At 36.4% G+C, this 285126-nt stretch overlaps 28 protein-coding genes, 1 long non-coding RNA gene and 1 other non-coding gene across 48 annotated transcripts; 13 read left to right on the forward strand and 17 right to left on the reverse strand.

Moving 5' to 3' along the window:
* On the forward strand, positions 3616–9689 carry LOC18783288 (elongation factor Ts, mitochondrial). Of its 3 annotated transcripts, none has more exons than XM_020560331.1 (10): positions 3616–3966; positions 4054–4099; positions 4302–4705; positions 4802–4974; positions 5220–5309; positions 5968–6142; positions 6383–6567; positions 7144–7269; positions 8184–8272; positions 9316–9689. In XM_020560331.1, exons 3-10 carry the CDS (start codon positions 4342–4344, stop codon positions 9359–9361), a joined length of 1248 nt encoding a protein of 415 aa, XP_020415920.1. In that variant the 5' UTR covers positions 3616–3966; positions 4054–4099; positions 4302–4341; the 3' UTR covers positions 9362–9689. The 3 variants fall into 3 exon arrangements, with proteins under 3 accessions (XP_020415920.1, XP_020415921.1, XP_007215449.1); XM_020560332.1 differs by having other exon boundaries at positions 4074–4099; XM_007215387.2 differs by lacking the exon at positions 4054–4099.
* Positions 12226–13389, forward strand: LOC18782147. The gene has a single exon (XM_007215999.2). It carries the CDS (start codon positions 12604–12606, stop codon positions 13195–13197), a length of 594 nt encoding a protein of 197 aa, XP_007216061.1. The 5' UTR covers positions 12226–12603; the 3' UTR covers positions 13198–13389.
* LOC18782708 (serine/threonine-protein kinase STY8) lies at positions 13777–18553 on the reverse strand. Its single transcript, XM_020560650.1, has 11 exons — positions 18128–18553; positions 17248–17337; positions 17042–17128; positions 16628–16719; positions 16365–16485; positions 15985–16064; positions 15500–15562; positions 15134–15222; positions 14967–15055; positions 14533–14645; positions 13777–14121 (listed from the first exon to the last, which is right to left on the reverse strand). The coding sequence occupies exons 1-11, from the start codon at positions 18389–18391 to the stop codon at positions 14001–14003; spliced, it is 1209 nt and encodes a 402-aa protein (XP_020416239.1). The 5' UTR covers positions 18392–18553; the 3' UTR covers positions 13777–14000.
* On the reverse strand, positions 20392–40948 carry LOC18782887 (THO complex subunit 2). Of its 2 annotated transcripts, XM_020559044.1 has the most exons (32): positions 40599–40948; positions 40382–40507; positions 39003–39044; positions 38742–38801; positions 38554–38616; positions 37966–38046; positions 36818–36886; positions 36691–36738; positions 36320–36388; positions 36100–36233; positions 34942–35017; positions 34253–34446; positions 33463–33543; positions 32988–33198; positions 32645–32881; positions 32472–32552; positions 32215–32334; positions 32038–32097; positions 30802–30929; positions 28254–28350; positions 28033–28161; positions 27707–27810; positions 27126–27306; positions 26691–26872; positions 25942–26548; positions 25666–25770; positions 24755–24910; positions 24589–24669; positions 24046–24510; positions 22087–23208; positions 21020–21330; positions 20392–20791 (listed from the first exon to the last, which is right to left on the reverse strand). In XM_020559044.1, the coding sequence occupies exons 1-32, from the start codon at positions 40737–40739 to the stop codon at positions 20728–20730; spliced, it is 5625 nt and encodes a 1874-aa protein (XP_020414633.1). In that variant the 5' UTR covers positions 40740–40948; the 3' UTR covers positions 20392–20727. The 2 variants fall into 2 exon arrangements, with proteins under 2 accessions (XP_020414633.1, XP_020414634.1); XM_020559045.1 differs by lacking the exon at positions 25666–25770.
* Positions 52974–54067, forward strand: LOC109948096. The gene is made up of 2 exons (XM_020560021.1): positions 52974–53168; positions 53231–54067. The coding sequence occupies exons 1-2, from the start codon at positions 52974–52976 to the stop codon at positions 54065–54067; spliced, it is 1032 nt and encodes a 343-aa protein (XP_020415610.1).
* Positions 62165–62833, reverse strand: LOC109948097. The gene has a single exon (XM_020560022.1). It carries the CDS (start codon positions 62831–62833, stop codon positions 62165–62167), a length of 669 nt encoding a protein of 222 aa, XP_020415611.1.
* On the forward strand, positions 66813–72917 carry LOC18783570 (protein-lysine N-methyltransferase Mettl10). Its single transcript, XM_007215599.2, has 7 exons — positions 66813–67103; positions 67363–67488; positions 68481–68681; positions 69883–69979; positions 70439–70542; positions 70727–70778; positions 72456–72917. The coding sequence occupies exons 1-7, from the start codon at positions 66889–66891 to the stop codon at positions 72654–72656; spliced, it is 996 nt and encodes a 331-aa protein (XP_007215661.1). The 5' UTR covers positions 66813–66888; the 3' UTR covers positions 72657–72917.
* LOC18783612 (eukaryotic translation initiation factor 5) lies at positions 94776–97580 on the forward strand. Of its 2 annotated transcripts, none has more exons than XM_007215338.2 (2): positions 94776–94903; positions 95673–97580. In XM_007215338.2, exon 2 carries the CDS (start codon positions 96031–96033, stop codon positions 97345–97347), a length of 1317 nt encoding a protein of 438 aa, XP_007215400.1. In that variant the 5' UTR covers positions 94776–94903; positions 95673–96030; the 3' UTR covers positions 97348–97580. The 2 variants fall into 2 exon arrangements, with proteins under 2 accessions (XP_007215400.1, XP_020415186.1); XM_020559597.1 differs by having other exon boundaries at positions 94783–94903; positions 95684–97580.
* On the reverse strand, positions 100533–105859 carry LOC18782100. Of its 4 annotated transcripts, none has more exons than XM_007215768.2 (9): positions 105838–105859; positions 105601–105718; positions 103879–104125; positions 102634–102705; positions 102463–102530; positions 102168–102321; positions 101548–101628; positions 101359–101448; positions 100533–101007 (listed from the first exon to the last, which is right to left on the reverse strand). In XM_007215768.2, the coding sequence occupies exons 1-9, from the start codon at positions 105842–105844 to the stop codon at positions 100930–100932; spliced, it is 915 nt and encodes a 304-aa protein (XP_007215830.2). In that variant the 5' UTR covers positions 105845–105859; the 3' UTR covers positions 100533–100929. The 4 variants fall into 4 exon arrangements, with proteins under 4 accessions (XP_007215830.2, XP_020416055.1, XP_020416053.1 ...); XM_020560466.1 differs by lacking the exon at positions 105838–105859 and adding an exon at positions 104677–104722 and having other exon boundaries at positions 105601–105824; XM_020560464.1 differs by lacking the exons at positions 105601–105718; positions 105838–105859 and adding exons at positions 104677–105063; positions 105180–105337.
* On the reverse strand, positions 107044–109115 carry LOC18782492 (protein PIN-LIKES 2). Of its 2 annotated transcripts, XM_007217047.2 has the most exons (3): positions 109022–109115; positions 108844–108927; positions 107044–108308 (listed from the first exon to the last, which is right to left on the reverse strand). In XM_007217047.2, exons 1-3 carry the CDS (start codon positions 109059–109061, stop codon positions 107272–107274), a joined length of 1161 nt encoding a protein of 386 aa, XP_007217109.2. In that variant the 5' UTR covers positions 109062–109115; the 3' UTR covers positions 107044–107271. The 2 variants fall into 2 exon arrangements, with proteins under 2 accessions (XP_007217109.2, XP_020416603.1); XM_020561014.1 differs by lacking the exon at positions 109022–109115 and having other exon boundaries at positions 107044–108700; positions 108844–108971.
* LOC18783748 lies at positions 113606–114263 on the reverse strand. Its single transcript, XM_020560566.1, has one exon. It carries the CDS (start codon positions 114166–114168, stop codon positions 113707–113709), a length of 462 nt encoding a protein of 153 aa, XP_020416155.1. The 5' UTR covers positions 114169–114263; the 3' UTR covers positions 113606–113706.
* Positions 117229–119687, reverse strand: LOC18782846. Its single transcript, XM_007215096.2, has 2 exons — positions 119363–119687; positions 117229–117753 (listed from the first exon to the last, which is right to left on the reverse strand). The coding sequence occupies exons 1-2, from the start codon at positions 119625–119627 to the stop codon at positions 117599–117601; spliced, it is 420 nt and encodes a 139-aa protein (XP_007215158.2). The 5' UTR covers positions 119628–119687; the 3' UTR covers positions 117229–117598.
* LOC18781873 (ELL-associated factor 2) lies at positions 119769–123018 on the forward strand. 2 transcript variants are annotated; one of them, XM_020559819.1, is made up of 4 exons: positions 119769–120059; positions 120379–120746; positions 121480–121522; positions 122112–123018. In XM_020559819.1, the coding sequence occupies exons 1-4, from the start codon at positions 119927–119929 to the stop codon at positions 122603–122605; spliced, it is 1038 nt and encodes a 345-aa protein (XP_020415408.1). In that variant the 5' UTR covers positions 119769–119926; the 3' UTR covers positions 122606–123018. The 2 variants fall into 2 exon arrangements, with proteins under 2 accessions (XP_020415408.1, XP_007217252.1); XM_007217190.2 differs by having other exon boundaries at positions 122118–123018.
* LOC18783885 (10 kDa chaperonin, mitochondrial) lies at positions 127614–130400 on the reverse strand. The gene is made up of 3 exons (XM_007215120.2): positions 130192–130400; positions 129457–129596; positions 127614–127939 (listed from the first exon to the last, which is right to left on the reverse strand). Exons 1-3 carry the CDS (start codon positions 130294–130296, stop codon positions 127891–127893), a joined length of 294 nt encoding a protein of 97 aa, XP_007215182.1. The 5' UTR covers positions 130297–130400; the 3' UTR covers positions 127614–127890.
* LOC18783006 (E3 ubiquitin-protein ligase SINA-like 7) lies at positions 136299–141143 on the forward strand. The gene is made up of 2 exons (XM_007217669.2): positions 136299–136956; positions 140187–141143. Exons 1-2 carry the CDS (start codon positions 136378–136380, stop codon positions 140868–140870), a joined length of 1263 nt encoding a protein of 420 aa, XP_007217731.1. The 5' UTR covers positions 136299–136377; the 3' UTR covers positions 140871–141143.
* LOC18784362 (protein MAINTENANCE OF MERISTEMS) lies at positions 144209–149684 on the forward strand. 4 transcript variants are annotated; one of them, XM_020560707.1, is made up of 9 exons: positions 144209–144503; positions 145710–145846; positions 145944–146001; positions 146103–146237; positions 146314–146916; positions 147001–147144; positions 147215–147343; positions 147917–147952; positions 148751–149049. In XM_020560707.1, exons 1-9 carry the CDS (start codon positions 144501–144503, stop codon positions 148952–148954), a joined length of 1449 nt encoding a protein of 482 aa, XP_020416296.1. In that variant the 5' UTR covers positions 144209–144500; the 3' UTR covers positions 148955–149049. The 4 variants fall into 4 exon arrangements, with proteins under 4 accessions (XP_020416296.1, XP_020416297.1, XP_020416295.1 ...); XM_020560708.1 differs by having other exon boundaries at positions 148754–149049; XM_020560706.1 differs by having other exon boundaries at positions 144211–144503; positions 145672–145846; positions 148521–149684.
* LOC18782017 (heavy metal-associated isoprenylated plant protein 33) lies at positions 150208–151550 on the reverse strand. Its single transcript, XM_007216665.2, has 3 exons — positions 151515–151550; positions 151275–151350; positions 150208–150818 (listed from the first exon to the last, which is right to left on the reverse strand). Exons 1-3 carry the CDS (start codon positions 151548–151550, stop codon positions 150274–150276), a joined length of 657 nt encoding a protein of 218 aa, XP_007216727.2. The 3' UTR covers positions 150208–150273.
* LOC18783371 (heavy metal-associated isoprenylated plant protein 21) lies at positions 157466–159234 on the reverse strand. Its single transcript, XM_007216796.2, has 3 exons — positions 158980–159234; positions 158792–158867; positions 157466–158028 (listed from the first exon to the last, which is right to left on the reverse strand). Exons 1-3 carry the CDS (start codon positions 159220–159222, stop codon positions 157733–157735), a joined length of 615 nt encoding a protein of 204 aa, XP_007216858.2. The 5' UTR covers positions 159223–159234; the 3' UTR covers positions 157466–157732.
* On the reverse strand, positions 164506–171827 carry LOC18783502 (methionyl-tRNA formyltransferase). The gene is made up of 11 exons (XM_020558879.1): positions 171313–171827; positions 171148–171210; positions 170285–170419; positions 169852–169954; positions 168771–168841; positions 168548–168652; positions 166590–166623; positions 165794–165894; positions 165591–165650; positions 165328–165531; positions 164506–164809 (listed from the first exon to the last, which is right to left on the reverse strand). The coding sequence occupies exons 1-11, from the start codon at positions 171427–171429 to the stop codon at positions 164690–164692; spliced, it is 1113 nt and encodes a 370-aa protein (XP_020414468.1). The 5' UTR covers positions 171430–171827; the 3' UTR covers positions 164506–164689.
* On the reverse strand, positions 180153–183756 carry LOC18783365 (eukaryotic translation initiation factor 5B). Of its 3 annotated transcripts, none has more exons than XR_002270557.1 (5): positions 183509–183756; positions 183336–183412; positions 181871–182664; positions 180895–181048; positions 180153–180332 (listed from the first exon to the last, which is right to left on the reverse strand). XR_002270557.1 is itself a non-coding variant. In XM_020558815.1 (3 exons), exons 1-3 carry the CDS (start codon positions 183595–183597, stop codon positions 181871–181873), a joined length of 960 nt encoding a protein of 319 aa, XP_020414404.1. In that variant the 5' UTR covers positions 183598–183756; the 3' UTR covers positions 181739–181870. The 3 variants fall into 3 exon arrangements, 1 of the variants encoding a protein (XP_020414404.1); XR_002270558.1 differs by having other exon boundaries at positions 180793–181048; XM_020558815.1 differs by lacking the exons at positions 180153–180332; positions 180895–181048 and having other exon boundaries at positions 181739–182664.
* LOC18782695 (mitogen-activated protein kinase kinase kinase A) lies at positions 185214–186618 on the forward strand. Its single transcript, XM_007216255.2, has one exon. The coding sequence runs from the start codon at positions 185476–185478 to the stop codon at positions 186487–186489; it is 1014 nt and encodes a 337-aa protein (XP_007216317.2). The 5' UTR covers positions 185214–185475; the 3' UTR covers positions 186490–186618.
* Positions 189188–190629, forward strand: LOC18782964 (mitogen-activated protein kinase kinase kinase ANP1). The gene has a single exon (XM_007216026.2). The coding sequence runs from the start codon at positions 189518–189520 to the stop codon at positions 190520–190522; it is 1005 nt and encodes a 334-aa protein (XP_007216088.2). The 5' UTR covers positions 189188–189517; the 3' UTR covers positions 190523–190629.
* Positions 192964–195991, forward strand: LOC18782735 (GDP-mannose transporter GONST3). 2 transcript variants are annotated; one of them, XM_007216427.2, is made up of 3 exons: positions 192964–193259; positions 193848–194127; positions 194286–195991. In XM_007216427.2, exons 2-3 carry the CDS (start codon positions 194098–194100, stop codon positions 195429–195431), a joined length of 1176 nt encoding a protein of 391 aa, XP_007216489.2. In that variant the 5' UTR covers positions 192964–193259; positions 193848–194097; the 3' UTR covers positions 195432–195991. The 2 variants fall into 2 exon arrangements, with proteins under 2 accessions (XP_007216489.2, XP_020415853.1); XM_020560264.1 differs by having other exon boundaries at positions 193854–194127.
* TRNAW-CCA lies at positions 197769–197840 on the forward strand. The gene has a single exon. It is a non-coding gene; the product is annotated as a tRNA-Trp (tRNA).
* Positions 200423–202872, forward strand: LOC18783136 (vacuolar amino acid transporter 1). The gene is made up of 3 exons (XM_007216623.2): positions 200423–200765; positions 200993–201603; positions 201845–202872. Exons 1-3 carry the CDS (start codon positions 200606–200608, stop codon positions 202361–202363), a joined length of 1290 nt encoding a protein of 429 aa, XP_007216685.1. The 5' UTR covers positions 200423–200605; the 3' UTR covers positions 202364–202872.
* Positions 234002–234481, reverse strand: LOC18783155. The gene has a single exon (XM_007215026.2). The coding sequence runs from the start codon at positions 234479–234481 to the stop codon at positions 234002–234004; it is 480 nt and encodes a 159-aa protein (XP_007215088.1).
* Positions 241091–241567, reverse strand: LOC18781807. The gene has a single exon (XM_007217535.1). It carries the CDS (start codon positions 241565–241567, stop codon positions 241091–241093), a length of 477 nt encoding a protein of 158 aa, XP_007217597.1.
* Positions 245654–246133, reverse strand: LOC18784230. The gene has a single exon (XM_007215030.2). The coding sequence runs from the start codon at positions 246131–246133 to the stop codon at positions 245654–245656; it is 480 nt and encodes a 159-aa protein (XP_007215092.1).
* On the reverse strand, positions 250612–256637 carry LOC109948176. 4 transcript variants are annotated; one of them, XR_002270781.1, is made up of 7 exons: positions 256315–256637; positions 256143–256190; positions 255061–255200; positions 254511–254585; positions 253460–254432; positions 252317–252362; positions 250612–250954 (listed from the first exon to the last, which is right to left on the reverse strand). It is a non-coding gene; the product is annotated as an uncharacterized LOC109948176 (long non-coding RNA). The 4 variants fall into 4 exon arrangements; XR_002270780.1 differs by having other exon boundaries at positions 250612–250960; XR_002270782.1 differs by having other exon boundaries at positions 250612–250960; positions 252280–252362.
* Positions 267194–267670, reverse strand: LOC18781809. Its single transcript, XM_007215033.2, has one exon. It carries the CDS (start codon positions 267668–267670, stop codon positions 267194–267196), a length of 477 nt encoding a protein of 158 aa, XP_007215095.1.

The following is a 285126-nucleotide window of genomic DNA, read 5'->3' on the forward strand; positions in this document are numbered from 1 at the left end:
GATTTCTGTAATATACGTCGATCATACCGACGTTGATTTTACAATTTAAACGGCGGTTTTTTTGTAAGGACCGCCGTTGGTTTTAAAAATTTATTCTATAAATTTGTCGCTTTCATTCATTTTCGGTTTACATTTAAGGTTCCAAGTTCTTCCTCTCTCAGTCTCTCACGTCTCAAAGACAATAATTTGGATGTCTTTCTCAAAGAGAAATTGAGCTTACTCGCATCAAATATATGTCCATAAGAAGAAGCTTGTCAACTAGCCTTCTCACTTCCTTGATCAAGCCTGATAGGACACTTAGTGCTTCTGAATACTCCTTGTTTTCCATCAAAAGAGATGCAAGCCTGGCCTCCACTCGCTGTCGAAGGAAAGTTCGCTTCTCAGGGAAATCTGAAGATCAGATGTGCCTGATCCTCTGCTTGATTTTCTTGCCTAAGAAGATCCGTCGGATTTGTGATAGCCTCTTCCTTTATCCGTAGAGCTTCAGAAGAAGAAGATGGGTTTCAAGAATGCGATAAAGAATAGAAATGGCTTCAGATGGCTTCTAAAGCATGAGCAATTGAATCAGTAGTTGCTGGGAGATATGATGAAGACATTGTCAATGCTTTGAACTATACAAGTCCTGCAGAAAGATAAAGGACCAAACTGTTAAAGAAACTGAAACAACGGCAGTTTTCTGTTCTACCGTCGTCTTTTCTCGTCGTCTATATTAAGGTAAGATGGCGGTAGATTTATAATTACCGACGTAGATTATTTTGTTAAACGTCGTTAAGTGTACTACAACCGACGTGGATTTTATTTTTAAATTATAAATAGAGTTTTTTTTTCCGTATTCTTTCAGTTTTAGTTTTCAATTACAAAGCGTGATAAATAGATTTTTCTTTCCCGAGGAAATTTAAAATGAGGGAAATTAATGTTCTAGAATTTGTAAACTAACACGACGCAATATTTGCAAATCTGTGTCATCTGTTAAGATTATGATGTGGAACAGAGTTCCATCTGGTAAGATTTCGTAACCCTTGGGACTCAGACAAATCTGATTATGTCGGCGGTGTTCTATATAAACCGTCGTGGTTATTTCAATTCTTGTCATTAAGTAGATCTACCGACGTAGGATAAGAAAATCAAAGAAAAAAATTGTTAACAAAAATTCTTATTAAGACGACCGTTAAAATTAAAGGTACGACGTATAAAATGAATAAATACGACGTTAAATTTTATTGTACGATTTAAAGATAACGTCGTAGAACTATACGATAATGACGTCGATATATTTATATTTTCCGTCGTTGTAAATTAATTTAATACGGCGATATTTTGTATTTTAAAGCCGTGGATTTGTTTGTAATTATACGACGTCTTATACGAAAACCTCGTCGTGTTATTTTATGAGTAAAAACAGCAGTTTTTATTGAAATCGTCGTCTTTACTTTCTACGTCGGTCGATTCATAACTTCTGCCGTTCTTTGTTGGCATTGATTTTACACTGCGGAAATCTGTTTCAAATAGACGTCGGTTGTTTAATTATGTACGTCGTTGTTTTTGAACAGCCATTTGAATCTCCATTTTTTAGTTGTCTAAGGTTGTATTACACGACGGTGTTTTTAGAACCGTCGTCTTTTTATAAACCACGACGATTTTCACTTAGACCGTCGTTGTTTTCTGGTCGTCTTTTTCACTTTTTGTAGTAGTGATTGGACTTGAATTTACTTGAGGAGATTGAGATATCGTCGTGTCAAACTAATTGGCTACGTGCTTCTTGGAAGAGAAAATAAAGAATTATTCTCTTAATTGTAATTTCCCCCACATGTTTGATTATTTATTCAATTGAATGTAGTTTTTGTCGAGGGAAAAAAGGCCCAAAAAACGAGGAGACGGATTTGGAAGATTGAATTGAGTTCGGGTCAAAACCCGACCCATTATCAAATCTATTCGAATACCTAAACCCACCGAGTAAAGCGTAGAGACTTTCATCAAACGGTTTTGTCTAACCATTTTCGAAGCGCAATTCTTACAGTAGCAGCAGAGTTCGATCCTTCTCTACCTCTTTTATTAGTCAGTTCAGTTCTCACTTCAATCCTCAAGTTATTTTCACAATCAGAAACTATCCATTTTTGTTTCTTCAGAAAACTCATGGAAAATTTCACAGAAAATGAGTATCTTTATTCTTTACATTGTATCATTGTATGAGATTTTAATAGGCACTTTTCTGATTGAATTTTACATATTAGATTGGAGAGAGAGAGAGAGAGAGAGAGAGAGAGAGAGAGAGAGAGAGAGAGGATAATGGTATATTGGCATGACATTTCATGGAGGTGCAAAACGCTCTTTTGGCTCATTCCTGTGTAATAGGATAGCAACAAGTGGCGCAAAGAGAAGACAAAAAGCAAGCTGCAATTTTGGAGGAAGGCCCCATGTCAGAATTTTTGCACATGGGCTTGTTTGAGATGTGCAGTGGGCTTCATTGAATAGTGTTGGGTCCAGGCAATACTTGGATCCATATTTAGGTCCAAATTTGAGTTTTCCCAAATTTTGGATCCTTAATTTTCTTGGGTTGGGAGAAATTTTGGGCAATATTTTGAGTTTAAGTCCTTGGGTTGGAGATGGCCTTAGGGTCCTAAAATTTGGGTTTGGGACACTATGTCTTAAGATGGTCTTAGATGACTATATGTATCTATATATATAAAGCAAAAGGCAGAGAATGGTGAAACATTCATAATACCATAAAATGCCTTTGGTTAATCCAAACATTAAGAATTAAAATTATTAATTAAATAAGGATAATATGGTAAATTTACACCTTTTCATATTTTAAAAATTAAAATTAAAAGAAAAATCAGATAATGAATCATATTTTTATGGAACACAACTACCCATTATCTTTTTTAAATCTAAAATAAATTTTAATTTAAAAAGCCTCTCGCAGACGCGGAAGCGCGTGCAGAGAGGCTAGTGCTTTAGTAATAGGAGAAAATAATTACTCTAATCAAATTTTGAAAGTTGAATTTGTTGAATACCGATGCATCGAATACTAAAATATTGATGACATGTTTACTTATAGTAATGTGTATTGGAATGATTCTAATTTCAGCTTCTCATGTGTTTACTAATATATGAGTATGATAATAATTTTAATTTTCAAGTTTCTTCTGTATTTACTAACACATAATATATAAAAAGATTATATCAGTTAGACGATAAATTCTGTAACTGAATACCCCCAAAATCAGAATTGGAATTAACTAGAGAGAGTTGTTTATCCGATTTCCCTTTCCTATTATTGATAAGTAAATATGTCATGAAATTCATATTTTCGGGCACCAGTCTAGTTTGGCATTGTTGTGCTTTTAAAAAAAATTACTTTTGCTGTGCTGCGATAATAATCAGCTGTGAAAAAAAATAGCTAGGCATTTGGTAAACTGTATTTGAAAAACTGCTGTGAGTAGTCAAAGTGTTTGGTAAATTTTTATCAAAAGTACTTTTAGTGTGTATAATGACTAAAAAGGACATGAATATGAAACTGTTTATTTTTTTTCTTCATTCTTTTTCTTCTTTAAAAAAAAAAACCAACTTTACAACATAAATTTTTGTCTTTTTTTAATTTACACTTTTTTATAAAAAAATTCAATCTAAAAATATTTTTATATTAATAAAATATATATACAAAATTAAAATTAAAAACAAATAAACCCACCGTCGTACCCACCCCATCTTTCTCCCCCCTATTCTCTTCTCCATCGCCTCAAAACACACCAACAAAAAAAAAAAAACTCAGATCAAGAATTTTAAAACAAAAAACTCAATCCAAACCCAGATCAAGAGAGGTTTGATTGTAAGATTGGATTTTATTTTGGTGGGAAGCTTGGGGTTTGATTTTCTTTGGCTGGACATGACGGAGTGGGGAGGGAAGCTGGGATTTGGATCTTTTGTGGTTGCATGGTTTGGTAGTTGGTAAAATCATTGAAGGTAAGGTTTGCTTTATCGTTTATTTTATAATTTATATGTTTACAGAGTTATTCACTTCTCTGTTTTTCTCTTGCTCTCAAATCTTAGATTTTGAACTATTCTTCAAGGTTGTAGGGGCTTCTTCTTCGCTTGAGTATGGATTCTTCTTTGATTTGATGGGGCTTCTTCTTCTCCTTTCTCTCTGCACTTTTTTTTTTCCGAAAATTTTATCTTCTTCTCCTTTCTCCTCAGAAAACTCATTGAAAATTTTGCAGAAAATGAGTATCTTTATTCTTTATTGTATCATTGTATGTGATTTTAATAGAGCACTTTTCTGATTGAATTTTACGTAATAGATTGGAGAGAGAGAGAGAGAGGGGATAAGGATATATTGGCATGGCATTTCGTGGAGGTGCACAGCGCTCTCTTGGCTCATTCCTGTATAACAGGTTGCTTAACACTAGTTATAGTTCTTCAAGTACTTGTACTGCTTCTGCTGCTGCCAATGGACGTGGTTTTTCAACCTGGGTTTCAAGCAGAAGATCTTCATTTGCTCAAACCACAGAGATCCCAACCTCAATTCCTCTCAAATTTGCCAATACCCAATGTGGGTTTGCTCTTTTTCTAAGAAAGTTCAGCGTGGGAACTTCTTCTTTTTCTTCTTCTGACCAAATGAGCCTTATAAAACAATTGAGGGAGAGAACCAGCGCTCCAATCAAAGACGTCAAGGCCGCTCTCATTGATAGCAATTGGGACATTGGTTAAAACCCCTTCTCTCCATTTTATTCGTTCTAATTTAGATTTCTTATTTGTGTCTTTGCCCTTATAAAAATTTGGTTTCTTTAATGAAATGCAGAGGCTGCACAGAAGGAATTGAGGAGAAGAGGGAAGGTTTTGGCGTCGAAAAAGTCATCTCGAATGGCTGCTGAGGGTTTGCTGGCATTGGCCCATAGCGAGAGCAAGGCTGCTGTCATTGAACTTAACTGCGAGACTGACTTTGTTGCTCGAAATGATATCTTTCAGCACTTGGTTAGTGTGACTGATATGGTTCCTCCATTTGGAGTTCCATTTGATTAGGTGTTATTGTAACCATACGGTTGTTATTGGTATTTAGAATCGGTCTCATCAATGGTTTTTATTTTTATAAGAATAATTTAATTTCCAAAAGTTTTTATCTGTTAGACATTCACCCTTTATTGTATTATCTTTCATGTTGAATATAGTAATTTTGTTAGATTCTGCAGCCACTTTATCTATTTTGTTCTTCTTTATAGGCCTTAGCTTTGGCAAAGCAAGCTTTGCTAGTTGAAAGCTCTTCTCAACTCATTTCTGGGGTCTTCCACGTTCCCTCTGAGGATTTGGAGGTAAGCTTATGCATTCCTTTGTTTCTGTAGTGCTATTGTTTTCATATATTTAATTTAGAAACAACATACAATTTCCTAGTCTACATTATTATGATTGCTCTTTCACCAAGAAGTTAAATATTTTTCAAGAACTTACCATGAATTAATCTTTAATTTTATTTAGTAAAATCTATAATGATTAAAGTAACTTGAAATATGACCATATTTGGCAGCTGACAATGACTTTTACATGCATTGGTAGTTGCAATGGACTACACAGATATCATATAATTTCTGTTTCTGGTGGATTCCTTCTCCACCGCCCGATGTATCTTATTTTTTGTTGTGTTGAATAAAAGTTTGTCTCTTATCACAAAAACGAAAGAATGAAAAAGAAAGCTGACACCAGAATAGTTGTCCATAAAGTTGGAATATGGTGATTGCTAGCTTTAATCTAAAGTCTTATTAAGAAGTAGATATTAGTAATGTACTCTTATGTGTGTTTTGAGTTGAAATTATTAAAACTCAGAGATGTTAATGATTTGTTGCAAGTTTTTTATATCTGTGAACTAGTAGTAAGCGTATTTATTGAATTTAATTAATTTCCAAGCCCCTCCTGAACTTTAATTGGAATTTGGTTTCTTGAGGAGTTGTATTAAATTCATTGAATCCCTGCCAGGACTCGAAGTTAAATCTTGAACATCCAAAAGTTAGTGGAGAAATAACTGTTCAGAATGCAATTACAGAAGTAGCTGCAGTGATGGGGGAAAATGTTAAACTTAGAAGGGGTATTGTGATGTCTACAACTTCACACGGTGTTGTTTCTACCTACCTCCATACAAGTCCCCAACCAGGTAAATATAACTTGAACCGCTTCTTTCCTCTTTAACTGGAGATAGTCTATTTGCATCCAAACATAGGCTCGCAAAAATACTCATTTTAAATGCATTATGTTCTGCTCTTGTTGGATACTACCTTGATGTTAAGTTGCATTGCAAAGTCACAACCACTGCAGGTCCTGCAGGACTAAATATCTGAGTTGAAAAGAATATTTTCATTTAGTCTTCATCATTCCCTGTTTTATCTAATTACAGGTTTAGGTCGTATTGCTGGAATTTTATCTCTTTCAGTAGAGGACAAAAATTCTCAATTGGATGCTATCCAGCGCGTTGGTTCGCAATTGGCAATGCATGTAGTGGCAGCGAAGCCCTTGTTCTTAACAAAGGAACTTGTTTCTTCTGATGTATTAGAGAGTGAACGTGAAATTCTTAAGTCTCAGGTACTTGGTAATATCATGTTTTCTTTAATGGTTGTCCCTTGGCTCTGTTATAAACATGAAACAAATTGTGATCTGTGAAGCAAGTTGAAATTCATCTAGTTACATGCTTTAATCAAGTGTTTATGACACTATGTAGGATTCTAATTAAACAAGCCATTGTGGATTGTTGATTCTTTTACTTTTTATTTTTTCCTTGTTTGTTTTCTTTGTATTTCATCATTGGCTAAATATGAAGCCTCAAATGGTTATTAGATATAGAGATTTGTGGACGTCAACATGCATGCTTTTTAATTGTACTTCACAGTTCAGCTCCTCATTCTTCGTTTATTAGATATAGAGATTTGTGGACATCAACATGCATGCTTTTTAATTGTATTTCACAGTTCAGCTCCTCATTCTTTCTTTTATGGTGATGTTCTGGCAATGATTATGCTGATTGATCCCGGTTATTTGTTTTATATGGAGAAAAGAAATAAACTATCTTCGTGCAAGTGTTTTACACCATTTACTGCTTGTAGTCACCACCTATCTACCTATCTGCCTGTAATAATAACTTTCGTTCCATTTTGATTTCAGGCTGAAAGTACGGGTAAGTCTCAGATGGCCATAGATAAAATTGTAGAAGGTCGCTTGCGTAAATACTATGAGGAAGTTGTTCTTTTGGAGCAGAAGTTTATTATGGACGACACCCTAACTGTAAAGGTGCGCAAATGTTGTAATGTTTTATAATTTATTTAAATTTCTCTAAGATCTACTCTAAAAAATTTCAATGAGAAGATAAAATTTGTTATCCAGAATTTTGTTGTCCCCCAGTGCATTTTTAGCCTAGATCCTTTATTGAGCTTTTTGGTGTCAATCTTGGGCTTATGTCTAAGACTATAGTTTAATACTTCATTTAATCTTTCTAATAGAAATCAGAAATGTTAAACTCTAAACCCAAAATTTTTAGCCTTCAATGTTGTTTTGGACTTAAGCATAGGATCAGCAGATAATTCTACTTCTCCGTTTCAATGTTCGTGGCTTCCTTGTGATGGCCATGTTCATATGGGAAAAAAGACATGTTTTTTGGTGTGTGGATGGATACTATCTTAATGAGAATTCGTGCCTGTCAAATATGTGAATTCTTGTTAATACATGGATTTTTAACCGTCATATTTATAAGCGTATATACAAAAATTCATGGGTCCATGTATTGTATGTAATCCATGCATACTACATCATTTTTATAAATACGATGAATAAACTGTTATCGTTCATTATCTTTCATGCCTAATGCATGGATCCATGCATAAATATATAAATACTTCATTCATGCGTGCACACATACTAAAAAGCAGTGGTAGGTTAGACCAGGTTAGTGGCCTTTCCCCACCCGAAATTTCTTCATTTCTGTGGGTTGAACTTCACGCTCCCTTATAGAGGAATCAATACTATTTTGGTCACACATTCAATATATTTTGACATTGCAATTAGAGTGCGGTAACTGTTAGTCAGGTTTATTAGTTAGTATGATGTACTTTTAGTATATTAGTTGGTTTGACCTTGGTAAAATGATACATGCATATTCAAGCGATATGGTGCACTTGCTGACTAGTGTCTTACAAACTATTCTACAGAAACTATTAGAGAATCTATCTATGGAAGTGGGATCACCTGTGAAGATTGAGAGCTTTTTCAGGATGGAAGTGGGAGAAGGAATTCAAAGGTAGAAACCCATTGCTTATTCTTTATGCTTTTCTTGTCTAAGCATGATTTTTACAGTGCCATACTAGTTACATAATTGATTGGTTCCTAGATCCATACAACAATATTAATCTATCTTATTATCGATTTTATGTCTTTCTTTATGTTATTGTACTGCATTTTATCTACTTATCTGAAACACCGACTCTAATGATTACTTTTCCACTGGGATATCTCTCACATTTGGATGATGATCACGAATCATGATTGCTGTTATTATCATCATAATTGTACTATGTTATATTGCTTTCATCCTTTAACAACTGCATCAATATGGGTGTGCACAACAATTATTCTATGGTGCACTTGCATCCTGAAAATTATCAGAAGTTCTCACCTGTTGGTGTTCTATCCCACTAAATAGAAAATGTAAATTGGCTTAACTGTGTCATTATAGAAAATGCCTTGGTGGGAGCTGAAAGGGCCCTATTTCCTTTGTGCATATTAAAGACATTGACCTGTATAATGTCACCGACTATGCTTGTCTGTGGGTATTGAGCCAAGGTTATCCTGCAAGTGACTCTGGTTGGATTATCATCATTCATCCAGTCTTGCCACCTCAAGCCCTCAACCTCTATTTAATGAACTTTACTGCTATCTCGCAATGCGTAACACCTATACAATTCTTATATTATTCTATCCTTTCGCCGCGTAATGGAATTTATAGTCCTGTTTGGCATTAAAGAGAATATATTTAGAAAGATACAAGAAACCATTCTTTGGTCCAATGTAATCGATGTCCAGGGTGGAATGAAATATGTTTATGGATGCTTGCTTTCCTGGAACTACACCTTAGTTAATCTAGCGACTGTTGATATTTATTAGGCTGCATTTATGGTTGATTGACTCTAAGCTTGGTCGATGCATACAGTTGTATAGTCTATATGCTGTTTACTAATTATTTTTGGTCTATATGAGTTCCTTTTATTTGATGCCTAAGGTAAAAGTCTGCAACAAAAAGGCCGCATCTGATGATTGAGTGTTACTGACATTACATACTTGCAGGCTGGAAGCATCCAGTGCATCGGAAAACTTGGCTCAGGCTATTTGAGGAAATGCTGCCCTTTCATCCACAGAAAAGTGGAGTTTAGTTCCAAACAGCTCCAGAGATGAATCGGGGTTGTGCCTGTTGATTTTTGCAGATTCTGATGCTCTGAGATCATACAAACAGCATGCGTTCTTTGTACTCACTAGAGGTAGTTATAGTAATGTCGAAATGAGGTATTTTTGTTGCCTGATGTTTGCAGGTTCTGATGTAATGAGATTTTGAAATGCCATTTATGAATTTTGTGACAGATGTGAGATTCTTTACTTTCTGCCAATAAACACAAAACAAAGTAATAAAGTTCATGCTGTCTCTGCCACACATTTACCTATTCAGTACGTCAATCTTGTGCCTATTACTGAATCCCCCAATGGATCCACTTGATTTAGGTTTGTATTTCCCAATAGATCAGATTCTTGGGTTGATTTAGGTATGTGAATATGGTGGACTGATTGGCCACGTTGTTTTAACTGGAAACAAAAAGTTTAAAGGATTAAACCGAAATCATTAATCGCATTGACAAAAACAGAAATCATTAATGGCATGTTTATATACTTGGAACGAAGGAAGTAAGAAAAGCCGGAACGTAGTAATAGGGCAAGTAAGAAATTGGAATTGGATCAATTAGCTCCCCTAGTTGATTCAGCTCCTGGCTTTGAGGGTATTGCTCTATGTTGATTTTAAGTTGGTAAACATGAGGCCAAGAGAAATTGGAATAATTCTATTTCTTCTCATACCAACTTTTGGTTAGTAAACATGTTACATGACAAAAAAAGACTAAAATCAAATTAAAATTTTGGGCATTGGCAGAGCCAATCAAGGCCCACAAGGGTCACTTAACCCTTCTCAACATTTTGAAAACCTTATATTTATATATGTTATTCAAGTTGTTTTATAGCTATATTTACTGTTGACCCTTCTCGCAAATGTACATTGTTCACAATAAACATGAATATGATCTATATTTGTTTGCATGTCTTCATATGTCATTTATATGCGTGTGCCATGGATTTTATTTGATTTTCTCCTTCCATCTAAAATCAACTTTTGATGCTCCTTCATTATTTTTAGGTTGCTAGAATTTGGATTATACTTACTAAGATATTAAATTTGTGATATTGAAATTTAATCATTATAATGAATTCTTAAATAAATTTTCTTATAAAAACTAAGTTTAATGTAATTATAAACCTATTTAAAGTTGACCCTATAGAATTCATGGCTCCGTCATAAATTTTGGGCGGCGTAAGGGACAAAAAATAAATATATTTTAAGGAAACAGGGAATCTAGCAGCAAAAAGAGTACGGAGTTTATGCTTTTATTTTGAAGGCATACATACACACACACACAAACAGATATGTATTCCACAAACTGCCAGTGGAGTGCACAAAAGGTTCAAGCAAAAATGAGATGTAGTCCAATAAGAGGAGAGGTGGTTTTATGAGATGGAAAGTAGCTATTTTAAATAAATAATTACTACTTTGTCAACCAATTCAGAATAAATAAATAAATAAAAATGTCTCTAATATTATTATATAGAATATATTAAGAATTAATGTGAGAGAGAGAGAGAGAGGGAAAATTATGCGAAAGATACTTTTGGAAATGTGACACCAACGATCCCGTGACGCAGCAGCAGCAGCATATGAAATGAATGTATGAATGTGATGAGCTGCCTACCCTCCTTTTGTTCGATTTCTTCTTTGAGTCTTCATCACCACGGACTCGTTCAACCGCCACCGGCAGAAAGAGAGAGAGAGAAATTTAAAACCAGATTTGTCACGCAACCCTACTATTGACTCATGCATATCGTTTTCGTATATTGCACATTCAAAGGTTCATGTCACATTCATATTATCTCATTGAATCATCCATCAATCAAGGAAGAGATATAAATTTAAAAATAAAATAAAAAAAATTCATGGAAGATATATAGATTTGCGTGGTTGTGAATGCTTCTAGACGAGCTAAAAGTGTTTTTTAACAAGTAAAAATGCCTCTGACTACGTTCGGTCGAAGAATTTGAAAGTGTTTATAAGTCATAAAAACACTTTCTGAGGAAGTACGTTCAAGTGCTTTTTTTAGAAAGCATTTAAATTTTTAACAAAAACTCAACAATTTTCTAATAAAAGAGCTTATGAGCAAAAATGCCTCCTACAAAAAAAATAACAAACAGGCATGTAATTATACAAATTACTTACACTCATCAAATTTGTTTATCAATAATTCAGTTATATATTTCTAATAATGACTACTCATCAACTGTTGTTTATAATATTGCAATATTTCTTTATGTCAAGTCTGAATTCACTCTAAATCCATTTTTAACTTGTACGAAGCTCACATGTACATTGACACATTTTAGTGACTAAAATTTGATGATTTAAGGACATAGAATCATAAAATTGAAGTAGTTGTAGATAAGCTCTTAATCCCATCTCAAAAAAAAAAAAAAAAAAAAAAAAAAAAAAAAAAAAAAGGAAAAAGAAAAAGAAAGAAGAGGAAGTCAAAGACAAATGAAGAGGGGGTCCCACACGTTATTTAACAGAGTATTTGTTCATTGATCACATTATAAGCATATAGCTTTATTTTTTTATGGGAAAAAAAAAATTAGGTGGAAAATTAGCGACTCTCACTACCAACGTCATGATACACCTACAATTCGAATCGGAAAGATTTATGCGTGACACCCAACTGCCAGCTACCACCGATATGAATTTATATAGAAAATTACAAATTGTGCACTAACAAGAATTATTAACTGCGGAACTCAAACACTGATAAAACTACACACAATACAAATGGTACCTTATCAACTGAATCAATCATGTTTGACATAAGCATATAGCTTTTCATGATTAACTAACTAATAAAAAAACAACCGGAAATGTAGTAGCGTACCTTCCACTACATTTTCTCATTTTCTTTTTTCTACATTTTTTGGCCCAACGCGGACTATACCAACAATGTCAACCGCACATACAACTGGCTCTCTCTCTCTCTCAAATATTATTTTTTTCTTTCTATTTTCTTTATTATTTTAGAATCTTCTAATCCTATTTCTAGTTCAGATGAGAGACCTCTTCATACATTCCCTTATAAAATTCAACTCCCACAATTCCTCGACTCAGTCAGTCCTCAAAAGGCTTTCATCTCCTCAAACCAAAACTCATCATAGCAGAAACCCATTCTCTCTCTCTCTCTCTCTCTCTCTCTCTCTCTCTCTCTCTCTCTCTCCCCTCAAGACATGGGCAACTACGTTTCTTGCACCCTATCAACCCAAATAGCCAAGAACAGCAAAGCAGCCACCAAAGTCATCGTCCCGACCGGCGAAATCAAGCAATTCTATGTACCAATGAAAGCTGCAGAGCTCATGCTTGAGACCCCAAACTTCTTCCTGGTAAACACAAAGTCTCTCCATATTGGAAGAAGATTTTCAGCTCTCAATGCTGATGAAGACTTGGAGATTGGTGAAGTGTACGTCATGTTCCCCATGAAGAGGCTCAACTCTATCGTGACGCCAGCCGACATGGGCGCCTTGTTCCTCACCGCCAGCTCGGCAGCCAAGCGTCTTTCGGGCAGAAACATGAGGGTGCAGCCGGCTGAGGATCAGTCCGGGGAACTTGCTGATGATGATGATGAGGAGGAGGAGGAGGATAATAAAAGGATGGAGAATTGGCGGGAAAATCTTGAACATGAGGCCGCGAAGCCGAAGTTGAATTTGGATGATATTGAAGATTTCTCGGCGCCTGAGTTCATGCACAGGGTGTCTATGTGTAGGTCAAAGAAGCCATTGTTGGAGACTATAGCAGAAGAGCCTGTTTCTGTTTGTTCCAGGTGATCATGGCACAGAAGGGTTATTTATGTAATTTTGACTAAGCTGATCTCTTTTATAAATTTTAGCAAAGGGAGGAGATATATATTAATATTGTAGAAAAGTGGCGTGTGTATTACAAAACTTATTACAGGCAGGAAGTTTCAGTTGTTTTTCAACGTGGATTAATTACATTTGCACCCTTTTCTTTTTCCTTCTGAATATTACACTTTCACTTTCAGCCACATATTAGATCTCTCTCTCCTGAGTTCTCTAACATGACTTCTCTAACTTGGGTTACAAGTTTACTAGGAATAAGAAACAAAATCCTAAACGAATAGAAAACTAAGCCCGTTAAAAATAGGATAAAGAACTTCGTTTTCTTCTTCCCTTGCAACAAATATTGGTGAGCCAAAAAACTTCAACAAAGACAACTATCATGATAATAGACTAGCATTATCGCAAATTCATGAGCAAAACTGCATTTGAAATATCTTAACCACACCTCATTTAAACACCTTATATGTCGATAGTATCAACTCCTAAGACCCACATCGGAAAAGTACAACCAAAAGGTCTCATCTTCCCTATATAAAAGCAAGAAGCTAAATGCAAAGTATTTCCAGTGAACCCTTCAAACAAATTATAGCATCAATATCAAACTCTAAGTTTTCACAATATACACACACACATAATATTCAATATCACAAGACAATATTACTACTATCTCTCATAAATTCAAATTACAAAGGCTTGTCCATGACAAACGAAAGTCGTATCGATTTGGTGAATTTCTTGTCCTTCCGTCAGTCCACACCCTAAAAATGCACTCAACAAATAACTGGGCATGCAGGTCTCCCTAAAGACGCTGATTCCTCTTCTAGAGTTCCTATGACACTTTCAAATGTGGGTATTTCGGAAGGATCATTACTTGTACAACCCTCTATCAACCTGCATAATGGAAACATATACAACCACTTACATTACATGTCAAAAGTTGTAGCAAGTAATTTTTCTGCTCATGGTAATCATCGAATAAGCACGATAATTAGCATCCGTTTGAATAACATCGGTAGGTACGATTTATCATCAAGATAAAATACTTTTGTTACCTATGATTTAGGATTGTCAACATGTTTGATGCAAATCTTCCAATCAATCTGCCTAAACTAGAATTCTCTATGAAAAGGAGAAACAGCAGATCTCCAACGTTGGATGAAAACGTAAGGTTTTAATCCTAGTTTAAAATGACAGAATGCAGCAAAACTGCTGCTTCACACCCTTTTAAAAAATTGAACTACAAATTATATTTTTCATAAGAATAAAGTTAGATGGAATAGATCAGAAGAATTCCACACTTACTGTTGAATTCTGTATGAACATCGACTTAAGTGGAATTTCGGCTTAAAATCGACCGGTTCCTGATGGATGAAGTCAGAGTTCGTGTCGGTCATGAAGTGATTTCCTTCTAGCATCTGTAGATTACATTAAACTTGAAATGATGTTAAAATTGCTTTGAGAAAACCTAAACTACCAGTTGCCTCAAAAATTTGAACAGATATGAAATGGATAAAACATTGCATATCAAATAACACACTCTCAAGATGAATTCCCAACGTACTTCAACTTATTAAAAATTCTACAAGTTACATGGATGTAAGGTAGTTGTCAATATGGCCCGTTCAACTTAACTACTGAGGTATGGATTTGTTTGGATTACGGGAAGATTTTACTGCAAACAGCTTCAAAAGAACGTCATGTCAAGTAAATTACCAAATCCAAACAAAAACATGTACCTGATAATATATGAATCCAAATGTACGAATATCTTTCTTGGTGCCATCTAATATGTTGGTACTGTTACCGGGATTGCCACTTCTTTTCCCTGTGAAAAGAAATTGATTAGAAGGACAACAGAGATTTTCAAAACCAAGTCAAAAGGAATTTGATGTTCATGTACAACCATTTTGATCTGGGTTAATTTGCTCATACAGCATTTGAACCCAATACTCGCCGATCTTCAAGTGTCCGCCTTCATCCTGCAACAAGTTTCTGCTCGGAAGTGGAAAAAACAATATTAGTTTCAGTATCATATGGGATGGAAGGTTTCTTGAAGCATATATGATTAATAATAGTAACAGACCAAGAGAACAAATAACCCTTTGAAGGCATTAGCCTATTGAATTTTTGTCTTTAATATTGCAAATTGGATTCTCAAAAACGGTTTAGAGAATTAGGAATTTACAGAAACTAAGGGGGGAGAGAGAGAGAGAGAGAGAGAGAGAGAGAGAGAGAGAGAGAGAGATGTTCTCTCTTGGATAGGGCCTACCTGGTATCCAAATGGTTGTGAACTATAGGGCAGGGCTTGTGCTCATGAAGATAGTTCATTCCCCTGCAAATACTTTTACATGTCAAAATCTAAAAGCACCTTTTTTCATATGATAAGTACTTCTAAAAAATTTGTCACAAACATGTGTATGAATTAGAAGCGTGTAGAGTGCAGATGGGATACAATTCTGGAAACTTAATACTCAGCATGTACGCTACAAGACGAGCATTCTGAAGAGCAAGTACTGAATTACGAAGTATATGAGTCATCATCAGTGTGATTAAGAGAGGAGGAGAATGATTTGGAAAGACTCTTTAGGAGTAGGAGTTAAAATATTTCCAATACTAACAATACAAATAATATTATTATGCTTCGTAGTACGCATGTGTATTGAACATTGCATAGAAATAATTCTGATACATGGAAGGGACACGAACTCCTTCACATGTCAAATCCAATTACTGAACAGCACCAAAATCAGTTACCTAGCAATGTCAAGTGCATAGCGTAGAGCAGTATGCACGTCAAGTCGAGCTCTCTGCCTCAAAATATCTTCCAGGTTACCCTAGAATAGCACAAAAGTAGAAATTTTGAAAACTAAAAAGAACGAGAAAGATATGAAGATTCTCAAAATTAGCCTCCAATTCCAGACAGACAGAATGGTAATGTATGATCCAGAAAAGAATATTTGACAATGATGACCTTCATTTCATTCTTAGTTTAATTGTTCGATAAAGATCACATTTTTTAAAGATTTTTTTGAGAATTTGAAAGTACAAATAAAATTTTCCAAATATGTAAGATGGAACAAAACCACCAACAACAATCTAATAAGAACATATGATTGGGACATAGAACAATGTACTTTTGGTAGATACTCAGTAATCAGAACCATCTCTTCTTGCTGCACAATTGAACCGAGAAATTGCAAAATATTGGGATGTCTAAGTTCCCGGAGGCGAGTGTTGTCCTTAGCAGAGAGAATCCTGTACCAAGATTGAAGCAGCAAGCTACTGTTATCCAACACTGTCCAAAGTTTTAACCTAAATTTACTGGTTTAAACAAATAACTAAACCTAGAGGCCAAGAAAGGGGGAAAAAAAAAAAAAAAGGTCCATATCAAGCATACATTTTTACAGGATTGCATATGTGTCTCTTTATAACAGTTTTGACGACCCAGGTTCCACGCCACTTGACCTTTTCGGATTCACTGAATGAGCCCTGAAAAATTAAGAAAACAAGAGTATTTCAGATAGAGAAGCTGCTAGGTAGACACACTGTCGCAGAAGTAAGAATATCTCACATGCCATAGTCTACAATAATAAAATTCTGCTTCTCTTAAAGAAATCATTTTTTTTAATGGTTATAGAAACCATATATATAAGATGATACCTGCTTTGATTTCTTAGTTCCTTATCTGTAAGTTCATCAAAAGGTGAGATTTTTGAATTTTTTTTTCTTTGAATATATAGGAAATTTGCAGGTTAGTAAATGAAAGCAATAAAATGATCTCTGCCTCTCTCTCCCATTTACTTTGGTGTACCTGCTGAATGGTTGATGAATGCTCTGTTTTTAATTCTGACATGTCAAACTTCACATCATTCGAATCTTCTTGCTCATGTCTAACCGTCTGTGCAAAAAATGCATGAAGAGAAGTCAACAACAGAATATCTACAAATGTCACTTTACTCCACCCACGAAGGACTTTTCACTGTACATCTGTGTGTTCTATAATGATATTTCACTTACGAATTGATCATTGGTAAGGTCATTGCCTCCATTTACTTCAAGAATCCTGCATATGTCTCGATGTCCATAGAGTCTCGCATCTGTCAGGGGCTTCACATCAGGAAAAAAGAAAGTAGAATTATTAGCTATTATACCTAACAAGTCATTCAAAGAACACCGGCGAGGAGAGATTGTAGCATCGTTAACAACAGTAAACAACTATGAATAGAAGAACTCTTGACTCTTACAGAAAGATATCACTAAAAGTGTAAACCATTAAAGCAGTTCAAAAAATTTATGTATATATAGTTACAATTATGAGGTAAACTTTACGAACCAGAGTAATAATAACCAGTAACTATGTATATAGACCACTCAGACATTTTGGATTGATATACAGCAGAAAGCATGACAGATTTTATTGACACATGATTTATTTTCTTCTGATAAGTCAGTCCAATCAATTAACACCTGGACAAGACATGTCCAGCATGGAAAGCAGATGTATGGAAACAATTGCCAATGACATTTAGCAATATAAATTTACTGGGATTTCTCAAAGATCATATAATTTCAACCAATTATGATACCTTTTGCAGACACTATCTAAATTTGTGGAGCTAGAGATGAAATTTGGCAAGCATAAGAGCCAAACTTGCTGCATGCTCCAAAATCCTTAAGCATATGATGAATTTTGGACAAGCATAATATCCATTTTGAAGGACTTGAAATCACATGCTATATTCTTGATATGTGACCAAATAAAGAGATAAAAAAGAGTTATAGCTACTTTAAGTTAAGCGATCGAAATCGATATAAGTATGCTAATTGAGAAAAGAATGCCTAGGTATATAAAGCAAATGAGAAGTTAAATGTGACATGAGTTATTGGTTGTTCTTACAGTCCGTTTCCATCGATCTTTGAGATTAACATTTGCCTTGTAGCACAAAAGAAGCTCGACAATGGGAGTGTGACCCTCGCTTGCGGCGAGATGCAGAGCAGTCCTGTTGTCATAGTCTTGCACATCAGGAGATATGCCTTTGATCAACATCTGGTTCAGTCCAACTCTGTCACCTCTTGAAGCAAAACTCAAGAACTTCCCTATCAGCTGCATATCGAAATCATCCGAGCAGTAGGCACTCAGAATCTCACCCATCGTCTTCATGATTCTTTCTTTCTTTCTCAACACAATCTATCTTTGTTTTTTCTTTTGTTTTCCTGCTGAATCTGAGGAACCAAACAGAGGCTTTGGAAGAAGATAGGGAGGCATACAGCAAAAGGACACAGCAGCATCTTTTCCCAGTGACGTTTCTTGGTGGCAGAAATGGGCGGTTATGCCGATGATAGGCTTCGGCAATAACGATCACCTTTCCACTATATTTGAATATTAAATATTTATATCTATCTATATGAGCATGGGCGGGTTCACTATTCCATGTTCGTCCAAGTTACAAATTTGATTTGCTCCGTAGGATCCAAGCAACCCCGGAACCCACAAAAGGGTTGTCTTGTTGTAAAATAATGGGAGATTCATTATTATGCTCAACATAGAGACCCAAATTATAAAAAAATTCAATATGAAATGGACTTTTGAAATACACCCAAAGTCCATTTACAACATAATAAAGAGGCTTTTAACTTCTTATAAATTACACAACTGCCATGAATTTCTTAAAACAAGCCCAACCCCAAAACTTCATAAAAAAAACCCAAAACACTCAATAGGGTATCAAAGTAATTTAATAATCAAAATTAAATTCAATAGGACCAACTGTCATTTTTTATGTGTTTTTTGTGTTTGTTTATAAAAATTAAATGATGTAGAGTTTATCTATATCATTAATGCTAAGATCAGATATATAACTAAATATCTCTAAAATAAACTGAAAGCACCACAATATATGATAGTGGAATTATATTTATTTTTGTGATACTACAACTCAGAGTTCTGATAGAATTTTTCTCTCTTCTTACTTAAGCTTTTAACTCTCCGTTTTTCCTTTTCTCTTTCTTCTCAGATGCATGAGGAATTCCTCAATTTATATATAAGTTAAGGACTCAACTGCTCAATTGGTTGTTGCATTTTAGAGATCATTCTCCAAAGGACACTTCCAGGAAGATTTGAGATTCGACGAAGAAACGTGTCAAGGCTCAACCAAGGTGAAACATGCACAACTTCAAGCACTTTTGAGGGATTTTGAAACTCTTCACATGAAACCAAAAGAGTCTGTTGATGAATACTTCTCGAGAACGATGGGGATTGTAAGTAAGATGCGGTAGTGACAAGATGGAGGATGTTGCGATCATTGAAAAAATTTATGCCGTCAATGACTCCAGAGCAACCAAATTTCTTCATGACCATGGGAATCAAAATACAATGGGGTCTTCAAGTTTCAGAATTTGGGGTTTGAGGGTACATATTTTGGAATGAGTGTTGACGTGTTTAGCTCCTTTAATTCTTGCACTCAAGCAAATCCTAGCATAAAAAATCAAAGTGGAGAATCCGGATTCATAAATCTGAACTCATGGTGTCTAATGGCTTTATTCATGAATTAAATCATAAATCATAAAACTCAGGGTAATACACCAGTAAGCTAGGTTAATACGCCCCTTTTAGTATTCATATATCTTCATATTATGAATTTGTTGGCTATAACTATATCAATACACCCCTTTTCCACGATCAATAGGAAGATGTTGCTTTCCGGGGCCCTAGAGAGCATGCAACAGTAACCTAAATAAGAATGAGATATTTCCACTGACACACATTGAGATTTTTGGTGTTCTTGATTGAACCCGTGAGGTTTTAAAACACCCATGAGATTTCAATTTGTTCTCACAAAAACTCTTCCAATAATTTTCCGTCCAACAATTGTTGGTGTAATTAAAAAAACTTCTTAAAATGACAAAAGTGTCCTCAATTATTAGACCTCTAGAGTGGATGTGCAATCCAATCTTTGAGGTTGACTTTATCTTTTATTAAAAAAATTATGACTTAAACTTTTGTAGTAAAAATCAACAAAAGGGGTTTTACGAAAATAATTTGAAACCTCAGAAGGATTTTGTGAAAACATTAACTAGGGTGCCTGCCATATTTTAATAAATAAATAAAAAACACCACCATTCATAGTGATAGCCATTACGATCCAAGCATCATCTGAAGTATTTGGCGAAAAAAATTTCTCTGAATTCCCATTCAAAAATTTTGGGATTCTTTAAATTCCCTTCAAATTCTGAAGTTCAGAATTCTAAAAATATCTGAAGTTTTTCTTTGAACCTAATAATTTTACTTAAACAACTCTCTGTACACCTGTGGCCACATTTAAGAAATTTACAATATTGTACATCGGAATATGAATGAATCTATCACTGCCCAATCAAGGGATGAAAGACCATTGGCCATGAAAGAATTTAGTACAACAGATTTGTTACAAACCAAAAAGACTTGATAGTGATGTGAACTACAGCAAGAGCATGTAGATGATGAAAACTCTCAGTACATCACTTCCGGTGTCTTCTCTTTTGTTCAGCTCTTTGCCTTTTCTCATCCTCCCATTCGTACATCCTGCAACCTGGTTAAGGAGTCCCAATTTCCAATACACAATTGTACAACTGAAACTGAAATGACCAACAATATACGCATGTCAATGCTCATCGTAAACATATTTGGGCACCTTTTTTTCTTTTAAAATTTCATGACAATAAATATGTTCATGTGTGTATTCAGTCGGCAATTAGCAATTATCTATTAAACGCAATGCACAATGACATGAAAAATAGACATGAAGGATACGGATCAGGGTCACGACGAGTCATCTTGCTGGCTGCTTCTTTACCATGAATCCTCACACTTGGTTCCTCCAAGTACCCTGCACGCTGGACAGGGGGTCCTTTCCGGTCTCCCCTATCTCTTCCATCATATGACTGGGACAAACTAATAGAAAGGGGAGGTGGTGGAGGGGGAACTGGTGAATACTCACCAGGTTCCCCAGAAGGCGGGTGCTCTCTTTTAAGTTTCCGCCTCTTCGAAGCTGCAATTGCATCTGTCTCCTCCTTCAAGAGGTTTGCTTTCTCCCTTTCTCGCTCCCTCTCCCTCTCCTCCACCTATATACAGCAAAGCTTAAAGCATAAACATCATATGCATAATATACAATGAAACTAATGAGAAATCCATTTGAAGTTTGAGCTCAATAAATGCATTGGAAAGATAAAATTTAAACCCCTCTCTGACAGGGATAAAATTTAAACCCCTCTCTGACAGGTGCACTCATGATATTTACTAAGCAGCGAATCATAAAAAGCCTGGGACATTGAGAAATTAATAGTGGACGTGGAATGCAAACAAATAAAAAAAAAGACTGATAAGTAACTGATAATAGACCTATTAAGCTCGTGAAGAAGTGGCGGATGTGTACACAACTTGACATGGTGAAAGAATAGAAAGTTTATTTCTCAATGTGCATACTGAAGCTTATCTGGGCATAAAATCCCTATTGAAGAAGAATAGTGCCATGTAAAAAGCTCTGAACGTTACAGAGCCCCTGCTATGATAGTGAAGCTACTACAGATGATTGTCCCACACACTAGTAAACTTGCACAACTCATGAATAGCCAGGCCTTTTGGCCAACCCCATGAAATATATGAGGCGTAAGCACATGTTTTTTCGACTATTACCAAAACACTTCTATAAACCAAGATATTACTAATCACATTTATTTCAGGCATCATTACCAACATACGCTGTTCTAATTAGAATGAAAAGGGACCAGTTAACAATGCCTGAATAAGGAACCACTTAATATGACATATTGCAAGGAAGTTCCCCAAATGAAAATATAAACTAGTGCTGATACACATACCTTTATTGACAGCCCCTCACGATCTTCGCGCTTTCTATCTCTAAAATCATCTTCTCTTCTACGTTTTGAATCATCTTGTGAAATTAAAGAATTATCTTCAGATCGTCTACGCTCCTTCTCATCATGTCTCGGAGAAAGCCTTTGAGTATGCCTTGTGGTCCCAAACCTTCTATCTGCATCTTCATCTCTTCTTCCAGAACTAACTGAATGCGGAACCATGTGAGGAGGTAAGGGTGGTGGCGGAGGTAAGCTTTGCCCATGATACCGTTCATCAACATGAGATTTTTCCGTTGATATATCATTGTACCTTACTTTACCTCTGTCATCCTTAGATTTGTCAGAAAGTCTATCCACACTCCTATCCATACCCCTCTCTTGAACTTTCTCCACTGAATGCTCCCTTCCATGTCTCTCCATTGACCTGTCCCTGGATCTCTCACCTAAATCGTCTCCACGTGACTTATCAGGACGGTCCAACCTTTCCCTGTAATCCTTGTCATGTCTTTCACTGCCCTTATCTTTGGACCGATCTGAAGGCTTATCAGTGGCCTTATAAACACTTTGATCATCAGTTCCTGATTTGTCAAGATCCAACAGTCGAGCATCAACAGACCTCTCTCGGTCAGACAATCGAGCTTCGCCCTCAAAATCCCTCATTTCAGTTTCCCCTTTCCGCCGTTTACTTTGTCTGTCAGTTTCTTCAGCAGGACTGGTTCTCTTTTGCAGCTTATCACTAGACTTTGAAGCACTAGCAGAATTATCATGCCTAGGAGAATGAACAAGTCGAGAGGAATGGGGCCTCAGTGCATCAGAAGTTTCAGGACCATCTTCCTTCGGAGCAGAAACCCTTGTATTGGAAGCCTTTGCAGCTCCAACATCCACCTTTGAATCAATACCATGAATTTCTACTGATGTCTTCGCAAATGAACCTTTAGCTGATGCTGAAACTGTATTACCGTTTGCTGCGATGGCAGGAGAAACATTTGTAGACACAGCTGATGCATGACACAAGACATCTCTGCCAATTCCTTTTCCAGATCTACCATCATCTTTTGCAAGATCCTGTTTCGGTGGCTTAGCAAGTGATCCAGCAGGACCTGACCGTTTTGCTTGGGCTCTCAACTGTTAACAAATGGAAAACAGATTTTAAGGAAAAAAATAAAGAAAAGCAAGATGATAAAAGACAATAGCAAGAAAATGACTGACCACATCATAATGAAATGCCCAACAGGGACAAACAGAGATACTAATTCCACGGAACTATATCATTCTTATAACCATTAAAAAATTAGATTTAGCTCTTTATCTTTTGGCCATAAAAACTTACATACCATATTCGTGAACATCAGGGTTCAGGAATAGGCACCAGGCTTTGGAAAGAAAATTGCAAGAAGCACCACAACAGAGTGAGATTGTAGGTCAACATTCATCCCAAACTCAAGTAGTAGATGTTTTGGTCCGTAGAAGGGATACAACATGATTGCAGATGCTCTAATGATCAATATAAAAACAAACTACATAGATCATTAGAACATCTGACTTTTATCAGTTGCATCTAAGTTTAATTCTGGAGCTTCGGACTACTCCAGAACCCTACAAACTTCTGTGGGGTGATTTCAGCCTCGAGTGTTTAACAAGTATTTTCAATATCATTCTTCTCCATCACCCATATGCAAAATACCACATACTACTTTGATATCGTTTATTGATTTAGTGAACATGACAAAAATGATGTCGAGGAGGATTAAATGAAGGAAATGAAAATAAGACTAAATTAAAAATGCTTGTCTCCTACACATCCACACGAGTGCAGAATGCATTTTGCCACCATACCCTTAGTTTCTTCCAATAAAAGTGGTCATCCCGCTGTTAATTACGCTACAGCTTGAATGGAATGAAGCATGTCCAATGATACAAAAGTTAAACAGAAAAGTTCTTTTTTCTTGGTCAACATAATACCTCGGATTCAGAAGAGTTCTTTGGGGCAGCTTTTCCCATGTTTTCATCTGAGGTTCTATTCGAGGATTCATTCACTTGTTTTTTATTTTCCATAGATCTTGATGTTCCAGATTGTAAAGCAGGTGAGGACATCAGTGACTGACCATCGGAGCCACTCACCAATGAGCCAACTTTAAGTTTTAGATGCCCTTGATCAGATTTTACAGTTGAGATACTTTCTACTCTTTCCAACCTCCCATCTGAGGTTTTGGTTTTTAAAATCTGGTCTTTGACTGAGTTTGATGATTCTGGGTGTTGGGAGGGAAGGGCTCCCACTTTTCCTCCTATAGGTTCAGATTGAGAAATATTAATGGTAGAACCACTGTGTGTGGCTGCTGAATTACCAGCCGAAGACTTTGAAGCAAGTGGTGCAGACTTTAATTCAAGATATCCATTACCAAATTCTTCATCTGTAATCCATGAAGACTGCAAATGGGAAAGATAAAAACAATTAAATACCTTCATATCTGAGCTGAAAAGCAAGCTCCAAAATTTAAGACAAACCTTTCTAGCAGCCAAAGCAGCAGCAACACCAGTTGCCAACACCTTAAGGTCCTCTCTCTCATCAGCCTTTATCTTGGAAACCTGCAAGGGAGGTGTCAAAAGGAAGATGCGCATAATGATTCCAGTGAAATTCTAAATAAAAATTACTATTCAAAATAGTTCTCACCCGTTTTTCAAGATTTACACCCGTCTTTCGGGTAACTGGAAAAACACTTGAAATTTTTGACAACAGTATGAGTGCGTTACGAATTTCCATGTACTCAGTTGATTCCAGACACTGAATCAATAACTTTGTAATCCTTTGACTCCACTTCCAGTGAACCTATAAGAAAGTTAAAAGAATGAAGACATCAGACACTGAAAACAATTTTGTTTTTGGTTTTTAGTTTTCACTTTTCTTGCTAGGGATAGAGGGAAAGTATATGGGGGAAAGGGAAATCAAGGGTGAAGCAAGGTTGATGGGAGGAAGGATATAGAAACGAAGGGGAATGTATGAAACAAAAACTAGAAAGAAAAGAAACTTACGTAAAATTGTTTTCAGATTTAGTTTTTAGTTTTCATTTTGTGTGCCATTTACGTTTCTTCCACATCCTCCTTCCCACAACCATTCATCCACCCTTATTCATCTCTCTCTTCTGCCTTATATTTCCCACTCCCTCTAACAAAAAAATTAAAACTAAAACTAAACACTAAAAACAAATGGTTATCAAACATGCCCTAAACGATTTTAAAATTGAAAGTCTGTCCAAGCAAGAGCTCCATGACATGGATGAAATGGCCATGGAATAGTTGAGGTTATAAGATCAATCATGAAGTACCCTTCCTTTGGAAAGGTTCAAGTGTCCAACTGAACTATACAGTTGAAACTTGAAACGCAGAGTACACGGATAAAACAGATGTTTATACATAAACAAAAGATTAGAGAAACAGAATAACTAATTGGGAGGACAAGATTTAGCTGAATCCTTTAAAGAAAACTAAAAGACCTCTACATTAAGACCTGTAGTATTCAGTTTGAGCTTAGTGACTTCTGGTATAGCAGAAGTTAATTTTAGACATAAAAGGCCATGGACCCACCTTCATGAACTGGAAATAGGCAACTCGCTGGCTATTTGGATGTCTATAATATACAGCAAAGCCAGGCATGTTTCCACATTCGCGTTCATAAATAGATTCATCCTTCTGGAAAAAAGCATGGTTCAGCAAGAACAATCAAAAAATGGGGAAAGAGTATAGCAGTTTCAAAAGCCCATTAGACCCTCTTATATGTCCAGGACTTGTATGATCAGTGTGATTGAATGTATGATTGGATTAAAAAAAACTAAACCACCAAAAAACATAAAGTCGTCTCACCTTCCAATAGTATGCAATCTTCAACGTCTCCTGCAGAAACTTCCCAAATCTACCTACTTCATACTCAGTACAGCAGCATATCATAGGCTGTAAGGTTCTACAAATGAGAATATCAATGTGGTTGACTGTGTTAAAAAATGGTGTCCCCAGGGAATGAAGAGTGTGCACAAACATGGCACAATAGACAGCATCTGGCATACTGAAAGTACAGCGTGGAAATATACATCGCTGAAGGAACTCCACGTTGATCTTCAAAGTATCAGGGCAAGAACTCAACCATTTGTCCTTCTCCCGAGATAAACGTTTACGAACAGATGCAACATTTTCCTCGTGCTTTCGGAGTTCGCTAGTCAAGCGATCTAGGGATTCTTGAATTCTTTCCTTGTCTTTCTTCCTTTTGGTTATTGCTGAACTTGAATTATCAGAAAGCTCTTCCAGAGCTTTAAGAGCAGCATGCTGTTTCGCAATTTCAGACTCGTAACAATTTCTAGGGACATAAAGATCATAGAGCGTGAGACCCCAAAATGTCGCATAGAGATCAGGGGAGAGGCTATTCCAGGCTTTTGGAGGCAACATCGTTTTAACAGTATTAAGAAGATCCAACCACCTAATACAATTAGACAAAAACAGCAAAGAAACGCAACACAATTAGAAAAAAGGGTATGTCAAAAGTAACTAGACAAGAATAAGCTTCACATCAAGAGATGTCTAAATGCAATAAACCAGACGGTACTCTTTAGAAAAATTACGTTACGGGCTTCGATGGAGAGCCAACATCCAGAACCAAATTTCCAGAATGCTCTGCAGCTTCAGACTCTGAATTTGCAGAGGTGATACCCTGAGTGTCACTATTGTCTAGAGGCCAGAAGACATCGGAACTCCCACGGCACTTGAAGAGCCTCATTACAGGGCGATAAATTAAGAAAGCAACCTATGTCATGGAGTAAATACAATTAACAGACTATTCAGGTTCACAATTTATGTTATGTGAAAGCTGTAAGCCACTGAGGTAGACATAACTTTTGAGATAAAAAAAACACTTAACCATAAATAGATACAAAGTTCACCATTATGAGAATTTACAAATTAGGTGCTGTGATTAAGTACAGATGGAAGAAAATAATTAAAATAACTAGATATTCAAAGCACTTAACGGGGAGAGAGAGAGAGAGAGAGAGAGAGACCTCAGGATCAAGGTGGTATTGATGGACAAGATCATCAAGCGAAGGAATTAGCTGAGCATATGCTGATGTTGGTGTCACAGCACTGCAAAGAAATTCCACGTATTGAAGGAGAGTTCCATGACACCTATCAAACTGCTCGCTAACCATCTTAATGTAAGGTGCATCAGCATCTATTATGACCCTGCAGAGAATATACAAATCTCGTCAGTACATAACTGAGCTTGCCTCAGATAAAACAGTGCCCCCATGGTTCATCCACAGAATCAAAATTGTTTCATGCTGAACACAAAAGACAGATGCTTTATCAGGACATTAGAAGCATTGCATAAATCCCCTAAAAGGACTGATAAATGCCATTGGCTGTTCCTCTTAATACACACCCAAACCAAGAAAAAAGAAAAAAAAAAGACTACAGAACATGTCTACCTACAGAATGAACCAGCCCATAAAAAACTTCAAGACACCTTGCAACCAATCATCTTTGGAACAAACAAACATAAATGTTTCTTGAAAAGAATCATATAGAAATATAATGATGGATATCAAATAACAAATGAAAGCAAATAAGCTCTACAGCTTACACAGAACGATGCTGAGCAAGAAGTAACAAAAGGGGTATTGCCAGCTTCGATTCATCCTTGGGGAGCAGTGAGTCCCTTAGCCTGTTAGTGGACTTGATTAATGCCTGTAACATTATTAAAATCAACATTAACATCTTCAAAGTTAGGCAACTCAAAATCCAAAACATGCATTACTGCTTTAAACTTAACAACTTAAGCAACATTGTAAGATTAAAACATACTATTTTAATCATTCAGAAGATATCAAATATTGATAAAATAACATCTAAGAGATTATTCTACTTGCCTACTTGAATGACAGAAAATAATCAAACATTACAAGGCACCTTGTTATTGCGAGTAACACCAAAAGAAGTTGCCTGATAACGAAGAGTCTCACTGCCTGCCATGGCATCCAGCTGATCCTCAGTCAGATTCTCGGTGTAATGGACATTTGCCATTTGCTGAATAAGCTCCTGATATAATCATAGAAATATAATTCAATCTTATCAAAGCTTGAGGACAAATCATATGAATAGCAGGCATAACCATTGAACCTTGAAAATACCTGAAGGAGAACCAGCTCAATTCCTTGGCCCTTTTTCAGTTGATTCACAAGATACTGGAAAAGGCCCCTCAATTCCATAGATGGGTATTTCTTACACCTAAGAAAATAGAAAACTGAGGTGGTCAGCTTTCTTAAAAGCTAAAAGATTACAAACTTGACTCTAAAAAGAAAAAACAGGAAGAAATTAAAATTTTAATAAATTAACAACAATCATAAAACCAAAGGGAAAATAAAAAGAACAACCAATCCAATTAAACATTGTTCACCTAAATCTATCAATGTTCATTTATAAATTCAGAAGCAACTAAAAAGGAGAAATTATCAAACTCAACAGAGATAAATCAAGAAAAGAAACAAAAAATTTACATACCAAAGTGACAGTTAAGAATAACTTGACACAATTCTGACGAAAATACATAAATTGAAAAATAAATAAAAGACGTCCTTAAGCGACTATGAATAGTATCTCAAATGCAAAATAAACATATTGCTATCCTAAATTATGCAAAAAGAATTCTATGTCCTCAGATCAGTGATTAGAAATTATATCACCCATACACCATGGAAAGATGGACAAAACATCACTATGAAAGAGAAAAAAGGAATCAAGCATCATCTGTTGAATCTATTTTGTCTATTCAGACAATCTAGAATGTAACATTTTCTGACCATCAATTAAAGTCTCCCTTTCAATGTCCACAAATTTCCTAGCTCCATTCATACAGCCTTGTTTTTTCAGAGAAGAAACAAATTTTTATTAATGAAAAGGAAATTACAATCTGCGGTCAAGCAGTCGACAGCAAAACAGGTGAAACGAAAAAAACTCTTATTTCAACAAGAATGATCAAATAGAAGCTACAACGTGAGACAATTACAACTAAACCACAGACCCGAGTTTAACAACTCTAACCATCAACTCACAGTTGCCTTCCAATCTAAATAGATAGAATGAAATGAAAGCTCCTTGAATTCCACTGGAACTGAAGGCCAAAAGAAAGACCGAAAACTTTGCTTTTTCTCCCAGAGCTCCCCCGATCCCACTCCTTCAATAATTTCAAAGATTCTTCTATTTTGTCCCCAAAAAACCACCCACATTACAGCTAACACAATACAAACCCCAATCACTTTAGCTTTTTTACCCCTCCCAGCCACTTTGTGCTTTTCATACAGTAAGGAATAACAATCTCTCGGGACAAACCAACTCAAAAGTTATTTCCCCAAACAACCTCCATCATAGACTTAAAGTAATAAAAGGCGGGCAGTGAAAAAACATGTGATTGGCACTTTCCCCACCTCCTTCACAGATAACACACCATTGAGGAGAAAAACAAAAATTAGGCCTCCTCCTCTGAACCATATCGCAAATATTGACTAACCATACACCACAGGCCACGCCAAAATTTTCTCTTTTGATGGGACCATTGCTTTCTAAAACTGCCAATAAGGCTGAAAGGAAAGATGTTCAGGCTTGTCATAAAGAAATCTGACAAAGTACTTGCACAAAATTCTCCTCAGGATCTAACATTCATTTCCAAGAATCTAGTCTAGTTTGTGAAAGGTGCACACTTTCTAACAGCAGTAATGCAGATAGCCCCCTCCACCTCTGCCTCATTCAGATTTCTCCTGAAACCAAAGTCCCAACTATATGGAGAAGTAAAACAAATCACAAGGCTGGAAATGTTTTAATCTTTTAATGTCAAGTGCAACAGTATTTGAAATAGGCTTCCCAGAGTTCTCTTTCCCCTACCCAGAGATCCTTCCAGAAACTTACCCTTAAACCATTACCAGCACCAAACTCGCAACACGATAAAAAAAGGATGGAGTACTTGAAAAATATCTTTCCATGGATTCCAACTTGATCCTCTTTCCACCAGCTTGGTATCCCAGCCTGGCCTATCCCATATTTGCTTCTGACCACTGAATACCATAAAGCTTTCTCCTCCAAATGGAACCTCCAAAGCCGTTTTCTTAGCAAAGCTTTTCCCCTACCCAGAGATCCTTCCAGAAACTTACCCTTAAACCATTACCAGCACCAAACTCGCAACATGAGAAAAAAGGATGGAGTACTTGAAAAAATATCTTTCCATGGATTCCGACTTGGTCCTCTTTCCACCAGCTTGGAATCCCAGCCTGGCCTATTCCATATATGCTTCTGACCACTGAATACCATAAACATTTCTTCTCCAAATGGCATCTCCAAAGCCATTTTCTTAGCAAAGCTTTACTCCTCAATAGTTTCCCCAATCCCAGGCTAATCTGCAACCCGGAAACTGAAGTGAAGAATCCAAGTATATATCTAGACTTTGTATAATGGTGCAAACATGCAGAATGACTCAAATAAATGCCAAAAAGTCAAAAGGGGAAAAGGAAAGGGATGAACAAAAATAAACAAATAAAGCTCAAGAGAGTAACCGAATCGTACAAACCCAAAATAAGCAATCAACTAAGGACAATGCATATCAACTACTATATGGCATAAACAAATATGGTAATTCCAAATAAGCGTATCAAAAATACATATAGAAGCCATAAGACGAAAAAGACATACAAGTGACCCCAAAATGAAGCCAAAGATTGAAGCCAGTCTGACACGTTAAGGCCATCCTCTTTTAGCTTATCACGCCCTCCTTGTGCAAGACGCTCAATCACAACATATTCCAAAACGTCATACTCCAGCTGGACAGAAACACGCATATAAAAATATTAGCAAAGAAAGCATGGGCATAAAAATATGTATATAACATTTATATAACATCCACACACGAAAGCCAAATCCAAGAAGCAACATCATAAAGTAGCAAAATAGAGTGAAAGCTATTCTGCAAAGAAAGGTGCCTCATGCTGGAGTATAAAGTCTCAAGAAATGCACTAGAATATCATGCTGGAAAACGGAGAACCAACCACAAAAGTTAAGATCACCGAATATCATCCTTAGGGCATTAAACTTGAAAACCATCTCTCCAGAAGGCCAAATCTGGAGAAGGAAAAAAAAACACTCATTGTAATTTCCAAGGATCCTACTTAAGACTCTAAAAGATTATTGATTAAATTACTGGCTACGACTACTACTACATAAAATCACAACAGAACTTTATTCCAGCCAAGTATCTTCCTGGTAATTCTTAAGCACCAAATGTTAAGCATAACTAATTCTAAATTCCACTAAGTGGTCTTTCAGAACACAAAAAGGTAACTATAACGACGACGTAGTACAATAACTACTCCTATATGGTGTTTACAAGGAGCAGAGAAAATTTCCATCAAAAGCTTGATTAAAGATCAGTTAAGAGGATGCCTGGCCATGGAATCGTCATACATAATCTTTTAGGTAGAACACATAGACCAAAATATAGGCCTCCACCGCCTCGTATACAGTGACAAAAAATTCACTAGTATGAAGACGTGTCAAAGCTGTTTCACTGTCAATCAAGAGCTTATGAACAGTGTCAAAATAATTTTTAAAATGGTAACCAAATATAAGTAATTTTGACAAAAAATGTATAAAAGTTGGATACAGATGGACACACACGGATACCAGTGCTGTATCCTAATGTGCCCAACATAGAAAATTTATACAAATTGTCCTACAAAACCACAGGTTGTCTCATAATCAACTACAACGACGGAGGACAACATTTTGAGTAAGATAACAGGAGGGACAAAACAGATAGCTGGTATACAACCCGATTACACCCATTCAAATCAACAGTCTTAACAGTAGTCATAGAAGGGAAAGAGAAAGATGAAGAAAAAAAATTTAACACAACAAAATAGAAATTCACACCTGAGTCAAATACTTAAATGCATCTACAACAGGAGTAATCATATCTCTGTATGCCTCAATCTGCACATAATATCAATAGATTAACAATTGCTTGTGCACAAACACTAAAATACAAAAAACAAAATATCAAAGATTCCAAAAGACAAAGTGAAAGTATAATCACTAATAAGGCAAGACCTGATGAACAATTGTTCTAAGTACAGTCATTGGATTTGCATGAGCTAACTTTGCAACCATCCGACCTAGCTGCTTCAAATTTTCTTTTGCAAGGCGTTTCAAAATTCTTCTAGTGTCCAACTATAAAGAGGAAAAATAAAAGACATATCAGTGATGCTTTTAGGGCATTAAGCATGCAACATACAACAATGAAAAAAGTGTAAATCCAGGCATATTCAGAAAGCAGGGAAGACTCAAGAAGAAAATATTTGTTGTACCTTGGCTGTTTGCCTTGCGGCTAAAACCATAGGAATGCGTTCATCTTCTTTCTCCCACTCACCATATAAACGATACCGCACCTAAGCAGACGAGATTTATCTAGCAAGAGTGTCTACCATACAAAATAAATTCTCAAAAGTGAAGAATCAAATATCTTTGATGCAAGGCCAACCTCATAGGGGAGTAGACTCATCACTTCCCAGATCTCCTGTCCAACGGCTGGATTTGCAGGTACCAATTGTAAAGAAGGAAGTAGACATGTTCCCAAGGCTTCCTCTATCCTTGACTTTGCTTCCTTAAGGTGCAGACGAGGATTCCCGACAAAAACATAACTGGGATCCACGACTCGTTCACCACTGCTTACAAGATCAAGTGCAGACGAGTAATAACCTCTCAATACTCTACATACCTACACCAAAAATGAGATAGAATCAGTCAATCCTTAAGTTATAAGGAGATAAAATCTCAAAAAGAAAAAAAAAAATATACATGAAGATAAGATATAAAATTTGCACCTTCTGCAGCAACAAAGTATCGCGATAAAGATAGGGTCCAGCACAAGCAAGCATCTGAAAAAGTTCTTTGGGAAGGTCAACAAATGATCCATGTCTTGACGAATTTTCTGTATGAATTACATCAACACTGGTTCCTGAGGAAGACCCAAAACTTAGGAGATGTGCTCGGCGAACAGTGTCATATGCAGAAGAGATTGTTTTTTCAATGAGCCTGGACACAAATATCGAATAATTATTAGAAAGAAAAAGTAGATGCCCTACCCCTGCCAAAGCTGAGAATGGGCATGCGCAAAAGGAGGCGGCTAGAGAAAGCCAAGTTAAAACTCTTCAAATGCACTCAAAAACAACCATGCACAATCAGCCACCCATCTGCACTTAGTTTGTGCATGCATGTCTATGAGAGCACATTCGGTCAAGTCACAAGTAGCTCATAGTATAAAACAAAAGAAGAGTGAATAAAATATATTAGATTTACCTGAACAAGCTATTACAGATTTGAATATGTTCAACAGGATGTAGAGGTGAGAGACGCTCAAATAGCAAATGTGCATGGTACCTGATGAGCGGAAATTCAATAACAAATGAGATCTTTAAAATCTACACAGAATAAAGGCTATTGCACAAAACTGAACATCAGTTCAAAACTTCAAACAAGCTGAATTCATTATATTTTGAAACGAACTTGAACACTTCCACCTCTGATTGTATATATGCATGACAAACAAAAATCAAATACCAATCTTCATGCAGACAGCTGACAAAGAATTGGTTAGGACAAGTATAAACCATTCTAGCCTTTTCACATAATTCCCAAGCCCTGGTGTTGTGAAATTCCAGTCAATTGAAAGCATCTAGGTTAACAAAATCAAATAAGTACAACATGGTTCAACAGATCACCATCATTGTTGCAAACATAGTAAACCATACATTTACAGAATTTTGACATGACAAAAATTTAGAATGATCATCAAGAAGGCAGCCAAGGACCTTTAGTTCATAAACGAATTTCATCAAAGAAATAATATAACTGGAAAGATAATATTGTAGGGTAAGACCGCATAACAGACAAAGAACTGGCTCAAAAAAGGACAGTGCATACATGAAAGCAACCAGTTCAAGAGCTCTATTACCAATTTAAGCAAGCAGCAATCACTTATAGAGTAATAACCAGTGTAAACAAGAAACGAAGAAATAAGTACAGAACTCAGAAATCATTAAGGGGGAAAGGCTGGGAACCAGAAGATCCCAAGTACAAGCAAACATACCAGTCATTTACAGAAAGAAAACCAGTGAGCAAGCCCAAAGTTTGATTATTTTCACACTCTGTAGACCGCTCACCAACTGCCTCTGTTTCCATGTCTAAAGCGGCAAAGAGGTCTATTGTCACGTCTCCTTGTTTCTCATCATCCATGAGATCCTTCCCAGTAGCAGCAAGATTTATTTTACCAATTTTGTTAGCCTGCAAATATTAGCAGATATACAAGTAAAAATGGAAAGCATAGCCTTTCATATAAGAGTAAACAGACTTTGAAGGCGTAAGCAAGTAAAGCCGCTACCATAACTAAAAGAAATATACTTGAAACGCTCTCTACAGAAAAATCAGGTATGATCAAATAACATAGCATCCACCTGACACAATATACACAATTTTCTTGTCCACCAATGCCCTAAAATCCATAGGCTGGGAAAGGGAAGCACATAACATACAACTGAAACATAGCATGTGCAATGGAAATAAGTTGTAGCCTCATACATTAGTAACCATGCAGAAAAACTCCCAAGATAACAGATGTTACACATCACATAACATACAATTGAAACATAGCATATGCAATGGAAATAAGTTGTCGCCTCAAACATTAGTAACCATGCAGAAAAACTCCCGCAATAACAGATGTTACAAATCAGATAACAAAGTTATAACCCATATTTTATACAGATAATAAAGTTATACCTCATCAAGTCGCTTGGAAGAGAAAGCACTATAATGTTCAAATGCTTCATCATCCTTGGGAAGTAGATGAGCATATCTGTCAAAGACATTAATGAAAAAAATCACCAGGAGGCCCAGCACAAATAGAACTCTAATTCAGATCATCAAGGAAACTGAATACATGGGCAGATAATGAACAGCATAACAGCACATATAAAAATGATAAGAAAACATATATAAATTAACCAACCACAATTAAAAGATGTCAAAGATATAAACAAGAACTAATTCCAGACTCGACAGTGGTTTACATGTAATTTAATCCTCCTGTAGCTCCATCCAGTATTTACCACTAAGAAATATTCATTATAAATCTTGCACTCATGCTATTATGCAATTGCCTCACTGTATTCAAGCATAGTACCAGAACTTGTCACACCCTTAGGTTTGATCATTGTTAAGGTTTCAATCAAAAAACTGTAAACACAGTTTACGCACCTTAGGAGTGCATCATGCACACAATTACCAAAATCAAGTTCAAGTTAGCACCACACTCCCTCAATATTAGAGTCATTGATCCCTAAGCAAGATGTGTCTCAATATTAGAGTCATTGATCCCTAACCTTAGGAGTGCATCACTAGCATCTGTAGATGTGTCTCACCACTCCCCAAGGACTCTATATTTGCAAGCCATACTTTAAGCTTACCAGCTACTGTACTTAAGCACTATGAAACAGCCCATGACAAGGCACACAGACTCACCCATAAGTGTGGTTGCTAGATAAACATAGTGATTGCCGGCAGACTATGAAATTTAATAGTCACTAGCCTTTCAATAGAAATTACCCTGCATCTCAGCTAACGATGTGATTATGAGTAAGGCTGAATCCAAGCTACACCAAGATAGTCACAAATGGCCCATAGCAGCACCACAGAAACCCATGAATCTTGTACTATCCATGATGATCTAAGAATATACAGCACACTAGTCTGCCCTTGCGCTTACCTAACTAAACACATGCTTGTGGGTGCTAAGTCAATGCTCCCACATGATGGGCAATGACATTGCCCTTTCAACTTCATCCGTTCCAAGAGGAAACATTATCCATGATTGAATCAAAATAATTAAACTCAACTAAAAATCCCAACAAATACAAAAATCACCAAAGGAAAACTCACATGCTATCAAGATCAATAAATTCCTCCTTCACCAACAAAGCTGTAAGCTTATAAAGTCCAAATGGCACCGGACTATTTACTTCCAAACGCTGATAATATTGAAATTTAAAACCAAGGATTTGTGAAGCATGAGACTGCAAAAGATGATGAAGTAGTGAGTTAAATCAAAATTATCAAAATATAGCATGCTAGTTTAAGTTGGTAAATAGAATATCCTTACCTTCGGAAAAATTGGTATCAGCTCCAAAAATACATTACTATCTGGCTGAAGTTCAAAGTACTCCAAAACCTAACCGAAGAAAAGTATTGAAGAGAAAATAGTGAATCATAGAACATCAAATTCTTAGTAAAAGCATAGAAAAAGACAATACTTGGCTCCTGATGCATCAGGATCAGGAGGAGCTCCTCCTTATATGGAGATGTGACTCATCTAGTAGTGGACACCTGTCCACAATTAAAATATAAAATAAAAAAAGTTGAAGCAAACACAAACAGTTCCTCCTGATGCATCAGGATCCAAGCATTGTCCAAAAAGAAAACACAGGCTGTACAGAAAACTAAGTACAAATAAGGTAAATAGTGACAACTTACAATATCAAAGACATGATTTGGATCCAGATCAAAATGTCCAATTAATGACTGCAAGGATCAGTCTAATCAGGAAGATGAAAAGTATATAGAAGAAAAAAGAGTGGAGAAAAATATATCAAAGCTAAACCTTTATAATGCCTATTGTTGCTGCTGCATTGTGTGATGAAGTTTCTGAGTTTTGGCAAAGAAGGGTAACCTACAAATAAACAAGGCAATAAATATACATAATTACATGTCTCAAACCTACTGATATTAAACCGCATGCTTCAACCAAGATGTCCCTCATTAGATAGAGAGGACACGACAAACTTTATATTCATGAAAGGGAAGAAAAAGTGATAACTTAAATGTGACTTCACCATGGAAGCAAACAAAATGGTAAAACACACTGCTAACGAAGTACCTTAAGCTAAATCCAACCAACTATAACATGAGTCACAAAATATAAAAAAGAATACATACGAGGACTTCTCCCATGATGTTGAAACAGAAGTAAAAAGGAAATGTAATACAATAGAACATTTTCTCTGCATAACATCGTATAGTTGCAACAATGACTGAATCTGAAAGTTAAAAAAGTAGAATAAAAATTGTTTTTAAAAAAATGAAGTCTTACCCATTTGCAATGCATTCATTCATGAAGTTGCAAACGTGATGACTTACCAAGCAAAAATCCAATGGCCGACTCAGTAAAACCAGACTTTAACTAAATAAACATATTACCTAGCTTATGTGGAAACTCAGAACAGTTATATCTCTCCAATCATATATATGGAGAGAGTACAGAGACTACCAACTACACACTTCTAGATACATGTAGTTTATCAAGATTCAATCTATAAATTCGAAGGTGATGCTAAACCTCCAACCTGAATACCCGACTCTAATCACTAGATTCACAACTACATACAATGCCTAAAGGCAGAAGTTTAGTTTAGGAGATTCTGAAAGCAGCTGCACTCAAACTCATCAAATAGTCGATTTCTTTCAATAAAACTAGAATTAACAAGAATTAAGATTTAATTGGTTACATTAAAATTTAACTTATGTATACTATAAACTCTGAACTTATGATGATCTTTATCTTGGAAACAATGAGTTGAATCAATTGATAAAATAAAAGTTCCATAACAAGAATAAAGTGCGGGCACGTAAAAGCTAAATACCAGCAAAATAATTAACAAGATAAATGTCTTCTTTTTTTTATCAATAATATTCCCACTAGTGTAGCACATTGAGTAAACTTCCAAAGGATATTATCAATAATAATCTTACTAGCTTGGCATAGCCCTCGCTCTCTTCTCGAAGAAGGTTAAACTTTGTTTGCTGATATAGAAGACGGGTGTTTACTCTGACCTGAAATTAAAAGCATGCACATCAACTTAGATCGTATTCAAGATTCCTGCTTCAACATATTGATTATTTCAAGCTAAACCTTTTTTCTCTATAAGATCCTTTTCATAGCAAACTTATGCTTGCCATATTTTGTTAGGAACCATGCACATCATTATACACAATTCCAAGCCTCACTTTGTTGAAACAAACTATTGCATTTAGATCTCCCTATAACAATCAGTTGCAAAGGTTGACACTAACGTTAATGTACACCTAATGATATTAACAACTGACAAGAAAACATATAAATAATACATTATAAAGTATATAGAATTGACATCAACGGGGATTTTTTACGAGATAAAAAAAAAATTTAAAAGTTCACCAATGGCATGCAAGATTCTATTTGGACAAACTCATGTCAGGATGATACTGTTAAAAAGGACAATTACAACACAATGTCGGTTCATATTTTGGGCAAGGCCACCATCATATGAGCACATAGCTACACACTAATAATCTTCTTACCTCTTTACTCTTCAATTCCTGAGCCTTTATCTTGATCATTTCAGCCTCCCACAAAAATTCTTCCTACAATTTGTGAAGCATATATGCATAAGTTCTTTTTCATACAAGAAGATTGAAAACAGCGCCAACGAAGAAAAAACCATGACCAGATAACCATCAGGTAAACTAGGACAAGGATAAGTGTTCACCTCACAGCGTTCCTGGAAAAGTCTCAACGGAACTAAGGAAGATTCCACCAACCATTTAGCCTGAGAAACAGAAAACAACTAAACAATAAGTAACCAGGCTCAGAAAAATCTAGATAAAATCACAAACAGAAAAGGAAAGGGCAGGGTGGACAAATAGAAAAGATGCTCCAACAACCAATATGCATAGTGAAGAAGACAATGGACACCAATAAAGTACAAGACTCCTGTTTCGAATGTAGTGCCTTTTAACCAAGTACTAACCAATTTTATAAGACGAGCACGATGCTCTCCAGGCATTCTAATCTGCAAATTAAGTGAACTTCCACATGTCAGCAAGAACAGCCAGATAAACATCATATATTAGTGGGTCATTGATTAAAAAATTGATAACATTAAGCTTAAACATAATATGCCATAAAAACAAAAAAACAAAATCAAAGGCAACAGTGGAACACCAAAATCGTTATCTCCCGACAATTAAGCAGAACCCACACATGCAGAAGCTTGCAGAAACTGTTAAAAATCCAACTTCCTCATAGTTGCTTTCTCAAAGGCCCCATTTTCAATAGTTTACCTTGCTTTTCCAACAAAGTTTATTTATAAGACAGACAAATTGCACCCATGCAGCCACATCCCTCTCGTAATACTACTTGTTATTATCAACCATTTGCAACAATTTCTCCTACAAATGATACTAAGGATCAATGACATTAAAGCATCAAAATAATATCAAGATGTGCATCCAAACATCTGAAGATCAAGCACTAGCATCCAATTAAAATGACATCAAAACTATACATCCGCATCCATTCATTAAGTGAACAATCTCAGAGTTTACAGAAAGAAGTCCACTCTAAAAGGGAAATGTTACAAAAGCACCGTAAGCGATACCACAAATGAAGTAGGAAAACAGCCAACAGAAGTTGTTTTCAATTTCTAAACAAAACTCATGCTTCTCTCCAGCACAATCTCAGCTTTAAGCTTTATGGAAACAATCCATTTCAAAAAGAATATTTTATAGAAGCACTGCAAGTGATCCCACACACATAGTAGGAGGAATACAGCCAAAATCTACCACACCAACCTCATTTGTGGCCAACTTAAACTACTCTCAAGAGATTACATAAGACGCTAATATAGTGTAGACCAAATTTCTCAATCAAAAGTTTGAAATACAAGCAAAACTTGTAATGAATAGGGTTGCAAATTGTATCCACTGGTTCTGCTAAACCAAATTGTACAATTTAATACTAAAAAGACAACAATGGAATGATACCTATGGGTAAGAATCACTTGAAACCAAAGCCACTAGAACTTGCCTGCTTAAGAAGGAAGCCATCAAAAGCCCATTTCAAGAAAGAGGCTTCTGATCATAATTGCACCACACGTTGTTAGGACAATCAAATGCAAAAAATAATTTCAAGTGTAGTGGTTTTATGGCATGTTTGTTCCTGCTATTCACAAACACTCACCCCTAAATTAATCCCATCGATATTACATAAAGCGGTAGGCTCCCTTTATATTAGGATTCAGTTCCCTAAGGATTTAAACTACAATTGCTCAAGATCCAAAGTTCTTCATCTAATTTCACTGTTTAAAAGAAAAACTAACACACTTCAAGCAAATAATAAACAACTCACATCTTGAGACAATTGGGTGACAATATCCGCAAAACTGGAAGCCAACTCTTCGTCCGAAACCTTATCAGAGAACTCAACTGAATCCAACGCTGCTTTACACTTCTGCAATGGCAATTCCCCAGAAACCTAACAACCAAAAACACAAAATTCAATCCAAAACCCTTAACAATTGCTTAAAAATCATATTGAAAGAGAAAAGGGGGCATCTTGAGCTGACCATGGTGGAGCAGAGCTCGTAGAGGAATCGAAGCATGGGAACGGGGTCTGCGAGCTTGAAATTAGAGGTGCCATTCTTCCATTCACGAACGCAGTCCTCTCTAACGTATGCACGCTCTACAGGTGGGAGAGACATGCTCATAGAGCTTGCAAGACCCTACAGACACTGTGAGTCGAGTTCAATGTCAACCTTATAGTGCCTTAGCGTACCCGTTTTTCACAACGACAACGAAGAAGAGATGGGAGGGCAGGTCGGTCTGGTTCAACTGGAAAAAACGACAACGGAGGAACCTAGGGATTTCGACGAAGGAAGATCGTGGTGCGATAATGGGCTCGGTGTGAAAATATGGAGGGCCCAGATAGCAGTAGCGATGGATTAGGGCTTTCTCAATCTATTTGGTCCTAAACCCAATATCCCCTCCAAAAAGTAACTATTTGAGTTTTGTCCGACTCAAATTGTTTTTTCTCCAAACTCTTCCGACTCAAATTTGAAGTTTGTAACTTTATTAAATTGTTTAAGAATGATTTAAATTTTTTTTTTCTTTATGATTAACTTTTCTTCAATTGATATTTTTAAATAATTTCATAATTTAATTTTTTTGAACAATTTAACTTTTAAAAATTAAAATTCCATAAAAAATAATTTTATTTGAGAAATATGTGAGTATTTACAGAGTTTGGATATGATTTCAATTAATTTAAAATATTTTTTACGAGTTAAATTTTAATTTTATTTGTTGGATTTTTTTATCATTAAAATTGCTTCGATTTAATATGGATCATTGATTTGGATTACTATTGGAATAATTTTTTTTTTTAAAATGTTGCGACACCAACGTAGGGATGGCAAAAATTCCCGCGGGGGCGAGTCCCCGTCAGATCCCCGATCCTAACGAGAGGAGATTTCGGGGCCAAATGGGTATCAAGGACGGAGATCCCCGAACTTGAAAAATCCCCGATTGGTATGGGGAGGGGATGGTATTTACATCCTCATCCCCAAACCCGAACCCGAAAATATATATGTTTATATTTAAATAAATAAATAATTAATTATAATATTTATGTTTAACCCTAAGTAAACTTCCATCTTCTAATTCTTCTTTATCTTCTTTGGAATTTCATATTAATGTGATTTTGAATAGTTCAGTTGAACTTTATAGTTAATTTAGATGTATTGAAAGATAATTTAATATTAAAGTTAATGTTAAAATATATGATAAATATTTTTTATGCAAAAAAAATCCGGGGATTCGGGCCGGGTATGGGAGATAGTCTACCGACGAGAACGAGGACGGGGACGGGGATTCCCCGAAACCTATTAAATGGGGATGGATTCAGGGATAGGGGTGGGGATGGAGATGGTATTATCATACCCGGCCCTTATCCAACCCGTTGCCATCCATACACCAGCGTGCAACACTTGGAGCAACAGCTTCTACAGCACTAGCAGCGCTGGCCCATTGTTTCCTCCTTGCACATGGGTTTCATCATGGCTGAGTGGGCTCGACCAAAAAAAATTCCAATCATAAGTGGACTGATATTCCGCCCCAATTTTGGGTTTTCTCAAATTTGAGCCCCTTATTTTTTATTATGTTGGGAGAGAAATTGGGCTAAAATTTAGAATTTTTTGGGTTTGGCCTCATGGATTGGAAAAGGCCTTACTGAATAGGCTATCTGAGATATTGAAAGGTGGCCCTTAATTGCAATGAGTCAAACTGTGTTGAGTTTGGATTAAAATTGTCCAATTTGAACCCATCGGTTTAATTTATTTAAAGAATAACACTCACATAACTTTTTTTTATTTATTACAAACAATATTTTACTTTAAACTAATCTAAACTACATGGAAGGGAGTTCGAAATCAGGTACAGAGTGGGAGCACATCCCCCTCCAGCCAACTTTGTTAAGCCCATGTCTGCCTTATAACTTGTTTATTAAATGAGTATGGTTTAGTTTTTTTCTTTTGCATTAACCACATAAAACTACCCACCGTTTGGAATGAAAACAAATAACAAAATATAAATAAATTAGTACCCAACCTTCAAAATATTGCACTTAGATACATGAACTCCTGGAAAAGATCTAAATTAGACCCTTCGTTATACAAACTGTTAATAAATGTGTTAAATTATGATATGGCATAAGTGGGTTTCACTTTTTTTGCCGATGTGGAATGAAAAAAAATAACAAAATATAAATAAATATAAAAAACCAGTCCACGAACCAAAAAAAATAATAACATACTCAAATTAACAACCAATTATTCCTAAACTCATATTATTAACAATGTAAACAATTGTATAAAGTTCATCTATTATTTTTATAGTAAAAAAATCGTATGTACACACATTAATTGACCAAATAGTAAGATTTTCAAAAATCGATCATATTTAAGGGAAGAAGAACTCAAACTAAAATATGGAAAGCGGGAAATGGAACATAGGACCTTCGATGCAAAAATAAAAGCTACTAATTACTTGAGTTACAAGTCCAAACTACAGTATCAAGTTCCATATGATCTTTGATGTAAAAAATTTATTTGTCGATTTGTTATTTCTTTTACTGGAATTGCTTCCTGGAGATTCCATTAAGGAGGGAGTTGAATATCTTTCTAATGGATGGTTCTTTGGGATTCTTACATTTGTTCTATTCATGTCTGTTTCTAGGACAAGAGTTGGTCCTAACCAATCAATGTTTTAGCTTTTGGATTTAACATAGTAGTCATCACTTTATAATATACTCTAAAGACCAAGGTCTAAAATATCAATGGTATCAGAAATATCAGTAGTCCAAAAACACGAAAATTTCTATGGAAATATCAGGATATTATTGATATCGATAAAAATTGAATAAAAATCACGGAAATTGTAAGAAAAACTTGGAAATTTTTATTGAAACTTTGAAGGATGTTTATTTAGTTAATTATCTATTAGTTTATCACAAAAAATTGGAAGGAAATGCATTGCATGATGGGTTTAACTAATTCAAGTTGATTATATAGTGAGCTAACAACCATTGTGAGTGTACAAAATATGTAGTAATTAATGAAAGAAGATTAAACACACCATAATCATTTATATATAATGATCTACTATAATATTCTATATTTTATACATTGCATGGTAAGATACATGAGTGACTTAATACCACATAAAGTTCTCATTTAAGCAACATGGTGGTTAAGGCGTTGAAGGAGTGAAATGGCAAGGGTTCGAATCCCCCTTGCGTGTGTGCTTTGTATTTTTTTTTCTTTTTTTCATTACATTGATATTTTCGATATTATAACGATATTTTGACAAAATATTGCTGAACTGTGAGCAAAATTATCGACATCGATATTTATACAATATATGGATGGATACGTTCCGAAATATCCATGACCCGAAAAAACGATAATATCCTCAATGTTATCGATATTTTAGACTATGCTAAAGACAATAATAAGGGGTAGGTCCCTAACAGACATATCATAACCATAAGTTTCGATTTGATTTTTATTTAAATATGATTTGGTTTTGATTTAGAGTAATTGTAATTTTGGTTTGTCCTTTGAAAATGATATCACATAGACATTTTAGGAATTAACTACCACTTACATAGACATTCTAGGAACTAACTACAACTCTCTCTCTCTCTCTCTCTCTCTCTCTCTTATGTTTGAACTTTGTGGTCATTAAACCTCTCTCTCCAAAGCAAAACCATATCAAGCTCCAAGTAAAACTCCTTGCAAAGCAACTCATTACTGCTTAAATTTGACAAACGAAAGAGACACCAATTTATTTATTACAATTCGACTATAAGTAAAAATCCCTCTGCACTCCAAGCAAAAGTTTTTCTTCAAGAACCCGGTTTGAACAAAATGAAATCATTGATGATCATGAGATGTATCTCATTGATATTGTGAGAAATTAATTTTGATGGTGTAATTGTAATTTTGGCACGAAACTGTTGTGCATCCCTTTGAAAATAATATCACATAGACTTTCTAGGAACTAACTACCACTATACCCAAAGCTCTTTCTCTCTCTTTCATTTGAACTTTATGTTCATTAAACCTCCCTCTGCAAAGTTAAGCTCCAAATAAAACCATGCAAAGCAACTAATTGTTGCTCAATTTTGGGAAATAAAAGAGCTATTAATTTATTTATTACAAGTCGATTGCAATTAAAAACTCTATGCACTTCATTCATAATGAGATGTATCTCGTTGATGATCATGAGATGTATCTTTTTGATATTGTGAGTAGAGCCCTCTCCATTCCTCTATAAAAACAATCATTTCTCCTTGTATGAACCATAAAAATCAAAACCACACATACAACATATGGTTCCATTTAGATTTTCTTTACTTTTCTTATTTTTTAAACTTTCATATTTTTATTATGACATTGATTTTATTTGTTGTCTCCACAGGTGACTTATAGATCCACTAAATTTTTTCTTTATGCAACATGTAGAAGCGCTGCCGCTTGTCACACCCATAGTAGGCCTCTAAGTGAGCTTGGATCTTTTTAATTAACAACATGTATTTATTGTGTTGAATTATGCACTCTTGAAGTTTTTCTTTATTTTTACGGATGCATTTACGGACGGGTACATTTTTCATCACGTAACGATCCACATCTTTACAGAAAAATTGGGTAGAGCGATCTCGTCTCAGCAAGAAAAGCAAGGAAATTTTCTGGATCGACGATTGGCTTCACCCTCCAAAACTATCTGTCGAAGATGACTTAATATTTCTTTAACATTTCTATGTTTGACCTCGAGGTATGACAGTTTAAGCGGCAAAACCAAAGGATAAATTTCTTCAAATGGCTTTAAGCCAGGAGTCAAAGATAACTTCAATTCTCCAAGATTGTTTAAGATTGTGGCATCTTGATTCATGACAGTCGGCAGCACCCAGCCGGCCGCGGCAGCTCGCTGCAGGGAATTGGTGTTAGGGTTAGGATATGAGAAGATTTTGGGGGCTCGGAGGTTTAGGGTTTGGGGTCTGGGCAATCGAATCAATCAGTTGGGATTTTCCTCATTGATGCCTCCATCCTATGCCCTAGATTTATGTTTAGAACTAGAGTCGTTCTGGCCTTGTCAATCAAATCCTACAAAACCCAAATTACTAAAATAAAATCGAATTAAAAAAAAGTTTACAGATGGAGCAAGAAAAAAAAAAGACTTGTTGGTAGAAAGAAGTTCACAACATTGCTCTTCCAAGGTCAACGGTGGAGGTCACACCTGGTGGCTTGGCTGTGGAGGTTGATGATAAAGGTCGAGAGTTGGAAGAGAGAGATAGAAGGAGTCGGGTTTTCTATGAGGATTCGCAGAGATGGGTTTTCTGTACGGTTTTGCAGCTACGAGTTGAAATCGAAATTGTTAGGCGAGGTTAAGTGAGCTCAGAGATTTTGGAGAATGAAAAGATGCTGGAATCACCTCATGTGTACCAGGACCCGCATCTCCAGAAAAAAATAAGGGGTCTCGTTCGGAAACCCTTCCCTACACATAAAAAATCTTCCCCTTGCTTAAGAGAGATTTTTCAAAGTTCAAATGGGGTTTTTTTTTTTTTTTGTTTGGGGTCAAACAAAGGAAGATTTGTTGACTTGAGGCTTCGAAGTTGGAATGAGGTCACATGTTGTTTAGGATTTAGGGTTTAGATTTTTTTTTTTCCAGTGTACTATGCGCTCTAATCATGTATGAAAGTACATGATATCCCTACAAAGCTACTCAATTGCTTCTTAATTTTGGCGAACGAAAGAGACATCAATTTATTTATTGCAACTTGACTGCAAGTAAAAACTCATTTGCACTTAATTCATGATAGTACAAACATTTCCAACCGAGGAATGCTATTCATAATCGTTCAATCCTTGCTAGACATGTGAATACACAACTTCTTATCTTTCTTTTAATTATTTTTTCTCTTTCTTCTCTCGGTTGCCTTTGTTGACGTGAGTCTCCTAATTAATCGAGGAGATTTACTTCCTTGATTAATTAAGGGATTTACTTTCCTATTTTTTATATAAGTGATAAATCATTGTACAATTAGAAGACACTTTCCTAATTCTTTACTATATCTAATTCCTTGTAAAACCTTCATATGTGAACTCCTATATATACCTCATTATAGAGAAGAATAAAGAACAACCCAAAGTATTCAAACCATATTCATATTTTAGCATGGTATCAGAGCAATCGATCCTCGGTTGTCTCTAAATCCTTAAATCAAATTTCTTCAAACACAAACCCTAAATTCTCATATCAAACTTCTTCAAACACAAACCCTAAAATCAAATTCCTCAAATTCCTCATATTTCTCCAAAGTCATATTTCTCTTTACCAAATTCAGATCTCCATCCACATCCCTCATATCTTCAAATTCCAAAGCACATATTAATTTACCCTTAAAATTCTTCCGCTGCCATGAATGTTATCTCCTCTTCCAACACCACCGACACCACTCCACCATCCTCCCAAATTGTTACTATCCATAGTGACAATGCTCCTTTCCCAAATAACATCACCTGACTGAAACCAATTATGCCTTATGGTCTCAAGTCATAGAGATGCGTATTGCTGCTAACGAAAAATTGGGGTACCTCACCGGCGATACCCCGCAACCTTCTAAGCTCTCTTCTACCTACGCAAAATGGTGTAGGGAGAACTTTCGAGTCAAGGGGTGGCTTATCTACTCCATGTCACTCGACTTGATGAGTCGTTTCATTCGTTTAAATACCGCCAAAGAAATCTGGGATTAGGTGACAAAAACCTGCTTTGATGGTGGGGACGAAACTTACCTTTTTGATCTCAACAAACAGGTGTTCTCCATTAAACAGAATGGTGCACCTGTCCACAAATACTACAGCCAGCTTCAGACCATCTTCCAGGAGATTGATCACCGCACTCCGAATCGCATGCACAGCGACGCCGACATGACTGAACGTTAGACTGAACTGGATCGTCTTCGTGTTCACCTGTTTCTTGCAGAGCTCGACCCTCAGTTTGATCAATTCTAGGGGGAAATCTTATGCAAAGAACTTTAATTAGACCTTGACCAAACCTTTGCATATGTCCGTCGCGAAGCTCAACAACGACTAACCATGACTAGTACTCCAGACACTGCTGTCCTAGCCACCAACGTCCACAGGGTCCTCCGACTTCTACCACTGGTTCTTCTTAGACTCAAGTCACAAGCTCTCGTCTGGAACGCAAATGCACTCACTATGGTGGAAGCAAACATACTCGTGATGGCTGTTAGGAATTGATTGGTTACCCGGATGGGTGGGACCACTCCAAAGCTCCGCGCAAGAATAGGGGCAAATCACTCAACACATCTTCTGACTCACCTCCTGTTGGTCCTGCAGTTCCAACGGCACCAACTCCTACCTCTGCCTCTGTAGCCACAACAGGACATCTTCAGCAGCAAGACGATTGGTTGTGGTACTAAGATGGGCAAACTCTACCCCAAAAAAAGAGAAGTGTGAAAGGGCTATGTTTATTGACGTATCCTAAGAAGATGTTGCTTATTTCTTGACTCTGACGACCCCTTCTCTTCAAGGGGCGAAGGGGAGTGAAGAGAAGTTGTTTTGTCTCTAAACCCTTATCTCAAATTTCTCAAATTTCTTCAAATTTTTCATATTCAAATCCAAAACCCTAAATCAAATTCCTCATTTTTTTTTCCCCAAATCCAAATCCCTCAAATCTAAAGTCCCCAAATCCTCTTATCCAAATCCTTAAACACATATCATCAAATCTTATACACATACATCTTAAATCCAATTCCTACATCAAATTCCTACGTCAAATTTCTCACATCACCTTCCTCACCTTCTCATATCACATCTTACTTCTGCTGCGATGTCAAGAATCCATAAGATTCTCCATCTTATTGCACATTCACAGAAGCATGCGGTCAACCCAGACTCCTTCTTCTATCACCACCACCAAAGGTTCTACTCTTCATACGTCCTCCAAGATCAGTTATTGCATATGCTGTGAGTGTGGAAGAGTATTTCATGACTCACTTACCAAGTTGGGCATTCGTGACATATATGTACCAACTTGAGGAGGAGTGTTGACGTGAGTCTCCTAATTAATCAAGGAGATTTACTTCCTTAATTAATTAAGGAATTTACTTTCCTATTTTTTATATAAGTGATAAATCATTGTACAATTAGGAAATACTTTCCTAATTCTTTACTATATCTAATTCCTTGTAAAACTTTCATATGTAAACTCCTATATATACCTCCTTATAGAGAAGAATAAAGAACAACCCAAAGTATTCAAACCATATTCATATTTTAGCAGCCTTCTCTCCCTCTTTTTAAATCTTATTTTTTTCTCTAAACAAGAATATCAGACAAAATAAACAAGTTCAATAGCCTCCCTTATCAAGCACTTTCAAAAACTAAAATCTCATAAGCACACACAGATTCAACACAACCTAAGCAAAACCAATAATCCCGAGACACGAAGATGAAAAAACAAGGGAAAAAAAACCCAAAACCCAATTCAAACTATTTAGTTAACCAAGTAAAGTAATAAAGAGAGGAGAATGAGGAGGAGGAGAAGGCTAAGGCCTTGAGGGGATGTGAGACGAAGAATGAAAAATAGAAAAAGACTGAAGGAGAGAAGAAGAATAAAAGAGAGAGAGAGAGAGAGAGAGAGAGAGGGAATAGAAAGCACAAAGAGAAAAAAAAGAATTAAAAAAAGAGAAAGGGAGGCAGCTGATAGAACAATGAGATAAAATAAAATAAAAAAGAAAGATCTCTTTCTTTTTCTTTTTTTTTTGTCGGGAAAAAAAAAATTGAAGTAAGGTGCATTTGTGAATAACATTCCTTTTTTTTTTCTCTTTCAAACCCAGGATCACCCGGAGTTAGTGTGCAAGCACACTTAACAACAAGGGCATGTGTAACACCGGTATATTTAGAGGTATTTTTAAACAAGCTGCACATATAATACTTGATGATGGAATCTAGATGAATAAATATAATCATTAAACCTTCCCCCATTTTTTATTAACTCATGCATTTGTGATCAAACCAAAAAAAAGATCTTGCATTTTTGCTCCTCTCTTTTTCATACGCATAACATAGGCATATAAGAAAACCTGACTATTCCCATTTCCCTTAAACTCCTATTTTCTCTGCTCTTATAAGACAGACTTAGTTAGGGCTTTTGAATGGCACACGTTGGGTGTTACTCCTCGAGTGGTCGGGCTGAAACAAGTGGTTGGTTCACTGCTTGGTAAGTGAAGCAAAATTGGATTGGATAATGAAATGGAAATGTTGAAGATTTTACTTTTTCCTTTCTTTTATTTGGTTCCTAAGTAAACACAAAAAAAATTATATTCACAGAAGTCTCCAGTTTGTTTTTTGATTTGGGTAATAGCTTAAGTAGTTGTTTATGTCTCAGTGGATGGGAGGATTCTGATATTTCAACTTGCCAACCATGATAAAGTTTTCATCTTTAGTACTTAAAGTGTGTTGCCATTTATGGGTTACCCTTTATGTTAATTTATCATTTTTCTAATTATTATGATATACATTTTGTGTAATAGGATTTAGAGGTAGTGATAGTACACAGAGCTATGGAATCTATGTGTAGGACCTGTAGCTGATGTGCCAATGCGTGGAGAGAGGGTGTTCTACTTCCTTTAGGGTCATAAGGAACAAGTACAATCTTTTCTATCCACTTATTTCCATAGTTTATTGCTAAATTAAAATATGTTTTTTTTATTGCATTTGTTTTCTTTTTTTCGTTTTTGCAGTTGGAAGCATCAACAAATAAGGAACTAAATCAAGAAATCCCTCTATTTAATCTTCCTTTTGAGATCCTTTGTCGAGTCATTTGTATTCATTTATTGATATTGTGTTTCATCTCATAGTTTCCTTGTAAATCTATGGTGAGGAATTTGTTGTATTTTCTTATATAGGGGAAATTAATTTTTGTTGAAATGAGAGTTTGTTTTAATTTACAGGCAGAGTATACAAATGAGGTTTATGCTCAGATCACTTTGCATCGAGAATTAGATGTGGGAAACATGTTGTTTTGCCTTAATTATTGTTTTATTGCAACTTACTCTCTTTGGTTACTAAGGAGAAAAAATAGAAAGTCAAATTAGGAACACAAATACTGTGAATACTTTGATATTTTTTATTGTTTTCTTTCAACTTGCTCTTCCTTTGGCTGGTATTATATCAAAGTGAATCTGCAAGTCATGATCCATGCCCTAAACCTTTAAAGCCAAGAGTTCACTGGTTTTGTAAGTTTTTGACAGCTTCCAATGCAAGCACCCATGGAGGATTCACAATTCTTCAAAAGCATGCGAAAATGTGTTTGCCTTCACTTGTAATACTTTCACTTCCATACATTTGTGTGTGTGTGTTTTTTTTTATTTTAAAAATATGCTAATGATCTTCCATAGTCTTCATACCCAAATCTAAACATAAATATCAGAAAAATAGTAATTTCGTACCAAATCTTCCAAAAGGCTGAGCAGCAAGATCTTCTAAGAGAGTGTGAAACAAAATTTGAGAAGAAAAGTTTCAGATACACCATACGGAAAAACCCAAGTCTGAAACAAAAATATTTTATACAATTTTTTCTTACGAAGATCTTCCAAGAGAGTGTGTAGGAAGATTGCAAGAGTGAAAAGCAAGGAATTTCTCTATTTCCCTTAGACGAAGGGTGTGTTTCTGTTTCAGACTTCGACGAAGGGACGAAGATGAAGGGCGACAGACAAAGACGAAGATGAATGGACGAAGACGAAGATAAAGGGACGAAACGTGTTCTGTTTTCCCAAATAGAATTCCTTGTTCTCTAATTTAGAGTTGAGAATGGAGAAAATGTCATTTTGGAGTTTTCACGTTTTACGCTTTAAGCGTGAATTCATTCTCCCAAAACCTTTTACGTGTTTTTTGTCAACAACCCATCGAACGCATTGTTTATCCATATTTGGCATTAGAAAAAGAAAACGAGCCTATAAATATCCTACCGAACAACCTTTACTCTTTTGTTTTCTATAGGAATTTGGGATCCTAATCCTTTCCAAAGTTGGTTTCTCATTCATGCAAGGACTTCGATCACAAAAAGGAGAGTTAGTACATTTAAATCTAGAAATTAAGAGCAGGTTAAGAAAGGGAAAGCAACCAGAGGAAGACGAATCATATCAAGGTTCCTCTTCAATTCCAAGGGAAACTTCTCTTTCTGATCGTGAAGAAGATGAAGCAAACATGGGCGACAACTAGAATAACAACAATGGCCCCTGAACTATATATACATGATTTTTCTATGCCTCAATTCAATACTATACAATCTTATATAGTTTTTTCCTAAAAATCAATCACCTTATGAAATAATAGGTTATCTAATTAGTATGTTCCTTAAATTTTCAAGTAGTGAGGACCGAGATGCGAGTGATCACATAGACAACTTCTTGGATATGTGCGGCACACAAAAGATTCAAAGTGTCTCCAATGAGTTCATTACCTTAAGATTTTTCCCTTCTCTCTAGAAGGTGCGGCCAAGACATGGTTCAAGACCCTACCCGCTCGATCAATTACTTCACGGGATCATTAGCGAAGTTTATTCAAAAAATTTATACTCAAAACTTAAGGGACCAAATATTTCAGTTTAAGCAAGGGAGAGGAGAACCCTTGTTTCAAGCTTGAGAGAGATACAAAACTTTGTTGATAATTGGCCCTTATCATCAATTCATGTTATGGCAAATCATCTTATTTTTTAATCAACATCTTAGTGATGATTGCCGACATTAATTAGATTTTGCAGCCAATTGAAATATTATGGGTAAAGAACCGGAAGAAGTTACGACAATCATTAAAACCGTAGTCACTAATTCCACTCATTCGGATAGTATAACAAATTCAAGAGATACCGCATATGAAGCAAGTTCATCCCAAGGGAGTGAAGTGGTGACATTAGCGGAAAAAATGGACACCTTATTGGGGATCATGACTAAGAATGCCGGGATTTGTGGGATTTGTGAGAGTCCACGACATCCTGCTCACCTTTGTCCTTTAAGTGCAACATTTCCGGAAGTTCAGAAAGCAAACAAGTGAATGCACAAAATTTGGACCCTTACTCGAATACTTTTAATTTGGGATGACGGAACCATCCTAACTTCTCATGGTTGAGAAATCAAGGTGCTAAGTCATGGCAACAACAAGGGACACCACAAGAGGTCAAGAAACTGACTTTGGAGGATGTTGTTACTCAAATGGCTCAAACCCAAGCAAACCTCAAGCACTTAGTGACACAAAATCACCAAAATAACTTACAATTCCAACAAGTTACAACAATATCTATTGCTAAGCTTAAAACTCAAGTAGGACAATTGGCGAGTGCTTTGAGTGAAAGAAAGAGAGATGAGTTTACAAGTTGAGGAAGACAAACTCAAGGCCAAAACTGTCACAGAGTTGGCCAGTAGTACTAGCATGGTTCCAACACCTTTTTCTGGTGCTAAAACAAATATTAAGACTCCTCCATATGTGCTCAAGCCACCCTTCCTTTCTAGACTTGCACCGATAAAGAAAGAGATGACAAATCACGACATATTTGAGGTATTGATGAAGTACAAGTGAATATCCCTTTTTTGAATGCAATTAAGTCTATTCCTTCATAGGCTAAGTTTCTTAAAGAGCTATGTACTAACAAGAGAAAGATTCAAGAGCATAGTGAAGTTTTCCTTTTGGAAGAGACAAGCGCAGTTCTACAAAGAAAAGTTCCTCCAAAACTCAAGGATCTAAGTAGTTTCACTATTCCTTGCATCATAGGTAATAAAAAATGTGAAAAAGCTTTACTTGACCTTGGTGTTAGTGTGAATCTCATGCCTCATTCTATCTACAAAGCTTTGAATCTTGGCGAGTTGCAAGACACAATGGGTTCGATTCAATTAGCCGATAAGTCCATCACTTATCCTATCGATGTGATTGAAGATGGTTTAATAAAGGTTGAAAGTTTTGTCATCCTTGCTGATTTTCTAATATTAGACATGAAAGAAGACGTCATTAGGGGCAAGGAATTACCTTTTATACTTGGTCGACCATTCGTGGCCACTACCGATACAACTAATAATGTGAAAAAAGGCATAATGACAATGACGATATTTGATGAGACAATTGAATTCAAAAATTTTAAGGCAATGAAGAGTCCTAATAATATTCAAGATTGCTTTTGGGTGGATGTGGTTCAAGGGTTGGTAAGGAATGAAATCAAGAACACAAGCTTTCCCGATTCATTAGAAGCTTGTTTGGTTGAAAAGAAGAATAAAGATGCAGAAATCGCGAATTACAAGACCAATCAAATGCTTGATGTTATGCTCTATACTCCTTATAGATGGCGGCCCAACTTTCAGCCACTAACCACTTCAACGCCAAACACCAAGCTTGTGCCATCCATAGTATCTCTACTGAATCTCGAATTGAAGTCATGTCGTCCCATCTCAAGTATGCATATCTAGGTGAGTCCAAAACCCTTCCTATTATTATTTCATCTTCTCTAACCTCTTCAAAAGAAAAGAAATTGTTGCGTATCCTTAGGGATCATAAGATGACCATTGGATGGACAATCGCCGATATCAAAAGAATTAGCCCGTCTATGTGCATGCATCAGATTTTGCTTGAAGACGAAGCTAAGCCAAGCCGAGAGGGACAAAGGTGATTGAATCCTAACATGAAAGAGGTTGTAAGGGCTGAGGTATTAAAGTGGTTGGACGTTGGTATTGTGTATCCTATCTCCAATTCTAAATGGGTTAGCCTAATACAAGTGGTTCCAAAGAAATTAGGTATAACAGTTGTAAAGAATGAGGATAATGAGCTTATTCCTACTATAACGGTGACCGGATGGAAGGTTTATATTGACTAAAGGAAGTTAAATACAGCTACTAGAAAAGATCACTTCTCATTGCCATTCGTTGATCAAATGCTTGAGAGGTTGGTCAACTATAGAAAGCATTTAATTTGTGTTCATTGTACAATGTTCTTAATAGAGTAATGTCTAATAATATGGGTAAGCCATCACAAGATGAATGTGGAGAAGAAAGCAAGAAACAAGGAAAGGCTCATTGGGATGATGAGGCTCTTGATGCATTTATAAAAATTTGTGTTGTTGAGACAATAGCTGGAAATCGACCAAGTGACCATTTTAGTAAGCAAGGATGGAACAATGTTATAAGGAAATTTAGTGAGTTGACTCAAATGACGTATACTCAAAAGCAACTCAAGAACAAATAGACTGGACTTAAGAAAGATTGGTAGTTGTGGACATCTTTGGTTGGAAAAGAGACTGGTCTAGGATAGGATCCTATGAAGAAAACCATAAATGCTAGCAATGAATGATGGGACAAGAAAGTGAATGTGAATTTTGAACATGTGGATTGAAACATGCTGATCAATTAGACATTTTATTTAAGAATATTGTTGTGAAGGGTGATGGAGCTTGGGCACCATCACAAGGTTTTATACATGATGTTGAGAATGTACTAACTCGACCAACTAAAAATAGTAATGACGATGGTGTGTATGACTTGGAGAATTTTAATGATGGGCTTGATAATATAAATGATGTTGATACTTCTCTTAATATTAAAACTTCCATACAAGATAAAGCGAAAAGAAAAATGGATGGTAAAAGACCTGCAGTTGGGGAGAAGGTGATAAAGCAATTAGATTCTATTTTAGGATGGTGTATTCAATTGAGATTTTAATGGATTGTTTTGAAGCTTAAATGTACAGCGATATTCAATTAGGATTTTTAAGTAATCAATAAAAGTTTGGTGGTATTCAATTAGGATTTTTAGATAATCAATACAAGTCCGGTGGTATTTAATTCGGACTTTTAAAAGATAAGAAAAAGTACTGTGGTATTCAAAAACTTATTAATTTTAATGTGTTTCATGAAATGATGTATTGGTTGAGACTTTTGAGAGTGTGATATACATACCAAATTACATAACAAATCATACCCTCCTATGCATGATTCTCATATATGTTCTCATACTTTTTTTTTCCCCACTATTTTTTCATGCTTTTTACTGTAAAAAAATAAATCCATAAGAGAGATGATAAATGGCCCACATCATAGAACACTCCCCCTTTTTCCTCATTTCCCTCTTCCTTTCTTTTTATAAATATTATTTTTTCTTTCTTTCCTCCTCCCTCCCTGACTCATCTTTCTCCTTTTTCCCGCATTCTCCTCTCTCCCTCAATGTGCAGTAAACAACCACCAATATTTTTCCCCCCAAGAAAAACAACACCACTTTTCTTAAGACGGTAGAGTGATTATTATTGGTATTGTTAGGGGTAAACAACACCATCCCTTCAAACAACGAATCCATCTCATCTTCCTTCATATTATTTGGCTACCCCTAAACCAAAACTAAAATCTTCCAAATCCAATAAACCACCAAATTAATAATCTACCAAAATCTAACAAAAGAAAATATGAATTTCCTTGCTCTTAGTCTTACTCTCAATTTCATAACTCAAGGCTTGCCTCTTTGATTTTTGATTGGTGTGGTTGGTTGGTTACTAGTACTAATACACTGCAAAAGAAGAGATTATGAGAAAGATGAGGCATGCGCCTTTTAAGGGTGATGGTGAGCATGCACATTTGGTTAATGTGGTAAGCAAAAATGCTTCCATAAAAATATAAAGTAAAATCCTATAATTTTAATCTATTGAAATCATACGTAAAATCCTAAGTTAAAAATCATAAGTAAAATCATATAATTGCAATCTATTAAAATCATAAGTAAAATCATATAATTACAAATCCGGTTGAAATCCATTACATTAAAATCATGTAATTACAATATGTTAGAATCTCAATTGAATACATCCCCCGTAGAGTCAGTAGCAAATCGAAGTTTTAGAAACAACGACAAGCCTGGTTGTAGCATTGAAGAAGTGATGCAAGTTGTAGAAGGCATACCTGAAATTGTTGAGGATGATGAGTTTTTCGTGAAAGCTGCAAATGTCTTGACTGAAAGAAAAATAGAGAGATGTTTGTTGCATTGAGGCAAACCAACCGACAAATTATGTTGCAGTGGAGCAAGAAAGTTTAAATTTAGTCTTGGTTACTTTCTTATTTGTCTTATTATTTTGAGTGGTTTTGGACTAATAATATTAATTGTACTTTATCTTTTTTATTTTGTCAGATTCAGTTACTTACTCTATGAACATTGATACATTGACGTGGAAGTGTTATTTTTCCTTTTTTTATGAGGCAGAAGTGTTATTTTAATATACCATTCTTTCATACATACATACATACATATAAATGGGTATATATACAGTGGTGGTTCCAAGATTCGAAAGCCGATTAGTATGAGTGAAGTTCATTATTAAACATAAAAAGATACACATAATGAGGGGGATGTAGTGAGCCTTACCCTCAAACGCATCTATATCTACAAATACAAAAACTAGTTTCTGAAATTTCTGAAACAACTGTCTTTGTGCGAGACAAAAAATAATTATAGGCAAAGCTTGGGGTTTGTGCAAGACAAAAAATAATAATCATCATAAGTAGTGTATGTAATGTTTTTTAACAAAAAGAGAGAAGGAAAAGGAAGAAAAAAGAAAGAGAGAAAGGAGAAAAGATAGAAGGGAAAGAATGACAAAAAAGAAAAAGAAAAAGAGTTGAGATGAGAGAAGGAAAAGAAAGAAAGAAAAAAAAAAGAGGGAGAGAAGAGAGAGAGAAAAGAACGGAAAAAAAGAGAGAGAGAGGAGAGAGGATAGAAGGAAAGGAAAGAAAAAAAAAAGGTTTGTATCGGTTTGTATATGTTTAATTTAAGGGGGTTGGACATATGTAGTGCAGGTAAGATTTTTGCAACAAAAATTTGGGAATGTCCTTTGAGAAAGTTTGTAAATTGTTCTTTAATCCAATATTCGGTATGAATTGCTAACTTCTTTTATTTTTGATTGTTCAATATCTTCATATCCTTTTATTTTGATTGATGTTAAGTTCTACTATCTTTTCATGAGTTCAATTATATTTTTCTTATCGTTAAGAACTAACTTAGCATGCTTTTAAATTGAAAGATCAGATATTAAGCAATTTCACTTTCTAAAAAATTAAATTAGTCTTAATTTTTTCATCTTCCTGTTAAAATTTCTCTATGATAATTTTAATCGAGTTATAATTTGGATTAAAGAGCATGAAACATATTTTGCTTAACGAATTGAACCTTGATGCCTTAACATTTCCATTATTGATATTTCATTTTTAAACTTAATCTCTACAGCACTCAAATCAAATTACTTTTCCATTTTACAATCATTTTTATTTTGGTACGTTTAATTATTTCTTTGTGTTCTGACATTTGCCCACCTACTCCTTAAGGATATGATACTTGGACTTCCAAGATTATTACTACGTGTGACTACTTGCACTTGGTTAGACGCAACACCTATAAATACTTCTCTTTTTTGTGTTATAAAGGATGTTGACGAACCTACACAATATCCACCAATACTTGAGCGAATTGCAAAGGCGTGAACAGTCTCTATTCTGTCTTCAGTTAAAATGTGTAATCTTATTTTTCTATGCTTATTTGTTGTGATCTGATGACTATGTCTAGCTAGGCCTATTGGCCAAGGCTAGGAGGATCCCTTAGTTTAATTATTTGTGCTATTGAATGTTGAGTTTTTAATCTAATAAGTTGTGCTGATAAATTTATAATCTCTACTTAAATTTATTCTAAGTGTTGAATTCTTTTGATTGGCCATCTTTAGGGTTTGCATCTAGGTGATAAGATGGATACATGTAGACCTAATAAGTGACAATTTAGAGTCTTTCTAAATAAAATGTATCTCTATTCATTGAGAATTGCCCATTATATGGACAGAATACAAGTTAATTAGGAAAGAACACAGGCTGATATTCAGCCCCTGAAAACAGCTCACCTACCACATATACATGTATCTAATTATAGCTAACCTACCACATATACATGTATCTAATACATGTATCTAATTATAGCTAACCTACCACATATACATGTATCTAATACATGTATCTAATTATAGCTAACCTACCACATATACATGTATCTAATTAATGAAAGAATCTGCTGGCATTTAAATCTGATTTCCTTTGACATCCCCCCTCAAATTGATGCTGGGAAATCGACAAGCATCAATTTGCTAACGAGGAAATGATGGCGCTGACGTGGCATGGATTTGGTGAAGATATCGGCAATCTGCAGAGTAGTGGAGACATGTGGAAGGGTGAGAACCTGATGATCATAGGCTTCTCGGATGGAGTGACAGTCAACCTCGATGTGCTTGGTGCGTTCGTGATAGACGGGGTTGGCTGCAATTTGGATGGCACTTGTGTTGTCAGCATGCAGTGGAGTAAGATGAAGTGGACTGAACCCAAGCTCTGTGAGGAGACCACGCAGCCAAATGATCTCGGAGCACGCAGCAGACATGGCGCGATACTCTGCCTCAGTGGATGATTTGGAGACATGGTCTTGCTTCTTGCATTTCCAAGAGATAAGGGCATCACCAAGAAACATACACCAGCTAGTAGTAGATCTCCTGGTGTCTGGGCAACCGGCCCAATCAGCGTCACTATAGGCCTGAAGCTGAAGAGAAGAACCTGTAGGGAAGAACAAGCCACGACTAGGTGTGCCAAGAATATAGCGAATGATGCGGCGAACGGCAGAGAGATGGTGATGCCTCGGGGCTTGCATGAACTTGCTGACAGTGTGAACAGCATAAGAGATGTCTGGTCGGGTGATGGTTAGATAGATAAGACTACCAACCAGCTTCCGATAGGTAGTAGGATCCTCAAGAAGCTCCCCGTCGTCACGTCGATATTTCACATTAAGTTCCATGGGGGTGTCAACGGAAGTAGTGTTGGTGAGGTCGGCTAACTGAACCAGATCTTGACTGTACTTGTGCTGATGCAAGAAGAGACCATGAGGTTGATGATGGACGTCTAAACCCAAGAAATAAGTGAGCTGACCAAGATCTTTCATGTGGAAAGTAGAATGCAACAAAGTCTGAACTGCAGAGATTGCCTCCAAGTCAGAGCCAGTGATGACAATATCATCCACATAAACAAGAAGAACAACGATACCCATGGATGTCCGTTGTAGAAAAAGAGAGGAGTCATACTGACTCTGAGTGAAAGAAAAACCAAGCAAAGTGGAGCGAAACTTTTCAAACCATACTCGCGGGGCCTGCTTCAAACCATACAAAGAACGTTTCAGTTTGCAAACATCATTAGGTGAGGAAGTAGGCATACCAGAGGGAAGTTTCAAGTAAACTTCTTCCTTGAGATCACCGTGAAGGAATGCGTTCTTGACATCCATTTGATGTAAGGGCCAGGATTGGGATACAGCAAGGGCGAGTATGGTGCGGACAGTGGTCATTTTGGCAACTGGTGCGAAGGTCTCATCATAGTCGAGACCATATTCTTGTTTGTTGCCAAGTGCCACTAACCGAGCCTTATAACGGTCTATGGACCCATCAGAACGAAGCTTGACAGAAAACACGAACTTACTGCCAAGGGGTTTCACAGAGGAGGGACATGGAACAACGTCCCAAGTTTGGTTTTCCTCAAGTGCGAGAAGCTCAGTTTCAACCGCTGTCCGCCAACACTCATGCTTCATGGCCTGTGTATAAGACGAAAGAAGAGAAATAGAAGACAAGGTGGCAGTGAAGAGGGAAAGAGGAGAGGAACCAAACCTATCTGGTGGTCTACGAACCCGAGTACTCTGTCTGAGGGGGGGAGGTGCAGTTGCTGGAACAGGAGCAGCAGTCGGGGAAGGAGCTGGAGGGGGCTGGGGAGGTGCTGGAGGTTGATGGGAAGTGGCGGAGGAGCGTCGTTGATACACTAAGAGAGGCTGAGAAGGGACTGGAGCTGGAGAAGAGATATTTAAAACAGGAGCTGCAGAAGAGTTAGTAAACATAGGCAAAACAGAAAATGAAGGAGAAACGGGGTCCCGATGCGTGGGAAAAAAATACTGATTTTCTAGAAAGATGACATTTCTAGAAACTCGAATGCGTCGCAAATTTGGATCATAGCAAAGAAAACCTTTCTGGTGGACTGAATATCCTAAGAAAGCACACTGGATCGATTGAGCCGTGAGTTTTGTGCGTTCATGTGCAGGAAGATGAACATAACAGACACAACCAAATGTACGAAGGTTGGAATAAGATGGAGGGCGACCAAATAACTTGGTGAAAGGAGAGTTGTGGTGCAATGTGGGAGAAGGCAACCTGTTGATGAGATGGACAGCAGTGGAGAGAGCTTCACACCAAAAACGAGAGTGCGTAGATGACTCTAACAGGAGAGTGCGAACAACATCAAGGAGGTGACGGTTCTTCCTTTCAGCCACCCCATTTTGTTGAGGTGTTGAAGGGCAAGACCGTTGAGAGATGATGCCATGAGTCTGTAGGAAGTCCTGAAACAAATGAGACATATACTCACCCCCATTGTCAGAATGAAGGATTTTGATATGGGCCGAAAATTGGGTCTGAATATATGCATGAAAAATCTTAAAAACAGAAAAGACTTCATCTTTAGAATGTAGAAAATATATCCATGTGAAACGGCTATAGTCGTCAATAAAAGTGACGAAGTATTTGTAATTAGCATGAGAAGTGACTGGTGCCATACCCCACACATCACTATGTATCAAATCAAAAGGTTGGACTACATGGGGTGTGTGAATAGGAAATGGCAGAGTCTTACTTTTGCCAAGTCTGCAAGAATTGCAATCAAATTGAACAGCACTAAGAGATGGTGATTCTGTATTCCCAAGAAAACCAGATTTCAGTAAATCATGAAGTACAGTAGAGTTTGGATGTCCGAGACGTTTATGCCACGCTCGGTAATCAACATGAGCAGAATTACAAGAGACAAAGGGTGAAAAAGAAGACAAAGGAAATTGAAGAGGAAAAAGACGTCCCACTTTAGGCCCCCTCGCGATCATCCTCCCTGACTGTTGATCCTGCACAACACAACCAGATTTAGAGAATTCCACTTTGCAATCATTATCAACCAACTGACCGACAGACACAAGATTGGTGGTAAGACTAGGAGATACAAAGACATCAGTGAGAGAGGAAGAAACATCACTAGTGGCCGTGATAGGTAAATGATTGCCATCAGCAGTATGAATTTTGAGATTTCCAAAATATTTGTTTACATTGGTAAGAGAATCAGCATTGTGCGTCATATGATGGGAAGCCCCGGAATCAAAGTACCAAGGAGATGATGTGGAGAAGGGTTTACCTGAAAGTCCTAAAGCTGAAAATGTAGAAATGATCATTTGTTGAATCATGTCAGGGGTCACAGGTTGAACAGGAGCACTTTGTGTCAGCGGTACTGCAGTCACAGAACTACCAGCACTAGAAGAGCCAACGGAGACAGTATATGCGGTCTCTGATTTCTTGGGGGGTCGAGTAGGACATTCCTTGATGATATGGCCATCCTTTTTGCAGTAGTTGCAGAATTTTCGGGGACAATTTGCAGCATAATGACCAAATCCCTTGCAACAAAAACACTGAACAGTGCTCATATCCCTGCCTCGTGGCTTACCTTATGTTGCATAGGCCACAGGAACAGATGCAGACCGCCGTTGTTCCATGGTGGTTTGAGTGAGAAGGCGCTGTTCCTCGCGAAGGAGATCATTGAGGCATGTATCCAATGAGGGGACAGATTCTCGGTTCATAAGATTGGATCTGGTGCCTTCAAATTCAGGTCTCAGTTTCATTAGAAATTGATCCCTCTGGGTAGTTTCATGGACAGATTGAACAGAACTAAGACCTTCGGATGGTAAGTCAGCATAAACTATATCAGTGTATTCACCCCAAAGATTAGTGAATCTAGAGTAAAAATCAGAGATAGAAAGGCTATCCTGTTGGAGAGCGGCCAATTCATGTTCAAGCTGGAACAGACGAGCAGTGTTTCGTTGACTATAGATCTTCTTCAGGTAAGTCCACATCTGAGCTGCAATCTGAGATGATCGAAGGTTCAAGATGATATTAGGTTCGACAGATCCTAAAATCCATGTCATAACTTGAGCATCCTTGACTTCCCACTTGGCGTGCTGGTCTTTGTCTTTGTTTTTGTCAGGAGCTGGGTTACTTCCATCAACATGTCCCCACGCCTCCTTACCTTTGACGAAAATCCCGAAGTGAAACGCCCAAGCAGAGTAGTTCTTGCCATTGAAACGAATCAAAGAAACCTCATACTTATCCGAAGACATGATGTCAAGAGAACTTGATCAAGAATAACCGAGACTAAGAGACTTGAGAGCAAGAGATAACTGAGACTAAGAGACTTGGGAGCGAGAGATAATTCAGAGCTATAGCTCTGATACCATGACAATTTAGAGTCTTTCTAAATAAAATGTATCTCTATTCATTGAGAATTGCCCATTATATGGACAGAATACAAGTTAATTAGGAAAGAACACAGGCTGATATTCAGCCCCTGAAAACAGCTCACCTACCACATATACATGTATCTAATTATAGCTAACCTACCACATATACATGTATCTAATTAATGAAAGAATATGCTGGCATTTAAATCTGATTTCCTTTGACAATAAGTTGCATGTTTCAAAGCTTATTGCAATTATAAAATGTGAAGAACTTAATACTCTAATTGTCACATCCCGGGATCGGCTCCGCCGTAGCACGATATTGTCCGCTTTGGGCCCCCCTCTCTGCCTTCACGATTTTGTTTCTGGGAGCTCACGAGTAACTTCCCAGTGGGTCACCCATCCTGGGATTGCTCTAGTCCCCAACTCGCTTAACTTCGGAGTTCTTACGACTCCGAAGCCAGTGAGCTCCCAAAAGGCCTCGTGCTAGATGGATGTTGGTGTGCACATATAAGTCACATCACCCCCTCTCCGTTTGGTTGATGTTGGATCTTACAATTCACCTCCCCTTAAAAGGGCCCGACGTTCTCGTTGGCACACTCACACCACACGGTAGAGTGGCTTTGATACCAAATTGTCACATCCCGGGATCGGCTCTGCCGTAGCACGATATTGTCCGCTTTGGGCCCCCCTCTCTGCCCTCACGGTTTTGTTTCTAGGAGCTCACAAGCAACTTCCCAGTGGATCACCCATCCTGGGATTGCTCTAACCCCCAACTCGCTTAACTTCGGAGTTCCTACGACTTCGAAGCCAGTGAGCTCCCAAAAGGCCTCGTGCTAGATGGATGCTGGTATGCACATATAAGGCACATCACCCCCTCTCCATTTGGGTTGATGTGGGATCTTACACTAATAAAGATTAAGACTGCATATGATTCATTGTTTCCATAAAACTTAATGAATTTCATGTGTTTTAACCCTATGCCATAATTACGGATAGATTACATAGTAAGATAACTACTTATGCCATAATACGAATAGTAATCACAGTTAAGGAAAAATCGGCTTAAGTGCTCTAAAATCGAGTTTGGTATGAAATCTTTATCAATTAACTCATTGGATTAATCACTTAACATGAGTAAGAAGACTAATGGTTGAATCTAAAGCCTTGGTGTTTCATTATATTGTTAACAAACTTTTCCAAAATCCTTTTTTTAAATTTCCTTAAATTTCCTTGTTTGCTTTTATTTGTTTTCTTAAACCAAAATCAACTTTTGCCAACTCACTTTTCAAAACTTCCATTGGCATGTACCATCTCTCTATTTTTCACCTTTGTTTCCATTTAGTTTATGCTCTATTAATTCGAATTGTACTCAATTCTTGTGAGAACGACATTGTGCTTGCATATCTATACTAACCATTGATTTGTGCGCTTGCAAAAAAAATTTGTTGAATTTAATCTATTAATTTAGGTTGAATTTGGACATAACAACTCATCAAATTAAAAACCCCAAGCAAGCTAGGACACTTTGTTTCTTTCCAGCATTGCATTTGCACAAGATAGTAACTAATGAGATGTATTGTAAATTCTGGACCACTCTTTTAACAAGTTAGACAGACTGTCTTGAAGGGGTCGTTTGGTATGGCGGACTGTCATGGACTAGACTAAATCCTAGGACTGTCTTGGATTAGCTCGGATTGGACTAAGCTGGATTAAGTACTGACCTACATTTGGTGCTGTGTCGGACTAAGAAGCTGGATTGTAAAAATAGCGAAGACCTATGTTTGTTGTTGTGTCGGACTAAAAAAAAAAATTATAATATTTAAATTTAATTAGGGATTCTGACATTTTTTAAAGGCTTAAATTCTATTTTTTTTTTTAGAATAATAATATGTGAGTATTTTCAAGTGTATTTTTGCTAATTTATGTTCTAAAAAAATAATTAAAACAATTAATTAAATTCTAATGTTAAAAACCTAGATAATAACATCTTAGTAGATATATACAATTAATAAACAAAATTTAAGCTAAAATAATAAAATATTTGAAATTAAAAAATTAAAGAAAACCACAAATATCTTCTCTTCCTTCCTCTCCCCGTCACCTCATCAATGATCCTCCTCAAACCCATTTTCCTACCTCCCCAAACTCATTTGCCTAACTCCCCAAACTACACAGCTCAGGCCACTTTGCCCCTTATCAAACTCATTTTCTTAGTAGATACTAGCCTCTCTGCACGCGCTTTCGCGCTTGCGAGAGGTTTTTTAAAAAAAAATAAGTAAATTTATTTTAGAATTAAAAGAGATAATGGGTAGTTGTGTTCCATAAAAATAGGATCCATTATCTGCTTTTTCTTTTTCTTTTAATTTTTTTAAATATGAAAAAGTATGAATTTACCATATTATCCTCATTTAATTAATAATTTGAATTCTTAATGTTTGCATTAATCAAGGGCATTTTCTGGTATTTTGAATGTTTCACCATTCTCTGCCTTTTGCTTTATATATATAGATAAACACAACCATGCATCTTCCCTACCTATCACCCCACTTTGCCCTTAATTAAGGCCATCAGATTCTGGCCCACATCAACAAAACGAACAAGATGGGGATGATGGTGATGATGATGGGGTCCTATTGGATTGCTCACAGTTGGATGAGGTAATGAAAGAGGGAAACGCAATAGCCATTAATTAGGGAAGAAACATTTCCAAAGGTGACAGACCCACCTTAAATCGTCTTCTATTTTCAAGAATCCAAATTCTTCATCCCTTGAATTTTTCCCAAAATATGTCACTCTCTCATAAATGTCAACACCCAAAGGTTCAATTGGAGATTTGAGAGATTGAGAGTGTACTTTTTTGGATGGTTGACTGAGAAATTGAAGTTGGATGAGAATTTTAGTTTGGGTGTTTTGTTTTTTGGATTGAACACGACCAACGCACCACCTGTACATGTGTTTGTTTAATTAAGGCAGCAGCAGCCAGAGCAATGTCGAAGAGAAAGGAGGAGAGCAGAGCAACGTTGGATAATGGCAGACTCGATAGCGACATCATTATTTAGCGGCACCTCTTCAGAGCTCTCTATTTTGTGCCATCGAGCGAAGCGTTTTTTGTAGGCCCTGATTCTTTAGTCTCATTTAACTTAAAGAAGGGATACACCAAACATGGGTTATGGGTGTTATTTAAGCTAGTCCAATCCAAGCCAATCCAAGGAGGTGTACCAAACAGGGCCGAAGGGTTTAATTCGACCATGGACCACTTTCTTGGAGCCATGCCACTATATATAGGGCTTGAAATTCAATCATTAATCCCAAATTTTGAAGAACTTTAAACCCAAATGGCCAATTTTGAACCCTAATGTAAAATGAGGATAGTTTCAAATGAGCTTTTATCTTAATGACATTTGGGTTAACGAAATTGCCCTTTGCACTGTCAAAGAAATTGACAAGTATACTAACTTGTCCTCGAACTACTACAAATACGAAACTACAATAGTAAAAGTGACAGAATTGAAACTACATGGTCAAAAATAGTTGAAGTGCCAAAGAAGTTCAGTCTCATTTAAGAAAGATGCTACAATGATGAGTTTAAAGTGAGAAGGCCAATCCCACCTTCAAAACACTTAAAATATTTAAGTCTCATAATTTTTTTTTACATTCGTTTATGATGAGATTGACCTCCTCAAATAGCTCATCACTTTAAAATCCTCGTTATAACCTCTCGCCCATTTAGAGCCTATCATTGGGCTTTCTCTATAAGAAAAACAAATTAAAAAATGTCCAAATCTTAAGATCTATGACCCAAACCCAAAAAAGTCCACCAGAGTAACCCCAAGGTTTGATCACGTCGATTTATCAGTACTTGGGTCAGTATTAGTTACTATAGTCCATCTCTCTCTCTCTCTCTCTCTCTCTCTCTCTCTCTCTTTGTAGCAATGGCTGGACTTCGATTGGGGCCAGATGACTCGGAGCTATCGCAGCAGAGCCGAGCTGCTCCGGCCGATCTCATCTCCGACGACGACCGCTCCGTCGCCGCAGACTCATGGTCCATCAAGAGTGACTACGGAAGCACTCTCGACGACGACCAACGCCACGCCGACGCTGCCGAGGCCCTCTCCGCCGCTAACCTCCGCGCCCCCTCCGATTACAGGTTTAATTTCCGTCCACTTCCTGTTTGGTTTCCCAGAAAATCTTGTGAAGAAAATATTATGAAGACTAGGTTTCCCATTGCTTGTTGTATTTAGGCTTATTCTGGTTTTACAACCTCTGTTATAACTCAGACTTCAGAGGAGTGAGACTCTTTTAGTCAATGAATTAATTATTTTTTTTTAAAAGTGATTAATTTTTCTTTTAATAATTATTTTCTTTTTAATGTTGTATGTATTGTGTTTGATGTTGTATGTGTGCAGTTCTGACAAGGAGGAACCAGATGCTGAAGGTGTGACATCAATGCTAGGTCTTCAGAGTTATTGGGATGCTGCATATGCAGATGAGTTGGCGAATTTTCGTGAACATGGTCATACTGGTGAAGTTTGGTAAGCTTGGTTTTAGTATGTAAGTCTGCAAATTAACTTGTCAATGCATTTGTTGTGGCTTTGGGGCACAGCATAAAGCAGCTATATGGATTCAATTCATGTAGTTTGAAGTTTTCAGAGTCATAGGAAATATTTATTCATAAGTCCTTTAGCCGGGATTAGACATGCTATATGTAGTAATATAATTTTTTGAAGTTAAAAAAAAATTCAGATCTTAAAAGTAATAAATGAAAGGAGTATTCAGTGAGAACGATTGACTGGACTTGGTAAACATGCCAGTCCTCTATAAGTTACTGTGCAAAATGATGCATGCTTACTCTCTGCTTCATCATATGGTATTCGTCATGTTGGTAGAGAATCACAATGTACAAAAGTCTTGCAATTGGAATCTATGTTTTGGGCTACTTTATGGACTGTAAAGGATTTTGTAGTTCACTTCCAATTCTTTGTTTGATCATCTACTTATTTTCTACTCATATGATCACCATGGTTTTTGACCTAGGTACTTGTCATTCATTTGTTCTCTTTCAGCCTTTGTGGTTTCTTAGCAAGAATGAAAGTGGGAGAAGCATACAGGATTTATTTAGCCTACGTGTCTTAGTGGGAGAGTGAAGGAAACATATCTTTAACAATTCGTTATTTCCTTTACTTATTCCTCAACAAAATATAAGAAAGACAGAGAAGAGAGAACTGTTCTTTTTGGGTGTTATTTAGAAATCCCCTAAAGTGTTTGAACGATGAAAATATGAAAAGCAAATCTATTACAAAATTCCAAAAGAAAATATTTATTACCTAAATTTCTTTGAAATATTGAAATATTACTGGCTTTATAATCACTTTTGGTTATGGTTAACCAATTTTTGTCAAAATTGAACTTATTTTTTTTAAAACCCAATTGAGTGAGCATTTTCTATTTTAGTTCCACTTCTGTTAAAATGGGTAGATAATGTAAGACCTGGAGCATTTAGCAGTTCCCTGTGCTGTTTCTGTAGGTTTGGAGCTGATGTCATGGAAGTTGTCGGCTCTTGGACCAAAAACTTATGCATTGATATTTCTCGAGGTCGCATGCCAAATCATGTTGATAATATCAAGTCTGATCCTGTTGAACAAGGTGATAAGTATCTTTCAGATTGGAGTGTACTTGACATTGGGACTGGCAATGGATTGCTACTTCAAGAACTTTCCAAGCAAGGGTATTCTTCGATTTTTTCAATTTTATCTGGTATTATATGTTGAGCTAAGTTGAAAGTCCTGTATGCAGGCAGATTCAATTCAAAACTAAGTGAACCATATCTCAAATAATGTCTAGATTGGAAATATAGAGATTTTGCTTTAAAATTCACAAGTTGCCCATAGGTGGAGGTGTCAGCATGTGTATGACACATGGTTAATGTGAATAATGTACGTTTAGATTCCATAGAGTGATGTAGCAGTGATGAAAATAAAATCTAAAATAAATTGATACCATGAAAATAAAATCTAAAATAAATCGATATCGAACATGAGGGAAGTGTGTGGCATTTCGATCCTCCAAGAATCAATCTTGTCTTAAAGAGTGGGCATGATTTGTTGGAAATGTACATGGAGCCTTTAATTTTCATCTTCAATACATTTGTTGCTAAATTTAACAGACTGACTAAAGTCAATTAAAATGGTCTTCTCATAGTTACCTGGTACGGGGAATGAGAGGGTACGTGGAACAGGAACGGGTTCAGGGTAAGATAGTTTCTACGGTACGGGATTTGAAGGGGTAGGCATAGACGGTACGGTATTTTGAGTTGCAATTTGTGTAACTTTTTAATTCGGTACGATATTTATTTTAGAAATACTCATATATATATAATATGAAAAGAGATGCACTTCAATGGATTTATCAGTATATGAATGTGGTAGGCATGACATTTATAATACAATAGGCAAACAGGCATGATATTTATAGTATAGTAGGCAAACAGTAATAATATAGTAGGCATGATGTTTATGGGGTCTAATCTACCGATCCATGTGTGGAGTATATTAGGCAAACAATAGGACCGTGTGTGCAGTATCTGTTCTTCACAGGTACTGTTATGCTACTTAACGAATTTGGTTCATTAAATCTATTGATCCAGGCTGCTTATGTACCGTGAATTGTTATACCCGACCCAGTTTGAAATATGGGCTTTCTTTAATAAACAAATTTAAAAGCTATGCCTCAGGAATGCCCATTGCTTTTTTCCTTTGTTTTATTTCTTTTCCCTTGTTGGAGGGTAGGGGTGAAGGGGTGGGAGTGTTGTCAACAAAAGTGTGAGTCAAAGATTTCATGAACTTTTAGTCAATGACTTGAATTCCATTTGTTTTTCTAAATGGCCACATTGACCATAATGAATGAAATTATTGGTGTTTTGGGTTCAGGTTTTCGGATTTAACTGGAACCGATTATAGTGAAGGAGCGATTGACCTTGCTCGAAGCCTTGCAGGTCGTGTTGGATTACCCAACATTCATTTTTTGGTATGCCTTTTCTTTTGGCCAATTTTTTCTGGTATGTCTAAACATTGAAAAAATTATCAGATTAGAACCTAATGTCTTTTATAATCCCTTGGGACATCTCTATATTTTTAGTGAATGAAATGGAATTTCTCATCTATCTACTTGGTAAGTTTGTGGAGTGCTGTTTCCCCTTGTACCTGCTGAACATGGGAATAAGCATTAATTTATAAACATCTGCATGGAATTTTCTAAATTAAATCACCAGATATGCATTATTGACTATGATAAACTTGTTATTCTTTCCATTAGTTGAAGTTAAATCTATACAAGCAATGTAGAACAAGTATTTATATGAGGCTGAATTTCTGTAATTGGTTCTTTAGCATTGTTGTCTTCAGAATCCTGGCTTGTGTATACTGTTACTTTGATACTTTGTTTTTTCAATAATTTAAACTGAATTGCGTCACATTTATTTTTTAGGTTGATGATGTTCTAGACACCAAGTTGGAAAGGCAGTTTCAACTTGTTGTGGACAAAGGAACCTTAGATGCCATTGGATTGCATCCAGATGGTTCTATCAAAAGGTAAAGGCCAGTTTAGTCTGCATTGCTGCATTTGCTCTGTTAAGATCATTAATCTTTTCTTTTCTATTTTCTGATTGATATTTCCTCAGTTTCTGTATTAATGATTAGTTCAGTTCATCTAATTGCTTGTCTTTATTGAATAGAGGGAAACTAGAGTGAGATAGATTGTGTTTTTGTTATACAGGGTAATGTATTGGGATTCAGTTTCAAGATTGGTGGCTCCTGGCGGAGTATTGGTGAGCATCTTCACTTTGTCTAGTACTTGTTACTCAAAGTTGCACTCAACTTTATTTAGGGCATGTTTTTGAAAGTGCTAAAGTAGGAAGTTAGAGTATATAAACTATTACATTATGAACACAGCTGCTTCTCACACATTCACTTTGAAAGTGCTTTTTGATGAGGCACCTAAAAGTTCTTTTTTAAGCCAAAAGCATTTTGGGTTCTGCTGAACAATATCGGAAGCACTTTTGGATATTTGAATCATCCCCAAACACACCTTAAAACTATATGGGGTCGTTTGGTACACAGTCTTGGCTTGGACTGTCTTGGACTAAATTTAGTACCATGTTTGTTTCATTTAATTCTAGTCTTAGATGAGATTGCTAATACCGGGCCCACCAAAAACACCTCATTAGGAGAGGACTACTAAACCCATGTAGAAAGGGAGGATTAGCTAGTCCTTTGTTCACCAATGTATAAGATGCATATATTATATTGTAATACTAATAACATATATTACTATTATTATTATTATTAAATACACATATACTATAATGTACATATATACATGTATATACACATATACATGTATATATATATAAACACATATATACATATATAATATATATATAAATACATATAGATATATTCACATATATTATTATTATAATATACTCATATACACATACATATTAATATTATAATAATAGCATACATGTATACATGTATATATGTAATATATATTATATTACATATTAATGTACATATATACACGTATATATATAGACATATATAATATATAAATACATATAGATATATACACATATATTATTATTATAATATACCCATATACACATACATATTAATATTATAATAATAGCATACATGTGTATATGTAATATATATATACGTATATATACATATATGTGTATATATATTATACCCATGTATGTATTATAATATACATATACATTATATATTTATACTATATGTATATATATATATATATATTATAATATACATATATATATATGTATTATACCCATATATCTATTATAATATATAGATACACCTATATACACATATATTATATACATGTATATACGTATATATATGTATATTATAATATATAATATATATACATATATTATGTATATATTATACATATAATATACATACATATATAATATATGTATATACACGTATATACATGTATATTATTATTATTATTATTATAACATACCCATATATATATATTATATATTATAATATACATACATTATATAAATATATGTATATGTATTATACCCATGTATATTATAATATACATATATACACCTATATATATTATATGTATGTATATATACTATATTTATTTTATATATTATAAAATACATATATACATATATATAGATATTTTTGAAAAAATAAAAAAATTCTAGTCCTAGTCCAAGCATACACCAAACGTAGGATAAGTGTTATCCAACTTAGACCAAGCCACGCCAAGCCAAGCCAGTCCCTAAGCATAGTCCATGCCAAGACAGTCATGTGTACCAAACAAGCCCTATAAGATTTTAACATTTGCACCATCATTCTTCTTATTTTTGTTATTATTTTTAAAATTTCTCTTTGTCAAGTTCTTGTTTCTTTTGACACTACCTGATATTTCCATTGCCTTGCGGAACACCTTTTAGGTGATCACATCATGTAACAGCACAAAAGATGAATTGGTGCAAGAAGTGGAAAGTTTCAATCAAAGGAGTGTGACCCAGGAACATGATGAAACACCCAAAGATAAGTTCCAATACCTTAGTCATGTCCGCACATATCCGACATTCATGTTCGGTGGATCCGTAGGATCACGTGTTGCCACTGTGGCATTTCTCCGAAACTGAATCACTAATCCTTGCGAGTAACATGGTTTGACGCGGTTCATGCATTTGTGTGTGCACACCGAGAAATGTACTGACTTGTGCAAGTTCTTTTATTTGTTTGAAAACCATGAAACTCTCTGATTCATTTTAAGCTATTTCTTCTTTGTCAGGGTTTCTGCTATGCAAAGTTTATACATAAAATGTACATTTTATTGTTAGTTGCTAGTATGAATGTATTTTGGTTAAATAGCTATTTTACATATTAGATTTTCCTATTCTCTATCCTTTGGAATTCAACTACCTTCTCTGCGAGAGATGAGCTTAAAAATTTATTTAGTATAATATCTATTTTACTTCTTTTTTCATTTAAAAAATTGAAAGAATGAAATCATCTTTTACTCTGCCCTTTTCTTTTCTTCCCTTTCCCTTTTCCACATTAGGTGGAAAATCCCAAGACCTTTTAGTGTCAAAAAGACTCTAGATGAATTGGATTGCTCCAAGATCTGGAGACCTAGTTAGGCTCATGTAGGCATCCTTGACCTAGAGTTTAAGGAACCTGTGTTTTTTTTTCCCAAACCTCTGCGTGAGAGAGTTGCTTTATTTAACAGTCTAAATAATTTTTCGACTCTTGGTGCGAGAGAGTTTGGGAGCCAAGTGTTTGAGAAAGGAATTGTTCTCTTCTCCACTTAGTTGGGCCCTTTCATCAGTGATTCTAAATCTAAAATGTCGGTGATTTTCTACAACCCCCTTAAAGGATCAAGTGTTTAGGAACGAACCTAGTGATGTGCTTGTCAAGTGTTTATAGTGATTTTGGTATTTGAAGTCTCAGAATGACCTTTGTCAAGTTGCTTTTTGTGTAGTTGATGCATGGCCAGGAAACTGGGGTTGGATGTAGGCAAGAGGCTGAGCCACCTAAACGTCTCTTTTTACTTATTTTAATTTTTTGTATGAGTTTATTTTTGTTTGATCCTTTCATTTTCGAGCCTTATAACATGTTGGGTATCCTTGATCTGCTTTGTTTGCTTCAGCTGTGGTGTGAATTTCCATTGGGCTAGATCCCGTACCCGTTGGCAGAAGAGCTAGGGTTATATGTTCACAATTAGGGTGAGAAATTTGGAAGACCTATTTACCTAAGTCTAGGTAGTTTTCCAGCATTGTGCCGAAATAAGATAAAAACACTATGTCAAAAGGTATAACGATCAACTTGGTCTAGCAATTTTTACGCTTTGTTAGTTATGTAATCTCGAGTTCACATGTTCTTATCAAAGATGTTACAGAATGAAAAAAACAGTTTTAAAATTTACTTACAAAACTAATTAGGATCGAACACATTTTGTGAAAATATATCATTCAATCAGACCATTAGGGTTAGCTAACGTACCTTAAGACCAAGTTAGTATATTGGTCTAGCAATCGTTTAGATCTTAACAAACATTTGCCCTAATTGATTTGGTTGGTAAAGCTCTTGATATAAATACTAAACAAATTAAACTATAGTTGACTCTAGGATATAACTAGTTGCACTCCAAGAATCAAGAGAACTTTTTACAAAAGCCATAAAACTAAATCAAAGCAACGATTACAGTTACTCCTTGTCAAACAAATTCATTCACATATTATCTTGAGAACATTGACCACATACAATCCAACAACACAAAGTCATTAAATTGACCCTCTAGCCTTCCCCATCACTCCTCTCTCTCTCTCTCTGGGGTGTACAAGATCCAATCCAATCTGCCCAAATCGATTGATCCAATTCAATCCAATCCAATATCAATCGGTTTCGATGATTTGGCGGATTGGATTGGATTCGTAATTTTCAAAACTGACATGATTGGATTGGATGACGGATTTGCTTATGAGAATCCAATCCAATATAGTTAGTTTTATACTTATTTTGCTCTTGTAGGTATTTGTAGTTGAAAATGTTATGAATATTTTAAGTCATTTAATGAAGTTATGTTTAATATAATATAATCAAAATAATTTTCTCTAGTATTTCATTTATATTTACATTTATGTCTATTAATATGTTTGATTAGATTAAACTTAAGGATAAATGTTTATTATTGTCTTTTTCCATTATAAAAATCAATAATTCAATCCAATCTAATCCAATATCAATTGGATCGGATCGGATTGGATTGAATTTAAATATCTAACATGATTGGATCATATTGAAAAAATCACAATCCAATTTATAGTGGATCGGATACAGATTGACTAAACTGACGTACACTCCTCCTCTCTCTCTCTCTCGTTGGTCAACAAGATGTGGTGGCACGCCTCTAGCTACTCTCTCTCTCTCTCTCTCTCTCTCTCTCTCTCTATACTAATCTTTGGTTTCGCCTTTGTTCTTTGCATCATTCTTATGCCTCTCCTACTTAATATGAACCATTGTGTAAATTTTGATTCTCGAAGCATATATGTTTCTGTTTTGTTTGCTATTTAAACCATATGAATGCTTAAATGAATGTAACAGACTCAAATTTAATCGGATACTATGGAATTGATTGAGAATTATTGTTTCGTTGCAGCATGATTCTACCTAAATGAGGAAAGATAGCTTAAGGCTTTTTTTTGGGCCTGTCTACATTTTAGATGTAATCAATGACATGTTATACTTGGGATTTTTAACTGGATAGAACCTATAAAAGAAACTGATAGTTTTACCATTGTTCTGGTTTTTATTTTATTTTATTTTTTTATAATTTAAAAATAATGGCTAATGCCCATTAATCACAGCGAAATTATGGTTTTTGCTAAGGATTAAACAATGGCTAATATTGAGATTTTGAAGCAGTGAGGATTGCTAAACTTGAGCAGGAGTGTTGACGTGAGTTGCAAGGTGATTTGTTACATTTTCCATAGTTTATCTATTTAAGTGTAATTACAAATTAATTGCGTTTATTGTAGCTTGCTCAATGTAATATTGTTTCGCTTTTATGAAGAAGAATAATATTAGAAAATTCTCAAATACCATTGTTTGAAAATTTATACAAGATGAATATAACTAATTTTGAAAGGAAACAATTGTTGATAGAGATTTTAAGTTCAAATCTCATGAACGAGAATTGACGAATAAAATATAGTCAAATAAGTCGACTAGAGAGATGTATAGTTTTCTTTTTACAAAGATATGTATATTTATCATTATTGATCCAAATTTACCTAGAGTGGAACAAGGACAAGGCAGAGAGTTGCAGAAATTTCTTGGGTTTTTATTTTTTGGGAAGCTGGGTTTTGAATTGTGGATGCTTCTTTGTTTCTCGGGTGGTGATGGTGGTTCGATTGGGTGGTGGTGTTCTTGGTGTCGATATGCTGTTTGACTGGGTGGTAGTGGGTTTGATGGTGGAGGTTGTGGCAGTTTGCTTTCTTGAAAACACATAAGACGTATGTCTTTTTGACGTTTTCAGAGTCTAAGGGCCAATTTGGTATTGTTGTGCTGTGAAATAATCGTTGTCATTTGCTGTGAGAGAAATCAGCTGTGAGATAAAGCAGTTTGGGGTTTGGTAAACTTTTTGTTAAAAGTGTTGTTGGTACAATAATCAGTTTTTAAGTGTATGGTAAATTTTGTTGTTAAAGTGCTGTGAGCTGTGTATAATGACTAAAAAGGGCATTATGTTGAAATGACTTTTTTGTTTAAGTGTTTTATAAAAGGAAAGCACTTTCATTTTCACTTATATGTATTTTTTGTATTAAATTTGTTTCCATCGCACCCAAAAATTAATTTAATTATAAAATAAATAAAATATTATGTTAAAAATTAAATATTTGTATCCAAATGCTCTAAACTAATGTTTCAAGTTAAATCCAATATATTCCATTATAAATAAATATTATGTCAAAGAAACAAAGAAACAAAGAAACAAAAATAAGAACAGAAAATAAATAAATAAATAAAAATCAACATCAACAACTATTGAAGTTAAAACCCTAGAAATTAAAGAGAGAGTGTAGAATGAAATTTATAATTAAAACCCTAGAAATTAAAGAGAAATAGGGAAGAATGAAATTGAGACGAAATAAACATAATATGCCTCTTACCTAAGTCTTGTGGCTTCTCAAGAGTGTGCTTAAATTTATTCAACAATAAAAAATAATAGGAAGAATAGAAGAGATTCAAGAGAAGAGATTGTGTGAAATAGACTGGGGTATTTTTGGAAGTTTGTAAATTCATTAAACCTAGTGCCTCTTCGAAATTGATTCCAGCATAATCAGAAAATGAAAGCACCTCATTAGCTGTTTTCTCTTATAGCTTTCTCTCACAACAAATTTTAACAATAAATGATTTTCTTATAGTTTACCAAATGAGCTGAGCTATTTTTTTTAAAAATCACTTATCACCCTAAATAAGCAATGCCAAACGGGCACTAAGGCATAATTTCATATTCGTTTTCCAAATTTTTATTTTTATTTTGGAAACAATCCACCAAACAGATATTCAATATGTTTTCTGAGTTTGAAAATAGAAAACGGTGCTTAAAAAAGGATACCGAACGACAACTTCCTACTTAATTGATTTCTTTCCTGTCTAAACACTAAGAAGTAATTTCGGTTATTTAATTTAATTTAATTTAATTTAATATTCCAATATATATATATATATAATACAAAGACGTTACTTGCATTTGTATATCTTCTGCTTGCTGTTTGGGGTAAACCAATCTAAATACGAACCCTAATATATCGATCAGCCTCTCAATATACAATTCTGCCGCAATGGTGCCAAGTATACAAGTTAAGAGACAATGACGTATCCTCGAAGTATATGAGTCGTCTTTTGGAGTAATAAGGGAAGATGTCAATATTCCTCGTTGTAAAAGATCAAAAAAATCATCATGGGCATCAACAAAATATTAATATCAACATCAAAGTTAAAGAAGAATATCAATATTGACGATCTCCCGGAGGTTTTGTTGGTTGAAATTTTATGTCGCTTTCCTTGTAATAAATTTGCTATTAGATGCAAGTGTGTTCCAAGCGCTAGTGCCCTACCATCTCCGATCCTTTATTTATTCGCAACTTTTTGTGTCTCCAAAATCATAAGTGTTTCTGTAAATTTCCGCACGGGGAATATTCACGTGTAGATTCTTCAACTTTCTATCTTCCTTCTCTCTCTTCCTCGATTCATGCGAAATAAATGAGTAAATAGACCATACCTGGGGGTGTTGGCCAAAGGCCCTCAGATGTCTAAGTTAGTTCAATTGGATCTTTGAGAAAAGAAATGGCAATAGCTAAAATAGAAGGAGTTTTCTCTCATAGAGAGAGCCAGATGGCCGGAGCGGTGTGTGGTGGCACTTAGCCATGTGAGAAGAGAGAAAGGGGCGATGGCAAGGAGAGAGAGAGAGAGGTTTTTTTTGTAGGTTATTCGAATTGAGTTTTGAATTACCTTGAATGTCTTGTGTGGCTATGTATTTATAGCCTTTTTGTGTGCTAGGGTTTTGGGAGTATAATCTTTATTTAGTTAAGATTATTTTTCCCCCAAAAGATGATAGGAATTACTCTAAGAGATTTGGTGGAGATTGGTTCCTTGATTTAGGGGGATATTCCTATCTTAAACCAAAGATAATTTTCCTAATTAAATAGGAATTAATTAGGGTAATTAGTTTGACCTAAGTAATATTCCTTTTTTAAGTGTCGTATTCTTATTGACCGGTTAAATATATGCTCTTACAAATGCCCCCAGCCTCTGCATGACGCTTGTGAGACATGAAGGAGATGAGAAATATTTACTGGGTTCTCCAACTGCATTTGGGCTTTCTTCTTTGAGTTGGGCTCCTTTTGTGAGTTGGGCTCATAATTGGAGTAGGCTTTTGACTTCTTCTTAGAGTAGTGGGAATAGACTTGTGATTCCTCTGCAAACTTGTCATCCTCTACTTTTTAACTAGTGAGAGAGATCTTGAAGAAGTGTACTTCTTGTTGAGGAGAGGAATCGACGTGCACACCAAGGCAGGTCGAATTTATTTAATTTTCTTTTTTTTTCTTTGGGGTGAGGATGAACTGGATGGGCCTGCTAGTTGTCATCGCGATCGACGCTAGTAGTGGTGCCGCGGTGTCTATCGTGGCTGTTGCTGCAACAATTGTAGTGAATTTCTCTTCTGCTTTTTTCTTCACTTCCGGAGAGGACTAGCACAGTGGGCCCGACTGGTTGCCACTGTGATGCAGGAGCTGGAGTGATGAGAGCTTCGGATGGCTGCGACAACAACTTCTTTTTCCCAGGGTATGCATTGCAGGCCTGGCTGTTAGACCCACCCTTTACTGCGGTTCAGCAGCTAGGCTATGTTGTGTTTTCTACTGCAGGTGCTAGTGGAAGTCTCCGAGCAGCAACTGCGGCCGCAGTGGTTGCCGAATGTGGCTATTGACAGTTTTTTTTTTTTAAGCCGAGTTTCTCTGTGACCTGCTAGACTGGTTGCAGTTTGACTCTGGCTGAGGTGTTATGTCGGCGGGTCGGGCCACATGGCCTTCTCGTTATATGACTTACAATTTTCTTCCCTTTTTACAGCTATTCATTGACTATGTCGTCTAATGACGATAGTCGATCATCGAGTTTACAAGTGCGTTTGTGCCTGAGGAGTGTTTCCAAGGTTCACAAGAAAAGATTCGTGGCTAATCAACATCACGTTACTTCTGAAGCTCACTTCCAGAAACGGTGTCCCACTTATGCTTCTGCCATACCTAATGACATGCATGTTAAGCTGGCAATGTCTTCGACTAACGATGCGCCTTGTGTAGATTCAAATGATCCGGATACTAGAATTTTCACATTCTGACCTTTCTACGTCTCTTTGGGCTTCACATTCCTGTTATCAAAGTTCTTTAGGAAGGAGTTATGCGCCATGCCATGGAGTATGCCCTAAGCCAATGTACTTCGAACGTCTACAGGGCGATCATGTGTTTTGTGATTCTGAGCCGATTCATGATGCAAGGCCAAGTTGGTTGACAGTCTCAGCCAAGGAGATCATGTGTGGCATGCTGATGTGTTGGAGGTCAGCAGATGGTGGGAAGGCGAGGTCGACGATGGTCCACTTGTTCCCCTCACTTACTGTGATGGTACGTTATACTTCTATTGATTTGCTTCAATTTTGTCTAAATTCTTTGATGTGTGACTAACTGACTTCTATCTTCTGCTTGTAGAAAATGACATAAACAAGAAACTGGATCTTGGGTTGGACATGGCTAAGGTCCGTCAGGCCCTAAATATCCTTGCGAGGTTTCGTGAATGATGTTGGCTGTTGAGTGAGTATCCAGAGAAAACTGATGGTCTGTCCCTTGCCAAGGATGTTGGAGATGGAAGCAGTATAGCCCAAACTCAGATAATCTGCCTACCGAACAAGAGGAGTCCTTGACCAAACCCCGCTCAAAGAGAAAGGCCGACGCTAAGTCGTCCAAAGATGAAGCTTCAACTTTGCGAGCAAGGGATGTGTCTTTGCTAAGGAATAAGCTTAAACTTCCTTCTATTGTGATCAAGTCTTCTTCAAAAGAGGTTTCATCTGTTGGGAAGACTCAAGTAGGATCTGCTCCTTCGTAGTCTGAGAGGGTGAAGCATCTCGTCGTAGAGGATAACTAGAAGATTGGAGGCATGCGGAATTTCCATGATATTCTGCTTAAGTCTCCTACTAACCTGCTAAAAGATTACAATCTGCCCTGCAAAGAAGCCCATTCCCGAGCTGGTTCGCTTGCAGAGAATCAAAAAGTTGCTGACATTCCTCTCCAAAGTTTGAGTCGTCTAGACCAGTCAAGGGATGAGGATTGAACTAGGAGGACTGCTCATCTACCTAACCATCATGATTCATCAACTGAGGAGTTCAAAGAGTCATCTACTTGGACGAAGGGTTCTTCGAAAATGCGATAGCTGGTCAAAAGTTTGACAGGTTCAACTTCGTAAGGGATGCATGTGTGCCTGATCTTGCTCTTAAGACGGAAGTAGGCCTATTTGCGACCAGGCAGGGTAGAGCAGAAGAGTTGAGTTCACTATCTTTTTTAGCATGGGAACTCTTCAGCACAAACATGCTCTCCTTTATTTCAGACATCCTCATTTCATGACGGCTCTACTCCGCTGAGACCTTGCCATTTAGATCAATATTCTTCTTCTCCAAATCACTGAGTTGAGTAAAAGAGTGGGCAACAACAGACGAGTTCTGAATGGCCTAAATAGGAAAAATACTCATTTTTTAAGCAAGGTGAAAACCGCTTCCTTTTACTTCTCCAAGGAAAGATTGAGAAAGTGCCAAGATCACTAGCTTGATATATATGATCAACAATCTTGACGCAAGCAGATGGGCTTGATAGAAAGTTCGTCTTGAGCATATCAGACACATATATATCCCTTGCGGAGTTGGACTTGTCAACCATGGGCCCATGTATTCGCATTTCCAAAGAACCCTTCGCTAGAGTAGATGACTCTTTGACCTTCTTAGCTGCCGTCATTCTCACCTCTAAAGGAGTCAACGATGCTGAACCAACTCCATGTTTGACTGCTTGCGGCTCAGCAAATGAATTGCGATGCTTAGGTGGATGAGCACTCCTCTCAATTCGATCTTTATCCTTTGACTGGTGCAGATGACTCAAACTTCAGGGAGGAATGTCAGTAACTCTTTATTTCTCGGCATGCAAATTCGATCGAGGACAGACTTCTATGCAAGGTAGATTGCAGTCTTTGAGCTGGTCAGTGGGAGACTTGAGTAGATTGTCCCGAACATTCCGCATGCTGCCAATCTTCTTGTTGTCCTTGCCGACAAGATGCTTGACCCTGGAAAACAACAAAGGAGCAACTCCCACTTGAGTCTTTTTAGCAGATGAGACCCCTTTCGAAGAAGACTTGATCATTGCAGAAGAAAGTTTCGTCTTCCTTAGCGAAGACACATCCCTTGCCCGTGAAGTTGCAGCTTCATCTTCGAAGGACTTAGCCTCGGCTTTCCATTTTGAAGGGGTTCGGTCGAGGACTCCTCCTATTCGGCAGGCAGATCATCCGAGTCTGGGCCATACTGCTTCCATATCTCAATATTCTAGGCAAGAGGCAGACCACCAGCTTTCTTTCGATACTCGCTTAATAGCTAGTGCCATTTGAGAAACCTCACAGGGATGTTCAGGGCCTATCGAACCTTAGACATGTTCGGCTCGAGATCCAGTTTCTTGCTTATATCATTCTCTACAAGTAGAAGACATAAGTTAATTTGGACAAAATTGGACAAAATTGAAGCAGATTAGTAAAAGTATAATGTACTCATAATAAGTGAGGGAAGCAAATGGACCATCGCCGACCTCGCCTTCCCACCGTCCGCTGACCTCCAACACGTCAGCATGCCATACATGATCTACTTGGCTAAGACTATCAAACAACTTGGTGTTGCATACATGAACCTGAGCATACTTTTCATAGCGCCTCACTTCGAAGAAGTAAAAGAACTCCTGCACCGTCAGATCCAGCTTGAAGAAATGGCTAAGGAGAAAAAGAAGGGACTGAATATGAAAATTCTGGCATCCGGATCATTCAAATCCACACAAAGCGCATCGTCAGTCGAAGACACCACCAACTTAACATGCACGTCATCAGGTATGGCAGAAGCATAGGTGGCATGCCACTTTTGAAAGTGAGCTTTCTACGTAATGCGATGCAGATTAGCACGAATCTCTTCTTGTGCACTTTGGAACCACCCCACAGATAATAGAGTCACTTGAGAACTTGGTGACCAGCTACCCTCGCCGGAGCACATGAGCTGAGCCATAACTTGCGTAGCAAGTCATAGTGCAGTCTTTAAAAAGAACAAAAAAGAACAGCCGTGACCGTAGCAACCACCCAACCACTGCCACCAGCGCATGCGGCTGGGATTACGAAACTACCCAGGTGTTGAACCGCTAGGCCCAGATAGTCCTCGCCAGTGACGACTCCAGCCACCGCATCACGACGACAACCAGCCGGGCCTACCCAACTGGTCCTCATCAGGAGTGAAGAAAAAAATAAGGGAAATTTGCGGCAGTAGCCGCAATAGCCACATTAATGCCACCACAGCCAGCAACGTCGGTCACAACCACAACCAGCTAGTACTCGCCGTGAATAAAAAAAAATATTTGACCTACCTTGGTGTGCACGACGACTCCTCTCCTCGACAAGCAGTACACTCCATCAAAATCTCCCTCAAAAGTTAGAAAGTAGAGGATGACAAGTTTGCAATTTGAAGATGAGTGAAGATAAGCTTTGTATTTATAAAGGTTGGGCATCTTAGATCAAGGAGGAATCACAAGCCTATTCCCATTGCAAGCCTAACTCCAAGAAGAAGTCAAAAGTGTACTCCAATTAGGAGCCCAACTCAAAGATAAAATTCCAGATGTAGTTGAAGAACCTGATAAATATTTCTCATCTCCTCCATGCTTCACAAGCGCCATACAAAAGCTGGGGGGCATTTGCAGGAACATATATTTCACCGGTCAATAAGAAGACGACACGTGAAAAAGGAATATTCCTTGGATCAAACTAATTAATTAGGGAAATTATCATTGATTTAAGATAGGAATATTTCCCTAAATCAAGGAACCAATTTTCACCAAATGTTTTGGAGTAATTCCTATCATTTTTTTTTAGGAAGAATAATCCTAACTGAATAAGGAATATTCTCTCAAAACCCTAGCACACAAGGAGAATATAAATACATAGCTACACAAGACATTTAAGGTAATTCTAAAACCCTAGACAAACGCCACACACACACACACACTCTCACTCACTCCCTCCCTCTCTCTCTCTCTCTCTCTTTCTCTCTCTCTCTCTCTCTCTCTCTCTCTCCTCACAAGGCTAAGTGCCACCACACATGGCTCTGGCCACTCGGCTCTCTCCGTGAGAGAAAACTCCATCCACTTTAGCTATTGTTGTATCTTTATCAAGATCCAATTGCACTAACTTAGGCATCGGAGGACCTTTGACCAACACCCCCGCGAGTGTAGTCTATTTACTTCTTTTTATTTCAAAGGGATCAAGAAAGAGGGAGAAGTAAGATCGAAGGTTGAGGAATCAACCCGCGAATATTCCCTGTGCGGGATTTTGCTCAAACAAAGAGGTAGCAAATAAATTGGTTGTTAATGTTACTTGAGGTCTTAGTAGTTAGTGTTCATGTGTACCAAAATGTTTACTCAAGAGAGACCAAAACTTGAGGTCTTACAAGTTTGAACAAGTATATGTTTAGAGTCTAGAACTTTGCACCAAAATATTTCATCAAGAGAGATTGAAACTTGTAATTCATATTGGGTTTTTTTGTTCAAGAGATTATATAATTGCCCAAATATAGTTCGGTATTCTTTTACTTCTTGTAAGAACCGATGTCTTCCTGATTGCGTATTTTTCTTCTTCTGTCATTCTTTTTCCATACCAGAGTTTGTGTATGTGAGAAGAATGGAGTGACGGGGATGGCAAAATCAAAGATCCAAAGTTGGTGAAGTTTGTTTTTTTTTGTTTATTTTAAAATTTTTAATACAAATGATATTCTACTTTAATCTATTCTAAACTATGTGGAGATGATTTAAACTCAAGTGCATAGTGGGAAGCATATTCATTCTTGCAAATTACAAAACACGCTGAATCCCAAAAAAAAAAAAAAGAAGTGCATATTTGATATTCTAAGTTCAAATCTCATGAATGACAATTGACAAATAAAAAATAGTCCAATAAGAGGGCTAGAGAGATGTACAATTTTTTTTTTTTTTTACAAAGATATTTATATTTATCATTATTGATTCAAATTTACCATAAGCGAAACAAGGACAAGGCAGAGAGTAGCAGTAAAACAGGTGGCACCAACAGTCACACAAACCAATCGCATGAGCTCGAAGAACGTTGATACCTCCCTTGCTCTTCTGAGTTTGTAATTATAACCCACTGCATAATTCCAACCATATTGTTGGTGCTGATTATTGCAACATTTCTCAAGTCTCTCCCGCATCTTAATTACTTCCATCTTCTCTCTTAGAACACTCAAATTTGCATCTACAATATTCCTTGATCTACCTGGTAAATAGAAACATATATATAGTCACAATATATATAATATTTCACAAACACATTGGAAGCTATAACTTTAGTGTATACATCGACAAAATAAATAAACTAAATAAATAAGTATTTTTAATGTGTTCGGAGAATTTCTAAAAATACTAGAAATTGCATCTAAATTATTCCTTGATCTTTTTGGCGAAGAATATATATCGCAAGTGGGGTGTAGTTCAGTTGGTTGAGCTCTTTTACCTCCACTTATTAGAGGCAGTTCTTAGAGCAAGTGCAACGCAGGGGCCTGGCCCTAGCAAAAGGCCTCCCCCAGGCTCAATTTCCACCTCCAGTGAGCAAAACCGAGCCCGGGCAAGGCATGGGATCCACCAGCCCGGGCAAGCCCTGGACAAATCGAGATTGGGCTCTTGCCCGAAGGTGCTGACGTCAACTGTGACATCACGCGCCAATGGTAAAAAAATTTTGATTTCAGCCGTTGATAGATACCGACGGGAAGAAGCCATGTGGCACTTCTTGGACGCTCCGATCAAAATTTTTTCTAGAAATTTGACAGCTGTGATTTTTTTAGCTAAAACATTGCAAAAAAATTTGACTTTTTTTATGAAAAAAGAAAAATACCAAAAAATTCTAGAATTTTTCCCTATAAATATACCTAACAATTTTATTCACTTTCCACACCAAATCTTCATACAAATTCATCTCCTTCAAATATTTTTCACTTTCCACACCAAATCTACTAGAAAATTTCCATTTGTGCAAAAATACAAATGGCCTCTTCCATCGAAGGGGTCAAAATCTTGACGACGAGGTAAAAAAAAAAAATCAATTGCCTTTTTATTCAATTTAATGTCATTTAAAAAAAATATATATATTTCTTGCATTTCCAATTTTATTTTTTTAATAGATTATTCAAGGCAAAATAAAAAAATTGGAAAACCATTACACATGGCTCCTCAAGTGAATAATGTCCACAGTCGGTTCTAGTGGTGCATTCTGTGTCAGAAATAATGACATTATTACGTCATTCGAAGGAAAATACGCCCCCACGTCGTGATCCGGTGGAACCGCCTCCGCCAATGATTGAGTCGTCCTTGTACTCGATTGTGTCGGACTATGAGGACCAGGAGTATTTCAATTGTATAATGAGTGTAACATCCCACATCGACCAACAGGAAGGGAGTGATATACCTAATATGTACATGCCGGCCTCCATCTAGCATGAGGCCTTTTGGGAGCTCACTGGCTTCGAAGTCATGGGAACTCCGAAGTTAAGCTAGTTTGGGCTAGAGCAATCCCAGGATGGGTGACCCACTTGGAAGTTGCTCGTGAGTTCCCAAAAACAAAACCTTGAGGGCAGAGAGGGGGGCCCAAAGTGGACAATATCATGTTATGACGGAGCCAATCCCGGGATGTGACAATGAGTGAGTAAGTATTTCAATTGTATGATGAGTGAGATGTGAAATTTATAATAAAATATGGACACATGACAACCGAAAATCTTATCCGAAAATTAAATTTTGAAAATTTTATCTAAAAATGTTATCTAAATTTTTAGGTGAGAATTTTATAATAAATAGTGACACGTGGTAACTGAAAATCTTATCCGAAAAACTTATCAAAATTAATAGAAACCTTACATTGCCTTTGCCTTGCTTTTGTCCTTTGGGGTGGAGGTAATCTTGGGGTGTGCAAATTGAGCACAAGCACAAGCCCCATTTCCAAGAGGGCCCCAAAAATATTATATTACTGTATTATATGTTATTCTATTGAGGTTATGTTTTTTTATAATAATAATCAGATTGAGGTTAGTTTATTATAACATATACTAATATAATATTAATAATATAATATATACTACATAAAATTTGGCATTAACTTTGCAGACCCAAAAAAAATAATTTCCATACTAGACACATTAATAAAAAACAAAAAACAAAAACTTTGCATACATAATATATTAATGTAATATATATAACATAGCCAAACCCTTATTTTTCTTTTCCCCCAGCCATCATAAGCCATGTAGCCTTCTTTTGCAAGTTTCATGAATCAAACTCAATTATATCTCTCAAATTCTTAGAGTTTTCGTTCCTTTTTTCTAAATCATAATTGAAGAAAATCCCCAAATCAATAAGTCCATCCTCATATGACCAAGACAAATTGAGATAATTAAGGATGTAATATTATATTTTAAATTTTGATAGTATAGTTATTGATCCAAGAAAATTCATTAACCTAATTATTTATTATATGATTTTTTATTTGATGTGATTGTCTTTCGCTGAGTTTAAGTTGTAAATTTGCTATCAATATATATGGTCCAATTTTTTATTTTTTTATTTGGTTAAGGACTATGTTTTAAGAGTCTCCATTACTCATTTTGCACAGGGCTCTTAAATTTCAGAATCACTCCTGCCACTCATGTGGGTAGACGTTCGATATCCCACCCTAAACCCTAAATCCAATCAATATTTGTATAAATCTCCATCCCCAAAAAAAAATATATATAAAACATATAATAACAAATTAAATATTAGTTGAATTTATAATGTAAGGAGAAAAATACATAGTGTAACCACGATACTTTTTATGAGCGTTAGAAGCTAGACTTTCGTATATGTTGTGCATTCATCCAAAATAAATAAATAATAAATGATGAATAGATGAATATTTTGATATGTTCTTGTTTAGATTTGCTAAAAGTAGTTGCCACTAACATTGCAGAAAGGAAACTGCAATGACGATGACCTTTAGTTTTTTTTTTTTTTAGTAAGGCAATGAATTCAGATATTTCGAAATAACAAAACTAGGGATTGAGAGTTACCTTCATCTAAGCTCTGAGCTCTTACTTGCATGACATGATGACGACGACTGCAACTGCTCCGGATAGATGGCTGTAGTACATGAAGAGAACACAAAGAAGAAGCCTTGGCCATGTTTTTTTGTATATTCCTGCTTATGATCTGAGTGTGAGATTTCCTCCAATATTGATCACTGTAATTTCGAAAACAAAACAAATCGAAAAGCGAAACAAAAAGAAGAAAGAAAAGAAAGAAAAGAAAAAAGAGATAGAGAAAAGGGCCTCTAGAGAGTTTAGGCTTCTCTACCCAGAAGAATGTAATGGTGGGCAGGTAAAGATATATTCTGTGAAGCCAACTTTGTTTGCCTATTCTGCATATGGCTTGTTTTCTTATGTATCATTTGGCTGTCAACAGATACTGACGAGTGGCCAGCTCTAGCTGGATTAGGCATGCATTGTTGTCAAGTTTCCAATGACCAATGACGAATTTTATTAACTGCGTACGGCAGCCATGAGCAACGTTTGGGAAGTGTTTGAGGACATTATCTAATAGGGATAAGTTAACCTAGAGGTCAAAGTAGCAAAGAGCCAGAGACAACTATTTTGATCTGACTTTTGGGGTTATGTATTTTGGATATGTATTAACATTGGACATTTTAATTTATAAGTTGGCTGTGTGTTATTAGCCAATAATGTTTATATATATATATATATATATATATATATATACAGGTCCGATCTCTTGGACCACAGTGGTCCAAGAGATTGTGGTCACCCACCGTTGGATATTAATTCAATGGTTCAAAAAAGTTTTCTAAAAGGAGTACAAGAGTGAGTGAACCGTTGAATTTACATCTGACGGTGAGTGACCACAAATCTCTTGGACACCTGTAGTCCAAGAGATCAGGACTGTATATATACATTTAGAAATTAACAACATCTTGGACATAAACCCTAAACCCTAAATAATGGTTGGTTGATCGACAAAGCATCTTGGACATATGAAATTAACAACATTTATTTTTATTTTCTCGTTTCATAGAAAACACTTAAAAGTTCTATGGGTATTATACGTGTTTTCTAGAGAAGCACTTAGTACTAGTTTGGCATTGCTTATTTGGGGTAATAAGTGATTTTAAAAAAAATTTGGGAAGCCCAACATGTTTGGTAAACTATGAGAAAATCACTTATTGTTAAAAATTGATGTGAGAGAAAGCTAAAATGGAAAGCAACTAATGAAGTGCTTTAATTTAACAAAACTATTTCAAAGAGACTCTAGCTTAATAAAATGGGCAATGATTGACTAGTACCAGAAACGAGACACATTTTCCGTAGTAATTATATAAATTATAATAATAAGTGGTTTGTCTGGGGGATGTTTCTTTCGTGGTCCATGAAGGTCCTATGAGCAAAACAAACTATCAAACATTTAACATGGAGTGCCGTGCGTGGTCCAGAAAAAAAAAAAAAAGGAAAGTGCGGCAGGCAGGTAGATAAATGTGTGTTTAAAAAGGTACAAAATAATATGTTTTGTATATAGGATCTACTGGAGTCAATGTATAATATTGAAGTGAGACAAACGACCTCTAATATTTGGTCGCACATCTCCTAAAACCTGTGTATTTTTCCCCCATATGCTTATTTTAGTTTAACTAATATATATTGTAGCATATTTGTCTACGATAATATTCTATAATTTCTCGAGTTTGAACCTAGTAGATAAGTGAATGTATACATCTGTAGGCTCTCAAGATGTCTGGTAGTCGATCTGTTTTTTTTTTTTTTTTTTTTTCTTGGTGGAAGAGTACGATGCTTTTGATGGGTAGGAGTTTTGTTCGTTTTGTTTTGTTTTTTTTAATTTTATTATAAAAATGTATAGAAATTAAGGTGCAACTGAATCCAAACAATATTCTAATATTATGAAGGGTATTTTAGTATTTTCATAAGTCATGTTACATCCAATTTTAGGGTTTTTTGGATTTTGGAGTTATGTGAAATCATTTTGAAACATGAGGGGGTATTTGTGTAATTTCTAGAACCTTAAGGAATTATGTGAAAACACGAAAAACTTCAGAGAATATTAGTGTAAATAGCTCATATTTAAATTCTTTCGAAAATAATGAGAATACACGTACACAATAATTTCATTCAGAAACTCATAGAGGTGAATCAAGCCACGTGGATTGATCTTAATCAACTCTTTCTATCAACTGTTTCTCTAGCCACAAGATTGTAAAGAAAAGGATAGAAAACTTATCGAACTCTAACTTAGTTGAACAAAAATTGATTGAAATTGAGAAAAGTAAACTAAGCATGCAACACGATGAATATTTAAGTCCTACATTATACCACTCACTTGTATATCGACCTCAACCTTTTCTGAATACAGTGGTATTATTTTTTATATGCTTCAAGAGGAGTGAGTTTATTTTAAAAAGAAGATTGAGCTAATATTTATTTTATTTAGATTGGGTTATTATTAGTTTATTATATTAGCGATAAAAAAAAAAAAACAATGCAGGTGTGGGCTATATTTATTTGGTGCAGTAGGCTAAATATTTATTAGAGTAGGAATAAGCTTATAAAATATAAACTATATTTAAGATTTAAAAAATATTCCCCCACTCCAGCCTAGGCATAAGTCCGTCCTTGTATCGACCTCAATCTTTTCTGAATACAATGGTATTAGTATATATATATATATATATATATATATATATATATATATATCTTGAAATTCTCTGGAATGCTACTGGTGTAAGCTAAAGAGAGGAAGAAAAAGTAATCCAAGACATATGGAGGCTCTAGCCATTGCTGATGATAAGCCTTCTAGAAGAGCTCTTTGAAGGCTTTGGTTCAGTATGAGTGATCATATTCTCTTAATATCGAGTTGATTATTGAAAAGTTGATTCCTTTGTCGTTGTGAGCTATCTTCTTCCTTTTATATGGCTTTTGCTCTAGATCAAGAGATCAAAGTCCATTAGGTCACACTATCATGAAGATTAGATCGTAATCTTTTAGAATAAATTATCCAATTGATTTGCCCTTGTGGGCAAGAAATGGCATGAATTATCCTTTATTTTCTAGGTAATTATCTAATTACTAAATAATTCCCTTTCTAGCCATTTGACTAGGAGATCTCCTTCCCTAGTACATTGTGTGCAAGGTCTAAAATATCGAGGGTTTTATAAATATTGGGGGTCCAAAAACATTGAAATATGTGGAAATTATTGATATCGGTAAAAATTGAATAAAAACCACTAAAATTGTAAAAAAAAATTTGGAAATTTTGATTGAACTTTAGAGGATGTTTATTTAGTCAATTATATGTTATTTTATCACAAAATTGGAAGGAAATGCATTGTATGGTAGGTTTGATTGATTTAAGTTGATTATATAGCGAGTTGACAAACACTGTGAGTGTAGAAATATGCCCTAGAGGTAGAGCCAATCATGAGATGTAAACTCTAAGGATATTTCACCTAATTAACTAAGGGCATTATGTTGTTTTGAGTAATTATCTTAGTTATTTACTTAACCAATAAGTCCAAGGAACGTGAACGTAGAAAGTAACTTAAAGAAGTTAAGTTCATGAGACCTTTTTATACCATGTCCACATCCTAAATTGTTCATGGTCATAGGATAATCAACTGGACATTGATAATCCACAAAGACCATCATGCATTGTATCTGCTCAATCAAGAGGGTGACTGGTCTCGAGTCATTCGTGTGAAGACACTAACATAAGTGTATGGGTGTTCGTTAGAGAATGAATTCACTGAACGCGATCAACACATAGAACTTGAATGGAAGTTTTACTTACATGTCAATCAGGATCTCTCAAGTTGGAACAGTGCAAATTAGTCCTTGACTTGAGGCATCACGAGTTGTCTCATGAAAGCATCATGGGCCCTTAACGATGTTGAAGCGTTGTGTTCCATCGGGCATAACCCAAATAAATGACTAAGGTTCATGATCAATTCATGGATACATGTGAGTGTACAACAAGGGATCTCTATCTTCAGTAAAAAAGGAGAATGCTCAGAAGTTGTGACTTGAAAAGTCTTTGGCCAAAACAACGAGCTAGATCAATAATAGAGATTATAATCACCCTCCAATGAATCACATGAAGCAATAGATCATGCTAAGGGCTTGACATGAATTTCGTGCCCCAATGAGCATGATCAAGAGCATTGATTAAGAGCAGGACCGTAATGCAAGGTAATTTCAACTGAATAGGTTCACAACCTCATTCTATATTGGCTTGGGCAACCATGACATGTTGTTAGACGTCACATGGTTTGTGGAAGACCTGGGAACAAAATATAAGCTAGTTCTCTTAAAGGGAGAATTAAAAGGGAGTTTTAATTTACAATCGATCAAAAAAGAGTTTTGGATCGCTTACTACATTACTGATTAGAACCTAATGGATCGCACACCAATGAGGTTAGATGAAAGGAAATAAAATGATGTGCATAGACTTATTAATTTAATAAAGGTTGAATTAATTAAGAGAATGTGAGCATAGTAGAATGACCATTTGAGCCCAACAAGCCCAAATAACACCCCATGGCCGGTTTTACCTTGGTCTCCCTCTTGTGGGTCAATATAAGTGAACTTTGTCACTTGAGAAAATTAAGGTTTTTGAGCTAGTTTAAAGAGAGGACTTAGAATACCACCTTGCTCCTCCCACCTAGCCAAAATCGGCCACCCCAGGAATAGAGAACTAGCATCCTTTCCTTCCTAGGTTTGCATCAAAACCTAATCTCCACTTTGAGTGCATCATCAACTGTGATGAATAAATTAGGGAACTAAACCCTTTCTTCTCGACCTAATTATAGGTTTTGCTAGTTTGGTTATTTTCTTCTTTATTAGCACTTGCGGCTATTGTATTTTTTTGCTGGCTTTTTGGCTCTGTCCCTGGTGTATTATTTTTTTCTCCCTTTTTCAGTAATAATATAAGGGATGGGCTGGGGGCTCCCGAAAGTGTAGGTTTGTTCTCCTTCGGGATTAAGGATGGATGCTTGCATCCTATGACCTTCACTGATTAGCTAATCTCGCTTAATCATCTCTATTATTATAAAAATAAAAATAAAAATTACAAGAGAATGATATATTCGATGTCAATGTAAAAATTGCCAAAGGAATGTCAACTTGATTATATGTAAAATTAATTGATACTTTTGCATCAAAAAATGTAAGACGAATGATATTTAAGTAATTTATTGATGCATTTTATAAAGTTGTTTTGTAAGTTACATTTGTGAATTTGAGTTCATATATTTTTATTTTTTTAGTTAACCAAAAAAAAATCTCATAAATATCAATTAAGTTGTTTGCCTAAGGCCTCCAGAACATAAGACTGCCCTTGGGTGGCTACAGTGGTGGTGGGGGTTGCGGCGGTGGTGGTGGTGGATGTGGCTACGACTGTAACAATGGTGGTCACCATGATAAGGTGGTAGTAGAAGTGGTGAAATTATATATTAAGAATAAAAATAACATATCTATCAAATTTTCTAGGAGGAAGCAAATATTTGTTATGGCCTAAAATTATTCTAAAAATAAATGAAATCCACAACTTTTTATATCTCCTTTAAAATCAAATGAGTTTTTTAATACACCCAAACTTTTATGTAGTCTGAATTGAATAAACCCATATTTTTATAGACTTCTATAAAATCATGATTGAATTGAATACACATGGACTTTTAAACTTCTTTAAAAATATGATAAAATCTCAATTGAATGCAGCCATAAGTGTTGCAGAGTGCAAACATAGTTGGCATTTTGGGGAAGTTGGGTTTCTCTATCAAATTTTGCATGGGTTTCGCCTAAAAATTATTCAAATATTTCACTGAGTCACTAGTTTCTTGTTAGGGGTTTAGTTTGTGGAATGAATCTTTTTACGGGTGGACTAGCTAAAACTTTTAGCGTAAAATATGATGATCTTATTTTACTTATAATTTGTTAAATTTTTTTTTTGGATAGAAATAAAAGTATACATTAAATCATAAAAGTCATGATAATTCATAGCTCCATTGTCAAATTTTCAATAAACTTTAGCATAAAATAAATACATATTAAATTAAAAAAAAATATTTGATTAAAATGAATATATGCTCAACAAACATAATTGCAAGTGATCCAATTAAACAGACTAAACAGGCTCCATATGTTGGACCAACTTTTTCACATATATTCTCTGCTGAATACAAACAGACTTCAGAAAAATAATATTTCCCTATGAATGTGTTGTAATTTTTTTTATTATATATAATTTTAAAAAATATGTTTTCATAAAAATAAAAATAAAAATAAAAATAAAAGTGGAAAAAATGCCAAGAAAACCACGAAATGAGGGTCCCAACTACAAGTGGGAATGACAAGTTGATATGATATATAGTTTTTTTTTTCCCTTCAAAAACCTACCTAAGCTACAACCCACGTTAGCCCACTATGTAGTTCCACCATTGAGTTTGTGGTACTGTTGCGTCCTTCATGACCTGAATTTAGAATTAAACAAATTCAGAAATGGGTTTATTGGATGAGATAATTAGGTCCACCGGTTCGAAATTTAATGGACTGGCTTGTTTAAAGTCTATTTATTAAATTATAGTTATTTTAGAGAAAAATAATACATAATATTATTATATTTATATCTTAAATTTATTGTTTTCTTTATATATAAAATAATAATTGTATTTTTTAAGTTTCAATTTTTAAAACCGAAACAATAATCTAAGTCATTTTCTATGGAAATATAATTTAAATAAAGTTATTGACCTTTTTTTAAATAAATAAATAATAAATAATATTAATATATACATAATTGTAAAAAAATAATTAAATGAAGATGAAGAAATAATTATAAAAATAAAAAGAAATACATAAGTCAAATTTGGCATGGGCCCATATCAACCTGTTTAGTGGCTCGATACGAGCACGACCCGAGCCCATATTGATGTTTTTCCTAAATGAGCTAGCCCGGCACAACCCGTTTATTAAATAAGCCAACTCTAAATAGGTTGTGCCGGCCCAACCTATTTGACACCTCTATTTTGACAAGGCGATCTGTGTAGTACGTTGCGTGTTATAAATGATCTTTTTTAATTTTCATTTGTTTAGGAACTATTATCTTAGCATCAACTGGAAAAATCACATCAAAAATATGGTCAACGATTATTCAAAAGAACCAACGGCTCTTAAGTTTTTTCTTTTTTTATCTCCAGTTGATCTTGATATATAGAAATCAAAAAACAAATTGAATACCACCAAATATAAAATTGGTCATTGCAACACGTGATAATTTCTCTGTGTCGCCCTCAACCGCATATATCTATATATAAGAGATAGCAAGACCACCTCTCTTGAGCCACACTCCCAAAGCATTGAAACCCTAAATCCCATCATCTTCTATCTCTGAAACTCTTCGTTTTCTTTCGTTGCAGAACTTCGATCTCTATCGGATTTCAGGTAGGAGCCTCAGTTCAGCATTTATCTATGATTGTAATTTTCGTTTGATTTTGAATATTGTTTTGTTATATTTATTCACGATTGGATCTTATTTATCTTCGATTGTTTACATGTTTTGAGTCATCTCAGTTATTTTAGGGTTAATTGGAATTTGATTTTTTGATTTTTTGATTTTTTGATGTTTTTGGATTGGATTTGGGGTTGTTGTTGGGTTTAGTTGAGTTGCGATGATGGTTGTTAGTGAAATTTGTCTGTTGAATGTTTACTTCGGAACTGATTGTATAATATATGTTCTTACCTAATAATATCTATTCCAAAAAAATATATGTTCTTACCTAATAATATGATTTCAGTTTGTCGTATAAAGTTGGTAACTTTGGAGTATATGCGTAGGTGATTTTCTCTTATATATAATTCTCCATAGTTATATGCAACTGATGGAATTTTATTTATTTATTTACTTTTTCTGTATATATTTTGCAACGGCGATGGCAATTGAACTGGTTTGCAAAAAAAATTTGGGATTGTCTCTTTGGATTTGTAGTAAGCTGTTGGGACTTGACTTGAATTCTTTACCATTGTAATTATTTATGATCTTCATTAGCATGATAAACCATCACAGAGTGTGTTATCCTTTTGAATTATTGTTGCTTGAGAGATGGAAAGTTATGTCTATTCTTTACATGATTCTTCTTTCATGTAGTTCCATAGACTACTCTCTAATCTGTAGAGTTCTTTAGAATTTTAATCCTCAGCATTCTTGATTCAGGAAACTTGCAGGTGTATCTGTTACCTTCAGATTTTCAAGGTGAAGTTGTCAGCGGTGAAGTTTCTTTTATGTCCGAGCAGGCCATTTTCTATTTGGGATCAATTGGGTTGCTTGGAGAGTATTGTCCATCTTCAAGAAAAAAGAACAGACCCCTGTTAAAAGGAAATAGCTGTATGCATCGGTTGTCATATCAGGAATATCCCGAGTTTCATGGTTGCTACTGGTTGCAACCTTTCATAGCTTCCAAAAATCAATCTTCTCTTGTCTTGAAAAACTTAGAAGACGATATTGCATCTACCAGCATTTCCATCTCGTGATATCTCTTATATTTGCATTCTAATTTCTGTTCTCTATCAAGATGGCTTTACTGAACATTGGTGCTGGGAACAGTGATGATGCCTTCTACAGGTATAAGATGCCCAAAATGGTTACCAAAATTGAGGGCCGAGGAAATGGCATCAAGACAAATATAGTCAACATGGTTGATATCGCAAAGGCTTTGGCAAGGCCCGCTGCGTACACTACAAAGTATTTTGGTTGTGAACTTGGCGCACAATCCAAGTTTGATGAGAAAACTGGGACTTCTATTGTTAATGGGTCCCATGACACTGCTAAGCTAGCTGGCCTCCTTGAAAACTTTATCAAGAAATTTGTTCAGTGTTATGGATGTGGAAATCCAGAAACAGAGATACTGATTACGAAGACTCAAATGATTCAGCTCAAATGTGCTGCTTGTGGTTTTGTGTCTGATGTGGACATGAGGGACAAGCTCACTACTTTCATTATTAAGAACCCACCTGAGCAGAAAAAGGGATCCAAAGACAAGAAAGCAATGAGAAGAGCTGAGAAGGAAAGACTAAAAGAAGGTGAAGCTGCTGATGAGGAGCTGAAAAAACTGAAGAAAGAGGCAAAGAAGAAGGGCACTTCCTCTGCTAAGGAGGGCCCTGTGAAGGCCAGCTCTTCAAAAAAGAAAACAAGTGCCTCTGATGAGGATCGTACATCACCTACTCCCAGCCAGGCTGATGAAGAGGAGGCTGATGATGATGATGATGATGTTCAGTGGCAAACTGATACGTCGATAGAGGCAGCTCGTCAACGGATGCAAGAACAGTTGAATGATGCGACAGCTGATATGGTGATGCTTCCCACCAATGAACCAGAGAAGGCCAAGGCAGAAACAAAGGCAAATGAGAGTTTGGAAAATGGGAACTCCACTGCTCGAGGAACACTTACGGATGAGTTGAAAAAGAATCTGGATAAGGGTATTTCACCCAAACAATTCCAATCCCTTCTGGGGTCACTTTCTGGGTCTGCAAAGGAAAAAATGACTGCTCTATTTGATGCGCTATTTGGGGGCCTAGAGAAAGGGTTTGCAAAAGAGGTATCCAAGAAGATAAACTACCTTGCTGTAGCTGCTGCTCAGGATGAGGAATCTCAATTGCTCTTGCTTCAAGCAATTGAAGGCTTCTGTGGGAAGTCGAGCTCAAGTGCCTTGAAGGAAGTTGCCCTTGTTTTAAAAGCTCTCTATGATGTTGATATCTTGGAGGAAGAATGCATAGTGCAGTGGTATCAAGAGGGACTGAAGGGTGGGAGCAAGAACTCTCAGATTTGGAAGAACGCCAAACCATTCATTGACTGGCTCCAGAGTGCTGAGTCCGAAACGGAGGAGGATTAATGTTTTCATTTTTTATTCTTTTTATTCTTGCTCATGTCTTCTGTTGTTGCTAGGCTTGTTGTCGTCACCAATAACGTGAAATAAAGAGGTGTTGCTCTTAGTCCAGTACTGTCAAAAATTTCTATTATGTCCTGCAGTACCTATAAGATCTGTGTGTTATCTGGGATTTTGATTTTGGTATCGGAATGTTGAATATTGTTTCCAATATATGTTGCTATTTGCATGTTTCAAAATTTTAACCGTGATCTCATTTTACTTTGCCAACAAAATTGCTGATGCCTCTTGATCCCTTCAACCAATTTCATGTTTCTATTTTGTTACTGACATGAAGACTTCAATTGTTCTCCGATGTCGACTGGTGGTAGCCGATACCACAATTTGAGGGAGGGGCTTTAGGCGGGGAACTTGCGGACACCGGGGCAAGAGGCTCAAACCTTTCCTCCCTTTCTGAACCCTGCGCCTTTGGCCCCTCAAATTCTCCCAACAATAAATCTCATGCATGTATTGCTAGTGAATGGTATGAGGCTAACGGGATCTCTAACTTTAAGCCTTCTTCACTGGATTCCTTTTGGCTGGCTTTAATTTGAATGCGGATGGTAGCTTTGGAGGTGGAATGAAAAGAATTTGTGTAGAAAGCTTTATAAGAAACTTGGGCTATGTTTGAGGGTATATTATTAATATATAAAATGTGTTATAACATTAACACCACGTCGTGTCACGGTCTCGCTGGGTGAAAAAGATTGAAGTTGAATGTGATTTTGAGGCAGATTGAAGTTGAATGTGAGTTTAAGGCTGTCTTGATGGTTAAGAATTGGGTTCAGTGTCACCTATTCAGGGCTTGATTCCCTCTTGCGTATGGAGAGATGCACGTCATTAAGAAATAGTCCATTACAACTCTAATAGTCGACAAATTTTCATCAATTTTTTTACTTCTAACTAAAACCCAATTTTAAAAATAATGAAAAATAAATCTGTTGGTGTGAGCTATAATTCAAGAATCCCGTGATCCCTGATTTTCTGGTGTAATTCTTTTTTTTTTTTGGTCTGAAATATAGAATTTTCATAAAAAGACAAACAGCCAAGAGAAGTACACAACCCATAAAGCAGCTAGGCACAACAAACAACAAGAAATAAAACATCACAGCTGCATGGAAGGAGGACTAATAAAAAGACGTAGTCATAAGACAACCGGATACGTCGAGAAGCCCACACATCCGCAAACATTAAGCACTCCTTGGGGGGCATGGTAAACCATCTTTGTTCAGGATATGCATTAGAGAGGATGGGGGTCGGTTGACCCATACTTCTGGGCTCATCCTCGAAATGGCAAGCATTGCCAAAAATACCTAGTTAGAATAATTACCTAGTTAGGATTCCTTGTAATTAGTTAATTATTTCTCTTTGTAGAAAAGTCAACTTGTATTTGTATATACCCATTTTTTAGAAATATAATATCAATTAAAGTTATAGATCCTGTTAGTCCGTGCCCCTTTGTCCTGTTAGCCGTGCGCCTTTGTCCTGATAGCCTTGCCCCTCTAATCCTCCTCTTGGTTAACCGGCTTTGATACCAACTCAAACTAAACCCCGGTCTCTCAAACAAAAATACAAACCCTACCCATCGACATCCTCTAGCACCAAATACCAAAAAATAAAAACAAAAACAAAAAAAACCCTAGTGCGGCAAAAGATTCCTACAACACCAACCCATCCAAACTTGTTCTCTCTCCTCCATGGCTTTCGAAGATACCCCAGACAACCACACCGCATCCGCAAAATCCAGTGCTTCCAGTGCTTCAAAAACCTGCAAAAATCTTGACATGGCGCAGCCAATTGTTACAGTTTGCAATGATACTTCTACTGCCCCATTCACTATACGGTTGAATGGAAAGAACTATAGCACTTGGTCGAAGATGATGTTGCTTCATGTGTCAAGCAAGGGAAAAAGAGGTTATCTGACAGGAAATGTGGCTCAAGTAAAGAAAGATGCTCCGGCTTTGATTCATGGTGTATTGAGGACTCCATTGTTAAAGGATGGTTGATAAAAACCATGGAACTTGATTTGGTAAAATTGTTCTTAGATCTACCAACAACTAAATATATTTGGGAGAGTATAGCCCAAATGTATTATGACACGTTTGATGAGTCGTAGATTTATGAATTACGGTGTAAAGCAACTTGTATTACTTAAGCAGGTAGTGATATTGCATCCTACTTTGTTGAGCTCAAGAGCTTTTGGTTGGAACCAGACCATCGTTGTCCAATCAACATGAAGTGCCTTGATGATGTGAGGATCACTTAGTGGTAGTTATGAGGATTTTGAGTTATTTAAATAAATCTCCAGGCCGAGGCATGATATTCTGGAAACTGGGACATTTGGATGTCAAAGATTATACAGATGCAGATTGGGCAGACAATATAACAGATAGACGTTCTACATCAGGTTACTTCACTTTCATTAAGGGTAATTTGGTTACATGGCGAAGTAAGAAGCAAAATGTAGTGGCTCGATCTTCAGCTGAGGCAGAATACAGGGACAGAGCACATGAAGTTTGTGAGCTTCTTTGGCTAAGGATACTCCCATCCAAAATTGATTTTCCACCAAAGAAAGTCATGGAGCTTTACTGTGACAACCAAGTTGCGAGAGAGATAGCTAATCCAGTTCAACATGACATAACTAAGCATGTTGAAGTGGATATGCATTATATCAAGGAGAAGCTGGTAGATAAGCTAATCGATATACCATTTGGAAAGTCAGAAGAATATCTGGCAAATGTCTTAACGCATACAATGTTAACAAAGGTTTTTCACAACTCACTTGACAAGTTGGGCATAAAAGATATCCACGCACAAACTTAAGGGGGAGTGTTAGTGTGAGCCATAATTCAGAGATCTTGTGATCCATGATTTCTTGGTGTAATTCACGTTACCTAATTAGGATTCCTTGTAATAGCTAATTACTTTTACTTGTAGGAAAAATCAACTTGTACTTGTACATATATCCTCCTCTTGGAGAAATATAATAACAATCACAATTATTCAATCTTATGTTTAATTTGAGCAAATCTCCTGTATGCACCCTATTCCTTGGATGACAAGCCAATCGAACTCGTCATTGGAAAAGTTCTTTTCTGCTTAGTTTTTCCATACTTATGGTGGCTAGAGCATCGGCCCATAATAGAAAATTTACTCTTGGAACTTTTTTTGTGTGTAATTTATAAACAAGATCTTGAAGGGAGCATATTAAAAGTGAAAGCGGCAATCATGTTCCTTTTGGATAAAATACATCAACTTACTATCAAAATTTACATGCAGCTTTGATTTCTAGGCTTCCCATAATTTGTATGCTGTACTTGAAAAGAAAAAAGCTTATATCCAATGCTGTCTACACACGGCCTTCAGAATCGTGGTAAGCAAAAGTTTTGCCAGTAATCGATGCTTCGAGCACATTGTCTTGAAATGATGATGTCACTGATCATGTTCATCTGCATTACACATAATTGCAGATCTTGATTATTGATCGGTTTCTGGGATGTTGCAGTGATAGCAAATGATTCCACCAGCCAAGAGTGGTGGCTGAATCAATTATCGAATTTGAATCAAGCGTGATGGATATGCCAAGTCATTTTCTTCGTCGGATGTGGCAAGGGAAATTTCAGGATCCTAGTGCACATTAACCAACAAATTCAGCTGTCAATTTCAATCAGAATTAATGCTTTGCTTATTCCAGATCCACTGTATTGTTTAATGAAAAGCAATGCTTACACAGATGAACAATGTCATGTGCATACGATGATTTCTACAAATATTATATTAACTTAATACCAGAACAGAAGTGCGTAAGAGACAAAACTATGATAAGATTCATGATTTCTATGGAATTGCATTAACTTGTTACAGGCAAAAACACGTGCACACACAGGAAGTAATAGTGGAAGTCATGGATGCTGCTCAGTGTTTCAATAAAATGATGAAGTGAATCCGACATGGTTAATGAGTTCTTATATGACTAACCTGTTGACGCCGCTGACGTTGGATAGCAGTGAATGCTCTAACCATGATATAGATTGGAAATAGAATCCCAATCGTTCTCAACATCAGTAACTGCAGCATAATGAAGATATCAATATGTTTCTTTTACATTTTCCTGAAGAGCATTTCATCCTTAAAAAGGAAAAAGAGAACTGCGCTAGCCAAACTTACTGTGAACAATGTCAATGAGTACTCTCCAGCTCCACTTATTAAGAATGGAAGAGTATGGCGTAAAACCAGAAGAACCATAAACTGAAAATAAACAAATATGTAAGCACATGCTGTAAAATATGGTGAAGTACAGAAGTCCAAAATACCAATTATTTGAAACTCATCAGACTTGACATATCATGTTCTTTTGTGGCTAAAATTCAGAACACAAAAATTCTCCAATAGTTTCAAAAGAATCCCAAAGGTCATTGGGTAGCGTATTCCACCTTAGAAAAAATGGCCATGAACAATTTCGAAATATGATACTGTTTGTTTATAAGAAATTATATTCAGACTTAAATGATCAGAAGAGAGATTCATTTATTCAAGTTTCATGATTATATGTTCTGCCAAATATAGGTTGCCCGATATAAAGACGAGAGTGTTCTGTTGAAACAAACAGATGAGGAGAACCCAATGGTTTTCTTGAATGTCATACTATGGAAAAACAAAATACTCAGCAGGAAAGATTCTTTCTTTGAGTAAGATGTCGGAAATTCTGTACCATTTTTCTTTTTTCCCTTACTATCAAAATGCACCTGAGAGAGAGAGAGAGAGAGAGAGAGAGAGAGAGAGATTACGATGATAGCAACTACACGGCAGCATATCAAGCTTCTTGAAGAGGGAGCTGAGTATTCATCATCAAAGTCGGTATTCATGTATTCATGATCAGCAGTAACCATTGCTATAAATTGAGGATTCTGCAGATCCCTTCTGGAAATCTCCCAATTCCCCCTAAGATGGTAACAACAATTTGAGTATAACTTTTATGATTCTCAATGAGTTTATAATTCTCAATGAGTTATACTTATAAGTGATCCTTTGTTGAAGCAAAATAGAAAACCTTGAGTGTATAATGGATAGGTAGAGAGATACCGGAAGTTCATCGGAATACCACTATAATGAAATAGAGGAGGTGGTGCTGTATAATCTGGCGTGAATTGCTGCAATTTCACAATCAACAGGAAAAAGGAAAGTTCTCCCAGTTTAATAAGGTCATAAAACATAACTAAAGTCTGAAACATGTTCAGTAAAACAATGGCATACCTGGTGGCAAATCTCACATATTGTATCACCCTTCTCATTGCACCACCTCTGAACACATTTACGATGAGCATACTGCAAAATATGAATATCAAGTAAATAAATGACTGTAATATAAATCCAACTGAATACTTGCCATGGCCAGAAAGCAGGCGCCAGAGAAAGGGGAAGACAAAGAAAATAGCTGTTTTGGTAAATCCCTCTGATGTGTAATAGTACTTGATGGAATGAATAAATAAGCTACGAAAAAACAACTTGACATGACCATCTGTATCATACTCAGTAAACCATGGCCACAATCAGGAGTCCAAACTTGGTTGAGAGTTATTACTTGTGGTACGGTCTTGCTTCTTATACTATATATTCCAAATTATTCCAGAAGATTTTTCCTATGCCACTTTCAACATGTTTTGATCTGAAGTAGACATATTATCCAGAAATTAAATCAACGTCTTCAAGATTCTGGATATTATATATCTATACGTATACATACATGCCCTTATAATATGATGCTTGAAAAGAAATTCAGAATTCATAAATTTGAAAATCTTAGAGTTCAAAGTGCAGTTTTCCCTGCTACTACGAAATCAGTTGACTATTTAACTCTCGTTAAAAATGGTGTTCTGCTTCAAACTTGATTTGAACATTTTTTAAAGTCTAAATCAGATTACAATATCCATAAAGGAACTATATTGCAGTATGTTCGACTGAACTCATAGAGACATGGCTTCTCAATTTTTTGGTCTGTGTTCCCAAACTTTTAATTCGGTAACATAAACCACTTATTTAAGAGGGATATTCGTACTGAGGGAACTGTAATTCTAAAGTAGAAGCCCAATTATTGAAGTTTGGCAAACAACATGGACCATCATCATTAAGCATATTTACATAAACACCATAAAATAGGAAAAGATGGGTAGCCTAGTTAGAAAATTAAATAATTGAGATTTCTGTGTAAGAATTTTGTTTATAAGCAAGGGGATGAATTTGATGAAGAGAATCAATGACGCAAGACATAAGTTTTTCAACTTTGAAGCAATAGAAATGAATATTTATGAGTCTGATCAAACTAAATAAAATTGAAAAAGGAGAAAAGAAAAAGGGACTACTTGTTCGTAGAATTATGTGGGAACTGTCATTAACATCGATGCATGAGAAAGAAGTTTAGAGGAAACAAGAGATTCAGTCGAGTCTTTAAAAAGCACACACGAGAAGAAGTTTCAACAGAAATGCCAGTGGACAACTGACCTTCAAGCTGCCACAGCAAGAACATGGTGTTTCCATGTTTGAATCATCATCCTCATCATGGCAAATCCTACACTGTACAAATTTACTAGAAGATGACCCATTCACATCTATTTTATGGGAAGAGTCCATAGTATCTTGGCTTGCTGTGAGTGTTGGGTGCTGCAACTGATATGTGCTCTCTATAACAGCTTCTAGGGTAGATTCAGTGATCAGTCGATCAACAAACAACACAAAATGATCCCCCATCCTTTAAATTACAAAAGAAAATCACTTTAGAATCATCTAAACAACCTAACTGGAATTTCAAATTTCAATTTCCACCAAAAGTTAGAACTAAAATATCACCATAACTCCGTATAATTTCAAAACAATAAACCATTAAAACAATCCAGTAAAGGAAATATAAATCTGCAACAGAAACTGAAGCCCTTAGACAAATGAAAAGAGGAAAGAACAAAGAAAATAAAATACGAAGTATAAGAAGCAAAAAATTGTGAAAAAAATGATGAAAATTAAAAGCCAAATGTTCTGTTCTAATTGATGGGACAACTTAGGATACTGAAAGGCCACCTAAACAAATCTTGAAGCTCATACTGTTTGGTCATAAGATAAATAAAGCATCCACTTGATCAAGCAGATATTGAAAGCAATAATTTTCTCTCATTTCAACCGTCTACTCAGAACAAAAGAGCAGGAACATTAACTATCCATGCACAAAAAGACAGACCATATCTCATAGAGCGCTAAGAAATTTGCAAATGGTGCAACTAAGAAGCAAGGAAGTTTTGCGAATATCACCTTTAACACAGTCAAAAGAATGTTAGCATCGCTATAGAAACGAACCCTAGTCATCAAAAGAGAAAGAAGTGAGACAAAAATAACTGGAACAATATGAAACCAGATCTTCTAATCTTGAAATTCAGCTACTCGAAGACGAATATTTATATAATTTAAAGATGAAGAAAGATCCAACACAAAAATCCAAAACATTGGTTTCCTCCCTTTCACTCTGTTTTCTCAGGAATTAAAGGAATTTTCTGAAACCATTGAGCAGCCATCAATGCAACCGTGAAACCTAATTATCAATGCATCAAAATAATTATCCATACATTGTGAAAACAAATACTAAAGAATGGCGAGAAGAATCCCAAAAAAGGAGGTAGAGGCAAAGGAGCAACACTCAAGCTGCATCAAGATCAATAAAGGACCATCAGGCACGAAAGGGAAAAAGGAAAGGAAAATAGGAGAGGTAAAGCCGAGCAACAAACAAAAAAGGGGAAAGATATCAAAAGTCAATGTACCTTTTTGTGAAAAAATGAGAAGCGATAATGGATAGGGATTAAAAGCAGAAAATGCAGCTGTAGGAAGTTGAACAGAATATAGTTGACAACAAAAAAATTAACGACATTGAAAAGACACAAAGAAAACCCAACAGAAAAAATGCAATAAAAATTATCCAAAGAAAAAGAAAAAGATTTGATCTTTTTTGTTAATTCTTTTTTTTCAAAATAAAAAAAAAAAAAGAAAACCCAGAAACCAAAAACTTGGAAGAACTGCCCAAATCAAATACAACACCAGAAATGCACAATGTGAGAGAGAGGTTAGAAAATGATATGCCCACAAAAATAAAAGAAGTTAAGTTATGATTGATTGGCATGAGGGAAAGATTAAATGAGAGAGAGAGAGAGAGAGAGAGAGAGAGAGAGAAGGAGGGAAGCTTACAAGAATAGGAATGGGATTCTCTGCAATGGAAGAAAGGAAGAAAGCAGCAATCTTTTGCCTTGTAGCTTGTGTAGCTTGAAACGACGAAGCAAGAGATGGAGTGTTGTCGTAGTACACACTACAGTATTTCAAATTTACAACAACAATAATATTAATAAAATCACCAACACAACACCCAAAAACCCATTAGAAAGAAAGCAAGCATTTTTCTTGTTTTGGGTAGGGAAGCGAAGAAACCAAGCATTTAAGGGACATTGTACTTGTACGCACGACTCTGTAGAAATGGGAGAGAGTGGGACGAAGAGGGAAAGGTGAGAGAGAGAGAGAGAGAGAGAGATTCTAACCGCAAATGTGAAAATAACCCCACCACGCCACACACACATCACATCCCACTCTTCCTCTTCTTCCTCCTTTCACCGATTTCCTCGTTTTCTTTTTACTTTTTAGTCATTCAATTTCTCTCTCACCATTTTTTTTTTGTCGTGTTGCTCAATTATCGTGAGTTTGGTTGCGTTAAGTTGGGGATGGTACTGAAAAAGGGTGAACAAGTGTTTGACGGGGTAGTATTACTGAAATATCTCTCCAAATCATTTCAGCAATACGTTGACAATGTCGGTATAATATCTCACAAAATTAGGAGATTTAAGAGGTAGTTGAGTGGAAATTTTGGTCAAGCTTTCGGTGAATTTCAATGCAATTTTGATCCTATGATACCTTGCAATTTCTAGTCACTATTCCACAAGTGTGATTTGAAATTCAAAAGCAACAAAAGAAAAATGTTGCAACTGTTCCCTCAAGCAAGTTAAAGTGACTCGCATTGTTCTTTTTACCAAAGTTTTGTGGTTGACATTGCCTCTCACTGTCAAATCGATCAAAACAACATGATACTTCTAAAAAATGACAGGTCGATTAAGCCTAAAATTTATCTCATGCTCTTGAGGTTTCATATAATTTTATAAAGTATATAAAACATGGAATGGAACAGAGAAAATATATTCTACACATTGTATTAAGATTTAAAGTTCAAAGTCTTATCCTAAGGTTCAGTGCATAAATGCCAATTATTTTCCACCTTACATGCAAATTTTGTTTCCAAAGAAACTATTTTACAAAGTTTACATGTTACATATATGCTTTATTTTATTAATTCGTTTTTAAAATTTAAAATAAAAATAAAAATGTGGAGTGAAAATTGGAGTGTCCTCAATTTTATGTTGAATTTTATGGCTGCTTGTTTTGTGATTGTTATACCTTGCAAGACTGAGGATGCTTTATCTCTATTTTTAGAAGGGGTCAGAAGGAAGGCGCAGGACAAATGAATACCATTAAAATCATAAGTAAAATTCTAAGTGAATTAAAATCATACGTAAAATCATGTAATTGTAATCTATTAAAATCATGAGTAAAATCATATAATTACAAATCCGGCTAAAATTCATTACATTAAAATCATATAATTAAAATCTATTAAAATCTCAATTGAATACACTCCCGAAAACTACAAGGCCTTGCTACTAGAAGGCTCAAATAGCAAACAATTTCTTGAGTATATGCATGAAACATTTCGTGTGCTAACTTAAAAACTTGAAGAAGAAACACCAAATGAAACCGTTTTTCAATAGTTCGAAAGTAGTCTGTATATTGGAAAGAATTTGAGGTCCAAGCTCTATTTCAAAACAATATGTAGAAGTATACAATTATATAGACTGAAAGGGAGAAGACAGCAACAATATGCTGCCAGAAGAGGAGTGCAGAAGCCTCTCTGACTGCATAACCCCTCAAGCTTGCAACTGCTCCTAACAAGATAGCACTTGGTGTGGTGTATTGCAGCAAAAGAACGAACCGGTACAATGGATCATCATCAATCAAAATGTTCAATTTATCAGACAATAGAATCACACCAATTCCAATCAAAGGAAGTACCAAAAGCCTTGCAACAATAATCCCAATTGTAGTTCTCATTCCTAGATTTGATTCGTTTGGACCTTCAGCCAGCATGCCTCCAAGAACAAGCACAGCCGAAGGCACCATGGCCTCAGCTAGAATTTCCAAGCTGTCTGTGATGAATGAAAGGATTTGATCATCATCAAAAACCCAAGATTTCAACTTAGGAATCATGCCAATGATAATTGCCAAAAGAGAAGCAATTGTTGGGGGCTGAAGAATGCCATGAATTGGTGTCATCCCAGCAACAGACCTGATTTTCCTCACCATTATAGGCTCTGCCAGACACTTGGTACTTCTTGGCTGACCTCCCTTCTTCTCCTTCTCCTCCTCGCCGCCTAAATCCGGAAGAGCGGTGTGGGAAAGTATAGAATTGCTGCTATTAAAAAGTCTTGCAATAAAGGGTGTCTTGCAATGCTCAATTTCCTTATCTTCCATTCCAGGCCATTCAGCCTCAACAAGAAGTGGCCTAGTGAGATCATTTTCATTTCCATTTTCATTGCCGTTGCCATTGCCATTGCCATTAGACCCCAATTCCTCAATCTCACGATACTCCTCTTCCTCAACAACAACTTCATAGGCACTTCTACTAGATTCCAAGGTGGGCTCCATCATGTGATAAACAAGTGTATAAACAAGAATAACAGAAACCCATTGGGAAAAAGATACATATGCCACACCAGCCTCAGTGCAGTCATCTTCAGTACCAAAAGGGTTATCATCACTGTGGCAAACAGAGGCCACAATTGCAAGAGGGAGATTGCCTGTGTTTCCAAATGCAGTCATGATTATGGTAAATCTAAAAAATTCAGGTGGTGGCCTGCAAATTATTGCTACCAAAACCCCCAAAACACACCCAATTGTGGTACTTATAACAACATTTACAGGAATGAACCACCAATTCAGCAAGTTCTTTAAGGTGATGGATGGACCAAGATTGGTGAAGATCAAGCAGGGCAAAAAGACGGCAAACACCAGCTTACTGAGAAATGTGAAAGTGGCTTTTGGGACAAGTTGGTATTTTGGGTGAGCAAGAAGTAAACCAATGGCAGCCATACAAAGGAGCTTCAATAAAGGCAGTACTGCACTTAGGAGCAAACCTCCTTTGAGAGTGTTTCCGTGCATTGAAGCAAGGAAAAAATCCATTGTTTTGTTGCTTTCAATGGAAACCCAAGAAATTCAGAAATCAGAAGAATTGAACGAGCAAAACTTGGATCAAACACCTCTTATAAATTCAGAAATCACAAGAATTGATCCCAATAAGATCTCATAACAAGTACGAAATTAAATTAATCTGACCTGTGATTTGAGATGTGGAGAGTTTGTGACCTTCCAATTTGAAGCAATCATTTGATTGGTGGTTTGAGCTTTTATACAATTCACCTACATCAACGAATTTTCACATTAACCAATTAATAGCATTAAATTTTTTCAGAGCGATAGTCTAAATTATAAAGAAGGGAAGTTTTTCACATACACATTACTATTGTGCCATAGTGATTCAAATCCGAAACCATTCATTTCTATGTCAATGTTATTTTCCACTATAATATTCCCCACCCCGTCAACCAATTCCATTATTTTAATATTCAGACAATGAGAGCGTTTAAAAAAATGCATTAATTTTGGGACAACCAGAGGGTTGAAAACGAATATCCACCCATACATAAGATTTGAAGTGTGACATACAATCAGAGTCAGACCTTTGAAGATGATATCACATGATGCACGTGATATGTTCCATAATTGTGGTGGCTATTAAAAATATATATATATATATATATATATAAATTTGAGATCTTTTTCATTATAAATAGAGTTATTTAGTCGTATAAACTCTACACCATTTAATTTTTATAAATAATCCCAAAATATGACTGCTGGCCCTATTTAATTTAATTTTGATTATTAAATTACTTTAACGCCCTATTGAGTGTTTTGAGTTTTTTTATAAGGTTTTGAGGATGGACTTGTTTTAAAAAATTGATGATAGTTTTGTAATTTATAAGAAGTTAAAAGTCTCTTTGTTATGTTGTAAATGAGTTTTAGGTGTGTTTCTAAAGTCCATTTCATATTAAAATTTTTTTATAATTTGAGCTTCTATATTGAGTATAATAGTAAATCTCCCAAATTTTTTAGTATCTTTTGAGGAAAATATATTTTCCGTGAGTAGATGAGGTAGCGCTTAAAATGAACATGATACTCCAACCAAAAAAGTATAAAGTCAATAAAAAGAAGCAAAAGCAATACGCAATTTGATTTTTTTAAAGCCGTGACAGTGAATCATCGGAAAAAAAACAAAATATGTGGGGTCAAAATTAAAGGAGAGAACTGATCTGCAAGTCAGCACAATTATTGGGGGCAATTAGTTTTTGTTTTGTTTTTTTGTTGAAGGGGGCAATTAGTTATAATTAATATTATATACAGTTTAGTTGCTTATCAAACAATTATTTGGGTTATATTAAATATATATATATGCACTTTTTCCATCGGATAAAATAAAGTATCAAATTAGAGAGTGTTTTTATGAGCACATTTCCGATTGAGAGGAGCGATAACATATTAAACTTATATATATTACACGAATGCTAGGACTTGAACTCATAACCTTTTTTGGGGAAGCAATTACTTCAAACCACTAAACTAGTGGGTCCTTTGCAATGGATTTATAACTTAAATGGTTAAGAACATTTACTGTTGCACCCAAGGTTCTAGATTCGTTTTCTGAGTATCATTTGTATAAATAAATAAAAAATAAAAATAGAGAGTGTTTTTCGTTGGGTCAAAGATGTACAAGGGCCTGCTAGCCAAAAATACTAGAAAGTCCAAAAGAATTCTATAGTGAGGGCCTTATCCAAGCCCCTTAAAAGAGTTCTTCTATATATATATATATATCTATATATATAAAGCAAAAGGCAGAGAATGGTGAAACATTCAAAATACCAGAAAATGCCCTTAGTTAATGCAAACATTAAGAATTGAAATTATTAATTAAATGAGGATAATATGGTAAATTCACAATTTTTCGTATTAAAAAAATTTAAAATAAAAGAAAATTCAGATAATGGGTCCTATTTTTATGGAACACAAATATTCATTATCTTTTTTAATTTTAAAATAAATTAAAATTTTTTTTTTAAAAAAAACTCTCGCATGCGCGGAAGCGCGTGCAGAGAGGCTAGTATATATAAAGCAAAAGGCAGAGAATGGTGAAACATTCAAAATACCAGAAAATGCCCTTGGTTAATGCAAACATTAAGAATTGAAATTATTAATTAAATGAGGATAATATGGTAAATTCACAATTTTTCATATTAAAAAAAATTAAAATTAAAAGAAAATTCAGATAATGGATCCTATTTTTATGGAACACAACTATCCATTATCTTTTTTAATTCTAAAATAAATTTAAAATTTCTTTAAAAAAAAGTCTCTCGCAAGCGCGGAAGCGCGTGCAGAGAGGCTAGTATCTCTTAATCGTTAAATCAAATTGGTTAATTTAATCTAATAATTAAGAGATAAAGCATCATCTAAAGACTAAGACCCTCACTGTAGAATGACTCAGAAAGTCCAATATCGATAGAGAATCCGTTACGTGAAAATAATTATCAAATTTATGCAGCCTTATCCAACTTGTGGAGGAAAAGTTGTGCAAGAAATTTTTATATAATAATATTTTATATGGCCCCCACATGAAATGGCCTATATATTACATGAATTATTTGCTATTATAAGGGTGTAATAGATATTATTTAAAAGAATTATATTGATCAAATTAAGAGAAGTAGTTTCCCATTCTACTACCATGATGGGTGGTACTTACTTAGGGCTATACTAGAAAAATTGTACTCTCTTTATCTATATAGATTTTGAAGGCTGATTATCAAGGTATGTATGTAAATTATGTTTATTGAAATAGTTTGAAAATCATGAAGTTCATGATCTTATTGGGTCATGAATTGAGTCTTATAACTTTATCCAAATTATGTTTACATGCGATAATAAAGCATGATTAAGAAATTTCATGGTTTTCTGTAATGGACTTAAGGATTTAATTTATTCTGATTAAACCACAATAATTTTGATTCCATGGTTGATTTTTATTTGGAATAAATTGTTAACAAAACATATAAACAACCACATAATTAAACGTTGTGTAGGTAATTTGATATATGAATATATGTATATCGATTCTTTTCTTTTATCATCCATTTGGATGGTGGAAAATAATTCGGGATTTAGCTAAAAATTAGGAATTGAAGAGGAGAATTTGATATTTCCATTGTTTGGCAACTTAAAGCACATAACTTATTAAATGATGCGTAGAAAAAATCGTGAAAATTGGGGATCGAGATTTTCGAGTTTAAATTCTGCCAAAAAAAGCGTCATTTCACAATTTCTATTGAGCATGATATCGTTTTTCCTTATAATTTATGTCATTTACAAAATTCGGCATACATAAATCCAAACACTGAAATTGTTAATTGCTAGACATTTAAACGATGAAGATCTAAATTCCGTCATTTTAAAATTCTATACATAAATCTAAATTACATTTTTATATGTAGAATAATGTGTTAAAATGTTGTTGAGAAGTGAACCATGAAACATATGCAATGTGTTTTTTTTAATTTAAAATTTTAAAACACAATCAATATTGAGGGAGAGAATTTGAACCCAAAACCTTGAATATAAGGGTAATTGCTCTTAATCACATGAGCTCGAAAACCTTTGCATGTGATTTTAAGTTGTGGGGGGTGATAGCACTAGTAATTTGATGTATAACCGACAAATCCATGAAACAACAGTTTAGCAACCAGTAAACTGAAGCTCACAACCCTTTGGTACCAAAAATATAACAAAAAATGGATTGGTAGCAAATGCTTTTATATAGGATTTTTTCTTCTTCTCAGTTTTGGAACTTTGAAATGAGTATAAGTGACGTCATGACAACATGGAAAAATGTTTAATGTATATAAGTGACGTGATGACATTAATAATTCGTGTTTTTTTTTTTCCGAGTACATATGATTTTTAGACAGTACACCAGAGAATTTTACTCATAAAGAAAATCAAGAACATCTAAAATGTGATAAAATTTCATACTTTAAAGGCTAGCTTACTTTAAATTATAAATGACAAGGCTACATGAACAAGAAAAATGATATAGGAATATATAATGGTAAAGATTTGGAATTGAATTTGAATTTATGAGGTTGGATTATAGGAACAAAATTTTGCTTGGCATGAGGGGAGAAAAGTTCAAATACCATTATATAATTGATCACATTTAGCCATTTCAATGATTGTCCAAGTTCAATCCCACAACTTGGTATTGAAAAAAAAACAAATTGATCAGTCATTGCGGATGAAATTTTGAGCTTCTATTTCCGAAAAAACTTAAACTTGTCATTTTATAAGTTGAGAAATACAGAAAGAGAAAGGGAGGAAGTAGTCCCACATCGACAAACTACTCCTAGAAACTATAGTTTATAAACCCACAACAAGGTCACGTTATCGCCGAGCTTAGTAACTCAAGCTTATTACCCAAGTGGGGGCACAAAAGTGTTGGAACGCTGTCCCAGCTATAGCGGGTCGGGTCATGCTTGGCAATGTTCTGGCCCGCCCGTTCCAAGCAAGGAGTCGGGTCATGTGTCTTGAGCGAAGGCTCTGGTCACATGGTCCTTAGACAGGAGGGCAAAGCGTGAGGCTGGTTTCACAGAGCAGCGATAACCTCCCTCTCCTTGCAGTGGAAGGATAACGGGTCGGAGCCAACTTGAAGTCTACAATAATCTATCTTTCTTGTCAATTACTTCATCTTTTGATTTTTTTGACCTATTTGTCATCTGCGTTGAAATTTGACTCATTTGCTTTGGTTTGAAAATGCCCACTTGCTTGGTGACTTTGGGTTTGGAGTTAACCATTTGCACCCCCATATAAGCCATCTTATTCTCATTTGAGGAGTGGCCTCCACATTTGGTGAGAGAGAAGGTTTCTCTCTCTTTTGTTTGGGTGGAGGTGCACCAAATTTGAAAGAGAACAAGGGCAACCATCAATTTGAAGAGGGATCACTCATCTGACATTGGAATTCAAGTGTTGACATTGGAATTCATATTGTACATTTACAAATTTACATAAAGCTACCCCCTAAAACTAACCACATCAACTAAGATGATGAACGGCGCCATTAGCCACCTCCATGAAACGCAGCAAGATCATGACCGTCGACGCTGGGACGCTCACGGTGACGAGAAGCATCATGGAGAGAGCTAAACTAGGCCTAGTGTTCATGAGATATGATTGAAGACAACCGACCAAATTGCAAATATACTCATCATAACTTGCGTAGCATTGCTTCTCCCAATGCATCCAATGTTGAGGAGGCTCGTAGTTCCTCTCCACCATTTTCATCTCATGAATACGTTTTCTCAGAACAATCAAGCTCTCGTCGACGGTAGATCGCCCTCCGTAATGGTCCCTTGTAGCAGCTACAACAACCATGCCAGTTCTAGCAGTTGATCGCTTTGATCTTCTGTGCCCAAATCCAAGTTTTGGACATTGAGATTGACCAGAGAAAAATGGCGGAGGAGGAAGTGGCGATGAACAAAGACAATTTGCTTCCATGGGAAGAAAGATGTTTGAAGTGAAGAGTGTTTTTGGATCGATGGAGAGAACTGACTATTGGTTCTGTATTTATGGATGTGCACATCAAGATCCAAGGATGGGCTAAACAAAACTTAAAGAGCCTCAACCAAAGGCTAGTGGGTGATTGACACGTGTTGCTTCTCCGCGTTTTTTAGTTAGATCTGAAATCATGGTATCACGTGTCGTTGCATGGTTAGCTGCTTGTGACTTGGTGAAGCGAAGCCGGCCAGCATTTGACATTCATATTCATATTCAGGGTCGGCGCTTTTTATTAGTGTTTTAATCAAGCATAGAGGGTTATGAATTGTTTATGGCACCGAGTTTCATAATTTTAAGTTTGTCAATGTATGTAGGTACTTTCCAATGTATGCAACATTAAATAAAGTGATTATATATATATATATATCGGTCATGCTAGGAAGATCAATTTCATATATTAACTTGTGTATAGAGCAGGGCGTATGATACACAAGTTGGTATTTAAAGTTAGTCTCTCTAGCATTTTCTTTTATATATATATATATATATATATATAGGGTCAGGATTGGGAGACACACATAAACCACACATTTTGACACATTTTTAGCCTTTAGATCTAAGAGCATCCAATGGTTAGAAATGCATATGAGATAATTTTATTTCAAAATAAAATTTACTTTTGAAAACATTTAATGCACAGTTCATCTTTCCTCTACACCACCTGCTTTTCTCTCTCCTTTCCCCCTTAGCCGTCTTCTTCTCTCTCTCTCTCTCTCTCTCTCTCTCTCTCTCTCACACACACACACACCTTTCCTCCTTATCAAGGTCTAAAATATCGATGATATCGGAAATATCAGTAGTCCAAAAATATGGAAATTTCGATGGAAATATCGGGATATTATCGATATCGATAAAAATTGAATAAAAACCATGGAAATTGTAAGAAAAACTTGAAAATTTTTATTGAAACTTTGGAGAATGTCTATTTAGTCAATTATCTATGAGTTTATCACAAAAAATTAGAAGGAAATGCATTGCATGATGGATTTAACTAATTTAAGTTGATTATACAGCAAGCGGGCAAACACTATGAGTGTAAAAAATATGTAATAATTAATGAAAAAAGATTAAATACACCGTAATCATTCATATATAATGATTTACTATAATATTTTACACTTTATACATTGCATGGTAAGATACATGAATGATTTAGTACCACATAGAGTTCCTACGAGGTTCAAATTTTTCACTATCTTCATCATCTCTATGTGTAGAGTAAGTGTATTATGAAGAGTAGTCATCAAATGATAAATCCCCAAAATAGTTTTGCATGTAATTGTTAACATACCACCCATATAAATATAAATATTTTAGTATATTATTACAAAAACATAAGTGATATGGTGTTTAAGGTGTTGGAGGAGTAAAATGGGAGGGGTTCATATCCCCTTTGTGCTTTTTTCTCCCCTTTTTCCCTTTTTTTTTATTTTTTTATTTTTATTAAAACTTTTTTTTTCCTTCACATCGATATTTTTGATATTTTCGATATTTTAGCGATATTACACCGATATTTTGACAAAATATTGCTGAAATATGAGCGAAATTATCGACATCGATATTTTCCGATATTATCGTCGATATTGTCGATATTTATACGATATGTATATGGATATGTTCCGAAATATCCGTGATTCAAAAAAATCGAAATATCCTCGATATTTCCTCGATATTATCGATATTTCAGACTATGCTCCTCATACATACCTTGTTGTCTTCTTCGAAATTTCAGAAAAAATATCAGAATTTAAACTCTTCTGAAATTTTCAAATGGGTTCCATAAGTATTAACAAACTTGATTTACCACAAAAAAGGAGAAAAATAGAAACTTTGAAAGACTTCAATTTTAAGGGAGGAAAAGAGAACCTTTGAAAGCCTTAAATTTTGACTAACAGCAGAGCATGAAGCTTCTGTTTCTCTGTTATCACATGGAAAAAAAACAGAAAAAAGACTTGAAGTATTGAACCAAAACAGAAGACGTCCATAAGTACCTATCTCTTTCAATCTCTCTTACTTGCATTGCAAGTGTGGTCTCATTGTGATGTACAAATACTGAAGCCTTTGTTGCAATATCACAAAATTGAACCAAAAAGAACTCTTCTCACTGTAAGCTATGTGCTGTCCCCATCAAAATTAGTAGCATGTGATGAAGCCATCGTGTGGTATATCGTCGATGTTTGTTATGACTGGTGTACCAACCACAAGATGAGAGAGAATTTGGCGATTGAGGAAATTGTTTGGGAGTGGGGGAAGAGAGACATACTAATACACAGTACTGATGTTCTTTTTCTGTTCAATCCAGCCGTGAAAGATGCGGGCAGGTCAGAATTGAAAGCAATATAGAGAGTAAAAGGTGGGGAAGATGAAAGGGCTTGAACACTTTTCTGGGTTAGAGCATCGTAATTAAAAGACAATGAAAAGAGAATTATTGGAAGTGTATTGCGTATGTGGGTGGGGCTAAGACTACCATCTACTTCATCATTACCAGAAAGCCACCGGAACAATTTTTACAGAAAAAAAAGGAGAAGAAGAAGAGTTTCAAAAACACACACACACACACTCGAGTATTAACTACTGATATTCCCAATGCATATAATTAAAGAAATACAAACTAATTTGCCATTTTAAGTCCTTTCTTAACCATTGAAAGTGCCTAAATCTAATGGCTTAAAATGTGTGTCCAAATGTGTGGCCTGACATATCAATCGGTACCCAAAATTAGTGCACTATATTGGTGTCAAAAATTTAGCATATTAAGTTGGTATCTGTAGCATTACGGACGATATTATATCATTGAATCTAACATATGTGACAGAGACTAGAAATTCCACGTGTCAAGTCCACACTGAAGCAGACCTATAATTCTAGGAGAGGTGCCAACATCAGTCGGGTGCGTGCGTGACTGAACGCCATTGACTTGTGTGGGCCCCACTACAAGCGTCGTACAAATCAACGGCTAGCATTCGTTTACCATATAGCCAGCAAGTCAACCATAGATAATACAGCAAGAAAGGATAATAATATCCGAATGAATTACAACGAAATCTGTGATGATATCATATTACAGACAAGACAATTGTGCTTCCACTTGATGGATCTCTTCTATCATTCGAGACCTAATGTGATAATAGAACTTGAAAATCATTTCATCAATTGATTTGTACACAAATATCACAACAGTGAAGAAATATTAGTAAAAATTAGCTTACAAAGAAATTTAAAGCTCAAAACTTAATCTGATATGGTTTGCACACACAGGGAAACAAGAAAATGGAAAAAGATGAACAAAATCCGTAGTAGTGTAAGTAAATGTTCACACATACAAGGTGAATCGAATCATGTACCGGTGGGGGAGGATTATAACACAGCATCAGTCATCATAGGATGAGTGAGGAGCAGCTGTGCATCCAGGGTCAAAGGGATCTTCAGATCCACAACAATGCCAGTATTGAACAACTTTTCCAGAGTCAGGAGTGTTCATGGTGCCCCCAGTGTGCACACTCTCAAACTTCCTCTTTGTTTCTCCTAAGGGAGCACAGGTGTTAAAAGCACTATACCAGAAAACCAAAACATCTGGAATGAAAGATATAACACACTGAACGTGATACTAGGAACTATGGGGAAATGAATAAGTAAATAAACATGACATTAATAACTATAACAGAGTTCAAACAAGGTATTTTAAAATGAAATTAAAGCTTCATCATATCTTTGGGCATCAATGTAATACGATCTAAGTGACGTAACCATATAAACTATACTCCTTTCATGGACCCAAAACAAAAAAAAAACTTCAGTTGCAACTGATACAAAATAGCACAAAGTAAATTTTGAGCAATATGCAGACAGTACTGAAAGAAAAACACTCCTTGTCAACTCCTTCCATTTCTCAAGCAGATAAAACTGAGCTTAAGAGGAATAAGTCCCTTTCTATTCTGTCTGAGTTTAAGCAGAAAGTAAAAACAAAAAAAAAAGGCATTGCTTTTGACATGCACTCTTTTATTTGTTTATAAACTTTCTATATATATATAGATACATATGGATATACAAACAAGTTGCTTTCTCATGCATTGCCTTTTAGATATGGAAGAGCCACTGATTCATGAAAAGAAAAATGCAGAAACATAGCCTTCACTTCAATTATCTAAACTCAGTCAGCCACATTGAATAACATCTTTAAATATAGACAAGACCTCGAGATTCTTTCTCCCTACGTTCAGTTAACTTTTGCTAACCAGTTCAATTATTCCTTACTCATTACTTTTGAAAAAGCAAGACCGCTGACGAATTTCTCCGAATTGGATATATCCTTGAAACCCCAAAACCACAATCCACAAGCTAATAATATTATTTCACTGCAGGAATGATGATAACGATTATATTTAAGCAACATTGAAACTCTACATATTCCCTTCCAACTGTTTGAGAGTTATGTCTCCCATAACCTTTCCCCTATGTATTCCTTTCCACCCTCAAGAAGAAGCCTTCTTGAAAAACGATCATGCTTAAGATTTTCAGTGATCCGAAATATTTACAAACGGATGCCTTTTCCCATCTTATAGCAAAATGAATCACAAATTGTTGATTATGTTTGATTACTGTGCCCAAGAGGGTTTGCTGATTAGCCTACAGCAAAAATCTTGGCCGAAATGCAAACTACAAACCAATGCAAATTCACAACTGTTTCGTCCTCCTCGAAGAATGCAGGTGAAAATTTACAAGTAATGCATTTCCAAGAAATTGACAAACATGAATCGCCCAAAACCCATTAGCACTGCATAATAGCTGAAAGTTCACAAGTCCCACATGCATAAACACAAACACAGGAACTCACTCACAAGAATTTCGAATTCAATGGCAGGTAAGTTTCGAATTCAGCGAGTATGTGCACATAGAATTGAATACTCAAACTTAGGAAGCCACAATATTCAAACATGAGTATGCTTATAATATTTCTGGGCTCATAAAGCCCAGAAATTTTGGTTAACTTCATTCAAAGCCAAGCTAATCAGCAAGAAAACAGAGATTAAGACCCTTTGGCTTTAAAATGTCATTCAACAAGAACATATACAATTCATGAAAACCATTAAATCTAATTTCATACAAGAAAGAAGAGAAGGCAGAAATCAGCTACCTCCGAAATGAGCTGTGTGAAAGCGACAAGCCCGGGGGTTATTGATGGAAGGGTCGAATTGGGTTTTGCAATTCTTGCAAGTCCTGAGGATTATTTCATTGCTAGGCGTCGCTGAGCATCGAAATGCAGCCAATCTCAATGTGTGTTTTGGCTTCTGATGAAGAGAAAGCAAAGGACTCGGTGAATGAGCAAAACCCAAAGCCAAAGCCATCACAACTTCACAACCCACAAAACAATTACCACCTTCTCCAGTATTAAAAATCATCCAAAAATGATTGTGAAGAACGGGTCGGGTCAGTGTCGGGTCGGGCCTTCGGGTCGATCTGGAGTCTGGGACTGGGTTCCCTTGTCACCATTTATCACACTGACACAGTGACAGTGACACAGTCACGGACTAGAGGTTAAAGGACTACAATGCCCTCTCATTTCTTCTTCTGCAGGTGGTTTCGTTTCGTTTGCAATCCCTCCCTAGAACCCGAGGGTTTCCAATTTCCACTTCCTATTTGGTACCAAAATTCAGTTTCGACTCAGATAGTAAATTGTGTAGAAATTGAGCTTTAGAAAATGGCTAAAAATCGGAAGAACAACGATAACGATGAACCAAACACTGCTCCAGAGCCTGACCAATGGTACAACCTATCCCTAGGTTCCTCCTTTGTGGATCACCGTCCCTCCCCAAAATTCTGTACTTTACGTTGTAAGTCTCAGTATCCTATAAATTTTTTGTGGGTTCTGTTTGTCTGCCCAGAAAACTGAGGAAAATGAAAGCTTTCGGAGTATCATATATGAATTATGATTAGTCTGTTATGAAAGAAAATCTAAATATAAAGCTTTTCAAGTCTTTAATTGTGTAAACTTGTTTTGTTTTTAATTTGCACCATCCAAAACTTGTGAAATTAGAAACTTATACTATCACTTAGTTGTTCTTTGATTTGAACTTCTCTGCTACCAATAGAGAGTCATGATGTCAAACTTTGTACCAAGTTTGTTACTTTATTTTCTTTTTCTTTTTTCAGATGAATTTAAACCAGCTTCAATTGATAAGAATCAACCTGGTTCGTTCCACAAGAGCAAGGACAACAGGGTTACAGTTGAGTTTCACAACAACCAACAAGGAAAACCCAAGGTTACTTTTGAAGGTGTCAGTGAGGATTACAAGGAGCATGATGCTGTTTTGTTCTTTGATGGTGAGAGTTTTCGGTTGGAGAGGTTGCACCGAGCAGTGAAGCGGTTGAGACATCTAAGGCTGCCTGGTGAATCTGCAGCTCCAGCAGCCTCAGTCACGAGTACATCAATTTCAGCACTGGAATCTTATTCTCCACCATCTGGTGGAAAAGGAGCAAAGCTTCAGTCTTTGAACAAGGATGTTCTTCCTCATATGCCGGTAAGTTGCATTGATTTTATTATCATTCATATCTGTTGAATGAAGAAAGAAGGCTGAAGTGTGATCTGTCTCAAAACAGGGATAATTGTATGTGTAATTGCATACGCATTGCATATCCAGGGATATTGATTGACTTTGCAGTAGAGTATTTGATCTTGTGATACAATCTATGAAACCTGAGTAGAGTTAAGGTCAGGGCTTGCAATATCTGAGATTTAAACCAATTTTTGCGTCATATAATTTATGTTTCACCACCACAACCAGAATACTGAATATCAGAGATCTGCCTATGCTGGCACATGTGGTTTGTGTGCCCGGTCTTTGTTGCTTGCACTAATCAGTCACAATCACCTCCTTATGAATGGGAGCGGTAGCAATATGAAACTCATACCCCTCACTATTATTATTTTGCACATCATGGAATCAAATGAAATCTTGCGTCTTTGTTGTACTTTGTATTTTCTTTTTGCTGTCTATGGGGCTGAATTCATCTTCTTGGTGTGCTAACTGCTATTATCATATCTAGAGAAAGTTGCCCATATCCTTCTGTTCTGCTTCACTTATAACCTGAAGTATTGAATGCTGCAAATTTTTTTCCCTTTTGTTAAATAGAATTGTGAAAGAATTGGATTTGTTAAATAGCATGAACATCTCTTTCTGATTGCACATTCCTTACAGGAATTCTTACAATTATATGATGATTCAAACTTCTTGCTTACATGTAATTGTACAGGTGGAGGTGAAAGGAATTGATATCAACAACTCAGAGAGCATAGGTACATGTGTTCTTAAACCCCTGTTTGTTCTATGGTAATTTTGTTATTCTGCATTATATGATGCAATCTTCTAATGTTTGACCTTCATGACTGGATTTCTTCAAATTCAAATAATAATGTCATAATGGTACTTATTTTTCACAAAATAAGATGATACATGTAAGTAACAGATGCATGATGACCGTCAACTTTCTTTCGCTATCCTGCGCCAGGTGGAGCCTTTTAATGAGAAAGTTGTTCTTATTAGCTTAAAACGTTTTTCTGTGCAAAATACACTGCCTTCAGAGAACATGTGATTATATAAATCATCCTTCTTTTTTATACTTTTTATTTTCAATTTGAAGTTGAACAGAAAAGTTGAATTTGTAAAATTAAATGTTGATAAAAATAAAATAAAATTGTAGTTGCATATACTGCAATAAAAATCAATGGTAGTTTGATTTTTTTTCTTTGGTATTTTGGTGTTCTGAATTGACTTTTGATGATTAAACAGATGGACTTACATTAAATGCCTTAATTATTGCAGTTTTTTAATCTAGCTTTTAAAAAAAAAAAAACATGTTGATACTTTTTATAATCTTCTTTCTAGCCCCAGGCCCAACATCTGAAGCTGACAAGGATTTTGATTGTCCACCTTCCTTACCAAATCCACCAGCTGCATCTCCTGATGCAGAACCTAGAAGTGATGAGATGGATGAAGAAGTAGATGTTGTCATTGATGATGATGATGATGATGATGTTGTTGTGAATGAAACAACTGGGAAAGGAAAGTCTCCTGTAAATGAATTTCACACTGGCATTGACATTAACATACCTCATCCAGGTGATCTGGATGATGAGATTGCTGATGTAGATGTAGATGATGTGGTGGATAATGTCCCAAATGCTGCAGAAGCCCTTAGAGCTCAAGTGAATGCTGAGGTGGGAGGGAAGCAGACTTCAAGCTCTAGTGATAGTAGTGGGAGTGAGAGTAGTGGGAGTGAAAGCGGCAGTGGAAGTGGCAGTGGAAGTGAAAGCGAGAGTGCGAGTAGCAGCAGTGATACTGAAAGCAGTGAAGGTGGTGACTCAGTAAATTCTATCTAGTTATAAAGACCTTACGTAGCAAAGTAGTAAGTACATAACATAGCTAGCATTAATGTGATTCTCCATGGAAAAATGCTCCTCGGAAGTAGTAGGTACAAAATGATGCAAACATGTCTCACTCTTGCTACTAGGGTGAAAATTTGATTGAAAGCTTGGTAATTGTGTACATCTAGACCACCATCTGGTACAGCAGAGATCCCATGTGAGGGTCTCTTCTCCAATTTGGTTGACATTCTTGAGTAGATCTAACAATTTGATAGGAGATTGACCAAGTAAACTGTATTGTAAATTATGTAGATTGCACTACTTTTTATGATGTATCTAATACCAAGGGACATGGTCTCGGAGGACAAAAACTGATGGATTGTAATGTTTATTAGCATCTATTTTATTCACTATTTTACTGCCTTCGAATTTTCGATGTGTCTAATCACATTTGAAACAAAGTGTTGAAATAAAAAAATTCATTGACAGCAAATTAAATATTGGTCCAAGTTTAAAGAAGTTGGGCTCATAGCTAAAATGGTTTTGTGGACTTATTGCTAAATTGGTTTAGGCCCAAATGAATTAATATTAATATTTTTACAAAGAAAATATTAACGTACTGAAAGCAGTATTAGAACATGTACATTGAGGGGGTGACTGTAATGGGAAATTACTCTCACCCACACAGTACGTGAGGCCATAACTGGCTCCACTCTATCAGTTCCTCTAAGTCTATAAAAAGGGATTAAAGGAGGCAAAGAACACATAATAAAAAAAGCACCAAACTGCTGAAGAAATACACAAAGAAAAAAACACCCAACTGCTGCAGAAATACATAGAAGAAAAAAAGAAACACCGAACTACTGCAGAAATCCAAAGAATAGAAGCAAGCAAAAGAGATACGAAGCTTTGTCACAATACCACTAAGAAGGTATAAACAAATTCATTTAAGTATCCTTTATGAACAACTGACTTGCAGGTAAAAAAATATGTATGTGAGGCCATTGTACAGAAGCCTGAACTTCCTCCATGTTTGATATCAAGAAATGTATCATATCAACAGAGACCTCAGCAGAGGAAAAATGTGAACAAATCCTCCCAAATTGGCAATAATTATGCTACTTACACAAAGAGAGCTCTCACAAGGACCTCTCTGTTGTGAATTACAGATGGGCTTCTGCAAGAACCCCACTGTACAAGTGTTGTGAACCCCTTGTGAGTGTCCATAGGCACATTGTGGTACTCAGAGAAGACCTTGCGAGTGTTCTTGAGTACCAAAAACAAAAAAAATCAACAGTTCAGACGCTTTGTTACATGCTCAACCCACCTTCAGCAGAGCGAAATTCCAAATCTGCAGTTTGGAGAAAGAACAGGTAGCAAAACGTGCTGCAAATGGAGAAAATGAATAACTCTATTTTAATCTCACCCATTGGCATAAACAGAAGAAAATATATTAAAGGAGATGCAGAAATTACTGAGTGCCAGAAAGCTTACAAAAGCTGATGATTCACACCCATGTTCTGTGCTTCAAAATTTGCCAACAAAGAAAAAATCCCCAGCCAGACAGCCCAAGAAAATTATTAAGCCAGCACTCCTCTGTAGCAAATTGCAAATATCATAAAAGCTTCTCACTTTGTTGCTGGCAAAACATGAAGCAACTGAGACAAAGCAAAGCCAACATCTCAATTGGCAGTATGATGGCCCTCTCAAATGATGTGAGTCTACAAAGGGAAATATGCAAAGCCTTAGAAATTCCAATCAAGTTGGAAAGAAAAGAAGGCACAAAGCATCAGCAAGCAAAAGAAAAAATGGCTCACCAAGAAGCCTCCTGTGTTGGGGCTATTGAAGAACCCAAATGCAACATAAGCCAAGAACAAAGAAAGCCTTCTTGTCAAGTCAATACAAAACCAAAGATGAGTATTTTTTTTATTATCCAAAGGACTCTAAACACATAATGGGTAAAGACAAAACCCATTTTGGTGGAAGTCTGCCACAAGTACATAGGAAACAACAAAAAGCCAAAAAAAGGTCAAGCATGGATTCGTGGCTGAACTTTGAGATTAAAAAATGGGAGAAGGTTCAGCTATGAAGTTGGTACTGCCAAACTCAACAAAATACACAAATAGCTCTTTGGCTTGTGCATGTTGTGTTAGGCAAAGAAACCCAATTCGTGTTGCACATAAGGAAAAGAAAGAAGAAATGGCTTACAGGACCTACTCTAAAATAAAAGAGGGTTGAGGTTATGTTATTGTGTCAGAACAAAAAAAACACAGAGTTGGGAAGGCCAAGGAGAGACCAGCAAAAACAAGGAAGATGAAAAGAAACAAAAAGACAAAAAGAAGAAAAGTAGCAAATAAAGAATAATAAGCTCTGTACTTCTTTTTGGTTCAAAAGCTCTATATTTCTTTTGACAAACAAACGATGCCTTTCAAGTTCCCAGACTTTAAACTAATAATTTAATAGGCTATAAGGTCTAATTCTGACAGAAAGGAGCAAAGGAAAGGACCAACCTTGTTTTGATATCTCTTTGGTTTTGGCGTTCCAAACTCAAAGCTCTGAAGTGATTATGGCTAGCGGGTAGCTGAAGAGATATAGAAATTGGTCCAGTTTGAGTTTAATTTAAACTACTCCGGATAAAGATGAGAGTGACTCAGTTTGGATTAATCTCTACTACTCCAAATAGATATCGGTTTCAAATGCAGTTGGCTCTCAAAGCCTCTCTGATGTGGGCTTTTTGTTTATGGGACAACTAATGAAAATGTCAAGACCTGAAAACAAATTGATGGGTTGACAAAATAAATTACCCATTAACTCTCAAAAGCCCAAAATATTTTATAGGTGGTCCAAATAAATTATGTGGTTCATGGATTAATCCTTAAAAACCATATGTGAGTAAATTAATGGGCTCTTTAAAATGCCTTTTAATTTTCTTTGGACATTAACAATAAAGATGGTACAAAACCATTCCAAATTTTCTCATGGGTCATCTACCCTGCAAATTTCAATGAGATCAAATTCAAATCTCTCAAATATACAAATTCTTTCAAAGGGCCATTTATTCTTTGAAAGTCCAACCAAATATTCTGAACTACGTCCGGTTTGATTCCGCCAAGGATACGTAGGCAATTTGGAAATTCAATCCAGATACGACTGCAAGCCCAAACAGAATCCATAGTGTCCTTAACCAAATTCGCCCCAAACACTTTTCCAACCACATTCATCCAAATTCCATAAAATATTTCTCATACCACAAATTCTTTCAAGGGGTCATTCATTCCTTGAAAGTCCAATCAAATTATGTGAGAACTACAAAAGGCTTGATCCCTAAAATGGGGTATGTAGGTAGTCTAAGGTTCCTTGGATGCAGCCGTAACATCAAGTAAATTCCATTATTTATTTCATTCTTCATATTGGAATCAAAGGGTTTTCTCTTTCCAAAAAGATTATAATTAAGAGATATTTTTATCTTGAATGAATCGTACTCAATTAAACAATAAAAACTCTTATTTATAAATAAGAGTGAGATTATGTTCAGTGAATTTTTAATTACTTTATTACATTTTTTATCTAACACAAAGTATTTGAATGGGGCTGCAATTTATTCATCCGACCTTTTTTTAACATGAATATGTTGACTGGGTATGCCTGTGCCATACCAGCTGCATCTCTTTAGACGAAAAGTAAAAAGACATGTTTGATGGATCACAGAATTCATTGAGAGCTCAAGACTTGAGTAATTTAAATTATGTTTGTAAATTAAATCTCGTAGGCTGCTAAGATGGTGGAAATACATTGCAATGTTCTTTACTATCTTTGCATCGGTATAGGGAAGTCCTTCTAAGAGCAACTCCACTCATTTGCCCTTTACCATGGCAAGGGGGGGCTAGGGAAGCCACTATTCACGTGAATAGTTGCTGCCCTTGCAAAAGGTTGTGGTGTTTCCACCAATTGCCATGGTAACAACTATTCACATGAGATATGAGGACAGAAATTTGTATAGAGTTTTGCTGTGGGAAGTGAAAACTACAACTAAGTATTTATTTATTTTTTAAATCTAAAATGTTTTGTATTTTTTGTAGATTTTTTTAAAATTTTTTTGTTGCTGATGTCATCGCTGACGTCAGCAAACTCGGACTGGAACAAAGGCAGATCTTGCCTGAGGGCTAGCCTGGTTTCGTGGGCCCCATCTCCTGCCAGGGCTAGCCCTTGCTGCTGGAAACAGGTTTTGGGCCTAAACCCCCCCAGCCCTTCTTACTGGAACTGCTGCTCTAAGATGGGGGACACAATATATGGGAATGTTTTCTCTAGGTACCACAAGAGTAGTTTAGTAGCTCATGAAGCTCTGTTTGTCAAGGGATGGCAATTTTCTTTGCGGGTAAGGGTCTTCGTGGGAATTCGACCTTAATGAGTCGGGTATGAATGGTATGGGGATGGGTACGGAGAATTTTTTGGGTATGGTGTTAGGGAAGGGGCGGGGATGGTATTTTAATCCCCAACCCGAACCCTTCCCTTTTAGAGTATATATATTTTTTGTTTATATAAATATGCTATTAAAGTGATTGTACTGACTAAGTTTTATATTATTATATTATACACTTATATAATTTATTTATACAAATCTTAAGCCACACTACTTATTTATCTAGTTAACTTTCAATACATATATAAACATTCTTATATTGTCTAATAAATATATATCATATATATTTTCATTATTTTGCATAGGTATATATTTATTTCAACATAGTTATATATTGATTTTTTTCTTCCGTAACAAGGCTAGTAAGGGAACCCATTCCCCAACGAAGGTGGGGATGGGGAATTCCCGATATGAATATTGCAGATATGAAGGCGGGGATGGGAAAAAAAGCTTAACGGGGATAGGGATGAGAATGGCATACCCACCCCCGATTCGACCCATTGCCATCTCTATTTGTCACAGCTAGAGATATCGCTACTATTTAGTTCATGTCTGGGAGGAAAGCCACTGCTCTGCCATAAAATAAAATTAAAAAAATGATGCTTCTAACAAAAGCAACTAAGAACCGTTTATAAGCATAAGTTAAACTTCTTCAATGTGTTCAAAAGAGTTTATGTAATACTCCAACACAAACCAAAGACGTTTTAGTTGCATTAAAATTATTTGCCCGATAACAGAACAGTTTTACATGTTTCTTTCATCTAATCTAATTTATAAGCAGCACCGACGGTAGGGCATCAACAAAGGGCCGACTCAAATACATGCTATGGAACTCAAATCCTCCAGGATAACTCATGGACAAATTTAACTCCATTGATAATCAGTCGTGCAGTGTTCCCAATATGTCCTCATCTCGATATAGATGGTACCTACAATGGCACAAATAGTTTCATGAGCATCAATTGGAAAAATATCAGGCATCACTTTGAAAGCATTCCAAAGCCTATGCACAAGAACTTTGAGAAAAGGCACACCAAATATTACTTGAGGTAAGACATCCTAATAATACCATGTGGGGGCTGGTGCCTTATTCTAACTCACACCCGAGATCTTGAGATGATTATAAAGAGATGTCATGTTTTATCTGCAGTTTCCACTTGTTCTTTTGGGTACAATGTGCATTTTCCATTTAAGTAAAATTCAACACCTTTAAAACATTATGGCTAATTAGTCAAGCCCAAAACAAGATCAAGCTTGATTTGTGTATATTAATCAAATCGAGTCAAACGTAAGCTCTAAGTTGCCTGAAACATCCCAAACAATGCCTGAGTGCCATAGCTCAAACACAGCTAAGATTACTTAAAATTTCTCAACTCAAGCTGACATCCTTCTGTGAGCTAGAATTGAGCTTGAGCTCATACGAGAACTATGAAGCCAAAACACAAGCTAAGAAAGATGCCTACTTGAGCGAGAGGGAGAATGGGGGCCATTTCCCATGAAACAAGAAAGATGCCTACTTGAGTGAATTCATTGAATTGTAATCCTAATCAATGACCCAACCAACATGCTTGAGGAGCCTAAGGCTATTTGTTGTTTATAGATAGATACATGCATATTGATATATGCATGTAAGACATACATTAAAAAACTACATGGGCAATCATGGGTATAAGAACACAGAGACATGTCAATATGTAGATACATGTGACGACAAATACATAAGTATTTATCAGTACCCATACTTATGCACAACACAACAGATTTGTATAACTGAAAACCATCGAATGAAAAGAATGCCACTCTCATTGTTTGGCTAACATGTCATATATGGAAGGGAATTCATCAGCACAAAATCAAAGATCTGGTTTCCTTTATCTACAAATGTGAAAAACAATATGTAAAATAAAAGCCCCCATGCTTCAATGAAGAGCTTGCAAATCCAAGTTTCAGCTTTCAATATATCTAGATTGAATTAAGGTTCGCAAATTAGCATTGGTTCAATATAGTGCCAATAAAACTATTTGCATCATGACAGGAATCTTTTCAACAAGTTAATTATAATCCTTATAAGCTAAATTATCTACTTAATCACTACTTCAAATTACATACCCTAGGCAGTTTATGCTAATAGTCAACTGAAGCACTTAGGCTGAATTTACAGAAAAATGCTGAGGTACCTTGACTCCACCCCCATATCACAGAGACTACAGTCAAACTCATGAATGGATCATGTGTCTCTGTAGTTTTCTTATATTTTCATGCACAAAGCACTCAATGCATCATGTATACTAAACGCATCTGTAAGTAGATACGTGAATATGCAGAAGACACACACATCTGCTAACTTAGTAGTGCTTTACTTGAAAAATTACATCTAGATTTTAGACAAAGAAAATGTATGTCAAGATACTTAAGCAATAAGGCCCTGTGAAAAATATATACGTACTCTTTATCACCAAGCTTCACTTCAGTTCCTCCATACTCTGGTAACAGAACAGTGTCTCCTTCTTTCACAGTGGCAGGGATAAAGCTGCCCTCCTTATCACGAGTCCCAGGACCCACGGCAATGACTTTTCCAGAGTTAAGCTAAAGTGTAAAGCAGGAAATATTCAATTTTCCAAAAACAACATATATTTCAATCCATGCATGCCAGTTACTAGTTCTCCTTGAGGAGAAAAATTATACTTCCAAAATATCATTTTTGGACTCTTCTAATTGAGACAGACTGGAATTCATTTAACAGCAAAGCCACATTCATATTGCATAAAATAAAAGGCCTAAGTTCATGTTACTGTTTCTACCAAATTTCTGTATAAGAGGGAAATAAATTAATTAAGGAAAACCCCAATTAAGAAATATATGTTTCGATGTGGATTTAAAACAAGACCCTTGCCTTGCTACCATAAAAGTAATCAAAAAAGGATTAAAATGTGAGAGAGAGCAAAAAATCAAAAGCCTATACTATCTAACATTCCACTACTTTAAAATCCAAGAAAACAAAAACCCACAGCCATAGCCCGGTATCAGTCAAACACCAGCGACCCAATTCTGTTCCAAAGAGGATCCACATCCCAGAAACCAGAGACTACTCTAATTTTCATTTTATGTCATTATCCTCGAGTTTCTCAGGAAACAAACACAATAATGAGAAAGTAGGGGGTGATTAAAATGGTAAGTATACCTTGGCGGACTTCTCAGGGAGTAAGATTCCGGTAGTGGTTTTTGATGGAGGGACAATTCTCTCAACAAGAACACGATTCAACAGTGGAACCAAACGCTTCGCCATCAGAAAATTGGCAAACAGCACACTGAGGGTAAGAGTAAGCCTAAACTGCTAAACCCTTCAATCGAGTCTTTATATCTTGAGTAGGGTTTAGCTTTTTAAAGGGTTCGACCAAAAGTAAGTAAATGGTTTTTGAAGGGTTTACCGTCTCTCAGCCCCTTGAATTTACATGAAAACCCTTTTTTTGCCATTTCCTTTCCAAAGGAAAAACTTTGAAAAATGACCCTTTTTGTCTCAATAAATAAATAGTTGTTTTTTGAACAAATTACAAAAGACCACCAAACTAGGGGTAATTTTCAAGTTCATATATGCTTTTAGAGATATTTACAACTACATACTCAAACTCACGGAAAACCTACAATTTAACCCCTATGTTCCTTAAACTGTTGGTGGGTCTGTTAAATGCTGATATAGCAAATATGAGTCCCATTTTTTAATGACGTGGATTCCACGTGGACAAAACCTATAATAAACAATTCTATGTTTTCAAAAATAGGTTTGTAAAAAGTAAATTTATATTTGATCACAAATGGTCCTTAAGGTTTGTCAAATTATCACCTTTGGTCCTTTATTTTATTTTATTTTTTATGACATTATTGGTCTTTTATGTTACACCTCACACATCAATTTGGTACATTAAAAAATTTCTGTTAAATTGCTAATGTGGATGCCAAGTGGATAAACAATGTTTAAATTAATAAAAAAATGAAAAACTGATAAAAAAAAGTTTATAAATATATATATATATATATGTTGGCAGTGGCAAAGCCACTCCTAGGCCCGGAGGTGGCCCTGCCCCCCCTAAAATGTTTTAATTCTCCTTAATCATATTAAATATAATAAGAGAATTTGTAAAAACCCCTTTTTAATTTAAATTGAAGTCCCCCCTAAAACAAATTAGACATAACTAAATTAGAAATTTTTAGCTTTAAACAGGTAATTATTGAAACCTTAGGTTTTTTATAAACTTGTATTTTTTACTTCCCCCCCCCCCCCCCCCTAAGTTTACAATTCTAACTCTACCCCTGTAGGTAGGAGATGGGGATAGGTCTCGAGTGGAGGTGGGGCTGGAATTTGGGTCGTGGCTAGGGGATGGGTCTTGGGCGGGGGTGGGGGTGGGGTGGATCTCGAGTGGGGATGGGGGTTGTATGGGTGGCGTTGGGCTTGGGAGTTTTCTAGGTAGAGAGAAAAACATAGGGTGAGAGAAAGAAAGAGGGAGAGTGGGAGGGAGGTGGGGAAGGGGGATTGGGAGTTTATGGGAGAAAAGAGAGTAGGGATAGAGAGTTGAGGGTGGGGACAAATAGATAAGAGGTGGAGGGTGGGGGAGACGGAAGGGGAATAAAGGGAATGGGAAGGTAGGCGAGATGGAAGGGGAAGAAGAGGGAGGCTGAGTTTATTTATTTATTTTCTCTTCTTTTTTTGAAATTTATATAATGTTAAACATTTCTTTTCTTAAAAAAATGTTAAATTATTTTATTAAAAAATATATTTTTTTAGATCCACGTGGCATGATCTCATTGGATATGTAGGCACCACATATGTGCCGCGTCATCAATTTAACATAACTTCATGGCAGAACCAAATTGATGTGTGAGGTGTAACATAAAGGACCAATAATCAACAAAAAAATATAAAGGACCAAAGGTGAAAATTTGACAAACCTCAGAGACCATTTGTGATAAAAACCTATAAAAGAATGGAAATAATTAAAAAATAAAAGAGAAAAAGAAAAATCTCTCCCCCTCTTTCCTCCCAGGCCCCCAATCACCATGTTGACTATCCTCCCATCGTCCCACCCACCCAACCCCATCCTCCCCTCCACCATCACCCTACCACACCCAAACCGGCGACAACCTATACTCAAACTCAATCAATTTCAACCTAAAATCCCCAATTTCAGAATTAAACACCCATTCTTTCAACTTTTGGGTGAAAATCGGTGGAAGTGATTAATTCACTATTTGAATGAGTTAGAGTTACACAAATGGGAATGAGACTGTTTAAAAACTTAAATTGAAAATGAAAATGAAAAAAAGCGATCTCTCATCCCACAATGGGTTCAAACCAAAAATCCAATCTTGCACAATTTCAAACAAATTATAAATAAATAAATAAGTAAAAATCACTCTCCTTCCCTCTTTTCCCAGCCCTCCCCCAATTGAACAAGGGCACCATGAGCTCCAGCGAGGTCTTGAGAACGTCCCCCATAATGGGTTGTGAATTTTTCGAGGTCGACGACGACCCAACCATCTGGGCTTTACAGATCGAAGATTTCTAGGTCTAAGGGAGTGGACAGTGTCGCGCGTTGTTGACTGGGGACGGTCAATTTGAGAAGGGCAGCGACAAAGTGCTAGACTCCACAGTTGCCGGATGAAGTTGTAAGGATAGATTTGCTACGTTGGAGCCTCACAAGTTGAGTGGGGTATGGTGAGTCATGAGTTGAGCCTCGAGAAGTTCTTTTCTTGATTTGTCTTCTACAAAAAATCGAAGTTCTTGCATTATTTGAGAGAGAGAGAGAGAGAGAGAGAGAGAGAGAGAGAGAGGATTCCCACGAGGATAGGCAAGTCTGCATCGATGGCGGTTGTTTGTGCAAATAATCTCGCGGGAGAATATTAGCTTTTAGATCATTCAGCCTTCGATCTTCCTTCTCTCTCTTCCTGTAAAAAAGATCGGAGTAAATAGACCACACCCGCGGGGTGGCGGCGGGAGCCGAGTAGAGAAAATATGGAGAGTGGAGAGTAGAGAGGGAGAGAAAGCTTCATGTATTTTTCTCGAGTATTAGGAGTAGGTTTTAGATGTACCTTGAATGATGAATGAGGTCATCTATTTATAGGAGCCTCTGGGCTAGGGTTTCGTAGAGAATATGCTGAGTTTATTCTCTACCTAAATTCGTAGGGATCGAGTCGAACTTAGATAATATCTGAATTAATGATATTATCTTCTCTTTATTAGGATAATGTCTAAATTAATAATATTATCTTATTAAATAAAGATAATATCATATTAATTAAGATATTTATCCCAATTAATTAATTAGCCAGATAAACTGGTTCAATTAATTAATTTAAGACATAATATTCTTTTTCACGTGGCGTGCTGTGATTGGAGACGAAAATATTTCCTCCCACAGTGATTCCGGCGGCGAACTATAGAGGGGCTGGGTGTTTGGGTGGCGATGTTGGGTCTAGTAGGGTAAGTTGGGCCGAGGGGTTGGGAGGAGGAGAGGACAATGATTTTTTTTTTTTTTTAAAATGAAAATTAAATATTTAATATAATTTTAGTTATTTTGTATAATAGTTTATTATTTTTTGTCCACGTAGAACTCCATGTCATTAAAAAATATGTCTCACATTTGACATGCAAACATTTAACAGATTCACTGACGGTTTAGGTAACGAATGGGGTAAATTGTAAGTTTTCGTGAGTTTAAGTATGTAATTGTAAATATCCCCAAAAGTAAGTACGAACTTGAAAATGATCCCATAAAAGGGGTACTCTCACACACACACGTACGATGCCAAGGGAGATTAAACTGTAAGAACCTTTTTGAGTATTAATTATTACATTATAAAGTTAGCTCAGTGCTGTATAAGAATTAAACTAGTAGATTCCTAATTTTATAACTCGTCTATGCAGTTAGACTTATCAGATAATGATATGATAGGGCTCCTTAGTGTTTGCTGGGCTAAGAACTCTACTCTGTCAATGATAGGTTGGATAGAGATAGAGCTTAGTGTAAGCATAAAAGTATAGGCCCTGCACTCATAAACATACGCTCATGAAAGGTCCTAAACCATATTCAGTAGCCTTGAGTCTTTTGGTTTACTGATTGTACAGGTCTTGCTTGTCAATCATGTCTTCGTCTGCAGGTATGTATTCTTACATGTGGTATTAGTGCTACACTAACATGTTTAGGGTTCCGTCTTGCTTTTCTGTTGAAACTTTTACATGATCAAGAACATCGTTAATCTATTTAATATTTTTATTTTTATTTTTATGATCCTATATTTACAAGGGGACTCTACTGGATTTTCAGTATAAGTATTCTTTCTTGGTTTGAAAATATAGATTAAGGGTTTTTGTTTTTGTTTTTTTTTGGTGGTGGGTAAAAAGTGCCAACAAGTGCTAGATGTTGGACAATTATAGGGTTCCAAAAGAGAATCCAGGGCAGTTTATGTCATTTTTCCTTTTTTTTCTTTGACCTTAAAATTAAACAAATTTTACAAAATTAGGGTTAGAAATAGATTCTAGGCTTAAATGTTCAAATAGTCCATGTGTTTTACATATTTGGCAAATTTAATCCTTTTGTTTTTAATTTGGTCAATTCAGTCCCTGTGTTTTACTCCGTTAGCCAATATTATCCATTATGTTAAATTACCTTTAAAAAAATTCATTAAAAATTAAAAAGTAATATAAAAAAATTGTTAAGTTCAGTTTATAATATTAATACAAATAACAAAATAAAAAAATTAATAAGAAATTTTGGAAAACCAATAGACTGTGTCCTCCACTCATATTTTGTGGGGGTGGATGGGATGGAAAAAGGAAGAGAGATGGAGGAGTTGTGGGGAGGGAAGGGAGGGCTCGGGCTAGGTTTCTTTATCCCTCCAAGGGTTTGTTGGTTCATAAATTTGTGCCCCTCACCTGGGCTAGGGCCCGATTCTTTGATGGCTCCAAGAGATAACCCATCAAGGAAACCTCCAATTGTTGTACTCATGATATTGAAAGGTGAGGCACTTTACTGCAATGAATGTGGAGCAGAGCAAAAGAATCAGTGAAAAGAAACTGAAGAACTTGGTTGCCATGTTGGGATTCGACAATTGAAAAACAAAGAGAGAGAGAGAGAGAGAGAGAGAGAGAGAATAGGGTGGTGGCTGGGACTCCTCATGGTGGTTGTGGAGGCATGAGAACATAGAGGCTGTCGGGTTTCCACATTGTTTTTTTAACATTTTGTTATTTAAATTCATATTTGTTTGCTTTGTAAACAGAACTTAATAATTTTTAAAATTTTAAATGAATTTTTTAACGGCAATTTAACGAAATGAACAACATTGACTAACAGAGTAAAATACAGGGACTAAATTGGTCAAATTAAAAACATAAGGACTAAATTTGCCAATTGACTAAAACACAAAGACCATTTTAACATTTAAGCCTAAATTCTATAACCCAAAATAAATAAATAAATGAATTTAAACCAGTAAGAAATTTTCTTGGCAATTCTTGCCATATTTTGTTCTTTTTCATAATATAGTAAATTACCCAACGAAATCCCACTAACTAAAATTAGCAAAACAAATGATTTTAATCCCATCACTTTCGAGTCCCCTCACTTCAAGGTGCCTCATCCAAATATAATGTTAATGTTTTAAAATTTTATCAAGTGGATAAAGTTTAGTACGCCAAAAGACTTAAAGATTGGCTATAAAGACTGAATAATCGTTCTTTTCAACTTAATTCTTATCTTGGTTATTAGGGAGCTACTATTTATACAGAATGTTTAAGACTTTAGCCACTCAATTAGATGGTTGTTAGCACCGTATTTATCTATTTTGTTGGTTCTAATTGAATGCCTTAATGATTTTCAGTTTGTATAATTTTTTGCAATGATGATTTATGAAAGAATATTTGAAATATAGATGGTTTGGATCGTTAAAAAAAGTATAGGGAACCCTAAAGGGTGTCCTTCAATAGAAGATAACAATTTGATGTAGAATACAACAACTGGGTCTAGCCCAATAATGTATGTAAGAAACCCCCTCCTCTGTAATTTAGAATATTACTCATACTCAAAATAAAAAAAAGTGACAAATATGTAAAATAATACTCTTTGTATGGAAATACAAAGAATTAAAAAATAAAAAGAAATCAGAATGTATTTCGAACAAAAATTATCAACTGATAAGATAAAATAAAAGATAAATATGAAAAACTTTTGATAGGCAACTGCCCAAATTCTGGAACACGTGGTCTCCCGCGTGGTTGCTGAGAGGTTAGTTTAATACTTTTGGTTCTGAGAAGGCTGTAAATAAAACAAAATGGTTATTTTATTATTGGGAGACTGAGAGAGAGAGGGAGAGAGAAATGGCGAGATTCGCGTTAGGTGGAGATGAAGATGGAGAAGGCGAAGGATCCCGTATTCCCAGGCCCAAGAAGCCTCGTCTCCCTCCTAATCTCCTTCCTCAATATCCCGCAGCTCGCATCGCCATAATCGAACAACAACCACTACAACCACCGCAACCACAATCGCAACAACAGCTACGGACTGTTGAGGAAGATGAAGAAGCAGATGAAGAATCCGAAGGAGAAGAAGTGGAGAGTGAAAGCGAAGTAGAAGCAGACGAAGAGAGTGAAGAAGAAGAAGAAGAAGAAGACGAGGAAGGAGAAGAAGAAATCACCGTTGGCTGCTTACCGCAAGTAGGAAATTCCTACCCCGTACGGGTGCCGCGGATCATCGATTTGCTTCTGCAGAACCGCACAGCACAAGCCAACCACCAAGTGGGTTCTGCTTCGGCCAGCCTTACATCCAACGCCGGAGTCCAAGAGGGCAGTCCTCCTCCGATCTCACCCGTCACCGATGGGTCGCTTGTCTTCACCTTAGCCGACCCAGAAGTGCTTGATTGCCTCATTTGCTATGAACCCTTGACCATCCCTGTCTTCCAGGTAAACCCTCCTCCCAAATTTGAATAGCCATTTTCGTTTCGATTGTTGGGTCTGCGTTGAAATTCTACGGTTATCTGTGGTCTTATATGATGGTTAATTTGTTTGCTTTGATAAAATTTCCCTCATTTGTTTGCTAGAATATTCAAGGATTCAATCCTGGTTGAATTTGATTTAGGATTGTGATTGTAGTTCTGTAGATTCTTATTGTTCTGAGGTTAGTGCTTGTGGCCATTTAAGGTAATTCTTGAATTAGAGTGTGGACTAGGGAGCAGGATAAGAGAAGGGTAGTGTGGATTAGCTTGGCTTGGTTATGTTAGGTTTGTGGGATTGTGGAAATGGGATTAGTTAGGTTTGTGGCACATTTCTTGTTTGCCCCAATTGTCAAGAATTCTCCTGATAACAGCAAGATACTGCTCCTAGGATACACCCACTCCAAACCAAACACTTGTAGCAGGAAAATTAAAATCTGTGTGGCAAAGGTGCAGTGTAGAAAAATATGATCCACAAACTCCTCATTTTTACACAGCAAGCACACTGCGGAGAAAAACATGCATAAGGCCTTCTTCCCTGGAGCATTTCACAACTGTTTATGAACCACCAGCCACGTGAAAACTTGCATTGGTTGTAACATCAGCCTTCCAAATGAACTTGAATGGTTCAAAAGGAGGATCCAATTGATGGACGACCAATTGAAGGAAGAATGATTTGCAAGAAAAATTACCTGAAGGATGAACAAGCCATGATCTTTTGTCAACTCACCACTGGAGTGCAAAGAGACATAATCCATTAAAGAGGCATGATGTAAGTATTGGAAGATGATTCTCCCATCCAAATACCTTCTCAAAGTCTTACCCTAACCCCTCTACCTACCACAAACTTTACAAGAGGAGAGAAAGAGCGATACCCCCGAGAGATGTACTTCCAAGGACATAAGAATGTGCTCGCAACAACTCGAGAATCCCACCCATCAAAGTGTACTTTACAAGACCCCAACTTCTTCTACTGTGGGATCCAAAAATGATAAGGGACAAGGATTACCACCCAAGGGAAGACCCAAATACCTTAGTGGAAAGACACTTGGCAGTGGCATCCAAATTCTCTTTTGGTTATGAATGTTGTAACACTGTCCCACCATATCAGTAAACAATAAACATAGGTGGCTTTTCTAATTTGTACGAAAGAATTTATGGCTAGTTTTTTATTTATTTATCAGAAATGACTAGTTTTTTTATTTTTTATAATCCATTTCTTGATATTGTATTGTAGGACTCGTTATAGAATTTTATGATTATTTGCAGGGTTTTCCTGGTCTTGTGATTCAAGATAATTTATATTTTATGAGTATATAAGGGATGGGTTTGGTTAAAAATAAGGGCAACTTGGTTTAAATGTGACACAATTAAGTAAACAGGTCAGGTTAAGGCTGACTTGGATTTGACACAAAAACAAAATCACAGGGCACGACATGAATCCATTGTCACTGCTGTGTGCCTTTGGCATTCGAGAGCTTTGAAACATTTGACTTTATCTGATTGTAACAGTATTCATTTCTTTTGGAAGGCAAAGCTCCCCTGTTTGAGCCAACATAATTGATTCACTCATAAATTGTACATGGAAGGAGATTTCAAGGAATTTCCCTGACATCTTCCAAAATAGCTAATGCGAGTTTTAAGACAATTGTAAAATGCTTCTTACATTGTTAGAAGTCTTTTTTAGTTGATGCATCTGAATTTTGTTGTTGTTGGATTCTAGCGATCTTAGCGGTTATTTTTATATGATTCTTAAAATTTAGATCTACCAATAAACGTATATTTAGGTTAGATTGATTACCCAAGACCAAATATTTTCATTTGGTCTCCAACACAGAAATTTAACATTGACTACCATGTTTGTTTATATATATATATATTTTTGGTTTTCTTTCTTTTCCTTCAAGAAATTTTGGTTCTTACAAAAGATAAAATAAAAGAAAAAGAAGCAAGCACTGGCCATTTAAGGGTCTGGTCAGATTCAGAGTAAGAGAGGGACAGATTTGAAAGATTTGGACGTGTGTGTGTGTGTGTGTGTGTGTGTGTGTGAGAGAGAGAGAGAGAGAGAGAGAGAGAGAGAGAGAGAGAGAGAGAGAGAGAGAGTGAGACCTCACGTTTTAAGAGAAATTGTTAAAAGATTTATTAAGGAAGAATAGATGATTTTGTTCAACAGAAAATAAATTGAGAGAGTTGAGAGGGTGCATAACCTCCCTCTCCCATACATTTAGGCACAATCTTGTTTAATCGGGCCCTACTTTGAAACTCATGGTTTGCAAGCTGATTTTTAGATTTTGCACCCCAACTCTTAGGGTTTAGTATAATCCAAAAGTTTATTCCCCTTTGTCATTTGCCTTTTGGTTAGAAATAGGACCTATTGGTCTCTCGTCTAAGTCATAAGCCTACGCAAACTCTTGTACACCACAACTGACAACACCGTGGTCCTTCACACATGGAGCATTTTCCCAAATAAAGTTTCACATTCATGTGTGCCTCTGTGGTTTATGTTTTTCTCAGTGTTGGAAATCTCCTAGTCAAATTCGAGTCTTTTGTTTTATAATTTTAGGCATGTTGTAATTGTTGCCAAGTGTGAAGACAGTTAAGCAAGATATATGAAGATTACAAACTATGGAGTTCTTTGGTTCTTTAGCTTGTTGAGTTTGACTTTTAAGCTCAGGAAAATCCTTATATTGGTTTGCTTTGTCTCTCCGCAGCATAGATTGACAAGCATCAGTATCAAATATAATTAGTCATATTTGTTTTTTTATCTGCATTTTCTGGGGTGAAGTTTTCAGTTATCAAACATGGCAAACAATTATCACAACATTTTAGCCTAGTATTGCCTACAAATTGAAGTTTTCTTCTTTCAACATTATGGCAACATTTATTATTTTATTTTTAAAATTATACAGGATGTTCGCTTCTAAAGTTTCTTGTTTTATTTTACTTTAATAACCTTTTTAAGTGCAAGAGCCATAACCTTAAAAATATAAGTATCATAGGGTTAGTGATCTTTGATATTTATGATCTGAACCATTCTTAAAACAGTCTGCTACATTGCTTCTATGAAATTGAACCAAAGAGTCTAGGTATATCCTCAAGATCTGCATTATCTATTTTTATCCTGCTATCCAAGCTCTTCATTCATGTCATAAGTTTATTCATTTAACCTGCTAACTTTTGCATGCTTTCTTGGAAATTCAGTGTGAAAATGGGCATATAGCTTGCTCCTCTTGCTGCACCAAGAGTAAAAATAAATGCCCCTCCTGTTCCTGGCCCATTGGCTATAATCGTTGCCGGGCCATTGAGAAGATTCTGGAATCAATTAGAATTTCATGCCGAAACATCAAGCATGGCTGCAAAGAAATGGTAACTTACAATAAAAAAAATGAACATGAAAAGGCATGTATGTATTCACCTTGTTCATGCCCCCTTTCGGGCTGCAACTTTATCTCTTCAAGCAAGCAGTTATACCTACACTTCACCGTTAGTCATGTGGATTATGCAACACGCTTCCTGTATGGCATCGATTTTTCCATCACCTTAAATATTAAGGACAAATTTCTTGTTCTCCAAGAAAAGAGAGAAGGTATATTATTTATCCTTGACAATCATGCTGAAAAACTTGGAAATTTAGTGTCGCTTCGTTGTATTCAACCCATCTTCAAGGGAGGCTTCTACTATGATCTTCTTGCTAAAACCAACGGAAGTTCTCTCAGATTCCAGTCCTTCACAAAGAACTCTGCAGGCCAGGTTATTAGCCCTTCTTCAACAGGTTACTTTATAATCCCTAGTGATTTTTTCAGTTCTGGCAAGCTCAACATGGATCTCTGCATATGGCGTAATGGTCAATGCCCAGCATCCTTTCAAAGTATTGGTGTTGCTTAAAATAAGTTGTACTATCAAAGGAATGGCATTGTGCTGGAAAGGATCTGGTGTTTTACATATTTATAAATGTCACAAAAGATGTCTTTTTCTTTTCTTGTTGTGGACTTCACATCTTGTCTACACACCAGTATATGTCCATATGTTATACCTCTTGGTAAAATGGGTACTTATGCTGAGTAGTAGCTTTACTGCACCCATCTTTACTGTATATACTTTTGTTGCGTGATAAGAAGTAATGACACCGGAAAAGTTATGTTTGTGTTGAAGGTGGAATTCCAAATCGTGTATTATGTTAAAAGGAAAAAAAGAAAGTAGGATTTCTTACAAAGTAAAGCATTGTTATTTGCTACCGGTAATTTAGGATTGCATCTAAATTCAATCAGTGCCATTTTTGTCGTAAGATTGAAGGTAAATTAAAATGGTTAAGAACATGTTCTGCTTATCCTATATTGAAGGTATTAACATTTGTATTATGTTTCAACATGAAGCTTACCAAGTGCAGTGCTGAATCTCTGTTTCTATGCCATTTTATTCTTTGTCTCTGCTTCTGTTTTAATTTGTTGTGATTAGAAACAGCTAAACTGGAAAGGTTATATTCTTTGTTCATCAAGTTAGCAGAGAACCATTAGTTGCCAACTTGCATCTATCAGTTTTACTGGGCCTCATATACTGTCATGACCAACTGGTCTAATTTATGTTTACGTTATAGAATTTAAATTATAAACTTATGTTTACGTTATAGAATTTAAATTATAAATAAGAACTTGTAATATGTGTTGTCTTTTATGCAACGTCCTGTCAGCTCCTGGATTGTACATTTTATTTTATTATTTTTTATAAGTCGTGCACTGTTTATTTCGGACATCTGGTGTACAGCATCAGGTTTTGATTAAAAGAAAGAAACTATGAGCTATATTGTTCTTTGGTGTTTCTTGTTATTAAAGCTAGCTAGCAGTCTGCTAGACGAAATAAAACATGTACTTCAACGATCCAAATCATCTATTTTTTAAATTTTTATCTTAACATCATCTTCATAAAAAAAATAAGACAAATCATTAAGACATCTAGGACATCTTGTTTCCCATTTATGTGATCTCCAAATTGAAAATACCGAACCAAAGATTTAGTACACGTGTTCTAATTTGGATTTGATTCTATACACTGCATTAATATTATAGCTAATGAATTATGTTCACTGAATAATCTTTTCCTACATCTCCACCCATAAAGGCTAAGGCAAGGGCAAGGGCAAAGCAAGGGCAAGGCAAGGGCTGCCACTATTCACGTGAATAGTGGCAGCCTTGTCATTTGTGGTTCCACCCCAAAAGGCTAAGGCTAAGGCAAATACTATTCATTGTACTTTATTTCATATTTTTTTATACTTTAAACCATTAATTTTGATAATCTTTTGTAATTAAATTTTCGGATAAGATTTTTGGTTGCCACTTGTCCATTATTTTTTAGAAAAGATTTTCGGATGAGAATCTCGGTTGCCACGTGTCTTATTATAGATAAAATTTTCGGATATTCATTAAAAAAAATTTATAATCTCATATTTCAGATAAGATTTTCACCCTCTAAAATTTTGCCACGTGTCCCAAGTCAGATAAGATTTTCAAATATTTTAAAAAAAATTATAATCTCATATTTCAGATAAGATTTTCACCCTCTAAAATTGTGCCACGTGTCCCACGTCAGATAAGATTTTTCATATATTTTTTTAAAATTATAATCTCATATTTCAGATAAGATTTTCACTATCTAAAATTGTGCCACGTGTCATCTCTATTTTCTGAATCCCTCTATAAAACTACACCATCAACTCATACCTCTCACACAATCTCTTATCTATTCCTTCATTTCTCAGATTTTACAAAACACATTTTACTCTCAATGTCAAACTTGAGGAGAGTGTTGGAGAGGCAACAAAAAGAAGAGGAAGAAATTCGGTGCAGACGTGCTGATGAAGATCGGGAGGCCAATGAAGAAGAGGAAGAAATGCTTGCAACAACGGTGTGTGTGCTTAATCAATCAAGGCAACACCGCCGTCGTCGTACCCCGAATGTAGACAGACGTAGGGAGTCTCGGGGTAAGAATCTCTTGGAAGATTACTTTATCCCAAATTCGTTATATCCTGTTTATAAGTTTCGAGAGAGATATAGAATGCAGCCACATTTGTTCCAAAAAATCATGCATGATATTTGTAATTACGACACATACTTCATTCAAAAGTATGATGTTGTTGGAGTTTTGGGTCTTCTCCCGGAGCAAAACCTTACAGCTGCTTTGCGGATGCTTGCTTATGGGGCATTTGCAGAGCAGGTGGATGAGATTGCAAGGATGGAAAAATCAACTATCCTAGAGTGCTTGGTGAGATTCTGTGATGCAGTGGAAAATTTGTACACAAGGGAGTACCTTCGCAAACCCACGCTGAGGGACTTGCAAAGGCTTCTACAAAAAGCTGAGTTGTCCACGCGCCTCTAGCTTCGACAGAAGATGCCATTTGTTTTTTGATACAAATGGAAAGTAGTAGAAAAATGTGAGTGGAGAGTAAAAACTATTGGAAGGAGAAGAAATTGTATGAAGATTTAGTGTGGAAAGTGAATAAAATTGTTAGGTATTTATAGGGAAAAAATCTAGAATTTTGTGGTATTTTTTTAAAAAAAAAATTCAGAATTTTTTTGAATTTTTTTAGCCAAAACAACGAGGACCGTCGGATTTTTGGAAAAAAACCGATCGGAGCGTTCGGGTTGCGACACGTGGCACATGCCTGTTGGATTCTATTAGGGATGACGTCAGCGTTGACGTCACCGCCCTCGGGCATGTAACATGAGGAGTTCTACTTTGTGGTTTGGGGCATGTAACATTTTGATCCATATCTTTTAAAATTGACAAAAACAACCCTTAAAATTACAAATTGTTATCTCATATCGAGAGATTCTCCAATAAGTATTTTATTTTAAGGATTGGTTACATATTTCTAATCTTGGTCGTTGAATTATATTCATTAAATGTATTGGAAGTCTTTTAGATGCAATCCAACGACCGAAATTAGAAGTATGTAACCAATCCCTAACTTAAATATTTATTGGAGAATGTCCCATATTATTAACCCTTCAATCCGTATGTTAAACTATCAAGTTAACCATTTTTTTGTTGAGCATGACACTTCTTGGACTCATTTTTCGGTTACGTGGGTACCATATTAGATTTTTCTCCAAAAAAAGTTCTTCTTATTCATTAGTTCATGTAACATTGAGCTGACAGGCGGAAGAGTGAATGGTATAACAATTTGTTGTACGAGTGAGTTCAAATTTAAAAAGATAGGGACCAAACTATTATATGCCCAGAACTGGGTGGGTGGAAAGTCTAATTAGCTGAAAAATATAGTTGAAGAAGAGCGTTGCAGCTTACCACATAGGACACAAAAAAGCTACGACTTCGCAGCTGAGAAATGCGAAAGGAAAACGAAACTCCGTAGGAAACAGAAATCCATTTCGTTTCCTCCTCCTCCGATTCTCACTGGAATTCAGCAAGCCCTCATCGCTCTCTTGAAACCCTAGCTCTTCTTTAATTCGCATTTCCAGTTCTCTCTACTTGATCTCAACCACAGGCTCCAGTTCTCCGAAAATGGTTTGGCTTCTCACACTTTGCACAATTCTATTATAAATGGTGTATGATGTTGTTTGCTTCATAACTGGTTTTTTCGTATAATTAAGATAGTGTGGTATTGGTAGAATTGTAATTGCATGAGAACCCAGAAAAGCATTTGGTAAGCCTTTTAGGCAAACACTGTGAATGTGTTTGGATTGTTTGATATGTGAATTGCATTGCATTAGGTTGTTAGTTTTAGCCAAAAGATAAATAGGAATACTTGGCAGTTGGAACCGAATTTCATTATTGTGGGTAATTCTTGAGCAATGGGGTTTTTGTACCTCTTGCTATTCTGCTAACTTTGCTTTTAAGCATCCTATATTCTGTAAAGTTTCAATTTTTAATTTGTGGAGCAAATCTAAGACTTCTGACTTCTTTAGGAAACAAAGGGAAGACACTTTCACAACTTCTACTGATCTAACTAAACAGTAGCCTCACATTAAATGTTAAAGAACATTACAGCTACTTGATGAATCATGATGCTCCGAATATAAAGACATTTGTTCCACTCAGTAAACAATGGGTTGATAGATCTTGGAACAAAATAGGTTTGTCATTTTAAGCAATGCTGTGGTGGTGCTGGGGAAGGGGTATGTCCTAGTCCTTGCTCTGTGTCTTGCTTCCAAAATTATGCACAGTAGGGCTGCTGCTTATGGAAACATGTTGTTTTCGAGGTGGAGCAGAGAATAAGGGATAAATGGCGTAGGAAATTTTTAATACTGGAAATTCAATATACATAGCTTAAGATTTGTAAAAACTGCCTATATCACATTATTTATGATGTTTTTGAATCTTTCTGCCAGTGCTGTGTGTGAAAATGTCGCGAGTCTTTGCAGGCATCATCATAACTGAAGTCTTCTGGAAGTTAATATCCCAGATAATCATAAACTTTAAACACATAGAGACATGCATGCATACAGTTTCCCTTTTGAAAATGTAAGCCTGGGTTTTACAATTCATCTATGCTGTTTAAGTCATTTTTTCCATAGGTACATCCAAAGTTTTTTTTGGAAAGTGAATGAATCATGATAATTGTCCTCATTGTATTGGTTTGCCTATATAAGAAACACATTTACTTCTATACCTTTTTTTTTTTTAAAGTTACATATATTTCAGAAATTCAAATTTGTTTGCCTGTTTGTTTCAGTTTGGTTTTATACTTCTTTTCTAAATACAAACCTCTAGGTGTCAAGTGAAGGAGATGTCATGTTGGTAAAAAGAAATGCTGAAGAGAATGTTGTGTTAGAAGGAAAGAGGAAAAGGAAGAAGAAGAAGAAGCAAGTTACCACTCCTCGTCCTGCGTGCTCATGGGTGTATTTTAGGTAACAATCAATTTCTTTCACTGGAATTCATTCTGTATTAGCATATGCCTCTTTCTCCTTGTGCACTGGCTTGCTAATGTTGAAATCAACTATTTAGCCGAGACTTTATCAAGGAATACAGCGCTTCGCATCCTGAATCCTCTGGCCTTAAAGCTGTGAGCCTCTTTCTGTTCACTTGCAAAATGTTTAGCAGTGTGTAATTTACTTTGATAATAAAATTAAAACATAATAAGGCATCATGACCTTTTCATTTCAGGCCACGAAGGCAGCTTCAGATGCATGGAAGTCTATGAGCCTTGAGGAGAAAGCAAAATACACAATGCGTGCTCGTGAAGTGTGGGATAACTACTTGAGTACAGCCCCCACCCGTACCCCTAAGCCACGAAAGCAGGTACCAATTATTTTTCTGGTGACAGTTGTTTATTTGTTCATTGGATTGGGCGAATCTTACAGCTTTGACAATGCAGGCTAAACTAGTCACAAGATGCTCTCCTGGCCGCTTATTCAATGTGATACAGCGCCTCACAACTGAACAAAAGGCTGCAGTGAAGAGCATGGGTTTTGGGAGCCTTCTTGACCTTAGATGCAGAACTCTCCGCCGCAGCTTGTGTCTTTGGCTACTGGAGAGGTTTGACACTACACAACGTAGCTTGGAGATTTGTGGAGAACGTATTCCTTTAACACCAAAAGATGTCGAGCTTGTGATGGGATTAGCAGCTAGTGGGAAGGATGTGGTAAACTCAGGGCCTGATGACTTGATTGCGGACTTGCGGCACAGTTATGATGCCACAAATCATGGTATTTCAGTCAGGCTCCTAGAAGAGAGGTTGGCAGAGCCTGAAGCAGGAGAGGAATTTAAGAGATCATTCGTCCTCTATGCGTTGGGCACTCTTCTGTCCCCAACAGCAAGGTTGGATGTCAGCCCTTCATTCCTTCACTTTTTGACGAATATGGATGTTGTCCACCAGTATAATTGGGGGAAGTTCTTACTTGACCGGCTAGTTTGTGAGGTATCTCGTTTTCATCAAGGGAAGCAACGTGCAGTTGGTGGCTGTCTTCTGTTTCTCCAGGTAAAATAGACTCTTAAAAATGCATTCATCTTAGTTATTGGACACATACCAAACTTTATTTTCTGAAATCTTATATCTTCTCAGCTCTTTTATTATGAAAGTATCTCTGTTGAGGAAAATGGTGCCTTGGCCCCTGCTGTTGTTCCATTCCTATCTTCATGGGGCGAGGACGAGATTACTGAAAGGGAGAAGCGGGAAAGAGAGCTTGGTGGTTATGGATGTGGGGAGGTACATTTACATTTGGGAAGTTTGATACTAAGCCATATATGGGGTTGTCATACTTGCTGCTCCTTTGCAGGTGGTATGTAGGGAGAGGTGTTCTGATTTGGATTCTTGCGAGTTTATAGGTCAATTGGATAGGCCACCAGAATGCAATATAAGTAGTGGGGTTGAGCATGATGCTCCCTTTGAGCATAAGGAGAATCAGGTAATGACGGATGGATTATGCTAAATTGTTTTATTTTAGCATTAGGCAGAAGCTTACAGCAATAACAACAACAACAACAACAACTACTACTATTGTTATGGGATTTCTTTGATATAGTTATATATATAGGGCTTTACACTTGTGGCATATTGGTAAATTCTGCCTATATAGTTATTCTTTGTCCTGTCTTCTGTATTGGGGCAGACAGTGTTCAATGCCCTTGGGGACATGGTTGTTGTTTTCTCATGGATGGACTACAAGAAACCACATTTATGCTTCATTCATTTTCAAGCTGGGAAGAAAAATGTTTAGCTCTAACCAACTCTTTTTTCTGTTGTAATTATTTACCAACATATCTTCCTGGACATTATGAACCCGAAAAGCTAATATATTGTTTTTGGGAGTGCCTCTTAACGAGGTTTCTTGTTTGTTGCTTTCCAGTTGCACCATCTGATATACACACACAGAGGGACACACAGACTGCACTGTCCCTTTTACTCTTTTGTTACTGTTTAATATATATCCATTATAGGAAAAGAGTTACATAAATACTTATGCTTGTATATTTTATAGGTTGAAGGACAGATTGGTGAATTTACTTTGGAGGAGGTAATGATGATTTTGTCTGTTAGTCATTTTTAAGCTTTTCTGATATTTTCTCTGTGTATTTCGTGTACATATTGGTGAAGTAGCAGATGACCCTGACTGCAAAAAAGAAAAAGAAAAAAGAAGTAAAGAAATACAGATCATCCTGCCATGGAAAGTTTGACGAAAAGAACAGAAAAGGAAACAAAAATAGAAATACGGCAAATTTATATTTTTTTATATATCCATTGTCCTGGTCTGTTGTTTCCTATAAGGTGATTTCCTTGTTAGAGATCTCTTCCCAGGGTTAGTGTAAGTGTAACAGCAGAAATTCTTGGGACATTTGCAATGTCTGATAATCTAAGTGGTAAATTCTGGGTTTCTTCATCAAATAGGCTTTGAAGGATCTTAATCTAATAGGAAAAGAAAATGACAAAGAAAAAAAATAATTTTATTCACTAGGATGTCTTGGTTGCACAAGTAAATAAATAGGTCGTAAATTTTATAGCATCAGTTTTGAAGCTTTAACTGTTTTGTCCCGCATCATCTTATGACATTGTCAACAATCATTTTGTTTAATATGTTTCTACAGGAAAATATGCTAGTGTTTGTTAGGAATAAGGACATAGTGTGTGGTGAGATTGAACTAGTAGTTGAATCAGTCAGAAAACAATGCCGGAACAGAGATTATGGGTGTGATGAAATAGTGGATTATATGAAGAATAATGACCATGAAGAAACATGCATCTATGGACCATGTTCATGCCCCCTTCCAAACTGCAACTTTGTTAGCTCATCTGAACAGTTGTCACTACATTTCAGCAGCAAGCATTGGGATTCTGGAAGGCGTTTCAGATACAACACCCCTTTAGCTGTCTCGTTGGGGATAAACGAAGAATTTCTTGTTCTTCAAGCAGAGGAGGATGGCGCTCTCTTTCTCCTCAACAAGGCTACAGAAAGTATTGGAAACACAGTCATGATAACTTCAATCAGACCAATTTCTTCAGAAGAAAGGTTCGCATATAACCTAGTATCAGGACGGGGAAACAGTTCTCTCAGATTCAAATCAGTGACAGAAAATTTTCCAGGCCGGGTGGAAGGGTTCCCCAAAATGGATTTTCTTCTGGTTCCATTTTGTTTCTTCACTTCGTCTGGGCAACTCAACTTGGAAGTATGTATACAGAATACCACAGAACTCACTGCAGATTGCCCTTGATTGAATTATTCGTTCTTAAGGTTACAGTACAGGACTTAACTAATAATGTCACTTAAGCTGTCATTATGTGCATGTTAGGGTTTTTGGAAATTGACCTTGTAAGTAAGTGTAAAACAGTACACCAAATGCAGTTCACCTCCCATAGTGTAGTCTTGACAGGTTTGCCTGAGAATTGATCTGCCTATAGACTACAGGTAACCGGATCTTTATAGTCACCCCCCTACTTGGAAACTCTGTGAGGACTATTGTTGTATGCTTTCTTCGGTGACATGCTGATCTGTATATACGATATAAGTCGGGATGAAAAATCAATTAGGAGTTCGGGTCTAGAGGCTACTGGGAAATGATGTTGAGGCGATTGGTACCCTGTACCGAACCTCTTGAGTTATGTTTCCTGTACAATATGGTATGTTTGTCAAAATTATGGGGAAAAAAACTGTCTGCAACAATACTATTGATGCTGTATTAAAATGTTACATTTATTTGTTAACAAAGTTCAGAGGTATAACGGTAGAGTGCAAGTTGTAGATGCTTTGATAATTTTTCGCTTTCTTTGTTTTGTTCAATTCCACGAAAGCTATTCTCCCTGGAAGTGGTACTACTGACCTTATTGTGTGAGGACTGTGAGGTCCCATAAAAACCCTGTCCCATGGAAGAACTTCTTGTGGTCCGATGAGTGAATCTCGGTCTTGCAAGTATCATTTCATTCAGAATAAAATGCGATCTATGCTTGTGGCTTGCATTTGTATTTAATAATGGGGTTATCACTCTCATTGGGTGCTAATTTACATGATAAGAGAAATAAACACATAGTTGTATTCAACCGTTTGTAGGGAAGAATTGGTCCATTTGGATTTTTCCAAAGTGAGACAGAAGAACTTCCCATGGTCCTCACGGTATTTTCTGAATCTTGGACACATGTCGAGATTTAGGCCGATGAGTGAATTCAGTCCCACAAGTATCATTTCATTCCTTAAAGCATATATATATATATATATATATATATATATATATATATATTTTTTTTTTTCTGCTACTGCCATACATTAATTTACGTCCCTTTTTAAACTCCAAAACCAATAACGTTTCTTCTGCATATATATAGAACAAGAGACCAGTACACATCTATCTAATAGTAGATACCAGAGGGTGTTGCTGATCCAGCGTTATACTGAGACGAGGAAGTGTTAGGTGGGATCATGAAGGCAGGTGCAAAATTAGTGTGAGGGTACCCTTCTGAGTTGGTCAACATCACAGGTCTTGAATGACCATATTCACCTACTGCTGGAAATCCTGCAGAGAAATCTTGCAGGCCACGAAATTCAAGCCCTTCTTCTGCATTGCCATGAAAACCCGTACGGCCCATCATGGGAAAAACATTGCCCTGCAATTTTCCATGATGAGCAGCACCAATCAAATTTCCATTTCCATCCACAAAATTACCAGATCCCCAGCCATGTTGGCCTTCACTGCCAAAGAAGGGTGGGAGCAAAAGCTGATTTTCAGAGTCTAAATTGAGGCCATTCATAGGAGCTTTTGTTTGGTTGGAGCTTGGAGACCAAGGCTCTGCATGTTTACCAGCGTTGCCCAGCTTTCTGATTAAAGTAGCAAAATCTACATTTCCTGTGACTGTGATCTTCTGTTCTTCTGCATCGATGTGTACACTATAGACACCTGAATTCAATTAAACATTAAAAGTAAGTTAGGGCAGTAGATAAATAATTAATGTAGACAGATTCAAAAGGAAACTGGCTGAGATAAATGATAAAGCAGAAATATTTTCTGTTTTGTTTTCTGATTGAATTTCACTACCTAACAAAAACATACGATGTCAAAAACTCAGTTCTGATGTGGGGCCTAGGCTTAGTTGGAAAAATCATTATACACAGAATAGAGAATCACAAACTCAGATATTCACACAGAAGTGCCACTCTCAAACGAAGGCTTCTTGATGTTCATCATACCATCAGGAAAAAAAAAGAAGGGGAAAAAAGAAACGGATTGTCATATATATAAACATTACGGCAAAAAAGCATGTTAGCTTGTAGCAGTCATACAAATAAGATAAAGGTAAAATCTATATTGAAAACACATAAATAGGGCATGCTCAAAGTTAGAACTTATTAGAACCTTCGATCTTCCTGAGGAGTTTTCTAACTTTCTGCACGCATCCTTCACAGTTAATGTGTACTTTGAGAGAATGTGTCTGTAAAAACACAGCAAAAAGAAAACCAACAAAGTGAAAGCAAAAAATCAATGGATAGTAAAGATGACAACCAAAGTACAACAAGAGGCTTCATTTTAATGCATTGCAGAAAACGAAAACGAAAACGATAGAAATGTGGTGGAAAGTGGAGAGGAGGAGAGGACCTTAATATTCACGAACACAAATTCATTTGTTGTCATCTCTCAAACACAGATTTCTATTGCTCAGACTCGGAGAAAAGATGTCTTCTTTTTCTTCTTTCTCGATACCAAGTAGTGCTTGAATTTCCCTCCTTTTAATGGGGGTCTTTTGTTTGTCCAAAAGAACCCTTTTTAAGGCGCTTGTTTGGGAAGGTTTATAATCTCAAAATTTTCTGACAAGACAGAGACATAGACAGAAGGGTAGGGGGCCGGTTCAGTGCAGAGGTTCGAAAAGTGTGTGATTTGACCAAGGCGTGGCCTACACTCTTATCTCCTTCCTCCTAATAATATCTTCCCTCCCACACCTGCTGTTGCGATTTGCCCTAACCATTTTGGTGCAATAGTACTAGATAAATAGATTAGTTTTTGTTGTTGTTGTTGGATAGATAGATTAGTTATTTTTCTCATGCGCAATGCATTATTTTATTTTTTTACTTGAACTTTCATTTTAATTTTGGTTCTATGACATGACCCTATGACAATGGTCAATTCATGTTCTCATTACATTGGACAGTTCAAAATCGATTTGCTTTTCAACAATTGGTATTTTAATCTGCACAAATATATACCTTCGTTATGTATAAATCAAAGTAGAAGTCATTGTCAAGCACATCCTAGTACAGAAAATCAAAGTAGAAAGGATAGGATAGGCCTAGCCTAGTGCAAGGTCACTACTAATTTACTTTATTTCACACAAAAATAACATATACCATCCATGTAGCCCTCAAGCAAATCCAATATGCCACACCTCATTGGTACCACTAAGGTAATTTTGAGGTTACTTTTGTTATTTGAAGAAATTTTTTTTATGATATCAATAATTTTTGGACGGAAAATTAATGAAAAAGGTTTTGCAGAAACAATTTGAAACTTCAAGGATTGTTAATATATATAATTAAGGACTTTGCGATAACACACCAAAAACTTTATGGGGTGTAAATGTAAATACCTCTATTTTCTTTTAAAATTTTCTTGTTGAGCCGCCTAAGAGAGAAGGTTTAACTTGATGATTAAGTAATTATTAAGTGACTAGAAACTTAAGAAGTTCTAGGAAAATACTAAATTACCCTTATGAATATGAATTCGAGTTTTGGCTTTTTTTAAAATATATTTAATACAAGTAATAGTCTGCCAATGAGGTCTAGCCCAGTGAAAAGGGCCTTAACTTGTAGACTAGAGATCTCAGGCTATGATATCAATTGTGCGGAGTCATTCTATAGTGACGGCCTTAAAGATGTTGATGTTGGCTCACTGAAAAATGTGGAAGGATTGAAGTAAACGGACAGTCAAATGAGTCGAAGAAGTATTGATTGGGCTTTGGTGCTTGAGCAGAAGTTGCAAGGGCTCGAGCGGAAAAGGGAAGGTTTTCATCTAGGCCCAGGTGTTCGAGCGACAGAACTCAGACTCGAGTGGACGCAGGCGCTCGAGCGACGCAAGTGGCGCTCGAGCAGAACTTGCAAATCTGGACAAAATTTTTCCCAATTTTTTAATGTTTCACCATTTTGCCTTTTGCTTTATATTTATAAATTAAGCAATTTTCTAACATATATCAAAGGAAACTTCATACTGAATGATTAAACAGTAGTTCAAAGAACGCCATACCAAAAAAAAGAAAAGAAAAAAGAACAGAACACGGGGATAAATTAAATATGAGGGATTTAGTTTACGAACTAAATTACTAATGTCTCATTATAAAAATAAAAATAAAACTAAATTATTACTGATATCAAGTGTGAGATGGAACACACTAACACATTAACGAATTATTATAAAATTAGTATTCGGTTCGGTTGAGAGAACATTGTTTTCGTAGCGAATTGGTACGTTTGAACGATATTTTCAATCTTTTTTGCCATCCCTGAAGTATACATATGGATGCTCCTAGGATTCCTAAATTCTTTGATTCCTTACTTTCTCCATTACTGATACGTAAACATGCCCTTAGTTTTATGATATAAATAAATTTTGGACGAAAAACTAACGGAAAAAGTTTTAAATATAATTTTCGAAACTTAGGAATTTTGTGATAACACACTAAAAATCTTAAGAGGTGTCAATGTAAATAACTATTTTCCTTATAAATTTTCCGTAATTGAGACCCCTAAGACAGAAGGTTTAACTTGATGAGTAAGAATTAATTAATTGATTAGGAACTTAGCGAGTTCTATTAAAAATACTAAATTGCCCTTATGAATAAGAATTCGAGTTTCAGATATTTAAGTGGGTTGAATTGGTAAGGCCCAAAACTTGGAAGAGGCCATTTGCCCAAGCCTACATATCATTTAAATGGTGGTTGGCCCAAACAATTTGTATGCATGTAGCCCATCAAATTCAGCACTCTCTCTGCACAAGTAATCAAAGATTGTACGCATGGAAATGTCTTCTGCTCGGCAGGGGCTCAGTCTTCTGTTTTATCTTTTTTATATGTAGTTCTTTTACATTTTTTTAATTCTGCTGTATATATATTTTTTCTTTTTTTCTTTTTGTATTTTAACTGTTTTGTTTTGGGTGTTAAGAAATTATTTTTGCATGTCCTAAGGATCACCCTTCTTTTGATCCACAAAATGGGTTTGAACTCTTTGGGCTTGAATTTGAGCCCCTCTTTTGTACTTAATGCGAAATTTTATAATGACTGTCGTGTATGGATTCCTCATATAAATTTTTATATTAGTCATAAGATCATTTTATTAAATTTAAGTGAAGTTATTATTCAGATGAATTATGTGACTAATATAAAGATCCATATTTATAGTCCATATATAAGACCTTCACTATAGAACGACCAGTGGCGGAGCCAATGCATGCCTAGGGAGGGCATGTGCCCCTCCTCAAATATTGTTGTATGGATATTTAATTATAGTAATATTATACAAATATTAAGAAATTCCTCTTAAATTCTTAAATTTCTCCTCTTTTTTTTGGTTCTCTCTTTTATTCTCAAGTCTAAATTTCTATTTAGTTGCATATATTTTATTATTATGAATGAATGTTAGGTTATTTATACAAAAAGTAACAATAGAGAAAGTAAAAAGAGTTTGAATTTTTAAATGTGCCCCCTCTCACTTAAATTTCTGGCTCCGCCACTGAGAACGACTCAGTATTTAATTAGACCTCTAATTAACAGTTTCTGTGAGTTCACCCAACATTCTAGTGCATCTCACTTTTTAATTAAAAAGTTTATCATTTCTAAAAAAATTCAGCATGTCTTCCAAAGTTGGCTTTATACAAACATAACTCACTTCATACACAACATCAAACGCTCCAAAATTGTACAATTTCTTAGATTACAAATATAAATAAAAAATTTCAAATTTTTTAGATTACTATCATCAGTGCTAATGTTCTGTTGCAATGAGAGTTTGCTTTTAATGACTTTATATATTTTTATCATGCAACGCACAGTCAATTAAAGCTCATGGTTTGTATACCCAAAAAAATAAATGAAAGTTAATGATTCCTCTCTTTCTAGACTTGTAGTGTGTAACATAGAACTATGAGCTAAAGATTGCTTAAAGATACACAAAGGTGCTTGGCAAGTAAGTACTTTGTGCCCTTCTCTGGGTTCATTTCAGTTTTCAAATGAAAGGGATCTTTCTTCATCATGATGGTTGAAAACCCTAGTGAATATAATAGCTGGATACATCAAAGGAAAAGAAGCCAATAATTCCTTCTCCTGCCTTCACATTGTGGGCCATCTTTTTGAGTTTTTTGAATCATGAGATCCTGATTGTGTGAAGTTCTTACATCAAAACTTTTGCTGGGGCCAAAAGAGAGTGGAGAAGGGAAAATAAAGGTATGTTGCCCTAAAGCATTGGGATTAGGGAGAGATTACTTTGTGGCATATCATATTTTATTGAATTATGACAGTATTGTTTAGGGTGTCAATTCGTGCTAACGAGTCGTTTTGTGTACAAAAATAGTAAACGTGTTTAAGAATTCAACATTAACCTAACTCGTTTATAATTGTATAATTCACCTAAAAATCTATAATCGTTCAGTAATGTCAACAAGCGAGTTTCGGAGTGCATTAAGGTCCGGTTATTAGTCATATTTAGCAGGTCGTATCATAATCGTGCTCATATCAAGTGACGATCAACCAAAATCTGCTAACTTCATGTCGGTGGAGTTGGAGTTATATGATTGTTTTACTAATTAATATATGAAAGATTAATACAATTAGTATTTGGTTCGGTTAAGAGAAGACTGTTTTCAAAGAGACATTGATACGTTTGAACGATATACTTTCAATCTTCTTTGCCATCCCCTGAATACATGGATGTTCCTAGGATCATGTTTTCTTTTTATTCACTTTGGATATCAAAGACAAGAACATAAATCTTGTTGACTTGTCTTCTGGTCAAAAAAATTCCCCGACATCGGCCGATTGGACGGTGCTAATGATCATCAGTATATCTTATCCCTCTTCTGGTAAGATTACTCACAAAATAAATTGGAAAATAAAGAAGAAAAAGAAGAAGAAGAAGATGAATGAATGACAAAATATAATTAAAGTCAAATATCTAACCTTATTTGATTAGGATTTAAGATCCCAAGATCATATATTTCTTTAATTCATCTAATAATGCTTTTCTGAGATTAAAAAAATATGATAACGACTTAGTGGGGCTTTTTTTAATGTCAGTTTGATTGGTAAAGGCAGAGCTGAGATGGCTTTAACAAGGATCATGAGCCTAATAGAAGTTTCCCTTTTTCTAGTGGCCTAAGATTTACTCTAATCTTTGTTTAAAATAATTAAAAGATTATTCTAAACAAATGGTGGTGCTTCCCATAATCATTCTCCTTTTTTGGCATTAAGTGAGTATATATCTATTTGCTGTCTCCAATTGTCATTATTTAATCATACTTAGCGGCGACATGCAGCATGCGAAGCCAAAATGTAACAATAATTAAAATGTACTTAGCTACAATTATGTAGTGAAGATAAAGTAAAAACTAGAAGCCAAAGTGTTATCAAACGAGCCCTTTGTGTTTTGAATTTGTATTAATAAAGCTAATAGATCTTTTTCAATTTATATTTTCTAAACAAATACCATTATGTCACTCCATTTATGTTAAAGCCAAAACTCAGGGATATGTCGTTGAAAGATGAACACCGTGTAGCACATTAATTATTTGGCCAAGCAAAGACTTTTTGTGGCTTGAGTAATGCTCCTTGTTTGAGGTGTATATTTGTTTAGTTTAAGTATTGTTTATGATATCAAATAAATTAGACAAATCGGAAACCGTTTTGACATCCAATTGTGTCGTACAAAATCAATGAATACGGTACTTTAAGAAAGTACTAAAATTTCAATAACTCAATTGAGTGGTCAAATGATATCGGATTCAATTGATTTTTTTGTAGAGATGATCTTTGAATGATTATCTAAAAAATAGACAGTTTGGATTAACGGAATACAATGCGCAGTGAGCTCTATAAGGATGTCCATCAAATAAACTTATTTAAGAGATCTCCTCAATGAAAACTATATATATAATATATTATATATGTGTTATTCTGCACTTCAAATTTTCAGAACCATCTTGTCCTCAATTAGTTTCCCCATGCCATTACCTACACGTAAAACAAATATTGTTGTGTTTATTGATAGTAATAGCCCGTCCAGTAGGATTAAAACAGACCAAGTTAAATGCAATGTTTTTCTTTCTTTTTTCCTTTCTATTTTGGGATCAAAGCAACGCTTGAATGGAAATGAAATAGATTGATTCTTAAACCTTCAATTTCTAAATCTATATCTTTCTTTATCAACTGGGGAGAAGAAATTCGAGCTTAGGATCTGTTAAGAAGAAAAATGTGAATAGAGCTATTTGGTGAATATATACATTAATTAATTGCTCTAATACCATATTGAATATCCATTTTAAATACAATGTATTAAGTGGAGACGCGATGATTATATTATATATGCTTATTATAATATTGTAAAAGTAGAAATTATTGTTTAGTATCAGGACACACTGTCACGCTTTATTACAATCCACTTATATATATAGTATAAACTAGATGTTCACTCATATTATAATACGTAGATTATCGATAACAACACGCGACAATTACACATAGACAATTCCATTGCTAATTGTACAAACTAATTAAAACTAGAGTTTACGAAGTGCATGATTATGCAGTTCTTGCCTGAATGAATTATTATTAGGGCTTACTACATTATGGAACAAGCATTGACGTTATCATCACTGAAGAGGGAGACCATGTTCTCCTCAGGGCCATTCATGGAGGCCGGAAAAGCTTGAACCACATTTCTGACGTACCCATTTGGTGCCCTTCTGTCATAAACTCCAGAGGCGTACGGATAGTGTACCAGATGTTGAGGAATGTACGGCCAAAACTCAGCTCTCTTGCCTGTACTTTTTACCCTCTTCAACACCTTGTTTGGTTCAACATACCCACTCACAATCACCCGGCTTTGTTTTCGGTTCACCTCCACAGCTTTTACACCTAAATAATATTATACACAACAGATAAAATAAAACCCTATTAATTATTAATTGTGCAGCTGCAGTTATTCTCTCATCTGGATGTCCGCTCGTTATTATTGTGCAAACGTCATAGTAAACAGAGAGGAAAGCATGAATGGGTAATACAAAATATACGGTGTTTGCACAATAATAACATCCAGATGTCCTCATACGAGAATTTTTGGTGCACCTGTATGATTTTACAGCTACATATTTTACTTTATATAGCATAGACAATGAACAATCGAATTAATTTAATAAAACATTTCTGTAAGAATATAAGATCAAAGCAAAGTTGCACTTAAATCTTTTTATAAAAGGCATAAGAGTTTTGAAAAAAGGAAGACTAACGTGCAATTTGATAATGAGCTTGATCATTAATATTTCCTAGGACAATTTGTTGAACACATAATAATTAATTGTTGAGAAATTTTTATATGTTCCGGCTAGACGTTCCAATGATATTTAATTCTTTATTTATTTAAGGAAAAAAAAAAAAAAAACTCAAACGAACTCTTGTGTTTTCTTTTTATTTCTTAATTTCAATTAAACCCACCTCCGACTTCTCCATGTAACTTGTAAGCATGAAATTTGACATGCCATTTCAGAGACTTCAACCTCAAATATGGTTTTTTTTCTTTTTCTTCAACATGCATTTGTTCTTCTGATTGCTTCTGTGGACATGCCACAAAACTGCAACTACAAGGACAAAAGTAAGCTTTTATATGAAAAAAGGAGGGAACCTTTCATGGAGGTAACAGCGTTCTTGACTCTTCTTTCACAGCCATCACAATCCATTTTGACTTTGATCTCAACTGTCTGAGAGAGAATGAAAAACAAAACCCAGATATCTTAAAGATATTCTTCAAAATAAAAAAAATAAAAAAGACACTAATTAAGGGGCTTGGTGGGTGATAAAAATAATGAGTACCTGCATTGCTTTGCGCTTGCTCCTTGTGCTGGTGACAGTGCAAAAGTTGGAAAGATAATCAAGAGCACCCATTTTTTCTTCTCTGTAGGAGAAAGCACAGAGAGAGAGAGAGAGAGAGAGAGAGATGATTGATATGCGGTGAGAGTTTGTATTTATATAGTCACATTCTGGAGGAAGCATTTCTGCTGTCTGAAAAATTGTTTTTATTAAACGTTTTTGGTTATCAGAAAGTGCTTTTAGCATTTTGAAAGCACTCTTTGAAGAGGCTTTGAGAAGATGTGTACTTTTAATCGGAAATTTTTGTAAAGTACTTTATGTATGCTTTGCATTAATTTATTCCGTTCAATGACTGGCTTTGCTTTTAAATTATTTATAAGAGAAGAGACGCAATAATGGGTTCCATTGGTACAATCTATCCAGAATTATAGGGAAAACGAAGATGAGTTGAAAGATTTGTTTTCTCTTTTTACAAATTTAAAAATGTTCGAAATATCATTTGTGAGACATGCATTCGTATTCATCGAAAGGACTAGCAGCAAATGTAGCTTGGATTTTCACATTATATTTTGGGGATTTGGACAAAGGAAATGTCCTTTATTTTAAAGCATGAATGTGAGAATTGTGTCGTTCAAATTTTATTTAGAAATAACAATATGGCCACCGGCTGCCAAGCTAGTGATAATTTTGATTACTTAGAGCAAGCCCAGCGCACCCAACAAACCGGGCCAAAGGCAGCCCGAGAGAAGGCAGACCAGCTCCAGCGCGGAAGGAGAAGCCCGGGCAAGGCGTGGGTCCCACGAGCCCGGGCAGGCCCAAGGGCGAAATCAGACTGGGCTCAAGCCCGAGTTGGATGACGTCATCGCTGACGTCAGCGCACGGAACGTCAGCGATGACGTCATCCAACCCAGTGTCCAACGGTAACCTGCCACGTGTCAACACCGGGTGGCTCCGATTGGTTTTTTTCCAGAAATCCTACGGTTCTCATTTTTTTTCATTTTTTTGGCCAAAAAAATTTTAAAAAAATCCTAAAAAATCTGAAAAAATTCTGAAATTTTTTTTAAAAAAATACCAAAAAAGTATGTATTTTTTCCCTATAAATACCTAACCATTTTATCTACTTTCAACACCAAATCTTCATACAATTTCTTCTCCATACAATATTTTCTACTCTCCACTCACATTATTCATTTTCCACACCAATTCTCCATACAAACTCATCTCCTTCCAATATTTTTTACTCTCTACTCATATTTTCCACTTTCCACACCAATTCCATACAAACTTTTCTCCTTCCAATATTTTTTACTATCCACTCACATTTTTGTACTACTTTCCATTTGTAGAAAATAAACAAATGGCATCTTCTGTCGAAATCGGAGGCTCGTGGTCAACCCAGGAAGATATTGCGTTGTGCGAGTCTTGGGTGAACGTTAGTCATGACCCTATCACGGGCAATGAGATGAAGTTCCATCATATGTGGAGCAAAATTCATGGAGAATTTTGTCAAAGATCGGGTTCCATTCGGACCGAAATGGCTTTGTCTAGTAGATGGAAACTTCTAAACAAAGAGTTAGGAAAATGGAGAAATGCCTTGACAAAAGCAAAGGACAACATTCGGAGCGGTGCGAATCTTTCCGATGAGGTAAAATATTTTTAATTGTCATTTTAATCAATTTAATGTAACTTTTTTTTATTGCATATTCTATTTCTTTTTGTTGCACAATGTTTATTTTATTTTTGCATTTCCTAATTGGCTTTATTTATTTACATAATCAATTTTATTCTTGCATTTCAAATATGTTTATAATTTCATGCATAATCTTTATTTTTTGTTTTTGCATTTTCAATTTGTCTATATTTATTTACATAATCAATTTTATTCTTGCATTTCAAAATAGTTTATAATTTCTTGCATTGTATACTTTTTTAATGCACTTCCAATTATTTATTTTGAATAGATCATACAAGCACAAATGTGGTTCGGTGCCATGGGACAAGGAAAAAAAAGTTTTGTGCATTTCCAATGTTGGGAAATTGTCAAGGATTGTTCCAGATTCAAAATTATTCTTACTGCACCCCCGGTTGTGTTGCATGAGACGCCGCTCTACGAATCGCCATTAACCGATTCACCATTGGACTCCCTAATGGAAACGGAGTCACCACTCCCACGTCCGCCGAGACCTATTGGGAGAAAGGCGGCAAAGGCCAAGAGAGGGGGCACTTCGAACATTGATTGTGTTCAAATATTCGAGCAAATAGCTAAGAACAACTCTCTAAGATTGGAAAGAGACTTGAGGAGAGATGAAGTGGACAAGGCACGATTGGAAGCCTTTGCAATTGAAAAGCAACATGCAAAAGAAAAAGACGACGATGAAAAAGAGATGAAAATCATGGCCATGGATACGAGCCATATGTCTCCTGAAACAAAGGCCTATTGGAAGCATAAACGAAGGGATGTGATGAGAAGAAAACTTTTCCATGACGACGGACCTAGCAATACGGATTGGCTAAATGATGAAAACCATTAGATTGTATTGTTGTATTTTTTTATAATTGTTGTATTATCCTTTAATTTGTTGTATTGTTTCTTTTTTATTCAATCAAAAAAGCATTCTATAATTGGACTACTTATTAAAAACATTTGAGCATTCCTCACAAAGATTAATTAAAAACAAACCTTCATTTATTGCAAACAACACACAAAACAAACCATACATAAAAGCATAATAATAAAAAAGACCTCGCAATAATTCCACAAAACACAACACACAAAAACAAAGCATAATTAAAAAAAAAGCATAAATCCAAACAAAGCACAAATCAGCCTTCATCCATTGTGATTGCCTTTCATCTGCCACAAGTGCTCGATCAAGTCAACTTGACGTCTTTCGTGAACATATGAAGATTGCATTTCTTGATAACGATCAATCATGGGGTTGTTGAATCGACCATCCTGAAGTAACGGTTCGGGCTCCAATGGTAGTCCATTTGGTCCTATCGGCCTTTCATATATTCTTGTCAACGCCGTGTTCATAGGATCGGGTTCAAACACCTCTGGAGCATCGTAGTCATACTCATCCTCCACAATCATGTTGTGGAGGATGATGCAAGTCATCATAATACTCCTCAGCACCTCCTCGTCTAGCATCCGAGCAGCACCCCTGATAATTGCCCAACGAGCTTGCAAGATACCGAAACACCTTTCCACGTCTTTCCTGTAACCTTCTTGAAAGGAAGCAAAGCTTCTTTCCTTCTCGGATTGGGGATTCGGAATTGTTTTCACGAATGTCGTCCACCTAGAATAAATTCCGTCGGCAAGGTAGTAGGCCCCAGAGTATACGGTATTGTTGATTTGGTATGTGACCTGAGGGGAATGACCTCGCAATACCTCATCGAACACCGGGGATTGACCAAGGACATTGAGGTCATTCTGAGATCTGGCAACCCCAAAAAAGGCATGCCAAACCCAAGTGTCGAATGAAGCTACGGCCTCCAAAATGATACTTTTTTGGCCCTTCCGAATCCCATACTCTCCTTGCCACGCAGTAGGACAATTCTTCCACTACCAATGCATGCAATCAATGCTTCCGATCATTCCTGGGAAACCTCGAGCCTCGCCTTTTTGTAGAAGCCTTTGCAGGTCCCTCGGAGTGGGTTTGCGAAGGTACTCCCTCGTGTACAAATTTTCCACTGCATCACAGAATCTCACCAAGCACTCTAAGATAGTAGATTTTCCCATCCTTGCAATCTCATCCACCTGCTCTGCAGATGCCCCATAAGCAAGCATCCGCAAAGCAGCTGTAAGTTTTTGCTCCAGGATAAGACCCAAAACTCCAACAGCATCATGCTTTTGAATGAAGTATGTGTCGTAATTACAAATATCATGCATGATTTTTTGGAACAAATGTGGCTGCATTCTATATCTCTCTCGAAACTTATGAGCAGGATATAACGAATTTGGGATAAAGTAATCCTCCAAGAGATTCTTACCCCGAGACTCTCTGCGTCTGTCCACATTCGGGGCACGACGACGATGGTGTTTGCTTGCTTGATTCATCATACACACCGCCGCTACTTCAAGCATTTCTTCCTCTTCTTCATCGGCGTCCCGATCTTCTTCCTCACGTCTACGCCGGATTTCTTCCCATTCTTTTTGTTGCCTCTCCAACACCCTCCTGAAGTTTGACATTGAGAGTATAATGGGAAATTGTAAAATCTGAGAAATGAAGGAATATATCAGAGATGGTGTGAGAGGAGTGGTGTTGATGGTGTAGTTATATAGAGGGATTCAGAAGATAGAGATGACACGTGGCACAATGTTAGAGGGTGAAAATCTTATCTGAAATCTGAGATCACTATTTGTAAAAAAATATCTGAAAATCTTATCAGACATGGGACACGTGGCACAATTTTAGAGGGTGAAAATCTTATCTGAAATATGACATTATAATTTTTTAAAATTATCTGAAAATCTTATCTGACATGGGACACGCGGCACAATTTTAGAGGGTGAAAATTTTATCGGAAATCTGAGATTATAATTTTTATTAATGAATATCCGAAAATTTTATCTGGAATAAGACACGTGGCAACCGAGATTCACATCCGAAAATCTTATCCGAAAATTTAATTACAAAAGATTATCAAAATTAATGATTTAAAGTATTAAAAAAATAGGAAATAAAGTACAATGAATAGTAATTGCCCTAGACTTGCCCTAGACTTTGCCCTTGTGGGTGGAACCGCAAATGGCAAGGCTGACACTATTCATGTGAATAGTGTCAGCCCTTGCTTGCCCTTGCCTTAGACTTTGCCCTAAGGGGTGGAGTTGCTCTTAAAGAGACACATGAAGGCTGTTCGTGTTAGATAGCATGACTGAGTGACTAAACAATCTAGTTAAAACATGACATGTAATATATCGTGTACGTTGTGTAAGGAAATTCCGGCCAAAGTAATGTGTCAACTGAATGGCTGAATCTCGGAGAACTAAGACTTTCAAACCATCAGTGGTTGCAGATGAGCGGTGGATGTACAAGAGGAAGTGAGACAGAGCGACTCGCGTGCTCCTCTTACTAAAAATCGTCGGTCCCTTCATCAGATGAGCCAGCGGTCAAAAGGGCCAAATCCACAACAAAGATGAAGCCGGTGGCGATTCCTTCTTGTTGCCAGCAAGTGGACATACAAAATGTTAGGGTCATTCTTGGATCAGAATAATGGAAGGTCGGGATAGAGGCGCCCACAGAGAAAGAAAGTATGGTGGGAGTAAAAGGATACCCCAATTTGAAGGGCTAGACTACTTTTCTATCATGTACATTGTTGCCTTTAAATGGTTGCTTCCCAAGTTAGAGAAAGATGTAGATGTTACATTTGATCAGTTTTATCTCTAGAAAAATACTTGGCTTCGTACACAGAGAGTCATTGCATCTTACAAAAGTTCGACATGTGTGCTGAAACTTGTATTTTTGTATGCATCAACCTTTGATTTACAAGTAAAGATGAAAGGCTCCTTATCTTTGCCATTTGCTAAAAATAAAATCACCATAACTGAGAAGAATTACATACATTTCCAATGAAATTTAGGGACAAATACAGGAAAGAATTTCAGTAGATAACATATTATGTTACATGTATTTCCAATAAAATTAATCAAAAGAATTAAATTACCGATAATGACACAATATTACTCGATGAATTTGCTCAAAATTGAAAACTAATGTAAATGATCGTTTTCATAAGCAGCACTTAATATCTTCAGCTTTTGACCACGTACACCATTCCAGAAGGCAGCTGCACTCATTACCTTCTTACCTGGAAGCTGAATCTCCAACACCTAGATAAATTGTCAATGCACGAAAATTATCAGGTCACAATGCAGAGCACATTTTGCTTGAGAAGTGATAAAAAAAAGCTCATCATTGTATATATGCCTTTTCCAATAAGTATTTTAGATTCAAGACGAAGACAAATGCAGAAGATGTATTTTTGGATCAATAATGTTAGGCTCACCGAAATGAAAGAGGTGTTCACGTATCACTGAAAAAAAAAAAAAAAAAACAAAGAGGTTCGAAGTGGGCCCAGATTTGTAAACAAAATTTGGTAAATATAGTGAGGTTAGCAGTACTCTTTTCAGTTTGATTATAGATCCCATAATTCAATGGTAGAAGATTAAAAAAAAAAAGAAAAAGAAAAACACTTGAAGACGGTGTTGGAATATAAAACCTTGGACAACAAATATATAGCTCAAAGAGAAATCAGTTCAGCAAATAAAAATGCAAGAGCACATCGTCTGCATTTTGACCTCTAAGCTAGCAGAAATACTAGACGATAACAAACATTGACAGAACGCACCTCAAGGGCTGTGCCCCCTCCACATGGAAATACTAGTGCAGGCTTTATAAAAGTGATCTCATCTGCTTGATTGACCTGAATATTGCTACGGCTGCAAACTTTCGTGGTGATAATTTTAAGCTCCGTGATTTTGTCTTGACCACTTTTGTTGTCAACAATTACAACTTTAGCTCGAGTTCCAGGCCACCCTGCAAAGGCACGAACCTAAAGAGGTTGCATGTCATGACTCTGTAGTCCAATTTAAGGAAAAGAAGAGAGCATACCTTATTATGTAGGACTGGAGCTTCCTCATCAAAAGATAGCCACGACTCCTCAGAAGCAATCTATGTAAAACAAAAAATGAACTTAAACTTAAAATAACCTGTGAGCATAGAAAGCATATTGGGCCCCAGTCTGCTGCAGCAGAATAATTGGTCAAATATTGATTATCCAGAAACATACTAGTCATTTCAACTGCATGGTGTACCTTGGGAGCTAAGGTAGCTTTGGAGTCATCCTGGGGCTGTGCTTTCACTTTAGCCGATCCATCAAATATAGAAGGAAGCTCACGAATCAATAGTTTAGATCCTGCATAATAAAAGAGTAGGTTACGTCATTGAAATGTAGCTGAACCAAAAGATGCACAAAATTGGTAATATTGACTTTACTGGCATAGAGACTAAAACCATGTAGCACAAAAGTGACTTGCTCATTGAATATCCTCAGCAAAATGATACATGAGAAACAATAAATGCCAAAGACTAACACCACAACTTAAGTCATGGCTGTCTTTTGATCAGGACAGTTGCACAGGACAATGGCTGGATGTCTTGCAAGGCAAAGGAGGTATCCATAAATTAAGTCTATTTCATTTTAGTAAGACACCTTTTGTATGGACACTTGAAAACTTCATTGGAACTTAATAATGAAAAAGAATAAACGAATGGAAATCTTCTTAGAAAGAGGACGGTCACAATAATTCAATTGGGGCCCCAAAATTTGAAACAAATATTGGGGCTCAAATTAGAACCATACGGGAACCTAGAAACAAATAATAAACCAACTTGAAACCAGAGAACAGACACTAGGATTATGCACCAAAAGAAAGACCCAGAAGAAACTTTATTTAGAAAGTTCTCTAATAGATGATACCATTTGCACAATAGAATAATTGTAATCTGCCACTGATTACAAAAGCACTAACCCACTAGACTCAATATTAAACTATAGTAGAAATACGTTATAAACTAAAAGACAAGTTTCTTATGAAAAACAAAGCACACCTTCATAAAATAGCAAATCAAGTAGCTCCGGTGCCTGCATGCAAACCAGAATAAATATTATTAAGAAAATGTTTCTGAACTGGCAGCAACCCTAAAATTATATTGAAAACCATGAACAATTGAAAAGGTTCAGATCCAAGACAGAGTGCATTTCAGAGTAGCAGTACTGCCACTCACAAAAGCCAAGCAGGACTATAAAGGAACAAACCCCTCCCAACCCTCCACACCCAAAGGAACGGAGCCCTACCAATCCCCCACACCCAAAGGCAAAATAAAAAAAAATATATATATATATATATATATCAAAAGCATCGTGCTGAAGCCAACAAGTGATGCTGAAATGCATAATATAATAAGGTGAAGAAAATCATGAAGAATTCCCCCCATTCTTACCAAGAAGAGGCTCCAATTGGAAAGCAAGGGAATTGGAGTTATAATTTTATATAATGAAATAAGTCAAGAAATCAGCCACTGCTGCTTCCCCAATGTCGGAAGAAGTTAGTAAGCTGCAGGGGGACTTCTCCTATGTGAATCCTCAAGAGCTACCCAATTAACTTCCTCTAGTGCATTATATCAGAGCATGTCATCAACTTTGTACAAGACCACAACTTCCAAAGGTTAAAGAAGATTGTATAAATCCAAGTGAAACATGCGGAGTTTAATGGTCTAGTAGATGAGCTGCTGATCAAGGATTGATTTATACCAATTTTAGTCCATGTGCTCTTCGCTCCTTGATGATACCGAAATACATGGTACATGGCATCTGGCGTATGTTTATAAGCAGTTACACCATAAATAACACCAATACAATTATGCTGGACATGACGCCTGCATATTCATATGTGGCCAGGGAATAGGTCAAAAGGTTACAACACCTTTGAGATAGTGTATTACTCCCTCGGAAGCCCATTGACTTAGTTCCTTTACCAAAGGAGGCATGACCAAATGTTCAAAAGCTCATCTTCCATCTCCCCACAACTGAATAAGAAAATTCAGGTGTGGGTGATCAGATTATCTCAACTGGAGGAGAGGGTCACCAAAAGTATCTTGTCAAACGGAAAGGTGGACCCCTTTCAGATAGCACTTCAATCATAGATGATAAAAATCATCAATTGAATCATGACATAAATGAAAGATTTCATGCCCTTTAGTGCTTCTGTTACCTAGGGTTTTTCTTAGGTTTTGCTTCTACAAATTGCATCTTTGTAGTTCCTAATAATTGTTGGTGCCATGTATGTATCATTTTATAGTTGGGATTCATGAATTACATTTAGTAGCCAGCCTAGTAGAACTCTATATAATGCTCATGAACCTTTATTTTGAGATGAATATACTTACAGAAATTTCCCGCAAGCATATGCTTCTCTCTAGGATTCGGTGATGCTGTCTAAGCGTAGTTAGATGTTCATTTTAGCCCCTATATAAATTTTCCTTCTCCATAAACCAAATTTCCTAAATTCTCACTGTTACGATTGCAGCTATGTGTGTACGCGAGTGTGCATGTCTGCACATTGCATTCATGAAGATCAACCTTTTCTCTCCTTTTTGGCTGGGAAGTGCAACTAACTTGTAGGCACCAAAATATATCACAACATGATGTACACAGAAACCATGTATCATGGATCTTGCACCTTAAGGCATGTCAGCTACTACTTGATCCAGACAAATCAATAGACTCGGACACCTAAATAACACACGTCAGATGAACCCAAAAACATAACATCAAACAGACGAAGATTAATCTTTTCTCTCCTTCTTTTTGACTAGGAATTGCAATTAACTTGTACGCACTAAGATATATCATAGCATGTATAGAGAAACCATCGTGTGTAAGCAAATCTTGCCCCTCAAGGGCTGTCAGTTACCAACTTACTACTTGATCCAGAAAAATCATTACCAAATCAGACCAACAAATAACACAGATTAGATTGATCCTAAAAATTTAGAATCATTCATACCTTAATTTGATCTTCAATTTCCATTCTTTCACAGGCAATGACAGGTCCAGCATCCAGTGCACGGACAGTGAATGCTAAGGATACTCCTGTTTCTTTAACACCGTCCTGATTCAGAAATTCAAACATGCAGACATACTTCTTATTCTGAAATTTACAATGTGACTATAAAATAAAATGCAAATATTTTTAACATACAAGATAAGGAACATCGAAACAAAGAAACCTGCAAGGCTCTTTGAACGGGTGCAGCACCACGATATAATGGCAGAAGACTTGGGTGTATATTGACCGTGCCTGAGACAATTGTCACTTTGGATTGAGAAATAATGCTAGCACCAGATCAAGTTTCAAGATAGCAAATATCTCTCAACTTTACTGTCAAGTCATTTATGTTCACTCAAGATATGCAACTAGTCAGTTCACATTTTAAATCAAAGATGTCATATTAAAGGAAAATATCAATATGGTAGACTAAAATGAACATCTAATTAGGCTTAGTCACTAAATGAATACACTGCAGAAATCAACTACATTAATTTCTGCACCGAAATAAACCCAGTTTGATTACGAAAATGCCATTGGACAAAATAACTTATACTTTTTGTCAACTACTAAAAATATTTCAAAGGCCAAAAGAAAATTTGATTATAATTAGGCTACCACAATACCTTTCAAAGAAAGTTTTTTTCCACTGTTTATTACTGCTATATTTAAAATGAAAAACTTACTATCCAAAATATTCTATAACTATTACAAGAATGTTTTTTCTACAAACTAATTTTATATATTTATAATTACTTTTTGAAAGTATTTTTCTACAAACATAGAAATAGAAATTCCTGGCGCTATTGAAACAGGACTATGAAATGCATGATGCAATTGTTTCCCGTTGCTAACATGTATTTGGTTATGGACTAATAATGATGTTTTTGGTATTATTAAAATGACAGGTCCAACTGCTGTATCATAAGAACATGTGTTCTTTCCTGGTCAGTTCATCCCATTCCCAAGTCTGAAAACCCCGAAATGGGTGTCCTGATTTTATGTGGGATCGATGGACCCCACATTTCTCCTGATTCTTTTACTCTAAATAAATGTTGGAATGAGGAGGAATGTAAATGGTTCCCATTCCAGGTAAGCATGCCCAGATGATAACCATAATTTCAAAAGTCAAACGCAGAATTCAAATATAAATTGGTTACACACAAATATATTAGTTTAACAAATAAGCACGGCCCATTTATGTTAATGGAAATTAATATGTAGCAGAGACCAAAACTTTCAGGAAAGTTGATTCAACTAACCCGATGTTGGGATATTTAGAAACTTGCTAGGTAAAATATTCCCATATGCAGCAGTAATGCAAAGTTCTGGCTGCAAATCTCTTAAGTTGGATAAGAACACATCCTGCACAAACAGCAAATAAAAATGAACCCTTTTCATCTAAATTCTATGAAAGAAACTTTTAGAAACAATGGGAATGCATGGAAACCTTTTTTAATTGTTCCAGAGCAAAAAGAAGCAGTATTAGGTTATTGATGGTAACAATTGTGAAGCTATGATCTTCAGCATTAGAATTGCAAAAGTTGCAGCTCCACATCAGGAATACCACCCCAATATAGAAATTCCTACAGTTAAGTCAAGGGTTTTCCTAACTACATCACTAGTGACTACATTGATTACTCGGAAAGAATAAGTAGGGAAATCATTTCCTACCAAATTATGATAGAAAACTACCTCTCCAGCCCGTTCAGGAGTAAAAATAAGGTTGGAAGGGAAGCCTCTGTCAAGAGCATGCTGTGCTAAAGGAGAAGGCATCAACTTTTTCCCCCTAGACTTTCTGGATGGCGGCTGAGTAACAATTGCTGCAACCTACATCACAACAAATTCATCATTCATACTGCAAGCAATTACCCAGTGTTTCTGCACAATCTAAATAGTATCATCTTTTTTACTGGGCAAGATGAGTCCCTACTGAGATTTTTTATTTTTTATTTTTTATTTGTGTGTATCAAAGATCATTCCTTCAAGGATTGCAATATTAGTAAACCTATACACAATATGCCAAAATTTTAACAAGTTTTGACATAAAACTGAACCAATCGATCCCGTAGCTATGCCTTATGACCTAGCAACACAATGAAACGGGATAACTGCAACACAGCCAAATGATTAAAACTTACTCCATTTACGATTTTTAAACATCCAATATGACGGCTCCTTCCGCATAATGTACTAAAAGGGCAAGTCACATCTTCTAAATTGTATACAAACCGATAAGACAAACACTAAAATCATCAAAATGAGAAATACTAGTGGCATCCTAAGATGAAGCCACCATAAGTGCATCCCAAGCCAATTTTTTCATGCCAACCAAGCTGCAATTTATTAGAAACCTCAGTTAAAATCAGTTTACAAGGACAACAAATCTTAGTCCCTTAAAGACCAAACATGAGAGTTAGATGATATGCGGTTACTTATAACATAACAAAAAATAAAAAGTCGAAAGATTTTACTCAAGAAATAGAAAGAAAACCCATTTTAAGCTGAGAATAAAGGGGGCATATAGCTCGACCCAAAGGAAAATTTGTTTCAAATACCTCAAACAAAGAGTCCGGAGCAGTGGATGCGTTGAGAAGGGCATCAAGAACAGTTGCAGATACCTTCAGAAAAGTAAGCATTTTATGTCATCATGAGGACAAATGTACACATATGTATTTATGTAGAGAGAGAGAGAGAGAGAGAGAGAGAGAGAGAGAAGAGACCTGAGGAGAGCCTAAGAAGACGAGGGGCTTCTTGTTGGAAGCGAAGCATAGAGTAGAAGAAGATGAAGTTGCGGCATTGAAGCACCAGAAGCGACGAAACACTAGTGACGAATTCATTCCAGTTCCTCAAATTATTTTCAGTTTTTTATCTTTGGCACCTAAAAACAGAAGAATGCGTTATCCGCTTCTTCTAATTTCAGTTTCACCAATCTGCCAATTTGCTCCCTCAACTTAAACTTCATACTTACTGTCAATTTGGCCCCGATATATATATTTTTTTTGAAAACTTGAGACTCGAACTATTTTAATTAGCCAATTTATACTTTTAAATTGGAACTGAAACTGATTTTAAAGGTTTTTATTTTTTATTTTTTGCTTAAAGCCTTTAAGTTAAGGTCAAAACTGTTCTTGACCAAAAAAAAAAAAGGTCAAAACTGTTCTTGTGTTTTACTTATTTGGCCCGATTTAGTAATTGTGTATTTAATTTGGCCAATTTATTAGTCGTGTTTCCTCAAGTTAGCCAATTTAGTTCATTACTATTAGAAAAAATATGTGTTAAATGTCAAAAAATTTCATGTGTTTTATGCATTTTACTAATTTAGTCTATGTTTTTGCAAATTGGTCAATTGAGTTCATGTATTTTATTAGGCTAACAAGAGAAAATAGAAGACTAAATTAGCCAAATGAGTAACTCATTTTGACATTTAGCTCTTGTTTTAACGGTCCTGATCTCTTGGACTACAGGGGTCCAAGAGATTTGTGGTCACTCACCGTTGGATGTAAATTTAATGGTTCACTCACTCTTGCACTCATTTTAAGAAACGTTTTTGAACCATTGGATTAATATCCAACGGTGAGTGACCACAATCTCTTGGACTCCTGTGGTCTAAGTGATCGGGACTACTTGTTTTAATTTACAAAAAATCATTAAAATGTAGGCGTGTTGCGTAAAATTAATTAGGGGGCCAAAATTTCCTCAACTTGTGTGCTTAATTAAGGGTAGAGGCCCGGTTCAACCCAGCTCGACCTGTTTAGAGTCGGCCCATTTAATAAACGGGTAATGTCAGGCTCGTCTATTTATGAAAATTATTAATTTCGGCCCGAGCTTATGGCCCTAGTCCAAATAAGATCGGGCCGTCCTTGTGTCGGATCACTAAACGGGCTGATATGTGCCCATGCCAAATTTGACTTATGTATTGCAATTTTATTTGTAATTTTTTTTACAACTTCATTTAAATATTTTTTTACAATTATGTATATATTAACAAGATTTATTATTTATTGGGCCAATAAGTCAACATTCCCTTCATCAACGAGGCCCAACATGTAGATACACTAAAACATCCATCCACGTGAGGAGCACGTGATAAGTTTTAAAGGAGAAATGAAAAATACATTCCGTAGATAGTAAATTACAACAATGTACAAAGTTCAGGTGGTTAATAGTAAAAATTAAAATTCGAGGTAGTTATCCTGTACATACCTAAAAATTCAATTGGCATTTACACGTATTATAACATGTGAATTCCTTGTGAATTTATGATTTACTGTTGCCTTGATATGTAAGAAAAGGCGGAGCAGAGCAAGCAAGACATATTTCTCCCACGCATTATTACTGCAGGTAATATGTTGTATGTCAGAAAAGACGGGGCAGATCAAGCAAATGCCAGGCAACTAGATAACTAGAGCTAGAAAGAGGAAGCCAAAGGCGAAAGGCTACTCGAGCAAGGCAAGCGCAAGCACCCCTCCCTAAGACCATCTCCAACCCAAGGGGTGGAAACTCAAATTTTGAGTTTTTAATCCAAAAATCTTTTCCAACCCATGTATTTTGAGAGGTGAAAATTTGAGAAATCTCAAATTTGGGGTGGAATTCTAGACCCATTATTGCCTGGACTGATAATTTTTAGGCCCAAAATCAGCTTCTTTTTTTTATTTTTTTATTTTTTTTTAATTTTAAATTTTGGCTGGAAGCCCATGCGATGACCAAATTGGTTGGGCCCGCTGACAAGTGCAAAAAAGCATATTCCCATTTCATTATTGATGGCCAACGGCTACTTTTTCAAATAATCTGATATGCTGTTTTTTTTTTTTTTGAATATATTCCAACAGCTATAAAATCAACGATTATGGTTCATTTTAGGCAATCTCAAAGGTAAAATTTCATATCCAACAGCTCAAATTTAAATCCAACGGTCAAAATAATATTTATAATTAATTTAAATCAGATCCAACCCCAAAACTTATTCCAAACTCTATAAATAGTCATTCATTCGAAAAATGGATGTTAGCTTTTGCTATGGGGATAGACTTTGTCGTCCACAAGCTTCTATGTTCTAGGTAAAGTATGGCTCATGTGCAACAACATCATTCAAGATGCGATAGAAAAGCTCTCTTCTCATGCGGAACCGCCTGTGAAAGTCCACTAGGGGATAAAGTGGTCCTCCATGAGACTCTTATGATGTTTTTCTCTCTTCCGATTATTGTATTCACGGCCTGCAACAAAACCACCATGTTTGGATTGTTGAGCATATTGCTCCAGCAGTATGGTGTTGAACAGCCATCGCAACCCTATGTTGATGAAGGTCATCATCATCATCAGAATCATCATTGAAGAAATTTTGTATAGCCTTCCCACATGAATTCATTGTAAGAAGGAGAATTGAAGGATATTGTGTGGTCAATTCAGTAGAATAACACTTCTTAAATAGACAAGAGAATGAGATGACCTACATGTTTGAAAATAATTGAATGAAGATAGGAAAAGATAGGGAAAGATAAGGGAATCCAATAAAGTGACATGAACAAAGATTAGCAATGGTTTAGAATGTGATTGAAACAAGACAAGATGGGAAATGGTTCATAAAATAATTGAATGAAGACAAGAAAAGATAGGGAAAGATAAGGGAATCTAATAAAGTGAGATGGAAAAAGTTGAGCAATGGTTCAGAACATGATTGAAACAAGACAATAGGGGATGAGAAATGGTTCAGAAAATAATTGAAGAACACAAGTGGAGGTGGGCAAAAGTTCAAAACATTATTGAATGAGGATAAAGGAATCCAATGAAGTAAAAGTAAAAGTAAAAGTAAAAATGGAAGAAAATTATGGCAATGGCTTCAATGAAGGGTTCGAATTATTCCTGGCATACGTATGGTGTTGTACTTGTTTTTATTTTTAAGTGAAATTCTATTATGTTTTGGAATTTTAATTTTTTTAGGTTAAAATGTTTAGAAAATTAAATCACGAGTATTGAAACAAAAATAATGTCAAGAAAAATTAACAAGAAAAAAAAAATTAGGGGTTAATCATTCTTAAACAATTTAATAAAATTGCTTACTCAAATTATGAGTCTGCAAGGTAGGATTTAAAAAAAAAAAATTTGAGTCCTGAAAATACATGTATAGTTGTATTTTGAAGAGTGGATATTTGAGTATAGCCCCAACATGGTTGGAGATGGTCTAACGCTCATGTTTCTCCCACACATTATTACTGCAAGTAAATATTACCGTAAAAACAAATTACATTCATTTCTTAAAAAGAGAGTTGAAATTTGACTGAATCTTACGTCTCCGCTAGTTATAAGAATATGACTAAATTTACGCATTTGGCATGACATTTCCATGGAGACTATCTTGTTGGATTAGCAAGACAACAGAACCCCAACACAGGAAATAGGGAAAGGAGTAAAAGATTGAAGGATTTGAAATGTTTCAATTGGAAGAAGGAAAAAAGAAGAAGAAAAGAAGTAAAAAAGGCAAGCAAAGCTTCTTCATTGTCATTTTTCCTTTGAGTGTGACTAATCTTTGTCTGTGCCTTTGAGTTGCAGCTTGCAGAAGGACCCCATAACAGTTGCACTTGACTAAACAACGAAGAAAAGGAAAGAAAAAAACGGAAACGAACAGAGAGCCCCACAAGTAACGACCAACATTGACCTGGCCCTTCTACCTTGACTTTGTGCTGATCCTTGGATTACAACTGCAAATCTTTAATGGAATTCTTGTTGTTGTTAGGTCATTTGTGCTAAAATATGAAAACCATGCGAGAATATTTGTTTGTGTGAATTTTCTGTGTATTCTTCTCCTTATAGGAGGTCATATTTATAATACAACGAAACCTGAATGGGCAAGTAAATAATAAATTCATAAATCTATTTACTGTAGGAAATCAGGAATTAAAGTAAATCAATTACAATTATAATAGGAATTCTTGGTGTGTAAGGAAAGTAAGTGAATATCTACAAGTCACGCCAACACTCCCCCTCACGTTGGTGCATAGATGTCGCCAATGCCCAACTGATCCAGTGAATTGTGGAATGCTTTACTGGAAATCGCTTTAGCCTCAAGCTTCTGTTTGATGAAGTGTCGATCCACCTCAACATGTTTAGTACGATCATGTTGAACTGGATTATGTGTAATGGCTATAGCAGCCTTGTTGTCACAAAAGAGATTCATTGTGGATGTAGGTTTATACCCAAGTTCAATAAGCAACTTTCTTAACCAAAGAAGTTCACAAATCCCTTTAGTCATACCTCTGAACTCAGCTTCTGCACTGGATAAAGCTACTGCATTTTGTTTCTTGCTCCTCCATGTCACCAAATTACCTCCCACGAATGTGAAGTAACCCGATGTGGATTTTCTATTTGTTACATTACCTGCCCAATCTACATATGAATAACCATCAATATTTAGATGACCATGCTTTGAGAACAGAAGTTCTTTTCCATGTGCAGACTTCAAATATCTAAGTATCCGAAGAACTGCATTCATGTGGTCTTCACTTGGAGAGTGCATAAATTCACTGACAATGCTCACCGCATAAGCAAGGTCTGGCCGAGTATGTGACAAATAGATCAATCTTCCCACTAACCTTCGATATCTTTCTTTGTTAGTTGAAACTTGATCCGGATATTCTCCAAGATGAAGATTCTGAACAATAGGAGTGTCCGCAGGTTTGCAATCTAGCATTCTTGTGTCTGTCAACAAGTCCAAGACATATTTCCGTTGAGAGAGAAATATGTCTTGTTGCGATCGAGCCATCTCAATTCCCAAGAAATACTTGAGTCCACCTAGATCCTTCATCTCAAACTAGTAGCCAAATAGTCTTGTAGCTGTGATATTTCTTGTTTATCATTCAAAGTAATAATCATATCATCAACATAGATTATTAATGTTGTTACCTTCCTTTTTCGATGTTTCAAGAATAGAGTATGATCTGAATTGCACTGTTTGAAACCATTGTTCTTTATTGCCATGGTGAACCGTCCAAACCATGCACGTGGTGACTGTTTCAATCCATATAATGCTTTTCGTAACTTGCAAACTGTTCTAGTCTGAGTAGTGTTATATCCAGGAGGAATGTCCATGTACACCTCCTCCGTGAGTTCGCTATGTAGAAAAGCATTTTTTACATCAAATTGGTGTAGTGGCCAATCCAAATTAGCTGCAAGGGACAATAAGACTCTGACGGTGTTTAACTTTGCAACTGGAGCAAAGGTTTCTTCATAGTCTATATCATAGGTCTGTACCCTTTTGCTACAAGTCTTGCCTCGTGGTATAGTGTCTAATGTCCAAGTCTGATTTTTCTCAAGAGTTTTCATCTCCTCTTTTATAGCTTAGACCCACTTAGGATCTTTCAATGCTTCAGAGACCTTCGTTGGAATATGGATAACAGACAACTGATTCACAAAAGCCTTGAGTGGTTCAGACAGCTTCTCAGTGGATACATAATTTGCAATTGGATACTTGGATGTCTTGCCAATATCAGGTGAATAACGGTTTGGTGGTTTCCCACGATTTTGCCTGAAAGGTAATTGATATCCAATAGTTTTATCCTCTAAATGCACAAGTCTAGTAGGAGTAGTTACCTCAACGATATTCTCAGGGGATTGGTTTGTTGGTACTATTGAGTTAAAGGGAGGATCTTCATCTTGTTGTTCTGTATTGTCGGTAGGTGTGAGACTCGGATCAAAAATATCTTTGCATGGATCAGGTGGGTCAGGCAATTGATCGCTATGAATGGGCGATTGATCGCTTTTCGGCAGAGAGTAATCTTGTGCTCTAGACTCGGGACGATCGATCATTTCTGTACATAGGAGAATTTCTTTGTTTTCCAAGTTGCTCCAATTCTGCTCTTCACTTCGTATCTCCCCCTAAAACGTAGAATTGGATGATGGGTCATGGAAGAACAGCTCAAATTCCAGAAAGGTCACATCCAAAGTGATATAGGTACATCGAGTAGAAGGGTGATAATAGCGGTAGCCTTTCTGATGAGTGGCATAACCCATAAAAACACAACGAAGTGCACAGGGATCAAGTTTGCTACGTTGATTTTTGTGAAGATGAACGAAAGCCACACATCCAAAGATTCGGGGTGTGAGTACCAAAACAGAGGGAAGAGGTCTAAGTTGCACAAGCACCTGTAAGGGAGTTTTAAAGATCAATACACCAGAAGGCATGCGGTTGATCAGGTGAACTGCGGTGACAATAGCATCATCCCAGTGATGGCCAGGAACATGAGCGCTAATCAGAAGTGCTCGGGCGGTTTCAAGTAGGGATGGCAAAAATCCCCGTAGGGGAGGGTCCTCGTCGGGTCCCCGACCCCAACGGGGGGAGATTTCGGGGCTAAATGGGTATCTGGTACGGGGATCCCTGAACATGAAAAATTCCCGACGGGTATGGGGAGGGGATGGTATCGGCGTCCCCATCCCCGAACCCGACCCGAAAATATATATGTTTATATTTAAATAAATAAATAAATATATAATTATAATATTTATGTTTAACCCTAAGTTAACTTCCCTCTCCTAATTCTTCCTAATTTTCTATGGAATTTCATATTGATGTGATTTTGAATAGTTGAGTTGAACTTTATAGTTAATTTGGATGTGTTGAATGATAATTTAATATGAAACTTCATGTTAAAATGTATGATAAATATTTTTTTATGCAAAAAAAGGGGAATTCGGGGTGGGTATGGGGGATAGTCCTCCAACGGGGACGGGGACGGGGATTCCCCGAAACCTAATAAATGGGGATGGGTTTGGGGACGGGGGCGGGGATGAAGAGCGGGGATGGGGATGGTATTGTCATACCCGGCCCTTACCCGACCCATTGCTATCCCTAGTTTCAAGAAGATGTCGATTCTTTCTTTCAGAAACACCATTTTGTTGCGGTGTCTAAGGACAAGTCGTCTCATGGATAATTCCATGTTGTTGAAAGTAAGTCTAAAAGTCATGATTGACAAATTCTCCACCATTGTCTAAGTGAAGAATCTGGATTTGAGCATTAAACTGAGTTTTCATCTGTTTGTGAAAGGACTGAAAATAGGAAAACACTTCTTTTTTATTCTTCAGCAAATAAAGTCATGTCATCCGTGTACAATCATCTATGAATGAGACAAACTATCAAACACCAAAAGGAGCAGTGATAGGTGAATGTCTCCAAACATCAAAGTGAATTAACATAAATGGAGTAGTACACTTGTTCGTACTCAACGGGTAGGGCACATGATGACTCTTGGCCAAAATACAAGTATCACATGTGAAGTCGGAGTCCTTGAAACCTGAGAATAAATTTGGTATAAAATGCTTCATATAACTAAAAAACGGATGTCCCAAGTGACGGTGCCACAACCAGATTTGCTTTTGTTTGCTATCAAAGGGATGCGTCACACTATTAGCCACGCTGGGACTGAAGTCATTGACATAATATAGCCCCCATTTCTTAGTACCACGACCAAGAATCTCCTTAGTGTGAATATTCTGAAGCAAACAAAAACTCGGGTAAATGAGTACACAACAATTCAATTGTTCAGTCAGCTGACTAACTGACAACAATTTAGTGGATAAAGATGGAACAAGTAAAGTATTAGACAGTGAGAGAGAGGATGAGAGTGCAACAGTGCCAGCCCCTGTCACAGGATAAGTAACTCCATTGGCATTTGCAATACAAGTTCGTCAAGGTTGTGTAGTATTCAGAAAACATTAGGATCAAATGTCATATGATCACTTGCACCGGAATCAATTATCCAGCTCTTAGAATCAATCTTATCGGAAGTATGGAATCCATAACCAGTACCATTACTGGTCGTATTGCGTTGTCCTCGATCTTTAAGAGTAGCCCACCAATCGGGGTAGCCATGCAATTTAAAACAAGTCTCACGAGTGTGCCCCGAATCACCACAATATGCGTAATCTAGTCCATGTGTCGAGGTCGTTAATCGAGAAGTCATAATTTGTGCATCGGAAGAGGCATGGGATATAGGTTTAGCAGGAATTCGGATCGGGATCTAATCCTGAGGCGGGGCCAAAGTAGGAGTCGAAGTCGGGATCGGGGTTTGAATCAGAGACAAATTCAGGGTCGGGGTCATCATCGGAGTGGGGGTCGAGGTTGTCGTCGTCGTCATAGTCGGGGTCGTCAAAATAGGATCCTGATTCCGGATCGGGTTCGAGGTCATCAAAATAGGATCCGAATTCAGGATCAAATTCAGGGCCAAAATCTGCATCTGTAGGAGCTGAGCCATCTGAGCACTCAACTCGGCTATGGTTGGTTGAGAAGGAGAGGAGTCGATGATGCTACATCTATGAGGGTTGAAAAAATCATCAACCCCCATTGCGGCGGTAGGGATTTGAAACTAGAGTCAGCAATTCTAAGATCGCCGCTCTGATACCATGCTAAAATAGGAAAACTATGAGAGAATATTTGTTTGTGGGAATTTTCTGTGTATTCTTCTCTTTGTAAGAGGTCATATTTATAATACAACGAAACCTAAATGGGCAAGTAAATACTAAATTCCTAAATCTATTTACAGTAGGAAATCAGAAATTAAAGTAAATCAATTACAATTATAATAGGAATTCTTGGTTTGTAAGGAAAGTAAGTCAATATCCACAAGTCACGCCAACAGTTTGTAGGCCGAGCAACAGGGTCAAGCATAGTTGCCTCCAAGTACAGAGGAGGAAGGAGCGCCGCTTTATCAAGTTGCAAGTCTTCAGAGCCATCCGGACCAAGCCATTCTAAGTTCTGCAGAATAAAGACAAGACCCTTAGCTTTGCGTTAATTTGTTTTCTGCAAGCAGGCGAGAGATACCATGGCTAAAGTAACAGGAGGTATAACCAGTATTTTATGTTTTCTAAACTTATCTTAATATAATGTGTCCAAGATCTAAACGGCAAATGAGTAAAAAAGTAATAGCTGCACAAGAACAGTATTCACTGCTTCCCACAAGGTCAATGCGTAAAGGAATCACAATATATACGGTATCTCATCAAACTCATATGGGACATCACTAGTTGCAGCATCATGTAATAAGTGGAAATTTCCAAACACTTCAGCAGACTAACCTTTCTATGGAGGTGACTTAGACCATATGACTTACATAATTGAAAGCAGAAACAAATGGTTATGCAAAAGACGTACTTTTTCCCGCCTGTTGCAAACAACTTTTTCTAGGACAAAACTACATACATGGTTTTAGACTTACAGGGAACATGATCTGATGGAAACCAGAAGCCACAATTCCGATAGAAGCAGTTCAATATTGAAAACAGTATACATTGTATATGATTTTCCTGCATCTGTGTACCTTCACCAGGTTCAAGAGATCTAATGGCATCAGTATGCTGTCAATGCAGGAAACTTGTGGAAATAATTTCCCTACAACAGCCTCAGGATTTGAAATGAAAAATTGTGACAGAATTACCCCATCTGTTAAATACTCAGGATGTTCAAGGAAATACCTGAAAAATCAAAAGCAGCACAGTTGTTAATCAAAGAGGCTAGCTGTGATTGTGAAGAAAGACAAGCTAAGCTACACAGAAAAATCGAAACGTACTTATGGATATCTACCATTATACGAAGCTTCTTGGCTGAGGGTACTTCATTATACCAAAATATTGAAAGGGGCACACTACAAGATAATTGTGTGTGGTAAAGATGATCATGGTGATGATACATTGATTAAGAAAATCATGCATACAGGTCAGCAAACGTGGTGTTTCCTTGACCTCTGATCCACAATAAGCATTGTACCCTAGAGGGGACTGCACAATGTTAGGCTTGCAGATTGCCCACAGCTGGCTCTCGCCTGGATAGGCATCTGCAGGATCATGACATGAAATGCGAGACCACAATCGGCGTACAGTTTGCCAGTAAAAGGGTTGCTTTAGAACATATTCAGAAGCCAATGCGAATATGGCATTCTTGAGCAGACAAAGATGAAAAAGGCTCAAGTGCTGTATTAAATAAGGGTGTCTTGGTCTTTTCAAGCCCAAAATGAGTGGCTTTTCTAAATTTTGGAGAAATGGGTTGGTTTCCTGATGAGCCTATGTTTTGGGTAATTTTTTTGAAGTCACCCTAGCATCTTCCAAAGCAAAATAACGTAATTGACACAACAAACATGTGTGGAACCCGACCACTAGTATAACTGGATGTTAGATAGGCCAACAAAGAAATCATATATAGAATTCAGAAACATATATCAAAATTTCCAAAGTTTGAACGATACACATGTTACACTTTCTAAGTTTGACAGATTTAAACAATAAAGAGGAAAGAGAAACCTAGCGCTTTTGTGCTTTCCTCCGCCTAGATTGTGTCTTCTGCCATTTCTTTCTACGAACTAGTTTGCTCTTTGGTTTCAACTTTAACTCAGGTGAGAACTTATAATTTGGATCTCTCATACGGGCTTGTATATCCTTGAAAAACTGAATATTTAATTTCTTAGGCCCTCCCTGTCTAAGCTCTGCATATTCTGGTCCTGAAACTATATTTTCAAATGCTCCTATTAGAATATCTAAGTCACTCATGACCTCCCATACGTTAATGTATCGACCATCTGGCCCTTTCTTCAACTTTTTCAAGGCATTCTCAACTGCAATTTTCCTAGCTTGCTTTCCGGGGGACAATTCTTCCGGTTCCTGCTCAGCTTTCAATAATTCTGAGATTGTCCGATACTTTGATGTTTCCTCAAACTCAAATAGTTTATCTATATGTTTATCACTGCTTTCATTTGGGTAGGGTTCAGTAGGAATATCGTCGTCGTCATCACCTTCACTACCAGTCCACAGAGACTTCTCCTCATCACTTCCAGACCAAACACTTCTCAGCTCATCACTGTCATCAGCATCAATCAGGTTAGAGTGCTCCCTTGCCTGCTGTCTTACTTTTCGAATCTCTTTTTCCAGATGACTCTTTTCATCCTTTTCATTGTCACTTTCTTCTTCACTTCCTGTCCATAAAGAAGCATCTTCATCAATCTCTTTCTTCCAGGCTTTCCTAAAGTCCTTATCACCAGGTTGTCCATTTCCAAAGAGATCATAAGGTTTATGCCCACCACGGGCATATGATCGTGAAGCTGCAACATATTCAATAAAGTCATACAGGTAGCAGAAGCATAAAACTCAGAGGGAAAACGTACGTGTTGCAAAGCTTTATCTCTATCTTTTATTATTTTGTGAAAGCAAAGCTATATTTTGTCTGCAAGAATGAACTAGCAAGAAAACCTATTAATACAATAGGAATAAAATATATAGATAATGCATCGTCATGCATCTAATTTTACAGAGACAGCACAAAGTTGGCTTCGATGTAACAGTAATAGTTTAAAATTTAAATCAACCAAGCCACAAAATCCAAAGTTCAAGAACCCATTCTCTTTAAATGAATTGGATAGTAATCTTGTTGCGTTGTAATTTTGACCACGGACATGTCAATGACACCAGCCCAAAGTACAAAGACAAGGAAGCCTCTATCAAACATAAATCCAGTAACCCTTTTTTTCTTTGACACATAACTTCATTCTAAGAAGTTGAAATGGTAATGGCACAGTTTCAAGCAAAGAATTGATGTCTTCTATTAGAACTTTTATCAAATACGTAGACTACATGTCACAATTCTAACATCACGATAACCACAACGTCTACGAGGGAACAAAAATGTGATAACTTGATTATAAACATGTACAAATCATAGAGACATGCACAAATACACATCATTAGCTATGAAGTTCAAGAAATGCAAGCAAACCTTGAAATTTTGGGCAAAACCCACAGCTAATTTGACTTGTTGAAGTGCTCAGAGCAGAATCATACAGAGCTTCGAATCTGAAAGAGAAAAGAGACAAATGGGTTTTTCAGAATCTGACAGGCGAGTTTTTGGCACCAACAGTCTATTAAAAAAAATGAGTAAAGGACTGTGACCTTGGAGGAAGTGAAAGCTGCAGTCGGAGGTTTGGGACTTGACAAATAGAAGAAAGGAGGGAACGGCGGGAACAGAGCCTCCAAGCCATTATCTTCTCAGCTTGTTGGGGGTTTTCCGGTCAATAAACACATTGAAGGCAAAGAGAGATTCAGATATTTGGGGACGACGGAGGGGAGAAGGGAAATGGAGCTGTGTCTGCTTTCGAATTTTTTTTTTGAGATATTTAGTGATGTATTCATTCTTACTACTAATATTATAAATAAACTCTACACAATTGAATTTCTATAAACAAATCCAAAAAAACTTAAAAAATGACAACTAGTCTTATTGAATTTAATATTGATTATTAAATTACTTTGATACCCTATTGAGTGTTTTGGGTATTTTTATGAGATTTTGGGATTGAGCTTGTTTTAAGAAATTGATGTTAGTTTTGTAATTTATAAGAAGTTAAAAGCTTTGTTATGTTGTAAATGAGCTTTGGATGTGTTTTTAAAGTTCATTTCATATGAGGTATTTTTATAATTTAGGTTCCTATATTGAGTATAATAGTGAATTTCCCTTTCTTTTTTCTGAGACAGTATTTTTTTTTTTTTGGTCAAGTTTTTTCTGAGGTAACATAAAGCTACTTCTTCCTTTTTCTGTTTTTTTAGGTAAGAGAAGTTAAATCATTTATTGGAAAAAAATTACACAGATGTATATATTTTTTCTTTCTAAACTTCAAATTTTTTGGTATTTCAAATTTTTTTTTCCAATCACAAGGTGTAGTGTGGTTGGCAAACTATCATCTCCAGTTAGCTAGCCACCTAATATCTCAATGGCAGGTGTTCGAAACTCGTTGGAACCACTTTGTGGCTAGAAGCAAGCAGAACCCCAATTGAGGATATCCCACCCTTTGAGTGTGAGGACACCTTGTGATATTTACAAAAAAAAAAAAACTACATTTTAAAAAACCATTTTTCAAATCTTACGTTTTAGGTTAATTAAAATATCAAATTGAGTCCTAACATAAAAAAAAAAAATCAATTTGAAAAATACATAAAAATGATTAATTAACTCTAAGATAAAATTTTGAATCTTTTTCAAAAAATTTTTGTTTTTTTTTTTGTTGAGGTAAGAAAAGTTAAATCATTTATTGGAACAATTGCATTGCACAGATACATACCCTTTAAACTCTTTTTTAATATCTGCATTAAAAAAAAAACTATTTTTAATATTCCAACAAAAACAAACTAATTTTTAATAGTTCAACTTAAATTTTTTAGTATTTCAATTCTATATATTTTTTTTTACCATTTTTCAAATTCTATGTTTTGAGTTAAGTTAATTAAACATCAAATTGACTCCTAAAATATAAAAAGGATTTTTAAAATATAAATAATGATTAATCAATTATAAGATAAAATTTTATATTTAATTTAGTTAAAAAAATCAAATTAATGCCATAAATCTCCGACCCAACCAGGTCTCCACTTTATCACGAGATCTCCCGAAATCAACGGTCATGATATGTTCTCAGCTTGTAATAATAAGAGTCGCTTAAGGTTTACGAAGTATATTTCAAAATCTTTGTAAATCTTGTTTTTACTGGATTATTAATTCAAGCGAAAGGAAAAGCCGCGAAAGAAAAATACGACCGTTTGAAGATTACGCGTTGAACTACATCTATATAAACCCAATCCAACCAGCAAAAGGAAACTCTGATTTCCAAACCCTCGTTCAAATCACAGCGTCAACCATACGCACTACGCACGCAGAGAAAAACACTTAGGGTTTGAAAATCGAAACCGTCTTTTTCACATCAATATTTTCATCGTCTTCTCCGATTGATCATCGCTTCAACGAGTTCTTCTCTCTCTCTCTCTCTTTCTACCCAATTTCTGTTTTTCTACGTCTCTTTGCTTTCGTTTTGTTAGACCCAGAAACCCTATTTCACCGGAAAGCTTCAATTTTTGTTTTTCAAACAATGGGTCAGAGTTCAAGGCCAAAGAAAGAACAGAGCTTGTCGGTTGCTGGGCGAGAGTGGGTTCGAGGCCGGATGCTCGGAAAAGGGGGGTTTGGGTCGGTGTATTTGGGTTGGGTCAAAAAACCCAATATGTGCGCCGATTCCTTGCCCTCAATTTTCGCAGTGAAGTCGACATTATACTGTGATGCGCTTGAGCTGGTGACGGAAAATTCAATTCTTGGCACGTTTAGTAGCTGTCCATTTATCATCCACCGCTATGGAGATGATGTGACTGCTGGTGTTGATGGTAATAAGGTATTCAATATGTTCATGGAGTATGCTGATGGAGGAACAATGAGGGATTTGATTAACAATTCTGGGGGTTCTGGGTTGCCTGAATTTCAAGTAAGGAAGTACACAGAGGCGATTTTGCAAGGGGTTAAGCACATTCATGAAATGGGTTATGTGCATTGCGATTTGAAGCCTGAGAATATTTTACTTGTCACCAAAAGTGATTCTGGTGGATCTGAATTTGTGCCTAAAATTGGGGACTTGGGTCTGACAAAGAGGGTTATAGAGGAGCGTGCTGGAGGCACTACAATGTATTGGTCTCCAGAAACTGTCATTCAAGATATTCAGCAGCAACCTTCTGATATTTGGGCTCTAGGGTGTGTGGTGCTCAACATGTTGACTGGGAAGCAGCCATGGGATTTGAAAGCTGGGGCGAGACCTTGGGACCTCATGCTTCAGATTGCTTCAAAATCTCCCACCATTCCTGTTTGGTTATCAGATGAGGCTAAAGATTTCTTAGGAAAGTGCTTTGTGTGGAGCCCTTCTGAGAGGTTCACAGCTGCTAAGCTATTGAATCATCCATTTGTGACTAATCTGGATCCAGTAAAGGAACTCTCTTCGGTGTCATCATCGTCTTCTAAGAAGCAGATTCTTCCTTTGGGTTCCAAGACCTGTCATTCCAAATCAAACCACTGTTTGCCAAAAGCCACCCGCTTTCCCTATAATTGGTCCTGCCTAGCTTGATCCTTAAGTTGGTGTTTTGTATTTGCTTTTTTGAAATATCTCTCACAAATTGGTGTAATACTTCATTATCCTAAATTTGTAATTTTGTGTCATTTCATGTACATTCTTTGATTTCATTCATTATTAATACAGAGCTAATGCCACTTTCTTTTACATATTTCTTTTGGTTCCTTTTTTGTAATTCATTGCATTTGAGATCCATTAGGTTTATATAAGATTAGTATATACAGAAACTGAATCTTTTATGCATCATCAAATAAAGTTATCTCATGCAGTCTCAGAACTCAAAAAACTTATATGAATAATTAGACCTTTCACCAAGCATTTCAAGGGAATTGTCCCATCTGTCTAAAATTAGCAAGAAAAATTTACAGCAGCGCTGTATTTTGTATAGCATCCATCGTCGTCAATTTACATCCTCGGGTCATCCAACATCTAAACCATAGGAGTAAACTGTAATTGTTGAATGGTAGGGGATGAGAGAAATAAGTGTTAAAATGATGGCGTCAAACTAGAACTTGGGTCATCCAGCATCTCAACCACAGGAGCGAACTGCAAATGTTGAGCAGCATTGATACTCAGGTAAACTACCACCAACCCAGACACACATGCTTTGCTCTGTTTTGTTGCCGAGAAAATTCAAGAGAAAATGGAAATGAAAACAATATGGTTTTCTGTCAATCAGTTTACACTTGAACACTTGGTTATCTGTATCTTCAGATGTTTTCAGTTGGCACTGCCTTTAAAGGCATAAAGGTGATTCGTCCTGGTCCTCATTTTGTGTACCAGGTAAGCTCTTCTTAGCAGAGAATAGATTAGCCAGACTGACCTTTCTCATGTAACAGGTAAGTGTTCGTATGTGGGATCAACAAGAGGAAAGATTGGCCAAAGTAACAGAAGAAGAGGTTTGCATTCGTGTTGGTTGTATCATTGTCTTACTTGAGGAGTCACATTTTCCGCAATATGGATCCAAGTGATTTCCAGTGAATGTTTGATGCTATAGATTGAATTTTGTAACCTCAACAGAAGAAGTTGCATAAATCTTAAACTTAATAGAAGTTGAGGCAAATATCTGATACTTCTAGCCTAGTACATACCAACACAATACAATGTTTGATGCTATTTCCGGGAGCATTCCTACTGAATTCTAAACAAAAAATTAGATTTTTTATTTGTAATTCATTAATCCAAATTGGGTGGATCTTTTCTCGGAGTAGAGCATAAACCTTAAAAATGTGAAGAAATCCATTTAGAAACAAGAAAATTACATCGCAATTTAAATTGTATCTCGATGAAATAGGATGGCCTGAAAATGGCCATAAACAAGTAAAGAAAATATGTATTTATAGTGGGGTATATCTTGGTTAAACTCTTCCACCTTCACCCATGTGGGTGAAAACCTCTAGACACCGAACAAATATTGTGTAAACCTCCTCCCCAAATCGCTTGTACTAAAAAAAAATTTCAATTAAATATAATACGTTAGAAATAAAATTGAAGTTTGATGTGTTTATCACGTGGGGATTAAAAATCTACCTTTTCTAACAGTGCTCTAGATCCTAATAAATAATCGTTTATGATAATACGAGAGTAGTTAGGTTCACCAACACTCTAAAAGATCATTTTTGCCTCTCCCATGTTTTCCACTTGATAAAAAAACGTGAATATTTCCATTTGTGGATTTAATTGTTCTTAATTGAGATCTTAAGCACACTATAGGTCTTCACTTGCTTAAATTGAAACTATAAGTCGTTAATTGAAATATTTACAAAACTAGAAGGACTATAAATGTTATTTTACAAATTTTGCATTGTGTGCTTCATTAAAAGTTCTTTCTTTGATCTCCCCTCTCATGTTGAATTTATCTTCCTCTTACATTTTTGTTTGGAAGAGATTCCAAATGCAATTCCCCACTCCTCCATGGATCTAAAAAATATATATTTCTTTTATTTTCTGTGAAGGTCATGTGAGCTGTTTTCAATTCTTTAACTTAAAATTCAATAGTTTCATGTAATTTTTTGTGTTGGAATATATTTTAATTAAATTAAAAATCAAGTCAAATCATAAAAATTTGAAAATATGTAAAATGACTACTTAATTCTAAGGCAAAATTAAGGCCATAAATCTCCGACTTGGTCGAGTTTAACTCTCCTGTTATCATTTTTCATGTGTTCACTTTGTATCCTATTTAACTTTTTGACACATGTCCTTTCACTTAATCTTAAGTTGTTAATCTTTAATTAAAGAATTTTTTTTTCTGAAAGTTTCACGTTTGTTAAAATTACATAGAAACTAACTACAGGGACTAAATTGACCCATTTAAAATAATCTGAGAATTAAATTGGCTGAAAAAAATAATTGAGGGTGATAATTTCGACCAAAAAAAAACCCTTAATTAAATGACGGAATCGGGTGGGTGTGAGTTTGGTGATTGTTGGGTATTTTTCTTTTTCTTTAATTATTAGTTTTTGTTTTTATTGGGCACAGGAAAATGGTAACAGGAGAGTTGAATTGAAGTCAACCGCGTCTCCCCTTCATCGTCAGATCTCCCCATATCAACGGTGATGACAGCTTGTAATCAGAGAGAATGGCTTAAGATTTACGAAAGATATATCAAAATCAAATCCTCAGTAAATCTTTTCAGTGGATTTCAAAAGTAAATAATAAATATTTGATTAGATTATTAATTGAAGCGGAAACAAAAGCCGCGAAAGAAATATATGACCGTTTGAAGGTTACGCGTTAAACTATATAAACCCAACCCAACCAGGAAAACAATACTCTGATTTCCAAACCCTCATTCAACAGCTTCAAATCAAAAACAATTGAGCGTTAGAAATCCAAGCCCTCTTTTTCACATCAACGTTTCATCCTTCTTCGTTGATCACCGACTGCTTCAAGGAGTTCTTCTCTCTCTCTCTCTCTCTCTTGTTACCCGGTTTCTGTTTCTCTGCGTCTCTTTGCTTTCGTTTTGTTAGACCCATAAACCCTAGTTCATCAGAAAGCTTTAATTTTTGTTTTTCAAACAATGGGTTCGAGTTCAAGGCCGAAGAAAGAACAGAGCTTGTCGGTTGCTGGCCGTGAGTGGGTTCGAGGCCGGATACTTGGAAAAGGGGGGTTTGGGTCGGTGTATTTGGGTTGGGTCAAAAAACCCAATTTGAGAGCCGATGTTTTGCCCTCAATTTTCGCTGTGAAGTCGACATTATACTGTGATGCGCTTGAGTTGGTGAGGGAAAATTCACTTCTTGACATATTTAGCAACTGCCCGTTTATCATCCATCGCTATGGAGATGATGTAACGGCTGGTGTTGATGGCAAAAAGGTATTCAATATGTTCATGGAATATGCCGATGGAGGAACAATGAGGGATTTGATTAACAAGTCTGGGGGGTTGCCTGAATTTCAAGTAAGAAAGTATACAGAGGCAATTTTGAAAGGGGTTAAGCACATTCATGAAATGGGTTATGTGCATTGCGATTTGAAGCCTGAGAATATATTACTCGTCTCCAAAACTGATGCCGGTGGTTCTAAATTTGTGCCCAAACTTGGAGACTTGGGTCTGGCAAAGAGGATTATAGAGAAGCGTTCTGGAGGCACTACACTGTATTGGTCTCCAGAAACTGTGCTTCAAAATATTCAGCTGCAACCTTCTGATATTTGGGCATTGGGCTGTGTTGTGCTTATGATGTTGACTGGGAGGAAGCCATGGGATTTGAAAGCCGGGGCGAGACCTTGGGACCTAATGCTTCAGATTGCTTCAAAATCTCCCACTATTCCTGTTTGGTTATCAGAAGAGGCTAAAGATTTCTTGGGAAAGTGCTTTGTGTGGAGCCCTTCTGAGAGGTTCACAGCTGCTAAGCTTTTGAATCATCCATTTGTGACTAATTTGGATCCAGTAAAGGAACTCAATTCAGTGTCGTCGTCGCCTTCTGAGCAACAGATTCCTTTGGGATTCAAGACCTGTCATTCCAAATCAAACCGCTGTTTGCCAAAAGCCATCGGCTTTCCCTATAATTGGTGCTGCTTAGCTTGATTCTTAAAGTTACAATTTTGTATATGCTTGTTTGGAAGCGTCTCTCACAATTTGGTGTAATACTTCATTATCCTAAATTTGTACGTAATTTGATGTACATTCTTTGATTTCATTCATTATTAATACAGAGCTAATGACACTTTTTTTACATATTTTTTTGGGTTCCTTTTATGTATTATATAAGATTAGTTGTTCACAAGTTAAAGGATTTAGGACATTTTCATTTTCACCTATATATGTACCAACTTTTTTGTTTGGTCAAAATAAATGTACCAACTCTAACAACATACTAATTAAATAATTAAATCTATAGATGAAATTAAATAAATAACTATCAACTACATTTTAGTTCCAACAAATAAAAACTAAACAACAATAACCTGAATGACAACAGAGCCGACAAGAAAAAACTGAATCAAGCACGGCAGTGTAATACGAAAAATGCACAGTGGCAGCAGAATCAAGCACTCAAATCTCGTACCTTGAAAAGACGGAGCAAAAAGCTATCAGCAGAAAACCATGAATCATCTAATAGGGATGATCCACTGTTCGTGTCTCTGCAATCTTTACGAAGTCCATGTTTCAATTGATAGTAGATGACTCTAATAAACTGCGAGATTCTCGTCACATGTCATTTATCAGTGCAAATGAAATGGAGAAAAAGGAAAGTACTGTTCAGTGCTAGTTTACAAGGAAAAAAAAAAAGTTTAAATCAAGAATTGCTGAATGTGTTACTCTCTCTGGAAAGAAAACGCAATAACAGAATCTAAGATTCAATCATCATTAGGAAAAAGCTGAATTCTAGAATCAAAAGACTCAACTCAAGGATATGCAGTGAGGGACTCAAGAAATTGTTTTCTCAAAACATCACTAGTATGTCAACATTATAATAAAAACTTCAGCTTTGGGTTAAAAGCTTCTTTAGGATCCCTACTAGGCTACTCCCAACTGTCTCCACCTGAACACACACCTCCCTTTAATCCAGCATATATTTTAGTAACTAGAAACTTATTAAGAATGATTTTGTCTATAGTCCGGTATAAATTTGAAAAGTGATTGCCCCATCTTCACGAGTTCAAAATATCATAAAGATCTCAGAGTACTATTTAAACATAGAATGCTCTAAAAGCTGCATTGTATGCACACCAAAAATATTCTTGTAGCCCCTGAAATTGTAGCTCCCGCAAGAAGCAAATCCTCAGAACCTCCATAATATTCTAGTAGTACACTTTCCAACAATTGTGTCCAAACAGATCATTGCAAATACGACCACAATAGAAAAAAATAATAATTAGTGTAAGTATATAGCCAAATCAGCTAATTTTAAACATTAAAAATAATAATCAACCATACTACTTAAAATAGGAGGGAGGGGGTTCTTACCTTGTCAAGATTCAAACAAGTTGGTTTGGCCATGGATTCCTTTTTGTTTGATAATACGAGGAATTGATGTGTACATCAGCATTTTGCTGACAACTTCAGAGATTGCCTCAACTTCTTTTATTAAGCTTATTGGAGATCAAAATTCATTCATTGTTGTAAATCACTTTCATTCCATATTATGGAAAATATGATACAATCAACTTGTGGATCGCGCTTACGAACAAACCTGTTAGATGAGAAAGGTCAGAATTGCTGACCTGCATTGATATCATGGCACAAGCAACTTACAGTAAAATGTTAACCCAAAAGGCCAGTGACCACAAAACTAACAATAAAAGATTGGTAATCAACCTCAGTTGGCCCAGCATCAACAAAAACACCCTTTAACTGGTGAGAACTCCTTGTCATCTTGTACTCAAAAAAGCCAAACATAAAACATAAAATAAAAATAAAAAAAACATCTAAGGCACACTACAAATAATAAAGTTTGGGAATTTATAGAAACTACAAAATACAATCAACCACAAAACACTCATAATTCAATAATCAATGAAGAGCAACTAGTCAGTCTATCTTCTCTGCCAACATGCAACAAACACATATTGAGCAAGAAAAGGTAACCTGGTGGATGAGCTATATTACACAAAATGAGGACCAAGAGGGATCATCTTTATGCCTTTAAAGGGCAGGGCCTAGAGACAGAAATCATCTGAAGATACAGAGAGCCAAGAGAAAACCAAATTGCTACCCTTTTTATTTTATCTTGAATTTTCTGGGCAACAGAACAGAGCATAAGCATGTGAGGGTGGCTGGGTTGGTAGTAGTTTTACCTGAGTATCAATGCCGATGAGGATGTGCTGAGGAACGTCGAGGAAGAAGCCAAGCTTCAGAAACTCCATTGCCATTTCAGTTTTTTACTTGAAAATTCTGGCTCTGGGTCAAATTCGGGTCAACTCTCCAAGAGACAAATATAACCCGTTTCATAAACGGGTCGAACTCAACCCTTACCTGTTTAGTTTTTAATAATAATAAATACGTGGCAGGTATTAATTGGGCTGATAGCTCTGAGACACGGTGTCTATCCTCTCTCAGATCGCCATCGCTTCTCTATCAGTAACTCTCAGTCTCAGCCGTAATCCCTAATTTTCATTTCCTCTGCCCCCAATCTGTCTTTTCCTCTGCTTATCTCAGCCTGTCTCTCAAACTCTCAGTCTCCATCGTTTCTGCCCCTACATCTCGAACTTAAGCCCTAACCCAAACTGTCTCAGGCTCTGTCTCTGTCTCTCTGTCTCTCTGTCTCTCTCTCTCAAACTTGCAGACGTGTTTGACGTCGACCGGGGTCACCGAATAAGAGGTTAATCAAATTTGAAACATTTTGATTTTAATTCTTAATTTGCTCATGTTGTGATTAATTATGTGTGAATGACTGTTTTGTTATGCTGATGTTGTAATTAATTATGTGTGAATGACAGTTGTTATGTTGTGTAATTTGATGTTGTGCAAGGATGCTAATTTGGAGATTTTGTTTTGTTTTGGTTTCTCTTGTTTCTGTTTCCTGCCATTGTGTTTCATAGGTCATAGACCCGCATAGGTTATCTGGGTTTTCTGGAGTTTCGGGATTTCTGCCATTGTGTAATACATTCTGTATGCTTCAGTTTCCTAGTTGTTTTTCACTATTTGATCATTGGGTTAATATCATACCCAGAAAAGAAAATATTCAGTAAATATGTAATTTATCAAAATGGGAAAGGGTTTTCCCATTTGAATCTGTTAAGTTTTGAGGATCCCTAATTTGATTGCAAGATAATATATGGGTACAATATGCTATAGGATCTCTAATTTGGCTACAAGAAAATGGTTTACCTTTATTTAAAAGATTGTCACTACTTTATTTTCTCTGTCTGTTTCTGTGGGAGTCTGATTTTTCCCACCTTTCTTTCAGCTTCAGGTCATGCATTCTACGGCACGGTCCTGATTAAAAAACCATAGGACTTGCTGATACTGAAGTTTTGAACTTTCCGAACATAAAAAAAGCAAATGATTCGAAAAACTAAAATTCCGAATCTTGATTCAAGCGTTTCCTTGCGCATTGTGTTCCGCTGTCAACTGAAAAGTTTGAACCGTTGACTGTTGTGGAGGAAAAGTTAAAGAAGTTGCTTGAATAAGTGGAGGCCCTTGGTGAAGCTGGGAAGATGGATGAAGCTGAAGTGCCCATGAAAAAGGTGTTGCTATTCTTGCCTGAGTTTTCTTTTAAGCATTTGTTTCCAAATTTTGCAAATAATTTTCCAGGAAGTCTTTGCACCCTGTGGCCCTGGCAGCCAGGTTCATTTTCCCTATCCTGATTTTTTTGGTGGACTAACAAAAGTTTATCCTATGATAGATGCCTAATAATAATGGTGCGGAGAATCCTGAAGTTGGTCAGGGCCCTCAGGCCCAGGGTGGTTCTAGTGCCCCTACTCTTGTCAGTAATACCCAATCAAACTGGTATAGCGTCTTTCTCCAGCAAATCTCAGTCTATGGTATTGCTGCTGGTTATTGCTTATCTGCCTCATTGCTTTCCATCATCAACAAATGGGCTGTCATGAAATTTCCTTATCCTGGGGCACTAACTGCTCTGCAGTATATGACAAGTGCTATTGGTGTCCTCGTTTGTGGCTGGCTTAAATTGATAGAGTATGATTCACTTGACCTACTTACTATGTGGCGCTTCCTACCGGCAGCAATTATATTCTACCTCTCTCTCTTCACCAACAGTGAGCTGCTTCTCCATGCTAATGTTGACACTTTCATCGTCTTTCGTTCAGTTGTTCCGATCTTTGTTGCGATAGGAGAGACAATCTTCTTGCACCAACCATGGCCATCAATTAGGACATGGACCTCACTTGTCACTATTTTTGGGGGAAGTGTGATTTATGTTCTAACAGATTACAAGTTCACAGTAACGGCTTATAGTTGGGCTCTAGCTTACTTGGTAAGCATGTCCATAGACTTTGTCTACATAAAGCATGTGGTAATGACCATTGGTTTAAATACATGGGGTCTTGTACTGTATAACAATCTCGAGGCTCTTCTACTGTTTCCATTAGAACTGCTTGTAATGGGTGAATTGAAGAAGATTAAGCATGAAATCTCAGATGAATCCGATTGGTATTCTCTTGAGGTGGTTTTGCCAGTGGGGTTATCGTGTTTATTTGGTTTATCCATCTCTTTCTTTGGGTTTTCTTGCCGAAGGGCAATTTCTGCTACTGGATTTACTGTTCTTGGTATAGTGAACAAGCTATTAACTGTTGTGATTAATCTCGTTATTTGGGACAAGCATTCAACCTTCGTTGGTACATTGGGCCTGTTGATATGTATGGTAGGTGGTGTTATGTATCAGCAATCTACAAGCAACAAGCCTAAGGATGTGAATCAAGCAAAAGCACGAGAGACTGAGGAAGAAGAGCGAAAGTTAATTGAAATGGAAAGCAGCTTAGAAAGCAATAACAATGAGAAATTGCCTGTTGAATCTGAAGGGGGAAAATGACGGAAGGGTTTTTCAAGGTAATATTGTTCTGGTCTTGTTGCATCCGGATTTTATTATTCTCCGGTCTAGATTTGTTGATTGGTAAGTCTCTTGCGACAAATTCTCAGCGAGATTTTAACAGAATACTTGTGATGCGCATGTGGGTTAAGATGAGTATTGGGCATGACAGGTTGGTTAAATGAGTTATTCTTCAACAACAAAATTCTCTGTACTTGATAATTAATTTCTTAAGCCTGGTCTGCAGCATTTAATCAACGATCTGGGAACACCCTGTTGTTAGACTAAATATTGCATTCTTTTGTTCTGTAATCTTAGATTGATCAAATAGTCCCAATAGCAATGCCTTATTTGTTGTAAGGATGCAGGATTTCTGAAGACATGCTGCCTGCTTATATCTGAATTTTATCTTCCTTCTTTATCCTCAATGCTTATTCTTTTACAGTGTACTTGTAAAAATTATGGGATGTAGTTTTGTAAGCAGTTAGCAAAAGTAAGGATTTGTTTTTACTTCTCTGTAACATTTTTGAATGAGGATAAAAGGGTTTGGTAGTTGCCAAATATAAGGAATTTCCTCTTCCCCACCCTACCATAAATTTAAAGGAAAAGGAGAACTTCTGGATTAAATAGACTGTATGATGGTGAAGTGTAAGTTTTTCTCCAAAAGCTGTTGAACGGTTGCTCCTTCCCTATGGTCTTCTTTTTGTTCAAGAGCTGGTTTTCATGATCTATTTTGGACTGTGATCTTCTTGCTGCTGTGCAAATGGTGTGGGCTGTGGAGGAATGTATGGCAATATAAAGGAGCTTTTACAATGAGGGTTTAGAGTGAGGAGCTTATTTGAGGGGTTCAATCCCACCATCAAATCATTTAAAATGTTTAAGTCCATTGATTTCCTCACATTTGTTGATGGTTGGATTGAACCCCTCAAATAAGCTCCTCACTCTAATTTTCTCATTATAGCCTTTCCAATATAAAGGAACATCTCAAGAGTTTCCCCAAGCCATTTTATGTGTTGAATACTTGACTTTGAATTGGGTTTCAAAAATGAAAGAAGCAAATATCGAAGGGGGAAAAATCAGCATTGCCTGTTCAGGACTATCAATTAAGTTTTTTTTATTGGTTGTTAAACACAAATTTGATACAATCTTCGGAAAAATTTAAATATTTGAGATTTGGAAGGGATTTATATCATAGGCCCTTCAATTAAATTAAAGATTGTTTATGTCTAAAATATAAATTATTTTATTCAACATATTACCTTCCCTATGCTCCCAATTTTTTTAAAATTGGCTTAGTCATTGTTTTACTCTTTGGAACGGACGCTCAATGCTCATGAAAATGAAATTTTCTTACTTAACTTCCAGAATTTTGAAAAATTATTTAAATTTTCTTACTTTACCACTTCCGTTTATTTTTATCTATAAAACTATTAAGTGCGTTGACGTGGCATATTCATTTTAGTAATTTTAGCTCCTCTCTCACTCTCACTCCCTCTGCCTCTCTTCTTGTCTCCCCCTCCTCCTCATCGCACCTCCATTGCACCCAATCCTCTCTCTCTCTCTCTCTCTCTCTCTCTCTCTCGACCTAACCCCCAACCCAGACCCAACCCTTCCTGGAATTACTCAACACACCCAACTTACCCAGCCACTCAAACCCTACCCTCATCACCTCCCACGAAGCAATCCACTCCAGCCATCTCCATCATCATATCAGACGCAACCCCTGACTGTAATTTTGTTTGATGGCGTCAATCCATCATATTCAAGTGGTTTTTGTTTTTTTACTGAAATTGAAGGAGATGAAAGGGAAGGGTGGTGGGGTGCTTTGGAGTCTAGTTTTCCTTTTTCCTTTTTCTCTGTACCCACCCTGTTTCTCCCTTGTTCTTCTGACACCTCTCATCTCTTGACATCAAACATAACGTTGTTAACTTTGAATAAAATGAGAAATAAAAATCCAACAACCCAAGCAAAACTCTAACGACCGACACTACCTCCACAGTCACCACCCACCCTCCTCCACGCACACACACACTCTCTCTCTCTCTCTCTTATGGTGAAGATGAGCCATGGAGGTGTTATGAGTATGAAGATTTTGAGAGGAAACAGATATGGAACAAGAAGCAACACAACTCTCTTCATCACACTCTAACAAAAGACTCCTAAAATGTAGAGAGAACTGATAAACTATTTTTAAAATTTTTAGAACAGTTAAAACAGTAATGCTGCTCGACCATGTACTTGATTTGAGTGCCTACTTATTTAAAAGTAAATAAATATCATAATGAAAGAGCCATAAGGTGTGTTTAGTTAAAACAGATTTAAATGCTTTGTTTAACATAAGGATCCGTGGCGCAATGGTAGCGCGTCTGACTCCAGATCAGAAGGTTGCGTGTTCGATTCACGTCGGGTTCATTTTAATTTATTTTTTTCAATCCTTCTTTCTAGTCCTCTACCGCATCGTGTGATATGGATTTTCTCGTCAATTCCCAAGCCCATTTTGCCTTTCCAAGTGTGCAGTCAATTGGGAAGGGTGCTTTTCCATTGCTTCAAAATGCTCAAATTTGGTTTTTCCTTGGGATTAATATTGTTCCGGTTTTTCTACAGTCCTCCTATACATGTACTAGGTGCATATGCCAAAAAGTGATAGTCTACCACATTTTTAACAATTGACGATGCACCGTAACCCCTCATTATAGTATTTTCGTTAGTTGCTAAGTTCGCTATACTTTTATTTGTTAAGTTACATGACACGTGTCGAATAATTAGTAAGGAGACACAAAGGGACACCAAATTAGGTACAATGAATTAGCTCAGAATAGAAACACATTCTCGTCCCCACGTTGGAGGACATGGTATTCCTGACTTTTCCTCCATGTCAATATTGGCCCACTACACATCTCTTTCTGAAGTACATTTAGCTCCATTCGTGTCTAGGCGTGCTTTTAGGGGTTTATTCATATGTATAATAATAATAATAATAATAATAATATAGTACATGCAGACATGGTAATATTAAAATCTCACAATCACGACAAAAAAAGTCCAATAGTAACGCTGACAAAATGACAGCCCTTAATTCAAACCTAAAAATCAAACTCCAACTGGTAAAAATTAATTATATCTTGAGCGTTTGTTCTTTGTCCTCGTCATTTTCATCATCTGAGAAAAAGAAAAACCAAATATAATCCATAACTTGGCGACGATATATCTGAATCCTGATGGTAGAACCTTTAAAAAGTTAAACAAACACTACAACTTACATCAAAAACTGAAATTTTTTATTTAAGGATTAAAAATGAGTCGAAGAAAAAACCCAGACAGACACAAAACAAACCCAGACATACCTTAAGCCTTATTGCAAGAATGGGCAGTGTAAGAGAGCCATTAAAGTTTGAATTGTTAATACAAAACAACATTGGTAATGTTGAAAACTAGGTGGTAATTGGCCAAGTTTTGGTTTCTCGGTGCATATTAAAAGCTTTATTTTTTTAAAAAAAAATTAAATTTTAATTTGAATTGTTTAATATAAAAGCACACCGAAAATGTTGACAACTAAAGGTGGAGTTATTATTATGAATTGTAATATTTTATTGTGAACTTAAAAGTGCATTGGGAACTTACAAGTGTATTGGAAACTTAAATAAGTGTAATATTTTATTGATTTGAGTTCTGATTAGCTTCGTTTTTATTATATTTAATTCAACAATCACCAAAGCAGACCAAGAATGGTGAGGACTAACCCAAATCATTGACCATCTACCTAAATGTAACGAAAATTGATTGTGTTACTATGAAAAATGTGACTATTGCCCACTTCTTCTTTTTTTTTTTTATAGTGAATATAGGTACGTTGACAGCACAAGGTAATGATCAGCATCATCAACAAATTAGCTAGGTTCCAATAAATAAATAAATAAATAAACTAGCTAGGTTAACCTTAGCGTTACCACCAACCATTCAGCTGTCAAAACCCCCACCATCATCAAGACCTTGCCAGTGAAGTAAAACATTGCACCTACGGTTCAACCAATAAGTGGTTTCTTCTCTCCAAATTTTTTTAAGCCAAAAAGAAGAATGGAAACCTGCAAATGAATAAAAAATCTACTACTCAATATCAAAAGGCCCACGCAAATGTCTTTTATAAGTCAAGTGATTAAGACTATTCACTCTTGTTTTCATTTCCTTTCTTTGTCAATGTCGGCCGATTCTCCTCTTCTCAAATATCGGTAGTATTCAAATAAAAATTTGGTTAAAAGAGCATAAGTGAGGAATATCCACCATTTTCATTGGCAGGACAAGAACTACTTAATGCATTAAATATGAGGACTCTCGATTTTCCACAGTTGAAGAGCCAACAAGCCTAAAAATGTACTGCAGAAATTAATTAAAATACATAAGTGAACCTGTGTGTATGTATATATAAATAAATGACATGCCCCATATATATCATGTCTAGAATTTAAAATATAGTCAAGTAAGATTCGATTTTTTATGCCGGATCATTGGATAATATACAATACTTCTCCTGTTCCACGAGTATGCACTCATCCATTTATATATATATATATATATATATATACACACAGTCCCCTTCTATTGAGGGATTCCTCAAATAATTTTATTTGAGGGACGCCCTTTAGGGTACCCTACAATTTTTTTCCCAATGATCCAAACCATTTATTTTTTAGGTCTTCATTTATAGATCATCCTTACAAAAAATTAGACAAATCGGAAACCGTTTCGACATCCAATTGTGTCTTACGAAATCAATGAACACGGTGCTTCAAGAAAATGCTAAAATTTCAATAACTTAATTGAGTGGTCAAATAATATCGGATTCAAGTGATTTTTTGTAGAGATGATCTTTGAATGAGTATCTACAAAATAGACAGTTTGGATTAGTGAAATACAATCCGGAGTGGGGCCTACAAGGGGTGTCCCTCAAATAAGCTTATTTGAGGGATCCCTCAATGGAAGCTCTCTGTATATACACATATAGTTGCTTTGGCAACATCTTCAACTTTGAAAAAAATAATAAACAAAGAAGTCTTCTAAGAATACACATATCACATGTTCTTTCTAATTTAAGCTCTCAAGAGTTACTTTAAACTTTCAGCAGATCACAAACCCTTCTCTCTCTCTCTCTCTCTCTCTCTCTCTCTCTCTCCCTCCCTCCAATGGATGCTGCTGATGCGCTTGATCGATCATCGTTGACCTTTCCTCTAGTGTGTGATGAAAGGCAACAATATGAGGAAGTAGAGGCAATTGACCGTGATCACCAAACTAAAACAACCTCTGTTTTGAAAACTTGTTTCAATGGACTCAATGCCCTATCTGGTACTTCTCCTTGTTATATACCATTGTTTTAACGTAGTATTGTTTTTTGTTTGGTATTCTAGCATTTCTTCTCACTAGCTATCGACAATTGCTTCAACATTTCACTTATTCATGAAAATCCAATAATATATATGTATGTATGTATGTGTAGGCAGCTGAACCTCATCTTGAGACTGTAAAATATCAAATGAATGAGCCAAAATTTTCTCTTTTTAATTTGGTTTCAGGAGTTGGGATGCTATCAGTTCCTTATGCACTCTCATCAGGAGGGTGGCTAAGCTTGATACTTCTTTTTGTAATTGCTGTTGCTGCCTTTTACTCAGGCTTGTTAATTCAAAGATGCATGGATGAAGGTTCTACTATAAGAACTTATCCTGACATTGGTGAACATGCATTTGGGAAAAAGGGAAAAATAGTTCTGTCAATTTTCATGAACACAGAACTCTACTTAGTTGCAACATCTTTCCTAATTCTGGAAGGAGATAACCTACACGACTTATTTCCAAAAATGAAATTGGAAGTGGCTGGATTAACAATTAGTGGGAAGAAGTGCTTTACAATACTTGGTGGACTTATTGTTCTGCCAACTGTGTGGTTTGATAGCCTCAGCCTTCTTTCTTATGTCTCTGCAAGTGGGGTTTTTTCATCTGTTATCATTATTGGGTCAATTTTGTGGACTGCTGTTTTTGATGGAATTGGATTTCACCAAGAGGGATCGGTACCGCTTAATTGGAGTGGAATCCCTACTGCTGTTAGCTTATATGCCTTCTGCTATTGTGCGCATCCAGTGTTCCCTACGCTCTACAAATCAATGAAAAACAAACGTCAGTTCCCGAATGTAAGTACAAAATGTGAGCTTGACATACATTGTTGGCCGATTTCCTAACATCTAAAGTTTTAGTGATGGTTAACCTAGTAGGATAGCCTTCTTTACAAGAGGTCCTAAATGCGTTAAAGATAAATGATGTTACTATAATATGGATATCACAAGTATATCTTACACGTTAAAGATAAATGAGATTTAGCGTATGCATGCTTTGGTGCTTACTAATTTTCAATCTGTTGTTTCTTTGCTGCAGGTCCTCCTCGTGTGCTTTATTTTATGCACCCTTGGTTATGCATCAATGGCAGTTTTAGGGTACTTAATGTTCGGGTCAACAGTAGAATCACAGATAACTTTAAACCTCCCAACCAAAGAACTTAGCTCAAAAATCGCAATATGGACCACCCTTATCAATCCATTATCCAAATATGCTTTAATGGTTACACCAATCCTAAATACTGCCCAAAATTGGTTTCCAAGTTGCTGCAAAAAAAGTCGAAGCTTCCGCCTATTTCTCAGCACTTCCTTGGTAATCAGCAGTGTCATAGTAGCTTTGGCTATACCTTTTTTTGCTTATCTCATGTCTCTGGTTGGAGCATTTTTGAGTGTCACAGCTTCACTTATTATACCATGCCTTTGCTACCTTAAAATTTCAGGTACTTATCGAAATCTCGGATGCGAAATGTTGATTATAGGGTGTATAATTTTGATGGGAGTTGTAGTTGCCATAGTTGGTACTTACACATCTCTACAACAAATAATAGAGCATTTGTAAATTAGTGTACCGGCTTCCTTTTTTTTTTTTTGACAATGTATTAATTCCTTGCTGAGGTTTATGTTAATCCACACAGTATGTTAAAGAAATAGATAATCAGAGATGGAGAGCTTTAACAGAGACGAAAATTTCAAACTAAATATTCCTACTAACTTTCGTGCTCACCAGCTTTTTGCTATTTATGATAAAAACTCAGTTTCTTTTCTCATAACTTTTGATTTACGTACGATCGCTTATGTGCTCGTCTCGACTTCCTCTCTATTCATTTTTGGACCAAATTAAGGTTAAGAAATAAATAAAGTCTTCCAAAATATAGGATTTCGTTAGTAACCTTCAAACCTAATACCGTTTTTCCAGTCCTCATTTTACCAAACAGTCTTCTCACCATTTCCTTCAACCACTTCATCAATGAAAATTAGCTAATCACCTACTACTTCGAAATCTTTTGAAAATAAAAAAAAAAAACATACCGAACACATGTTTTGTATAATATTTGCGTAATTTTGTAAAAGAATTACTAAGCCAAAAGTGAAAGAGAAAGATATGGCAAGATCATTTCTCTCTCCGTCATGTGTCAAACCCTGAGCTAAGCTAAAAGTAAGGATAAGATTTTTGAGGAATGGATAAAACATTGCTTTAAAAAATAAAATAAGTTCAATTAAACAGCAAATGTGTGACGCGATACAAAGCATTAGAGTTTAGATTGCATATTCCCCACCTATTCGTGGCAAACAATTGTGATGAATTCGTATTAAAAAAGAGAGAGGAAATTATTGTTTCATTTGGGCGGAAATAGTAACAACCTAAGGACTACATATTTCAATAACTAGAAGCAAATGCAAATGAGAGTACAGTTTTGGGATCATTTGCATGAAATAAACCCAATTTTGAATTAGATGCCAAAGTGTTGGTGTATTATGACATATTTACAAATTATATATGCCATCAACCCCTCTTTGTTGAGAAGAACTTATATATAACAGGGATGCCATTATGGCGGTAGTTCAAACTTATCACGTGTTGCCATGTCGGAAAATTACATTGTCATATCGAAAAGTTAAAACACATGACAATATATAATCCCTAAATTTCCTCTGGGAGTCACAATTTGAACCCGTAAGTGAAACCGTACATGCATTAATTAAGGTTGACTAATCTTTTTTTTTTTTGGGAGTTTGTTAGCATAAATGATATATATATATATATATATATATACCTATTCCTTGTTGGGTATTGGTCCCTTTGCTAGTTTTAGGCAATGACATGTGTAACAATATTTGTATATTTAATATATCCAACATATCTAGATACATTATAATTTTCCTACAGAACAATTAGTGGACATGCCTACTATAATAGTATATAAAGGCAAGACATTTTACCTAAAGGTATAAAATACCATAGGTACATTTCGTAAATTACCTAGTACGTACATTTAGATGTTGTAAAACATCAATCGACACTATAGGTACATAAATACTCTTTAGAAAGGTACATTATGATTGTATAAGTACATTATTTACATGTAGTTTGTATAGATAAATTATAAATTTACCTACATTATTTATATTAAAAATAAGCAAAATATAGGTACATTATTTATCATAGAAAAAATAGGTGTATTTTTGAATATGGGTAATAGGTACATTATTACATTATCCTATTAGATAGACAATTCAAAGAATTAAAAAATTTATATTAGGTACATTATCCTATTATTTTATAATAGGTACAATTTTCATAAAATAAAAATAAAAATAGGAACGTTAATTAGATGATAAATAATTTGTGTAAGGCACATAGGAATATTTGTGTGTGCATTATTTACTAGACATGTTAAACGGGTCTGGCCGGCCCAGCAAGACATGAGTACAACTCGTTTAAATGTGGTACAGCACAGCCCAAGTACGATTATTGGTGGGCCGTGCTAGGCATGGCATGAAAGCTTGGAATGTGCTGGGGTAAAAAATTAAGCCTAATGAACTAGGTTGGCCCACATCCCTAAATGAGTCGTGCGTGGCCCGTAGCCCGCTCTAAGCCCAACACGAACCCACTTTATTAATTAATTTTCTTTTGTTTTTGTAAGGCCCACTGTCTAATTCTAATTGAAAAAAGGGCCAAATAACCTATAACAGAAATAAAAGCCCATTGTCTTTTAGTAAATTTTTGTTTTCATACATATAAATTGTAATTGTTGAATTTATTAATGAAGTGGACTGTTTCAGTTTTCGTTAGTATATTATGACGGTTTCTGCCAAGATTTAGGTAGTTCTTACATGTCTTCTTTTATTATTTTTATTTTCTATATACCAAATACCAATGTATATTAAATGAGTATTGCTAATACTTGTAAACATGCACGAGATTTGCAGTTTCTCATTATTTTGTCTGTTACAAAAGAATCATTGTTTGGATTATAATGTCATTTCCCTTGTTTACAATGTATTTTTTTGCATTAATTCAATATGCTTACATGAAATTTCAAGTTAAATGGGCCACGGCCCGTGATGAAATAGACTTGGGCTTTGGGTCAGGAGGTTCACTATTTTAAAAAATGGACTAAGCTGGCACGGCAAGACTAGAAAAACTGAATGGCGCGGCCCGTTTTACACACCTATTACTTACCCCAAAAAATAAAAAAATTGTGACTGCATTAATATATAGGCACAACGTTTAATCCTCATGTGGGATTGTATGTGCCAAATATTTTTAAATTTTAAAAAATTGATGTGTGAGTAGCCAAATTTGTAAAAAACTGCAAATTTAGGAGGAAAGAAATCAACACAATAAATTGAGAAAACAACATTTAATACACCCACATAATAGGGTAAGCTTTAATTATGGTTACTTTTGAAATATGAAAAGTACAATAAATCATATTTAAGTTATTTATTGAGTTGAATCTTAGTCATCAGAGTTTACTTATAAAACATTGGGATTTCTTCATTGAAAAAGAAAAGAAAAGAAGAAGGTCTTTGGTCAACAATACCATTTGCTCTCTCCTTGATGGAACCTCATTGTCAAATCATAAATAGAGAGAATGTGACGCTGTTGACCATATGATGTATATTTTATTTTGTCTGTAGGCTGTTCATCTATTTTTATTAATGAAAAATATGCATTTAAAGCTTGTTACGTGATGAACGATACTAGTTTTGAGGAAAGTTTTAATGAATACAAGCGAAATTGATGGGTGAATCAAAATTTCAGGGACCTCTTTGATTAATAATTTGAAGATTTGATGACAAAAATGAAGAAATGGAAGATGTTTAGAGGCCATTTGTGATAAAAACGCTATAAATTAATTATATCTCTCTAGGGTTTTTATAAAATAAAAAAACCTCTTTAGGTTCACGAAGCTATCACGTTAATTACCATGCATATCAATTTTGTGCATGGCATTAGATTCTGTTGTAATCCTAATCATCAAGAGAAGAGTACTCCATGTGATAACGTGATTCCTTAATCCGAGCCTTCTTTGTCGTGCCCCCGTAATATGGGTCATACATGCCGTGCAAAATTAATAGTCCAAATACTCCACCGTTTGAAATCTCCTTCAACTCTTGGTTTATCTTTGCGCTGGTTACTTCTCTGGTTCTATTTGCTTTTGATTCTTATAGTGAATTTTAGGGATTTTACTTTAACAACTTATTTACATTTCGTTTAGGGCCCGTTTGAAAAGCAGTTCTTACATTCTACTCTAAAAGGTCCCCGTACATTAAGCACCATAAATTGTATTGTTTGATACCCCAGCCGTAAATTGTTATAAGCATAACTCACTAACAAAAGCCATTATACATAATTGGGCTATCAACTCATGAACTTTTTGCTAAAAAATTAAGGAATTATCAACCAACTCATGAACTTGTTGGGACAGAGCTTGCGAATCTTTTCGCTTGCAAATCTAAGAGACAAGCTGTGCAGACTGAGCTTGAACTGTAACTCCTACATTGCGCTAGCCCATGAACATGATTGTTTCCTGATGCCTCTGGAGCCACTTTGATATCCATACATTATTTTTTTAGATAAATGTATCATTATGCTATTCAAGTATACTGAATAACGGTCATTAATTAGAAATTCTAGCTGATTAAAACACTTATGCCCCATATAAAGAGCGATAGAGCCTCCAAAGGCGGCATGCACAAAATGGGAGAATAATAAAAGACTCAGATGAATCATTGTTGGTTTTGATAAAAACATCTCAAATATATTAGATTTGGATTCAATTTAATACTTGAAACAAAACTGAAGTGATGAACATGCTTTATATACGGTGAATTTATATATGGCATAATTTTTTATTGAGGACTTTTCCTATTAAGAAGGGCGATAGCATACTAAACTCACACACACTACACAGATGCTAGGACTCGAGCCCAGGACCTTGCCTGAGGGAGTAAATAATCTAAGCCACTACACTAGTGGGTCCTTTGCATATATGGCAGATTTAAGTGTGTACATTGTAGGTCCAATTCCACATAATAAGGAATAAATATCATTATATCTTTGTTTTGTTCAATGGACGTTTATAGTTGAACTTTTGCTGAGGATGTTGGGGTAAGTACTTTATAATGAAATTATTATAATCCACTACTAAGTTTTGAAAATTCTACTAGAGATTTATATAATATATATCAGTCCCCTTCTATTGAGGGATCCCTCAAATAATTTTATTTGAGGGACGCCCTTTAGGGTACCCTATAAATTTTTTTTCAACGATCCAAACAATTTATTTTTTAGGTCTTAATTCATAGATCATCCTTACAAAAAATTAGACAAATCGAAAACAGTTTCGATATCTAATTGTGTCCTACAAAATCAATGAACACGGTACTTCAAGAAAGTACTAAAATTTCAAGAACTCAATTGAATGATCAAATGATATCAGATTCAAGTGATTCTTTGTAGAGATGATCTTTGAATGAGTATCTACAAAATAGACGGTTTGGATTAGTGAAATACAATCTGGAGTGGGCCCTACAAGGGGTGTCCCTCAAATAAGCTTATTTGAGGGATCCCTCAATGGAAGCTCTCTGTATATATATATATATATATATATATATACAGTCCCCTTCTATTGAGGGATCCCTTAAATAATTTTATTTGAGGGACGCCCTTTAGGGTACCCTACAATTCTTTTCCCAATAATCCAAACCATCTAATTTTTAGGTATTCATTCATAGATCATCCTTATAAAAAATTAGACAAATCGGAAACCGTTTCGACATCCAATTGTGTCTTACAAAATCAATGAACACGGTGCTTTAAGAAAAGTACTAAAATTTCAATAACTCAATTGAGTGGTCACATGATATCGGATTCAAGTGATTTTTTGTAGAGATGATCTTTGAATGAGTATCTACAAAAGAGACGGTTTGGATTAGTGAAATACAATCCGGAGTGGGGCCTACAAGGGGTGTCCCTCAAATAAGCTTATTTGAGAGATCCCTCAATGGAAGCTCTCTGTATATATATATATATATATATATATATATATTGCAAATCATATATTTACATATTGTTTCAATTTTCTTTACGTGTATTGCCATGCACGTGATACTTTTCATATTGTTTCAATTTTCTTTTTTGCTAATTAAATATTTCTTCGAGTTCTTTAAATTTTTTTCAACTTTCTTTATTTAATTTAGTTTTAAATTTTAATATATGCAAACACGATCTCTTAAGAATGAACATACAATCACTAGATACAAAAGAATAAAGCTTCATAAAAAAAATAAAAAAAAGAGTAACATGTTTACATAGAGCTTCTAAAGAAAGAATACTCAATATTTGTTGCCATAAAATTTTAAAATCTCTCTCTATAAAAAACTATATAAAAAAAATTCAAATATATTCTTTTCAATATAGCACAATGATGTAAATATTTTTATTTTCTTCCAGCTTTAAAAAAAAAGTAAAAACAAAATTGGTCAATTAAATAGCATACCAAAACACAGGAGAAAATAATAAGCGGATAAGGAAAAACTGTACAGAAAAAATTTAAAGAAACCCACACAGGCACAAGTAGATACAGGAGGAACATAACCCCATTCTTTCCTACCTATAAATTTATTCAACCTTGAGTTTGTTTCTGCATAAACAAAAACTCTTAGGCCTTGCTTGGTAGTTACTTGGTAATTAGGATGTGTAGGGTAGCTTCAGAAACCCTAGGTGGTGAAGATGAAGAGGAAAGCGATGCTGATGACGAACCTGATGGTCTTCATAAATCGAATTTGTGATTCACCAGAGGGGTATACACTTATATATAAATAAACACTAGACGCCCTTTTAAGCATTTCACCACTTCATCCCTTTCTTCAATCTGTGCTTTTATGGTATCTTCCAAGCAATCCCGTTGGGGAAGATCAATTGGAACAACCGAGTGCGTTCCGGAAATATAAGAGATCATCACCTCCTTTTTAACTACAAGCTTTATCATGTCAAAAATACAAGTGATCATCAGGTAAATAAACTCAAAAATACAAGCTTCAGCATATATATATTGAAAATTTTATTTTCACGTTTATATATATATATATATATATATATATAAAATTTTCCCTTCATCATTTGTTGTTTGATAAATTATATATATACCTAACAATTTTGACACGCATGATTTTGAAACAGGATAACTGGACAAGCTCACTCACTACTATATTTTACAATTTGCGCGACGAAGAGCATTTGGTCATGCAAAATACATTTGAGTCGCACAAATTTCAGCCCGACAAAAACTTCGTGGCGCTGAATCTGTCGGGCAAAGATCGTGAAGAAAGACTTTGTGCAACCAAGTTTTTTAATTGGTCGCGAAAAACTGAGTGACGGATAACCTTCGTTGCACAAAAAGTTTAGGGACGACACAATTGTTCGTCTCTCAAACCTTTGAGCGATGACAGCATGTTCGTTGCGAGTACACAGCGCAACGGTGTATATTCATCGCGCAGAAATGTAGGGACCTGTTCGTGTCACAAACATTTGCGTGACGACTTTTGTTGCATGACGAAATTGTCTTAGTCGCATTTTCTTTTTCGTGAGACGAAAACTTTCATCGCACAAAAATAAAATATATATATTTTAAATTTAGTTTTACGTTTTTGTATTTTGTAAAAACGTGAATTGGCGGGACAAAAAGAGTTTCATCGAGCAAAATAAAATATTTTTTTATTTAAATTAAATTTTATGTTTTTTTTAAAAAAAAAAAATTAAGGGGGAAGGGGGGGTATTCAATTAAGATTTTAAAAGAGTTTAAAAGAGTTTAAAAGTTTGGGTGTATTCAATTTAGATTTTAAAAGAGTTTGTAAAAGTTTGGGTGTATTCAATTCAAATTTCAATTGATATTTAAAAAATACATCGAAATCTAGGTGTATTCAATTATGATTTTTTAAAAATCAAACAAAATTTAGGTGTATTCAAAAAGTAATTTATTTTGAAGGAATTAATAAGTTGCCCGATTTCCTTAGAAATTAAAGTGATAAGTATAAATACAAAAGGCCCTACAAATCTTATGTCAACCCTAGAAACTTTGAACGTGCTCTACGCTTTCTAGTCCTTGAACGTGTGTGCTTGTCAAGTGAAGGTAAAAAATCTCCTCTTTTCACGTTTTCATATATGGATGGATCATATAACGTAGCATATATGAACAAATCTCCTCTTTCATATATGAACAGTAGCATATATATGTATCATATAACGTGTGTGTTTGTCAATCTGTTCGACCAAGGCCCTCTTCATCAATCTATAATCATCGAACAGTAGCATATATCATATAGCGTGTGTGCTTGTCAAGAGTTGCTGTTATTATTATTATTTTTGGTTGCTGTTATTATTATTATTATTATTATTATTATTATTATTTTTAGTTGCTGTTTTTCTGTTTTTTGTTTTTGTTTTTGTTTCTATTCATCATATCATATATAGATGATAGCCTTCTTCATCGATCTATAGTCATCTTTTTTTTGTTTTTTTTGTTTTTTTTTTTGGGGTACAGTATCTATGTATATCCAGTCCATGCCAAAACAAAGAGGAAAAAATTATCTTCATATCTATGTATATATATGTGGAGAGATGCTATGAATGACGGGAGTCAAAGATGAGCAATAGATACCCTTTTTTTATTTATTTTCTTTGGATGTATATGGTTTGAATGTTCTTTACAAAATGTCTTTGTAAAGGTACTTTTCTCTTTTGAAAATCTAGAAAAACGATAAACAGCCCTAAAATAAAAAGAAAAAAAGAAAAAAACATTTTAGAACTCTAATCAACTCTTTTAAAATCTATAATAAAACTCTAACAAACACCATTAAAATCAATCTTGAAATTCAATCAAACTCTATGTGGAGTTTATTGAAATCAATTGAAATATGTTGAACTCTATAAACTTTATAACAACATTTAACTCTTTTAAAATCTTAAGTGAATACAGCACCGTAATTTTGATTTTTTTTGTTGTTGTTGTAATAAAATGAAATTGCAATAAAAAAAATGTAATGAAGAGAATTTTTTTAATTATAAAATAATATAAATGTATAGTACAAGAGAAATGTTTAAAATGTAATTATGAAAGTAAAAAACTAATCAAACAATGTTCCAAAATCTACTTGGTCGTCTGGCAAATGCGGCTCGAAGGTCTGGACATTGTCGACAGGGGCAAAGGTGTGGTGGCCATGCTCGGGTTGAAGGGGCTCGGAGGTCGATGAGGGACCAAAATGAGGGATTGGAATGCTGGACCGAGCGAGGGACTCTAGAAGCACAGATAACTGACCCTTAAGCTCGGCCACCATTGCTGTCAAAGCAGTCACCTGACTGTTTGACTGCGATGATGAACGGAGTCTAGGTTCCCGCAGCCGAGCATTCCCCATCCCTCGACAATATGTCCCTGGCCTCCTCCCGAGAGTCTGATCCAAGGTTTCCGTCAGGATCTGAAACCCTGCATCCTGTGGAGGATCCACAAACTCAAGCGGAGTATCAGGAGGAAGTTGGGAGGCGGACTCCTGAAGAACCAACTGGCTCTTCTCCATCATTGTCACCTGTTTAATATAACATAAAATATTAATTAAAACATTCATATAATAACCATGAAACTTGAATGCATAAGATAATAATTAAAATTAAAGAATACTTACATGAAGGGACTCTGCTGACTCATTCCTAGGTCGAACATAAACGTCGATCTTTGGGAATTTGGACCCCCCCTAATTGAATAAGAGAAGAAAAATGTTAGTACGAAAAAAACAAATTAATATTAATGACATATTAAAAATTGAATATAAACGACTTTATTATTACCCACCGCCGCGCCTCCATCCTATATGAGAAGGGCCTGGAACCTGAATGGTGGAGAAGAGTCTTCTTGTCCCTGTTGCCCTTATTTGCTTTCCCCTTCTTCTGTTATACCAAAAACAAACGTATTAGTTGAAATTGAAATAAAATATAAAAAATTAAATAAACATTAGTAAGAAACATGTAATAATTTTTAACTTAATATTAAAAAAAAAACCACATAATCGGACTCTTGAAAATGACCGCAGAGCCACGCCCAACTATCCTCCAGCCCCTCAAGCTCTTTCGGGGAACCGTCTTGAAGAGCGACCTGCGGATCATCAAATGCCTGAAAATGGTGGTGCAGGTCGCTCTTCCACTGCTTGTACCTCTCAGCAAAGAGTCTGTTGACGTACACCAATGACCCATCGTCGAGGTTTTCTAAATTATAGTTCATCTGCAATAAATTAATTACATACATTAAGTAATAGAAATATATAAAGTTTGAAGGGAAAACAATTAAAAGGTAGGATACATATCGACGACTGTCCACGCACCTCTGTCCTCATCTCGTCAGGCATGACCTTCCAAGACTTCCATTTCGTCGTGTGCCAATGAGCTATGCAATTCCGCAGTTGGTGCAGCCCGATGCCGCTCGTCGTATCCAATGTTGATACGACTGTTGGTCACCCGGGTGACCTTCGCCGTCTTCAACTAGGAACAAGGACCCCAGGTGTTCTTCTTAGCTTCAAAGAAATATAAAATCAACATTAAATAACAAATCCTACTAAAATATTGGTCCAAAACAGCTGGAGTTCAGGGAAATCTTTACCTGGTTATGACCCCGACACACCAGTACCGTCTGTCGATGTTGTGTCGGTCGTGCCCGGGGGACAGTGACCCTGCTTGGCCCTAACAGGTTGCGCCACTAATGACACTGATGACGCCTATGCATGGGAGACCCCGGGATTAATCGGCATGTGGTCCATCTGTACTGGAGCAGTGGCAACTGACAGCATAGCTGGGGGAGGCGAACTTAGTGCAGTCGTCACCGCCTTACGACTTCTAATAAGGTTTGACATCTTGCCCTAGGAACAAGCATCCAAAGTTAAAAACATAGTTACTCTAATATATGGTCTAACACCATTTAAACATTTATTAAATTTTTTTTAAAATGGGGCCAATGTCTAATAAAAGAAAAAGAAAAATCCCAACAACTAATAAAACAAAAATATATAAGAATCTTCATTAATTAACAAACACAAAAATTAATCCAATTTACCAAGATATAATCTAAGCATTTGCAATTTCATTAAGAATCTAATTAATTAAAGCATATCTTGCCCTAGGATTCGCGATTTCGGAGTATCCTGGACTCCGATCCATGATCCGTCGAATCTTATACAATTCTAGAAATACAAGATACAACATACGTGAGTTTGAGTTCGATCAAACGGTTCGAATATATCAAACCAGGAAATCACACAATAGGCGAAATCCGTTTGAGACTCAAACAGTAACCAAATTGAAATCCGAGCACACCTACGTGCTCGTGACAACTAGGGGATCGTACTGGGACACAAAGCCCCTCTGTTACAGTGCCCATGCGCCGCCACACGTGTCGGCAGCGTGTAGGTGTCCAAAGCAATAACGATTGCCGGAATATTTTCAAAATTAAGGGCCAAGCTTCCTACCCTAGGTTCATAACATCAATTGGAGCCACTTTTCTTCTTCGACCTACCCCGAAAAATGGTCGGAAGTGGCCAGAATTTCAATTAACAATCGGCCAAACTTAGGGTTAAAAATCGAGATACCAAAACTAGAAATTGATCAAATCCTACCCAACCATCCGATAGAGTACGAAAAATAGTCGAGAAACCATACCTCACACGTCCGGTTTGGTTTCCGGAGGAGAGAGAACAAGGCTGGCGAAAATCTGTCAAAACCGGCCCCACTCCAGGAGGTTTCTGGCGGCAGGCGTGACGGTGATGGCAAGGAAAGGGCTGGGGTTCGAAGGTGGTGGCGGCCCGGTCCTTCTTGCGTCAGATTTGTGGGTTGAGGTGGTTGGATGTGGTGGTTATGGAGGGAGGGAGTATCGAGAGGGGGAGGGGTCAAAGGAGAGAGAGGAACTGAGGGGTCTGTACTTGCGTTTTTTTTTTTAATAGAAAATTTTCACGAACTTGCGCGACGACGAAAGTAAACCGTCGCGCAAGGTAATAATTTCACCAAAAGTTTCACCAACTTGCGGGTAACAATATACTGGCATTGCACAAACCCTAAACCATGAACCATGAACCCTAAACCCTAAACCCTCGAAAATTATAACATTGCACAACATAGGATGCCTTGGCGTCATTCAAAGTTATGTTGCGTGACGTAGGATGACTTGGCATCGCTCAAAGTTAGGTTGAGCGATGAAACGGTGCGTCCCGCAAGATTTTGTGCGACGTATGATTCTCTGGCGTCGCGCAAAGTTTTTTATTTTTAAAGAATGATTATAAAAATTACTGATGAATCATATTAAAAATAATGCAAGTATTGTGAAATAATAGAAATAATTGATGATGAAAAGGCAACAATACAAAACATGGAAAACCAAATGAATATTCCATAAATTTCATTTCTGATTTGGACCCTTGTAAGTTAATGTTGTTTTGTGCTTTACCACTTGAACTTGTTCTTTTTTTCTTGTGAGGCCGAGGACATGGCAACGAAGATTTATCCTTTGATTTTCTTGGGCATGGTGGAAATTTGTCTAAGATTTCAAGAGAAGCATCATCACTAGAATCATCATCCTGCGAAGAGAAGTCATGGTTGAAGACTTGAAGTTCAAAAGCTTTGTGATGTGTTTCAAAGCTTTAAGTTGTGTTTTAAAGTTGAAGGAACAAATCTGTAGTTTCAGAATATATTTCTTTCATTGTCTTCCCAGTTCTCTCCCAGCTAGAAAAACTTGTGTTTCTGTTCTGTTTCTATGTGATTTGGTGGTGATCAATTTACTCGGATTTAAAGTGTAATTATTTGACCTGACCAACGAAAAAGAAGATAGTAATTAATTGCTCAATCACTCAATACAACCAACTCATTCGTCGCTGAAACTTTAAAGGATAAATTTCGTCGCACAAATGGTGAATTTGGTTGCGCAAAATTACAACTTTACGTGACGAGAACTATAGTTGTCTCGCAAAATTACAATTTCACGTAACTATAGTCGTCACGCAAAATTACAACTTTACATGACGAGAATGAAGTGGTTGAGCAAAATTACAACTTTATACGACGAGAATAAAGTCGTTGCTCAAAATTACCACTTTACGCGACAAGAATAAAGTCGTCAGGAAAAATTACAACTTTACGCGACGAGAGTAAAGTCGTCGCGCAAGTATTTGGAGCCAAATAAATATTAAGGTTTGTTTCTCATTTTCATATATTTTTTCTTTTATTTTGCTAGGGGAATGTTAAGGTTTGTTTCTCATTTTCATTTTTTGAAAATGTTCTCTAAAAATTTTTTAAAAAATATTACCAAATGGATTTGGATATATTTATTTAACAACGTTTTATAGCTCAATTTATTTTCATTTCTCATTTTCTTTTATAGCTCAATTTATTTAACAATGTTTCATTTCTCCACATATATAAGGTTTGAATATAACTACATATATTCAAACAAGCATATTTGCCAAAATCTTTACACTAACATAATTAAATTACAAAAAATTTCTTTTACTATGTTTCACATGGCAAGTTGCAAATAAATTGCATTATTCATCATTTGAATTATAATAACTTTCGTTATCGTCGCTATCATCACTTTCGGTCTCCCAATCCTCCTTCTCTAGAACTGCAACATCTTATCGCGGAAGATCATCGAGGTCAATTGTAATTGACTAAATCGGTATTTCGATTGAAGACACTCCTTATATATGAAACGGTTATTGTATAATATTTGTATCTCGAAGTGTTTCCGCATAATTTTCCATTGAAGATTCTAAACGCTAGTCAGCGATGTTGTTGACATCGTTGTCAGTTGGGAGTTCTGGTATAGCATACACGTTCCTGTGATCCATCTTTTGAACAACTTTCCAACTGCTGCCGGCTTTTGGGTCATCTAGATACACAATCTGTGTTGTCATGTTTGCCAAAATGTAAGGGTCATCATTATACCAAGTTATGTTAATGTTCACAGATAGTAAGCCATTGTCAATTTTAACAGGTCCCTGTCTATTTGGGTTTGTATCAAACCATCGACACTTAAACATGATCACTTGGTATCGGTCTTTGTAAAGCAATTGCACGACAGTTGTGAGTTTGCCATAGAAATCAATGTCCGTACTTTAGCCTCCACTTGGGACATGGACACCGTTGTTTTGCATAAATAACTTGTCATCTCGTGCAGTCCCCAAAAACTTGACGCTATTAACATGGCAACCTGAGAACAATTCAGCACGAATCGTGCCGAACACCAAGTTATATAACTCTTCGCTGTAAGTGGGGGAATTCGATGATTTCAACTTATTCATCTAATATTATACAAAAACATTCACATATTAGTTTGAGAAAATTAAATACTACAATATATATGTCAAATACATAACACTTATAACTTACATATTCCAAAAATCATTGTGGAAACAATTCACGGTGTTTCTTGACATACAAATGGGATGAATGTTCTCGCTTCATCATCTCTTCATACTCGTATAAGTATGCCATTATCTCATCACAATTGTTCAGTACGAACCAATGCGCTACCTCCATGTTATTTCTGGAAAACGACTCTCCTCATACAGGATCTCCAAAGGGTCGTGCGCTTTCGGTAAAAACAGAAAGTTTCTCATTTCTCACACCTCTGTCATTATTGCACTGAGGATGATTGAAAGCCGTCTCCACATCTTTTAAATACATTCCACATAAAGTAAGCGACTTATATTGAACCCAAGCTTCTATAATTGATCCTTCGGGCTTCGCTATGATGCGTACATTTTTTTTCAGCTCTCTGAGAAGCCTGCCAAAATTAAACGATATGATACAAATTAGCAAGCGTGGGATAAGGATGCATAAACAATTGATGAGAATTATATACCTTTCTATTGGATACATCCAGTGATAGTTGACAGGACCAGCAAGTAATTTCTCTTCTCACAAATGAACCATCACGCGGATCATATTTGGTAAGAAAGCTGGATGGAATATCATCTCAAACTTGCATACGACTTGGATAATGTCATGGTGCAACTGATTAATGTCTGTCTTTCGCAACGTTTTTTCCGTCAGTTGGGAAAAAAATCTGGACAACAATATAATTGGTTTCACTACATCTTTCGGTAATAGGTGTCGAATACCCACAGGAAGTAGGCGTTGTATAAATGCATGGCAGTCATGGCTCGTTAGTCAAACAAATTTACCCCCGTCAACATTTACGCAACGTGCGATATTAGAAGCATACCCATCAGGAAACTTTACAGACAATACAAACTTTAGAAAATCTTTTTTGTCATTCGGTTTCATGGAAAAAAAAATGCAAGATCCCTTCTAGGTTTATCACTGTCCTTGTTCATCCAGAAACCCCTTTGTATGCCCATTCTTTTCAAATCAAGATGAGCTTTGGTCATGTCCTTTGTCTTGCCCTTGATATCTACAGTCGTGCCCATCAATGTGTCAAAGACATTTTTCTCAACATGCATAACATCAAGATTGTGCTTGAGGCTCAAAAAACATAGGCTTGTGCGTCCAGTTCAAATGTGTAGAAGGTCTGGTCCGACTAACTGTTTTTCCAAACGGAGCAAAATCCAAACGGTTAAGTTGTTCCAAGATCTCATCACCGGACCATTCTCTAGGTCTGAGGCGACGCTCTGTGTTCCCGTCGAACTCTTTATCATTTTCCCGCTACTCGTGGTCCCATGGCAACCATCTCCGATGACCAAGGTAACAAAATTTTTCAGCGTGCCAACCAGAAGTTATATCTTCCTTGCATACAAGGCATGCCATATAATCCTTTGTGCTCAACCCAGAAACCGTTGCATATGAGGGAAAATTATTCACAATCCACATAACTGCTGCTCCCAAAGTGAACATCTTCCAGTGAATTTATCGTACGTGCACACACTGTTTGTCTATAAATCCTTGAGCTCATCAACCAATGGCCTTAAGTAAACATCGATTGACTTGCCAGGATCCTTAGTTATCAAAACAAACATCATCATGTATTCTTTTTTCATGCATTTCTATGACGGTAAATTATATGGGAATACAAAAATTGGGCAAGTGCTATGGTGTTGGTTTAGAACTCCGTACGGATTGAATCTATTAGTGGCAAGTCTCAATCTAACATTTTGGGGATCAGCAACAAACTTAGGGAATGTTCCATCGAACTCTTTCCATGCCTCCCCATCTGTAGGATGCCGCATCACATCGTCGTCTATCCGTTTTTCCTTATCCTATCTCATGTCTGTAGCAGCATGTATCATCATATACAATTGCTGCAACCTACGTTTCAGGGGTAGATAACACATGAATTTTTGTGAGATCTTAGTCATTCTATTCTGAAATGTCATTTTGAACCTCGACTCATTGCATATAGGGCATGTATCAAATGTTTCATACTCTTTGTAGAATTACATGCAGTTGTTTTTGCAAGTGTGAATTTTTTTCATAACCCACTCCAAGACTATTCAACACCTTTTGCACGTGTCTATAGTCTTTCGGCAAACAATTGTCCATTAGAAGTATTCTCTTGAAAACCCCCAAAAAGTAACCGAAACACAAGTTCGACATATGGTACTTTATTTTTTCATGCATTAGCTCCACAATGGCTGTGAGAACGGAAAAGCTCTCATACCCCGGGTATAACTCTTGGTTGGCATTTTTAAACAGTTTTTCATATTGTTCGAACTCTGCACTGTCCATTGGTGTAGGCACGTCATCTTCCCCTTCTTGATTAATGTTGGTTGATGCAAATGGAAAAGCATCATTTATAATATTCATGACTTGTTTATTAGAATCCACAATAGGTTCAACATTGTTCACTATTGTGGCCCTTGAAGACAAAGCATTGTCTAATTGTTCCCCGTGATGGTTCCAAGTGCTATATGTCTCAATCATTCCATTCCTTACTAAATGAAATCGAACATTTTCAATTGTCTCCCACAACATGCTGTTACAACTCCTACAAGGACACTGGATTCTAGTTGCACCCGGGTTGCATGTACGTGCAAAGTCAATAAAATCATCGATTCCATCCAAGTATTCGTCTGCGTATCCATTCGAATTCTATATCCACCTCATGCTCCTAAATCCTGGAACCACAGTCACAGCACAACAATCACAACAACGTCTTACTAAATCTTAATGTCACCTTATGCCTCCGGTAAGGGCCCTATCCCATTCGGGAATGTATAGTCATGTCACGTAATTTACGGCTACGTAAGATTAGATTTTGACGAGGATGAATTTCGGCAGCATCTCGATACAGTTCTTGAGGTGTACCGTACATATAAAATACCTATGTACCACTCGAAGAACGTACAAAGATGACATCGAAAACTCCACAACCGATACCTAATCCTGTAGCTGTAAATTACGTGACGTGACTATGCATTCCCAAACTATCCAAATAATGGGACAATTCAAGAATTAATTGGACCGCAGTCATGCTTTCGCATCCATGCACGAAATCCAACTAATGTCGAACGGGAAACTAAGTTTTACTAAAAAAAAAAAAAGAGTACGAAGTTAATTTCAATTAACTTCATATATCACAACACATTATGCTACGTCACGCACAATTTAACAATATAATATAAATATAATTTCACAAAAAAAATATAAACATAACAAACTAAGTATAACATAATGTAATTAATTTTATATTTTTGAAATATAAAACGAATAAAGTACCTTCTCAATCATTCTCCACCAATTACACATAATATCCCTAAAGAGAACGAAATTAATAGCGTTAGTATGAAATTACATTAATACTTTTAAACTAACGACAAAGGCAGAGGCAGAGGCAGAGCTTTTTTTTTTTTGCATTCTGCCTCTGCAATGGTTGAATCCAGATTATATAATGAAGGATTTTGCGCGACGAAAAGGAATTTCTCGCGCAAAAAAAAACATTTCGTCGCACAAAAACTCATTTTCATCGCACAAGTGGTCTATTTTGTCGCCCAAAATATAATTTTCGTCGCGCAGGTACGTGTTGACATCCAAATTTTACATGACGAGAAATCATTTTCGTCGCTCCAAATTTCGTCTCGCAAATGCTCATTCTTGTCGGGCAAAAGACCATTGTCGTCGCGCATGAATGTGCTGGCGTCAAACTTTACGCGACGATAGTTTTTTTCCTCGTGCAAATATTTGGCTCCAAATAAACTAATCCCACGTTTTTCTTACACGACGATAACGCGTGTTGTCGCGCTAAGTATTCTTTTGCGACGACAGCTGTCGTCGCGCAAGTGTAGAGCCAAATAAAATAACCTGCGGTTTTTCCGGCTAACTTTACCCTACGATAACGGGTATGGTCGCGCTAGGTGTTCTTTCGCAATGATATGTGTCATCGCGAAAGTGTTTGGCACCAAATAAAATAAATCAACGTTTTTCTTCCTAACTTTGAGTGACGATAACATCTATGGTCGCGCTAAGTGGTCTTTCGCGACAAGCTTTTTGGTCGCGCAAGTTTAAAAATATAAAATTATTGTCTGCACTAGTTTGTTCTGCGAATTAGTTTTTACGTTGCGCAAGTGTTTCTTGTGTGACGAATTTCTCCTCGTCGCGCAAATAGTAAAATGTAGTAGTGACTCCTTGGACATGCGGCGCCCAGTAGAAAACCAAAGGTTTTTCTTTTTGCCCCAATCAAGCTGGGGTTGTTAGAGGCTGATTTACAGTGTTGGGACTGCTGAGAATATTTGTCCTTAATTGTGTTGAAAAGGTAAGGGACATAGTATAAGGAGTTGGGCTATTACCTCTCATTGTCAATTAGTTTTAGGGTGAAACCTCAAATTAACTTCCTTCATGGTATCATAACAGGAACGATAATGAACCCCTTTTTTGTCAATAAATTTTATGAGTGTAATTCGACATTATACTAATTTTCATATGTCATGACAACTTTAGATTAAACTAACTAAGTAGGTAGAAGAGCGACGCCTATTTGTCTTGTTAAAGTAATCTTAAGTTAATATATACCCAGTCGACATTATCTTTTGTGACCCGATTGTATTCCAATCTAAAGCAAAAGGTGGCTGCTTGTACCAAAGTTTGCACTTTTTGGCCAAATTCTTTATTCTAGCTAAAATACATGGTTTAGAGGCCAAATCATGAAATATACAGTTTTGCCCAATGTTATACAGAGGTTGGAGACCATTTCTAGTAAGGAAAATTGGTGTGAGACGTGTGTGACAAGGGCATCATGGTGTGCATGCAAATTTTATATATATTTTTTTTTTGTAAGAAAGAATATTAAAATAAAGGAAATATGAGGATTCTGAAGGAAGCACGTGAAGTGTAACACAAAGGAGAAGGTGAAGTAGAGAAAGGCAAGTGGATGATAAAAGAATGATTAAACAAGGGAAAAGAAGGAAAGACATGGAAATAAGAAAATATATGATGTGACAATTTGGCCAATTTATGGCCAAAACATTCTATACCTTTACAACTTTTTGACTAAATTCAGTAACAATCATGACTATTTTATCTAAAAACAAGTGGACAGGTACTATTTGATGTGCACGTGGCAGAATAGTCAAGAGGGTTGTGGAAACTAACAATAAATCGCAGTTCCTGGGCTCAATGGTCTTTTATCTATCCCGATCAATTTCAAAGCAACGACTGAGAGTCATTTAAGGATATTAATTGACAAAGAGCCAAAAGTAATCAAATATTTGGTTGTTAATTTTTATCAACTTTTGGCATTGAGGAGTAATCCAAGCTAGAAGAGGTTTTCTTCATCACCACTTATCCATTAGTGGTGAGTGGAGAACGCTTTCTAATTGTTATTCTTCAAATATCTAATGACCATCATTATGTCTCTCGGAAAATTCTACAGTGCGCCTGACGGTGTCCATATCTCCCTACCTATTGCAATTTGAGTAAAAAGTAAGACCAGATAAAAGGTGGGAGACCATCTGCAAATATTGACTAAGTGTGTAAGAATGAAAAGCTGGTGAAGAAGAGTTAACCAATGATTACAAGAAACAAATATTATTTCATCAAAGTGACGAAGCAATGTTTGTACAATTGCTTTTGCTTGAGCAAGAATAAGTTTTCTATGTCCAAAAAGCCAGAGCTAACTGGCTTTAGCTTGGTGACAAGAGCACTAAATATTTTCACACTCAAGCTCTAATTAGAAGGAAACGTAATCAAATCACTAGAATTAGGGATCCTGATGGGTTGTGGGTCGAGGGTGATTTTCTCCATCATACTTTTATTAAAGTTTTCAAGCTTAGATTCACTGCTGATCAGGCTCCTAATCCTCTTTTAATGACTGATTTTCTCCAAGTTATCGAGCCTTGTGTCACCAGCCAAGATAACGTGAACCTTTTGACTCCTGTTTCAGATTTTGAGCTGGAGTGTGCGGTTAAGGGTATAGGGCCTCTTAAAGCCCCTGGCCCAGATGGCTTGCAAGTAGTTTTCTACCAAAAATGTTGGGAGAATACTAAGAATACGATTAAAGACTTAGTCAATGATTTCCTTATCAATAATGTTTCTCTGTAGGATGTTAATCATACCAACGTAGCCCTAATTCCTAAAGTAGATTCCTTGAGACTGTTAACCATTATAGGCCCATTAGTTTATGCAATGTTTCTTATAAAATTATCACTAAAATTCTAGTTAATCGTCTTAGATCCTTGCTTTCAAAGTGTATTTCGAAAAAGCACGGAGCTTTTGCTCCTGATAGATCTATTTTTGACAACATTCTCATTGGTCATGAATTATTCCATGATTTTAAAAGGAAGAAAGGTAATCGGGGAGCTGTGGGTATCAAACTTGACCTTGAAAAGGCCTATGACCTTCTTGACTGGAGGTTCATTAGAGGCTGTCTAGCTCAATTTGGTTTAAGTACTGATTGGTGTGATCGAATCATGAACTCTGTTTCTAGTACTTCCTTCTCCTTACTTATTAATGGTTCTCCCTTTGGCCACTTCAGTGCTTCCACGGGAATTCGGCAAGGAGATCCTTTACTCCTTATATTTTTATCCTGTGCATGGAGCCTTTTATTAGGCACTTCAATATTTATGCTAAGAATCCTAAGTTTAATGTGGGTTTGCTCTCTTCCCTAGGAGGTGATCGATGCTAAAATATGAATATGGTTTGAATATCTTAGGTTGTTCTTTATTCTTCTCCATAAGGAGGTATATATAGGAGTTTACATATGAAGGTTTTACAAGGAATCAGATATAGTAAAGAATTAGGAAAGTATCTCCTAATTGTACAATGATTTATCACATATATAAAAAATAGGAAAGTAAATCCTTTAATTAATCAAGGAAGTAAATCTCCTTGATTAATTAGGAGACTCACGTCAACAATCGAATCTCTAACCTAGTTTTCGCTGATGATTGTCTTATTTTTGCCAAGGCAACTACCGTGGTTGTCAAAAATATCAATGCTATATTAGGTAGTTTTTCTAAAGTCTCTAGTCAGAAAATTAACTTGCATAAATCCACTGTTTATTTTTTTAGAAATGTTCACTCACAAGTCAGAGCTGCTCTTAGTAATCTTATGCATATTCAACATAAGGCCACTTTAGGTCGCTACCTTGGCATCCACAATATTATATTTTGGAAAGATCCAGCTAATGCCAAACTGATGATGGAAAGAATCCCCTTGTGATGTTCAAGCGAAAACATATATCTAACATGCAATCTGTCTGTGATGTTCAAATCAAATATAAATATGGAAGACTCATTAAGCTTTGTGAAAACCCTTTGAAAAACCATGCAACCCTTAAGAGCGTGATGTTCGCCTTAAGTGAACTTACAACTACTAATCACAAGAAGCCCTCCTCAATTTCAGGGTGATGTTCCAACAGAAATTGCATCAAATTACTTGTCTAAATATCATAATGGTGATCAGTCATTAACTTAGATAGATAGTTTTAAACGCAATGATTAATAATTCAAAGCAAACATGCATCCATTCATAAGCAAATTAATAAAATTACATATTCATGCTTAGGCTTATGGCCTCGCCCTAGCAATTTGAATTAGTTATGCATACTCATAATTAAAATAAAAGAAAATATCATTCAAATGAATAGGAATAAAAACACCTTGAAGTAGAAACTCTTCAACAACCCTAGCCAAAGTCTCTGTCTTCCCCAGAATTGCATAAAAGAAAAGTCCGCAAAATTGTTGCAAGAAAGAACTTGAACACCTCCTAAAACCTAGCTATCCAATCCCCACCAGGAAACTAAGTTAAAATAAAATAATACTAGGATATAAAATCCAAATTGGATTAGGAGAATCTGCCCACAATATTCCCAGCCACGTTTTGGCCTCAAATCTCCTCCAAATCCAGCCCAAGATAGCTTGTTTTAAAGATAAAAATATTCTGAACACTTCTCCAGAAGGCCACCAACCCATCCGAGGTCATTTTGGGCTCCAAAAACGCAATAAAAACCCAAAACGTCACTATTCCAACACAGCGCACTGCTCCTTTATTTTATTGCCAGAAAATAACTGCTTGGTAGAAAACTCTGAAATTTTGATATGATCAAGCTAAGTGACTCACGAACGTCCTCCAACTGGAATTACTCCAAAAAGTTTCCATTTATTTATGCTTGGCTCCAGAGGAAGTCGAAAGCCCTATATTGGAAATATAATTCGAAGTATCAAATTTCTTCCAAAATATTAACCAAAATATACTAAGAATAGGGTTAAATATAAAATTTAAAATCGACTCATCAGTACAGATGAGGAGAAATGAAATGAGGACACATAAGTCAATGGTTGATAATCAAATGTCAAAGTCAACGGTCAAAAGTCAACATGTTGACTATAGCAATTGAGCAAAGTCAAATAGTAGATTTTCTATTTAAACTCCGCACTTCTCTTTGTTCACCCAAATACTTAAATCATTAAGCTGTAAGTTTTATTATTGTGTAAAAAGACAAAAAAGGTCATCCAACTTAATACTGAACCCTAGTACATCTATACACACACACCACACATTCTCTTTGCACCTTCTTGTCTACAATGCAAATAAATATCTCCTCATTTAATTTCTAATTTAGAAATCTTTATTTGGCCTAGGATCTCTTTCCATTGACAGTAAACGATATACTGTAATAGTTAGCGAGTCTGTCTGTCTTGCAGCAAGCACATAGACCTTCATTTTCTTCTCAAAAAATAGGGGTCTTCTTCATCTTTTCCCCCACTATTCAGTTTAGATAGATGGTTTTTTCTATAGTTTGTAGTAGGAAGATGGTGGGGTGTAAATAGAAAAACTCTTTTTTTTTTCTTTTTTTTTTTTCAACTTGGGGTGTATTTAAGGGTAGTTTGGGAAGATAGTGAGGTTTTCTTAGAAATTGTGAAAATTTAAATTAGAAGTTGGGGTGAACTTAGAACATGGGGTGAACAAAGAGAAGTGTGAGGTTTAAATAGAAAATCTCAATAGTTCGACCGGGTTAATTAAGTAAGACTATAATTATAATTTAATAGTTAAATTATGATTAAAAGATTAATTATGGAATTAATATTGACATTTAGAAATATTGAATTGTTCTTTTAAATATGATTTAAAAGGAAAGGGACAAAATAGCCCAAAAGGTTATTGGGCTCAAGGGATAAGTGTCATAAGATGACATGACCCATGGACCAAATGGAGCCCCAAATACCCACCCAATTATCTTTTATGTTGTCCTATATAAGCTAAGTGTTGGAGAAAACCTAGTTAGAGTTTTTAGTTTTCCTTCTTTGGTTGATGAGTGATCATCTTTGCATCTCATCTTCCATAAACCAAAAATTGGTCTAATCAAGAAGTAGACTAGCATCCATACTTTTTGATAGCCTTCTCTTCATCTCTAGGAGCATTTGGTGTGGTGAGGTAGATGACTCCAATCTTGGAGCCTTAAGGTGAAGGAGTCAAAATCAAGAGAAACAAAGGGCCTTTCCAACAAAGGTGTTCATTCTTAAGAAATCAAGAAAATGTCAAGGGTAAAAGATCTATTTGTTTTTTCCTTTTTCTATTTGTGTTCAAAGAGACTAGGCTAAGATACTTTCTTTAAAATGAAAAAGGTTTAGCTCAACTAGTATAAACAAAATGAATCCGCCATTTATAATATTTTCATTGTATAGGTTGTGGCTAAAGTTTATTTCCTAAGCATTAGATGCATGTTTCCTTCATATTAATCCTAAGTGCCCTCTTTGTAATACTCACTTGGAGACTATTAACCATTTATTTTTTGAATGCCAATTTGCTGTTAATATTTGGAGGTGTACTTCAATTATCCCAACGACTTCACATCAGAATTTTGATGGTATCAAGTGGCTAATTTTGCTCCCTCATAGGAAGGACAAAGATGGCCCAAATATTCTTTCGAAAGATCTCCTTCTCTGCTGGCAATTTTGGGAGGCTCGAGAACAACTGTGTTTTTAAAGACATTGCCCCTCATCCGATTAGAGCTCTTAATGTTGCTGGTCAAATTGGTCTAGACCATTGGAAAATTAACTCCATCTCTCCCCAAAAGCCCAAAGGTAAGCTCTATATCAAGTGGAAACCACCTCCCTCCGACTGGATAAAATTGAATTTTGACGGTTCAGTGTGCGACAATATGGCTGCCATTGGTTTTGTTATCCAGGACTGAGATGGCAATGTTAGGCTGGCAGGAGCTAAGAACTCGAGGCAGGTTTTGATTACTGTGGCAGAATGCTTGGCTCTTCATGATGGCCTGGCCCATGCTATTAGTGAGGGTTGGCATAAAGTTTTAGTTGAAGGAGATTCCTTGCTCATCATTGACTGCATCAACAACAAAATTTCAATTCCTTGGAGTATCCATCTCTTGGTTCAGGATATAAGGCTGCTGAGTTCGTTATGTGAAGAGATTTCTTTCTAGCATGTCTTTCATGAAGCAAACTTCACTGCCGATGCTTTAGCTACTTTAGGCCATGGTTTGAACCCTTCCTACCTTTGGGAGGGGGGCTGCCTTTAAGTTGCTCTACTCCTTTTTATTTTGATATGTTGGGGCCTACGTGCCCTCGTGGTTTCCAGTTGTAAGGTTTCTTTTCCAATAAAAAAAGAAATTTGCTTTTGCATGAGCCGAAAGTCACATGCAATCATCCTATCAATAGATAAACACTATTTGTTTATTGAAAGAACCAAGTGGATGACCAGCCAAAAAAGGGAGTATTTTTGCTCACCACTTTAACCTAATGTGTACCCTCACCACTCTTTTTATAACTTGATACTTGTGTACACTTGTAACCATAGTTAACTCTTTGATTTTAAATCTTTTAAGTTTTTGAAAATAAAATAAAAACAACTCTTTCTCATTCTCTCTCGCCCACCTCGTTCAACCTCAACCACGCACCTCACCAAAATAACAACCCACACCGACAAGACTCGATCAGGTTTTGTCGGCGATGCCATGACTAGATCCTTTAGAGAAGAACCATCGTGAGACCCGATTTGACCAAATTCAGAGCGTTGCTAAACCACTGGGGCTCCAACCTGGTCCCATTGGAGCCGAAGTTAGTAGGGGGTTGTTGCTGAGAGCGAAGAAGAAGAGCTTGAGCCTTGCGGGCTTAGCAAAAGTGCGGTAGAGCTGGTAGTACTCGATGATCATGTGGTCGAGGTTCTTGTCGTTGATGACGGAGATGAAGGCGTTGAGATCTTCGCCAGGGACCTGATACTTGAAGTAGACAACATCGTTCAAGGTGTCACAGAAGGAGGCGAGCTTGATGTTTCGATCTATGACGATGATTTTGGTGTCGCCGCTAATGTATGCGAGCTGGTGTTCGTGCATGTGAGGTTGGTTGGGGTGGGGGTAAGGTAGGTGTCGTCGGGAAGGGGGGAGAGAAGGAGAGAGAGTTTTTTTAAAATGTTATTTAATTATTTTTTTATTTTATCTTTTAATTTCAAATACTTAAAGGTTTAAAAATCAAAGAGTTAACTATGGTTCTAAGTATGAACAAGTGTCAAGTTATAAGAAGGTATAAGAAGGGTGGTGATCAAAAATGATGTCGCCAAGTGGAGGAAGCAAATAAGAATTAGAACACTATTATCGATAAGGATTGAACAGACAAGAAGTAGTATTATCTTTTGGTTTCTTTATTATAAAAGAATGTGGGTGTGCATCATCCAAGTGAAGAAATAATGATAGCTGACGCACCAAAATATCAAGAAAGCAGCATAGATACGATTGGAGTGCGATTCCTTGAAGATGGGAGGTGTCAGTTTTGGTTGCCTTCGAACCTATATAAATATAGAAGGCTCCCAACGAACAAAAAGGAACCTCAAACCAACCAAATCAAATACAACTACTCAGTCAAACTGATCAAGTTCAATGATTTAAACAAATCATTCAAGCCTTTGAATACAGAAGCAAAGCCAACAAAGGTGCCAAGGACCTCCAAAGCTATACTTGAGATTTTGCTAAGAATTATATAGCTCACGATCCCAACCACTTTTGGCTCCAACTTGAAGAAAGCTCTGCCAGCCAGTTAGTTGAAGGTACTGCCAGTCTAAAAGAACACTTTAGAAAAATACATAGTGCTACATGTAAGTTAGGAGTACGAGGGCCGTTCTTGAGTTTTTTAAGGCCCATGACGAAAGGTTAAGTTATGGCTCCTTTTAGACACAATAATTTCTCAACAAAAAAAATTGAAGAACTTTTACTGGCTAAGATTGGATGTAGACTCAATTAAGGCCAACAATTAATACACATTGGGAAAAAAAAAACATTTCATAACATTTTAAATATTTTTATTTTGTTTCTCCTCCCTTCTAACTCTGCATTCTCCTTTTGTTTTTAACTCACTATACATCATTTATCACTCTGAAGGCCACCCACTTGAAAACTATTCTTTTTAGGCTTAACTGCTACAGTGCCCCCTAAAACATTGGTCAATTCCCACTTAACCCCCTTAAATTTAAAGTGACCCACTATGCCCCCTTTACCAGGGTTTCGTGTGTTACTTAACCACTTTCCGTCAACACCATCCCAAGTTCCGTTAAAATGATGACATTGCAGGGGTGTATTGGTCAATTCAACTGAGCTGGAATTTTTCCCACCAATCTGAGGTTGTGACGTGTACTTGTGGACCCCACCTCTAACAATTGATGTAGCTAAAAAGATCGTTGGGCTTGCTGATGTGGATTTGTGGACCCCATCTCTAACAAAACAGCCACTATAATGTTTGAAAACTCAAAATTGAAAAGTGGAAATCAGCTTGGGAGGGAAAATTGAGATTTGTGGATTTTAGATCTAGGGTTTAAGCATACGATCGAGAGAGGGAGATCGCTGTGAGTTGGTTTCGAAATCTTGAAGGCAAGAAGAAGCAACGCTACTAGACGACGATGCTTGTTTGGCGAGAAGCAGGAGAAGCGCAACCTGTGTACTCAGGGGCAGAGCAAGAATTGTAAAAGGGGGGGGGGCTGAAGTAGAAAATACAAGTATATAAAACACCTAAATATTCAATACTTACATGTTTAGAGCTAAATATTTCTAATTGAGTCATGTCTAATTTGTTTTAGAGGAAATTTTAACTTAAATTCTAAATTATTTATTACAAATTCTATATATCATATTTAATATAATAAAGAAGTGATAAAAATATGGGGGGGCCAGGGCCACTCCAGGTCTAGGAGTGGCTCCGCCACTGTGTGTACCGTAAGTGATTCTTCTAAAAATGGACTGTTTTCTGAAAAGGAATCTTGTCTTGTTATGTGAAAAAGAATCCTGACCTGATAGTGATGCGCATTGTATACAAATGCATAGTCTTTAGGTCTTTTTGTATTATATGCTGTCGGGAGAGTGAGTTCTAATGTAGTATACCTTTCCTGATGTGATCCCCTTTTTGTTTTCTTGTAGTTGGTTTTGAATATGTTAATCGAACCATGTTTGTTGTCTTTCTTTTAATGACAAACCTTTTTTTGTTTGTGTGTAGAGGACAAAGAGTTGGTGACTTTTGAAGTGCATCATGGTTGTAGAATTGTGAAAAATAAACATAACAAATGGTGTTATACTGGAGGGTCTATAGGATATTTGGATTGGTATCTTGTAGAGTATATAGATATGTTAGAGATGTGGGAGCAAGTGAAACTGCTTGGGCACATGGGGAAATTATCACTTAAAGGAATAGTAAATGATGAGTTACTGGTGAGCTGTTAAGTTTGTGTGATAAGGTACCACTTTCTTATCAGAGAGTGATGCTAATTTATGTACAACACATTGAAGAGGACGGTGTTACAGTGAATGAGGATTGTGAAGAGGTGGGTGTGGCTTTGAATGAGGATAGTGAAGAGGAAGGTCTGGCATTGAATGAGGATAGTGAAGAGGAAGGTGTGGCTTTGAATGAGGATGGCCTGTTTCTGAGGATATTTGACCGCTAAACAATGATGAAAATAGAGCTTTTACTGAAGGCAGTAGGCCACTGAATAATGATAAAGAGGGGCATCCTTTTATTGAGGATCATGGGCCTGCTTGCGCAGTTCAAGACTGGGATTCAAGTGATGATGATGAGCCCCCTGAACAATGAGGGTAATAGGGCTAATATAGGTGAGACTGATGTGGAAGACAGGAATGAAGACAATGAAGAAGAAGGCAAGGAATATGACCCTAATTTTGTTGACAGTGCTTATGAGCAGAGTGAAAATGAATGTGAGTTGTTGAAAAAAATGAAGATGGAGAGTCAACTGATGTAGATAAAAGTGATGTTGAGAGCTTGGATAGTAGCTCAGATGATGAGGATGATGAGAACCAGAAGAAAAGGAAGAGAAAATTGCCTGAATTTAAAGAATTTAGGCCAGAAACAGACATGTGCAGCCTTGTGTTGGGTTTAAGATTTGCAACCACTGACCTATTTAGGAACTATTCAATTATAAATAGGAAGATGATTAAATTCAAATGCAATGATCGTGATAGGGTGAGGGCAGTGTGTGCAGGGAATTGCAAATGGGTTTGTTTTGCTTCAGCAATGAATGGTAGTGAATGGGTTCAAGTGAAGAAGTTGGTTGATGTGCATGATTGTGGGACAGTTGACCACACCTTTCATGCTAACTTAGTATGGTTAGCTCAGAGATATGCTACTCAACTGTCTAGACTGCATAATTGGGATATGGGAACTTTTAAGTAGCAAGTACAAGAAGATTTGTCTGTGATAGCTTCTAAATCCCAAATATATATAGCAAGGCAGAAGGCAACATCCATAACTGAGGGGACTTATGAAAAACAGTATGGGTTATTATGGGATTATGCAGCTGAACTAAAAAGGACAAATGTGGATAGCACAATCATTAATGTGAGCTAGAGGGTGAAAGGCCAAGGTTTCAGAGGATTTACATTTGCTTGGCTGCAGTAAAACAAGGGTTTTTGCAGGGATGTAGGCCAGTGATAGGATTTGATGCTTTTCATATCAAAGGTCATCACCCTGGACAATTGTTATATGATGTTGGTGTAGATCCTAACAATGGCATGTATCCTATTGCGTATGCAGTGGCTGAGGTGGAGAATTATGAAACATGGTCATGGTTTTGTGGAGAATTATGATGTGGGTGAGACTGATGTGGAAGACAGGAATGAAGACAGTGAAGAAGAAGACAAGGAAGATAACCTTGATTTTGTTGACAGTGCTTATGAGCAGAGTGAAAATGAATATGGAAACTTTTAAGTAGCAGGTACAAGAAGATTTATCTGTGATAGCTTCTAAATCCCAAATATATATGGCAAGGCATAAGGCAACATCCATAACTGAGGGGACTTATGAAAACCAGTATGAGTTATTATGAGATTATGCAGTTGAACTAAAAAGGAAAAATGTGGATAGCACAGTCATTATCAAATGTGAGTTGGAGGGTGAAAGGCCAAGGTTTCAGAGGATTTACATTTGCTTGGCTGCAGTTAAACAAGGGTTTTTGTAGGGATGTGGGCCAGTGATAGGATTTAATGCTTGTCATATCAAAGGTCATCACCTTGGACAATTGTTATCTGCTGTTGGTGTGGAGAATTATGAAACATGGTCATGGTTTTGTCAACTATTGGCAGAAGACCTTAGGATCGAAAACAGCACAGGATATGTCTTTATCACAGACAAGCAAAAATGCTTGATTGATGCAGTACATGATAATTTTCCAAATGTTGAGCACAGACACTGCCTCAAACACTTAGAAGCAAATTTTTTGCTTGGTGGTCATAGAGTATTGGTGTTGAAATTGCAAATGGAGAAAATTGCAAGGAGCACAACCATCCCATGGTGGGATGCTGAGATGAAAAATATGAGACAGTTGAGCCAAGCTGCATTTGATTGGGTGGCGGCCTTAGATCCATCACAATGGTGTAGAGCTCACTTTAAAACTCATTCCAAATGTGACATCCATTTGAATAATATGTGTGTGGCTTTTAATGGTGCCCTTGTAGAAGTTAGAGACAAACCCATTTTAACCATGCTAGAGAGGATTAAATACTATATTATGTTGTTGATGGCAACTAGAAGAGCATATTGTGAGAGATGGAAACATGACATTGGTCCAAGGATTTTTGGCATTTTGGAGAAAACGAAGAAAAAATCAGCTTGGTGCATTCCAAAGCTTACTGGGGTGAATTTATATGAGGTCAAAAACCATATTAGATATGCCATGCTAGATGATTTATTCTCTTATATTAGATATGTCATGCTAGATGATTTATTCTCTCATAGTTTGGTTGGAGATTTCAAGAAATCCCTACACCACCCCTTCCCAAAATATTCCCTTCATGATTGGCTTTGTTAAGCCGGTGAGTCACAGCTCGGAGCTCATACGAGTCATATAAAGTGCTACTGTTGTGCCTGGGGCTCAGCCTCCATCGAGGAAATATATATGTTTTTATATTTAAAGAGTATAGCCGTCTCTTTTAAATATATTCGAATATTTAAATAGCATAGCCACGTGCTCATACTGTTTAAATGTATTTTAATATTTAAAGTGTATAGCCGTGCAGCTATACTTTTTAAATATATTCAAAAATGCCCAAGAGAAAAATAATCAACTGGATCATGTATTTTCTGAAGAAATTTTACTATAGCTACTACCATTGTTGTTAATTAACTTTGAATGTTACTGTAATGTTAGATAAATTTGGGAACACTCCTTTGCTTAAGCCATTAAAAATGGGCAGGATCAAGTAGCTTCTTTACTTGTTAAGGCAGGGGCGTTGCTTACTATTGATAATGCTGGTGATTTTCTCTGTATTATGCTATCAAGGAGGAATTTGGACCCCCTGAAAAGGCTTTTAGCCACTGACATTAACCCAAATACGAAAAATTATGATCAGCGATCACCGCTTCATGTAGCTGCTTCAGAAGGCTTATATCCAATAGCAGAATTCCTTCTAGAAGCAGGAGCAAGTGTTCATCTTGCTTGTCAGATATCTGTTCTTTAAATTTCTTTAAGCTCCTAAATCCAATAGGATCCAATGAAGTTAGACTAAAGCAAAGGACTGCCTATTTAAAATATAAATAAATCCAACATGCATGTTTAACCTTTCTAATTAGTCTACTTCCTGATTGCAGATAGGGGAAGCACTCCACTTGATGAAGCCCGTATTAGTGGAAATAAGAAACTAATCAAACTGCTTGAAGTTGCTAGTGCTTCGCAGTTGTCAGAGTTCTTTGATCAATACATCAAGAAACTACCTAAGCATGTCTCTGATCAATGTGTATTATCGATAATATGTTTATTGATTAAATGATAAATGTTTATAGGAGATGGAACCAAAGTTCTGAGATGTTGATATATGTGTTGAGAATTTTGTTAGAATATGCATGGATTGAACTATTATTATTTATCTGGCTTGACAAATCTCCGTGTCAATTATTCTCACTGGTCTTGTAATAACCACGGACCCGAGAAATTCTTGGATCATGGAAGTAATGCATGAATGCATCAAGTAATCTAGATTGGAATACAAAAACGAAAGAAGCACAACTTTTATTCCCACAGATAGTCTTAGCTAGGTTCCATAAATTAATGCATGAGCAGCAGCTGCATGCAATATTATTGAAAGCCAAATCACAACATAAGGAAAACTTAAGAAAATGCCACTTTCGTAGGGAACGCGATTGCATTTAGCGTATGCAACAAGCCTTTTAAACCTATAGGTGAACCTGATAGGACGAGTGAAGTCTCGTGAGGGTTTCCAGCGACGCTACCCACAAACATCAAATTAACTTAACAGGATGATCATCCTGGAAGTTTTTCGACAGTGAAGGCAGGGGTACTGGTGGGTTTTTCATTTTCGGCAGCGAGGGCATCATCCTCGAAGTCGGTTCCAGATTTTGGCTCTGTAAGGTTTCCCAATCGCACGTGGACGAACTGGTATACGCCGTCGACGTACGGTGCCGGTTTTTGCAAAACAACAGGCTTGAAGAGTGTACATGACCACAGGTTTTTATTTGGCTGTTTCTCGTCAGCCTCGGCCACAATCCACGGACTGTCTTCGCTTGCCGTTCTCAGGTATTTGTCGCTGTAGGTGGATTTTATATGCACCAGACTGGGTTGGTTTACGTCCTTCTCCGCTTTGAACCTTGCGTATTTGCTGTGACTTTCCTCTCCGGAGCATTCGAGCCTATTTGGCAGCTCTGCGGTGGATTGGTCTTTGAAGACCACGTATTTCTGGTTCTTGGCTGATTTAAGAGCAAAAAACTTTGGTAAGTCTGCCATTTCTGATGATCTCTCTTTCTCTCTCTCTCGTTGCTTATTGCTTTTCCTAGCTACAACCTGCTGTGCTATTTATAATCAAGCAAACCCAAACCATGCATGCAGCTTTCACTTATTTTTCTTGCTGTACTGGCCCGCCATAACAGAGAAAATTAAATCCACAAAAATGGTTCTGTTAAACGAACAAATTAACTTAATACACCATCCTACCAAACAATTTATTGAATTACTAATTTACCCTAATATAAAATGAATTGTGAAACAAAAGTAATTTTAGTAAGTACACTCTACTCAATATATTGAACCCCAATCAAATTAGAATTTTAGAGTTTGATTCCAAACTGATTTGAGATAAAAATTCAAAGTTCTTGTCGGGTGTAAATTTTTTTTTCTTCTATCGCTTCCATAATTCCTGACATCAATGAAGAATCTTTGAGAGGAGAAAAGATTGAAGCAGCTGAACATAATCCCTTGCCAAAAAGCCATGGTTATTCATCAAACAGCGTGAAAGCAACTTAAATATATTATTTCATTTTGATCGGCAAGGCTGGCCAAGCTTTTATGAACTTTTGGAGGGAATTGTGGAAAGTCCACCACCTTGTGCACCATCAGATCAGTTCTCCCCCGAGTTTTGTTCTTCGTGTCTGCCTGTTAATAAGATATTTACATGCATACTTCACCTTATACATATCTAATTCACTGGCATGTGACTGTTTATATTTCCCATTACATTTGCAGCATACAGAAGAACCCTCAAGACAGATCATCATCTTTAGACCTTCTGGTTAGTACTTATGAATTTGGTTCAATGAGTGGGTGAATCCCTGACGGTTTAGATTTGATGAAGGGAAAAGGAGTTGACAGGAACATATTTGATGAAGACGACCAATTCATGTAAAATAGGGTGTACTTAGTATTATGGTGTATCATGGGTATTTTGGTAGTTAAGTAGGGTGTACTTAGTTAATTTTATATTTTAATTTAAATATTAGGGTGTACTTATATTATAGAGTGTTCTAAGTCAATTTTAGGATTCGTTGAACAACACCCCACAAAAAACCAAAGAAAAAACAAAAAAGCTAAAGCGTGCTTCGCATCTTCAAATAAAACAAAGATAAGCTTAGTATTATCTTCTTTGTTGTAATGTGAACTTGATTATGTAATTTCTACTACTTGTACTTATGGGCCATAGCCATTTATCAATTATAATTATGTCATTAATTAGGATTGAACAACAAAGTTGTTCAGATGTTTACATACACATCTTCATTATTTTACTGGGACACAGACACATCTTCATTATTTTACTGGGAAAACCATTTCTCTTAAGCAAAATCTGTCGATTTTACGTAGGTTTGACAGTTGCGGACGATTGTTTTTAATTTCGAACTTCTACAAACAAATAAATCAAGGAAAAAAAAAAAAGAAGAACAGAATATTAATTCATATATTTCAATTTCTTGTGTGAAGCTTTTAAATTCATTTCAACATAATATCAATAAGATTAAGTTCGATTTCCTTAAGCATCATCACTGATCTGATGGCATTAGATAAGTCTTTGAATTACCGAACGTGATTGATTGATTGGCAGGTATCCTTAATACAAGAATAAAGCTTGAAAGATAGATTCATCCACAGCTTGAAAGAACAAAGTTCGATTTCCTTGAAAGAATAAAGCTTGAAACATAGCTTCATCCGTAGCTTGAAAGATAGCTTCATACATAGCCTGAAAGAATAAAGTTCGATTTCCTTGAAAGAATAAAGCTTGAAAGATAGCTTCATCCACAACTTGAAAGAATAAAGTTCGATTTCCTTGAGCATCATCACAGATCTGCTGTAGTGCATGATGAGATTCTTTAAAAAATAGCTTCATCCACAGCTTGAAAGATAAGGAATAAAGCCTTCTTGTCCTTGTTCCAGTCTCCTTCAGCTCAGTGAGTTGTTGTTGAGTGACGAGGTGTAATATTAATAATTGACACAAATTAATGTGCTAATCATCCAATTATAAATATCCGCAAGTGTACGAATCTATTAGGGTATAGATTTGTAAGTATGGGGTTGATCCCACGAGGAACTGTCGGCCTACACAAAGTTATAATTTGAGAACGTAAAGAATACTTATTTAACACAACACAAAAGTAAGAACAAATTGGAAACTATGAATGAGTAAAGAAAAGTAAAAGAAATGAAACAGAACTAGAAACCCAAAATAAACACAACCAGGAATGTCTATCACCATTTTATCACCTCACCACGGTATCGCTTGTTTATCACATAATGGACAGTGGGTCGTTTTGAAGCAGACTGAGAATTCCCCTGTTTTCAACTTCAACCTCTGTTCAGTTTTTTACCTATAACTTTCCAACTGTTTATCCAAAGGTAACACCCCCGACCCAATTTAATTGTTTTATTCAATTTATCTATTTGTGAAATTACAAATTTGCCCTTAGGGGTAAGGACACTTTGGTCTCTTTTTGATCCTACAGGATTTTAGGGAATTGAGTGGCACTGTTGCGTAGGGCTCGCTCTTCTGATTTCGTAGACAGGCGGCACGCAAAATTCTGAGTTATAACGAACATGTAAAGGTCTAGAAACCAAAAGGACGAAATTTTAAATTTGTTACTGTAGCTATAGTGCCCCTACAGTGCTATAGTGTTGGCCTCTCTTATTTCTCTTATTCTCCCTCGCGATATAACCAGATTTTCTGGTTTTTGTCATCCCCTCCTGAGGCGAAAGTGGCGCCGCCACTTCCGTCGTTTTTTTTTCCGCCGCCGTCTTGTCCTGGTTGCCATCACAACCTTCACGAAAAAGGGTTAAGTTTTTCCAGTGGTGTTCTTGCATTTTCAGGCTATTTCGGCGATGGTTTTTGTCGAGTGAGGTATGAAACTTCATCTACTCTTCGTGCTCTATCCGTTTATGTAGGTATTGTAGATCAATTTTGAGGTTTTATAGTTCGTTCAATATACCCATTTTTTGTCGACGTTTTCGACTCCATCCCGGCTAGTTATGGCTAGTTTTTGGCCATGGTCCAAGAATAAAAATCACTCCCCTTGTTAGTATGAACGTATTGCTATAGGTATTGTAGGGTGTTATTGTTAATGTATGCATTTTGAGTTTTTTCTTTTGGCTTCCCTTGACAATTTTGTAATAGGATAATCATTGTAGTTTCCCAAGCTCTAAGTTTAGATTAAGAATTACTTCTCTAGGTGTTCTTATCTGCCTACATTTTGGTGGAAAACAATGCATTTGACAAAGGTAAATTCTGCATTACACTACATTGCATTCACTAATTTCTGAAGATTATGACTAGTCATCTTGCATTCGTATGACTAGTCATCATTCCTTCGTATGACTAGTCAACCTTTGTTTCAATTAGGATTTCCAGCTCACTGTTTCCAGCTGGGGCTTAACCATTTTTTTTAATCATTTTCTACGAATTTCTCAGCTGCCATGTGTTTATTCTAACCTAGGAATTTTTGGTAAAAGCCAAAGAATTTCTCATTTGGCAGCCGTCACTTTTGTAGGCAAGTTTTGGAAAGTTTCTCTGTAAACTTTCTCTTCTTCCTCAAGTGTAACCTTCATAATTTTCATCTTTGAGTTTTCCAAAATGTTTCTTTTTGAAAACTGCATTTGAAATATGAAAACCTCATCTTGCTAGATCAAGCACTCTCTCATATATATCTAGGTCAGATTCAAGTTTGATTTCTTCAAGAGTATGGTTTCTTGAAGAAATTGGTCATTCTCCTTTGAATCTAAATTTTGGTTTCTGTCTGAGTTGGAGCTTGCAAGCTGGTGCTATGGAATGAATGAGCTGGAGAAAGAGCTGTCATTGCCATGAAGAACTGAGCTTCAAGCTTTGCTAAGTTGGAGAAGAAGATTGCACAAATGAGGTACAGCTCATCTTCCTAAATAGATCTAGGTTTTTCTTGCGCTTGCTTGTGTTCCTTTGTAAGAATCTTTTTCTGCTTAGTGGATTGCCTGGTCGGTTGATGACCCCCAGTTTTTCCCAATGGTGGGTTTCTGGGTGAACAATTTCTAATTGCATCTTTGTAATTTTTCTGGGTTTGTGTTCTTGGTGGTTGACTAGTCATCGTATGAAATGTGGTTGACTAGTCATCGTATGAATTCTAGGTTTGTGTTCTTAGTGGTTGACTAGTCATTGTATGAATCCTGGGTTTGTGTCCTTATAGTTGACTAGTCATCATTATCTGTTGTTTGGTGTTTACTTGATTATGATGATTTCACACATTTTCACCATAGTTGTTGCTAGCACAGGGGATGCCTAGATTGACGGGTCCTTCTGAGTGCCTAGGTTGTCAATAGTAATCTTCTAGGGTTACAGGTACATTGTGGCACGCTCTGTGTGTATTCTTGATTGTGGTTGTTCATGCCTAGTAGTTGACTAGTCATAAGTGTACTTGGTCAAGGTCTAAAGTGTTGAAGATTGTTGCGTTTTGTTTAAGTGTCGTAAAAGTTAGCCCTCGTGACCTAAGTACCAATTTCAGTTTTGAGAATTTTTCGTCTCCGGAATTTTCTCATGACACCCACGTGCTGCCAACGGTGGGTGGCAGGGTCTGGTCCACTGTGTGGCGGCCCATTATGTTCTAAAATGTTCTCCTTGTCATCTTGAGCACGACGGTATGCTTGGATTTGAAATTGGTTATCGTTTGACAGTCGAACGGATGTTACACCTAATATGCGATATCCGGGTTCGATAGGTTCAGACCTTTCGATCAGTCTCAATTTCAAATATGTCGTTCTCTATACCTCTGGAATCGTGCAGGAACTTGTGGATCTAGAGTTGGAGTCCCGAATACTCCGAATCAATGATTCTAAGGTTAGGCGAAGCGATCGCCGTTTGATCTTGCAATTGGCTCCTATCTGACCACTCGATCAAGACCAAACTTACATAACTTTTTTAGTGGACGTTGTTGAATGCGTAAGATTTTTTCTTGGATTGGAAATCAGAGATCATGGGCCCTGCGGGCCTAATTGACCAATATGGGGGGTTTGACCGTACAGTTGATCTGGGGTCTTTTGAGACCATCTTAACCTTTGGAAAACACTAAAATGGCCCTAGGACTTTTCTTAAAGGATGTGTTTACACTTTTGAGTCCTGGGAACCAGAGTTCTGATCTTTAAAGTTCGGAGTTGGGTTCGATTAACAAGTTAAGCCTAGTATTCTATCGGTATGTTTTCAAGCGCAACGAATTGCTCCGGACGAAATCGAGGAGACTTAATTGTGCTTTGGACCGTGTGTCAGTGGACATTTGTTTGGTCATGCTGAAATATAACTAAGTTACCTTCATAACTGGTGATGTGATATTTGCATAATTATTATCATAAAAAGTATTTTTATTTTCTTGACTGGTGATGTGCATTGATAATTAGTTTCAGAAATGCCAAGACCTGTTCGCCTTCACTTGGCGCGAGAAGAGCAATTTGCCGCCTCCAGTTTCATCGAGGTGTGTGAACTGTCATTTCAGTCACATCGGTTGGGAAACGACGACAAAAATACATCTATACCCATTGTTTTCTTGGTCCACAAATACTCGTACCGTGTTAATTGAATAAAGTAAGGGTTTAGCGACGACGGTTGGGCATATGGATTCCTGCTACGTTGTTGGCTTGCTAGGGCTGTTGAACCCTAGTACCTTTTCACAGGCATAATGATTTAAATATCAAATTTAAGGGGGGAAATAAGTGTAGGGTTTTTCCCATATTGTTTATAACCCAGTAGGAAATTTCCCCATTATTTTCGGATTTCTCCTGCATTTGTAACGATTTTTGTAACCAAAAAAAAAAAAAGTAATTTGAAAATCCCTTTTCGCTAACATAATGATTTAAATATTGAATTTAACCAAAAACTCCTTGCGAAGTATAACCAAAAACTCTTTTCGAAGTATTCTTCCCCATAGATACGTAAGAATTTTCTGCATATTTTTCGGATTTTTCCTGCATTTTTTTAGTGAAAATAAGAAACTAATCAAACTACTTGAAGTTGCTAGAGGTTGGCAGTTGTCAGAGTTCTCAGATCAATATAATCAAGAAACTACCTAAGCATGTCTCTGATCAATGTGTATTATCGATAATGCGTTTATTGATTAAATGATAAATGTTTATAGGAGATGGAACAAAAGTTCTGAGATGTTGTTGAGAATTTTGTTTGAATCTTTAATTCCCCTTTCGATTTTCTAATGTGCATACCTTGGAATGCATGAATTGAACTATTATTGTTTATTGATAATTCTCAGTGTCAATTATTCTCACTAGTTTTTTAATAATCAAGGACCCGAGTAATTCTTGGATCATGGAAGTAATGCATGAATGCATCAAGTAATCTAGATCGGAATAGTAAAACGAAAGAAGCACAACTTTTATTCCCACAGATAGTCTTAGCTAGATTACATAAATTAATGCTTGAGCAGCAGCTGCATGCAATATTATTGAAACCCAAATCACAACATAAGGAAAACTTAAGAAAATGCCACTTTCGCAGGAAACGCGATTGCATTTAGCATATGGAACAAGCTATCTTGATAGAACGAGTGAAGTCGCATGAGAGTTTCCAGCAATGCTACCCACAAACATCAAATTAACTTCACAGGATGATCATCCTGGAAGTTTTTCGACCATGAAGGCAAGGTTTTGGGTGGGTTTTGCATTTTCTGCAGAGAGGGCATCGTCGAAGTCGGTTCCAGATCTTGGCTCTATCAGGTTTCCCATTTGCACGTGGATGAACTTGTATACGCCATCCATGTACGGTATCGGTGGTACCAAAACCACAGGCTTAAAGAGTGTACATGACCACAGGGTTTTATTTGACTGTTTCTCGTCGGCCTCGGCCACAATCCACGAACTGTCTTGGCTTGCCGCTCTCAAGTATTTGTCGTTGTAGGTGGATTTTATATGCACCAGACTGGGTTGGTTTACGTCCTTCTCCACTTTGAACCTTGCGTATTTGCTGTGACTATGCTCTCCGGAGCATTGGAGCAAATGTGGCAGCGTTGAGGTGGATTGGTCTTTGTACACCAGGTATTTCTGTTTCTTGACTGATTTAAGAGCAAGAAACTTTGGTAATTCTGCCATTTCTGATGATCTCTCGCTCGTGCTTCAATATAAGATTGATATATATATATATATATATATGTAAACTCACTTCTCTCTTTCTTTCTCTCTCGTTGCTTATTGCTTTTCCTATCTCCAACTTGCTGTGCTATTTATAATCAAGCAAGCCCAAACCATGCATGCAGCTTTCACTTAGTTTTCTTGCTGTACTGGCCCGCCATAACAGAGAAAATTGAAGCCACAAGAAGCGTGCTGACCGCACAGGGCCTCCAAAAATGAGGGGCCTCCAATTTTCTTCCCCATTTTTGTCTGACTTGCTTGACTTGCTGTCGTTTCTCTGGCCATTTTTTTTCTTTCAATTTTTGCTTGACTTGGTGTGGCTTGGTATGACGTGTATATTAGAAAACATCATATGGAACTGAAAATAGATATAGAAGACAACTGAGAGGATGTGAGTATGTGAAAATAGATGTAATTCATGCCATTAATGATGATTTTGGTTTCATTTTTGAAATTTGAAAATTTTAAGACAATTTTTTATTTTTTTTAACTTATAGGGCCTCATCAGTTTTCTTTGCACAAGGCCTCCAAATCTAATGGACCAGCTTTGTACACCATACTATCAAATTATTTATTGAATTACTAATTTACCCTAATATAAAATGATAAAAAAGGATATATTGAATTGTGAAACAAAAGTAATTTTAGTAAGTACACCCTACTCAATATATTGAACCCTAATCAAATTAGAATTTTAGAGCTTGATTCCAAACAGATTTGAGATAAAAATTCAAAGTTTTTGTTGGGTGTAAAATTTTTTTTCTATCACTTCCATAATTCCTGACATCAATGAAGAAGAAGCTTCGAGAGGAGAAAAGATTGAAGCTGCCTAACAGAATCCCTTGCCAAAAAGCCATGGTTATTCATCAAACAGGGTGAAAGCAACTTAAATATTATTTCATTTTGATCAACAAAGCTCGACAAGCTTTTATGAACTTTTGGAGGGAATTGTGGAAAGTCCACCACCTTCCTGCACCATCAGATCAGTTCTCCCCGAGTTTTGTTCGTCTGCCTGTTAATAAGATATTCACATGCATACTTCACTGGCATGTGACTGTTTATATTTCCCATTACATTTGCAGTATGCAGAAGAACCCTTCTGGTTAGTACTCATGAATTTGGTTCAACGAGTGGGTGTATCCCTGACGGTTTAGATTTGATGAAGGAAAAAGGAGTTGACAGGAACACATTTGATGAAGACGACCAATTCATGTAAAATAGGGTGTACTTAGTATTATGGTGTATCAGGGGTATTTTTGGTAGTTAAGTAGGGTGTACTTAGTTAATTTTACATTTTAATTTAAATATTAGGGTGTACTTATATCATAGAGTGTACTCAGTTAATTTTAAAATTCGTTGAACAGCACCCCACAAAAAAAAAACCAAAAAACTAAAGCGTGCTTCACATCTTCAATTAAAACAAAGATAAGCTTAGTATTTTCTTCTTTGTTGTAATGTGAACTTGATTATGTAATTTCTACTACTTGTACTTATGGGCCATAGCCATTTATCAATTATAATTATGTCATTAATTAGGATTGAACAACAAAGTTGCTCAGATGTTTACATGCTTTAATTACAAACGTATGATAGGTTTAGGAGAGTGGTACATAGTTCCAATTGTTCCTTTCACACAGACACATCTTCATTATTTTACTGAGAAACCATTTCTCTTAAGAAAAATCTATCGATTTTACGTAGTTTTGACAGTTGCGGACGATTCTTTTTAATTTCGACCCTCTACAAACAAATAAATCAAAGAAAAAAGAAGAAGAGAATATTAATTCATATATTTCAATTTCTTGTGTGAGGCTTTTAAATTCATTTCAACATAATATCAATATAAGATTAAGTTCGATTTCCTTGAGCATCATCACTGATCTGATGGCATCATATAAGTCTTTGAATTACTGAATGTGATTGATTGATTGAAACGTATTAATACAAGAATAAAGCTTGAAAGATAGCTTCATCCACAGCTTGAAAGAATAAAGTTCGTTTTCCTTGAAAGAATAAAGCTTGAAAGATAACTTCATCCACAGCTTGAAAGAATAAAGTTCGATTTCCTTGAGGCATGATGTGATTCTTTCAAAAATAGCTTCATCCACAGCTTGGAAGATAAAGAATAAAGCCTTCTTGTCCTTCTTCCGAGTCTCCTTCAGTTTGATGGTGGGAATGGGATTTGGCTATGGGGTGCGGTCTATGCAACCACCTCTTTGTCCCCTCTTGCTTCGTCTTCTTGGAGTTAGTTGTGGAAGATCAATCATAGTAATCCCAATAATCCGAAGCATTATGGTAACCAGGCCTAGAAGAGAGATTTTGTATGAGGCAAGGCCATTGAAAATCGTAATGGATACCAAAATCAATTATGTGGATCCTTGTTGCTTTCTCACCTACATTCATTATTGTCTTATTTGACAAGAAATTTGATAGCTTCTTAAATGGACAAGTGGCAAGATAAAGATGGTCAGCTTTCTCTCATCTTCAAAATCAGGATTTGCAGCCATGGGAGGTGGGTTGAGGAAGGAATAGAGCGTGGAGAGAAGAGAGAGAGAGAAGAGAGAGAGATGCTTTTGCCCCTCAATTTCACAGAACAATTGACAGACTTTGACGGTAGGACCGTTTCGATACTAAATGGAGAATTACAGGACTATTGAAATGAAAATATATTTTTGTTTGTGAACCAAAATAAAACTTGAGCAATAGTTGGGGGACCATTTCGGTCAATAACTCAATAATTTACCCTTTGTCAATAAGGGAGAGAGAATTCAAACTTGGGACCTCTTATAACATTGGAAAGAGAAGTACCACCAAACCAATAGCTAGTTGGTTGTACACATTTAAAATCACTAAAATCACAACTCAATCTACCCAATTGTAATGGAAAAAGAAAAAAAAAAAAAACCTTCTTGTTCAAGTTTAACAATCCAATATTTACTATTAAACATTGTTACTAATTTTTCCATTGGTTATCCAATTGCACCTTCGCTGGGTGTTTTAATGAATTAATTCTAATATAATATATAGAAATTATTAAAAGATAAAATTTACAACTTCATCATTTAAAATTTCATTATTTGGATATCAATAAATTATTGAAAATAATTAGAAATAAAAATTAAGTGATGGTTGTTAATACCGAATTTTTATTACGGAAATATTTATTAGAATTAAAGATTAATAATAGACATTTTGAATTGTTGAAACATAAGACAAACTGAATATCCTACAAATTATTTGAGATATTATGTTTATTGATCAATACATCAAGAAACTACCTAAGTATGTCTCTGATCAATGTGTATTATCGATAATATGTTTATTGATTAAATGATAAATGTTTATAGGAGATGGAACCAAAGTTATGAGATGTTGATATATGTGTTGACAGGGGCGGAGCTACAGCCAGGCCTGCCATGGCCCTGGCCCCCCCCCCCCACTTAATTATTAATCTCTTGTAATATATTATAAAATATATGATATAGCAATACAATTACTGCAATTAGATTAGTGATGGCCCTCCTAGTTGAAGATGAAAAACCTAGTAGAAGTGATTTTGAAATTTTGGCCCATCCATACTAAGAATCCTAGCTCCGCCACTGTGTGTTGAGAATTTTGTTAGAATATGCATGGATTGAACTATTATTGTTTATCTGGCTTGACAAATCTCCATGTCAATTATTCTCACTGGTCTTGTAATAATCACGGACCCGAGAACTTCTTGGATCATGAAAGTAATGCATGAATGCATCAAGTAATCTAGATTGGAATAGTAAAACAAAAGAAGCACAACTTTTATTCCCACGGATAGTCTTAGCTAGGTTACATAAATTAATGCATGAGCAGCAGCTGCATGCAATATTATTGAAACCCAAATCACAACATAAGGAAAACTTAAGAAAATGCCACTTTCGCAGGGAACGCGATTGCATTTAGCGTATGCAATAAGCCTTTTAAACCTATAGGTGACCCTGATAGGACGAGTGAAGTCTCGTGAGGGTTTCCAGCGACGCTACCCACAAACATCAAATTAACTTAACAGGATGATCATCCTGGAAGTTTTTCGACAGTGAAGGCAGGGGTACTGGTGGGTTTTGCATTTGCGGCAGCGAGGGCATCATCCTCGAAGTCGGTTCCAGATTTTGGCTCTGTAAGGTTTCCCAATCGCACGTGGACGAACTGGTATACGCCGTCGACGTACGGTGCCGGTTTTTGCAAAACAACAGGCTTGAAGAGTGTACATGACCACAGGTTTTTATTTGGCTGTTTCTCGTCAGCCTCGGCCACAATCCACGGACTGTCTTCGCTTGCCGTTCTCAGGTATTTGTCGCTGTAGGTGGATTTCATATGCACCAGACTGGGTTGGTTTACGTCCTTCTCCGCTTTGAACCTTGCGTATTTGCTGTGACTTTCCTCTCCGGAGCATTCGAGCCTATTTGGCAGCTCTGCGGTGGATTGGTCTTTGAAGACCACGTATTTCTGGTTCTTGGCTGATTTAAGAGCAAAAAACTTTGGTAAGTCTGCCATTTCTGATGATCTCTCTCTCTCTCTCTCTCTCGTTGCTTATTGCTTTTCCTAGCTACAACCTGCTGTGCTATTTATAATCAAGCAAACCCAAACCATGCATGCAGCTTTCACTTATTTTTCTTGCTGTACTGGCCTGCCATAACAGAGAAAATTATATCCACAAAAATCGTGCTGTTAAAGGAACAAATTAACTTAATACACCATCCTACCAAACAATTTATTAAATTACTAATTTACCCTAATATAAAATAAATTGTGAAACAAAAGTAATTTTAGTAAGTACACCCTACTCAATACACCCTAATCAAATTAGAATTTTAGAGTTTAATTCCAAACTGATTTGAGATAAAAATTCAAAGTTTTTGTCGGGTGTAAAATTTTTTTTTTTTCTATCGCTTCCATAATTCCTGACATCATCAAACAGCGTGAAAGCAACTTAAATATATTATTTCATTTTGATCGGCAAGGCTGGCCAAGTTTTATGAACTTTTGGCGGGAATTGTGGAAAGTCCACCACCCGAGTTTTGTTCTTCGTGTCTGCCTGTTAATAAGATATTTACATGCATACTTCACCTTATATATATTTAATTCACTGACATGTGACTGTTTATATTTTCCATTATATTTGCAGCATACAGAAGAACCCTCAAGACAGATCATCATCTTTAAACCTTCTGGTTAGTACTCATGAATTTGGTTCAATGAGTGGGTGAATCCCTGACGGTTTAGATTTGATGAAGGGAAAAGGAGTTGACAGGGACATATTTGATGAAGACAACCAATTCATGTAAAATAGGGTGTACTTAGTATTATGGTGTATCAGGGGTATTTTGGTAGTTAAGTAGGGTGTACTTAGTTAATTTTACATTTTGATTTAAATATTAGAGTGTACTTATATCATAGAGTGTTCTAAGTTAATTTTAGAATTCGTTGAACAACACCTCACCAAAAAAAAAAAAAAAAAAAAAAAACTAAAGCGTGCTTCACATCTTCAAATAAAACAAAGATAAGCTTAGTATTATCTTCTTTGTTGTAATGTGAACTTGATCATGTAATTTCTACTACTTATACTTATGGGCCATAGCCATTTATCAATTATAATTATGTCATTAATTAGGATTGAACAACAAAGTTGTTGAGATGTTTACACACTATAATTACAGACGTGTGATGGACTCAAGATTCGAATCTCGTAGGGTCATAATATAAATGTTCCAAAGAAAATTTAAGAATGAGTTACTTTTCTCATCTATTTTTTATATTCCAAATTTTATTTCTTTCTTGGAAAATATACTTTGAATGATTTCAATTTGTCATTTTTTTATATATGTTTTTGAGTGATTTCAAGTTGTAAAATTTCAAAGCAAACCTATGCCAATTAACCAAAAAACAAAAAAACTACAACCACCTAATCAACAAATAAGCAAAAACTTCATACATATAAATCATTAATTTCATCCATGCAATTACAGATTTGATTTCCATTAAATTAAAAACAGCACACATCATCCTTATTTTGATTTTAAGATTTAGAAATAACTTGAAATGAGAAATATCACAATAAGAATAATAGGAGGTGGTGATTGGGGAGCTTGGGGTTTGGATCTGAGAAAAGAATAACAGCAACTGGGAGATGGGAAGGGTTTTTGGGATGGGATGGTTGGCTGGGTCGGGTGGTCAGTGGAAGGATACGGAAGGCATTTTTATTTTAAAATTTTCCCAGGGCCAAAACGACGTCGTTTGGCCCATGGTGTTTAAAAAAAAACAGAGTGCTTCTTCTTCCTGCTGCACGAGGCTTCCTCCCTCTTCCTGTGAGGCAAAACATCAAACCCTTGGAGGGCAATTCAAGGGGTCTCACAGCCAGCTCAAGTGGACTTCCAAGCGTACTTCCATGGTTTCCATGGGGTCGTTTGACCCCAGTGACCCCATTGTGGGTCCGTCCATTGATAGATTTAGGAGAGTGGTATGTAGTTCCAATTGTTCCTTTCACACAGACACATCTTCATTATTTTACTGGGAAAACCATTTCTCTTAAGCAAAATCTGTCGATTATGGGTTTGACAGTTGCGGACGATTATTTTTAATTTCGACCTTCTACAAACAAATAAATCAAGGAAAAAAAAGAAGAACAGAATATTAATTCATATATTTCAATTTCTTGTGTGAAGCTTTTAAATTCATTTCAACATAATATCAATAAGATTAAGTTCGATTTCCTTGAGCATCATCACTGATCTGATGGCATTAGATAAGTCTTTGAATTACTGAACGTGATTGATTGATTGGCAAGTATCCTTAATACAAGAATAAAGCTTGAAAGATAGATTCATCCACAGCTTGAAAGAACAAAGTTCGATTTTCTTGAAAGAATAAAGCTTGAAAGATAGCTTCATCCATGGCTTGAAAGATAGCTTCATACATAGCCTGAAAGAATAAAGTAAGAATAAAGTTCGATTTCCTTGAAAGAATAAAGCTTGAAAGATAGCTTCATCCACAACTTGAAAGAATAAAGTTCAATTTCCTTGAGCATCATCACAGATCTGCTGTAGTGCATGATGAGATTCTTTAAAAAATAACTTCATCCACAGCTTGAAAGATAAAGAATAAAGCCTTCTTGTCTTTGTTCCAGTCTCCTTCAGCTCAGCTCAGTGAGTTGTTGTTGAGTGATGAGGTGTAATATTAATAACTGACACAAATTAATTTGCTAATCATCCAATTACAAATACCTGCAAGTGTACAAATTTATTGGGGTATAGATTTGTAAGTACGGGGTTGATCCCATGAGGAACTGCCGGCTTATACAAAGTTATAATTTGAGCACGTAAAGAATATTTATTTAACACAACACAAAAGTAAGAACAAATTGGAAATTATGAATGAGTAAAGAAAAGTAAGAGAAATGAAACAAAACTAGAAACCCAAAATAAACACAATCAGGAATGTCTATCACCATTTTATCACCTCACCACGGTATCGCCTGTTTATCACCTAATGGACAGTGGGTCGTTTTGAAGTAGACTGAGAATTCCCCTGTTTTCAGCTTCGACCTCTGTTCAATTTTTACTTATAACTTTCCAACTGTTTATCCAAAGGTAACACCCCCGACCCAATTTAATTGTTTTATTCAATTTATCTATTTGTGAAATTACAATTTTGCCCTTAGGGGTAAGAACACTTTGGTCACTTTTTGATCCTACAGGATTTTAGGGAATTGAGTGGCACTGTTGCTTAGGGCTCGCTCTTATGATTGCGTAGACAGGCGGCACGCAAAATTCTGAGTTATAATGAACATGTAAAGGTCTAGAAACCAAAAGGACGAAATATTAAATTTTAAATTTGTTACTATATATAGCTATAATGCCCCTTTAGTGCTATAGTGCCGGCCTCTCTTATTTCTCTTATTCTCCCTCGCGATATAACCAGATTTTCTGGGTTTTTTTCATCCCCTCCTGACGCGAAAGTAGCGCCACCACTTCTGTCTTTTTTTTTTCCGCCGCCGTCTTGTCCTGGTTGCCATTGCAACCTTCACGAAAAAGGGTTAAGTTTTTCCGGCAGTGTTCTTGCATTTTCAGGCTATTTCGGCGATGGTTTTTGTCGAGTGAGGTATGAAACTTCATCTACTCTTCGTGCTTTATCCGGTTATGTAGGTATTATAGATCAATTTTGAGGTTTTATAGTTCGTTCAATATACCCATTTTTTGTCGACGTTTTCAGCTCCATCCCGGCTAGTTATGGCTAGTTTTTGGCCATGGTCCGAGAATAAAAGTCACTCCCCTTGTTAGTCTGAACGTATTGCTATAGGTATTGTAGGGTGTTATTGTTAACGTATGCATTTTGAGTTTTTTCTTTTAGCTTCCATTGATAATTTTGTAATAGGATAATCATTGTAGTTTTCCAAGCTCTAAGTTTAGATTAAGAATTACTTCTCTAGGTGTTCTTATCTACCTATATTCTGATGGAAAACAATGCGTTTGGCAAAGGTAAATTTTGCATTACACTACATTGCATTCACTAATTTATGAAGATTATGACTCACTACAAGGAAAAACCCTTTTGGCGACCACCACTTTTCGTCGCTAAAAGGTCAAATTTCGTCTCCAAAACAATTTGGCGACCAAATTATTTCGTCGCTAAGGTCGTCGCCTTAGCCTCGTGGCTAAAAGTACCAGGCGACCAAAGCTAATTTTCGTCGCCAAATTATTTAAGCGACCAAATAGTTTCGTCGCCTAATAGACTTCATTTGGTCGCCTATGAAGGTAGCCTCCCACCAAAAGACCGAAAATTAGCGCGTACTTAAAAGGGATTGGGCGACCAAATGTAATGTTCGTTGCCAATAGGTCTAAGAGATTTCGTCGCTGAAGCTACTTCTTTCGTCTCTAAAATGTGTTTTTTTATTTTTATTTTTTTGTCAATTAAAAAGAATGGAGAGTTTCTCAAAAACAATAAATAAACATATTGTAATTTCAGAAAACAACAAATTTAGGAAAGCAAAATCAATTGAAAATGATATAAATAAAGTTGTAAACATTCTGAGGCACACAAGCATACTAGTCATTTAAGTACACATAAATTTCGTACCCTATATCCAAAAACTAGAAGCATAAATGAATGAAGAACACTCAAAGACTAGAGTCCAGGTTCACCAAAAAATAAAAATAAAAACTAGAGACCAGGCTCCGAATTTTCTTTCCCTTTGTAACCCCAAGTTATGCACTCATTTTCTCCACATGAAGACTAGAGACCAAGCTTGTGGGATATGTACCGTGACATGAACTCATACTCTACCAATTGTTGCTTCAGCTTCTCAAACTCATTCATCATCTGCCTCTACAAAAGAAACAAAATAAAGCAATGTCAAATATGTATATACAGAGTAACACAAAAGACAAATTGGTATTAATGTGGTACATCTTTGATCTGCTCTATCACTTTCCTTTTATTGCTATATATGCAGATACACAAAAGCACAAACAAGCCCAATTTAAAATCTCCTACTTACGTATCAAGAAAAAACAAACTTAAACCCAAAGCAGACTAATTTTCTTATAAAAATAGAGTGCATTGTTTTTCATCTCAATTTCATTTGCAACTTATAACTCACATGGTATCCAAAATTTCAGGCAGTGCATGACAACTCAATCAAGTTAACTTCAGAAAAATGAGAGAACAATATATAATCAATGAAAGAATTATTGACAGAGGCTGATCAAGGAGTTTCTTAGGGAAATTTCAAGTCGAATGCAAATAGCTGGAAGAAAAAGAAATCAGGCAATGAAATTGGAAAATTAATTCATGTCAGCTAATCTGAAGACTGTAGCATATGGAGAATATAAGATATCGTCATATATAGGAATATAATTCATCAAAAGCAAGCACTTGGTAAACTAGGATAAGTATCACAGAAGTAATGAATGTACCCTTGCTTTTCTTTTAGCCATTTGTCAATGCATTCCATATGAAATTCATCACAACACAGGAGAACTCTTATTTTATCTCCTCCATCATACTCAGCCAAGCAAATTAACACATGCTCATAGGATCAACATCAGAAAAACTCTCTTGAACAACAACAGACTTAATTAGAATTAAAACATTGCTACATAAAAAAATATTTTTAAAATGGGGATACAATATGTATAGATACTTTCAAGTTTGAACCAGTAAATCCTCAATCTATGAGTCAAAATAAATCATGTTGAATGAGGACTGAAGTTGTATAAAAAGGTAATTTGAGGTTGGAATGAACACTGAGAAATGATGTTGCTGAGCTACTCTACCTTTCAGTTGTTTTTCCATTTTATTTGAGTTAAACTAATTTGGTCCCTGAATTAGATATTTATTTGGACCACTGAATAAGTTCAAATTAAACTTTTAATAGATATGGCCCCAAATTAGGGCCCAATCCAGAACACAGTTTGTTCATGGAGCTGGCCTTAGTATAGATATTCAACACAGACTAGTCAACTAGAGACACCACAGAGGTATGCAATACAATTTACTTGCATTCAATTTCTACACAAAACTAACCTTTTAGATTGATATAGCCATTCATTGCAAACTGAAATTTCATAGCCATGAGAATACAAATAGATAGTAGCAAACAGTTTCATGTGGATAATGATAACAATATTTTGAAGCAAATATACCTCTTAACCAAAAAGCAAGATTTTTAGCTATCCATACCTCTTGACAGAATATAGCCTCTTAAGCAAGTATTTCAAACTGAAACCTAAAGCAAAACATAAAACAAACTCTGTTAGACACCATAAAATTTAAAAAAACAGCAGAAATAGTACAAAACAGTTAATTTTCGTAATCTATGCCAATACCATGGCCTGCTGCTAACCAAATCCCTAAGAAGACCCATCAGTTTCTCATAATCCTGGAGACTCAAAATTAACCAAAAACTTCTCCAAGAATGTTACTTAACGAACATACTCTTCTAAAATTGCTGACTAGCAAAGAAATCCTCTCATTTAAGTTAATTGAGAAAACAAAAAGGATCCCACTAGAGAACAAGCAATGTACATATGATTTTCAAGTGTAGAACACTATAATCATTTAAAAAGTACCAAAAAAATTGAAGCAGCTAGATAATTGATTTTACAAAAGAAAAACATAGCAAAAGACTTAATTTTGGGAGAGGTTGAGACCAAATTAGTCTCCAGACTCAAAATAGTCTAAACCTCTGCCCTTAATTTCAATGAACATCACAATCGAAAACATAAAAACATAACACTATAAAAACAAGATTATTTTTTTGCTTATTAATCCAAACCATCATAATGAAAGCAATCATAAAAGGGGCAAATATCCAAGGTAAAGCCCCAACATAAAACCACATAGCCTTACATCTTCTGTCAAAATTAGTAGCATATATTCAGCTTTCAACATAATGCCAAGCAACAGACTCAAGGTTAGACATGAAGGAATAAGCACATATTACTTATCAACTTTCTATATAGAATCAACATGTGTAGTATCAAGAACAAAACTTTAAGAAGACAAGGAGTTTCCCTCTTTTCGGCAAGGCCAATTCCCATATTTTATCATGCATTCACAGAAGTAGCATATTTTCCTGATTCTGAAACAGAAATCTCACCGTCATTTTTTAACAAACAATGAATTTCTCATGTGTGTGAGAGAGATAACAGAATCAGGGTTCATTTGTAAGTGCCAGATCAAAATATGGCAAACCCAAAACTCAAAACTAAAAAATTCAAAGAAACTGGCATTCATACCTAAAGAGAGGCAATAGAAGAGGGAAATGGCTGAGGAGATTCTAGAGATTCAAGAAAATTAGGGTCAGAGAGATGGTGTCCATACCTGAAGAGAGGCAGCAGAAGAAGCAAGTGGCTGAGGAGATTCTAGAAAATTAGGGGCAGAGAGAGGGGGGAAATAAGTAACTCATGCCAAGAGAAATCATAGGGGAAGAGAGTTTCTATATGACTAGTCGTCGTCGGTGGACAATTGTTCTGCCGACGCCGGAGTAACGGTGGTGTGCGCGATGCTGAGAGGAGGTATAGAGAAGTGAATTGGGCAGAGAGAGGAGGGTTCGGAAAGGAGATTTTTTTTATTTTTAATTTAAGTCTCCAGAATCAGCCACAAAAACGTTTGGTGGCCAAACAGCAAGGTCAGTAAAAATGACGTAGTTTTTAATAGGCCTGGGCACGGTTCGGGTCGGGTCAAATTTTGGCCGACCCGCGAGCCAAACCGAAGGAGAGCTCGGTTCTCGGGTCGGGTCGGGTCTAGGATGAAACCCGAAAATGAGCCGAACCGAAAATGGGCTCGGGTCTCGGGTCGGTTCTGGCTTCTTCTCGGTTTGGGCTTGGGCCCATTTTTTCAATTTTCCAAAAGCCCAAATCTTATTTATTTTCGGCCAAAAAAAGCCCAAATCATATTTTTTTTAGTAAAACAAAGCCCAAATCCGATTTCCTTTCAGCCAAAACCCTTTTTTTTGTTGTCAAATTGCCAAAACCTATTAAATTCTTATGAACAAGCCCAAAACACTTTTTACTTCTCTTTCAAAACCTGAAATTATGTAAATTCAAGCTATAAAAATCCATCATTCCAATCTAAGTTTCTAAACTAAATAAATCTCACATACACACATTCAATTCAACCAACCAACCAAGGAAAGGAAATATAATCTCTTACAAACCATTACAAAAAATAATACACAAACCAAATTAAACTTATGACATTAAAGATTACAACCCATCACAAAAATACACATAGAGATAATATCCTTGCAAAAAATCTGCTGCATCCATTCTTCCAAAAGCCTTCACAAAGCAACCTACACAACACTTAAAAGAATTAACACAAAGTTTCACCATCAACAAATCATAATTAAAATAAGATGCAATAAAAATACCTTCCAACATATCTTAATCACACTAAGAAGGGAGAGTCTTATGCAAATTTGTCATGGATGTTTTACTCCCCATTTCTACAAAATATAATAAAATAAATCAAACCAATTTGAGTTAGAACACATAAAAATAAGAAAAAAAACACATTTAAACTGTCAAAACAGATTTTCCTATGCATACAACTCCCTAAACATATATCCTATCCAAAAATCAGATTACAAAAACAGATTACAAACACAGATTGCAAACACAGATTTAAATAGATTACAAACACAGATTTAAACAAAAACATATTACAAACACAGATTTAAACAAAAACAGATTATAAAAACAGATTACAAAAACAGATTACAAAAACAGATTATAAAAACAGATTACAAAAACAGATTACAAAAACAGATTACAAACACAGATTGCAAACACAGATTTAAACAGATTACAAACACAGATTTATACAGATTACATAAACAGATTTAAACATATTACAAAAACAGATTTATACAGATTACAGAAACAGATTTAAAGAGATTAGCAGCAGCAACGAATATTTACCTCCATTTAAGCAAAATTTTCCAAACTTTCAAAGCTCAGAATACCAGCAGCAGCAGCATGAGGCAGCAGGCGGCAGCAGGCGGCAGCAGCAGCAGCAGCAGCAGGCAGCAGGCAGCAGCAGCAGCAGTGACGCTAAACAACTGTGAATGAAATCAAAAAAAGGGCTAGGTTACAAACAAGCTTCATTTGTTCCATAAACAAGCTTCACTCAAAACAGCAACAGCAAAGATAGATATACATTACAAAAAGTAAATCATATGGGGACACAAATGAAAGACTGAAATGAACTTAAGTGCAATAAAATAGGGTCCAACAGAAAAGTATGAATCAAAAGAGAGCAGCATAGAAAAGCATAAACGAAATCAAACAAGAATGTTCCATCCACATATCATATTGGCCACCACAGTTTTTGCATCACATGTAGCAATCATCATTGAGCATATGATTTTCAAGAAAAAGAAAGATGAAACTGTAGCAAGGAAAGAAATGAAATTATTTTCGAGTTATCAATTTTAGAATAGTTGCAAGTTCAAGGAAAAAAAAATTTGGTTCAGTTCTAAGACAATGCAGGAAAAGAAAGAAACTACAAGCTTGGACTATCAGAAACTTTATTCTTTTGAACCTTAAAAACTGAAAATTAGTCAGCGAGAACTAATAAATCTATTCGGCATGGTTGAAATGAGCTTCACTTTCTAGAAATTAAATATTTTTAAATCTTGGATTTTCCAGGCAACCAAGCAGAATTCAATCCTTCACTTTGAATAGAATAGACTCTCAAATTCCTGATTTCAAACAACACTACATCTTTCTATAAACTGAACTAAGTCAACTGGCTGACTAAGAACTTCAAATCTTTAACACAACTACAGAAAGCGCCGAAACCAGTGGCCCTCTGAAAATTGTGAAAGAATAAAACATACTCATATCAAAGAAAAGCCACAAAAATTGCTTGCACATTAAATACCAAAAATCCATACATCGAAAGTAAAGCCATGTGGAGCTGATGATATAAAAATATGTAATTCTAATGCACACATTCAATTTTAAGCCACAAATAGAGATTGAGACAGAAATATTTATACCTTCAATTTTGCCTATTAATCCAAACCCACAGAGACTAAGCACAACTACTGCAAAATTAAGAACAAATTGTGTTAATTACAACAGAATACCAAAATTTCAAAACCCTAATAATCTACTAAATTAGGGAAAATGAAAACAACTAAGAATTCAAACCAAATACATACAAATTACCTTAGAATGAACCAGAGCCCTCCAGAATTTACAAGGATTCGCTCCAAAAACCAATAAAATTGGATGATGTTTGGTTCGGTTTGGAGAAAGAGAATGAGTCTCGCGCGACTCTAAGAGACTTAAAGATGTGAAGAGTGAGAGAGAGCCAAGGGACGAGTCGAGAGAGAGACAGAGAGCCAAGGGACGGCGGCCGATGAGGTGAGGGTTAGTCTCAGATCAGATCGGGAGAGAAATAGTAGGGTTGAGTTTCGTGAGTTTCGTGAGTTTCGTGAGTGAGAGAGAGAGAGAAAGAGACGGCCGAGTGAGTAAGAGAGAGTCTGAGAGGGTTATTGAAAAAATAATAAACAAATAATTGAGAGAGGTTCTAATATAGTGCAAGCAGACCCACCCAAAGTTCTTATTTAAGCCAATGAGACAACGCCATGTGTCAAATGCATATATAATTAAATAATGGTCGGTTCGGTTCAGGTCCACCGGTTCAAAAAATTTTAGACCCGAAGGCTGAACCGAAGTCAACGGTTCGGTTCAGGTCCAGCGTTGACTTTTTCGGTTTGGTCAAAAAAACCTTATTTTTCGGTTTGGTTTGGTTTGGTTCGGTCGGTTTGATCGGTTTATCGGTTTTTATGCCCACCCCTAGTTTTTAAAATTTCAATTCGTAAAACCTCTTATTGGCGACGAAAATATATTAGTCGCAAACCTCATGAAATATTTAGGCGCGAGTTTTCTTTTCGAGACCATTCTGGCAAATTTGGCAACCAATCATTTTCGTTGCCCCTAATTTTTCATTTTTCTGTGCGCACCATTTCAAAAAATGGCGACCAAACACATGTTTGGTCGCCAAATTGTCAGCTGGCCACAAAAAATTTCGGTTGCCTTTGAATAATAGTTGGTCGCCATTCCGTTCGCTGAAGTCTTATAGTTAACGAAACCTTTGGCGACCAAATTGCATAATTTTGTCGCCCATAAGCTTCTTTTGGCGACCAAAATTTGGTTGGTCGCAGGGAATTTGGTCGCGAAAAAGTTTTTTCTTGTAGTGACTAGTCATCTTGCATTCGTATGACTAGTCAACCTTTGTTTCAATTAGGATTTCCAGCTCACTGTTTCTAGCTGGAGTTTAACCATTTTTTTGTCATTTTCTTTGAATTTCTCAGCTACCATGTGTCTATTCTCACCTAGGAATTTTTGGTAAAAGCCAAAGAATTCCTCATTTGGCAGCTATCACTTTTGTAGGCAAGTTTTGGAAAATTTTTCTGTAAACTTTCTCTTCTTCCTCAAGTGTAACCTTCATATTTTTCATCTTTGAATTTTCCAAAATGTTTCTTTTTGAAAACTACATTTGAAATATGAAAACCTCATTTTGCTAGATCAAACACTCTCTCATATATATCTAGGTCAGATTCAAGATTGATTTCTTCAAGAGTATGGTTTCTTGAAGAAATTGGTCATTCTCCTTTGAATCTAAATTTTGGTTTCTGTCTGAGTTGGAGCTTGCAAGCTGGTGCCATGGGATGAATGAGCTGGAGAAGGAGCTGCCATTGCCATGAAGAACTGAGCTTCAAGCTTTGCTAAGTTGGAGAAGAAGATTGCACAAAGGAGGCATAGCTCATCTTCCTAAATAGATCTAGGTTTTTCTTGAGCTTGCTTGTGTTCCTTTGTAAGAATCTTTCCCCAGTTTTCCCAATGGTGGGTTTCTGGGTGAACAATTTTTGATTGCATCTCTGTAATTTTTCTGTGTTTCTGTTCTTGGTGGTTGACTAGTCATCGTATGAATTCTGGGTTTGTGTTCTTGATGGTTGACTAGTCATCATATGAATTGTGGTTGACTAGTCATCGTATGAATTCCGAGTTTGTGTTCTTAGTGGTTGACTAGTCATTGTATGAATTCTGGGTTTGTGTCCTTATAGTTGACTAGTCATCATTATCTGCTATTTGGTGTTTACTTGATTATGATGATTTCACACATTTTCACCATAGTTATTGCTAGCACAGGGGATGCCTAGATTGACGGGTCCTTATGAGTGCCTAGGTTGTCACTAGTAATCTTCTAGGGTTGCAGGTACATTGTGGCATGCTCTGTGTGTGTTCTTGATTGTGGTTGTTCATGCCTAGCAGTTGACTAGTCATAAGTGTACTTGGTCAAGGTCTAAAGTGTGTGAAGATTGTTGCGTTTTGTTTAAGTGTCGAAAAAGTTACCCCTTGTCACCTAAGTACCAATTTCAATTGGTATTAGAGCACCAGCTCTTAACAATTGGTATTAGGTGTGCAAACATAAAAATGGATCAAATTGCTCCTTGCATTCATGATGAGCTTGCCTTGTTTGTTAAGAATTATAGAAGGGTTGTCAAAGATAAAACCAAAGTCACTAGGAATTGTCAGAATCTTCCTAGTTCGTCTACATGTGTGTCTCAAGACAATGTTTTTAAGAGAATGAATTTTTTGGACACTTATGGCTTTAGGGAGAACAAAAGTTTGAAGGGTCTTGTAAAGTGCTATCTATGTAGTGGTGCTGGTCACATTGATGTGGAATGTGCAAATAACGACATGACAGAGTCTAGAGAAGAGTCAATTAGTGCACAATGGAGTGATAATGATAGTAACGATTCCAATAACTATCTCACTTCATCTTATGAAGACGCAAATAATTTTGCCCTTGTTGGTTCTGTTCATAACTCTAGCCTTGCTAGAGTTCATGTAGTTAAGGAAGGAAAATCTGATTCAGGAAATGAATATGTGTCTAGAGATGATAGGCAGGATAACCAGTCATACAGGGAACATGATGACCAGTCATACAAGGAACAAGATGACCAGTCATACTTGGGTATGTGTGAAAAGTATGATGTCATTTTTACTGAAACTTTCAAGCTTAAGGAAAGAAATCTCTTACTTGAAGGGAAGGTAAAGAACCTGGAAATTCTTAATTGCACTTTGAAAGAAGCAAATAATGAATTGAGTGAAAATGTTGAACCTTGGAGAGTGAAAGGGATTCATTGATTGCCATTAAAAATGACATTTCAAACCAAGTGAATGTGCTCAAGGAAAACAACTTGATTTTCCAAGCCTCCAACAAGAATTTGTTAACTCAGATAAATGAGGCAAATGACATGGTGATCAAGCTTACCATAGGGGCTAAAAAAGTGGATAAAATGTTGAATATGGGTAAGGTTCATGAAGACAAAACTGGTTTTGGTTATGGTTGTTTTAGTTTATGTGTTCCTCCTCCTTTGACCACATTTGTCAAGGAGTCAAATACAAAGTTTGATGTTTTAGAGCCAACTAGGACTCAAAGATTCATTCCTACTTGTCACCATTGTGGTGTGAAAGGTCACATTCGACCTAGGTGTAATGCTCTAAGGAATGTGTCTAGAGCAACCAATGCAAATGGCTTTAAGAACCATGTTTCATCTCTTAAAACATGTGAGCTTGCAAAATCTGTTCTTTGTAAAAGGAATAAACATTCTTCACTTGCAAAATTTGGTTTCCCAAAACCAAAAAGGTTCATTCCTACTTGCCATCATTGTGGCACATTACTACACATAAGACCAAAGTGTTTTGAGCTTAGGAATTTTGAGAAAAAGTCTTTTGTTCATTTCAAGAAAGTAAATGATGACTCACTTCAAACTCAAGTGAATGATCTTCTTTATAAAGTTGTCAAAATTCCTAAGTTGATCTCTTTACCTCATAAAGTTTCAAAAGTGAAGCAAGTTTGGGTCAAGAAGGAAGACCATGTTCTTCTTCATATTAGTTACTAGTTTATTCGTGTTATGTATCTAGACCATTCTCTTGTTTATGTGTGCTTCGTGGAGTCTAGATACATTGTCATGTATGTGCATTTTACTTGTTATTTTCTTTATTTTGGTCTCACAATTTCACCTTGTGCACATCATTCATCTCTCACAGTACTTTGGATATCATATTCCTTCAAACTTCATGATGTGTGAAATCTTGTAGATGTTTGACTAATTGACTTAAGGTATTTTCTTACATAAGAGATCTTGGTGAAAATAATGTCTTGAAATTTGTGCATATTAAGAAGCAACTAGCTGTTTTTAACTCTCAACTGCTAGATACTTGAAGGTATTGATTTCCTTCAAAGATCTATTAGGTTGTCCAAAATGGATTAACTTGTGTTTTCAATTTCATGTGCTTACAATCTGAATTTCCATTTTGTTTGTGTTAAAAAAAAAAAATTTGCATGTAAGCTCTCTTCTCTCAAAATGCATGATTCTTATGAGTGGGAGTCTTTTCATGATGTTGTAGGTGTGAAAGAGTTTTCCCCATTCTTGTCTATAATTTTGAGCTTTTTTGTTGAATATACTTGTGTTGCATGATATGCTTTGAGCTATCTATAAAGTGTCTAAGATCACTTCTAGTTGTCTTTCTACCTTGATCTTTTGATCCATTTGGAAATCAAAATGCAAATAAATTGTTGGAGTAAAAGCCTTGGAAAAGCATTGTCCACAAATATAGAAAAAGCATTTTCGGACAAGCAAGTGTGCTATACTTATTTTTTTAAAAGGTAAAAGCGCTTGGAAGAGCATTGTACACCAACAAATAGAAAAGCAAAATTGTACAAGCAAGTGTGTGCTATGCCTTTCTAAAATATTGATAAATGTCAACTTTTGGATCACATTTCTTGGTAGGGTTTATGCCTTGATTTCTAGAACTTATATTAGATTTGATGCTTGGAAAGTCTCATGCAACTCTTGGAAATCATTACTGAAGCTCATATTGAATTAGACCTCCTTTTTCCCAAACTCCTACTCTATGCTTGATGAGAGGTTCTAACTTATGTATCTCATTGATTTTGGGAATTGAGTGCTTACATTGCTTTGGCATGTTATTCTTTGTAGTTCAACTATTTCCCACTTGTGTTTTTCCAAATAACCTAAGCACATGTTATGGAGATGCATGTTGTTCTATTGCATGACGTTTTTCTAATCCAAATTATAGTTGCTTCCATCTCAATATGGCTTATTATGCTTTGATATCTCTTTGTATGCTATGCTTTGGGTCAATGTGTTTCATGCTAGCTTTCTGGAAATCATTTCTGCCTCGCATGACTAGTCATCCAATCTAGCATTCTTTGTGTCTCACTGATTCATTATTGGTTGCATTTTTGTTGTGTTATTTGTTGTGCTTAAGGGGACTCTACACTTTATGCATTCGAGCACTTTTCTTTTGATGTGGTTTGGACTGTTTTGAGTCTTATTGTATGCATTTGTGACCATACTTTGGAGTCATTGACTACTTGGTAGTCTTTCTTGTATCTCTTTGGCTATGATAATCCGTACTTTGCTTTAGCAAAGCTTCTTCATTGACATGTCATGGGTTTGGTCACACAATTGAGAATTCTGTGAGTTTTCTTGTTTAAGTAATGTTGGTGTTTGTTTTCTGCGCCCATATGACTAGTCATATATACTAGTCATTGGTCACTGGTATCGGTTTGGTCTTAATGTATTTAATCCTTCTTGGATTTGACCCATGTTACCATATGTGACATGGTTGTCTTTATTGTGGTTTCCTTAAGTCACTTTTGAGTAGACTTCTATTGATGTTGTTGCTTTACGCAACTCGAATGATGATTGTCTTGGCTGCAATCTCCTGTTTTGAATTTATAGGTCTATTGCACTTTGTGATTTTTCCATTAAAGGGAGCTTGTTAATTTAGTTGTCCTTGGAACACTTTGTTATGTAGTGAACTGCTTACTTCTTGTTAGGATTGATCTCGGTTATGGATTTCCTTTATTATTTAGAGCTTTAGTTCTCAGCACTTAGACTTTGGCTATAGGAGGAAAATGCATTGTTGTTTTGAAGAGGAGTGGCTTATGCATTATCCTAGCTTACTTTAGATTTGCGTGGGTGTGATTGTTGTTTTTCCTTAGTGACATGCATTCTTTGGTTATTTTCACATCTTTCTTTGTGTCAAATGTTTTGTACCTTATTTTCATCTTGGAATGTCTTCTTTATTATGTGCATTGCTTGTCCAAAATAGTATCATTTTGGTCTGCTACATAACGAGTCATCTTGATAAGTTGTCTTATCTTTTTGAATTTTCTTGTTGTTGTCATTAGTGGCCTTCACTAGCTTGATCCTTGTGCTGATAACGACATGAAAATATATACTCCAGTCACACAACACATAGATGTTCCCACATTTCAAACTTAGCCTAACATGATCCTTGTAAATCCTTACAAGTTTGCTGTGCTATATGAGTTTTGGATTGTTGGCTAATTTATTTTGTTGGGGGAGTTTCTTTGAGATGCATGTGTTTGGCAACATTCTTGCTTATTGTTTTTATCATTTTCATACATCAATGTTGCCATCCTAAGCCCTATCTCGATTGATTTGCTCTCTTTTGTTCTTTGCTGTGTCTATGAGGTTATTGCTCTTTTGATGCCACCTCAAATTTAGACATGCGTGACTAGTCCATTTCACTAGTCCACTCGCTTCTTCTTGTGCTTTTTGGAAAGCTATGTTGTGTTTTTTGGACAGCCTAGAGACTTATTTCTTGAGTTCTTTCTCACATGTCTTCAATTTTGAGCAAAAATTTAGGTTTCATCTTGCTTGGTGCTTTCTTCAAATTAACAATGATTGATGCCTTAATTTTTGAAATCTTAGTGCTCTGTCTTGATTTTGCACTATGGTGTGTAAAAAAAAATTCATTGGTTGTCCCTTATTTTGATAAATATATTGCTTAAACTCTGTCTTTTTAGGGGAGTTTCTTTATGTGTAATGTGTACACATTGAAATTAAATTCAGCCACTTGATTTTAATTGCTTTAGGTATGATTCCTTGCAACTTGTGCTCCATTTCTTATTCTTTTTAGTCTGATGCACTTTTGTGTTTGTTGGCTATTTATGGACAGTTTGTTGGATTAGTACATCAAAGGTTAATTCCTTTATGTTATATGATACTCAGGGGGAGCATTTTTGGACAGGTTGGGTGGTATATTTTTGTAATCTCATTGTGGGGATCTCTTTACTTGGGTAGTCTGTGCAACTTGATAGGGGGAGTTGTCTTGTATTGTTTTGAACAAATGTTGTTTTGCTTTGTAATCAAACCGTGTCATGTGCATATTGTTCAAATATGATTATGTGACTTGTGTTTAATTCACTCGATTACTGTTTCTCAATATTTGCCTTTTTGTTCTTTCCTTATCAACAAGGGGGAGAACACTCTCAATCCCATATTGCATATATTGCATATTGCTTCAAATTTCTGTGATATAATATGCTTGTCTTGTGCCTGGGAGTTTGGTTGTTGTTTTGCAGGTACTTTATTTCATCATCTCCATAGGTTTGGTTTTGGGTTGAGTGTATTTAGAGAGTGTGTTGTCAAGGAAAGCCAAAAAGGGGGAGATTGTTAATGTATGCATTTTGAGTTTTTTCTTTTGGCTTCCCTTGACAATTTTGTAATAGGATAATCATTGTAGTTTCCCAAGCTCCAAGTTTAGATTAAGAATTACTTCTCTAGGTGTTCTTATCTGCTTGCATTCTGATGGAAAACAGTGCGTTTGACAAAGGTAAATTCTACATTACACTACATTGCATTCACTAATTTCTGAAGATTATGACTAGTCATTTTTCCTTTGTATGACTAGTCATCTTGCATTCGTATGACAAGTCATCTTTCCTTCGTATGACTAGTCAACCTTTGTTTCAATTACGATTTCCAGCTCACTGTTTCCAGCTGGGGTTTAACCATTTTTTTGTCCTTTTCTATGAATTTCTCAGCTGCCATGTGTCTATTCTGACCTAGGAATTTTTGATAAAAGCCAAAGAATTCCTCACTTGGAAGCCGTCACTTTTGTAGGCAAGTTTTGGAAAGTTTCTCTGTAAATTTTCTCTTATTCCTCAAGTGTAACCTTCATATTTTTCATCTTTGAGTTTTCCAAAATGTTTCTTTTTGAAAACTGCATTTGAAATATGAAAACCTCATCTTGCTAGATCAAACACTCTCTCATATATATCTAGGTCAAATTCAAGATTGATTTCTTCAAGAGTATGATTTCTTGAAGAAATTGGTCATTCTCCTTTGAATCTAAATTTTGGTTTTTGTCTGAGTTGGAGCTTGCAAGCTGGTGCTGTGGGATGAATGAGCTGGAGAAGGAGCTGCCATTGCCATAAAGAACTGAGCTTCAAGCTTTGCTAAGTTGGAGAAGAAGATTGCACAAAGGAGGTATAGCTCATCTTCCTAAATAGATCTAGGTTTTTCTTGAGCTTGCTTGTGTTTCTTTGTAAGAATCTTTTTCTACTTAGTGGATTGCCTGGTCGGTTGATGACCCCCAGTTTTTCCCAATTGTGGGTTTCTAGGTGAACAATTTCTGATTGCGTCTCTATAATTTTTCTGGGTTTGTGTTCTTGGTGGTTGACTAGTCATCGAATGAATTGTGGTTGACTAGTCATCGTATGAATTCTGGGTTTGTGTTCTTAGTGGTTGACTAGTCATTGTATGAATTCTGGGTTTGTGTCCTAATAGTTGACTAGTCATCATTATCTGTTGTTTGATGTTTACTTGATTATGATGATTTCACACACTTTAGCACAGGGGATACCTAGATTGACGGGTCCTTCTGAGTGCCTAGGTTGTCACTAGTAATCTACTAGGGTTGCAGGTACATTGTGGCATGCTCTGTGTGTATTCTTGATTGTGGTTGTTCATGCCTAGCAGTTGACTAGTCATAAGTGTACTTGGTCAAGGTCTAAAGTGTGTGAAGATTGTTGCGTTTTGTTTAAGTGTCGTAAAAGTTACCCCTCGTCACCTAAGTTCCAATTTCAGTTTTGAGAAGTTTTTGTCTCCGAAATTTTCTCATGATACCCACGTGCTGCCAACGGCGGGTGACGGGGTGTGGTCCACTGTGTGGCGGCCCATTATGTTCTAAAATGTTCACCTTGTCATGTTGAGCACGACGGTATGCTTGAATTTGAAATTGGTTATCGTTTGACAGTCGAACGGATGTTGCACCTAATATGCGATATCCGGGTTCGATAGGTTCAAACCTTTCGATCAGTCTCAATTTCAAATATGTCGTTCTCTATACCTCTGGAATCGTGCAGGAACTTGTGGATCTAGAATCGGAGTCCCGAATACTCCGAATCAATGATTCTAAGGTTAGGCGAAGCGATCGCCGTCTGATCTTGCAATTAGCTCCCATCTGACCGCTTGATCGAGACCAAACTTACAGAACTTTTTCAGTGGACGTTGTTGAATGCGTAAGATTTTTTCTTGGATCAGAAATCGGAGATCATGAGCCCTGCAGGCCTGATTGACCAATATGGGGGGTTTGACCGTACAATTGATCTGGGGTCTTTGAGACCATCTTAACGTTTGGAAAACACTAAAATGGCCCTAGGACTTTTCTCAATGGATGTGTTTACACTTTTGAGTCCTGGGAACCAAAATTCTGATCTTTAAAGTTCGGAGTTGGGTTCGATTAACAAGTTAAGCCTAGTATTCTATCGGTATGTTTTCAAGCGCAACGAATCCAGATGAAATCGCGGAGACTTAATTGTGCTTTGGACCGTGTGTCAGTGGACATTTGTTTGGTCATGCTGAAATATAACTAAGTTACCTTCATAACTGGTGATGTGACATTTGCATAATTATTATCATAAAAAGTATTTTTATTTTCTTGACTGGTGATGTGCATTGATAATTAGTTTCAGAAATGCCAAGACCTGTTCGCTTAAACTTGGCGCGAGAAGAGCAATTTTCCGCCTCCAGTTTCATCGAGGTGTGTGAACTGTCATTTCAGTCACACCGGTTGGGAAACGACGACAAAAATTCATCTATACCCATTGTTTTCTTGGTCCACAAATACTCGTACCGTGTTAATTGAATAAAGTAAGGGTTTAGCGATGACGGTTGGGCATATGGATTCCTGCTACGTTGTTGGCTTGCTAGGGCTGTTGAACCCTAGTACCTTTTCACAGACATAATGATTTAAATATCAAATTTAAGGGGAGAAATAAGTGTAGGGTTTTTTCCATATTGTTTATAACCCAGTAGGAAATTTCCCCATTATTTTCGGATTTCTCCTGCATTTGTAACGATTTTTGTAACCAAAAAAAAAAAAAAAGTAATCTGGAAATCCCTTTCGCTAACATAATGATTTAAATATTGAATTTAACCAAAAACTCCTTGCGAAGTATAACCAAAAACTCTTTACGAAGTATTCTTCCCCATAGATACGTAGGAATTTTCCGCATATTTTTTGGATTTTTCCTGCATTTTTTAGTGGAAATAAGAAACTAATCAAACTACTTGAAGTTGCTAGAGGTTCGCAGTTGTCAGAGTTCTCAGATCAATATAATCAAGAAACTACCTAAGCATGTCTTTGATCAATGTGTATTATCGATGATACGTTTATTGATTAAATGATAAATGTTTATAGGAGATGGAACAAAAGTTTTGAGATGTTGTTGAGAATTTTGTTTGAATCTTTAATTCCCTTTTCGATTTTCTAATGTGCGTATCTTGGAATGCATGGATTGAACTATTATTGTTTATTGATAATTCTCAGTGTCAATTATTCTCACTAGTTTTTTAATAATCAAGGACCCGAGTAATTCTTGGATCATGGAAGTAATGCATGAATGCATCAAGTAATCTAGATCGGAATAGTAAAACGAAAGAAGTACAACTTTTATTCCCACAGATAGTCTTAGCTAGATTACATAAATTAATGCTTGAGCAGCAGCTGCATGCAATATTATTGAAACCCAAATCACAACATAAGGAAAACTTAAGAAAATGCCACTTTCGCAGGGAACGCGATTGCATTTAGCATATGCAACAAGCTATCTTGATAGAACGAGTGAAGTCGCATGAGAGTTTCCAGCAATGCTACCCACAAACATCAAATTAACTTCACAGGATGATCATCCTGGAAGTTTTTCGACCATGAAGGCAAGGTTTTGGGTGGGTTTTGCATTTTCTGCAGAGAGGGCATCGTCGAAGTCGGTTCCAGATCTTGGCTCTATCAGGTTTCCCATTTGCACGTGGATGAACTTGTATACGCCATCCATGTACGGTATCGGTGGTACCAAAACCACAGGCTTAAAGAGTGTACATGACCACAGGGTTTTATTTGACTGTTTCTCGTCGGCCTCGGCCACAATCCACGAACTGTCTTGGCTTGCCGCTCTCAAGTATTTGTCGTTGTAGGTGGATTTTATATGCACCAGACTGGGTTGGTTTACGTCCTTCTCCACTTTGAACCTTGCGTATTTGCTGTGACTATGCTCTCCGGAGCATTGGAGCAAATGTGGCAGCGTTGAGGTGGATTGGTCTTTGTACACCAGGTATTTCTGTTTCTTGACTGATTTAAGAGCAAGAAACTTTGGTAATTCTGCCATTTCTGATGATCTCTCGCTCGTGCTTCAATATAAGATTGATATATATATATATATATATATATGTAAACTCACTTCTCTCTTTCTTTCTCTCTCGTTGCTTATTGCTTTTCCTATCTCCAACTTGCTGTGCTATTTATAATCAAGCAAGCCCAAACCATGCATGCAGCTTTCACTTAGTTTTCTTGCTGTACTGGCCCGCCATAACAGAGAAAATTGAAGCCACAAGAAGCGTGCTGACTGCACAGGGCCTCCAAAAATGAGGGGCCTCCAATTTTCTTCCCCATTTTTGTCTGACTTGCTTGACTTGCTGTTGTTTCTCTGGCCATTTTTTTTCTTTCAATTTTTGCTTGACTTGGTGTGGCTTGGTATGACGTGTATATTAGAAAACATCATATGGAATTGAAAATAGATATAGAAGACAATTGAGAGGATGTGAGTATGTGAAAATAGATGTAATTCATGCCATTAATGATGATTTTTGGTTTCATTTTTGAAATTTGAAAAATTGAAGACAATTTTTTATTTTTTTTAACTTATAGGGCCTCTTCAGTTTTCTTTGCACAAGGGCCTCCAAATCTCATGGACCAGCTCTGTACACCATACTATCAAATTATTTATTGAATTACTAATTTACCCTAATATAAAATGACAAAAAAGGATATATTGAATTGTGAAACAAAAGTAATTTTAGTAAGTACACCCTACTTAATGTATTGAACCCTAATCAAATTAGAATTTGAGAGTTTGATTCCAAACATATTTGAGATAAAAATTCAAAGTTTTTGTTGGGTGTAAATTTTTTTTTTCTATCACTTCCATAATTCCTGACATCAATGAAGAAGAAGCTTTGAGAGGAGAAAAGATTGAAGCTGCCGAACAGAATCCCTTGCCAAAATGCCATGGTTATTCATCAAACAGCGTGAAAGCAACTTAAATATTATTTCATTTTGATCAACAAAGCTCGCCAAGCTTTTATGAACTTTGGAGGGAATTGTGGAAAGTCCACCCCCTTCTGCACCATCAGATCAGTTCTCCCCGACTTTTGTTCGTCTGCCTGTTAATAAGATATTTACATGCATACTTCACCTTATACGTATCTAATTCACTGGCATGTGACTATTTATATTTCCCATTACATTTGCAGCATACAGAAGAACCCTTCTGGTTAGTACTCATGAATTTGGTTCAACGAGTGTATCCCTGACGGTTTAGATCTGATGAAGGGAAAAGGAGTTGACAAGAACATATTTGATGAAGACGACCAATTCATGTAAAATAGGGTGTACATAGTATTATGGTGTATCAGGGGTATTTTTGGTAGTTAAGTAGGGTGTACTTAGTTAATTTTACATTTTGATTTAAATATTAGGGTGTACTTATATCATAGAGTGTTCTCAGTTAATTTTAGGATTCGTTGAACAACACCCCATAAAAATAAATAAATAAAAAAATAAAAAACTAAAGCGTGCTTCACATCTTCAAATAAAACAAAGATAAGCTTAGTATTTTCTTCTTTGTTGTAATGTGAACTTGATTATGTAATTTCTACTACTTGTAGCCATTTATCAATTATAATTATGTCATTAATTAGGATTGAACAACAAAGTTGTTGAGATGATTACATACTTTAATTACAAACGTATGATAGGTTTAGGAGAGTGGTACGTAGTTCCAATTGTTCCTTTCACACAGACACATCTTCATTATTTTACTGAGAAACCATTTCTCTTAAGCAAAATCTGTCGATTTTATGTAGGTTTGAAATTGCGGACGATTGTTTTTAATTTCGACCTTCTACAAACAAATAAATCAAAGAAAAAAGAAGAAGAGAATTTTAATTCATATATTTCAATTTCTTTGTGAAGCTTTTAAATTCATTTCAACATAATATCAATAAGATTAAGTTTGATTTCCTTGAGAATCATCACTGATCTGATGGCATCAGATAAGTCTTTGAATTACTGAATGTGATTGATTGATTGAAACGTATTAATACAAGAATAAAGCTTGAAAGATAGCTTCATCCAAAGCTTGAAAGAATAAAGCTTGAAAGATAGCTTCATCCACAGCTTGAAAGATAGCTTCATCCAAGCTTAAAAGAATAAAGTTCGTTTTCCTTGAAAGAATAAAGCTTGAAAGATAACTTCATCCACAGCTTGAAAGAATAAAGTTCGATTTCCTTGAGACATGATGTGATTCTTTCAAAAATAGTTTCATCCACAGCTTGAAAGATAAAGAATAAAGCTTTCTTGTCCTTCTTCCGAGTCTCCTTCAGTTTGATGGTGGGAATGGGATTTGGCTATGGGGTGCGGTCTATGCAACCACCTCTTTGTCCCCTCTTGCTTCGTCTTCTTGGAGTTAGTTGTGGAAGATCAATCATAGTAATCCCGGTAATCCGAAGCCTTATGGTAACCAGGCCTAGAAGAGAGATTTTGTATGAAGCAAGGCCATTGAAAATCATAATGGATACCAAAATCAATTATGTGGATCCTTGTTGCTTTCTCACCTACATTCATTATTGTCTTATTTGAGAAGAAATTTGATATGTTCTTAAATGGACATGTGGCAAGATAAAGATGGTCAGCTTTCTCTCATCTTCAAAATCAGGATTTGTAGCCATGGGAGGTGGGTTGAGGAAGGAATAGAGCGTGGTGAGAAGAGAGAGAGAGAGAGGAGATAGAGAGAGAGAGAGAGACACTTTTGCCCCTCAATTTCACAGAACAATTGACAGACTTTGACGGTAGGACTGTTTTGATACTAAATGGAGAATTGGAGGACTATTGAAATGAAAATTTTAGTTTGTGAACCAAAATAAAACTTGAGCAATAGTTGGGGGACCATTTCGGTCAATAACTCAATAATTTACCCTTTGTCAATAAGGGAGGGGGAATTCAAACTTGGGACCTCTTTTAACATTGGAAAGAGAAGTACCACCAAACCAATAGCTAGTTGGTTGTACACATTTAAAATCACTAAAATCACAACTCAATCTACCCAATTGTAATGGAAAAAAAAAAAAAAAAACCTTCTTGTTCAAGTTTAGCAATCCAATATTTACTATTAAACATTTTTGCTAATTTTTCCATTGGTTATCCAATTGCACCTTCGCTGGGTGTTTTAATGAATTAATTCTAATATCATATATAGAAATTATTAAAAGATAAAATTTACAACTTCATCATTTAAAATTTCATTATTTGGATATCAGTAAATTATTGAAAATAATTAGAAATAAAAATTAAGTGATGGTTGGTAATACCGAATTTTTATTACGGAAATATTTATTAGAATTAAAGATTAATAATAGACATTTTGAATTGTTGAAACATAAGACAAACTGAATATCCTTCAAGGGTGTCCCTCAAACAAGTTATTTGAGATATTCCTCAATTAAAGTTCCAACTGAAACAACCATAGAAAATGACGCATGTGCATGATACATGACTTTTTTTTTAGCAGAATTCTTGAAGGAGTTAGCATTAGTAGACATATTTTGAATTATGAAAGATTGAGATGACAAGTTGTAAGAGCTTTTGGGCTTGATCACTAGCATTTGGTATGCTATGTGCTATAAATAGGTAAACCCATGATATGTTAATGGGAACGATGATATTTGGCTGAGATTAAAAGTATGTAACCAATCCTTAACTTAAATACTTATTGAAAAATCTCCGACTATATAATATAGGTGGACCCTATCTTCTATTATATATGTGGTGGGTTGCTTAAGTTGTTGGGCTTTGTTGATGCTCTTTTTGGGAGGGTCAATTTAGATAAAGGAGTGTTGGATCTTCAGCAAGGGGAGAAGGTTGTGGACCTTCGGTATTGAGGGATTCTGTAGAAGGAAACAAGGAAGAAGAAGCGATCGTCAAGCTTCGGGCACTGATGTGGTACTTGCCAAAGGCTCTCCAATGTTTAAGTCAGCGAGTATACGTTGTAATTTTGGTAGAGTAACAGTAAAGGTGAAAAGTAGTTACCCCTTTTTACTTGGGCCCTGTTCCCTATTTATAGGAAAGTGAAAATGAGAGTTTTGCACAAAGTTTCGTTGTGAGGCTTTGTGCAAACTGTTGTAGAGGCGACACATGTCCATGGAAACTAGGTTCTGTAGTTGAGAGCAGCAGGCGATTACCGCTTCGGAATGAGGTCTTCCTTCGGTAGGTTAAGAAGGTGGTGATGTCACTTTTATTCTAAGGGCTTGTCTGGGTATTTGTCAGAGTGTCTCTTTCCCCTTGGCAGTTGGAGTGCCTGCTTAGGTATCAGTCGTTTAATGCCGAGTTCGCTCGGTTGATTATGGTGTAAACAGTAGTCCCCCAAGTTGTCAATCAAGGAGTGGCTTCTTGGTTGGGAACTTGTAAAATGTTAAGTAATTACATCGAGCATTTCGGCGTGGTGGGTGCCTTAGGTAGTCCTCTGGTCCCCCAAGTTCGGAAGCTAGAATGCACGTTTATTGGGAAAGTTGTTCTTAAAAGGACATGTCTTCGAAACCAGTACATGGGAAGTTGAAGGAAAGGTATGACATCAGCGAGAGTCGCGTGCATATCTTGGCAGCTTCGGCACAGAGGGTGCCAAAGGGAAGGTATGACGTCAGCAGTGTCACGTGAGTCCCTTCGTAGCTTCGACATGGCAGGTGCCGAAGGGAAAGTATGACGTCATTGCGAGTCGTGTGAGTCTCCTTCCAAGCTTCGGAAGGGAGGGTTCTGAAAGGAAGGTATGATGTCATCGCGAGTCGCGTAAGTCTCCTTCTAAGCTTCGAAAGGGAGGGTTCCGAAAGGAAGGTATGACATCATCGCACTTCGCGTCCCATTCCAAGCTTAGGAACGGAGGGTTTTGAAGGGAAGGTATGACGTCATCGCGAGTCGCGTGGGTCTCCTTCCATGCTTTGGAAGGGAAGGTATGACGTCATCGCGAGTCAAGTGAGTCTCCTTCCAAGCTTCGGAATGGGGGGTTCTAAAGGGAAGGTATGATGTCATCGCGAGTCTCGTGGGTCTCATTCCAAGCTTTGGAATGAAGGATTTCGAAAGGAAGGTATGACATCATCGCGAGTCATAGGAGTCTCCCTTCAAGCTTCGAAATTGAGGGTTCCGAATGGAAGGTATGATGTCACCACGAGTCGTGTCTCTTTCCAAGCTTCGGAACAGGGGGTTCTAAAGGGAAGGTATGACGCAATTGCAAGTTGCCACATGTCGGAAGAATCCAAAGGTTTTTTGTGGGAATCGATGTGCCTTTCCTAGTTGGGATGGTTAGGAGTAAAGGCTACGTTTCGCATTCCGAGGCGTCCTTTCGCATCTAAACAATAGAGTCAAAGGGAATAAGTGAGGGTACTTGGAAATGTCGAAAGATTTTTCGTATAGGAGCGTAGGCGGTTTCTGGGGAAGTTGTGGTGCGGCGGAGGCAATTTCCGGGCATCTTGTGTGGTGGAGATAACAAGGTACGGCTTGTTTTTATTCCTTTCTTTGGATTGAAATGCTCATTTGCAATGAATTTGCATAAGAATTTTCTTTTATAGGGCAGCAACTGACGTTGCAGAAGACATGGAGAAATCGTTGGTTCTTTGCCTTCGGCTACTGGGAATTTTGCCTGGGAAGACCGTCAGCGGACACATGCCTACTCAGTTTCAATCTATAGGTCCTTGGTCATAACTTTATGTTTTAACTTGTGTTGTTTTGTATGTGCTTGGGTATGGATGTTCATTAGGGATGGGCACGGTTCGGTTTGGACCGGTTTTTGCCTCAAATTAGAACCGATCCGGTACTATTCATCCGGTTTGGTTCGGTTCGGTTTTAATTAAAAAAATTTCAAAAACTGTCCGGTTCGATTTGAACCGATTTCGGTCCGGTTCCGGTTCCAGTTCAATTTTGAACCGTATTATAAAAATTATTTTTTAATACAATTCTCGACTGAAATATTTTTTTTTACTTGAAAATTAACAAATTATTCAATTTCATATATAAAATAAATATTAAAGTGAGAAAAGAGAGATATTTTGACATTGAACTTGGATAAATATTAGGTTTTTTTTAGTGAAATTAAAAATATAGCATTAAATATAAATATATATTGAAATTATATATTTTTTTAGTTTCACCGGTTCGGTTCTGCCCGGTTCGGTTTTTGAAGACATTAAACCGGATCCAGAACCGGTCAAAACCGGTCCAGTTCAATTTTTGACCGATTTTGACTTTTTGGTCAACTCGGTTTTTTTTCGGTTTGGTTCGGTGTGGTTCGGCTCGAATTTCCGGCTCGCCGGTTTGAGTGCCCACCCCTAATGTTCATGTCTTTCGAAGCTTTTGGAAACTAATAACCCTCTTGTTTGTGTGCAGATTTTGTGAAGTGCAGGCCAGTGTCGAAGGAAGAGGAGAAGGAGTTAGAGTTGGTAAGAACTCTAGTCTCTACAGAGAGACAAGAGGTGAAGAACATTGTGATGCCAATGCTTCTTCTGGAGTCAGGGTTGCTTCAAGGGAGTAAGTATTTGGTTTTGTTGTGTTGTCCTCATTTTGTTTTTGTATTTGTGTGCTAGACTAACTCTGTTTTTGTATCTTCACCCCGGTCAGGACTGCGTTCAAAAAGGGCACTTCCTAAAAATGCATCCATCTTCACCCCGATCAGGAAGTCCTTGGACATCAACTTTGATACCGGTGGCTTTCCTCCTCCCATTCCTCCAGGTAGGGAATGGACGTTTGCTTCCTCATCTTCTACAGATCCTACTACCTCGCATGATGCCAAGGCTAGGGTTGGTGCGGTTCCAAAGGCCGAGCTTGCAGTTGAAGAGGTGCAAGACGAGGATGCCGATGCCTGAGGTCTTATGTAATTTTGTTTTTCCTATTTTCATGTAACCTTGGTATTTGTTTTGAACAGTGTTTAGAGTGCCGATGGTGCTCTTGTTTTGTATGGATACTACCCTGCCATAAGGCACAGTTATTTTGAAAGTTTGTATGATAGCATATACTTGGTGTTTTGAAATATTTTGTATGGATACTATACAATCCTAATTGAGATTGTAAAATGAGTAGAAATAATCCAAGGTCAGGCATTTCATTAGGTAGGTGCTGAAAAGCAATAAGTACATAAAACGTCTAAGTTAAGGCTCGAGACATGGGTGCCGAAGACCTAAGAAAACATTGAGTCCTAGGGTATGGGCATGTTCACTTGTGGTAGTACTTGAGGTGATTAACGTTCTATGGATGAGGCAAAGGTTTGCCAATGGGATTGCAGAGTTGATAAGTGCCTGGGCAGTAGACTTTGATAATCTCATAAGGACCTTTCCATCTTAGTCCCAAGGTACCTTCGCCCGAGTTTTTGGTGGCCAAGGAAACCTTGCGCCTTACCCAGTCCCGAGTCTTAAAGGCTCGAGGTTTCACTCGGGAGTCGTAGTACTTGGTGACACGTTGCTTGAAGGCAAAGTTACGCATGTTTGCCTGGTCATGAAGCTCGTCAATGAGGTTGAGGTTTAGGGCCAACTGCTCATCGTTTGCTTCAGCATCATATGCAGAGGTTCGGTAAGAGGGCTACCCAATCTCCACCGAGACAACGGCCTCAATGCCGAAATGAAAAAAGATGTCTCGCCCGTGGAGGTACGAAATGTGGTATGATAGGACCAAAAGACCTCCGAGAGGAGTTATGGCCAACACCCCTTGGCCTTGTCAAGTTTGGTTTTCAAGGTCTTTTTGTTGATTTTGTTCACAGCTTCGACTTGGCCATTAGATTGGGGGTCGACTGGAGAGGCGAAACAAAGACGAATCTTGAGGTTGGAGCAAAATTGCTTGAATTTTATGTTGTCAAATTGTCGATCGTTGTCTGTTACAATTGCATGGGGTATACCGAAGCAACATAAGATATTCTGCCATACAAATGTCTTGATGCGAGCTGCAGTGATGGTGGCAAAGGCCCCTGCTTCAGCATACTTCACCTGGCCCTTTTCCCTCTAACATAGGTCCAATGAGGTCCAGTCCCTATTGAGTGAATGAAAATAGGCTGACCATTGGGGTCAATGGTTCAGCAAGGAGTTGTGGGATGTTAGCAAGCCTTTGGCATTTGTCGCATTTCTGGGTGAAGGTTTGGCCATCAGTGTGGAGTGATGGCCAAAAATAGCCATTCTGAATAACCTTGTGGGTTAGAGATCAGGCGCCTGAATGGTTGCCACAAATGCCTTCATGGATTTTTCAGAGGACAAAGTTGCCTTCTTCAGGAGTCAGACATCGAAGATAAGGGAGACTGAAGCCACGTTCGTATAAGGTGACATTAATAATTAAGTATCTAGCAGCCCTATAGCGAACACGCCGCGCCTCGACATGATCGACGAGCAATGTTTAGTGTTGTAAGAACTGGAGTGTGGGATCCTTCCACGTGGGGCTATGGTCAATGGTGCAAATGACTGGTGCTTGGGTGCTGGGTTTATCTAGGAACTCCATGGGGATGTTGCGACTGATGCCTTGTTTGATTGCCGAAGCTAACCTTACCAAAGTATCAACATGGCTGTTTTCATATCGTGGGATCTAACTGATGCTGTAGGCCTCGAAGGTTTTCAGTAGGCGATGGATATGCTAAAAGTATGTTGTCATGGAGGTATCCTTGGTGTTGAAGTCCTGGTTGACTTGATAGACGACGAGTTGGGAGTAGTTGAATATTTGAATTTGTCTAGCGCCCATCTCCTTGGCGAGCCGAAGGCCAGCTAAGAGTGCTTCATATTTCGCGACATTGTTAGAGGCGTGGAAGTTGAAGCGGAGGGCGTACTCCAGGATAACCTTATATGGGGAAGTGAGGACTAAGCCTACCCCACAACCCTGGACGTTTAAGGAGCCATCAACATGGAGTGTTCATAAGGGTTAGTTGAGGTCGAAGCTGCCTTCACTGGCGAGGTGGACGAGGGTTGAGGGGAAGTAGGTTCGGCAATGACCAAGGGAGTGGCCGAAGGTTGGGGTTTTGTAAATTCGGAGAGAAAATCGGCACCGATCGTGGCTTATAATGAATATCAAATTCTCCGAGCTTGATGGCCCATTTAACTAGTTTGCTAGATGTTTTTAGCTTCTGCAATACCTCCCTTAAGGGCTGATTGGTAAGGGCATGAATGATATGGGCCTGGAAGTAGGGTTGAAGACGTTTGGTGGAAACTACCAAGGCAAATGCCAACTTCTCTATGTCTGGGTATTGAGCTTTGGCATCCTGTAATGCCTTACTGACATAGTGTACTAGATGCTCGGCGCCATCATGTGGTCGGATTAGCACTAAACTAACTGCTGTGTTGGATACCAAAAGGCAGATCATGAGGGTTTCACCAATCTCAGGTGTCGATAAGAGAGGTGCATTGCTCATATATTCTTTGAGTTCGTTGAAAGCCTTGTAGCATTTGGGGGTCCAAGTGGCTTGTTGCTCTTGAGAGCCTTGAAAAAGGGGGCGCAGCGATCAGTAGCCTTGGAGATGAATCTAATTAGGGCTGCGACATGTTCGGTAAGGCTTTGGATATCCTTGACCGTCTTCGGTACCTTCATGTCCAAGATGGCTTGAATTTTTTCTGGGTTGGCCTCGATGCCTCGTTGACTGACCATGAAACCAAAGAATTTGTCTGAAACCACATCGAAGCCATACTTCATCGGATTGAGTCTCATGTTGTATTGCTTCAGTATTGCGAACATAGTAGACAGGTTAGGGATGTGTTGGTCAGCGGTGCGACTTTTGACTAAGATGTCATCAACTTAGACTTCCATGGTGTGGTCGATGAATGAGGCAAAAAGGTTGTTCACGAGTCGTTCGTAAGTTGCTCCAATATTTTTGAGGCCGAAGGGCATCACCTTGTAACAGTAAAGGCCTCGGTCGGCAATGAAGGAGGTGTGGGCATGGTTGTCAGGGTGCATAAAGATCTGGTTACACCCGGAGTAGGCATCCATAAAGCTAAGAAGGACGTGGCCTGCTGTGGCATCGACAAGCTGGTCGATTCGAGGAAGAGGGAAGCTATCCTTAGGATAGGCATGATTGAGGTTGGTGTAGTCTATACACATGCACCAACCTTTCCTTGGTTTGCGGACCATTACCACATTTGCCACATACGTGGGATAGTCCACCTCCTTGGTGAAACTGATGCTTAGTAGCTTCTCCACCTTCATCTTCATGACCTCATATCTCTCCGGGTCATAGGCACGATTCTTCTGTCGGACTGGTCATACCGCAGGGTTAATGCTTAACCGAAAGGAGATGATGTCGTGCGATATGCCAGGCATATCTTTGTAGGACCAAGCGAAAACTTTGGAGTTGAGGTGGAGGAAGGCTATGAGGGCGGAGCAAAGGTTGGGTAGAAAGGAGGTGTCGATTCATACCTGCCGATCCAAGAAGTCATCATGAAGGTAAACAAGTTCAAGATCTTCCACCGGTTTGCCCTGGGGGGTGACGAATTCTTCCCTAGGGTCCACAGGTCATTCAGCGCAAGCACAGGGAAGAGGGGGGATGTGGTCACCTAAAGAGCTTCATGTCGTGGGGGCGATTGGTGGATTTGACCGTCGAAACATAACAACTTCGGGCGTCAAGTTGGTCGCCTTGCACCATGCCCTTGCCATGAAGAGTACAGATGATTAGGAAGGGAGTGGTCACCGACGATTAGGAAGGGAGTGGTATCCGTGGCCCGTTGGTGTGCTGAACCGATTGAGATGGGGAGGTGGATACTTCCAACGAGTTGGACAACATCGCTAGAAAAGCCCACAAGAGGCATGATGCTTCGGTCAAGCAGGTGCTCAGGGATCTGAAGTTCATTGAAGGCTTATACGAACATGATGGTGATCGAGCTACCTATGTCCACCAAGATACGTCCGACATCGAAGTTGGAGATGTCTGCTCGAATGATCAACTGGTCGTCATGAGGAAAGATGATGCCACGCTCCTCTTCGCTAAAGGTAATAGGGTCCCAGCCTATTTTGGACATTTTCAGCATGCGCCCACACTCGATACTGAAGACTTGATGCTCGTAGGAAAACTGGGCATAATACTTGATGGAGTTGTTGGATGTGCCTACCATAGTAGGGTTGTCGCTGATGGTGGAGATCATGTTGATCTGGCGCTGGTAGGGGTTTGAGGCAGGTAGAAGGTTGTGGACATACTCGTCTAATTTTCCTTCACGAATGAGTCATTCAATGATGTTTCGCAGAGCAATGCAAGATTCTGTATTATGGTCGTTAAATTGGTGAAAACAGCATAAGGCACCGATGTTCGGCATATGCTTGTTGGTAAGTCTTCGGGGAAGGGGTTTCGGTATAATGGGTGCGTCATTGACCAGAACATTTTCATAAGTGGTGTTCAATGTGGTGAACACCTCGAACCTAGTTTTGGGCTCGAAGGGGAGCAGGGCACAATTGTTTGTCTTTGGGGGTTTGTTGCCGCAGGATTGATGATGGTTAGAGTGTCTAACACGCTTCCCATTGTTGAAGGAGCGCTGGTAGCTGTCCTTCCCCTTGGGGTTTTGGGCACTCTGAGAGTCAGGGGCAGGAGCGTAATGGTTTGGTGTAGCAGGAGTAGGTGTCGAAGCCTGCGGAGGATCGTTAAAGGTGGTCAGTGACTGGTTGGCAGGGCCACACTTGGAGTTAAAGTATTTGGTTTTGTCATGGATGGCTACTTGCTGTGTTTCATGAGTTGCTGTAGACCAGGTAGCGGAAGTTGGATTCGTGAAGACCACTCTTGAAGGTGCCAAAGGCAGCTCGATCATCTGTCTCTGGACAGCGGGAGTACTCGTGCCTGAAGCGGATTGCGTACTCCTGCCGGGGCTAGTCTCCACCCTGCCAAAGCATGTATAAGTCGTCCTCAGAATACAAACGATCGGTCTGAATCATGAAATGGTTTAGGAAAGTCTGCTTCAGGCTGTCAAAGAAGTTGATAGTTCGAGGGTTAAGCTGATAGAATCAGTTCAAAGCGACACCACTAAGGGTGGAGGGAAAAACGAGGCACATGCCGTCGTCACTAAGATCCTTGAACCTTAGGACAGACTGAAAATAAAATTTAAATGTGGGTCAGGGGATCCTCCTTGCCTATGTAGAAGGCAATGCAGAGCGGCTGAACGTCCTTCTCCTAACGATAGTTAAGGATACGCTTAGTGAAGATGGCAGGGCATGGCTTTGTCTAGAGGGGCTGATGGCTGCAGTGTTGCTCATTCTCAAGACGTCGGATGTTTTTGAAGAAAAGTCGCATGGCAGGGTTGGCATGAGGGAGAGCATCGAGTGGCGAAGACTTGTTGTTGTGGTTGGGAGAAGGTAGATAAGTTTCCCACTCTTTGAATGCTTCGGAATGGTAAGACTCCCAGTCCTCAGGGTGGTAAGGTTCCCAATCGTCTGAGTTCCCAACTCTTTCCTCGGTAGGTAAGCGGGTGGGCTTCGGCAAAGGGCCAAGGTGAGCCACCCACGAATCATCGAAGTCTACAGGAATAGGGATGGGCTTCGACCGAGGCTCAGAGATGTGGTCCCTGCAGTCCCTGTAAATCTTGGTTGGGGCATGAGGCCGATCCCTTGGTGGGGAGATTTGGAGAAGTCACGACTTGGTCACCTCAGGATGAAGGTGGCCTTTGCCTTTGTCAGGTCTAGGCTGTGTCGGGCCACTATGACGGGAGACAACTGGTTGGTTTGGTTGGGTTCGCTCATCACCCTAGGTGAGGTTATGTTGGTTGAATTAGTGGTGAGCGTTCTCCCAATTATGCTTCAAGGTTCGGCAGTCATGCTCTAGTTAAGCATTCTTGGTACGAAGGTGGTCGTAGCTCTCCGTCATCTTCGCGACATCGGCACAAAGGCTCTCCACTTCAGCTTGGAGGTGCGCATCAGCTGAAGGCACGCATCGGCTGAAGGCTTCCTTTGGGAGGACCCCTGATGAGGGGTATGGTGTTGGGTATCAAGGCTAGCCTCACTTGGCATAGTGGAGTGTGAGGGGTAGAAGAGACGACAGGGTTAGATGAGAGATGGAGCCAGCGAAACTGGTAGAGAGGTGGGATTCAAAAGTCGATTCTCACAGACGGCACCAAACTGTTAATCCTCTTTTTGGGAGGGTCAACTTAGATAAAGGAGTGTTGGATCTTCAGCAAGGGGAGAAAGTTGTAGACATTCGATATGGAGGGATCCTGTAGAAGGAAATAAGGAAGAAGCGATCGTCAAGCTTCGGGCACTAGTGTGGTACCTACCGAAGGCTCTCCCATGCTTAAGTCAGCGAGTATACGTGGTAATTTTGGCAGAGTAACAGTAAAGGTAAAAAGTAGTTACCCCTTTTTATGGTGTAAACAGGCTTGAACTATTTACCACTTGTTTTAGGATAGTTATGATTTTCTTTTATGGGTGGGAAACTCTTAACTGAACACAATATATATAGTTTTGTCCGCTTAATATTAAGTATTTCCATCATAGCTCTGGAAATACTTAATATTGAGGAAGATCATACTATTGTTGCTGGTTACTTCTGGTGTTATGGATTCTTGTATTGATTTTGACCTTCTTCTTTTTTGTCTTTTCTTTTTATTGGATGGTGAGGAAGAAGGTAGGCAAGCTCGCGAAGCTTGAGAAATTTGGAAATGGCTCCTCCGAACCTTTCCTTGGTTCTGCCCTCCGAGATTGGTCGAAACAGTCTAGGTATTGGCGGTTTTGTTTGTGTTTGGTCACTGAGAAAACTGAAGGGAAAAAAGAACATGCCAAAACTTGAATCTTAAATTTCCTCTAAAAGTCAAAATATTGAATGTATTCTTTCTACATGAATGAATTCCAGTATTGAATTTGATATCTCGCATGTGATTTTTTATGGCAATTTGTGTGATAATGGAATGATAAATTGTTTGCTTATTTGACTGGTACTTCAAGGTAAAGTTAGTGAAAACAAATACACATTTTGTGCGTGTGCGAAACTTATTTAGTGAAAACGAATACATATTTTTTTACGGTCTTGTTTTGTTTCTCTCCCTCCCTAATCCTTGTATCCTGAAAAACTATCATTGATTCATTTTGGGATTTTGGGATTTTGGATTCTAGATGAATTTTTGTATCAATAGTGAGTTACTGTTATTTGGTATCTTATTGAGTTGCAAGTTAGTTAGGTGAATTCTTTTTATTTGTTCAGAAACACAGATAAAGAAAGTCTAGTGCTGCCAGTTCAAGAGGCTTTCTATTTCTGGTTAATACTGGTGTAGAGCAAATATTCAGAATCACAAAGCATGCATGGGCACATAACAGTTTTGGTATTTCCAAACTAATTCATGTACCTTAGTTAATATAGGGGTCCATACAAACTTTCCTAGTGAATATCAGCTTTGCTTCTCTATTCTCTCCTTTTCTTTGTTGAATCTTTGTTGTTTTAAATTATCCTTTATCCTTACCGTCCGCATTTTGTACGCTAAATCTTTTATATAGTTACTGAATATGCACTGTACTGATCCTGATATTCACTTGTTGTGCATCATATTATTTTTTCAGTCAAATTGAAGCCGAATTTGGGGGAATATATAAAATTACTTGATTGTGCACTTCAAGTTAGTGTTAGATCTATCTCTGTCCCTGTCTCTCTCTCTCAGTCTCATATTATAATGCGTAAATTTGATCTATCTCAGGTTGTGACAAGCATAAATATAGATGGTAATCTTTCTTAATTGGTATTCATTAAAGGGTACTTGCTTGGTGTACATGTGGAAACTTGTTTGTACGTTTCTATTTAATGTTACATCTGTTTTGCTTCTTGTACACGTGAAAACTTGTTTGTGCGGTTCTATTTAATGTTGCCTCTCTCTCTCTCTCTCTCTCTCTCTCTCTCTCTCTCTCTCTCTTAATTTGATATATTGTAGGTTTTGCTTACAAGCATGTAGCCATCAAAAGGAAAAGGTGAGTTCTTGTCTACGAATGAAATTACACATAAGGTTTGGGATTTTTTAGTTGGGCTTAAAAGTTGGTCATTTCAGTGTTAAAAAAAAAATATATGTTCTTTTAAAAATTTCAAAATGCGGTCACTGTTTTGGGAACTTTTATTGTTAGAATATATTTACTTGTCTGATTATGCTTCTTATTTGAATGCTTAGTTAGATATGACATTGTTGTGCCCTTTATTATTTATTCTTCCACACAAAAAAAAAAAGAAAAAAAAAGAAGGAAGATTGATTCTTTTCTTGTATGCCAAAAGCTTTCTAAATGGTCTGTTTTTTGGACAAATTTTTGTGCTGGCCTTTAATGATTCTTGCCAAAAGCAAAAGCCTATTATCATTATTCCCTAATGAAATTTAGACTTTATTATAGTTTATGGCAAGATTCATTTGACAATGTGCTTTACACAATTTTTATTAGATATGGTCAGTCTCCTGAGCAATTCAAGATTGTGATTCTTAAAATTCATGCATATTTCACGGTATGAAAATTTCCTCTTTAATTTTTATCTGCAAAGTTGTATCATAGTTCTACTAGCACACAACGAGGAATATCCTTTACATTGTACTGTTGAATACTGCGATAAACTGATGTTAGAATATATATATATATATATATATATTGTATGTTAGTTCTATGCCCCTTAATTTTATCTTTTTGTTAGTTTAAACCATTTATGAAGATGTTACTTTATAATTATTCAACAACATATTAGAATATAACCTGCCCTATTAGCCTTGTTTTCTGATCCAATCTCTTAATCGGATTGTATGCAGTCAGTTATATATTACCTTTCCAATTAAATATACCCAGTCAACTACTTCATTAATGGACACCTGGATGGCATCTCATTTGAAGAAAAAATGGATTTCTAAAGGTTGCTGATTTCATGTTTAGGGCATTTTCCATTGTGAACCATCTTTTTTGAACTCTTAGGAGAAACTCATGTTTTTCTTTGACTTTTCCCATTCTTATTTTACTGGATAAAAATCAGGAGAATAAAAATCAGGAGACGTAGTGCCAATTCCCATACTGTATTTATGTTTAAATTAACTCAAGATTTTTGGGCTTTCACTTGGAGAGAAACAGACAGGGAGGGACAATTAATTTTTGTGGCCAAAACCAAAAAGACACAAGGGATTCCTACTTCATAGTTTATACTGCATGATGGATTTGATTTGCTATCGTACCTGACCTTATGGGATTGATGACTTAATTGTCCTAATTTAATGGCTTTGGATATGTAGTTTACCAAATATGGAGCTGCTTTATTTTACAGCTAATTATTTTCAAAATACAGCAGAAGCAACTTTTTTTAAAAGTGACAGCAATTCCAACTAGAGGTGTCAAACGGGACGAGCTGGCCCAACACGACATGATCCCAGCCCGTTTAAATGAGACACGGCACAGAAACCCTTTTTTTTTATATAATCATAAACATATATTTGATGTCTTTCATTGTAGGAAAATTACTTAGGTCCTTAATTAATTAAACATATCAACTACAAATTAATTAAACAACATTGGACTTGATATCTAATCAATACATATGACATATACACTTCTCTTATAATCAAAGCAAGACATTAATTCACATATAAAATAATAAGTTGTTTAAAGATGAAAAGTTAAAGTGGACTTTGTGGAGTTGGACACTTTTTTCCCCCAACCCCTTTATATTGTTTGGATGTTTGATTGATTAATGTTTTTAAGTAGTTCATTATTTTTTGCCTCTAATTATATTTTTAATGTTTATCATTTGAATTATCTAGTGGGCAAAAAAAAAATCAAGTGAAAAAAATTCAAATTAAATGGGTTAGTTCTTGGGCCAGTTTTGCGAGTTTTACTTTTTATAAGATTCCTTCTTTACTAATTCAAAAATTGGATTTAATGTTGTGATCCACACAATGTTTATTGTTTATCAAATCTTTGATAAGTGCTCCTTCGAGGTATTCTGTCCCTTCCCCATGCCACTTTTTTTGTTTCTTTAATTGCTTGAGTATTCTTTCATATAGAAGTATTTCTGAATGATGTAAAGTTCTTTTGAATTCCGCATAGGACTAAAGTAGGAGTACAAAACATATAAAGGTACGACATATCAATATATAAAGAGCATAACAGCATTATGGTCTATTTTCTGAATACTATTTTTGTATAGTGTTTGTTAAAGAAGAGTCACGATATATTTATAGAAATATTTTAGTGGAAATTATTTATTCTATGATGTGTCATCACATGTCCTGCTGGCTGCCACTAGGTATTGTGTTACACACGACATATAAATAGATACCTCATGGAAATTAACAATTCTTAGAAAGAAAGAAAGAAAGAAAAAAAAATATATATTCCGCATGTGATAGGACCCAGCGATCTCTACCTTAACTCTATGCTTATACAGGAAACCAATCTTGATATTATTGTAACAAAATCCAAAATACAAGCCGTCTTGCTTTGCACAACTAATCAGTATTTATACTGACTTGCAAACTAAGACTTAGTTAAACCAACTCACTGAATAATTCTCCACTAATAACCAATACATCTAACAACATGACACGTGTGCCACTAATAACATGCCAACTTATAGGACTCTATCAGCATGAG

The sequence above is a fragment of the Prunus persica genome, chromosome G3 (assembly GCF_000346465.2).
Source record: "Prunus persica cultivar Lovell chromosome G3, Prunus_persica_NCBIv2, whole genome shotgun sequence".
Lineage (NCBI taxonomy): Eukaryota > Viridiplantae > Streptophyta > Magnoliopsida > Rosales > Rosaceae > Prunus > Prunus persica.

What these genes read in the sequence shown, in the direction of transcription:
- LOC18782695 (XM_007216255.2), top strand. Translation starts at nt 185,476, where the DNA reads ATGGGTCAGAGTTCAAGGCCAAAGAAAGAACAGAGCTTGTCGGTTGCT.
- LOC18783365 (XM_020558815.1), bottom strand. Translation starts at nt 183,597, where the DNA reads ATGGCTTGGAGGCTCTGTTCCCGCCGTTCCCTCCTTTCTTCTATTTGT. An exon ending in CAGCTTTCACTTCCTCCAAG is followed by an intron (nt 183,413 to 183,508) that starts GTCACAGTCCTT and finishes TTTCTCTTTCAG; the next exon opens with ATTCGAAGCTCTGTATGATT. An exon ending in GTTTTGCCCAAAATTTCAAG is followed by an intron (nt 182,665 to 183,335) that starts GTTTGCTTGCAT and finishes AATATGTTGCAG; the next exon opens with CTTCACGATCATATGCCCGT.
- LOC18782147 (XM_007215999.2), top strand. Translation starts at nt 12,604, where the DNA reads ATGGGCAACTACGTTTCTTGCACCCTATCAACCCAAATAGCCAAGAAC.
- LOC18783371 (XM_007216796.2), bottom strand. Translation starts at nt 159,222, where the DNA reads ATGCTAAAAGCACTTTCTGATAACCAAAAACGTTTAATAAAAACAATT. An exon ending in GCAAGCGCAAAGCAATGCAG is followed by an intron (nt 158,868 to 158,979) that starts GTACTCATTATT and finishes ATTCTCTCTCAG; the next exon opens with ACAGTTGAGATCAAAGTCAA. An exon ending in CGCTGTTACCTCCATGAAAG is followed by an intron (nt 158,029 to 158,791) that starts GTTCCCTCCTTT and finishes AATATTATTTAG; the next exon opens with GTGTAAAAGCTGTGGAGGTG.
- LOC18782964 (XM_007216026.2), top strand. Translation starts at nt 189,518, where the DNA reads ATGGGTTCGAGTTCAAGGCCGAAGAAAGAACAGAGCTTGTCGGTTGCT.
- LOC18783885 (XM_007215120.2), bottom strand. Translation starts at nt 130,296, where the DNA reads ATGGCGAAGCGTTTGGTTCCACTGTTGAATCGTGTTCTTGTTGAGAGA. An exon ending in TCCCTGAGAAGTCCGCCAAG is followed by an intron (nt 129,597 to 130,191) that starts GTATACTTACCA and finishes TTTACACTTTAG; the next exon opens with CTTAACTCTGGAAAAGTCAT. An exon ending in GTGAAGCTTGGTGATAAAGA is followed by an intron (nt 127,940 to 129,456) that starts GTACGTATATAT and finishes GTGCCATTGTAG; the next exon opens with GTACCATCTATATCGAGATG.
- LOC18783288 (XM_020560331.1), top strand. Translation starts at nt 4,342, where the DNA reads ATGGCATTTCGTGGAGGTGCACAGCGCTCTCTTGGCTCATTCCTGTAT. An exon ending in ACGACACCCTAACTGTAAAG is followed by an intron (nt 7,270 to 8,183) that starts GTGCGCAAATGT and finishes ACTATTCTACAG; the next exon opens with AAACTATTAGAGAATCTATC. An exon ending in GTGGGAGAAGGAATTCAAAG is followed by an intron (nt 8,273 to 9,315) that starts GTAGAAACCCAT and finishes ACATACTTGCAG; the next exon opens with GCTGGAAGCATCCAGTGCAT.
- LOC18784230 (XM_007215030.2), bottom strand. Translation starts at nt 246,133, where the DNA reads ATGGCAGACTTACCAAAGTTTTTTGCTCTTAAATCAGCCAAGAACCAG.
- LOC18783136 (XM_007216623.2), top strand. Translation starts at nt 200,606, where the DNA reads ATGGATGCTGCTGATGCGCTTGATCGATCATCGTTGACCTTTCCTCTA. An exon ending in TGGACTCAATGCCCTATCTG is followed by an intron (nt 200,766 to 200,992) that starts GTACTTCTCCTT and finishes ATTTGGTTTCAG; the next exon opens with GAGTTGGGATGCTATCAGTT. An exon ending in ACAAACGTCAGTTCCCGAAT is followed by an intron (nt 201,604 to 201,844) that starts GTAAGTACAAAA and finishes TCTTTGCTGCAG; the next exon opens with GTCCTCCTCGTGTGCTTTAT.
- LOC18783612 (XM_007215338.2), top strand. Translation starts at nt 96,031, where the DNA reads ATGGCTTTACTGAACATTGGTGCTGGGAACAGTGATGATGCCTTCTAC.
- LOC18782492 (XM_020561014.1), bottom strand. Translation starts at nt 108,690, where the DNA reads ATGGATTTTTTCCTTGCTTCAATGCACGGAAACACTCTCAAAGGAGGT.
- LOC18782735 (XM_007216427.2), top strand. Translation starts at nt 194,098, where the DNA reads ATGGATGAAGCTGAAGTGCCCATGAAAAAG. An exon ending in CTGAAGTGCCCATGAAAAAG is followed by an intron (nt 194,128 to 194,285) that starts GTGTTGCTATTC and finishes ATCCTATGATAG; the next exon opens with ATGCCTAATAATAATGGTGC.
- LOC18782100 (XM_007215768.2), bottom strand. An exon ending in TATGTGAGATTTGCCACCAG is followed by an intron (nt 102,531 to 102,633) that starts GTATGCCATTGT and finishes GTGAAATTGCAG; the next exon opens with CAATTCACGCCAGATTATAC. An exon ending in ACTCATTGACATTGTTCACA is followed by an intron (nt 101,449 to 101,547) that starts GTAAGTTTGGCT and finishes ATTATGCTGCAG; the next exon opens with TTACTGATGTTGAGAACGAT.
- LOC18783006 (XM_007217669.2), top strand. Translation starts at nt 136,378, where the DNA reads ATGGCGAGATTCGCGTTAGGTGGAGATGAAGATGGAGAAGGCGAAGGA. An exon ending in TGACCATCCCTGTCTTCCAG is followed by an intron (nt 136,957 to 140,186) that starts GTAAACCCTCCT and finishes TTGGAAATTCAG; the next exon opens with TGTGAAAATGGGCATATAGC.
- LOC18783155 (XM_007215026.2), bottom strand. Translation starts at nt 234,481, where the DNA reads ATGGCAGACTTACCAAAGTTTTTTGCTCTTAAATCAGCCAAGAACCAG.
- LOC18781809 (XM_007215033.2), bottom strand. Translation starts at nt 267,670, where the DNA reads ATGGCAGAATTACCAAAGTTTCTTGCTCTTAAATCAGTCAAGAAACAG.
- LOC18784362 (XM_020560705.1), top strand. An exon ending in AATCCTCTGGCCTTAAAGCT is followed by an intron (nt 146,002 to 146,102) that starts GTGAGCCTCTTT and finishes TTTTCATTTCAG; the next exon opens with GCCACGAAGGCAGCTTCAGA. An exon ending in GTGGTTATGGATGTGGGGAG is followed by an intron (nt 147,145 to 147,214) that starts GTACATTTACAT and finishes GCTCCTTTGCAG; the next exon opens with GTGGTATGTAGGGAGAGGTG.
- LOC18782887 (XM_020559044.1), bottom strand. Translation starts at nt 40,739, where the DNA reads ATGAGCATGTCTCTCCCACCTGTAGAGCGTGCATACGTTAGAGAGGAC. An exon ending in CTTCCAAGCGACTTGATGAG is followed by an intron (nt 34,447 to 34,941) that starts GTATAACTTTAT and finishes TAATATTTGCAG; the next exon opens with GCTAACAAAATTGGTAAAAT. An exon ending in GTGTAAATCTTGAAAAACGG is followed by an intron (nt 24,670 to 24,754) that starts GTGAGAACTATT and finishes CCTCCCTTGCAG; the next exon opens with GTTTCCAAGATAAAGGCTGA.
- LOC18782846 (XM_007215096.2), bottom strand. Translation starts at nt 119,627, where the DNA reads ATGATTTTTAATACTGGAGAAGGTGGTAATTGTTTTGTGGGTTGTGAA. An exon ending in TCACACAGCTCATTTCGGAG is followed by an intron (nt 117,754 to 119,362) that starts GTAGCTGATTTC and finishes GTGCTCCCTTAG; the next exon opens with GAGAAACAAAGAGGAAGTTT.
- LOC18783748 (XM_020560566.1), bottom strand. Translation starts at nt 114,168, where the DNA reads ATGGAAGCAAATTGTCTTTGTTCATCGCCACTTCCTCCTCCGCCATTT.
- LOC18782017 (XM_007216665.2), bottom strand. Translation starts at nt 151,550, where the DNA reads ATGACAACAAATGAATTTGTGTTCGTGAATATTAAG. An exon ending in TTGTGTTCGTGAATATTAAG is followed by an intron (nt 151,351 to 151,514) that starts GTCCTCTCCTCC and finishes GTGTTTTTACAG; the next exon opens with ACACATTCTCTCAAAGTACA. An exon ending in ACTCCTCAGGAAGATCGAAG is followed by an intron (nt 150,819 to 151,274) that starts GTTCTAATAAGT and finishes AATTGAATTCAG; the next exon opens with GTGTCTATAGTGTACACATC.
- LOC109948097 (XM_020560022.1), bottom strand. Translation starts at nt 62,833, where the DNA reads ATGTCTTCGGATAAGTATGAGGTTTCTTTGATTCGTTTCAATGGCAAG.
- LOC18783570 (XM_007215599.2), top strand. Translation starts at nt 66,889, where the DNA reads ATGGCTGGACTTCGATTGGGGCCAGATGACTCGGAGCTATCGCAGCAG. An exon ending in CGCGCCCCCTCCGATTACAG is followed by an intron (nt 67,104 to 67,362) that starts GTTTAATTTCCG and finishes GTATGTGTGCAG; the next exon opens with TTCTGACAAGGAGGAACCAG. An exon ending in TGGCTCCTGGCGGAGTATTG is followed by an intron (nt 70,779 to 72,455) that starts GTGAGCATCTTC and finishes AACACCTTTTAG; the next exon opens with GTGATCACATCATGTAACAG.
- LOC109948096 (XM_020560021.1), top strand. Translation starts at nt 52,974, where the DNA reads ATGAGTTTACAAGTTGAGGAAGACAAACTCAAGGCCAAAACTGTCACA. An exon ending in CAAATCACGACATATTTGAG is followed by an intron (nt 53,169 to 53,230) that starts GTATTGATGAAG and finishes ATTCCTTCATAG; the next exon opens with GCTAAGTTTCTTAAAGAGCT.
- LOC18781807 (XM_007217535.1), bottom strand. Translation starts at nt 241,567, where the DNA reads ATGGCAGAATTACCAAAGTTTCTTGCTCTTAAATCAGTCAAGAAACAG.
- LOC18781873 (XM_020559819.1), top strand. Translation starts at nt 119,927, where the DNA reads ATGGCTAAAAATCGGAAGAACAACGATAACGATGAACCAAACACTGCT. An exon ending in ATGTTCTTCCTCATATGCCG is followed by an intron (nt 120,747 to 121,479) that starts GTAAGTTGCATT and finishes GTAATTGTACAG; the next exon opens with GTGGAGGTGAAAGGAATTGA. An exon ending in CAACAACTCAGAGAGCATAG is followed by an intron (nt 121,523 to 122,111) that starts GTACATGTGTTC and finishes TCTTCTTTCTAG; the next exon opens with CCCCAGGCCCAACATCTGAA.
- LOC18783502 (XM_020558879.1), bottom strand. Translation starts at nt 171,429, where the DNA reads ATGAATTCGTCACTAGTGTTTCGTCGCTTCTGGTGCTTCAATGCCGCA. An exon ending in TCTAAATATCCCAACATCGG is followed by an intron (nt 168,842 to 169,851) that starts GTTAGTTGAATC and finishes CAATTGTCTCAG; the next exon opens with GCACGGTCAATATACACCCA. An exon ending in AAGCTACCTTAGCTCCCAAG is followed by an intron (nt 165,651 to 165,793) that starts GTACACCATGCA and finishes TGTTTTACATAG; the next exon opens with ATTGCTTCTGAGGAGTCGTG.
- LOC18782708 (XM_020560650.1), bottom strand. Translation starts at nt 18,391, where the DNA reads ATGAAGACGATGGGTGAGATTCTGAGTGCCTACTGCTCGGATGATTTC. An exon ending in AAGATCGATGGAAACGGACT is followed by an intron (nt 17,338 to 18,127) that starts GTAAGAACAACC and finishes CCTGATGTGAAG; the next exon opens with CCCCTGACAGATGCGAGACT. An exon ending in TTGGATTCATATATTATCAG is followed by an intron (nt 14,646 to 14,966) that starts GTACATGTTTTT and finishes TGTAATCTACAG; the next exon opens with ATGCTAGAAGGAAATCACTT.